General features: G+C 47.7%; 3 protein-coding genes and 1 long non-coding RNA gene across 11 annotated transcripts in view; all 4 read right to left on the reverse strand.

Annotated features, from left to right (window-relative positions):
• Window positions 1-11,946: 11,946 nt before the first annotated feature.
• On the reverse strand, window positions 11,947-138,078 carry LOC142295509 (phospholipid scramblase 1-like). Its single transcript, XM_075338606.1, has 8 exons — window positions 137,958-138,078; window positions 118,106-118,138; window positions 114,722-114,870; window positions 100,632-100,674; window positions 60,416-60,636; window positions 54,227-54,388; window positions 14,254-14,415; window positions 11,947-12,340 (listed from the first exon to the last, which is right to left on the reverse strand). The coding sequence occupies exons 2-8, from the start codon at window positions 118,116-118,118 to the stop codon at window positions 12,296-12,298; spliced, it is 795 nt and encodes a 264-aa protein (XP_075194721.1). The 5' UTR covers window positions 118,119-118,138; window positions 137,958-138,078; the 3' UTR covers window positions 11,947-12,295.
• An 841-nt stretch (window positions 138,079-138,919) lies between these two features.
• Window positions 138,920-139,772, reverse strand: LOC142295510 (uncharacterized). The gene is made up of 3 exons (XR_012751481.1): window positions 139,589-139,772; window positions 139,200-139,302; window positions 138,920-139,042 (listed from the first exon to the last, which is right to left on the reverse strand). It is a non-coding gene; the product is annotated as an uncharacterized LOC142295510 (long non-coding RNA).
• Window positions 139,773-155,864: 16,092 nt separating this feature from the next.
• Window positions 155,865-169,261, reverse strand: LOC142295511 (uncharacterized). 5 transcript variants are annotated; one of them, XM_075338611.1, is made up of 7 exons: window positions 169,188-169,261; window positions 166,734-167,006; window positions 165,900-165,974; window positions 165,692-165,815; window positions 157,660-157,742; window positions 156,860-157,261; window positions 155,865-156,549 (listed from the first exon to the last, which is right to left on the reverse strand). In XM_075338611.1, the coding sequence occupies exons 2-6, from the start codon at window positions 166,750-166,752 to the stop codon at window positions 157,248-157,250; spliced, it is 315 nt and encodes a 104-aa protein (XP_075194726.1). In that variant the 5' UTR covers window positions 166,753-167,006; window positions 169,188-169,261; the 3' UTR covers window positions 155,865-156,549; window positions 156,860-157,247. The 5 variants fall into 5 exon arrangements, with proteins under 5 accessions (XP_075194726.1, XP_075194724.1, XP_075194725.1 ...); XM_075338609.1 differs by having other exon boundaries at window positions 155,865-156,552; XM_075338610.1 differs by lacking the exons at window positions 165,692-165,815; window positions 165,900-165,974; window positions 166,734-167,006; window positions 169,188-169,261 and having other exon boundaries at window positions 155,865-156,552; window positions 157,660-159,582.
• A 9,972-nt stretch (window positions 169,262-179,233) lies between these two features.
• Window positions 179,234-288,358, reverse strand: part of LOC142295513 (phospholipid scramblase 2-like) — a 113,416-nt gene continuing 4,291 nt past the window's right edge. For 2 of the 4 annotated variants that reach the window (XM_075338612.1, XM_075338616.1), the window contains exons 2-9: window positions 255,145-255,191; window positions 243,007-243,180; window positions 220,874-220,998; window positions 217,734-217,776; window positions 205,909-206,129; window positions 201,585-201,746; window positions 193,282-193,443; window positions 179,234-179,793 (exon numbers count right to left, since the gene is read on the reverse strand). In XM_075338612.1, coding sequence (XP_075194727.1) covers window positions 179,755-179,793; window positions 193,282-193,443; window positions 201,585-201,746; window positions 205,909-206,129; window positions 217,734-217,776; window positions 220,874-220,998; window positions 243,007-243,180; window positions 255,145-255,157 — 939 coding nt within the window. In that variant the 5' untranslated portion in view covers window positions 255,158-255,191 and the 3' untranslated portion in view covers window positions 179,234-179,754. Of the gene's footprint in view, window positions 179,794-193,281; window positions 193,444-201,584; window positions 201,747-205,908; window positions 206,130-217,733; window positions 217,777-220,873; window positions 220,999-243,006; window positions 243,181-255,144; window positions 255,368-281,026; window positions 281,113-288,358 lie in introns of those variants that run through there. The other 2 variants (XM_075338614.1, XM_075338613.1) reach the window with 2 other exon arrangements.

Below are 288,358 nucleotides of genomic sequence, written 5' to 3' on the forward strand. Positions count from 1 at the left end.
CATTATCTGCTTTCTGTGTGTAGGTGACAGTCACCACTCACACAGCTCCTGTCGCCACTCCGGCTGTGTACGCTATACACACAGCGCTCTACAGATTAGGGACAGAAGTTTATTTCAGCCCTTTTCAGGGCTGATTTCCTTGGGCTCAGAGCCATAGGTGACAGGCAGGTCCGTGGAAACGCTGTATACAGCTTCAGATAACAGCGTCTGTGTACCTAAACTCAGGGAAATCCTTGCTGCATTTCACCATTAGGAGGGATAGAAAGTGTGGCTTCCTTTCCTGTCCACTGACCTAGAGAACCCGGCCACTGTACTCACCTGCCCACTTTTGCCACGCTATTTTTATAGCAAACAGTGCTGAAAATTAGTGGCATCCACAAAGTGTCTGCTATACTAATTTTGTTTCCCACTTGTGCCAAGCAAGTCCCATCACCTCTGCATTCTACACTCATGCACATTTTGCTACGCTATTTTTATAGCCAACAGTGGTGAAAATTAGTGGCATCCACAAAGTGTCTGCTCTACTAATTTTGTGTCCTACTGGTGCCAAGCAAGTCCCACCACCTCTGCATTCAACCCTCATGCACATTTTGCAACGCTATTCTTATAGCAAACAGTGCTGAAAATTAGTGGCATCCACAAAGTGTCTGCTATACTAATTTTGTGTCCCACTGGTGCCAAGCAAGTCCCAGCACCTCTGCATTCAATCCTCATGCACATTTTGCTATGCTATTCTTATAGCAAACAATGCTGAACATAAGTGGCATCCAAAAAGTGTCTACTATACTAATTTTGTGTCCCACTTGTTCCAAGCAAGTCCCATCACCTCTGCATTCTACACTCATGCACATTTTGCTACGCTATTTTTATAGCAAACAGTGCTGAAAATAAGTGGCATCCACAAAGTGTCTGCTATACTAATTTTGTTTCCCACTGGTGCCAAGCAAGTCCCAGCACCTCTACATTCAACCCTCATGCACATTTTGCTACGCTATTTTTATAGCACACAGTGCTGCCAGTTTTAGGGCCATAGTGCATTGTCAGGGATAGTCAGTGTTGGTTCTTCAGCTGTCAATAAAGCTAGACCACCTCTGCAATCTACACCACCTCTCAATTTTTGCTACCACATTTTAAGTGGCTAATCTTGTTGCTAACAAAATTATGATAATGCCATTATCAGCATGACAATTCCAGTCATTTACATGCTGGAGCACACGCTAAACACTATTCGGAGTCAGGGGGCGGTTCAACAGGAAGGGGAGGAAGTACATGAGGATTCATATGCGCAAGGAATAACAACATCACCAAGGTCCAGACGTTCATCATCACCAAGGCGGCAGGCATGGGACGATGGGGGAGAGGGGTTAACAAGGGCGCATGGTAGCAGGCAAAATGTTGAGGAAGGTGCAGGAGTACATGAAGAAATGGAGGACGAACTGTCCATGGACATGGAAGACTCAGCAGATGAGGGAGACCTTGGTCACATTTCAGTTGAAAGAGGTTGGGGGGAGATGTAAGAGGAAGAAAGAACGGTTAGCACCTCTATGCCACAAACACAACAAGGACTTGGTCCGCATGGATGCGCAAGACACATGAGTGCCTTCTTGCTGCACTACCTACAACATGACCCTCGTATTGTCAAAATTAGAAGTGATGATGACTACTGGGTTGCCACACTATTAGATCCCCGGTACAAGTCCAAATTTTGTGACATAATTCCAGCCATAGAAAGGGACGCACGTATGCAGGAGTATCAGCAGAAGCTGTTACTCAATCTTAGCTCGGCTTTTCCACCAAACACCAGTGGTGCACGGAGTGAATCTCCCAGCTGTAACTTGACAAACATGGGACGGTCTCGTCATCAACAGTCTAACCGTACCAGCAGCACCGTATCTGTTGCTGGTAGCAGCAATTTTATTGAATCATTTCATAATTTTTTTAGACCATCCTTTGCAAGGTCAACAAAGACAAGAAGTCTGACACATAGTCAACGGCTGGAGAGGATGATACAGGAGTATCTCCAAATGAACATCGATGCCATGACTTTGCAACTGGAGCCTTGCTCATTTTGGGCTTCAAATCTTGAAAAATGGCCTGAGCTCGCCACTTACGCCTTGGAGATATTGTCCAGCTGCCAGCGTTGTCTCAGAAACTGTCTTCAGTGCTGCTGGGTGTGTGCTGACAGATAAGCGCACGCATCTGTCCAGTGACAATGTGGACAGACTAACGTTCATCAAGATGAACAAGTCATGGATCCGCAAGGACTTTACTACCCCTGTGTCATCCTGGGGAGAGTAAAGGCTTGTGGATTTGGAATGTGCTTGATGCAAATGTACCTGTCAAGTTTGCAACTGGGGCACAAGTGCTGCCACTGAAGGGGTGTCTGTGTGGCCCAATTTTTGGAAAAAAGGGAGACTCTGCTTGGAGTAACCCTTGCTGTGTTTTTAAAAATGATCCAAGATGAACAGATCTGGGATCAGCAAAGACTTTGCTAACTACCCCAGTGTCATCCGGGCGACAGTTAAGGCTGGCGTATTTTGGAATGTGCTTGATGCAAATCTACTTGTGAAGTGTACAACTGGGGCACAAGTGATGCCACTGAAGGGATGTTTGTGTGGCCCAATTTTTGGAAAAAAGAGAGACTCTACTTGGAGTCCCCCTGCTGTGTTTTTAAAAACGAGCCAAGATGAACAAGTCATGGTTCAGCAAGGACTTTGCTACCTACCCCGGTGTCATCCTGGGGACAGTTAAGGCTGGCGTATTTTTGAATGTGCTTGATGCAAATCAACACATTCAGTTTGCAACTGGGGCACAAGTGATGCCACTGAAGTGGTTTGTGTGGCCCAATTTTTGGAAAACAGGGAGACTCTGCTTTGAGTCCACTTGCTTTATTTCTAAAAATTAACCAAGATGACCAAGTCTTGGTTTAGCAAGGACTTTGCTACCTACCCCGGTGTCATCCTGAGGACAGTTAAGGCTGGCGTATTTTTGAATGTGCTTGATGCAAATCAACACATCCAGTTTGCAACTGGGCACAAGTGATGCCACAGAAGTGGTGTGTGTGGCCCAATTTTTGGAAAAAATGGAGTCTCCTTGCTGTGTTTTACATGACTTTAGAAGGGCATGCCATGCCTATATCTGTGTCTTCTCCTCTTTTTCCTCGTCCAGTTGTTTAGTTTTCGCATGGGTATTTGTCCTTGTCACTTTCCCATGTGTTTGTGTTGTCTTGGGAGTTGTTTGTCACCTTTTGGACACCTTTGAGGGTGTTTTCCAGGTGTTTTTCCGGTGTTTGTGATTGCCTCCCATTGTTTTCAATGGGGTTTGAGAGGTTCGTCGAACGGCTCGTCGAACGGGGCACTGTTCCACGAACCGAACCGAACTTGAACTCTAAGGGGGTGGCTCATCTCTAGTCCTGTGAGCATTTAACAAAATAATTAAGGGGAATATCATGTATTTCATTGTATTCATTAGATTAGCACTCCAACAAATGTTTTATTCCTTAAACCTTTCTAAATGTATATATAATGTAGCTAAAGCATGGTAATATACTTTCCAATTGCAGTCTTCCCTGGTTTCCAGTGCCGCCTGGTCCTCTCTTTACTCCGAAGACTGGAATTATGATCCGACTTCCGACTATGTAAAGAGCGCCAACATGCAGGGAGGGGGAGCCGAGCATCTCGCCGGAACTCCACGTTCACCGAGTATCTCGAGTACTGAGCAAGCTCGCCCATCCCTGCTAATCATCCAACAAATTTGGAGGTCTCCCTTTCTCCCACTCCTAAAAGATTATGTCCAGAGACATAAGGATTGGGAGGGACCTGATCCTTTAGTTTCAATAGGAATATAAACCACTGCCATATGCATCTGGCAATCTAACAGCAATTTTCTCATTGATAAGACTATACATTTGCCCTATATGCTTTAGGCTCTCACTTCACCTATCAAACCCTTTATACGTCCACCACTCCAGAGCCATAAAGCGATCACATTCTTTTATTGAAGTCATAGGACTATTCGATTCTTCTTTGCTCTTCTGCTCATGTTATGGAATTTCTTGAGATGTGGCATTTTGGCATTTTAGTTGTACAACTGGAACTGCAGATGGCCTAAGTCTTATATTATATTGCCCTTGGATTGATGGATGTTTAATATGATACAGTGTGTGTATATATATATATATATATATATATATATATATATATATACATATACACACTGTGCACATGTCAATTGTTTTGCCATTTGGGTTTTGCACTGCAAAGCTGAGTTTTTGACCAAAGTTCTGCCACAAAAAGTCTGCAGTTTGAACAGCATAGTGCGGTTTAGAAAACCAAATTCCCATAGACTTTGCTTGAAAAGCAGAACACATCCATTTTGGCATTAAACTCTGCAGTTAAAAAGCAGGTAAAAAGCAGGTAAAAAGCAAAGTGCGTTCTTACCCTAGGACCGCATTAGGAAATTCTCCAAGAATAGAAAAAAAATCCTCCAAATTCACCCAAAACAAGAATTGTTTCCTGAAGTAGTTTTCACTTCAAAACCTCTTAGTTTTTGACCACATAAAAAAACTCCAGTAGAACATAGCCTTAGGCTGCAGTCACATGGGTGTATGAAAAAAACGGTCCCATTCTCATCCAGGAGAGTAGGATGATTTTTTTCCTCACTTGTCATCTGTGTGCTGTCAGTTTGCTGTCAGCGTGCAATCCGTTTTTTCTCAGCAACCATTATTCATTTACAGTGATTTTCAGGACCATTTACACTGTTCTGTGCTACATGATAGTAATGTATTCATAAAAACAGACACCAATAGGATGGTCTGTGTGGCGTCCGTTTTTTTTCTCACAACCATTGACCTGTATTTGCGAGTCTCATGTGATTCCGGCATCCACTCACAGCATGCTGCAACTTTTTTCTAATCCAGAATCTGGATGAGAAAAAAACTGTCCAACTGCTCTGCCTCATTGACTAAAGCCTGCTTTACACGTTGCAATTTCGCATACGATATCGTATGTGATTTGCAACGCCCCCATCGTATGTGAGGCACGTTCAATTTGTTGAACGTGCCGCACATACGAGTAACCCCCCGTCACACGTACTTACCTTCCATATGACCTCAATGTGGGTGGCGAATGTCCACTTCCTGGAGTGGGAGGGACGTTTGGCGTCACATCGACGTCACGCGGCAGCCCGCCAATAGATGCGGAGGGGCGGAGCTGAGCGGGACGTAAACATCCCGCCCACCTCCTTCCTTCTGCATAGCTGGCCGGGAGCCGCAGGATGTAGGTAAGATCTGTTCATCGTTCCCGGGGTGTCACACGCTGCAATGTGTGCTACCCCGGGTACGAGGAACAATCTGACGTGCAATTCTAGAGACAGGTACGTTGTGTATGCGATGAACGTTTTACCGTTCAATCGCAATCGCACGTACCTGTCACACACTGCAATGTAACTTACGATGCCGGATGTGCGTCACTTACGACGTGACCCCGCCGACACATCGTAAGATATATTGCAGCGTGTAAAGCGGGCTTAACATTAGTCCAAGTGCATTGTGAGATCTTCTCACAGTGCACTCATGCGAGTCATACGCTCGTGTGAGCATACTCTTACAATGATGGTAGCGAGGCTGACCATTGAAAGATCACTGATAGCAAGGTTGCTAAAAAAATGATCCCAAGTAAATGCCAGGACAAGGTAAATCTGAAATTTAACCTTTATTAAAATTGGGAGATCAATGTGATACATAGAAATTGCTAATCATGGTGTTTTGAGATGGTGGACACAGCTCAGTCACACAGTCCTAGTTGGAGACGACTGTCTGACAAGTGATAAATATATAGAGGTTGGGCTACCACTTTCACATTGTACTCAATTTCATAATTTATCTCACCTCCCACTCCATTTAGTTTTTTTGTAGCATCTACAGACTTTTATTGAAGAACCCTTTTCCGTCTAAGGACAGTAAAGAACGTCCTTGGCAGGGATCTGGAATTGTGTAGTAGACTATAATCTGAGATGACTCAACAAGTGGTAGAGGCATAACTGGCATCTGCATTTAACAGCCACGGCTGAAGCTGAAATCCGGCTATGGATGTTAACTACAGTAGTGTGAAATGTGACAAATGTGCCAACCCTGAGCATAACGGGATGCTCGGATCCAGGGGTGTTCGTGGCTCGAGGGATCCGGACCCGGGCTCGGCTGACACTACTCTCTTTAAAGGGATTATTTACAGGGGACAAGTTTGTGATGCCACATGCGGTAATGGGAGTACTGCTGCTGCCAGAGGGAGTGCCGGGGTAGATGATGTGGGGGCAGCAAGGTGTCAGTCCCTCCGCAGGTAGGGAAGGCCCCGGACTCTTGGGAATTGGTGCTTTTGTGGCAGGTTTGGGAGGACAGGAAGCAGGGAGCAGGGTACTCACTGTTGGTTGTCATGGTTCAGGATATTTATAAAGTGAACACACACACGCTGTAGGTAAACCAAAGTCTCTGTGTACCGCTGCCACTCTGGGGAGCCCGTCCAAGTATCCGCTCCAATGGTGCTACTTGGTAATCCGGAGCCTGCCTCCATGCACAATTTGGTAGTCTGTGTGTGGCCCTTTGGCTTGAAGCTGTTAGGGACCCGCTCACTATTTCTAGTGTAACTGTGCTCTTGATGGTTGACAAGCGGGACTTTAGTGGGCTGCTTGTCGCTGGGAAACCTTTTCCCCCGTGTAGTTTTGTTGCCTTCAATCTCTGAGCTCTTAGGGAAGTTCATAAAGAGACTCTCCCTCCCAGGTTAATTATCAGGACGATGAACTAACTCCTGATCTAGAATGCTGCACCCCGCCATGCTTGGTTCCGGTCGGGTTATTGGGCCTTCTGGTGCCGACAGTCTGGAAGGACTATATCTGTCACACTCTTCCCAAGTCGCTATGACCGGTCCCCAACTCCTCCGGTCCCTGTTTCCTGTCTGCGACCCAATCTAGTCCAGCTCCCCTGGAGCTAACACACGAGCTCCTCACTCACTGCTCTGCTGTCACTGTGGGGCCCCGAGGCTCGGTGTCGGTGCAGCGGCGCATTACCTTCAGGGACTCCACGCGGCTGGATCTTGTCACAGGTAGGAAATCCTCTATTTTGATTGTCGTGACGCCACTCTCAGAATTGCGGTCAGTGGAGACCGCCACTGCAGGTTAGGGGTGCCTGGGGCTGATAGTAGGTGCAGCCAGTTGTAATAGCCTCCTGAGAGTGAGGCATGCCCCAGGGTCCCGTGTAGGTGTGTGGAACTACAAGTCGCAGAATGACTCACACGCACAAGCAGGATGTCTTTCAGGGGTTTTTACTCACTGATGGTGGCAGGGTGAGTAACCCGGGCGTAGCTGGGATGAACCAGGCTGGAACCAGGTGTCCTTCAGGCTGACTGGTGAGGGTGGCTACCAACTCGCCTTCCTTAGCCCGTTGTGTTTTGGGGTAACCCCTGCTTGAAGCCCTGCTGGGGTCGCCCAGGGAAGTTGCTGGTGCCTCTCTCCCCTTCTTTTTGGCCCGTTTGCTTGTAGCCTGGACCAGGTCACTCCGGCTGCTTGCCTCCTGTGAGCTATGGGCCCTCACTGTGGCTACGTGGCTGCGGACTCTGTGGTGTTGTCTTGGGGGTGTAAAGTGCCCCCTCATGCAGGTTTGGCAAAGGACAAGTGGATCTATCCCTGCACTGGGACCTGTTACCCGTTTGGGCCTGGTATCTCCCTGACAGTCTCCTTACTTTCCACTCCGTTGCTCTCTCTTTAGCCGTGTGTGGATTTCGGGCAGCACTACCAGGTGACCGTTCTCCCCCGTCAATAGTCACTGCGCGTACGTTGTCAGAATTGTGTAGAGCTACAGGGTCTGCTTCTGCCCTCCCTGAACTTCACCACTCAACTGTCTTCGGCTCACTCTTCCCTCCTCTCCTGTTCTTGCCTACGTCACCTAGCAACCAGGCTCTCTACCACACCCCTCGAGTGGAGATGGAGGCTTCGCCCCCTCCTGGGATCCCCAGGGGTCCTCTCAAAGGTAAATGCGTGAGACCTGATCACTATGCGCCTGTGTAGTCACACCTCGGTCAGCCTTCTGGATCACCTGTTTTGTACTGTCCCCAGCATGGGTGCAGTACTCCGTGGTGCCTGACCAGGTCAGGGGCGCCACATCACCCCTCCCACCAGTCTGCCTGACCCTTAGGTGGGCGGCAGTTTCCCTGCTAGACCAACCCACTGGTGTGGGTGTTGATTGGGATTTGTGGTGCGGGTGGTAGTAACACCATTGGTTGGGAACCTGGAACCATGGAGGGTAGGCCCTGCATCCCTTGGATGGGATGCAGTTCGCTGTAGCACCCTGATACTGTCAGGGGCACTACACAAACATGCAAAAGAATAAGAAATCAGGAAGGGGCAAACAATTTTTGTAATAAGATGCCTCTGTCAATGTTTGATAACAGCATTTAAATGAAGCTTGTCATATCCCATACTCAAAGCCTGACTACCGGGAGAAAATTAATTTTATTCTTCCCAGCAGCCTCTGGCTTTCAGTCATAGAGGTGAGGCTTCACTGCTTAGCACACAGTGAGCAGCTGTTTTAACCATATTCCTGCACTAACGTCAGCTCGCTCAGGAGTGCTTCATTGTAGACTGCTAATTTTACTGTATACTTAAATATGCTGGTTTTGCATTATATGGTACAAGCAATTAAACAATTGCAGGTTCAAGTCCTTTAAAAGAACTAAAAAAAAATCATGTAAAAAAATAAAAAAAGTTTTCAAAAATATAAAAAAAAATAAAGAAATCTAATTACCCAGTTTTGCCAATTAAATCTAAAAAGAAAAATATATATATTTTTGGTATTGTGGCAACCATGCATTTTTCTTTATCAAATATAAAATTAATTAACTCTAAAGGCCCAGTCACACACAACGACTTACCAGCGATCCCGAAAACAATGTGACCTGATAGGGATTGCAGGTAAGTTGCTGGGAGGTCGCAGGTGAGATGTCACACAGTCAGATCTTACCAGCGATGCAGGAACAATACAGGTCGCAGTAGAGACCTGTATAACGATCTCAGCAGTCACTGTGACCCTGTCACAAAGTGTCAGACACAGCGATGTGTCCTGCCCAGCAGGACATCGCCTTTGAAGAAAATGACCTGGACCATTCAGCAACGACTAGAGATCTCACAGCAGGGGCCTGATCGCTGGTAAGTGTCACACATAACGAGATCGCTAACGGGATCGCTACTGCGTCACCAAACCGGTGACAAAGCTGCAATCTCGCTAGCGATCTCGTTATATGTGACAGTACCTTAATAGTAGGCACAGTGAAAAGAAAAAAAACATAAAATGCCAAATTTGAATTATCTTCCTAAAAAAATGCAATAAAAAGATTAAAATGTCAGATGTACCCCAAATTGGTATCAATAAGTAAACTGGATCATTACACAAAAACATGTCAGCTCTATAAACTAAAAAAAAAAAAAAAAATAGTACGGGTCTTACAAAATTGCAAAAGAAAGCAAAATACTTTCAGGGCAAATTTCAGAATTTGTTTCACCAATTAACCGGTTTAAGACCTCTGACTGTAAATGTACATTGGCGCTTGCTGGTCTTTGTGCAGATCCAATGTATAATTACTGTTGGTGGCCAGGAGGAGATCGTGACCCCCTACGCACTGCAATCAAAGGGGGTTTTGGTGCAGAATGGTAGTTCTGCCCGGAGACATCATCAGGACCTGATTGGATCAGGTCTTGAGGATGTTAATCCTTTGCGATATTCTATGTGCCGCGATCTCTTCGTTAGAAAGAAGCAGTGAGATCCTTCTCATACCTCTCCGGCTCCTCTGTGACATAATCATGGGGGAGCCGAGGGTTGTCATGGCAGCATGAAGTCACACAATGACCCCCAGGTCTGCATTGTACGGGGGTGTGTCAGATCCAGCCTGCAGCAGGGTCTGATAGGCGATCTGCAGCCTGACACTAACAGTATAATGCATTGCTGTGCTACCACATGGCAATGCTTATACCGGGGATCAGAATAACTAAAGTGATAGTGGGACTAGGTAAAAAAGTTAATAAAAAAAAGACAAACCCTTGCAAAATGTAAAAAAAAAAAAAAAAATCACAAAAAAATACAAAAAAAGTACACGTATTTGGTATTGCCATGTCCATACTGACCTGATCTATAAAACTGTCACAGTATTTAACCCCTTCAGTGAACAGTTTAAAAAATTCTTCAAAAAATGCCTCTTCATCATACTGCAGAAAAATAGTAGGGTAAAACACAATCAAAAAGTTGAACATAAACAAAAATGGTATTACTGAAAACTACATCTTTCCAACAAAAAACAAGCTGCCACACAGCTCTATCAGCGGAAAAATAAAAAAGTTATAGCTCTAAGAATACAGCAATGCAAAAAAAAAATATTTTTTCTAACAAATTGTTTTTATTGTGTAAAAGTGGCAAAACATAACAAATTATATAAATGTGGTATCGTAGTAACCATACTGACCCAAAGAATAAACCTGTGTTACTTTTACCAAACAGTGAACAGCTTGGAAAAAAAAATATCACAAAAAACAATTCCTGAATTGCTGTTTCATGTTAATTCTACCTACCAAAAATGAGAATAAAAAGTGATCCAAAAACCTTATGTGCCTAAAAAACCAATAGAAATGTCAACTCGTCCTGCAAAAAACAAGATCTCACATGGCTCTCGAAACATGACATGGTGTCTGATATCTATTCCAGACAGTTGTGTTCTCTAAAACTCAAATGGTGCCCCTTCCCTTCCAAGCCCTGACATGCGCCCAAACAGTAGAATTTCACGACATATGAGATATTGACCTACTCAGGAGAAGTTGCACAATACATTTTATAGTGCATTTTTTCATCATACCCTTGTGAAAAAATAGCTATCTGGTTGAAGTAAGAATTTTGTAGTAAAAATGCATTTTTTTTATTTTCATGGGTTAACATTATAAACTTCTGTGAAGCCCCCGGGAGTTCAAGGTTCTCACCAAACATCTAAATATATTCCTTAAGGAGTCTGTTTTCCAAAATGGGGTTACTTGTTGAGGATTTCCACTATTTAGGCACATCAGGCGATCTCCAAACACGACATGGCATCCGGTAAGAATTCCATCTAATATTGCTTTCAAAAATTCAAATGGCGCTCCTTCGCTTCTGAGTCCTGCCATGAGCCAAACACTCCATATGAGGTATCGGTGTAATCAGAAGAAATTGCACAGCAAATTATACTATGTATTTTTTCCTGTTACCGTTGTGAAAATACAAAATTTCAGGCTAAAGCAACATTTTTGTGGGAAAAAGTAAAATTTTCATACTTTCCTTCCTCATTGCTTTAGTTCCTGTGAAGTCCCTGAAGGGTTAATACATTTCTTGGATGTTGTTTTGACTACTATGAGGGGTGCAGTTTTTACTATGATGAGTTTTACTTCAAATGTGATCTGGTCCCTAAAAAAATGGCTTTGTAAATTTTATCGGAAAAATGAGAAATTGCTGACGAACGTTGGACCCTTCTAACTTCCTAACAAAAAAAAATTCAGTTTCAAAATATATGTTGATATAAAGTAGACATGTGGGAAATGTTATTTATTAACTATTTGTGTGACATAACTCTCTGGTTTAAAAGTATAAAAATTAAAAGTTTGAAAATTGGGAAATTTTCAAAATTTTTGCCAAATTTCTGATATTTTCACAAATAAAAGCAAAAGGTATTGTCCTAATTTTACCCCTCTCCTGAAGTACAATATGTCAAGAAAAAACAGTTTCAGAATCACCGGGATCCGTTGAAGTGTTCCAGAGTTATAACCTGTCAAAGTGACACTGGTCATTAATCAAAAACAGGTTCAGGCACGAAAGGGCTAAATAGAAAAAAATGTGATGCGAACTTGTAATTGCTGGAATTGCACTGATCTAGAATGTAATGCTTTCCTGTCATCTTTTTACTCCACAATGTACGCAATAAAGACAAAGCCCAAAAAAATAATGGAATTGCATTTTTTCTATGGAAAGGTAAAAAAGTTATGACTCTTGGAAAACAGGAGAGAAAAAACAATAGCACAAAAAGGAGAAATTTATGGTTCATTAAAGGGTTAATGATAGTTGCTTTTCATTACAAAAACAGTATTATTAATGTCCAATTAATTACTATACAAACATTAAACGGAATTACCCACAAAATAACAATAGCTGGGAGGTGGAATGAATATTTATGGGTATTATTTTCTTTTTATAAAAAAGCACTTTACATGCAAACACCATAAATGCATCTCTTCTTTATTCTTAAAAACTTGAGTAGTCTTTAGAATATTCGAAGAACATGAAATCCTGTAAAAAAAAAAAAAAAAAAAAAAAAAGTCATGTTATTGAGTCAATATTCTAGATATGTAAAAAACCTTCAATGGGTTGCCATGTCCCTATGTCCATATATATATATATATATATATATATATATATATATATATATATATATATATATATATTTACTCCTCAACATTGAAGTTACCACACAGGGAAAAGTTGTGGAATTATTTATATCATAGGATCAATAGGCATGTTAATGATATGCAAATTATCAAAAAAATCAACACTAAAATTTCTAAATATGTTGATGTATTCAGTATCAAGTATCAGCCTTGGCATACTATGAATGAGGTTATTAAAGGTCGTCTGAGAAATGTCCTACCACTTTGAATTCACTTTGGCACTAAAACTACCCCTTTGCATTACTGACCAATGAAATCTCAGATGTGCTAGATGGGACACAGGGGACACTGAACATTCCGGAGACCCTGCAGACCATGGTAGAATGTTTAGGCCATGTAAGCGGCTCACAGTAGCACAAGCAATATGTGGCCTTGAGTTGTTGTGTTGCTTATAGTCGACTGCAACACTTTAAAGAAATGGTTGTACCACTTGGATCCATGACCAAATCAATATAATGTTGAGCTGATAGTGTACCTGGGACGAAGACTAGAAGGGTCTGGCTGCTGTACAATCTGACACCACACATTGAAATTTCAGGTGTAGGACTGGTGTGATGTTTCCTGGTGGAGACCTCTTTATGGCGTTGCTTATGTGATCTTGTTAAATTAAAAAAAGGCATGTAGCGATCCATTCTGTTCTGTAAGTGAAATCAGATGTCACATACCAAACCTTTGGAGTCAGTGTCTACAGAAACCATCAGAAGGGGACTGCATTTGATTGGGCTACAAGCCAAACATCAAACTACAGGTGATTCATTGACCACACACCACTGCTCTAAAAATCTATCATGGTGCAGCAGAGGATGGCAATGAAGGCTGGAATGGAAATCTATCTTCCTCAGCGATGAATCTGACTTTTGCCTTGGTTGCAATGATAGTCAGAAGCCCACAAGAGCAATGCCAAGAAGAGACCTTCATGAGAGAACGTGAAAGTGTCCCAGGAGCTGTTTTTCAACACCATGTACTGAATAAATGATAGAGATGAATTGAAACTGTTATTTCCATTTTTACATCAGTTTATAACATTCATTTATTTACAAATCCTTTGATTTTCAGAATTCCATGACCTTTACTTAGTGTGATTGTTTTTAATATTAAGATGGCTACATATAAAATATATACTGTATGTCCTCTAATAGCAACAGTGACTCCTGCTCTGAAGAGTTAGCCTATTTACGTATTATATGGATATTCATTAATTTGCTCAATTGGCAACCAGTACTATGGCCAGATGTTACTGCTGATAACTAAAAAAAATTGTTTAAAAGAACTGAAGTCCTCAGTGGTTGATACCTTTTAATGGCTAACTGAAAAGATGGTAATAATTGCAAGCTTTCAAGACTACTCAGGTCTCTTCATCAGGCATGGTGTTACACAAAATCTGAAGAGTCACATATTTATAAATAAATTTATAAATTTATAAATAAAAGTGATTAATAAATATGTGACTCTTCAGATTTTGTGTTATACCATGCCTGATGAAGAGACCTGAGTAGTCTCGAATGCTTGCAATTATTACCATCTTTTCAGTTAGCCATTAAAAGGTATCAACCACTGAGGACTCTCAGTTCTTAGGCGGTACAAAGATATATTTTACTTGGTGATAACTAGGAGTTTATCTGGACAGACCCACAGCAATCAGTTAATTTTTGGGTCAAAGCCTATGTGAAAAAGTAGCATTTTTCTTAGTTTTTATTTTAAAAGTATCTCATAAATTAACTCTTAATCAATGTTGTTTGATATTAATAAACTTACAATAAGAAAGCATGCACCAAGCATCACTGCTTTGATTTTTACATCAAGATTCATTGGAAACTGGACACCAAAGATGTCAGCATCTGTACACATCTCATTCACCAGGCCAGACCACTGTTTGGAAATTCTGCCAACTTCAAACATCTCATCGACTGACTTTACCTACAGAATAAAGAAAACTTAGCCAGGAATTTCATTACAGATATTAAATAACAGCAGCAAATTAGACTAACAATCATTATTCTGTTTTTGCATAACCAATGGAGTGACAAAAGTGCCATGGGGTTGGTGTTTCAAAATTATTGCAAAATCCATTGAATCAGATGACTTGGAATATAACGGAAATACTAGTAAAGCGGTTTTTTTGCAGTGACAAAATTATTGGTGTGAACATGTGAACAGTCTTTACCTTTTCTTGAAATTGGTTAATGACTTCACATTCTCCTAAAAGCAAATTCAATACACGCTATATATATATATATATATATATATATATATATATATATATATATATATATATATATATATATATATATATATATTTATATATATTAGCATAACATACTGGCAAAACCCTTAACATGCTTTAATCATAATCTCTGGGTGACTATATATATATATATATAGAGAGAGAGAGACAAATACAGCGAACTAAAGAATTAAATAAGTATTGAGCACAATGACCACAACCCATCCAAGCCACGCAGGCAGAGAAGTCAGACCATACATGCGCATAAATTTAGTGATGTGTAATAATGAGAAATGATAAAGGGAAAAAGTATTAAACACACTTACTGAGCTTTATTTAATACTTTATACAAAAGCCTTTGTTGGTGATGACAGCTTCAAGATTCTTCCTGTATGGAGAAACTAGTTGCATGTAGGTGTTGCTCAGGTGTGATTTTGGTCCATTCTTTCACACAAACACTCTTCAAATCTTGAAGGTCCCGTGGGCTCCTTCTATGAACTCTGAGCTTCAGTTCATTCCATAAATGTTCTATTGAGTTCAGGTCAGGTGAATTATTTTCTTTCTCTGAAACCAATTAAGAGTTTCCTTGACTACATGTTTGGGATCATTGTCTTGCTAAAATGTCCACCCTTTTTTCATCCTTATCATCTTGGTAGATGGCAGCAGATTTGTATCAAGACTGTCTCTATACATTTGTCTATTTATCCTTCTTTCAATTAAATTAAGTTTTCTAGTTCTGTATGCTAAAAATCAGCCCTATACCATGATGTTGCCACCTCCAAACTTTCCTGTTGGTATGGTGTTTTGGAGTGATATGCAGTGCTTTTTAGCCTCCAAACATGGTGTGTATTATGGCATCCAAAGAGTAAAAATTTGGTTTCTTCTGACCAAACTATACTTTCAAAGTATTTCACAGGATTGTCTAAATGTTGTTGAGTAAAATTTAAACACTCTTGAACATGCTTTTTAGTAGAGAATGGAGTCTTGCGTGGTGAGGGTACATACAGACTATGGAGATAGAGTGCATGACTTCTTTCTTTCAAAACAATGGTTCCTGCTGATTCCAGGTCTTTTGGTAGCTCTCCACAGGTGTTTTGGTTGGCTCTTGGATAACTCCTCTGATAATTAATTTCTCTCCTCTGTCTGAAATCTTGAAGTGAGCACCTGGTAGTGTCCGATTTGTGATGAAATGATGTTCTTTCCACTGGATTATGACCCCAGTACTGGAAGTTTCAGTAGTTTAGAAATAATTCTGTAACCAATACCATCAGTATGTTTTGCAATACGTTTGTAAACTCTTAAGACAGGTCATTGGTTCAGGAGATGTTAATTGTGTAATTGGTAATGAGAGACCATTTTAGAGGCCATCCGTAGAACCAACTTATATTATTTTTCAATAAATGGCAAAATTACTTTCTAATTACTGATAGATTTTAGCTGTTGTCATGACTTTACATGGCTTTTTGCTCCTCTCTTTTTTCATCTGTTCAATACTTTTTCCCTGCCTCATTTCTGATTAATACACATAACAAATTTTATAGAAATCTATGTTTTGATTTCTATGCCCGTGTAAATAGGATGGGTTGTTACCGGCATCTGGTGAGAAATTCATGTCAATAGCAGCTTTAGAAATATATTTGCTTAGAAAATTAGTGACATGTTTAATACAGTGGTACCTCGGTTTTCGTTGACATCGGTTATCATTGGTTTCGGTTATCGTTGATTTTTTTGCTCTAAAAATTTGTTTCGGTTTCCATTGGGTGCCTCAGTTTTCGTTTGTTTTGTCAGCATGCCCACATGACTAAGCTGCTTATTTTGCGACAACAAAGGGTGAACCATGCATTCTCCAGCTCTGTGTGGCATTATGTGAGTATCACCCCACTTGTCAGTTTCAAAATGTATGTAACAAATGTAAGAAAAAATGTATTTATTCTTTATATTAGTATTTTATATTAATTTAATATTAATTTCTTATTGTTTTTAGCATTACACACTATCTTTATTCTCTATAAAATGTGTTTTTTTGTATGTATTTTAGAGTTTCTAAAACAAATTGGATTTACATTGATTCCTAGTAAAATAATTGTTTTGGTTTTCATTGGTTTCGGTTTTCATTGATTGTATTCAGATGGATTATCAATGAAAACCGAGGTATCACTTTACTTATTTCAGCTGCTGTATAGTATAGTAGTACAATTAGTACTACAGTGGAACCTTGGATAACGAACATAATTAGTTCCGGGAGTGTGCTCTTAAACCAAGTTACTCTTATATCAAAGTGAATTTTCCCATAGGAAATAACTGAAATGCAGACAATTCGTTCCACAACCCAAAAATATTTACTGTAGTTATACAAACTTATTACAGTAATACAATATAATGTAGTTTATTCATATACAATTATTACAGTACCCTAATACAAAATACTGTACAGTAAAAACAAACAAATTAAACTGCATGTTAGCTTACAATAGAATTGTTGGTGTGTGGGAGGTACAGTATAAGCAATGTGCTGGACTGGTTAGCCGTAAGAGAGTACAATACTGTATCTACAAATGCAGATTGATAGATATGCTATATAGTATATACTGTACAATGGTATATTGTATACTGTATACAGTACATTTGCACAGAAAGTTACGTCCAGAGCGGGTCAGAGCACAGTGAAAGGACAGAACCAGAAGTGTGCACGGTGAGTATTTGCTCTTATTGCAAATCATTGCTCTTAAACCAAGTTACAAATTTTTAAAAAGCTTTGCTTGTCTTGCAAAACACTCTCAAACTAAGTTACTCTTAATCCAAGGTTCCACTGTACTATGCTACTGTATATACAGTACATACTAGAGAAGAATGGATTTGCCTGCAGAGGATCAAAGTTGAGTCGAATTTCCTGAAATTCTCATTTTGATGCGAATTTGAACATTTTGAGACTTAATTTGCGGTCCCCAAATAAAAACTTGACGCCACCTTCACATTCACATTTCCTTCATTACTCTGGCATTGCTATGACATATTATGGATTATCTTACCTTGCATAGTGGTCATCAGTATCTGGGCCATTACAAATCAGTGGTTCCCAATGGAGTACAGATTGTATGATAGTGTTGATTCCATCTCCAGAGTCATTTGCTAAGTTTCTCTTCTGTAGAATTATTAGTAGCTATGTTTTTTTCCAAGCATTTGAAAGCCTACATCAGCATCTTTATCAGGAAGGGCTTATCCTGATGAAGAAGCGGCCAGCATAGGCTTTGAAACGCGTTGAAATAATTCACAGCTGCTTATAACACTCTTGATCGTGGACTCATCTTCGTCCACCTTACATCAGAAGGGCAGCGTAAAATAGATTGATTTATTTATTCAGTATTCTCATCTCCCTTGCTCTTGGATCTGTAGCAGCCCTATATTATATGCACTTTTTTACTTCTACCAGGAGAGCATACCCTAATATCTCTTTTTCCCATTCACCACTGGATAAGTCCCTATGTGCTCTGTTTCCTTTTTCCAGCATATTCCATTGATTCTCCTGTAGAATGAAGCTCTCCTGGAGTCCTCTCTCTCCTATAAAGTGTAAGCTCTTATAGTCAGCTGAATTTTCTCTCCGCTTTTCCCCACATGTATTTTCAGAGCAATTTCAAGCTTTCCTGTATTGAGATTTCAAATTTTCGAGGAATTTGAATTTCAAAATATCTTCTGTACACATACATATGTATGTAGTACCGTACACATAAAGTACAATTGCTATTGCATGCTATTGTAAGTGTTCTGCTATATTTTACTCAAAACAGATTCTTAACAAAATAAATCCAAACCAAATTAATTTTTTGTGCGTTGTAAAGGATAAAAATGTGAAACTCCATACCTTTATCATATTTATTTAATAATAAAAGGCTACTTACTAGAGTTGAGCACGGTTCGTGGTTCGTGGTTGTCCAGTTCGCGGTTTGAGTGATTTTGGGGGCTGTTCTAGATCGAACTAGAACTCGAGCTTTTTGCTAAAAGCTCGATAGTTCTAGTTACGTTCGAGAACGGTTCTAGCAGCAAAAAGTCAAGCTAATTACTAGCTGGCTTTCCGCTGTAATAGCGTAAGTCACTCTGTGACTCACACTATTATGAAATTTCAGCGTATAGTGTGCGGGAACAGCGCGTTCAGATTACTGCTGCTGGGATAATGGCGATTGCCATTTTTTTTTTCTGTTCTTCCTTCCCTCCCTAAGCGCGCGTGTAGTGGGGCGGGCCAGCATGTCAGCCAATCCCAGACACACACACAGCTAAGTGGACTTTTAGCCAGAGAAGCAACGGCATGTGTGATAGGATGTCCATGTCACATGTCCCTGCATTATAAAAATGGACATTTTGTTCCAGCACGGCATTATGTGCCTTCTGCATCTGGGTGTCAGTCACCTCTCACGCAGCTCCTGTCGCCGATACTGCTGTGTACGCTCTACACACAGCGCTATACAGAATAGGGATAGAAGTTTCTTTCAGCCCTTGTAAGGGCTAATTACAGCAGGCTCAGAGCCATAGGTGACAGTCAGGTCCGTGGAAAGAGATTTTAACAGCTACAGATAAGAGCGTCTGTGTAGCTAAGGTCAGGGAGTTCCTTGCTGAATTTTACCATTAGGAGGGATAGAAAGTGAGGCTTCCTTTCCTCTACACTGACCCACAACCCAGCCACTGTACCCTCCTGCCCTTTGCACACTCAAGCTCATTGTTACTAAGCCATTATACTAGCAAACACTGAGGAAACATAGTGGCATCCTAAAAGTGGCTGTTGGACGTCATTAGTGTTCCACTAGTGCAAATCTATTTGCAGCACCTCTGCATTGCACACTCAAGCTCGTTGTTAGAAAGCCATTATAATACCAAACACTGAGGAAACTTAGTGGCATCCTAAAAGTGGCTGTTGGACTTCATTAGTGTCCCACTGGTGCAAATAGATTTGCAGCACCTCTGCATTGCACACTCAAACTCATTTTTACTAAGCTATTATACTAGCAAACTGTGCTGCCATTTTAAGGGCCATAGTTTCATTGTCCGGGATAGTTATTGTTGTTTATTCTGCTGTCAATAAAAGTAGACCACCGCTGCAATCTACACCACCTCTCAATTTTTACTACCACATTTTAAGTGGACATTCTTCTCGCTAGCAAAATGAGTGGCAAAATTACAGATGCTGGTGGAAAGGGGAACAGGCGTGTTGGAAAAGGAAAAAAGTTTGTGTCAGTGGGGAAGGTGGCAAAGCTCCATTAACATCTGCTGAAGATAGGCCATCTTCCAGCAATAGTAAGATGTCTACTACTTTCCGTGGATAATCAGATGTGCTCCCTTTTTTACGAACACGAACAACTGGAACAAAGGTTTTTTAGGTTGCCTAAAAAAAGAAAATGCTTGAATGGATCTCAAGTGGTCCAACAAGTGCCCTCTCCTCCACCTCAACTACCGCATCCAAAAAACACCAGTCATCGGAATTGTCATCCCAATCACTCACTATAGCTGGAGTGGATCCTTCATATAAAGGCATGAAAATAAATTTCTAAAATATAACTTTTAATGGTGATTATTAAAATGATCTATGATCAATAAAAACGTGAATATAAAATGTGATCCCCGATTATAGGTCACCAAGATCAAACGGACCGACCAATCAGGTACGACGCACATAACACTTCCTCACTTTTGGTCATCCCAATCACACTTGCTTTCTCCCAGCTCTCAAGTCTCCATCCGGCCTGCACAGTATGGTGGAACTGAGATGGGTGAGTCTGCAGAGCTGTTCAGTCACACTATAGCCTGGGAATCAGAGGTCTGCTCCCAAGCTACAGTGAGTACAGACCATGAAATGGTCTGCAGTGATGCCCAGAACCTTTGTGACTCAGATTCAGGCCGTGATGACCAAGTTTCTGAGCATAATGTTGACCCTTATTCACAAACTAAAACACCTGTTGTAATAGACAATGAGGAACATACTGATGACGATTAGACGCAGATACCAGTTTGGGATGACAACTTAAATATTCGTTCAGGGCAGGAAGAGGCTCGGTCTGAGGGGGAGGGGAGTGCAAACACAACGCTTGATGAGGAACTTCTAGATCCCACCTACTGTCAACCCACAGTCAGGCACTCAAGGAGGTCAACAGAGGCGGTGGAGGAGGATGCTACTGACGACGAAGTTATCTTGCGCCTTCCTGGACAGAGGAGGAGTACTGATAGCATGTCTACAACTGCATCCTCAGCCACCACTCTGCCTCTGAGCACTAGTCGGGGTGGCTCAGCAGGTCGCATGCCCTCTAAGCCTTGCCTAGCCTGGTCCTTTTTTGACATAGCAAAAGATCGCCCAAATCATGTGATATGTAAAATTTGTCGTGATTCTGTTAGTAGAGGGCAAAACCTCAGCAGTTTGACAACTTCTTCCATGAATCGTTACATGAATAAATATCATATGTCCCAGTGGGAAGCTCACCGTGCTGCAATGCGGCCTAGCGGAGTGGACCATCCACCGCCTGCCCCTTCCAGTGCATCCGCGCGCTCTTCATCTTCTAGGACTGTGGGGACAGCTGTCACACCTGGTTTTCCACGCACAACTTCCACCCCTGTAACCGCAACAGGCAGTTTGCTTGGTAGGTCGTCAGTTGGTTTAGAAGGGGAAACAAGTGTGTGTGTACAGCTCTCTCAGACATCGATAGTACCAACGTTGGATGAAGGCAACATCATGTCTACGCCTGCACTTTCCTCACAAACCTGCATTTTTCCAGGGATACCCTACTCACCACCGTCTCCACACAGCAGCCAGATCTCTGTCCCTCAGATGTGGACAAATAAAAGGCCAATTTCTGCGACCCATGACAAAGCTAAGAGGTTGACTTTATCCCTCTGTAAGCTCTTGGCTACCGAAATGCTGCCTTTCCGCCTGGTGGACACACAGGATTTTAGAGACCTTATGTCTGTCGCTGTGCCCCAGTACCAGATGCCCAGTCGCCACTACTTCTCTAAGAAAGGTGTGCCTGTGCTACACCAGCATATTGCACACAACATCACTGCTTCCTTGAGAAACTCTGTGTGTGAACGGGTGCATTTCACCACAGATACTTGGACCAGTAAGCATGGACAGGGACGTTACATGTCGCTGACTGGGCACTGGGTACCTATGGTGATAGATGGTGAAGGGTCTGCTGCAAAAAAGTCTTGCCGTCCCCACGACTTGTGTGTCAATCCTCTGTCTGTCCAAGTTCCTCCACTGCTTCTGCCTCCTTAACCTCGTCTGGGTCCTCCACCTCCGCCCCAAGCCTGCCTGGTCAGGCCACCAGCGTTGTAACTGCGCAGAAGGAATCACGCACCCCTCATTACTATGCTGGCAGCAGAGCGCAACGACATCAGGCGGTCTTTGTCTTGAAATGTCTTGGAAGTAAGATTCACCCAGCGGCTGAGTTGTGGGCAGCTCTGGAGACTGAGTTTGGTAAATGGTTGTCTCCACTCAACCTGCAGCCTGGTAAGGCCATGTGCGACAATGCTGCAAACCTGGGTGCGGCCCTTCGCCTGGGCAAGGTGACACACGTTCCTTGTATGGCTCACGTGTTGAACCTTGTTGTCCAGCAATTTTTAACACACTATCCTGGCCTAGATGGCCTTCTGAACAAGGCACGAAAACTGTCTGCTCACTTCTGCCGTTCAACCGCCGCAGCTGAGCGACTTGCATCGCTCCAGAAGTCTTTCGGCCTGCCGGTTCATCGCCTGAAATGCGATGTGCCGACACGCTGGAATTCGACTCTCCACATGTTACAGCAACTGTGGCAGCACCACCGAGCCCTTGTGCAATACGTCATGACGTATAGCCTGGGCCAATGAGATGCAGAGGTGGGGCAGATCACCCTGATGGAGTGGTCTCAGATCAAGGACCTATGCACCCTTCTGCACAGTTTCAACATGGCGACGAATATGTTTAGCGCTGACAATGCCATTATCAGCATGACAATTCCAGTCATTTATGCGCATGAGACAACAACATCACCAAGGTCCAGACGTTCATCATCACCAAGGCGGCAGGCATGGGACCATGGGGGACAGGGATCAACAAGGGCGCATGGTAGCAGGCGAAATGTTGAGGAAGGTGCAGGAGAACATGAAGAAATGGAAGACGAACTGTCCATGGACATGGAAGACTCAGCGGATGAGGGAGACCTTGGTCAAATTTCAGTTGAAAGAGGTTGGGGGGAATTATCAGAGGAAGAAAGAACGGTTAGCACCTCTATCTCACAAACAGAGCATGGACTTGGTCCGCATGGCTGCGCCAGACACATGAGCACCTTCTTGCTGCACTACCTCCAACATGACCCTCGTGTTGTCAAAATTAGAAGTGATGATGAGTACTGGCTTGCCACACTATTAGATCCCCGGTACAAGTCCAAATTTTGTGACATAATTCCAGCCATAGAAAGGGACGCACGTATGCAGGAGTATCAGCAAAAGCTGTTACTCGATCTTAGCTCGGCTTTTCCACAAACACCCGTGGTGCACGGAGTGAATCTCCCAGTTGTAACTCGACAAACATGGGACGGTCTCGTCATTTTCAACAGTCTAACCGTACCAGCAGCACCGTATCTGGTGCTGGTAACAGCAATTTTATTAAATCTTTTCATAATTTTTTTTAGGCCATCCTTTGCAAGGCCACCAGAGACAACAAGTCTGACACATAGTCAACGGCTGGAGAGGATGATACCGGAGTATCTCCAAATGAACATCGATGCCATGACTTTGCAACTGGAGCCTTGCTCACTTTGGGCTTCAAATCTTGAAAAATGGCCAGAGCTCTCCACTTATGCCTTGGAGATCTTGTCATGTCCAGCTGCCAGCGTTGTCTCTTAACGTGTCTTCAGTGCTGCTGGGTGTGTGCTGACAGATAACCACACGCGTCTGTCCAGTGAAAATGTGGACAGACTAACGTTCATCAAAATGAACAAGTCATGGATCGACAAGGAATTTACTACCCCTGTGTCATCCTGGGGAGAGTAAATACTTGTGTATTTTGAATGTGCTTGATACAAATCTACCTGTGAAGTGTACAACTGGGGCACAAGTGCTGCCACTGAAGGGGTGGGTGTCTGTGTGGCCCAATTTTTGGAAAAAAGGGAGACTCCGCTTGGAGTAACCCTTGCTTGCTGTGCTTTTAAAAAGGAGCCAAGATGAACAAGTCATGGTTCAGCAAAAACTTTGCTACCTACCCCGGTGTCATCCTGGGGACAGTTAAGGATGGCGTATTTTTGAATGTGCTTGATGCAAATCTACCTGTGAAGTGTACAACTGGGGCACAAGTGCTGCCACTGAAGGGGTGGGTGTCTGTGGCCCAATTTTTGGAAAAAAAGGGAGACTTCGCTTGGAGTCACCTTGCGGTGTTTTAGATGATTTTAGAAGGGCCATGCCTATATCTGTGTCTCGTCCTCTTTTTCCTCGTAACGCTGTTTTGTTTTCGCATGAAAATTTGTTCTTGTCACTTTCCCATGTGTTTGTGTTGTGTTGTGAGTTGTTTGTCACCTTTTGAACACCTTTGAGGGTGTTTTCTAGGTGTTTTTATGTGTTTGTGATTGCCTCCCATTGTTTCCTATGGGGTTCGAGTGGTTCGCCGAACCGGTTTGCCGAACCGTACTCGAACGAGACCTCCGTTCGGCGAACCGAACTCGAGCCGAACCACGACCGGTTTGCTCATCTCTACTACTTACGTACCAGAAATTAAAACATTGATTGTATACATTTTACTTTTACTTTCCAGCTATACACTTTCAAGAAACATCTGGAAGTGGATTTTTGCAGAAAAAAATGTTAAAATGTTAATTACTATTTGTGATTCTTGCATAAATTAATGAGATTATGAATCAATGGATCATAACTAGTGATGGGTGAGCGTGCTCGTCACTACTCAATACTCGATCGGGCTTGGGTGCTCGGGCACGCTTGTTACTTGATCGAGTATTGCAAGTGATCGAGCTCCAGGCTCGAGTTCCTGCCCCACATGATTTGCGGCTTTTTTTCAGCCACTAAACAAGCAGGGTTTGCCTGCCAATACATGTAATGCTGTAGTCATGTTGGCTACTAACATTACTGTGATTGACAGGCAGCCACACATTATCGGGTCTATATAAACCCAGTGATGCAACGCTCAGCACACTCTTCCCCAGAAAATGTGTAGGGATATCTGCAGAAGGAGGGATAGGTAAGGATTATAGGCATAATGGCAGAATTTATAGCCAGTCTTTGCGGCTGCACCCCAAAACGAAAAATACTTTTCAAGGATACATCTATTCTATTCTCTAGTAATACCACTGTTAGCTGGATTCACTGTACGGATAGCTGCTGGAGGAGGGATGTTTGAGTTAGAGGCATATAGTCATTGATTAAAGCCTTACAGTTAGAGATAAGCAAACCCGAGGTTTTGTATTCGATGTTCGTACCAAACATAGAACTTAAAAAACAAAACAAAACAGAGTTCGGATTTGGAGTTCGGGTGCTTTTCATATGAACATCCCTCACATGAGCATCGCTGTGCTCGGGTACACTCGGTGCTCAGCCCAGTGCAAGCTGCTTGCAGTGTTTGAACAGCGTGTTGGATATAGTGTGTGCTAGAAAAGAAAATTGGAAAAAACCCACCCTCTACCAGTAAGTGTTCTTTGTGGCTTTATGTGGCCAGAGACCCTAACTGCCCAAATAGTGACAATTGAGGTTCAGCTCAAGTCCGGGTCTCAAAATGAACTTTATCTAAAGCCCTGATGAACACTCTTAACCAAACTTCAACGGGTTTGCTTATCTCTACTTAAAGTCTTGCTGCTGTTCCCTAAAACCAAAACCATATCTGGGCTTCATTTATTGTATTCTCTATTAATAACATTGTTGTCAGCATTCAGTTTAGTGATAGGTGCAAGTAGGGATAGGTTTCGATTGGAGTCATATAGGCAAGGATTATAGCCTTACAGTCCTTGCTACTGCATCCTAAAACCAAAAGTTCTTTATCAGGGCTACGTCTATTCAGTTTCCTGTTAAGACTGCTGTTTGCTGCATTCAGTATAGGGATAGCTGGTGGAGAAAGAAAGGGTTTGGATTAGAGGCATATATTCAGGGATAATAGCATTACAGTCCTTTCTGTTGCACACTAAAAACAAAAGTCCCATTTCAGGGCTATATCCTGTCACGTAAATGACAGGAAAAAGGAGGTGAGGGGTGACTAGAAGAGAGACCCTATGCTTGCCATCAGACTAAGCGTAACCTAGGCTTTCCCTCAACCCAGAAGTACGTGTAAAGGTAGTGAGGTCTGGGTCCCCAATGTCTCCGTTTCTTCTGTCCTTATCCCTAATGGAAAGACCCCCCCCCCCCCCTCCACAACCCACCACCTGGGGAGAAGAGCGAGAACAGAAGTCAACAAACCCACCAATAAATAAAGACTGACAGGGGGTAACAACAAAAACTTACACACACCTAAGCCCAAAACCAGGGAACTATAAAAGGTGTAAAGGGAGAGGTAACATCTATTCTATTCACTATTAATATCTCTGTTAGCTGCATTCACTGTAGCTGCTGGAAATGGTCTGTATTAGGGGCATATAGTCAAGGATTAAAGCTTTACAGTCCTTGCTGCTGCATCCTAAAACCAAAAGTTCCTTGTCAGGGTTACATCTATACTGTTCACTATTAATACCAATATTATCTACATTCAGTGTAGGGTTAGCTGCTGGAGGAGGGATAGGTTTGGATTAAAGGCATATAGGCAGGAATTATAGCCTTAAGCCTGCTTTACATGCTGCAATTTCTCATGCGATCGCATTTGCGATCACACTCGTCCCCATCGTTTGTGCGGCACAGGCAATTTCTTGCCCGTGTCGCACAAGGCCGTAACCCCCCGTCACACGTACTTGCCTTCCAAACGACCTCTCTGTGGGCGGCGAACATCCACTTCTTGAAGGGGGAGGGACGTTCGGCGTCACAGCGACGTCACACAGCGGCCGGACAATAGAAGCGGAGGGGCGGAGATGAGTGGGACATAAACATCCCACCCACCTCCTTCCTTTCACATTGGCAGCGGGACGAAGGTAAGCTGCAGTTCATCATTCCCGGGGTGTCACACGCAGCGATGTGTGCTGCCTCGGGAACAATGAACAGCCAGACTTTTTTTTGAAAATGAGCGACATGTCAACGAACAACGATAAGGTGAGTGTTTTTGCTCGTTCACACTCACTCGCTGCTGTCACACACTACGATATTTCAAACGAGGCCGGATGTGCGTCACTTACGACGTGACCCCAACGACATATCGTTTAATATATCGTAGCGTGTAAAGCCCGCTTTACAGTCTTTGCTGCTGCACTTTAAAACCAAAAGTGCCTTCTCAGGGCCACATCTATTCTTTTCCCAATTAATACCGCTGTTGACACATGGAGTTTTCCACAAACTTCACCAACTGTCATGACGTCATTGGGCACTACTTTTGACACACTGCCCAATGGTTTCTCTGTTGTCTGGGATTAACAATGGCATATTCGGAGTCCACCTGCTGTATGCTGGGTCATTGGTGAGATTATGGTCCTCAGGAGAGACCTTGGGAACCAGTTTCAGATATCCATGCGAGCACCTGGTTAGGACATTCTATCGTCTCTATCCTGAGAGACTGGGCACTGAGGGTCCAGAGAACCCTCTAAGAGGGACAGGTACTGTCACACAGAGTTTTGTACAAACTTTTTTTAACTGTTATTGCGGTGTTGGGCGCTATTCAGATTGCAGATTCTGATACTCCGCCTGATGGTTTCTCTGGTGTCTGGGTTTAACAGAGGCAGACTCGGTCATCGAGCTGCTGTGTGCTGATTCATAGGCAGGCTAGAGTAAATCCCTGCTGGCCTGCTTGATCCTTTGGTCACATGTTGTGTTGAGGCTATCACATCTGTCCCCCTCCTGTTTCTGCTAGTTGAAACATTCCACCCTTGACAGCTATAGTTTTTTCTATGTTTGTCTGTGAGGTGTGGTGTCCCAGACTTACTGGTAAAAGTTGTGCTCATTGCGTGGTGCAGTTGTGGAGTTTACCCTTGTTATTTTGTAGCTTCCATCCTGTTACGAATCGGTGCCACCATAGCCGCAAGCAGCCTGCTGCGGTTCCAGTTGCACCCAGGCGCCGGCTGCCATTTTTGTCCGTGCCTCGGGTCATCCAACTGGCTGCTTCCTCCTCCACGTCTAAGTGTGGAGAGGTGGCTAGTGCGAATGCGTGTGCCGATTTACCCCAGCCAGAGCCTAAGTCCAGTGTTTCGCCTAGTGCGCATGCTCAGCCTGATAGTGCCATTTCTGAGGCTAAGTCCTCGGTTCAGTCTATTGAGCATGCTCCTACACTTAGTGCGAAAAGCCTCTTTGCACAGGTACTTGGACTTCATGCCGTGTCTAAGTCCTGTGTTGTGTCTACTGAGCATGCTAAGGCAGATAGTCTGATTTCTGAGACTGTTGTTCGGGCTACTGAGCATGCTCAGTCACTTAATACATCAGAGGCTAGGTCCGGTAAGGATCTCACTGGGCATGTCCGTGAGGTGGCAGGCCCTGATAGGGCAGAGAGCATCAGGTGTCCTGATGACGTGGCCACTCTGGACTGGCTCGTAGAGACCCGCCCCTATGACCTGGCACCTCACCAATGGTCGTCAGACGATGACTGGTGAGGTGTTTGGGGCGTCGCTGCCATGAGGTCATCAGTGACGTAGCATTACCTAATTGGCCGCGGGTGATGTCACCGATAGAGTTGAGCGCGGTTCGAGGTTCTCCAGTTCGCGGTTCGAGTGATTTTGGGGGCTGTTCTAGATCGAACTAGAACTCAAGCTTTTTGCTAAAGCTCGATAGTTCTAGATACGTTCGAGAACGGTTCTAGCAGCAAAAAGCAGGGATTTTTACAGCTACGGTGCGCAGGAGTCATCGCTGGCAGCCTGCCAGAAGCTGGTAACCAAGATAAACATCGGGTATCCAAGCAAAGCGCTTTGGTTAGTAACCCGATATTTATCCTAGTTACGTGCTGGAAGCCCACACTTTCCTGCTCAGCTCACTCCGCCCCCTCCTGCACGCGGCATGTACACACACACACACACACACACACACTCACACTCACCTGTCCCCAGCCAAGCAGTCCATGACACTGATGACCACAGCGACACATGACCCCACTAGGCTCCACCCACATCACACTCCGCCGCCAGCACACATGGCTCCACCCACCTGGCACTTTGCACACATCGTCCCGCTAGGCTCCACCCACCTGGCACTGCACACATTACCCCGCTAGGCTCCGCCCACCTGTCACTCTGCACACATCGTCCCGCTAGGCTCCACCCACCTGGCACTCTGCACACATCGTCCCGCTAGGCTCCGCCCACCTGGCACCCTGCACACATCGTCCCGCTAGGCTCCACCCACCTGGCACTCTGCACACATTACCCCGCTAGGCTCCGCCCACCTGGCACTCTGCACACATCGTCCCGCTAGGCTCCGCCCACCTGGCACTCTGCACACATTACCCCGCTAGGCTCTGCCCACCTGGCACTCTGCACACATTACCCCGCTAGGCTCCGCCCACCTGGCACTCTGCACACATCGTCCCGCTAGGCTCCGCCCACCTGGCACTCTGCACACATTACCCCGCTAGGGTCCGCCCACCTGTCACTCTGCACACATCGTCCCGCTCGGCTTACCTGCGGTGATGAAGTCCCGACCTCAGCGCTGTCACTGTCCTCCATGGCCGCCGCTTGTCACATCACCTTCTCTCGCTTCCAACCCGAGACTGACAAGCGGTGACGTCATGGGCCTCTCGCGATACTTGGCTGTGAAGGCGCCGGTCATTGAACTCAGTGACAGGTGCTGTCAGCAGTGCAGGAGATCAGCGCAGGTAATGTACCTCGCTGACAGCAGCACTTGTCATCCCCTGCAGTGACCTGGGCTGACCCATTGATGTTAGCTCAGGTCACTGCACTGCTCTCCCAGACAATGGGGGGGAACATCCTGCTCTTCATTGACTGGGACAGTGTGGATCTTCATGGCAACCCCTTGGATTACACCAGACCTGGATTTGTTTTTCTTTCTAATAAATTGGTTGAAGAGGGAATGTATTGGGGAGTGTTTTTTCAAATAAAAATGTGTTTGTCGTCTATTTTTTTTTATAACTGACTGGGTTGGTGATGTCGGGTATCTGATAGACGCCTGACCTCACCAACCCCAGGGCTTGATGCCACGTGACATTACACATCTGGTATTAACCCCATGTATTACCCCGTTTGCCACCGCACCAGGGCGCGGGATGAGCTAGGGCGAAGCACCAGGATTGGCACATCTAATGGATGTGCCACTTCTGGGGCGGCTGTGGCCTGCTATTTTTAGGCTGGGAAGAGTCCAATAACCAGGGACCTCCCTAGTCTGAGAATATCAGACCCCAGCTGTCTGCTTTACCTTGGCTGGTGATCCAATTTTGGGGGGACACCTACGTGTTTTTTTCTTTAATTATTTATTTAATTTAAAATAACAGCGTGGGGTGCCCTCAGTTTTGGATTACCAGCCAAGGTGAGGCTGCCAGCTGTGGTCTGCAGGCTGCAGCCGTCTGCTTTACCCTAGCTGGCTACAAAAAAAGGGGGAACCCTACGTCATTTTTTTTTCATTCTTTTGGCTAAATACAAAGCTAAGCACCCCTTAGTGCCACATGAAAGGCACCAAAGGGTGCAAAATTACAAAATGCAGGTGAGTGGGACATTATGTGTCTTTCTGCCATTATAATGACAGAAAAGACTGATATGAAGTGTACAAGCACAAGAAAATCACCAGAGCGCTCTACGCTGTGAAAAGCAGTAGAAAATGGCACTGGAGTGAACATGTGACCGCCTCATGTAGGATGAAGCTATGGATCCTGGGTAAATTTATGTATTTACCCTCCTTCAGTTTTTTTGCAGTACACAAAAAAAACGGAAGGCACACGGATGACAAACAGATGACATACGGACCGTCTACGAAACTGAAATGGATGTCACACGGATGCACCCGTGAAAAAAAACGGACTGTTTTTTGCAGACCGCAAAAATGGATCGGTCGTGTTAATGTAGCCTTATTCTGATCTGCCGTTTATAAACAGCAGGCAGAAATAAGTGAATAACGCCCCCCAGCGTCAGAAAATCTCCGGGGTTTCAGGGCTAGCTGAGACCCTGGAGATCATGATTCAGGACGATTTTTCCGGTCCCCGCTCACGTGATCACAGGTATACACCGTACACCGATGATCACGTTACAGTAAATGACAGCGCCGGTAAAAATTTATTTATCTCCCATCTGGCATGAACAAACATGATAAATCTCCTCCCCGGTCCCCTCCGGTCCCCCGGTGTCACCAAAGTGCCCCCCCTGATGCCCTCCCAGAAATCCAAGATGGCCGCGCGCACAGCAGCGCGCCGGCCGCATTCACCCTACTCCTCTGATTTCTGTCGCATGTGCCATGACACATGCGACAGAAAACTCCTCCCCAGGCCCTGCCAGGTCACCCCCTATAACCCCACCGGTGTTCCCCGGTGTCCCACGGTGCCTGTGCAGCGTTGATTCCCCAACGGCCCTCTCCTTCACAATAGACGCTGCCGCATGCACAGAGCGGCTGTCAGCTCAGCTTCCTGTGTTCAGACACAGTGAGTGGTGGTTATGCATCTGTAAGCTAAATGGGCGGCATGGTGGATCAGTGGTTAGCACTGCAGTTTTGCAGCGCTGAGTTCCTGGGTTCAATTCTCACCAAGGACACCATCTGCAAGGAGTTTGTATGTTCTCCCCGTGTTTGCGTGGGTTTCCTCTGGTACTCCGGTTTCCCCCCACACTCCAAAGACATACAGCGCTATGGAATTAATAACGCTATATAAATGAATAAATTATTATTATTACTGCAATGCCCTGCTCATGAGGTAAGGAACATAATTGATCAGGAGAGCTACATACTACATTTCCAAATGGAGGGATTTGCTTTTCTAGTGTCCCTACTGAACGACTACCAAACATGAGAGTCCGTTATACGCCACAAGAAAACACATCTAAATAGCGAGCTCTGTTGTTAAGTATTCATTCAGCTGGATAACTGGACTTAAAGGGGTATTCCATCTACAAGATCCTATCCCCAATATATAGTAGGTGGAATAGCAATAATATCAGCAAATACCAATATTTGGAAATGTAGTGTCAGACTTCCGGGATTTCCAGTTCTCTTTTGAAAGAGCTTGCCCTCGGTTAACATGGAGTTTGCTGTTCTGTTGCCCTACTTCCTGTCCATCTGTTTAAAAGGCCGCCCCTAAGCTTAGTCCAGTGCCTGAGTATACTGCTTGCTGTGTACTCCTGCTTTGCTGCTCTTGGTTTCTGATTGACATTTTGGATCCTCCTGAAAAACAACCGACACCGACTCTGGACTTCACCCGGTCTCATCAAGCTGTGCCCGGACTCCGTCTGCCGTCTTTGGTCAGCACTTCTGCCCGGTTCCTTTCGGTTTGTAACCACTCTGGACTCTCATCTCGTGCGGACAGTTTTGGACTATACCTATTGCCCTTTGTGTCCCGGCTGCTGCGCATTTAGGCCTTCTGGGGTGATTGCCAGACAGTCCCTGTATAGGGGTTCGCTCTTGGTGGTCTCCCTGGGGGAGTCCGGTGCGTGGCCCCGGGAATTCCCTTCGCTCCGATCCTGGAAGGTATTTCCTGTGTTTATTGTTCTACTGTGTTTTGTTCCGTTTATGTACATATCGTTGGTTACATATTATAAACATCTCTGCACCAAGAACTCGTCTCTGGTTGTCATTGCCCTAACGCAATCGAAATCCTCAGTACATACAATAGTATTACATGTAGAATAGTTCTCCTGATTAGGCATACCCTTACCTCATGAGCAGGGCATTGCAGCTTTGGTAGCAACCATTACGACATGGACTCTGCTGCTGTGGACCCGGGGAGAGTGAGTGCAGATTCATTGCACCCACACTCCTCACATGAAGGGTCTGCACTCCTAGAAAATGGGGGGATACGTTCCCTGAGTGTCTCCCCCCCCCATATTCTAGACGGTCCAGAGTCGTCGTGGGACCCCTTTATTTTTTTTTCTTACAATAAATTGGTGAAAGAGGAAATGTTTTGGGGACTGTTTTTTCAAATTTCTTTTTTGTTTTTTTTTTTTTTGTTAGTACTGACAGTTTACGATGTTGGGTATCTAATAGATGCCATGACATCACAAACTGCTGGGCTTGATGGCAGGTGACCTTACAGCTAGTATCAACCCGATTTATTACCCCGTTTGCCACTGCACAAGGGCACGGGATGAGCTGGGGTGAAGCGCCAGGATTGGCGCATCTAGTGGATGCGCCACGTGTGGGGTGCCTGCAGCCTGCTATTTTTAGGCTGTGAAGGCCCAATAACTATGGACCTTCCCACCCTGAGAATACCAGACCACAGCTGTCCGCTATACCTTGGCTGGTGATCCAATTTGGGGGGGGACCCTACTTTTTTTGTGTAATTATTAATATTTATAAAATAATTATAAAAAAAGAGCCTGGGGGGACCTCCACATTGGATCCCCAACCACGGTAAAGCTGCCAGCTGTGGTTTTCAGGCTACAGCCGTCTGCTTTACCCTAGCTGGCTATCACAAATGGGGGGGACCCAACGTCATTTTTTTTTTTAACTATTTTTTAAATAGAAAAAATTAATGGGCTTCCCTGTATTTTGATTGCCAACCAAGGTAACGGCAGGCAGATGGGGGTGGCAACCCATAGCTGTCTGCTTTATCTGCACTGAGAATCAAAAATACCGCGGAGCGCTACGTCATTTTTTTTAAAGATTTATTTTTACAGCACTGTGATGTCCAGCAATCAAAATACAGGGAAGCCCATTTTGTTTTTAGTTATTTAAATAAATAATTAAAAAAAATATATATGGGCTCCCGCTGCATTTTTGTATTGCTAGCTAAGGGTAATCAAAGCAGCTACTGGCTGCTAACCCCCACTGCTTGGTGTTACCTTCACTGGCAATGGAAAATCCAGGGAAGCATTTTTTATTTTTTTTGCCAAAAAACTACAAAAAAAGGACGTGAGCTTCGCCATATTTTTGTATGCTAGCCAGGTATAGCAGGCAGGTGCTGGAAGAGTTGGATACAGCGCCAGAAGATGGCGCTTCTATGAAAATGCCATTTTCTGAGGCGGCTGCAGACTGCAATTCGCAGCAGTGGGGCCCAGAAAGCTCAGGCCAACCTGTGCTGCGGATTCCAATCCCCAGCTGCCTAGTTGTACCTGGCTGGACAAAAAAATGGGGCGAAGCCTACGTCATTTGTTTTCTAATTAATTTATGAAATTCATGAAATAATAAAAAAAAGGGCTTCCCTTTATTTTTGGTTCCCAGACGGGTACAAATAGGCAGCTGGGGGTTGGGGGCAGCCGTACCTACCTGCTGTACCTGGATAGCATACAAAAATATGGCGAAGCCCACAATTTTTTCAGGGGGCAAAAAACTTCTGCATACAGTCCTGGATGGAGTATGCTGAGCCTTGTAGTTCTGCAGCTGCTGTCTGTCTGTATGGAGAAGAGCAGACAGCAGCTGCAGAACTACAAGGCTCAGCATACTCCATCCAGGACTGAATTTTAATTGAGATTTTTGAAAATAAAAATCCCCAATAAACCAGCGCTGATAAGAGGTTTTTCAGGATTGTAGTGAGGATGAGGTAAACTCCTATTGGAACACTTGATGAGCTGGGGCACCTCATCCTCACTACAATCCTGAAGTGCAGTTTCTTCAAATTCATTTAAAGGCACTTGGAACGCTGAAATTGCTGCTTATAATTTAAGCCTCTATTAAAAACCTTTTTGCTTATGGATTGAAATAAACTCTCCAGGTATCTGAAAAATCATATTGCAGTGATAGTTTCAATTGGCATTAAATATCATATGCCTTGAAACATCACTTAATATACTATACTAAATTTAATAATTGCTCTACTACCGGCCGGGTTACTGCAACCAGACACCTGGTATCTGTTTGCTGCACTATCAATTACTTATTCTTTATTTTTACTTTTATTTTTATTTCTACCATATGTGGTTTATTCTTCTTTTTCCTTGTTCTATTGTGTGAATTGTTTTGAATAAATTTGTGTCTAAAACAAGGATGGCAATAAAAAGTGTAAAATATTAATAAAAAAACCTTATCAGCGCTGGTTTATTGGGGATTTTTTATTTTAAAAAAATCTCAATTAAAATTAATTTCTGATTCCAGGCAAATTAAAGGGGATTTTTTGCCTACAAACCTAGCTACAGATTTAATGGTTATTGGGGTCAAGTGCTAACAATTGTCTGTAGACTACTTGGTATATCCATCCAGGACTGTATGCCGAAGTTTTTTGCCCACCAAAAAAATGACGTGGGCTTCGCCATATTTTTGTATGCTAGCCAGGTACAGCAGATAGCCACGGGCTGCCTCCAACCCCCAGTTGCCTATTTGTACCCGGCTGGGAACCAAAAATATAGGGAAGCCCGTTTTTTTAATTATTTCACTTATTTCATGAAATAATTAAACAAATGATGTGGGCTTCGCCCCATTTTTATGTCCAGCCTGGTACAACTAGGCAGCTGGGGATTGGAATCCGCAGCACAGGTTAGCCCGAGGTTTCTGGGCGCCTCTGCATGCGAATTGCAGTCCGCAGCTGCCCCAGAAAATGGCGCTCTCATAGAAGCGCCATCATCTGGCGCTGTATCCAACTCTTCCAACAGCCCTGGAGCCGGGTGGCTTGTTGGGTAATCATGAGTTAATACTGGCTTTGTTTTACTAGCCAGTATTAAGCCAGAGATTCTTAATGTCTGGCATGTTTGACCCGGCCATTAAGAATCTCCAATAAAGGGTTAAAAAACAGACACCACACAGAGAAAAAATACTTTAATAGAAATAAATACATTTTGCCATTTGGCTTGAATATTTTTAAAGGTATTTTGGCTGATTAGTTCCTTTCCTTCTTACAACCTTCATGCGATTTAAATTAAACTTTTTGGTCATTATTGTGCTTATATTTAAAGATCTTTACTGAATTAGGCTTTAGTCTTACATTTTCATGTGACTTTTATTATAAATTAGCACTTTGCACATTGCATCTTGTTTTTTACTTTTATTTTTGATTTTTTTCAGTGATTGTTTCACCCCTATTTTCACAATTTTTTGAGTAATATAGCCTTATGCACATTGTGTGTTCTTAATTTTTACATGATTCACACACTATTTTACCTTGAATATTATTGTTATTAATTTTTATAAAGTCACACGTAGATGTTTCTTATCCATCGGCCTATAAAAAGTTTTTTAAAAAAAAGTATTAATTTTTCATAAGCGCATGAAGGTTTTAATAAGGATATTTAACCTGTATATATATAAAAATTTGGAATACATTGTTTTATGTTATTTAATCTAAATTTGATAAACAGTTCGGCTTTGTATATACTTTGGTGCACGTCTTATAGTTATTTTTATATTTTTGCTTATATATCGTCCCTCATGTTGAAGCATCATTATTATTATTATTATTATTATTATTGATTTTAACATTGATATGCATATTTTTATGAATTATTCAGAAATAAAACTTATTGAAATCACTGTTTTTTTTTGTGGACAATCCTTGCTCCTCAAATGTTTTGAATTTTATTAGCAGTGAATATTAATTTCAGACCTTTGTTGTAAATTAGCCAGTATTAAGCCAGAGATTCTTAATGTGAGGCACGTTTGACCCGGCCATTAAGAATCTCCAATAAAGGGTTAAAAAAAAAACACCACACAGAGAAAAAATACTTTAATAGAAATAAATACACAGACACATTAGAGACTCCATCTTTATTACCCCCTGTCAGCCCTCCACGATCCATGGTCTTCTGTCTTTCTCGTTCAACAAATGCAGCTCTGCTCCATCACTGCTGCATGGGGGAAGACGCTGCTGCTCCCCGTGCAGCCTTCACTCCGTGAAGGCTGCACGGGAAGCAGCGTGCAGCCTTCACTCCGTGAGTGATCAGTGCTGCTGGCTGTCAGCGGTAACGCTGACAGACGCGTTACCATAGCAACGGTGCTCCCGGAGCCGCGGTTAGCGGTGACGTCACCGCTAACTGCGTTGCTATGGCAACGGTGATCTGTTAATGACCGGCTGTGTCAGCCGGTCCCTAACGGAACGGGGAGTCGACCGTGTGCTAGAGCATGTCGCCTGTACATGGCGATACACAAATGTGCACCGTGTACCGGAGAGATGCACTCGCAGGTCCTACATGACGCGTCATAGTCATAATAATAACGAATAACGTTTGGAACACCATTCTAAGTCTGAACTGGGTGCAAAAAACCTAAAAAAACATCACTATGGGGAAATAAGGTATGCACACCAGTGACTATTGTGAGACTGTGACCGGGGTTATCTATGACGGCCGGTATGTCTCGCCCCGGTTGTGCTCACTCCATGATAGGAAGTAAATCCACTACAGGGTTAATGCTGTTTCCCTACAGGCTTAAGGAAGGGTTAAATGGAAACAGGAACGAGGGCAGGTGTGCCGGGTGTGAGGGAGTGATCACATCTCCCTGAGTTCTCTGCTGGAAAGGCACATATGTACTATTGTGGACTTTGTCTTTGGGATAATAAACCGTGTGCTGTGAACCTTGGTGCCTGGATCCCGTGTCTTCTGCAGCGCAGCCGACGACGCTACCTCACATATGGTGGAGAATCGGCGGGCATGACAGCCGGTGAGGTGTAGCATCCATCCCTGGTGACCCAGCTGCGCATGTCCTGGATTCGAGCGGCTTTACTACAGCCCAAACCCGGCGACGCCATGGAGGACATACTAAAGCATTTGGCTCAGGCTAATGCACAGCAGCAACAGGCTAATGCACAGCAGCAACAGGCTAATGCACAGCAGCAACAGACCAATGCACACCTGCTCCAATCCTTGCAAGTGCAGGAAAAAAAATTCCAAGAACAGATGGATCAGGCCAATGCACGTCAGCAGCAAGCCTTGCAATTGCAGGAAAAAAGGCACCAAGAACAGATGGTTCTCCTGGCCAAGTCGATCCGTGCCGGACCGGCAGCAACAACCCCGGGACCGGGTGACGACGGCAGCGTCCGGAAAGCGGTGAGACAAGCGTTGCAAGAGATGACCCCGGGTGATGATGTGGAAGCGTTCCTGGTGGTGTTTGAGCGGGTGGCCGAGCGGGAAAAGCTGCCGACCCCGCAGTGGGCTGAGGTATTGTCGCCCTATCTGACGGGGGAACCCCAAAAAGCGTACCTGGACCTCTGTACCGAGGACGCCATTGACTGTGACCCTGAAAGCCGAAATACTGGCTCGGTTGGGGGTGAATACCTATGTACGGGCTCAGCGGGTAAATCAGTGGTTCTATGAGGAAGCCAAACCCGTACGCTCCCAGGCCTATGACTTGTTGCATCTTGTAAAAAAGTGGTTTCAGCCTGACACTCTGAGCCCGGCGCAAATGGTGGAAAGGGTAGTAGTGGATCGTTTTGTGCGCACTTTACCCGTCACCGTTCAATGGTGGGTCGGACAGGGTGACCCGAGTACCCTGGACCAATTAGTGTCCCTGGTAGAGCGGCATGTGGCTACGCAGGACTTGATACGGGACACTGAGACTTTGCGTACCGCCCGTCGGTCCGGCCCCTCCAAGCCTAGGGCCAAGGACCCACCGCTTACACCGGTGCGGGAGTCCGCTACCGTCCCGTCTGAGGCCGCACCCCCCGTCCCTGAGGTCCGGAAAACTATGTACCCTAAACGACAACTCGTCAAGGGGGTGTCCTTCCCTATTAGATGTTGGCGGTGCCAGCGGGTGGGACATATGGAAGCCCAGTGTCCACTCACCACGGAGCCCATGGATTGTGGGGTTACCCGGTGGGGTTCAATGTATGCTCAGGTGGTGTGTACCGCTGACTTGGTCTACCCAGAGACTGAGCCCCACTTGTGCCAAATACAGGTGAATGGATGTCCGGTTACAGGCTTGTTGGATTCCGGAAGCTTAGTGACCCTTGTGCGATCAACCTTGAGGGCTAAAGTAAAGGCCACAGGACGTACCGTGGGGGTGGTTTGCATACATGGGGACCGCCGAGACTATCCCACGGGGATGGTCACCATCACAGCACCTTGCGGTCAGGTGCAACATGAGGTGGGACTTATTAATACTCTTCCCTATGATGTGATCCTAGGAAGGGATCTGCCCTATTTTTGGACTTTATGGAAGGGACCTCCTAAGTCCCCTCAGATATTGGTCAGTCCGGGACCTGAGCCCTACAATCCTGAATCCGGGACGCCTGCCGTAGGGGTCCCCATGATAGGGACAGGATGTGAACCCGATAGGTCGCCCCTAGAGGTATTGGCAGGAGAGGCTGAGACGGTCGAGCCCATCCCGGAGTTGGAGGCGTCCCCGGATACGTTTGGGACAGCCCAACTCCAGGACCCTACATTAATACATGCCCGGAGTCGGGTGACAGTAGTTGACGGGGTGGCACAGCTGCCTGGTGCCCAGGTAAGATACCCCCATTTCGCTCTTAAGCAGGATTTACTCTACCGGGTAGATGAAATACGGGGCGTAGGGGTAGAGCAGTTGGTGGTGCCCCAGCCGTATCGCCGGCGGGTCCTCGACTTTGCTCATAAACACCTGATGAGTGGTCACCTAGGGGTCAAGAAAACGCAGGAGCGAATATTGCAAAGGTTCTATTGGCCCAGGGTCTTTGGGGAGGTAAAACGGTTCTGCGAAACCTGCCCGGAGTGTCAGCTTACCGCACCCCTGACCCACTTTCGCAGTCCGCTGGTACCGTTACCCATTATAGAAGTCCCTTTTGAACGAATAGGGATGGATCTGGTGGGGCCCCTCGTAAAGTCTGCTCGAGGGCACCAGCATATCCTAGTGATCGTTGACTATGCCACCCGGTATCCAGAGGCGATACCCCTCAGACATACTGCAGCAAAGCTTATAGCTCGGGAGTTGTTTGCTGTGTTCTGCCGGGTGGGGTTGCCCAAGGAGATCCTTACGGATCAGGGGACCCCATTCATGTCTAAAGTGACCAAAGAGCTATGCCGGCTACTCCAGATCAAGCAGTTGCGTACGTCTGTGTATCATCCTCAGACGGATGGTTTAGTGGAACGATTCAATAAAACCCTGAAAACCATGCTCAAAAGGGTGATTTCCAAAGACGGGAAAGACTGGGATATGATGCTTCCCTATTTGATGTTTGCCATACGAGAGGTGCCACAGGCATCCACGGGGTTTTCGCCTTTTGAATTGTTATACGGGCGACATCCCCGGGGATTGTTGGACCTGGCAAAAGAAACCTGGGAGCAGGAGCCCACCCCCCATAAAAGTGTGATTGAACACATTTTAGGAATGCAGAACCGCATAAGCGCGGTCATGCCAATTGTGAAGGAGCATTTACAGGAGGCTCAGGCCGCGCAAAGCGGCCGCTACAATAGACAAGCCACCGTGCGGACCTTTAAACCCGGGGATCGGGTGTTGGTATTGATCCCCACGGCGGAGAGTAAATTCCTGGCTCAGTGGCAAGGCCCCTACGAGATAAAGGAAAGAGTCGGGGTGGTCAACTATAAGGTATTGCAGCCCGGTAGGCGGAAACCTGAGCAAATATACCATGTTAACCTATTAAAACCTTGGCAGGAACGGGAAAGCCTGATGGTTGATTTTTCCCCCATCTCCCTCCTCTTCGGGTCGTTCAAACCCGGCTCCAGCAACCTCCGGAGAGGACGAACCGGAAGTAAGGATTGGAGAAGCCCTCACCAAGCAACAGAGGCGAGAGGCCAGACGGCTGGTTCAGCAGAACCCCGATGTCTTCTCCGAGTTGCCGGGTAGGACCAGTCTGATACGACATGACATTGTCACCGAGCCTCACCTGAAGGTACGCCTGAAGTCATACCGGGTGCCGGAGGCTCGAAGACAAGCCATATCAGAGGAAGTGAAGACAATGCTACGCCTGGGGGACATCGAAAAATCCCGGAGTGAATGGGCTAGTCCTATTGTCCTAATACCAAAACCCGATGGCTCCTTAAGGTTCTGCAATGACTTTAGGAGATTGAACGAAATATCCAAGTTCGATCTATACCCCATGCCCCGGGTGGATGAGCTGATTGATAGGCTGGGACAGGCGCGATATTTTACCACGCTCGACCTGACCAAGGGGTACTGGCAGGTGCCACTGACGGAGTCCGCCAAGGAGAAAACCGCTTTTGTTACGCCGGAGGGTCTCTTCCACTATGTTGTCTTGCCTTTTGGGTTACATGGCGCTCCGGCCACGTTCCAGAGGTTGATGGACTTAGTGCTGGAACCCCACCAGGCGTATGCATCAGCGTACCTTGATGACATCATTATTTACAGCTCCGATTGGCAGACCCACTTGGAACAGGTACAAGCGGTGGTGGACGCGCTTCGAACAGCCGGATTGACAGCCAATCCCAAGAAATGTGCGTTGGGACTCACGGAAGCCCGCTACTTGGGCTACGTAATAGGCCAAGGAGTGATTAAGCCCCAAGTTAACAAGGTTGAGGCGATCCAGAAGTGGCCTAGACCCCTGACCACGAAGCAGGTTAGGGTCTTCCTGGGTATCGTGGGGTACTACAGGAGGTTTGTAAAAGATTTTGCGGGACTATCAGCCCCCTTGACGGACCTTCTCAAAGGCAAGAAGTCCGTCATGGTGCGCTGGACTCCGCAGGCCGAGGACTCCTTCCGGGCCCTGAAGGGGGTCCTGTGCGGACAGCCCGTTCTTGTAAACCCTGATTTCCGGAAGGAGTTCATAGTACAGACTGACGCCTCGGAGGTCGGCCTGGGGGCAGTGCTGTCTCAGGTGGTTCAGGGGGAGGAACACCCCGTCACCTTCTTAAGTAGGAAGCTCACCCCTCCCGAGCGGAATTATAGCGTAGTGGAGAAGGAGTGCCTGGCGATTAAGTGGGCCTTGGAGTCCCTACGCTATTACCTGCTGGGACGGCAGTTTCGCTTGGTGACGGATCACTCTCCACTGGTCTGGATGAGGTCCGCCAAGGAACGGAATGCCCGGGTTACCCGGTGGTTCCTTTCTCTGCAGAACTTCCGGTTTACGGTTGAACACCGGGCCGGTAGGTTGCAGGGCAACGCCGATGCCTTGTCCCGCGGCCCGTGTTTGATGGCAGGAGTTCAACCCCGCACGCTTGAACTGAGGGGGGGTGTATGTGAGACTGTGACCGGGGTTATCTATGACGGTCGGTATGTCTCGCCCCGGTTGTGCTCACTCCATGATAGGAAGTAAATCCACTACAGGGTTAATGCTGTTTCCCTACAGGCTTAAGGAAGGGTTAAATGGAAACAGGAACGAGGGCAGGTGTGCCGGGTGTGAGGGAGTGATCACATCTCCCTGAGTTCTCTGCTGGAAAGGCACATATGTACTATTGTGGACTTTGTCTTTGGGATAATAAACCGTGTGCTGTGAACCTTGGTGCCTGGATCCCGTGTCTTCTGCAGCGCAGCCGACGACGCTACCTCACAGTATGTAAGGGGAATACATGGAATAGCAGAAACTGCTGTGTGAATACTGACTTGAAAAATCCAATAGCTATGTGTAAAAGTGAAAATGTGAAAAATGGAATCTGCATTACTGCCATGAACATATGAATCAAGAGAAATTTAGCTACTGAATTGATCAATGCAATAGAGCCCCAACACTACGCCAAAGTATTTCTCTACGTTGGGGTCCCTAGCTTGTGTGTGTCCTCTCATGCAGTTAAAAAACTTACCGTGTATGGGAAGCTGAGACCCAGGCTATTTATGCGTATTGTATGGATTGGCAATAGGTGTGGTGGGGAGGGTTCACAAACGAAAAACTACTAACAATAACGAATAACGTTTGGAACACCATTCTAAGTCTGAACTGGGTGCAAAAAACCTAAAAAAACATCACTATGGGGAAATAACTGCTAACTGCGTTGCTATGGCAACGGTGATCTGTTAATGACCGGCTGTGTCAGCCGGTCCCTAACGGAACGGGGAGTCGACCGTGTGCTAGAGCATGTCGCCGGTACATGGCGATACACAAATGTGCACCGTGTACCGGAGAGATGCACTCGCAGGTCCTACATGACGCGTCATAGTCATGTGACCAGTCTGTAGCCAATGAGATAATAGCCACGTGACTGGTCACATGGCTATTGTGACGTCACGATAGGTCCTGCATCACTGCTGGCAGTGCTGGTCACCGGGAGGATTCAGCGATGATCGGATGGAATAGCGGCAGGAGACAGTGCAGAAGGGATCGCGGGGACCGGTAAGTGTTATGGCAATGTTTATTAACTGTCTGTGTACATTTATCGTGCATTTTTATGTGTTTGTGATTGCCTCCCATTATATCCTATAGGTTCGAGTTTGGTTCGACGAACCGAACTTGAACGGGACCTCCGTTCGACGAACCAAACTCGAGCCGAACCACGGCTGGTTCGCTCATCTCTAGTCACCGATGACGCGCCGGCGTCTGATTGGTTGTGGTGACGTCAGTGATGACACTCTCTCATCCTATTGGTCCAGGTTTGGTCTTGCCTTGGACATCACCAACTTGTTGGTGGTTCTTAGTTAATAAAAGACCCTGGAGCATGCTGCACGGCGCTCAGTCGTTCTTGTGCATGCATGAGGTAGCCACCCATGTATGTGCTCTCCTGCTATACTACCACAGTGAATCGCTACCTATATACTAGCTATTCTATACTTGCCCCTTCAGCAGCTATCATTCCCTCTGCTCTGCATTAGCCATTTAGGCACATTCCTCTGAGACTGGGGTCTGGTTAGGGGTTACACACAAGCTATCAGGCAGGTGCAGGTAGTCAGCATACCACCATACGGTGCGGTTAGCACCTGGTACTTGCAGGTCAGTGTGGTTAACACTGAGCCAGGGTAACAGCTGGTATGGTTAGTGCTGCTGGTATTTATCTTTGTACTGTGTGTGCCTTTACAACACACAATACATTATACTTACACTGTTTACCTCTTTGAGGCAACAGAGGCAGTGTTAGGACTTCCGTGAGTGCTAACTGAGTCAGTCTCCTATTTTACATAGGTGACCTCTGTGACATAAGAGGTTCACTTCCTTTTATACCCACTTGTATGGTAGTCGCTATAAGTTTAATAGCGAACTACCTTAATTAAGATATATTCTAATTTACGTATCTCTGTGAACTTACGGAGACTACTTTAATTCTGTTTATTGCTGGCAGCGGTCGAATATCAGCACACGGTGGATCCTGGCTGTCTGAATATTTACCATCTATATTATATCACACAGCACCCCCGTAACCCATCCTTCTCTTGTTTTTCCTCCTGAACCTCTTGTCTTTTCCTTTGTGTGTCCGTACAGTGTGACAGAGTTTTGCTTTTTCCTTGTCTGTCTTTATCTGTGGGTTTCATCACACTTCTGTTGCATTCCTGTCTAGGAGAAGGGGGAATCAGATCAGGACATGTCAGGAGCAGGGCCAGGAAGGAAACTTAACACTCTCAACCATAATGAGTATCCCTGAGCTTTGGGATAGCATAGGGCCCACTTTCTTAAGGGACAACCTAGGAGCTCCAGTTTCCTGCTATCCCATAATCATTGTGACAGTTGTTTGCAAGATAGATTAAGTGTAGGGATAGCTGCTGGAAGAGAGGTAGGTTTGGAGAATACGGATAAAAAAATATTCATATCAAATGGCAACATGCTCAAGAAAACATGAAATAGTGATCATCGGAGATGTCAAATACCTGGATATTTATTGGGAAACTCACAGGTAAGGGTAAAAGCTCTATTGAATATTTAGCCTCCTTTGCAGACAGCTTCATCAGTTGGTGGGAGAAAATATGAGGGGAACAGCCATGGTAAACCTAGTCCTAACCAACTTAGAGGATATGGTTAAGGGACTAAAGGTACTGGGACTCAGAGATCATGCTATCCATGAATTTGGGGTTGCAAGAGGAGGAAGAGCTGAAAAGATACAGACTTCAAGGCTTGAATTCAAGGCTTTGAGCTGTCATTAACCCCTTCTATTATCCCAATTGCCACCACACCAGGGCAATTGGGATGAGCCGGGTAAAATGTCATAATTTTAACATCTCAAGGATGCGACAATTCTGGGTGGCTGCTGGCTACTATTTTTAGGCTGGGGGAGCCCAATTAGCCTTGGGCCTCCCCAGCCTGAGAATACCAACTTCCAGCTGTCAGCTTTATCTTGGCTGGGTATCAAAATTGGCAGGGCCCGCTCACAGTTTTTTTAAAATTATTTATTTAAATCATTTTTTAAAAAGCCTCATAGGATCCCTCTTATTTTGACACACAGCCAAGAAAAGCACATCGTTGGGGGCTGCAGCCTTTTGCCATCTGCTTTACCTATGCTGAGTACCAAAATATGGGGGGAACCTACTCCAATTGTTTAATTTGTTTTATTTTGACACCACTATAGGGACACAGACAGCAAGTGTGAGTCCAACCAATCAGAGGCTGTCACACAGGGTGCGGGTGCAGTCTGACTGTAACCAATCACAGACCCTGGGACTGACAGTGGGCAGGGGAAGCTGTGAATATGTATGAGAGTTAACTATCAGAACCGAAAGAAGTGTGACAGCCACACAGGTCACAGCCACACACTTGCTAACTATAACTTTCCTGCTTCGCAGCCCCTCTTGCCCTTTCTACCATCATTTTACAACCAATGTTCTGGTCCCCATAGACTCATACATGGGCGTACCCAGGATCAAAACTAGGGGGGGGCAAGCCATGGTCGGTCAAGTACACATTACTTGAGGACACTGAGGGAGGCCGTACACATTACTGGAGGACACTGAGGGAGGCCATATACATTATTGGGAGACGCTGGGGGCCTGTGGGATATAAACATTGCTGAGGGACAATGGGGGGCATACACATTACTGGGAAATGTTGGGAGGCATGCACATTACTGGGGGCTGGGGGGCATACACATTACTGAGGAATGCTGGAAGGCATGCACATTATCTACTGTACCCTCACCCATCCCCCTCACTCCACTATACCAGTGCACGATCAGCTCTGCCCTCATCTACTGTACCCTGCCTCACCCATCCCCCTCATCCCACTATACTGCTGCACAGCCCATCAGCCTCACTTCACTATGCATATAGAATTATATACAGACATTTTCAAGGAAAAAAAGAGGGGCAGGAGGCCCACAGCAGAGGGGCAGGAGGCACACAGCAGAGGGGAAGGAGGCCCACAGGAGAGAGGCAGGAGGCCCACAGAAGAGGGGCAGGAGGACCACAGCAGGGAGGCATGAGACCATGGGTTGAAGGTTTCCCACCCCTGATCTAGCTGAAGCAAGGCAGGGGTCAGCAGTAGAGTTGAGCACGGTTCGCGGTTTGAGGTTCTCCAGTTCGCGGCTCGAGTGATTTTGGGGGCTGTTCTAGATCAAACTAGAACTCGAGCTTTTTGCTAAAGCTCGATAGTTCTAAATACGTTCGAGAACGGTTCTAGGAGCAAAAAGACCAGCTAATTACTAGCTGGCTTTCCGCTGTAATAGTGTAAGTCACTCTGTGACTCACACTATTATGAAATTTCAGTGTATAGTGTGCGGGAACAGCGCATTCAGATCACTGCTGTATGGATAATGGCGATCGCCAATTTTTTTTTTTTTCCTTGTCTTCCTTCCCTAAGCGCGCGCATGTAGTGGGGCGGGCCAGCATGTCAGCCAATCCCAGACACACACACAGGTAAGTGGACTTTTAGCCAGAGAAGCAACGGCATGTGTGATAGGATGTCCATGTCACATGTCCCTGCATTATAAAAACGAGTATCTGCCCGTCCGGACGCCATTATCTCTTCTGCATCTGGGTGTCAATCACCGCCGGCGTAGCTCCTGTCTCCGATACTGCTGTGTACGCTCTATACATAGCACTATACAGAATAGGGATAGAAGTTTCTTTCAGCCCTTCTAAGGGCTAATACCGGCAGGGTCAGAGCCATAGGTGATAGGGCAGTGAAAACAGATTTTAACAGCTACACAAGATGACAGCATCTGTGTAGCTAAGGTCAAGGATTTCCTCGCTGCATTTCCCCATTAGGAGGGATAGAAAGGGAGGCTTCCATTCCTCTGCCCAGACCCACAACCCTGCCACTGTACCCTCCTGCCCTTTGCACACTCAAACTCATTGTTACTAAGCCATTATACTAGCAAATACTGAGTGAACTTAGTGGCATCCTAAACGTGGCTGTTGGACTTCTGTATTGTCCCACTAGTGCAAAGATATTTGCAGCACGTCTGCCTGCATTGCACACTCAAACTCATTCTTACTAAGCCATTATACTAGCAATTTATGCTGCCAGTTTAAGGGCCGTAGTTGCATTGTCAGGGATAATTATTGTTGTTTATTCTGCTGTTAATAAAGCTAGACCACTGCTAAAATCTACACCACCTCTCAATTTTTACTACCACATTTTAAGTGCACAATCTTGTCGCAATCAAAATGAGTGGCAAAATGACAGATGCTGGTGGAAAGGGGAAGAGGCGTGTTGGAAAAGGAAAAAAAGGGTTTGTCCGTGGGGAAGGTGGCAAAGCTCCGCTAACATCTGCTGAAGATAGACCATCTTCCAGCAAAAGTAAGATGTCTACTACTTACCGTGGACAATCCGATGTGCTCCCTTTTTTACGGACACGAACAACTGGAACAAAGGTAGATGTTGGCCAAAAAAGGAAAATGCTTGAATGGATCTCAAGTGGTCCAACAAGTGCCCTCTCCGCCACCTCAACTACCGCATCCAAAAAACACCAGTCCTCTGAGTGGTCAGCTCAATCACACTTGCTTTCTCCCAGCTCTGAAGTCTCCATCCGCCCTGCACAGTATGATGGAACTGAGATGGGTGAGTCTGCAGAGCTGTTCAGTCACACTATAGCCTGGGAATCAGAGGTCTGCTCCCAAGCTACAGTGAGTACAGACCAGGAAATGGTCTGCAGTGATGCCCAGAACCTTTGTGACTCTGATTCAGGCCGTGGGGACCAAGTTTCTGAGCATAATGTTGACCCTTTTTCACAAACTGTAACACCTGTTGTTATAGACAATGAGGAACATACTGATGACGATGAGACGCAGATACCAGATTGGGATGACAACTTAAATATTCGGTCAGGGCAAGAAGAGGCTCGGTCTAAGGGTGAGGGGAGTGCAAACACAACAATTGATGAGGAAGTTCTAGATCCCACCTACTGTCAACCCACAGTCAGGCCCTAGAGGAGGTCAACAGAGGCGGTGGAGGAGGATGCAACCGACGAAGTTACCTTGCGCTTTCCTGGACAGAGTCGGAGCACTGGTAGCACGTCTACAACTGCATCCTCAGCCACCACTCTGCCTCTGAGCACTAGTCGAGGTGGATCAGCAGGTCGCATGCCCTCTAAGCCTTGCCTAGCCTGGTCCTTTTTTGACATAGCAAAAGATCGCCCAAATTATGTGATCTGTAAAATTTGTCGTGATTCTGTTAGTAGAGGGCAAAACCTCAGCAGTTTGACAACTTCTTCCATAAATCGTCACATGAATAAATATCATATGTCCCAGTAGGAAGCTCACCGTGCTGCAATGCGGCCTAGCGGAGCGAACCATCCACCGCCTGCCCCTTCCAGTGCATCCGCACGCTCTTCATCTTCTAGGACTGTGGGGACAGCTGTCACACCTGGTTTTCCACCCACAACTTCCACCACTGTAACCGCAACAGGCAGTTTGCTTGGTAGGTCGTCAGTTGGTTTGGAAGGGGAAACAAGTGCGTGTGTACAGCTCTCTCAGACATCGATAGCACCAACGTTGGATGAAGGCGACATCATGTCTCCGCCTGCACTTTCCTCACAAACCTGCATTTTTCCAGGGACACCCTACTCAACACCGTCTCCACACAGCAGCCAGATCTCTGTCCCTCAGATGTGGACAAATAAAAGGCCATTTCCTGCGACCCATGACAAAGCTAAGAGGTTGACTTTATCCCTCTGTAAGCTCTTGGCTACCGAAATGCTGCCTTTCCGCTTGGTGGACACACAGGATTTTAGAGACCTTATGTCTGTCGCTGTGCCCCAGTACCAGATGTTCAGTCGCCACTACTTCTCTAAGAAAGGTGTGCCCGCGCTACACCAGCATGTCGCACACAACATCATCGCTTCCTTGAGAAACTCTGTGTGTGAACGGGTGCATTTCACCACCGATACTTGGACCAGTAAGCATGGACAGGGACGTTACAGGTCGCTGACTGGGCACTGGGTACCTATGGTGATAGATGGTGAAGGGTCTGCTGCACAAGTCTTGCCGTCGCCACGACTTGTGTGTCAATCCTCTGTCTGTCCAAGTTCCTCCACAGCTTCTGCCTCCTCCACCTCATCTGGGTCCTCCACCTCCGCCCCAAGCCTGCCTGGTCAGGCCACCAGCATTCTCACTGCACAGAAGGAATCACGCACCCCTCATTACTATGCTGGCAGCAGAGCGCAACGGCATCAGGCGGTCTTTAGCTTGACATGTCTTGGGAATAGGAGTCACACAGCTGAGGAGTTGTGGTCAGCTCTGCGGTCCGAGTTTAATAAATGGTTGTCTCCACTCAACCTGCAGCCTGGTAAGGCCGTGTGCGACAATGCTGTAAACCTGGGTGCGGCCCTTCGCCTGGGCAAGGTGACACACGTGCCTTGTATGGCTCATGTGTTGAACCTTGTTGTCCAGCAATTCTTAACACACTATCCCGGCCTAGATGGCCTTCTGACCAGGGCACGAAAACTGTCTGCTCACTTCCGCCGTTCAACCGCCGCAGATGAGCGACTTGCATCGCTCCAGAAGTCTTTCGGCCTGCCGGTTCATCGCCTGAAATGCGATGTGGCGACACGCTGGAATTCGACTCTCCACATGTTACAGCGACTGTGGCAGCACCGCCGAGCCCTGGTGCAATACGTCATGACGTATAGCCTGGGCCAACGAGATGCAGAGGTGGGGCAGATCATTCTGATGGAGTGGTCTCAGATCAAGGACCTATGCACCCTTCTGCACAGTTTCGACATGGCAACGAATATGTTTAGCGCTGACAATGCCATTATCAGCATGACAATTCCAGTCATTTACATGCTGGAGCACACGCTAAACACTATTCGGAGTCAGGGGGTGGGACAACAGGAAGGGGAGGAACTACAGGAGGATTCATATGCGCAAGACACAACAACATCACCAAGGTCCAGACGTTCATCATCACCAATGCGGCAGGCATGGGACCATGGAGGACAGGGATCAACAAGGGCGCATGGTTGCAGGTGAGATGTTGAGGAAGGTGCAGGAGAACATGAAGAAATGGAGGACGAACTGTCCATGGACATGGAAGACTCAGCGGATGAGGGAGACCTTGGTCAAATTTCAGTTGAAAGAGGTTGGGGGGAGATGTCAGAGGAAGAAAGAACGGTTAGCACCTCTATGCCACAAACACAGCGTGGACTTGGTCCGCATGGCCGCGCAAGACACATGAGCGCCTTCTTGCTGCACTACCTCCAACATGACCCTCGTATTGTCAAAATTAGAAGTGTTGATGACTACTGGCTTGCCACACTATTAGATCCCCGGTACAAGTCCAAATTTTGTGACATAATTCCAGCCATAGAAAGGGATGCACGTATGCAGGAGTATCAGCAGAAGCTGTTACTCGATCTTAGCTCGGCTTTTCCACCAAACAACCATGCAGGTGCAGGGAGTGAATCTCCCAGTTGTAACTTGACAAACATGGGACGGTCTCGTCATCTTCAACAGTCTACCCGTACCAGTAGCACCGTATCTGGTGCTGGTAACAGCAATTTTATGGAATCTTTTCATAATTTTTTTAGACCGTCCTTTGCAAGGCCACCAGAGACAACAAGTCTGACACATAGTCAACGGCTGGAGAGGATGATACAGGAGTATCTCCAAATGAACATCGATGCCATGACTTTGCAAATGGAGCCTTGCTCATTTTGGGCTTCAAATCTTGAAAAATGGCCAGAGCTCTCCAGTTACGCCTTGGAGATTTTGTCGTGTCCAGCTGCCAGCGTTTTCTCTGAGCGTGTCTTCAGTGCTGCTGGGTGTGTGCTGTCAGATAAGCGCACGCGTCTGTCCAGTGACAATGTGGACAGACTAACGTTCATCAAAATGAACAAGTCATGGATCCACAAGGAATTTACTACCCCTGTGTCATCCTGGGGAGAGTAAATGCTTGTGGATTTGGAATGTGCTTGATGCAAATCAAAACATCCTGTTTGCAACTAGGGCACAAGTGCTGTCACTGATGGGGTGTCTGTGTGGCCCAATGTTTGGAAAAAAGGGAGACTCCGCTTGGAATAACCCTTGCTTACATTGTTTAAAATGATCCAAGATGAACAGAGCTGGGATCAGGAAAGACTTAGCTACCTACCCCGGTGTCATGCTGGGGATGGTTAATTATGGCGTATTTTTGAATGTGCTTGATGCAAATCTAGCTGTGAAATGTACAACTGGGGCACAAGTGCTGCCACTGAATGAGTGGGTGTGTGTGGGGCCCAATTTTTGGAAAAAAAGGAGACTCCGCTTGGAGTAACCCTTGCTTGCTGTGTTTTTTAAAAGGAGCCAAGATGAACAAGTCATGGTTCAGCAAAGACTTTATCTACCTACCCCGGTGTCATCCTGGGGGCAGTTAATTATGGCATATTTTTGAATGTGCTTGATGCAAATCTAGCTGTGAAGTGTACAACTGGGGCACAAGTGCTGCCACTGATGGGGTGTCTGTGTGGCCCAATTTTTAGAAAAAAGGGAGACTCCGCTTGGAGTAACCCTTGCTTACATTGTTTTAAAAATGATCCAAGATGCACAGAGCTGGGATCAGGAAAGACTTTGCTACCTACCCCGGTGTCATGCTGGGGACGGTTAATTATGGCGTATTTTTGAATGTGCTTGATGCAAATCTAGCTGTGAAGTGTACAACTGGGGCACAACTGCTGCCACTGAAGGGGTGGGTGTGTGTGTGTGTGGCCCAATTTTTGGAAAAAAGGGAGAACTCCGCTTGGAGTCACCTTGTGGTGTTTTACATGATTTTAGAAGGGCGTGCCATGCCTATATCTGTGTCTCCTCCTCTTTTTCCTTGTCCAGCTCTTTTGTTTTTGCATGAGTATATGTCCTTGTCACTTTCCCATGTGTTTGTGTTGTGTTGTGAGTTGTTTGTCACCTTTTGGACACCTTTGAGGGTGTTTTCTATGTGTTTTTATGTGTTTGTGATTGCCTGCCATTGTTTCCTATGTGGTTCGAGTTCGGTTCGTCGAACGTTCGATGAACCGAATTCGAACGAGACCTCCGTCGGCGAACCGAACTCGAGCCGAACCGGGACCGGTTCGCTCATCTCTAGTCAGCAGGCCTGCAGTCGGGGGGCCTGTGGTCGGTGGGCTTGCGGCCAGCGGGTCTGTGGTCAGCGGGCTTGTGGTCGGCGAGGCCTGTGGTTGGTGGGTCTGCGGGCTTGCGGCCGGTGGGTCTGTGGTCGGTGGGCTTGCGGTCGGCGGGGTTTTGCGGTCGGCGGGTCTGCGGGGCCTGTGGTCGGCGGGTCTGCGATCCGGCAGTCGGCAGGTCTGTGGGTGGCCCCAGGCAGAGCTTAGCGGGCCCCCCTCGGGCTGGGATCAGCACCTCACCACCCCGACGATCGTCTTCAGCTTACAGTGCTTACTTGTCCCCGCTGGATGCCAGGTCCTCGCCACCTCCGCGTTGTACGCACGCAGCACTGTGATGAGGCGCAGAGTAATGACCTCATCACAGTGCTGTGTGATGACGCGCCGCCTTTCTGCGCTACTCGCTTCCGGCCACATGGCTAATTTGCATGTGATGTCCTAGAAGGGCTTCGCCTGCAATTTAGCCATGTGTGCAGTGGCAGAAACAACACGGCCGGGCCCCTCTGCTGCGCCTGTGACTGGGGCCCGGTGAAGAGAAGGGGCCCATTCTGCCTGGGGCTTAACAAACCCAAGTAATTACCCCGGGCCTGACTGGGCCCCCCTGTCTTCACCGGGCCCGGTACACTAGGCCCGGTACACCAGGCACAGTAGTAATGCCCTGATGGCGGCCCTGCCCTGCTTCTAGGTACTCCCATGGACTCATATGGGGTTCAGCATCTGAGCAGATGTTCAGGTTCAAGGTTTTTTTTAAGTTTGCCCGGAACCACCAAACCCGAAAATCTGCGGGTTCACTCATCTCTATTTAAGAGCTTAAGAGTCCCACTAACTAACAATTTTAAGAGAATGTGTATGAGGCACTCCCTTATATCTAATACAGGTGTATTGGACTCCTTCTTCCTTCTCATTTTTGGTAGTTCTTAACATTTTATGGTGATTACCTGGGAGTGTAGGTTTACGGTTATGTGCACCCGCGGCATCTTTTTTGTCAGTGCATCTTGAGTGCATCTAAAATGCACCTAAAATGCACCATGGTGGCAAAAACGCATAAAAAAACGCAATGTTTTTACCGCGTTCTGACGCTTTTTTACCACGTTTTGCCCAATGCGTTTTTTTAAGTCAAATCTTATTGACTGGAGGGCTTAAAATTGTGGTAAAAACTAAAAAAGAATTGACATGCTGTATCTTGAAAAATGCAGCCAAAAAGGTGCAAAACCTCCATGTGCACTAGAGTCTGGCACATGGAAGCACAGGAGGATCCTCCTGTGATTCCATGTTCCAGGCTCTAGTGCTTTTGATACCCAGTACATTTAGCTTGTACCCCTAGTTCCTTAAAGCACACTGCAGGGCTCTTTCCAGGTAATTGGTTTCCATATAAGCTTTTGCTTTTTCCTTTGACCCCCTTGGGATTTTTGAGGATCCATTCCCTCTCTTCTAGTCTGTTTTGCACCTTTTTGCCCAGGAGTACAGTCTGCATCCGACACAACTTTAACTACTTACTTGCCTGTTCAGCAGTCTTCAGGCCCATATTCCTGACTCTGGTCAACTATAAATGTAAGAATTGGTTACCCCTGTGGTGATTATACAGTGCGAGGTCCCTTTACAGGATTAATGAGGTTGCTGTGTAAAACCATAAGGATTCTACTTGCCTGACTCTTTCATACTGGCAGACTTGCTCCCCACCACTGTGGTTTACAGCTAACTTTCCATCGTATAAGCACTGTGCAGTCTCTCATACATATGATCGATTTACAGTCAAGATCTATCATTTACAAGGTTTCATTTCAATAAGCCCCCTGCTGACAGTATGTTTGACAAAGGCTACCATAGCCGAAGCGTCACCATCTGACTGTCCATTTCCTTGCATCAATTTTTCTCAATAAAATTATTCTGTTAAGCAAATTTGCATTCTGCACTTTTCCCATTGTTTTCTTATTGAGTGCCGGAGTTGAACAAATCTGTTATGTCCATCATAGCTATAAGAGAGCAGTGGTAGATACCAGTGCTCCTCAACACATGGATTTCATAAAACCATTTATTATTTTGTCCTTTGATATGCATATGAATTTAATTCTAAAAGGGCTACTTTTACCATAAAATTGATGTCTGAGCAGCAACTGCAGGTAAGACAGGGTCCAACAATCCTTAAAACATTTTCATGTCTCTCATTTTGTATTGAGAACTTTTGTAGAAATGGATGCCAATTCTGGATGACGTAACCAATTATAATTCCTGGGGGAGACTGAACCTCCAGCTATGAGAGAAGACATAAAGAATACTGGTAGAGTATATAGCAATGTAATACATTAGATACATTAGTTCTATTCCTAGCAGGGGTAAGACTCTTTAGTCCAAGATCCACCTCTCTTATTTAGGAGGCCACCATTGGATGAAAACCCTTGACCAGCTTTTCAGTTCTAATAGCTCGAAACCAAAACAAACTTTCTTCTTTCCATGACTATGAAAATCATGGCAAACCTTCTATAGCTCTTCAACTTATTTCTCCACATTGAAAAGTGCACCTTCTCGGAGAACTTTATCCTAATTGCATCACTCCAAAACTCTAGTTTCAGTTTATTATTATATATCTTCCCCTAAGTCTTTCAGTTTCTTGCCTATCCTCTCATTTTTGCTTGTCCTCACCTACGTTGTTCCAACCACAATTGTTCTTAGTTACAGTTTGCCTTTTTGCTCATAACATTTCAAAAATATTTTCTGTATATGACCATTGAGTAGAATCTGGTTTATTACTGAATTCTTTTATTGTATACAATTTTTGATTGAACGGTAGACTTGCACAGTAATTATTGTCCTCCATGAGAAATCTCTTGCCTTACTTATGCCACAACATATTGATAATGTTTTTAGTCAGTCAATACTTTATGTATTATTATAATCCAATGCACTTTGATGCAAAATATTTTCTATGTCGAGGGCCACATTGTCAGTAGTTTAATTTCCATGGAACGGGTTTAGTCTGAGTCTCTTTATGGCTTTTCAAATACTTATACCAATAATGGCTAATAGATGCCATTCCACGTTTTGGACTGTTAATACAATCTAAAATAGCCGCAGAATGTGACTACACTTCTCCTCTATTCTCACTCCAGAAAGGTGTGACTATACATGTATGCAACTCTCATCACTATATTTAAAGACACATATGTCACTCTGAGTCCCATGATTTTGGCACACGTGTGTTCTGCATGTGCTATCCGTAATAGCACACGGAGATGAGGCACTTATACTCACCTGTCCACACTCATGCTGTCCGTGGTGCTGCTGTCTCTGGCTTTCCTGTCCGTGGCCGCTGCTGTCTCACTGTGGTTGTTACTTCCGGGTTGCGGTGTAGTGAATATTCATGAGCATAATTAGCCGGCGTGGAAACAGGAGACCACAGCAGCCAGAGACAGCATCGCTGGAGACAGGTAAGTATAAAAATTATTTTATTTCAAAGATACATGTTTTTTGTGGTATGTGTTACACGGATCACACCAATGTGTGGTCCATGTGACATAAGTGATGCCGGAGAAAAACAGACTTGCCTCCGTGCCGAGTACAGGGACACCTGGGTGCACCGTACGGAAACATGGTCAGTGAGAAATCACTGATGTGTGTGCAGACCCATTGATTTTAATTGGTATGCATATATCTGTGATTCTGGTATGTATAAAAACTGCATCATACGTACCAGAATCACTGATGTGTGAAGGAGGACTAAGGGCGGCTTTGTACGTTGCAACATCGCACGTGCGATGTCGGTGGGGTCAAATTGAAAGTGACGCACATCCGGCGTCACTTTCGACATCGTTGTGTGCAAATTCTAGATGATACGATTAACGAGCGCAAAAGCGTCGTTATCGTATCATCGTTGCAGGTTCCGACTTTTCCATAATTATGCTGCCGCGACAGGTACGATGCTGTTCCTCGTTCCTGCGGCAGCACACATCGCTGTGTGTTACGCCGCAGGAGCGAGGAACTTCACCTTACCTGCCGCCGGCGGGTCTACGGAAGGAAGGAGGTGGGCGGGATGTTTACATCCTGCTCATCTCCGCCCCTCCGCTTCTATTGGCCGCCTGCCATGTGACGTCGCTCTGACGCCGCACAACCCGCCCCCTTAGGACGCCGGCCAGAGCGACAGTCGCAGGGCAGGTGAGTGCATGTGAAGCTGGCGTAGCGATAATTTTTGCTACGCCAGCTATCACAAGATATCGTACCAGCGACGGGGGCAGGGACTATCGCGTGCGACATCGCAGCATCGGCTTGCGATGTCGCAACATGCAAAGCCCGCCTAAGAGTGATACCTTTATTGTCTAACTCAAAAACATATATTTGCATGCTTTCAGAGCACTGAGGCTACTTCAACAGGGAAGTTTACAAATGAATGACTGAGACAAGAGAACAACATTTATGAGATGTAACAACAGGACGCTTGCTAACATACCCTTTACTTAAAAAGACTCTGTCAGTAGAGAATGACTGTTCAAGCCAGGTACAAGTGCCCGGTGCATCATGGCGAAGCCAATCATAAAATGCACCTTCCCATGCCTTTGTCTTTCATTTATCTCCGCCCTTCTCTGGCTCTAACAATCCACTACAGCTTCGAACATGAGACTGCCTTCATCTTTTAGACAATCATCTTGGCTATCTCATACATAAATTTGACTTGCAACTATTTAGCATATGATTAATTATGCAGATTGTTGTCATGTTACTGCATTGTTATTGTTTAGCTTCTGGTGTTGAAAAAAATCATTTTCTTCCAGTACTACAAACTACATCCAGTTCTCACATTATCTAATAGCACAGTGTGTTATTAGGTTGATTCCCCAGTCAAATGTCACTGGTTTGAATTGAGGAGCAGCCATGAAGAAGATTTCCCAAGAAAAAGAGAAATAGCATGATCCAGCTCATCAGTGGTCTGTGAGTACCATGACAGTTAGAAGAATAGGAAATGAAGTCTGTCCATTCAACAAGACAGATCATCACATGGTCTATCAGTTCTGGTGTGACAAGCACAGCAGTTGAGGTGCCTCATATACTTTGAAGTAGTGAGATCACAGATGTCCATGCAAGCACCATGTGATGTACATTGCACAAGTCTGGAATGGTGGCTAGAAAAAAGGTGAAGAAGCCTCAACTTCAAAATCGTCATAAGAGTCGTCAGCTCAAATTTACAAAAAAGTACAAAAAGTGGACAGTAGAGATTGGAAATGGGTGATTTGAAGCGTTGAGACAAAAGTCAATAGACTGGGCTCTGATGTGTGTAAATGGGTCTGGAATAGAGATGAGTGAACGCATGGAAGATCTGTTTGGCAGATGCAGCCGGACTTTTGATAAAGTTTGGTTTGGGACCCAGACTTAACCTGAACCCCAATGGAAGTGACTAATTAGGTAGTTCGGATCGCCGCCCATATGTAGCTAGCCATAAACAGATCACTTCCGTTGACAGGTGAGCAGGGGCTTTTCTTTTTTTTTATTTTAAGATTGCACACTACATCTGATCAGGCTATTGTTACCACCAGTGCGAGCCATTCAAACACTGCAAGCAGTTTGCACTGGGCTGAGCACTAAGTGTACCCAAGCACAGCAATGCTTGCATCAGTTGTTTGCATATATAAAGCAATTAAACTCTGAACCGAAACTATGTTTTTTGGGAAAAATCTGTGTTAGATACGAAAACTGAAGCATGGGAAGAAACATGGAAATAAGGGGCTAGCGGATCGAGAAAACTGAAGGAACAGTCAAGTGATGGAGGAAGCCTGATGATAGGGTATTGTTTCACAGCCAAAAGCATTGGATACTTGACCAGGATTGATGGTGGTCTCAATGCTGAGATATATGTGAGTACGTGAGACCAAACTTTCAGCGTTTCCCAGTCTCACACCACTTCCTCATCTCGCCGCCTGTCTGTCGGGGTCCCCCAAGGTTCAGTTCTTGGACCCCTGCTGTTCTCCATCTACACCTTTGGCCTGGGGCAGCTCATAGAGTCCCACGACTTTCAGTATCATCTCTACACTGATGATATGCAGATCTACCTCTCTGGACCTGACATCACCTCCATACTAACCAGAATCCCACAATGTCTGTCTGCTATTTAATACTTTTTCTCTGCTCGATTCTTAAAATTGAATATGGACAAAACAGAATTCATTGTCATTCCCCCCCATCACTCAACTCCCCCACCTGACATATCCATCAATGTCAATGGCTGCCCACTCTCCCCGGTCCCACGTGCTCGCTGCCTTGGGGTATTCCTAGACTCTGATCTCTCTTTCAAGCCACACATCCAAGCTTTCTTCACCTCCTGCCGCCTCCAACTCAAAAATATTTCCCGGATCCGAATATTCCTTTCCCAAGAAGCTGCAAAAACCCTAGTACATGCCCTTATTATCTCCCGCCTGGATTATTGCAACCTCTTGCTCTGTGGCCTCCCTTCTAACAGTCTCGCACTCCTACAATCTATTCTAAACTATGCTGCCCGGCTAATCCACCTGTCCCCCCGCTACTCCCCGACCTCTCCTCTCTGCCAATCCCTTCACTAGCTTCCCATTACCCAACGACTCCAGTTCAAAACCCTAACCATGACCTACAAAGCCATCCACAACCTGTCTTCTCCCTACATCTCTGACCAAGTCTCCCGGTACTTACCTGCACGTAACCTTCGATCCTCACAAGTTCTCCTTCTCTGCTCCCCACTCATCTCCTCTTCCCACCATCGTATCCAAGATTTCTTCCGTGCCTCCCCCATACTCTGGAATGCTCTGCCACAACACATCAGACTCTCGCCTACCTTGACAAGCTTCAAAAGGAACCTGAAGACCCACCTCTTCCAACAAGCCTACAACCTGCCGTAACCCTCAGTCTGATGCAGCGCCGCACAAACAGCTCTACCCTCACCTACTGTATCCTCACCTATCCCTTGTAGACTGTGAGCCCTCACGGGCAGGGACCTCTATCCTCCTGTACCAGTCTGTGCCTTGTATTGTTTATGATTATTGTACTTGTCCCTATTATGTACACCCCTTTCACATGTAAAGCACCATGGAATTGATTGCACTATAATAATAAATAATAATAATAATATTCTACAAGACAAGTTACTTTGTACACTCAAGTACTATGGCTATAAAAAGGACAACATAGTGTTCCAGTGGGGCAATGACAGGAATCATACGTGGACATTGGCAAATAAATTGTTCAATGACAATGATGTAAAGGGGCTGGATTTGCTCCAACTTTCCACAGACCTCAACCCAATTGAACACTTGTGAAAAAAGCTGTATAAATGTGAATGAACTAGTATGCACCAACATTGGGTACATGTAGAAGAGCCATGGGATCAAATTTCGGTTCAGACATGCTTAAATATGATTGAGAGCATGGTGAGAAGGATTCAGGCAGTGTTGAAAGCCAAAAGGTGGATTTACAAAATAACAAAATAATTAAAATTAAAATTTTGATTTTTAGGAGCAAAACAGTAACAATGCAGTGATATGACAAGATTCTTCATAATTACTCATATGATATGGTATTTGCAAGCTAAACGTGTTACCAAGATGATTGTCTATAAAATGAAGGTAGTCTCACATTCGAAGTTTTAGTGAATGTTGAGATATGGAGCCTTAAAGTAAAAATTTAAAAAAACTGTTACCCTTTTGCTCATCAGTGTAAATGTTTGTCCACGCCATGATGCATCAAGAGCCTGTACTTGGTTTGAACAGTGATTCTTTGCAAAAGAGTCCTGTTAAGAAATCTCGTCAGAAATGTCCTCTCATCGCGATTAAAGATAGGTACATTCCCATGTAACAGCAAAAAATGCAAGACTTGTATCTGTCACGATTTTAGTACTTTTGGCGTCTTATGGATGATGTGAGTGACAGCTCAATGATCCTATAGGATCAAGGTCGTGCGGTCTAGAGATGAGCGGACCTCAACTTTAAAGTTCGGTGTTTGTACCAAACACAGATTTTGCAAAAAAATCAGTGTTCAAGTTCAGATGCTTTACGTATGCAAACCACTCGAGCGAGCATTGGTGTGATTTGGTATGCTCTGTGCTCAGCTCAGTGCGAGCCACATGCAGTATAGTTCTGACAGTCAGAGCCAACGGGGAACAACAGAAGTCACTCAAGGAGAGAACTAACTCATTTACAATTTAATATATGTATTTTAATGTAAGAGATAATGTCGGAAATTAAATGACTATATAAAACTAAATTCATATAAAAGATATTAAAATGAATAAGGACAACAGCTCTACCTTTGTATCTTGTATACTTACTTTTTGCAGGCAGCAAGGAGTGAGACAGCAGGTACATCTAAGGGGTCTTAACAATCGGATAATTTCTTGGCCCCTGTTATCAGTAATCACTATGGCAAAGGAGCGGGCACTTCCACAAAAATATCGATTGCAACAACTGTTTTCTTCAGCTGCAAAGTATACACGCTGACCCATGCTGTTTTTTATTTCATATTTATTGTTTGTTTCATACCCTGTGATGACTAAAACAAAATAATTGAATAATGATAACAGTGCAAATGTATAATAATAAAAACATATTTAAAAGGTGTTTCAAATAATATCTTACTACCGTAGTATTAGGTGTAACATAGAAACTGTTAGGCTTGTGACATGCAGTTGAAAACCTAAAAGGGTTGTAGTATGTTATATTTGATGGTACATCGTTATGATAAGTAATCAACATCAGATTAGTGGCGGTACGACACCCGGCACTGAATAAGGTTGTATGTGTAGTAGTGGCCACGACCACAAATCATACAACAGAACTGTGTATTTCCACTCTGAAACTGATCTTTCCAACTGCCGCTAGCACCAAGAATAGTTATTCGGCTGGGGTGCCTGGTTTTGCGCACTCACTGTCACAATACTGTTTGCACTCTGCTGTCGCATAGTTGTATCGGTCACCTGATTCCGTGGTCGGCGTTTCCTGGTGGAAGGAGCCTATCCTTCTAAGCCTCATTCCCGAGAGCAAACCTTGTTGTCAGGAAGTTCCCTCCATCATCATGGCGCCAGTAATTGTTCTGCTCTATAGCGTGCTCTCCTGGTCCCTGTAAGTGCTCTAGATTTTGTCCGCTACCTCCCCTGACATTTCCTGACCTCCCTGATGTCTGTTCTGCCTGGCTTCTCTTACTTCTGTGCTGCCCGACCACCCTGTCTTCCATCCCCTCCATCTTGTCTTACCTTTCGTTCTTCCCTCCTGCTCCCTGTTTGTTTTTCCATCTCTGCTCCCCCTCCTTCGGCTTGCTCTCCCAGTTACCAACTTCTGGCTTCTTCCTGACCCTGACTCCGCCTCTTCCTTTGTACTGCGTTCCTTCTCGGCTCTGACCCGGCTAGCACGACTCCTCTTAGCCATCACTTACTGTGTTTTTCCAAAAATAAGACATTTTTGGAGGATGTCTTATTCTTGGAGAAACATGGTTGGGGGAGGTAAGTTTACCCCCCAAAAATGCAGACCCCCCACTTCCCAGGAGACTCATACTTACCAGACCTGGAAATCTGCGTGCCTCCCAGGTCCTCCTGTGATCTCCATTGGGTGCTGCACACCATCCTCCCCTGCTTTTGGCTGACACACTCACACACAGCAGATCGCAGATCGCACACACACCACATAGCACATCACATCACATCCAGCGCTTCCAGATGCAGGGAATGATGGGAGGAAGGCACATGTGTCTGCAGATCCTGTTGCAGCAGGTCCTTGCGCTCTACCGCACAGCCTCTCAGGATTCTGCCGGCGAGAAGAAATCGGTGTCGCTGGATGTGGTGAGTATGTTTGCGATCCGATGTGTGTGTGATCCGATATTTGTGTGTGTGATTTGATGTTTGTGTGTGATCCGATGTTTGTGTGTGCGATCTGATTGTGTGTGCGATCTGATTGTGTGTGCTCCATTGCTTGTGTGTGAGATCTGATTGTGTGTGTGTGTGTGTGTGTGTGTGTGAGATCTGATGTGTGTGGGTGTGCCTTCACTGCAGGGCCTCCTGCTCAGCATCTGGGGAGTATGATTGCCGGGTGTCCCGCTATCTATAATGAAGTGTCCTGCAGTATCTGTAACTTTTTTAGCTGCATGGACACTTCATTATTGATCCGCGACTAGGGCTTATTTTCGGGGGAGGGATTATATTTAACCCTTACTCCGAAAATGCTGAAAATCCCTGCCAGGGCTTACTTTTAGGGGAGGTCTTATTTTTGGAAAAGCACGGTAGTTACCTGGGACGCCTTGTGCTCTGACTCTCTCTAGTGGTTGTTCTAATTACATACACTGTGCACTGATGCCTCCTAGTGGTGACATTACACCCACCAATCTGTTATTGTTGACTTATCCTAATAATAGGCTAACATACATGGAAAACCGCCTGTTAACAACAATTGTATTGGTCCCTATTTATAAAGACAAAACAAGAAACAACAACACAAAAACACACCTACAACTAACCAGTATGGTTAACTGGTACTGCTGATCTGATATTATTTTAGATGAGAGGATAATATTCTGACCCTGAATTAGTACTGCCTATCTGCGGAGGTTGACTCCTTAAAAGTTGCAAAAATGATGCCACCATTTTTCAATTCCTATCCCTTTCTATCCCAAATGTTCCTGAACTGCCCAGTTATAAATCAGAGAGATGTACTAGGTATAGGTATGTTCGTTAAAACCACCAAAAAAATGGGGAAAAAAAAATCAAAAAAAATGTTGTATTGGGACACTTATACAATATAATATTAGGCATCACACACTGTCTAACCATTATAAGGTAATAAATAAGGATGGGTGTGCATGCTCTCCGGTACTTGGTGTTCGCCCGAGCATCTCAGTACTCGAGATACTCGGCGAGTGCTGAGTACTGGCGAACTGGCGAGATGCTCGTGCACATGTTGGCACTCTTTAAAGAGTCAGCCCACATGCAGAGATTGGCTGCCATACACTGTAATGCCACAGCCATGTTGGTTGTGGCATTACAGTGATTGGCTAGCCGCACAGCATCGTCAGGTCTATATAAGATCTGACGGTGCTGTGCTTGTCACTCTGATCCACAGTCAGCTTGTGTAAGGGAGGTGCTGCTCAGCTAGGGACAGATTAAGTGTGTCAGAATGCACGGGGGGAGGAAGACCGCTTCTTCTACCGGCCGGCTTTTATGAAGGACTGATCCCCGTGCTGTCTAATCACTCAATGAGTGAGCAGAGATTGCGGGTTGGTAAGCAGTGACGTCACTGCTGCCACCATTGCCATAGTAACCTAACGAGCAGGTTACTATAGAGACGGTGATCTCCGATCACCTGATTACCGGCACCGCTATTCACTGGCTCATGCAGGAACCAGTGAATACCGGCATCGGGAATCAGGTGATCGGAAATCACCATTGCTATAGTAACCCGCTCGTTAGGTTACGGTGGCAGCGGTGACGTCACTGCTTACCATCCCACAGTCTCTGCTCACTCATTGAGTGATTAGACAGCACGGGGACCAGTCATTCATAAAAGCCAGCCGGCTTTTTACTGCCCGGCTTTTAAACAATCAGATGATGAATCAGCTGACCATTCCTAAAAGTCGGCTGGCTTTTTACTGACTGGCTTTTAAAGAATCAGCTGATGTGTCATCTGATTCAGGTCCTTGAACCTGACACATCATCTGATCGGTTTGCCTTCCTTCCGGCAAACTGATCAGATGATATTGGATCTGGATTGGACATTGTGAGATCCTCAACCCAGGACTACGGTGGAAAGGGGGAGGTTCTTTAGTTCAATAAAGATGGAGTCACTAATTGTGTTGTGTTTTATTTCTAATAAAAATATTTTTCTCTGTGTTGTGTTTTTTTTATCTTTACTAGAAATTCATGGTGGATATGTCTAATATTGACGTGACACTATGAACTTCGGGCTTAGGGCCAGCTGATAATACACAGCTAACCCTAACCCCATTATTACCCAGTGAGCCCACCCAGCACCAGGGCCGCTGGAAGAGTTGGATACAGTGCCAGAAGATGGTGCTGCTATGAATGCGCCATTTTATGGGGTGGCTGCTAACTGCAATTTGCAGCTTCTCTATATTTTGGGTTCCCAGCTGGGTACAAATAGGCAGCTGGGGGTTGGGGGCAGCCCGTACCTGCCTGCTGTACTTGGCTGGTGTAGCGCCCCTGAAGCCATCAGGAGCTACACGGTACTGCATCCTGTCAAAGATGCAGGGCCTACCGCCAGGTACTCGGAAGACCAGTGCCACTAACAGCAAAACATTAAATTTAATCCCTGTTTTCCCCATTCCCACTGACTGGGACAGACATGGGTTGGACCCAATGGATGGCCACCTAGGGATGGAGCCGACAATGACAGGAAACTGTAACGGTGACCTGAGGACCCAGGCGTGTGGTTGCCGGTGGAGTATGGTGAAGTACTCCCGGAACCATAGCACCAACAGGGTACAGAATTCTAGGTCATGCAAACGCTCCAGGCAGACCTGATAAAATCTGCACAGTGAGGGGACCATCCAGGACCTCACTGACCGTAAAGTTTGGGACACACTATCAACGGGAGAACCGGGGAACAGTACCAGAGAAGCCATCCCCATAGGGTTCAAGCTACCTGTTATACGGACAAAGACTGAACGAGAACCAGGAGGGGACCACCAGACGCTCCAAGCCATGGGGACCCACCAATCAGAGACAGGTGCAGGGGAAAGAAGCCACCAGGTTACCACTGGGACTAAGGGGATCAGTGGTGAGGACCAGCACTCCTCAGGTTACCAGCACAACAACTGAGTAAAAGAAACCAGTTACACTGCAATCTCTTTCCTGGTCTACCTTCTTTCCATGCCCGACAACATCATCTATCCCCTGGGGCCTGGCCCTACTTGTGGAGGGCCCAACATCCAGGCTGCCACCAACACCAGCCCAACGACAAAAACTTTTATTTCATCTCCCCTGTAAATATTCCCCCTTTAAAAAGCGACCCCCAGGGTCATGGAACCAGGTAACGGCCACCCAGTGACATCTCCCCGGCAATACATCGGCCGGGACCGAGTTCCCAATAGCCCTGGGGCGGCACACTGGCATACAAAAATATGGCGAAGCCCATGTCAATTTTTTTAAAAAAAATCATTAAAAAAAAACCAAACCCAAGCACATAACCCTAACCCTAGTGTTAGGGGTAAAAAAGGAATGTGTGGGGACCCGCTGCATTATGTATTGCTAGCTAAGGGTAACCCAAGCAGCTATTGGATGCTAACCCCCACTGCTTGGTGTTACCTTCACTGGCAAATCCAGGAAAGCCCTTTTATTTTTAATTTTTTTTGCCAAAAACAAAACAAAAGTGACATGGGTTCGCCATATTTTTGTATGCTAGCCAGGTACAGCACGCAGGTACGGACTGCCCCCAACCCCCAGCTGCCTATTTGTACCCGATGGGAACCAAAAATATAGGAAAGCCCTTTTTTTAAATTATTTCATGAATTTCATGAAATAATTTAAAAAAAAACCCGATGTGTGCTTCATCTCTACTAGCAATCACCATGTTTGACGCTGGGGATGGTGTATTCAGGGTTATGTGCAATGTTACTTTATCACCACACATAGCATTTTGCATGTACTCTAAAAGTTATACTTTTGTATCATTTGACCAGAACACCTTCTTCCACATGCTAGCTTTGTCCCCTTAATGGCTGTTTGCAAGCTGTATCTTTTTGGCTTGCTTTCAAAAGAAGGCTTTTTTTATGTCACTCTACCATAAAGGCCAGATTTGTGGTATATACAACTAATAGTGATCCTGTGTCCAGATCCTTCCTCTTGAGCTGTTGATCTCTGCAGCATCTCCCTTCTTAGATGCTTCTCTAATTAGTGCTCAACATGCTTGGTATGTTACTTTAAGTGGATGGCCATGTCTTGGTAGATTTACAGATGTGCCATGCTCCTTCCATTTTTGGATGATAGATTGAATAGTCGTCTGTGAGATGTTAAGAGCTTGGGCTATTTTTTTTAGACCTAACCCTGTTTTACTATTCTCAACAGCTTTATCCCTGACCTGTCTGTTGTGTTCATTGGTTTTCATATATTGCTAATATTCTCAAACAAACCTTTGAAGTGTCCCAATTCCATCACTCACTGTGTCCAGGACACAGTGAATAACAGCTTAGATTCAGGGGCATGCTGAGCTTTCAGTATTGTAACAATTTGGTTGGCATATCTCTGGATGAGGAGTGCTGACTATTGCCAGACTTAGGGGTACTTCTCACATAGCAAGATTGCTAGCAAGATCGCTGCTGAGTCACAGGTTTTGTGACGTACCAGTGACCTCATCAGCAATCTCGCGGTGTGTGACACTACGCAGCGACCTGGCCCCTGCTGTGAAATCACTGACCGTTACACAGTGTTCTGGTTCATTTTGTGCTCGTTGGTCTCCCGCTGTGGAGCACACCTCGGCGTGTTTGACGGCGGGAGACCAACGAGCACCGACTCTCTGTAAGCAGCGTACGCTGGTAACCAGGGTAAATATCGGGTAACTAAGCAAAGTGCTTTGCTTGGTTACCCGATATTTACCCTGGTTACCAGCATACACGCTTACAAGCTGCCAGCGCTGGCACCCTGCACACGTAGCCAGGGTACACATCGGGTTACTAAGCAAAGCGATTTGCTTAGTTACCCGATATTTACCCTGGTTACCAGCGTACACCGCTAAGCGCTGGCTCCCTGCATACATAACCAGGGTAAATATCGGGTAGCTAAGCAAAGCGCTTTGCTTAGTAACCCAATGTGTACCTTGGTTACCAAGCGCAGAGTCGCTGGTGGCTGGTCGCTGGTGAGATCTGCCTGATTGACAGCTCACCAGCGACCATGTAGCGACGCACCAGCGATCCTGATCAGGTCAAATCGTGGTTGGAATCGCTGGTACGTCGTTTAGTGAGACGGTACCCTAAGCCTTAGCTCATTGGTGTGTGTGCCTTGTTCAGTGGGGTAATTTTCTGATATTTTGCTGACCAATTTTGAACCTTGCCTTTGATTATCTGTTTTGCGTGGCACCGTTGTCTTGATTTGCTCCCTTCCTGGATTTCTTTGACCTGATTTCTCCTTCATCTTATCTATCTGTTTTTGAGGAGCTCCCTTGGCATCTCACCCCAGACTTCTTCTCCCCCCTGTCATTGTTTGTCCATGTGTAGTTACTCAGCATCACATGAGGCCTTTACGGAACAGCTGTAATTATATGGATAATAAATTACACACAGGTGGACTCAATTGATTAGGTGTCTTCTGGAGGCAATGTATGATTTCCTTTACACAGCACAAATACTTCCTACTTATTTTTGGACTCTCACATAAAATCCCTAAAAAATACATTATTACATACAATGTTACATACAAGTTTGTGGGTGTAACATAAAAAAATTTGGAAACGTTCACGGGATATGAATACATTTTTAAGGCACTGAAGAACCTTTGGGAGACAACGATGATTTAGTAGAGAAGCTAGTTCTCACGAGAACACTATATGTAAGGTATGCTGTCAAACTTAATGTTTGGGGAAAAAAATTATTGATCGGATACTGTATGAAGGAAATGTGACATTTACTGACAAGTTGACCTTTACCTGACTCTTATTAGTCATAAAACTGGCATACTCTTAGGCAACAATTATTCTACTAGTAGACAAACATTGTAGAATTGTAGATTTCGATATCCTCACTTGTGTAGACCTGTAAAACCACAAAGTCAGAATTTACAATGAACGCTTATCTATTTACTTATAATGAGAGCTGACTCCATGGTATTAATGAAAATGTTATAAGACTAGACAAACCTAGAAGACCATAGCAACATCAATAAAAGCAGCACAGCAGATTGTGACTCATATATTTATTTTATATGTACGTGATTTAACAGTCATGTTTACCAGATGCAATGACAAAAGTCCTTACAAGTACAGTAGCAAAATACAGTATGTGCTGTTTAACACTTAGGTATTGTGTGTTTAATAGTAACAGGTTGTATGAGTGGTAGGTCACGTCTGTGGACTGACGCTCAGTTACGATGCATTCTATTCTAGTAAGGGCCAGAATTCACATATGCCAGGCTAGGCACCATTGGACAGTTTTTGCAAAAGTCCACGGCTGCCAGTGAAGAGGATGCCATTAGTATTGTCGCGGGCGGGGAGGACGCCGCCGCAATGCTCGCTAATGCTTGGGTCCGGCACTGCTGCGGCTGCTGTTGCTCGGTGGCTCGAGCAGTGGGCCGGATCCGGGGACTCGAGCGGTGCCCCTCGCCCGTGAGTGAAAGGGGTGGTTGGTTTGGGAGGTTTAGTCCGTGACGCCACCCACGGGTTGTGGTGAGGATAGGCACCACTGCTGCTTGTGACGGGGATCCCGGGAGTGATGGTAGGGAGCAGATGGGATGTTGTTTTCCCCCTCCATGGGTAGGGGTCGGTGGTCCCGGGGTCCGGTGGTGTGACGGGGAGGCAGGGTTGCAGGGACAGCGCGGCGCGGTGACGGATGGCACGGGTGTACTCACTCAGTAAGAGATGCACAAAGTCCTCGGTAAACCAAACGGCTGGATGGACGGGTCCTGCAGCTGGCTGCAGTGTCTCTCCCCGGACAGGTGATGGCGGCTGTCTTTCCCTGCACCTTTATGTACTTGTTTGACTACGGTGGATCCCCAACGGTAGTCTGCTCCCCGGTGTATGGATGCCGGAGGAGCCCGTTTGCCCGCAGGCGCTGGCCCTTGGGTCTCTAGCCTTAGGTGGTAGCTGTATACCCTCACGGTGTGGGCGGTTGCCTTCTGACGAGTCTTTGGCTGTTAGGAAACCCCTGGGGTTCCTGTCACACTCGGATTTGACTGTTGACGGTGACTCCAAGCCTAGTCGGGGTCCGATGGCCCTGCCTGTGTGTGCTGGCTTCACTTCGCTCCCCGGTCGGTACCGGCGGGCCAACGCCCGACCCCGGTCCTACGGTTCCACATCGATTCACCACTCCTGCAGACGGCCACCACCGTCTGCCAACCTTGTTGTCAGTGCCTGGGCCACAAACCCAGACACTCTCCACTTTACTCCTCTCACTTCCTGGACTAAACTCCCAACTCTAACTAACTGCTTTTCCCGCCTCCAGGCCTGTGAACTCCCCGGTGGGTGGGGCCAACTGCTTGGCTCCGCCCCACCTGGTGTGGACATCAGACCCTGGAGGGAGGCAACAAGGATTTTATGTTTGGCTAATGTTACTGTCTAGTGGAGGTGTGGGTGTATGTATGTTACCTGTGACGACCTGGCTAGTCCAGGGCGCCACAGTATACTGATTACTAATGATAACCCAATTAAGTATCTGCTGATTGGAGCCAGTTGAATGGTAACAAAACATGTCAGGATTAAAACCAGAGAAAACAAGGCAAAGACAGGATCAGAATCAAAGTGCTAAGTCAGTATAGGAAGGATCAAAAGATCCAAAGACCAATCAGAGTTGTCATCCTGGGATAAATTCAAATAAAGTCTGAAAATACTGGGTGAGAACTAGCATTAAGCTCAGGCGACACAGGGATTTGTGCGAGTCCTCGCATGACACTCAGCTCACTCTCGCAGCACAGCGGGAGCCGAGTGTCATGCGAGGGTCATGAAACTGTGGTCATGCGATCAGACCACAGCTGCGGAGGGAAAGCCAGTGCTGCGGAGGGGAGGGGGGACGCTGTGGAGGAGTGGGAGGGATTTATCTATTCCTCCGTTGCAGGCTGTTGCGATTCTCACACTGCACTCGCATTACACCGGTGTACTGCGAGTGTAGTGCGATTTTTCTCTCACCCCATAGACTTGAATGGGTGCGAGTGAAACAGGATCACACAGGATCACAGCATGCTGCGACTGTTTTCTTGGTCCAATTAGGGCTGAGAAAAAAAAATCGCTCATGGGAGCTGCCCCATAGAGTAATATTGGTCCGAGTGGAATGTAATTTTTTATCGCATTCCACTTAAACCATTTTTCTCGCCGTGTGTCCTAGGCCTTATAGACAGGTAAACAGGCGAGAGTCAGCCGCTGCAGACCGACTTACACCAACTTACACAGTTAACCCCTTCACGACCAACGACGGATATATCCGTCATGGATCGTGTAAGGTTAATCCCCGCCCCCTGCCGTGGGCAGATCGCGGCGATCCGCGCACATATCAGCTGTTTTAAACAGCTGACATGTGTGCCTGCATGTTACGAGTGGAATCACATTCCACCCGCAACATTTAAACCCTTACATCTCGCTGCCAAAGTCTGGCAGCGAGATGTATATGCGCGCGGCCATTATTTTCACTTACCGCAGCCCCACCGGAAGTCACGTGCGTGATTTACGTGACTTTCGGTGGTTGCCATGGTAGCACAGGGTCATGTGATGACGCCTTTAACTATCATGAGTCACTTTCGGTTTCACTCGGCCCAGAGTCAAGTGAATCAGAAAGTGATTATATCTGCTGTTTACAGCTGAGTAGCTGTGATCAGCAAATAGGGCAGAGCGATCGCATTGTTGATCCATATAGCCCCCTAGGGGGACTAGTAAAATAAAATAAAAAAAAAAAGTAAAAAAAAAGTTTTAATAAATAAAGAAAAACAAAAAAACCTAAAAGTTCAAATCACTCCATTGAAAATTAAAGAGTTAAAAAAAGAAAAAATATACACATTTGGTATCGCCGTGTTCAGAAATGCCCGATCTATCAAAATATGAAATCAATTAACCTGATTGGTAAATGGCGTAGCGTCAAAAAATCCAAATGCCAAAATTACATTTTTTGGTCGCCGCAAGTTTTACGCAAAATGCAATAGCAGGCGCTCAAAACGTAGCATCTGCGCAAAAATGGTACCATTAAAAATGTCAGTTTGAGGCGCACAAAATAATCCGTCACAGAGCCATAGATTCCAAAAAATGAGAACGTTACGGTTTTCGGAAAATGGCGCAAAACGTACGCCACTTTTATTAGACAAGCTTGTGAATTTTTTTTAACCCCTTACACAAAAGTAAACCTATACATGTTTGGTGTCTACAAACTCGCACCGACCTCAGGCATCACAATGACACATCAGTTTTCCCATATAGTGAACACAGGGAGTAAAACATCCCAAAAACTATTGTGCAATCAGCAATCACACTTTTTTTGCAGTTTTTCCAATCTTGGAATTTTTTTGCTGTTTTCCAGTACATTATATGGTAAAACTTATGGTTTCATTTAAAAGTACAACTCGTCCAGCAAAAAACAAGCCCTTATATATATGGCAAGATTGACAGAAAAATAAAAAAGTTATGGCTCTCGGAAGAAGGGGAGCAAAAAACAAAAGCGCAAAAACGGAAATCGCTCTGGGGCTGAAGGGGTTAAACGTATGGCAGTGCAGGAAGCCACGAGTTCACAGCTCCACCATTTTCTATCCAATATTCTGCAGGTCACTTTTGGCTTGTGACCGCCAAAACAATATATAAGCATACTCAGGACATCAATGTCTTCGCACACGTAGCCCCATGATGTCACCACATCACTCAACACGCTCTTACATGCATGCCTAGTGAATTTGCTTTGATCCAGAGTGTTAGATCAAAGTAAAAAAAATTTTATAGCGACATTTTAGGGCATTATATTTTTTTAGGAGCACTGGAGACAATGCTACTATTTGTAAACAATTCAGTGGTCAATTTTACTATTTGTGAGACAGATTTAAGGGACAGTTGGAACATTATTGCTATGCTTGCACCTCAGGGGCATAATTAGTTTTAACCCCTTCACGACCCATGACGGATATATCCGTCATCGATCGTGTGAGGTTAATCCCCGCCCCTCCGTGGGCAGGTCGCGGCGATCTGCGCACATATCAGCTGTTTTTAACAGCTGACATGTGCGCCTGCAAGTTACAAGTGGAATTGCTTCCACCTGCAAAATTTAACCCCTTACATCTCGCTGCCAAAGTCTGGCAGCGAGATGTATATGCTTGCGGCTATTACTTTTACTTACCGCCGACCCACCGGAAGTCACGTGCGTGATCACGTGACTTTCGGTGGTTGCCATGGTAGCACAGGGTCATGTGATGACTCCTGTAACTAACTAAAGTATAGCTCTGACACACTTATGGAATGAAAACAAGGAGAAAAATCATTCTGCTGCTCAAGTGTATATATTTTATTTGTGCATAAATTATATAGATTAAATCTCATTCCCAACATTTTGACCTTGTATTTTGTGGTCTTTCTCAAGAGTAGGTGTCGCGGGCGGAGGAGGGAACGCCGCGCTCTCCCACTGCTCGGGTCCGCCTGCTGCTGCTGCTCGGTGGTGGCTCAAGCGGTGTGCCGGATCCTGGGGACTCGAGCGGCGCTCCTTGCCCGTGAGTGAAAGGGGGGGTTGATTGATGGTGGGGATTTGGTTATTGTCCGTGACGCCACCCACGGTTGTGGTGATAGGGTTGACACCACCGCTGCTCTGTATGCGGATCCGGGGAGCGGTGACAGGGAGCAGCTGAGTTGTTAGTTCTCCCCTCCGTGGGTAGGGGTTGGTTGTCCCGGGGCCCAGTGATGGGGTAAGGATGGATGGTGGCAGGCGGGTTGCGGGGGCCTGGCGAGGTGCAGGGTCGCGGGGGCAGCGCTGTGCCTCAAGGCACGGTAGTACTCACTCAGCCTGAGGCGATGACACAGTTTACGGTAAAACACACGGCTGGAAAGACGGTTCCCATGGACGGCTGCTGTTGCTTTTCCCCGGTAGTTAACGGTGACTGTCTCTTCCCTGCACCTAGTACTGCTGTTGGTTCCAATGGGTTCCCACTGGTAACCCGCTCCCCGGCTTGGATAGGGGCCGGAGGAGCCCCTCTTTGCCCGCAGGCGCTGGCCCTGAGGAACTGATGCCTTGGCGGTGGCGGTGTCCCTCTCACTTGGTTGGACTGTTGCCTTCAATCGGGACTTAGTTGTTTGGAAACCCAGGAGGTCCCCTTCACTGACGGATTTGGCAAATTCACGGCGACTCCAAGCCTCGCCGGGGTCCGAAAGGCCCCTGCCAATGGTGCTGGCTTCTCCTTGTGTACCGGTCCAGTACCGCCGGGCCACCGCCCGTCCACGGTCCTTACGGCAACTCCGATAGGCCACTCCTGCAGACGGTCACCGCCGTCTCCTAACCTTGCTGTCTCTGTCCGGGCCACACACCCGGACGCTGTTAGTTAGTCACTCCACTACCACTTTGCTCCTCACACTTCCCTGTCCAAAACTAATCTGTTTACTTTTCCCGCCTTCAGGACTGTGAACTCCTCGGTGGGCGGGACTAACCGCCTGGCCCACTCCCTGGTGTGAACATCAGCCCCTGGAGGAAGGCAACAAGGGTTTTTAGGTCTAGCTTTGATGTGCCTTACCGGGGTGTAGGGTGTGGGGGTGTAATTACCTGTGACCCCTGGCTTGTCCAGGGCGTCACATTCCCCCTTAGCAAAATGCAGACCGTCCGCGGGCTGCCCGTCCAACACCGGTTTTATTTTTATTTTTTATTTTTAACTGTAAAAATATAAAAACAACGGTAACAGACAATACATTCATAATAACTTTTTCCCACATCGGGAGGTACTCTTACTTAAACGGTTTCAACGGTTTCAAAACGGTTACGGCTTCCGCTCTCTCCCACCCAAGCAACCTGGCCCTGATGCTGCCCCTAAGCAAATTATTATTATTATTATTATTATTATTATTGTTTATTTATAGAGCACCATTGATTCCATGGTGCTGTACATGAGGGGGTTACATACAGAATACATATACAAGTTACAATAGACAGACTGGTACAGAGGGAAGAGGGCCCTGCCCTTGCGGGCTTACATCCTAAAGGATTTTGGGGAGGAGACAGTAGGTGGGGTGTAGGTGGGGCGGCAGCTCCGCACGGTGGTGGGGCGGCAGCTCCGCACGGTGGTGGGGCGGCAGCTCCGCACGGTGGTGGGGCGGCAGCTCCGCACGATGGTGGGGCGGCAGCTCCGCACGATGGTGGGGCGGCAGCTCCGCACGGTGGTGGGGCGGCAGCTCCGCACGGTGGTGGGGCGGCAGCTCCGCACGGTGGTGGGGCGGCAGCTCCGCACGGTGGTGGGGCAGTGGCGTCATTGTAGATTATAGGCATTTCTGAACAGATGAGTTTTCAGAGTCCGTTTGAAGTTTGCAAGTGTAGTAGATAGTCTGATGTGTTGAGGCAGTGAGTTCCAGGAGACTGGGGATGCTCGGGAGAAGTCTTGGAGTCGGTTGCATGAGGAGCGAATGAGAGAGGAGGAGAGAAGGAGATCTTGGGAGGACCGGAGGTTACGTTTTGGAGTGTAGCGAGAGATTAGTTCAGAGATATATGGAGGAGACAGATTATGGATAGCTTTGTAGGTCAGGGTTAGTAGTTTGAATTGGATACGATAGACGATTGGGAGCCAGTGGAGGGTCTTGCAGAGAGGAGAAGCGGGGTGGTATTGAGGAGAGAGGTGGATCATTCGGGCAGCAGAGTTAAGGATGGACTGGAGAGGGGCGAGTGTGTTAGCAGGGAGACCACAGAGGAGGATGTTGCAGTAGTCGATGCGGGAGATTATGAGGGCATGCACTAGCATTTTTGTAGATTGGGGATTGAGGAAAGGGCGGATTCTGGAGATATTTTTGAGTTGAAAACGGCAGGAGGTGGTGAGGGATTGGATGTGCGGTATCAAGGACAGGGCAGAGTCAAAGGTCACTCCGAGGCACCGAACTTTGGGTGCTGGGGAGAGCGTGATGTTATTAATTGTAATGGATAGGTCAGGTGGAGAGTGTAGGGGAGATGGAGGAAAGATGATCAGTTCAGTTTTGGCCACGTTAAGCTTTAGAAAGCGAGAGGAAAAGAAGGAAGATATAGCAGATAGGCACTCTGGGATTCTGGACAGCAGAGATGTGACATCTGGACCAGAGAGGTAGATCTGAGTGTCATCGGCATATAGGTGGTACTGAAAGCCATGGGACTTTATGAGTTGTCCCAGGCCAAATGTATAGATAGAAAAAAGTAAGGGTCCCAGGACAGAGCCTTGAGGGACACCAACAGAGAGAGAACGGGATGAAGAGGTTGTGTGGGAATGGGAGACACTAAAAGTGCGGTTGGAGAGGTATGAAGAGATCCAAGAGAGGGCGAGATCTCTGACACCAAGGGAAGAGAGGATCTGTAGTAGCAGGGAGTGGTCAACAGTGTCAAAGGCTGAGGATAGGTCTAGAAGTAGGAGTACAGAGAAGTGGTTGTTAGCTTTGACGGTAAGTAAGTCATTTGTGATTTTAGTCAGGGCAGTTTCACCCCTTGACCCCACTCCTGCACAAATTGCCCGAGCGGGTTCTGTCCTGTTCAGGGGACCCACGTCCATGGGGAACCCCTGAAACCCCCAGAGGATTGCCACCGGTTCCAGTGGTGGCTGGGCCCCAGCCTGCTCCACTGCGGGCCCTTCCTCCAATCTGCCTCTCCGGAGACGGCAACGGTGGAAGCTGCAACAACAACAATTATTTACAATCCACTAATGTTTGTGGTTGCCCTGCAAGTTCTCAGGCTTGTCCATAGTAGTTCGTATGCAAAACTTTTTAGAACGGTCCCCACGGGGACAACGGTGCTAGCAACGACCGGTTTCAATCAGCAGTAAATCAGGTGACTTTTCACGGTTTCATTTCACTTATCATTTTGGTAAAACTTTCAAAACTTTCAAACTTTACAACACAGTGCTGGTCCCAACGGGGACGGTGACAACGGCATTCCGCTGCCCTTACTCCGATTCTCCTAAAGCGGTGGCCCCCTCCTCCGCCACCAGCACATCAAACATGCAATGACATGCTGGCTGTGACAGGAGTGCCCGATATCCGTTCCCACCGTTTTGCGCAGCGTAGTATACCACCGGTTCTGCCACATAGCGGAGACGCTCACTTGCCACCTTACTTCCAGGGGTAGGCTCATCATCGGAGCTAGAGTCACTTTCACTTGTCTCTGCGTCAGGTGGGTTGCCGCCAGCTGCCGCAGCCTCCTGTCCTCCAGCATCCAGCACATCCGATCCTTCTGCGGCAGTGTGGGGTAGTAGGTCAGCTTGGTTAACGCTGAGGCGCTCCAAGAATGATGGTAGGGATGATACGAGGGCTGAGACAGGGCCGGGCCTCCCAGCCACAGTGACCGGTCCTGGTAGGACATGGGGACGTGGGCTACCCATTGGCTCCATCGCATCTACTCTCTTCCCATACATTGGGGCGGTTGCAACCAGCGCTTCTACTTCGTTAGTCCACTGCTCCATCATAAGGAGTATCTGACTTTGCTGGCTTCGGTGGAACTCTACCACTCGGGCCTTCATCCATGCCACGGTCCCGGGCTCGGGATCCGGCGCAATCACTGCTGGGGCTTCTGGCATACCTTCATCAAGGGGCCATGGTCCCAGTGGCTCCCACGGGAGCGATTTAGGGGACTCCTGAGCGTCTGCAGCCGGCTGATCCGCCGGGGCGGGTTGGCAGAGTATCGCTACCAGTTGCGGGGGTAGCGGGCCTAGTGGCGGGGCGGCAGCAGCTATCGCGGGTAGCGGGGAGGAAGGCAGGGTGATCGGGTGCAGGCCGGGCTCCTCAGCCGCAGTGACCGATCCCTCGGGAATACAGGGGCGTGGGTCCCTTACCCGCTCCTCCGAATCCTCCTCCATCTCGCGCCTCCGCATAGCAGCCACCACGTCCGCCATGTCGGTCTCCCACTCCTCCAAGAGGAGCTGCATGTGGGTCTGCAGACGGTTACTCAGCGGAACGGTCCTGTCCCTCAGCCACGTTGCCGTGCCGGGCGCGGGGGTTTCTTCATGAGAAGTCGGGCTATGCACCTCGATAATGAAGCCTTCCAGGGACCCAATATTACTGCAGGGTCCTGGCATCTCTTTTCGTGTAGCCGCGAGCTACATGCGGCCAGCCGCCATTTCGTCCCCCTTAGCCTCTTTCCGGCTCCTCCTCTATCGGGGCGGGGTTTTGGCCTTCGTTCCTCCACTACTCGAGGAGACGCTCGAGCGGTAACTTTCCGTGCCAAAGATGGCAGCTTCTGAAATTTTTCGGCCGGACACCTCCGGTGGTAACAAGGCGCACCTCTACCCAACGGCAGAGCGGTAGGATCCTGTTCGTGACGCAAAGTTGTCGCGGGCGGAGGAGGGGACACTGCGCTCTCCCACTGCTCGGGTCCGGCCGCTGCTGCTGCTCGGTGGTGGCTCGAGCGGTGTGCCGGATCCCGGGGACTCGAGCGGCGCTCTTCGCCCGTGAGTGAAAGGGGGGGTTGATTGATGGTGGGGATTTGGTTATTGTCCGTGACGCCACCCATGGTTGTGGTGATAGGGTTGACACCACCGCTGCTCTGTATGGGGATCCCGGGAGCGGTGACAGGGAGCAGCTGAGTTGTTAGTTCTCCCCTCCGTGGGTAGGGGTTGGTTGTCCCGGGGCCCAGTGATGGGGTAAGGATGGATGGTGGCAGGCGGGTTGCGGGGGCCTGGCGAGGTGCAGGGTCACGGGGCAGAGCTGTGCCTCACGGCACGGTGGTACTCACTCAGCCTGAGGCGATGACACAGTTTACGGTAAAACACACGGCTGGAAAGGCGGTTCCCACGGATGGCTGCTGTTGCTTTTCCCCGGTAGTTAACGGTGACTGTCTCTTCCCTGCACCTAGTACTGCTGTTGGTTCCATTGGGTTCCCACCGGTAACCCGCTCCCCGGCTTGGATATGGGCCGGAGGAGCCCCTCTTTGCCCGCAGGCGCTGGCCCTGAGAAACTGGTGCCTTGGCGGTGGCGGTGTCTCTCTCATACGGTTGGACTGTTGCCTTCAATTGGGACTTAGTTGTTTGGAAACCCAGGAGGTCCCCTTCACTGACGGATTTGGCAAATTCACGGCGACTCCAAGCCTTGCCGGGGTCCGAAAGGCCCCTGCCAATGGTGCTGGCTTCTGCTTGTGTACCGGTCCGGTACCGCCGGGCCACCGCCCGTCCACGGTCCTTACGGCAACTCAGATAGGCAACTCCTGCAGACGGTCACCGCCATCTGCTAACCTTGCTGTCTCTGTCCGGGCCACACACCCGGACTCTGTCAGTTAGTCGCTCCACTACCACTTTGCTCCTCACATTTTCCTGTCCAAAACTAATCTGTTCACTTTTCCAGCCTCCAGGACTGTGAACTCCTCGGTGGGCGGGACTAACCGCCTGGCCCACCCCCTGGTGTGAACATCAGCCCCTGGAGGAAGGCAACAAGGGTTTTTAGGTCTAGCTTTGATGTGCCTTACCGGGGTGTAGGGTGTGGTGGTGTAATTACCTGTGACCCCTGGCTTGTCCAGGGCGTCACATAGGATTTATCTGAGATAATCATAAAAAATAAAAATACATGATCAATATACAATTTATCTATGTACAATTACGTATTCTCTACTCCTTGTACAGGATTTCAAGCTTATCTAACACAGTATCCTATTGTGACGATCATCTGTCATAGCTTACCAATTAGCCCGATTTTTTCCTATAGGTGGGTGTATGTTTGCATTTTGTACTCTTTATATGACTTGATAGTCCATAAATCTCTTGTTTGTAGGCTAATACTGTTCCCTACTCTAACGGATTTCATTTTTATATCATACAAGCACATATCACTTGTAATTTTGTGCTAAAATTATGTTAAATGGTTAAACGCATCAGACCAATCAGTGTGAATCTCTTTTGTAAAAATCTTTATTGTACATAGATGAATTGTATATTGATCTTGTACGGTATTTTTATTTTTATGATTATCTCAGATAAATCCTACCCTTGAGAAAGACCACAAAATACAAGGTCGAAACGTTGGGAATGAGATTTAATCTATATAATTTATACACAAATAAAATATATATAGACTTGAGCAGCAAAACGATTTTTCTCCTTGTTTTCATTCCATAAGTGTGCCAGAGATATACTTTAGTTGTCTGGACTTATTTTCTCTGAGCACCTATAACTCACACAAAGAGCCAGGTTTCACTAACCTTCTTGACTCCTGTAGCTGACATGAATTGCTTTCGGTTTCATTCGACCCGGAGCCGAGTGAAGCAGAAAGTGAGCATATCTGCTGTTTACAGCTGTATAGCTGTGATCAGCAGATAGGGCAGATGGTTGATCCATATAGCCCCCTAGGTGGACTAGTAAAATAAAAAAAAGTAAAAAAAAGTTTTAAAAAATAAAAAAACCTAAAAGTTTAAATCACCCCCCTTTCACCCCATTGAAAATTAAAGGGTTAAAAAATTAAAAAAAATATACACATATATGGTATCGCCGCGTTCAGAATTTCCCAATCTATCAAAATGTAAAATGAATTAATCTGATTGGTAAATGGCGTAGCGGCAAAAAAGTTCCAACCGACAAAATTACATTTATTGGTTGACGCAAGTTTTGCGCAAAATGCAATAATAGGCGATCAAAACGTAGCATCTGCGCAAAAATTGTACCATTAGAAATGTCAGCTCAAGACACAAAAAATAAGCCATCATTGAGCCATAGATCCCAAAAAATGAGAAAACTACGGGTTTCGGAAAATGGCGCCACTTTTATTGGACAAGCTTGTGAATTTTTTTAACCCCTTAGATACAAGTAAACCTATACATGTTTGGTGTCTACAAACTCGCACTGACCTGAGGCATCACAACAACACATCAGTTTTACCATATAGTGAACATGGTGAATAAAATATCCCAAAAACTATTGTGCGATCACACTTTTTTTGCAGTTTTTCCACACTTGGAAATTGTTTGCTGTTTTCCAGTACACTATATGGTAAAACTTATGGTTTCATTTAAAAGAACAACTTGTCCTGCAAAAAACAAGCCCTCACATGGCAAGATTGACGGAAGAATTAAAAAGTCACGGCTCTTGGAGAAGGGAAGCAAAAAAAAGAAACGGAAAAACTGAAAGCGCCCGGGGATGGAGAGGTTAAGGGGGTTTAAAAAGGTGCATTATTATTTTGTAGGGAGCACTCTAGGAGAATTCAAAGCCAATAATTACTGTGTAGGGAGTACTCAGGGCATTAGGGGAATTCTGACATTCAAAAGGGCACACAAGCTCCTATCTTACTTTCTATTACCTTCTACCCTCTGAAGCATAGTATAGGGCAGTGATGGCGAACCTATGGCACGCGTGCCACCAGGGGCACGCAGAGCCCATTCTGCTGGCATGCGTGCTATCGCCTGATCCTGGCGCTTTGATCTGCTGGTGCAGTCGCGCCGGCAGATCAAAGTTGTGTTGGAGCGGAGGAGACATTTCTCCTCGCACTGACACTCCTCCTCCCCCAGGCCGCAGGTCTGTTGCCTAGGAGACGGAGGAGCGTCAGTGAGCAGCGCCGGCGTAATGAGGTCTTCTGGCCGCGTGGGAACTGAGGACCCAGCGGCTTCCAGCAGGGGAGCGTGTGCAGGAAGGTAAGTTGTGTTTTGTTTTGTTTTTTTATAACTCGTGTGCGGCTGTGCCAAGGTGGGGATGGAGGGGCCAGTGCCAGCGCCAGCATGGGGTGGGGGAGAACGCACATGCCAGCATGGGGTAGGGGAGAACGCACATGCCAGCATGGGGTGGGGGAGAACGCACATGCCAGCATGGGGTGGGGGAGAACGCACATGCCTGCATGGGGTGGGGGAGAACGCACATGCCAGCATGGGGTGGGGGAGAATGCACATGCCAGCATGGGGTGGGGGAGAATGCACATGCCAGCATGGGGTGGGGGAGAACGCACATGCCAGCATGGGGTGGGGGAGAACGCACATCCCAGCATGGGGTGGGGCAGAAACACACATGCCAGCATGGGGTGGGGGAGAACGAACATGCCAGCATGGGGTGGGGGAGAACACACATGCCAGCATGGTGGGGGAGAACACACATGCCAGCATGGTGGGGGGAGAAACACACATGCCAGCATGGTGTGGGGGAGAAACACACATGCCAGCATGGGGTGGGGGAGAAACACACATGCCAGCATGGGGGGGGAAACACACATGCCAGCATGGGGGGGGACATACATGCGAGCATGGGGGGGAAACAAGTGTGACGCCCTGGACAAGCCAGGGGTCACAGGTAATTACACCACCACACCCTACACCCCGGTAAGGCACATCAAAGCTAGACCTAAAAACCCTTGTTGCCTTCCTCCAGGGGCTGATGTTCACACCAGGGGGTGGGTCAGGCGGTTAGTCCTGCCCACCGAGGAGTTCACAGTCCTGGAGGCGGGAAAAGTAAACAGATTAGTTTTGGACAGGAAAGTGTGAGGAGCAAAGTGGTAGTGGAGTGACTAACTAACAGCGTCCGGGTGTGTGCCCCAGAGAGAGACAGCAAGGTTAGCAGATGGCGGTGACCGTCTGCAGGAGTTGCCTATCGGAGTTGCCGCAAGGACCGTGGACGGGCGGTGGCCCGGCGGTACCGGACCGGTACACAAGGAGAAGCCAGCACCATTGGCAGGGGCCTTTGGGACCCCAGCAAGGCTTGGAGTCGCCATGAATTTGCCAAATCCGTCAGTGAAGGGGACCTCCTGGGTTTCCAAACAACTAAGTCCCGATTGAAGGCAACAGTCCAACCGTATGAGAGAGACACCGCCACCGCCAAGGCACCAGTTTCTCAGGGCCAGCGCCTGCGGGCAAAGAGGGGCTCCTCCGGCCCACATCCAAGCCGGGGAGCGGGTTACCGGTGGGAACCCATTGGAACCAACAGCAGTATTAGGTGCAGGGAAAGAGACAGTGGGTGAGCGCAGCGTGGCCATCCTCCTCCCCACCCGCGACAACTTGGCGTCACGAACAGGATCTTACCGCTCTTCCGTTGGGTAGAGGTGCGCCTTGTTACCGCCGGAGGTGTCCGGCCGAAAAATTTCAGAAGCCGCCATCTTTGGCGCGGAAAGTTCCCGCTCGAGCGTCTCTTCGAGTAGTGGAGGCGCGAAGGCCAAAACTCCGCCCCGATAGAAGAGGAGCCGGAAAGAGGCTAACGAAATGGCGGCTGGCCGCATGTAGCTCGCGGCTCTACAAGTAAGGACGCTGGGACCCCACAATCCGCTGATCCCCGCAAAGAATGTCCGCTCCACCTAGCTATGCGGAAGCTACCGAGCCGGTGCCCGGGACAGCGGCATGGCTAAGGGCCCGAATGGCAGGGATCTGCCGACACTGCCAGAGCCAGATCTGTAGGCTGATGGAGCAGTGGACCGCGGAGGTGGAGGAGGTAGCTGCAGTTGCACGGGTGTATGGAATGGAGGCCATGATGGAGGAGCTGGAGAGTGACCCACGCCCCTGTGTCCCCGAGGGACCGGCCGTTGCGGCTGAGGGACCCGGTCTGCCCCTGGCCCCCATGCCGTCTCCGTCCTCCTTGCCCGTGCACCGCACTACGTCTGGCCCGTCGGGTGTACACCCCTTCGTAACGGTGGCTGAAATAGTGGCGAGCCTGGAAGCTGCGGCAGCTGGCGGAAACCCGCCTGGCGCAGGGGTGGACGATAGCGATTCCGGGCCTGACACCGAGCCTGTTTCAGAAGAGGATGAAGGAGTCGTCGCTCTACATGACATGGAGGCCACTTACATTCCCCGGAGTGGAAATAACGGGTATTGGGCAGCCCTTCCTCGCCGCGCCTGCTATGCGCTGGAGGGGCTGGTGCCCGTGTTCTTCCACCCAGAGCCGGGTGGGGAGGACGAAAGTGCACCCTAAGGGCAGCGGAGCACCTTTGTCATCGTCCCCGTTGGGACCACCTGTGTGTGTTTCAAAGTTTAAAAGTTTTACCAGAATGATAAGTGAATGAAACCGTGAAAGATCACCTGATTTACTGTGATTTGAAACCGGTCGTTGCCGGCACCGTTGTCCCCGTGGGGACAGTTCTAAAAAGTTTTGCATAGGAACTACTATGGACAAGCCTGAGAACTTGCAGGGCAACCACAAACATTAGTGGATTGTAAATAATTGTTGTTGTTGCAGCTTCCACCGTTGCCGCCTCCGGAGAGGCAGATTGGAGGAAGGGCCCGCAGTGGAGCAGGCTGGGGCCCAGCCACCATCGGAACCGGTGGCAATCCTCTGGGGGTTTCAGGGGCTCCCCATGGACGTGGGTCCCCTGAAAAGGACAGAACCCGCTCGGGCAGCTTGTGCAGGACTGGGGTCAAGGGGTGCTGCCTGTTTGCTAGGGGCAGCATCAGGGCCAGGTTGCTTGGGTGGGAGAGAGCGGAAGCCGTAACCGTTTTGAAACCGTTGAAACCGTTTAAGTAAGAGTACCTCCCGATGTGGGAAGAAGTTATTATAAATGTAATGTGTGTTACCGTTGTTTTTATATTTTTACAGTTAAAAGAAAAATAAAACCGGTGTTGGACGGGCAGCCCGCGGACGGTCTGCATTTTGCTAAGGGGGAATGTGACGCCCTGGACAAGCCAGGGGTCACAGCTAATTACACCACCACACCCTACACCCCGGTAAGGCACATCAAAGCTAGACCTAAAAACCCTTGTTGCCTTCCTCCAGGGGCTGATGTTCACACCAGGGGGTGGGCCAGGCGGTTGGTCCCACCCACCGAGGAGTTCACAGTCCTGGAGGCGGGAAAAGTAAACAGATTAGTTTTGGACAGGGAAGTGTGAAGAGCAAAGTGGTAGTAGAGCAACTATCTGATTGCGTCCGGGTGTGTGCCCCGGACAGAGACAGCAAGGTTAGCAGACGGCGGTGACCGTCTGCAGGAGTGGCCTATCGGAGTTGCCGCAAGGACCGTGGACGGGCGGTGGCCCGGCGGTACCGGACCGGTACACAAGGAGAAGCCAGCACCTTTGGCAGGGGCCTTTCGGACCCCGGCAAGGCTTGGAGTCACCGTGAATTTGCCAAATCTGTCAGTGAAGGGGACCTCCTGGGTTTCCAAACAACTAAGTCCCGATTGAAGGCAACAGTCCAACCGTATGAGAGAGACACCGCCACCGCCAAGGCACCAGTTTCTCAGGGCCAGCGCCTGCGGGCAAAGAGGGGCTCCTCCGGCCCATATCCAAGCCGGGGAGCGGGTTACCGGTGGGAACGCATTGGAACCAACAGCAGTACTAGGTGCAGGGAAAGAGACAGTCACCGTTAACTACCGGGGAAAAGCAACAGCAGCCGTCCATGGGAACCGTCTTTCCAGCAGTGTGTTTTACCGTGAACTGTGTCATTGCCTCAGGCTGAGTGAGTACCACCGTGCCGTGAGGCACAGCGCTGCCCCCGCGACCCTGCACCTCGCCAGGCCCCCGCAACCCGCCTGCCACCATCCATCCTTACCCCATCACTGGGCCCAGGGACAACCAACCCCTACCCACGGAGGGGAGAACTAACAACTCAGCTGCTCCCTGTCACCGCTCCCGGGATCCCCATACAGAGCAGCGGTGGTGTCACCAAAATCACCACAACCGTGGGTGGCGTCACGGACAATAACCAAATCCCCACCACCACTCAACCCCTTTCACTCACGGGCGAGGAGTGCCGCTCGAGACCCCGGGATCCGGCCCACCGCTCGAGCCACCACCGAGCAGCAGCCGCCTCAGCAGCGGCCGGACCCGAGCAGTGGGTGAGCGCAGCGTGGCCATCCTCCTCCCCGCCCGCGACACATGCATGCCTGGATTGGGAAACATGCATGGCAGGATGGGGAAACATGCAGCGGGGGAGCGTGTGCAGGAAGGTAAGTTGTGTTTTGTTTTTTATAACTCGTGTGCGGCTGTGCCAAGGTGGGAATGGGGGGGCCAGTGCCAGCGCCAGCATGGGGTGGGGGAGAACACACATGCCAGCATGGGGTGGGAGAGAACGCACATGCCAGCATGGGGTGGGGGAGGTAGAACACATGCCAGCATGGGGTAGGGGAGGTAGAACACATGCCAGCATGGGGTGGGGGAGAAACGCACATGCCAGCATGGGGTGGGGGAGAACGCACATGCCAGCATGGGGTGGGGCAGAAACACACATGCCAGCATGGGGGGGAAAACACACATGCCAGCATGGGGGGGGACACATACATGCGAGCATGGGGGGGAAACATGCATGCCAAGATGGTGGAAACATGCATGCCAGGATGGAAAAACATGCATGCCAAGATGGGAAAACATGCATGCCAAGATGGAGGAAAACATGCAAGGCAGGATGGGGAAACATGCATGCCAGGTTGGAGTAAAACATGCATGCCAAGATGGAGGAAACATGCATGCCAGGAGGGAGAAACATGCATGCCAAGATGGAGGAAAACATGCATGCCAGGATGGGGAAAACATGCATGCCAGGATGGAGGAAACATGCCACGATAGGGTACATTTACCAGGAAGGGGAACATGCCAGGAAGGTGGACATTTACCAGGATGGGGGTACATGCTAGGAAGGGGGACATTTACCTGGATGGGGGTAAATTAACCAGGATTGGGAACATTTACCAGGCTGGAGGACATTTACCAGGAATGGGGTACATGCCGGGATGGGGGAACATTTACAAGGATGGGCAATATCTCAGGATGCAAAAAACAGAGGATTTTCAGCTCACCCCTCTTCACTTCTGATCTCACCCCTGACACACGGAAACACCCTGACCCGGGTGTGTAATCACAGAAGCAAATAGAAAAATTTCCAGCGTCTCCAGAAGATAAAATAACAATTTCTTTATTGATGTAAAATCTTCTTACCATCCAATAAAATGACATATGAGGACATATGGACATGTGGATAGAGGAGCTCTTTCCTACGCGTTTCACCCTGTGAAGGGCTTAATCATGGAATGCGTACAAAAGGTCTCAGAGCAAGTATTTAAATGCAATGCGCGTCAAGAAACAGATGGTTCAATTACATGGAACACACCCTTTACATTCAGTATAAACAGCATTGAATTTGAAACAATGTGAAAAAACAAAAAGGAAGAAAAAAATTAGAAAATGCAGAGACCAAGACACAAAAAGGGAAAGAAAAATTAACTGATCACTCCCCTTGTGTGTGAATACAGACAGATCAAAAACGAAAGTATGAATGTAACAGTTAAAAACAAACTTTTGATGCTAGAGAAAGCCATGATATATTTATATTGAGTACAAAAAGGTATTTTTTTTATAATATAGTTGTATGCAGACAGAAAAAGACGCATCTGCGATATAATCTTAGCGTAGAGAGGAAAAGACAAAAGAATAGAAAGAATAGGTAGATGTTTTTGTATTATTCTTACAATGTCTCCTATCGGAGAGCTGATCAGACTGAAACGTAACTGCTCCAGATCTGATCTGCTCCCACATGAAACCAACAGAGCCCTAGCCAAATTAAAAGACAGAGGTTACTCCAATTGGAGTTTAAATAGAGCTCATAAAATAGTGAATCAAATTGATTGATCTGATCTTTTCAAAAATCACCATAAAAATAAATATAAAACCAATTATCAGGTGACTTTCACTACTAATTTTTCCCCACAATTTCGGGACATTGTAAGAATAATACAAAAACATCTACCTATTCTTTCACAGGATGATTTATTGAATCACATCTTTGAAAAATATAAGATCAATTTTGTGGCCAAGAGAGCACCCAGTTTAGCTAACATGCTGTCACCCAGTCTTGTAATTAGTAATAATGGTTCAAGCAATACAAAAAACTGGCTATCTTGTATTGGGTTTTATGGATGTGGACACAATTTTTGCATTTCCTGCAAACATGTCAGGAAGTGCAAATCATTCATTTCCACACACACTGGTTTGTCTTACAACATTAGGGACTTTATAAATTGTAATACCCCTAATGTTGTGTATTTAATCGAGTGTACTTTGTGTTCAATTCAGTATGTGGGTTGCACAAGTTGTCCTTTGAAACAACGGATACGCAGACACATGTCTGACACACTAAATCCTTCTGCTGTGAATGTTTCAGCAGTCTCCAGGCACTTCATTACGGGCCCATAATAGGTGCCTGGATTCTCTCACATTCACTGGCATTGAAAGGGTTTACAAACCTGCCAGGGGAGGGGACCATCGCAGAAAGATTCTCAACAGAGAGTCTTTCTGGATATACAAATTAGGCACTAGAATACCGCATGGTATGAACAAGAGGAGAGATTTGATCATGCAGTATTCATAGCGATCTTTTCCCCCACTACCCTGCTAATGTGAGTTTCTTCTGACTCCAGCTCTCTGAATTTTTTCTTTTTTTTCATTTGAGTTTTTAATTTCTATTGTAATTAGTGATGAGCGAGTATGCTTGTTACTACTCGGTACTCGCACGAGTATCACTGTACTCGGGCTACTCGGCGGGGACCGAGTAATCTCGCGATACTTGTGCTGTACTCGTGGTCTTCATCCCTGCATGTTGGCGCTCTTTTGAGAGCCAGCCCTCATGCAGGGATTGGCTGGCAGACCACTGCAATGCCACAGCCCTGTTAGTTGTGGAATTGCAGTGATTGGCCGGCCCGCACAGCGTGACCGAGCCTTTATACCGGCGGGCGCGCTGTGCTCTGCTCACAGCCATCCAGACAGTCAGTGCAGGGAGAGGGTTGCTGCTTCAGGGAAAGGTTTGCGGCCTTTATAGTTAGTTCCGGAGCAGGGCTGCAAACAGTGTGACCAGAAGTCCTTCTCAGGACATACAATAAGTTGTATACAGGCAGGCAGGGAATAGCCAGGTCGGAGTACAGTAGCAGAGTCCTTCTCAGGACTATTGTTGCTATATACAGGCAGGGTATAGCCAGGTCGGAATACAGGCTAGTGACCAGAAGAGTCCTTGTCAGGACTATTGTAGCAGTATACAGGCAGGCAGGCAGGCAGGCAGGGTATATAGCCATTCCTAGTGGTGACCGTATACCAGCCTTCATCATATCTGGGGCTGGTGAACACAGTCTAAAACAGTCCAGATAGTGTCAGACTTCTCAGTAATTGTCGCTCCTAAAAACCTGTTAGGTTCTTATTGCGTCCGTGCTTGCATTTAAAAACCGCACGTGTGTGCCTGTCGGTGGCAGCGTACAGGTGCACTTGTGTGCGTTTTTCACAAACTATTATATAACGCACAAGTCTAGTGAATAATACACGTCAGTCAGCAGTGTCTGATAGTGTCAGACTTCTCAGTAATTGTCGCTCCTAAAAACCTGTTAGGTTCTTATTGCGTCCGTGCTTGCATTTAAAAACCGCACGTGTGTGCCTGTCGGTGGCAGCGTCAGGCTCCATATTGTCCCTGGATAGAGATGTGCAATGTGCATGAGGGCCTCAAAACATTGTTCCCATTGCAAAGGAGCGGGTCTCCTGTCGTTGTAATGCCCATTCTGAAAGAATGGGCTGAAAAATTTACCACTGGGGGTATACCTGAAACAACGTCCTAACTATTGTAACAGTCATCATGATGGCGCATGAGGAGAAGGAGGAGCAGTCCAGCGATTAGCCAAAGTCCAGAAGTGTGTTACCATGGGTGAGTGGAGGTACATGGCAAATTCCCGTTACAAACTTTAAATTCCGCTGTCATTTGCTGGTGGTGTGGTGAAGTCTGGCCTAATCCAACCCTTGTTCATCTTGATCAGAGTCAGCCTGTCAGCATTTACAGTTGACAGGCGGGTGCGTTTATCTGTAATGATTCCACCTGCGGCACTAAAAACACGCTCTGACAAAACGCTAGCGGCAGGGCAGGCCAGGACTTCCAAGGCGTAGAGAGCCAATTCATGCCACGTGTCCAGCTTGGATACCCATTAATTGTAAGGCACAGAGGAATGTCGGAGTACAGTTGTTCGATCTGCAAGGTACTCCTTGAGCATCTGGGCAAACTTAGGATTTCTTGTGGCACTACCCCGCACCTCAGGGGCTGTGGTATGTGAGGGGCTGAGAAAACTGTCCCACATCTCAAAGACTGTTCCCCTACCTCTGGCGGATTGGACTTGTGCCCCTCTCGGCTGTACGCCTTGGTTGTCCACTGATTCCTGACCTATGCCGCTAGCGTTTTGTGAGGGGAATGCTTTGCCTACTTCCGTGACTATGGCCTTCTGGAACTGCTGCATTTTGCCTGACCTCTCCGCCTCGGGAATAAGAGACATAAAGTTCTCCTTTTAGCGTGGGTCTAACAGTGTTACCAACCAGTAATGATTGTCGGCTAAGATGTTCTTAACGCGAGGGTCACGAGACAGGCAGCTTACCATAAAGTCAGCCATGTGTGCCAGACTCTTAACAGCCATCACTTCAGTATCCTGACCAACACGATGACTGAACATGCTGTCCTCCTCATCCTCCTCCTCCTCATCATCATCTACCCTGTCCTCTGAACCGAGGATATGACTGCATGTCATATCCTCAATTTGGCCAGAGAGTTGCTCCATGTCTTCATCCTCCTCCTCGTCATAGTCCTCCACTGCACGTTGTGATGAGACGAGGCTGGGCTGTGTGTTATCACCCACACCCACTACTGTTTCTTGCTCAAACTCATCGCGCTCCGCCTGCAATGCATCATGGTTGTTTTTTGAGCAGAGACCATTTTAGAAGGCAGAGAAGCGCTATGGTGACGCTAATAATGTCGTCATCGCCGCTCACCATCTTGGTGGAGTCCTCAAAGTTTTGGCGGATGGTACATAGGTCGGACATCCATCTCCACTCCTCAGGTGTTATGTGTGGAGTTTGACCCATTTCCCGACGGCTTAGGTGATGCAGGTACTCAACAACTGCCCTCTTCTGCTCACATATCCTGACCAACATGTGCAGAGTTGAATACCAACGCGTGGGGACATCACACACCAGTCTGTGAGCCGGAAGATGCAAATGGCGCTGAAAGCCGGCAAGGCCGGCTGAAGCAGTAGGTGACTTTCGAAAATGTGCAGACAGGCGGCGAACGTTTACCAGCAGATCAGACAGCTCTGGGTATGACTTTAGAAACTGCTGAACCACGAGGTTGAGCACATGGGCCACGCATGGAACATGTGTCAGCTGGCCTCGCCTCAAAGCCGCCACCAGGTTCCGGCCATTGTCACACACAACCTTTCATGGCTTTAGGTTCAGAGGTGTGAGCCAGTGATCTGCCTGCTGTTTCAGAGCTGTCCACACCTCTTCTGCATTGTGGGGTTTGTCACCTATGCAGATTAGCTTCAGCACAGCCTGTTGCCGCTTTGCCGAGGCAGTGCTGCAGTGCTTCTGTGTCGCCCTGGACAAGCCAGGGGCCACAGAGCACAACACTTACACACCCCACACTCCCTGCAGGCATATCATAGTCAAAACACAAAATCCTTGTTGCCTTCCCCAGGGGCTGTTGTCCACACCAGGGGGTGGAGCCAGGCGCTTGGTCTCCACCCACCAAGGAGGAGGGAAAACACAGGCAGTGAGAGTTAAGCTAAGGAAGTGGAAGGAGGAAAGTAGTAGAGAGGAGAAAAGTGACAGCAAAGAGCCTGAAGTTGGTCCGGGTGTGTGGCCCGGACAGGACAGCAAGGTTGGCAGGATGTGGTGACCGTCTGCAGTGGAGGCCGATTGGAGTCTGCCGTAAGGACCGTGGACAGGTGGTGACCCGGCCGTACCGGACCGGTATACAAAGAGAAGCCAGCACCATTGGCAGGGGCCTTTCGGATCCCGGCAAGGCTTGGTGTCGCCGTGAATTTGCCAAATCCGTTAGTGAAGGGGACCTCAGGGTTTCCAAACAGCCAAGTCCCGATAGAAGGCAAGCGTCCAACCGTGAAGGGGAGACACCGCCACCGCCAAGGGCAACCGTCTCCCAGGGCCAGCGCCTGTGGGTAAAAGGGGCTCCTCCGGCCCATATCCAGGTCAGGGAGTGGGTTACCGGTGGGAAACCATCACTACCAACACTGAACTTAGGTGCAGGGAGAGACAGTCATCACTAACCTGCAGGGAGGAACAACCGCAGCCGTCCGAGGGACCCGTCCATCCAGCCACTTGTTTTACCGTGAACTGTGGCATCATCATTGGGATGAGTGATTACCTCCGTGCCGTGCGGCACAGCGCTGCCCCTGCGACCCTGCACCTCATCAGGCCCCGCAACCCGCCTGTCATCCATCTCTACCCCATCACCGGGCCCCGGGACAACCAACCCCCCTACCCACGGAGGGGAGAAATAACAACAAAGCTGCTCCCTGTCATAGGCTCCCGGGATCCCCGTCCAGAGCAGCGGTGGTGTCCACACAATCACCACAACCGTGGGTGGCGTCACGGACAATATCCCCAAAACCCAAACGACCCCTTTTCACTCACGGGCGATGAGCGCCGCTCGAGTCCCTGGGATCCGGCCATCGCTCGAGCCACTGAGCAGCAGCAGCCGTAGAGCAGCGGTAGCCGGACCCGAGCAGTGGGAGAGCGCAGCGTCCCCTCTTCCGCCCGCGACACTTCCAGCTTGGGACTGGTGTGGAGGGTAAAGTGGATGAGGATGCGCAGGAGGAGGAGGAGACTGAGGAGCATGACATTCCGGAGCTGTAGAGTGTGGGTGAAACCCTGACTGAGGTAGGGCCTGCAAAACTTGGTGTGTGAAGGACGTGTTCCGTCCCTCGCTCAGACTGGGTCCCAGCTTCCACAATATTAACCCAGTGTGACGTCAACGAGATGTAGCGGCCTTGCCCACATGCACTTGTCCACGTGTCTGTGGTTAGGTGGACTTTGGCTGAAACAGCGTTGTTCAGGGCACGTGTGATGTTTTGTGACACGTGGTTATGCAATGCGGGGACGGCACATCGGGAGAAATAGTGGCGGCTGGGGACCGAGTAACGTGGGAAAGCTGCCACCATCAGGTCGCGGAATGCTTCTGTCTCAACCAGCCTAAAAGGCAACATTTCCAGCGCAAGCAGTCGCGAAATGTTAGCATTTAGAAGTGTGGCATGTGGGGCGTTGGCAGTGTATTTGCGCCTGCGTTCAAAGGTTTGCTGAATGGATAACTGAACGCTGCGCTGGGACAAGGACGTGCTTGATGATGGTGTTATTTCTGCGTGGGCAACTGCAGGTGCAGGGCCGGAGGAGGCTTGTTCGCGGGCAGCATGGACAGGGGATTGGCTTGCATGCACAACAAGCGAAGACGTAGCAGTGACATCAGCAAGCACTGCTCCTCGACTCTGTTGTACATCCCACAAAGTCGGGTGCTTGGCTGACATGTGCCTGATCATGCTGGTGGTGGTCAGGCTGCTAGTTTTGGTACCCCTGCTGATGCTGGCATGGCAGGTGTTGCAAATGGCCTTTTTAGAATCATCTGGAGCCAACTTAAAAAACTGCCATACTCGGGAATACCTAACATTTGTACAGGCACCTTGTGTCGTGTTGTTCCGGGGAACAGTTGCCTGACGTCTGCCTGGGGCCACCACCCTGCTTCTTACTGCCTGTTGGGATGCTACGCCTCCCTCCCCCTGTGCACTGCTGTCCTCGCTCTGCATATCCTGCTGCCAGGTTGGGTCAGTTACTGGATCATCCACCACGTCGTCTTCCTCTTCCGCACCCTGCTCCTCCTGACTTCCTGACAATTGTGTCTCATCATCGTCCACCCCTTGTTGAGACACGTTGCCAACTTCGTGAGAACGTGGCTGCTCAAATATTTGGGCATCTGTACATACAATCTCGTCATGGCCCACTTCAACAGGAGCTGGCGAGAGGCCAGAATGTGTGAATGGAAACGTGAACGAACAGCTCTTCCGAGTGTCCAAGTGTGGGATCAGTAATGTCCGTGGACGTGTACTCGGCCTGGTGGTAGGAAGGAGGATCAGGTTCTGAAATGTGCGGTGCAGTATCACGGCTACTGACACTTGACCGTGTGGAAGACAGAGTGTTTGTGGTGGTGCCAATCTGACTGGAAGCATTATCCGCTATCCAACTAACAACCTGTTGACACTGGTCTTGGTTCAAGAGCGGTGTACTGCTGCGGTCCCCAAGAATTTGGGACAGGACGTGCGAGCGAGTAGATGTGGCCCTTTGTTGTGGCGAAATTAGAGCTTGCACACGACCTCGGTCTCTGCCTGCACCACCATCACGTCCACTTCCTTGTTCGTTGACAACGCCCTTGCGCATTTTGCAATGCTGTGCTGATGTGTATTCACTAGACTTGTGCGTTATATCCAAGTTTTTGCAAAACGCACACAAGTGCAGCGGAAAGCTGCCACCAACCGGCACACACGTGCGGTTTTTAAATGCAAGCATGGAGGCACTAAGAACCTAACAGGTCTCTATCCAGGGACAACGTGGAGCCTCCCAATTTTTGGCTGCCCTGCCAAAGGGCTATACTACAATAGACCCACTTCCTTACAATGGGCACTTCAGGTTTACAGGCCCTCATGCACGTCTCTATCCAGGGACAACGTGGAGCCTCCCAATTTTTGGCTGCCCTGCCAAAGGGCTATACTACAATAGACCCACTTCCTTACAATGGGCACTTCAGGTTTACAGGCCCTCATGCACGTCTCTATCCAGGGACAACGTGGAGCCTCCCAATTTTTGGCTGCCCTGCCAAAGGGCTATACTACAATAGACCCACTTCCTTACAATAGGCACTTCAGATTTACAGGCCCTCATGCACGTCTGTATGCAGGGGCATTGGTGAACCTCACAATTTTGGACTGCCCTGGCAAAGGAAAATACTACAAAGACTCACTTCCTCAAAATGGGCACATTAGACTCAGAGGCCTTTATGTACGTCTCTTCTCAGGGACATCGGAGTGCCACACAATGTTTTACGTAAAATCTTTCATGTATTAATCTCAAAAAGTAACATACATTAGCTCTATCTCACTATTGGGTATGTGCCCTTAACATTTCCGCCATGAAAATTCATTTTGGTGTCATTTTTGAAGGTTTTCTGGTGAGTCCGTAATAATGGCGTAAAACGCGGACAAAATTGTTCACAGCTGTGACTTTTGAGTGATAAATGCTTCAAGGGGTCTTCCCCATGCTGTTGCCATGTCATTTGAGCACTCTTCTGAGACTTTTGTGCCATTTTTAGGGTTTCTACATGCTGCCGGGGGTCATTTCACAAAAATACTCGGGTCTCCCATAGGATAACATTGGGCTCGGTGCTCGGGCCGAGTACACGAGTATCTTGGGATGCTCGGCCCGAGCCTCGAGCACCCGAGCTTTTTAGTACTCGCTCATCACTAATTGTAATCTATAGCCTTTCATGTCTCCCACTAATAGAGGGCTCTGGGGGTCTTCAATTTTTTAGTGGTATTTTTTGATATGTGCAGAGTAATACTGCATAATTATTTTTTTTTTTTTACTTTTCCTCTCTACGCTAAGATTATATCACAGATGCGTCTTTTTCTGTCTGCATACAACTATATTATAAAAAAATACCTTTTTGTACTCAATATAAATATATCATGGCTTTCTCTAGCATCATAAGTTTGTTTTTAACTGTTACATTCATACTTTCGTTTTTGTTTTTGATCTGTCTGTATTCACACACAAGGGGAGTGATCAGTTAATTTTCTTTCCCTTTTTGTGTCTTGGTCTCTGCAATTTTTAATTTTTTTCTTCCTTTTTGTTTTTTCACATTGTTTCAAATTCAATGCTGTTTATACTGAATGTAAAGGGTGTGTTCCATGTAATTGAACCATCTGTTTCTTGACGTGCATTGCATTTAAATACTTGCTCTGAGACCTTTTGTACGCATTCAATGATTAAGCCCTTCACAGGGTGAAACGCGTAGGAAAGAGCTCCTCTATCCACATGTCCATATGTCCTCATATGTCATTTTATTGGATGGTAAGAAGATTTTACATCAATAAAGAAATTGTTATTTTGTCTTCTGGAGACGCTGGAAATTTTTCTATTTGCTAATATGTCAGGATGGGGTACATTTACCAGCATGGGGGAACATGCCAGAATGGGGTACATTTACCAGGATGGAGGACATTTACCAGGATGAGGTATATTTACCAGGATGGGGCCATGATGGGGACAAATATACCAGAATGTAGGAAATATATACCAGGAAGGGGGACATAACTACACAATGAAAGGGGAGGGGAGCAACTAGTATGTCTTTATGGGATTTTAAGAAGTTCAGACTTTGAAATGTAGATGTGGATTACAGGGTGACCTCTGATTGCATTCTATGCTAAAATCTCTGTCTAATAGGCTGCAATTTTTTCCAGAAAGATCAATCCAACTGCTGTGTCTGGAAAGGGCAGGGGCTCAGCTTCAATGTGTGGTAAGCATGCATGAGCGTGATGTGTGACGCCCTGGGCAAGCCAGGGGTCACAGGTCACTACACCACACGCACCCCACATTCCCTGCAGGCACACCGAAGTCAAACTAAAATCCTTGTTGCCTTCCTCCAGGGGCTGGTGTCCACATCAGGGGGTGGGCCAGGTGGTTGGCTCCACCCACTGAGGAGTTCACAGCTCTGGAGGCGGGAAAACCAGGCAGGCCAGCTAGGGCAGTGAGAGTGAAAGGAAGTGAAGTGAAGTGGTAAAAGAGCAACAGAGAAAGTGACAGAAAGAAGCCTGAAGTTAGTCCGGGTGTGTGCCCCGGACTGAGACAGCAAGGTTGGCAGACGGCGGTGACCGTCTGCAGGCGAGACTGATTGGAGGTTTCCGAAAGGACCGTGGACGGGTGGTGACCCGGCGGTACCGGAGCGGTATACGAAGATTAGTCAGCACCAGGGCAGGGGCCTTTCGGATCCCGGCAAGGCTAGGAGTCGCCATAATTTGCCAAATCCGTCAGTGAAGGGGACGACTGTCTCTCAACAACTAAGTCCCGATTGAAGGCAACAGTCCAACCGTGAAAGGGAGACACCGCCACCGCCAAGGCACCAGTTTCCCAGGGCCAGCGCCTGCGGGCAAGAGTGGAACTCCTCCGGTTCATATCCAGGCCGGGGAGCGGGTTACTGGTGGGAACCCATCGCAACCAAACAACAACACATAGGTGCAGGAGAAAGACCGTCACCGTCACCTGCAGGTGATATCAACAGTGCAACCGTCTGAGGGACCCGTCCAACCAGCCGTTTGTTTACCGAGAACTGTGTCGTGTTTACTGGCTGAGTGAGCACCTCCGTGCCGTGCGGCACAGCGCTGCCCCTGCGCCCCTGCACCTCCACAGGCCCCTAGCCCGCCTGTCCACCATTCCAACTCCATCACTGGGTCCCGGGATCACCAACCCCTACCCACGGAGGGGCAAAACAACAACTGGCTGCTCCACACCATCACTCCCGGGATCCCCAGCCAGAGCAGCCGTTTTTAGCAGCCCTAAAATTAGGGGGGACCGCACGCCGTTTTTTTTAAATTATTTAATTATTTTTTTCACTACACAGTATAGACACGCCCACCGGCTGCTGTGATTGGGTGCAGTGTGACACCTGTCACTCAGCGTGGGGGCGTGTCTCACTGTAACCAATCATAGGCGCCGGTGGGCGGGGTAAGCAGGGAATACGAGATTGTTTAATGAGCGGCCGGCTTTTTCAAAACAGTAAAAGCCGCCAGAGCAGTGTGAATGCCGTGCAGCGCCGGGGATCGGGGATCGGTGAGTATATGAGAGAGGGTTGCTCAATTCACTTACTCAGGAGATTAGCGGTCACCGGTGAGTCCTTCACAGGTGACCGCTAATCAGGACGCGACACAGACAGAGCCGCAGCATGACAATGAAGTCGGGTGAGGTTCACCCGAGTTCATTCTGACAGTGCGGCTCTGTCTGTGTCTGCTGTCATCTGCCATTCAGCTCTGCTACATGGCTGTCTGTGTCTGCTGTTAGCGGCCATGTAGCAGAGCTGAATGGCAGATGACATAGTAAAAACGCATCCCTACACATTACACACGCTTGGCAAGTCAATAAATAAAAAAAAAAAAGGTGCCCAATGCATACGTCACGGAACACATGATCTAAAGGATCGCACACAAAATTGATCAATTTAACATAGACTACTAACGCACGTGTGACAGCAAATGAACGACCTACGTGCAATCTCATTAGATCCCGTATGCAACCTGGGCGTGTCACATCGCATACGAGATCGCATACCTAATTGTAAGGTGTAAAGCTGGCTTTAGACATTGGGATCTTTCCACTGCAATTGGTGACCACCTGTTGTGAAATAAATTTAGAGACTGTTTTCCTTATATATTGCTGCCAACTTCACAATATAGCCGCCAAGTCTTGAATCACCATTAGCTGTATAACCCACTATGTCACTACTTTGTGTATAAACATTAAGTTTGCACCTTTACTGAGATATTGTGGCCTTTATGGTGAGTTCAAAATAGACAAAAAGGAAAATTAAGGGAAGAGTTTAATCGTGTAGATTTGGACAATATCCTGGTAACTGGGGATACCGAACATAAATGGTGTAAGTTTAAGGATATACTACTAGAGTCCTGTAAAAAATGTATACCCTCTGGTAATAAAATGTCTAGGAATAAAAAGAAACCACTATGGATAAATAAGACAGTACAAAGTATAATAAAACTAAAACAAAGGGCGTTTAAAATCTTTAAGGCTGAGAATACAGAAATAGCATTTCAGGAGTGTAAAATTCTCATTAGGAAATATATTAATGCCAAAAGAAAAAAAAAGGATGGTATCAGACCCATAAAAGAAGAAGAGGAAAAAGAAAAGGATGAGATATTAAACAGGCACTTCTCATCGATGTTTACTAAGGAACTATCTCTTCTCGAGATCATTCAACAAAACAAAAATCAAAGTCCCCCCTGATATAACTACGGAAATTTAACACAAGAAGAAGTTAATTAAACTTCTTATTGTGCTGAATAAATTAAACATTGAGAAATCCCCCGGTCCAGATGGCATTCATCCATGGATATTGAGGGAATTGAGGTCAGTAATTGGCCGACCACTGTATCTTATCTTCTTCAACTCTCTTGTAACAGGGTTGGTACCTCAGGATTGGAGAATGGCTGATGTGGTAATGATATTTAAGAACAGTAAGAGGGTAGATCCAGGCAACTACCATCCGGTAAGTCTGACATCAGTGATGTGCAAGGTTTGTGAGGACATTTTAAGAGATGACATGCAATGATATATTTAGAGAGAATGATATAATAACTGATAACCAGCATGATTCTTGAAAGATAAGTCGTGTCAAAAAACATGTTGGGGTTCAATGAGGAGGTAAGTGCAAATCTGGATATTGGTAATGTAGCTGATGCAATTTATGTCAACTTTACAAAGGCATTTGATACTGTGTGACATAGCATTCTTGTAATGAAGCTCCAGAAGCAGGGTCTAGGGGAAACTATAAGCAGAAGTGTAAGGAATTGGCTAAAAGATAGGAAACAAAGAGTGGTAGATTCTCTAGTTGGGCTATAGTCAGCATTGGGGTACCGCAGGGATCTGTGCTAGGACCAATTCTTTTTAATCTTTTAATTAATGACCTTGTGGATGGGATAGAAAGTAAAGTGTCAGTCTTTCCTGACGACACCAAACTATTTAGGATATTAAAAACTGAACTTGATAGTACAATATTATAAAACAATCTGGATAAGATGTCAGAATGGGCAGACACTTGATAAATGAGATTTAATGTTAATAAATGTAAAGTAATGCAGCTAGGATGGAGTAATCCCATAGCAGCATATACAGTAAATGGAAGTAAACTCGGGACTACAGAACAGAAGAAGGACTTGGGTATTCTCATTACAAATAAGCTGAGCAGCAGCACTCAATGTCAAGCAGCAGCTGCTAAAGCAAACAAGATTTTAAGGTGTGTAAAAAGAGAGATTATATCCCATGATATCCCTCTATAAATCAGTTGTAAGGCCACATATGGAATATGGGATCCAGTTTTGGGTTTCAAATTTTAAAAAGAATATTGAGAAGTTTGAGTCAGTTCAAAGGCGAGTAACTAGACTACTAAAAGGAATGGAAGGCCTCCCATATGATGAGAGGTTGAAAAAGTTAGATTTGTTTAACTTAGAAAAAAAAATCTCAGAGGAGATCTCATTTATATGTATAAATGCATATGTGGGCAATACAAAGGACTGGCACATTACTTATCCCTTCCAAAGACAGTACTAAGGACCAGGGGGCACTCACTGCGAGTGGAAGAAAAGCGATTCCAGCAGCTAAATAGGAAAGGGTTCTTTACAATTAGAGCAGTCAGACTGTGGAATGCCCTACCACAAGAGGTAGTAATGGCAGATACTATAACAGCTTTTAAAAAAGGGCTGGATGATTTCCTCAGTACACACAACATTGGCGGTTATAAATGATTTAGTGATAAAATATATAATTGCTGGAGGAAGGTTGAACTAGATGGACCTAGGTCTTTTTCCAAACTATGTAACTATGTAAATATGAAAAAGTCCAGCTCACATTCAAACCAGCACTCCGGAGCAAAAGAATACAGCGTCACAGTGTGTGGATAAAACAGAAATTTATTGAATGTCCATGCAAAGGTAAAATACAGTCATCAATGTCAATAAAAAAAAAATTAAAACAGAACTACGCGTTTCGAATGATCAACATTCGTAATCATGATCTTGATTTCTATTCTATCCATACACCGTTAAGCTGGATTTTTGTCCTTTTATGCCGAGTTGCCTAAGTAACTGTGTCCGTAGCTGTGCCATCCTCAAACAGGACACCATGTTTAGGGTCAAATGTTATGCAGAAAATATTGACTGACTTACAAGCTTGCACAAAAATTGGTATATTTATTTTCATGTACGCTAGTAATGGTGCAATTTTAGTTACATATATAGGAGCTTATAGACACAAGGTATGCTCCTGAAATGCCATATCTCTATTTTTAGAACCTCCATCATGCCCTCCACAGGTGGCGATACATAAGTAATAGTAAGCAGGAAGATGTCATTAAAATAAATGGGGCACGGAGACCTCACTGATGGTTTGACTTGTAATAGCGTCAAGTGGCAACATGAAATGGACCTTATTTTTGTCTTCACTACTGGGACCTGGGACCCCATCTTCTTTGCCACTATTATTTGAAGACTGTACAATAAACAGACTTTATCCCCCTCTGTTTGCTTAGCAGAATCTTAAGGCCCCTTTACACACTGAGACTTTCTAGCGATCCCACCAGCGATCTCGACCTGGCCGGGATCGCTGGAAAGTCTCTAACAGTCGCTGGTGAGCTGTCAAACAGGCAGACCTGGCCAACGATGCAGCAGCGATATGGACCTGCAGAACAACCTCGCTGGAAAGGGAACGCTAGCACGCCTATGGGCTGGGTTGCTAACGATGTCTTAACTGTTTCAAACATACCGATACATGCTGCGCAGTGGGAAACAAAGGACCAAAGAATGGTCCTGAATGACTTGTAGCAATCAGCGACCTCACAGTGGGGGCCAGGTCGCTGATGCGTGTCACACACTGCAATGTCGCTGGGGAGGTCGCTATTACGTCACAAAACCAGTGACGTTACAGTGATATCGCTAGCGATGTTGCAGTGTATAAAGGGGCTTTTACTTTTGACTGGAGATTTCTTAGCAAAAGATCCCTAAATTGTGCTACTGCCAAATGCAGTAATGAATTCCGCAATGTTTCCCACCTTACTGATAAAATACAGATGCTTCCTTGTACATCGAACAAGCACTAAACCACAGCTGCCAAGAAAGATGCCACCAGCCCAAGGTGATTCAGTGTGAATAGGTGGATCTTTAGCTTAATGTAGTGGAGCAGTACAAAGTAATGACAGAAGTAACATTTAATGTCTTTTTGCTTACCTTCCAGTAGTTCTGTTTGTTGGTGAATGATAAGTTGATCTATCTGTGGAAATAAATACATGAAAATAACATAAAAATAATTATATCACCGATAATATTAAAGCACAAAAATATGCAAATGACAAAACCCTGTTCATTAACTTTACAAAGATATTTAATGGAATTTTGACTGCATTACTGCCATATACGAGTACAGTTGTGCTCAAAAGTTTACATACCCTGGTAGATTTTTTTGCTTTCTTAGCTTTTTTCAGAGAATATGAATGATAACACAAAATGTTTTTTTTCCACTCATGGTTAGTGGTTGGGTGAAGACATTTATTGCCAAACTACTGTGTTTTCTCCTTTTAAATCATAATGACAACCAAAAACATCCAAATTACTCTGATCAAAAGTTCCCATACCCAGGTAATTTGGCCTGATAACAGGCGCAGAAGTTGACACAAATGGGTTTGAATAACTAATAAAGGTAACATCCTCACTTGTGACCTGTTTGCTTGTAATCAGTTTGAGTGCATAAAAGCTGAGTGATTTTCTGGGATCCAGACAGACTCTTACATCTTTTATCCAGCCACTGACGTTTCCGGATTGTGAGTCATGGAGAAAGCAAAAGAATTGTCAACGGATCTACGGGACAAGATAGTTGAACTCTATAAAACAGGAAAGGGATACAAAAAGATATCCAAAGAATTGATAATGCCCGTCAGCAGTGTTCAAACTGTGCTTAACAAATGAAAAAGAAGGGGCTCTGTAAAAACCAAATCAGGTAGACCAACAAAAATTTCGGCCACAACTCCCAGGAAAATTGTTTGGGATGCATAGAAAAACCCACAAATTACATCAGCTGAAATACAGGACTCATAGTAGTTTCAAAACAAATGTCTTCACCCAACCACTAACCATGAGTGGAAAAAAAAGATTTTGTGTTATCATTCATATTCTCTGAAAAAGGCCAATAAAGCAAAACATTGTCCATGGTATATAAATTTTTGAGCACAACTGTAGCATATACTTAGACAATGAAGGTAATTAGCACATAAATTGGCCAATACATGAGAACCCACCAGCCGTGACAAGTCGTACCTTTTTTTGATTGGATCCTAATCTAATCCTTATCAAACATACCCTTCACAGGCTAAAAGCTAGCAAATTTAAAGGGCAGGTAGGATTCACCACTAATTAAAAACAGCTGTAAGATTATGGGAGAAGCGCTCAGCCAAATTTGAATGCAGTCACCACCTCAAATAGTATACTACAAAAACTGAACAGCACCTCCAAACAAAAAAGGGACGCCTTGTCGCGACTGGTAGACTTACATGAATTGGCCAATTTATGCTTTTAAGTTCCTTCATTTTATAAATATATTTAGTGCTTGTATACATCTTAGTGTTTTCTTTTGCTTATATGTTATGCAGTCACAACTTACTTTATTCTGTTCAGACGTGCTGGTCATTTTTTTACTTTTGTAAAATATTTACTTTTAGTAAAGATGAAGCTTTGAATATCAATAAATTTCAATTCACATTGAAAAATTCTGTAAAATATTAGACCATGTCTTAGCAAGCATTAGTGCTTTAAAATCAATATCTGTTATGGAAATTTGAGTAAAAAAAAGGGAAGTTACAGTCATATAGCTGCTATAAGTCTCTCAGTCTCAGTGGGGTCAGTGTCTCACAGCACCTGTTATCCAAGCTCATGAGTGGAGCGTAATATGCAGCAGTCATCCCTGCTCCTCTTATATCACTAATGTTTAGTAAGATAAGGAATTATAATTGTAAAGTTAACGGATCCCTCTTTCTCCACTGCAAGTTCCAAACTTCTAACATGTTCCATATCATCCCACTCATAACAACATGAAGCAAAGAGCCACTGCCTCTGCTCTCAGAGCCCCCATTACCTCCCTGCCCAAAACACACCAAAGGAGGGAAGAGTACCAGTGATGCTATTATACTTGCGAGGCCCCTGGCAACTCGAATCAGCAACCCGCACTGCCTTGCCACAGCCCAATCACCTACACATCGACTCTGTGGACAACACGTAGCTTCAATGTAATGGTTGGGCACAGGGGCTGGGATCAAATAACATAATGGTTTAGGATGTCATATTGCTGAGGACAGGTGTCATAAGGCTGGAATGGGTTGATATCAGATAGACACCTATGGGCTGGGGCTGCCCAGCACTGTTCTTAAGTCATAATAATCAGAAGGCAGGAGTCTTCAGGGACTTGCTCCATGGTGTTGCAATTCTCTGTGGGTATTAGCATTGTGACTGTGTCGTCATCAGCAGCAGAACCATAGCAGCTAATGTGACGCCCTGAACTAGTCAGGTCGTCCCAGGTAGACCCCCCCCTGATTGGGTGACAGCAGCCAACCTAGAATCCCTTGTCACCACCCTCCAGGTTTGATGTACACACCAGTGGGGTGGGGCCAGGCAGTTGGCCCCGCCCACCGAGGAGTTCACAGGCCTGGAGGCGGGAAAACAGTCAGACAAGTGGTAGTATTGAGTAGAGAGAAGTCAAGTTCAAGGGCAAACCTGTGTCCAGGCCTGCCAACAGACTACCCCGGTGGCTGGGTCGGAGCCCAGTCACCTTTGGCAAGGAGGCAGATGGTGGTGACCGCCTGCAGGAGCTGGGATTACAGCTGGTGGAACCGTAGGGACCGAGGTTGGGTGGTGGCCCGCCGGTACGGAACCGGGGAACCGATTGGAAACTGGAGCACCAGGAGGGGAACTTAGACCCAGTACAAAGCCCTGAACTGACAGGGCCGAGTCAAATCAACTGATTGCGGACTGGACTTTAGGACCTATCCCACACAAAACCCGTTAGAAGACAACAGCCCAACCATACAGGGTAAAGCCACCGCCAAGGCATAGAGGCCCAAAGGGCCAGCGTCTGCGGGCAAACGGGCTCCTACGGCATATACAAGTCGGGGAGCGGACTACCGTTGCTTAGGCATAGGAGTCAAAACATCCATACAAAGAGGTGCAGGAGAAAGGCGGAAACCACCAACCTATTCAGGGAGAAGCTCCAGCCAGCTGCGGGCCCCGTTCATCACCCCGTTTGGTTTACCAGAGACTACAGTGCATTGTGTCATAGTGAGTACAACAGTGCCTTCGGACCGCGCTGCACCGCACCAGCATACGCCCGCAACCGCTCCCATGCTTCAGCACCTCCCTCGGGCCCCCGGGACCATCGCCCCTCTACCCACGGAGGGGTCAACACCAAGCTGCGCAACACCGTCCCCAGGAGGCCTAGTTAACGGCAGCGGTGGTGTCCATCTATTCACCACAACCCGAGGGTGGCGTCACGAACTTACATCCCAAACCAAACCACCGCGGCCCCGGCCGTGGAACCACCCCGTCAAGTCCCTGCGTGTAGCGCCAACTCCCTTGCAGAGCAACGTGACCCCCGGGTGTTGTGAATGTTAGTTATGTTTTGGCTGCTGGGAGGCTCCCTCTGGTGGCCAGGAATGGTTTGGACTTGGACCAGGTGTTTTGTGCAGTGGGTGTTTCCTTTGCTAACTCTCTGCTTATTTAAATCCTGGTCTGATTGCAGGCTGTTGCCGGATGTCAGTTGTTCTTTGTATCTCCAGCCTGCTTAATCTTGCTCTACACCACATCTTCCCCAGATAAGTGCTTGCTCTTTATTATTGTCTGGTTCTTTTGTTTATCTGGGTTTGTCATTTGCTGTGGTTGGTTTCAGTTTATTTGCTAGCAGGGATTTTCCCCCTTAGTGGATTGTTGAGGAACTCCCTGCAGTTCTGTGTGGAGTATAGCTCCTTTGGGTCCATGTGTTTGTGGCTTGTTGAATTTGTTATGATTCTTGTTTTCTGTTCATTGGTATGACAAGGGCACCTGGTATAAGACGGAGTTCAGATCGTGCGATCTGAGGGCCTTTTTGTACTATCAGGAAGTTGGTATTTTGCAGGGTTTTTCTCTGGCCACCATCAGTCCCTTTCCTGTCCTTTCCTATTTTAGTCAGTGGGGGCCTCACCTTTTGCTAATCCTGTCATCTACCTGTGTATTGTGTTTATCCTATATCACCGCAGTCTTTGAATGTGGGGGGCTAGCTATTCTTGTCTATTTTCTGAGGCAGAGAGTTATTCATCTTTCCTACCTTTAGGATAGTTAGTTCTCCGGCTGGGTTCGCGGTGCACAGGATGTTAGTTCACCCCTTGGCTACTTCTAGTTGTGATGGTTAGTAAGGGGATGGCGGCCAGATTAGTTGCCAATGCTCTTGTCACCTTCTGCCAATGATTTGTGGTGGTCTTCCATGGTTCCGGATCATAACACCCGGGTCCGTGAGAGGCTCGAGCCACCACCCACCGTACAAGCACGGATCCGAGTGGCTCGGCGGTCGCAGCCGAGCCCGCGGGGCGGTACACATCGATTCTTCTGGCGCTACGAACAGGATAGAACCATCCACTTACCTGTGGAAGTGTGCCTGGAAATTGTTGTTAGCGGCGTCCCGCTGAAAAATTGCAGAATCCGCCATCTTTGGCGTGAAAAGTTCCCGCCCGAGCCGTCTTCCCTGAACAGAAAGGGCGCGAAAAGCGAAACCCCACCCCCCGAGAGCAGAGCAGTGCAAAAGGCAAGGAGAGTGCCCGAAAAAGACCAAGGGGGGACGGAAAGAAGATGTTCGTACCTACCGGAGACGGCGAAGGAGCGTCAGCCGCAGGAGTGGCGGCGCCCAAAGACGGAAATGCGATAGCCCCCGCTCCGGTCGCACAAGCGGAGGAGGCCACGGGTCCGGCGGTCGTCCAGGTAATGCTGATCTCTTTGCCCTACGTGCCCGGCGCTGCCTGGTTACCCCAGTACGGTGGGAAGCCTGATACGTTACAGGCATTCCGGAAAAAGATATGCTCGGTTCTCGATCTGTATGCCATGACCGGCAGACAGCGTGCGGTGGTAGTGCTGGGGCAGCTGACCGGCGTGGCCGAGCAGGAGACGGAGACCTGAGCCGACGCGGACCGGGCCTCAGTGACCACCATCTTTCAAAAGCTCCAGACCGCCTTTGAGACCCGCACCAAAGCCGAGCTACGGATGCAGTTCTACCACTGTCAGCAGCGACCCGCAGACAGTATCAGAGACTATGCCCTGCGCCTGCAGACAGCCCTCCGAACCCTGAAGTGGGTGGATACCATCAACGAGGCCGACAGCAATAAGATGTTAGTGGAACAGTTTCTGCGGGGACTGGGGTCCGCCGAAGATCGCAAGCAGCTGCGGTTGTGGGCCCTGGAGCACCCTGAGCTGGACTTTACGGTACTGAAAGAATGGGCCATAAAGGCCCTGCAACCCATTGACGTTAGTGCCCCTGACGCGGCCCCTTGGCCGGCCGAATCTGCTCCCGTGTCGGTGGCGCCCCCGCTCCTGGCCCTGCCAGCCCCTGCTATGCCCGCCGGGGCGAGAGACGAGTTGGCCAAAAAGGTACAGCACATGAGTGAGGACCTCGTCCGGGTGATCGCCACACTCAAGCTCCCGCCAGGAGTCAAGCCTCCGGAAATGATCCAGCTCGCTGACAGCCCAGAGGACGTCCCTTGGATGCAGCGAAGGAAGAACACCAATTTGCGGTACGGGCCACCTGTGTGCTACAGGTGCAGCAAGCCTAGACATTACTCTATGCGATGCCCGTTAAACGAGCAACCCCTGAGGCCAAGGACCAATCCTCAGGAGTAGACCCTCGTGGCCCGGCTGATTGGCGAGACCGGTTTGTTGCAGGCTGCCCCATCATCTCCCTGGCAGTGGATAGAGTCCCGACCATTGCCCTGTTGGACACCGGATCGCAGGTAACCACTATGCCTTATTCCTTGTACCAGCGATATTAGGCCGATAATGAACTCGCCCCCCCGATGATAACATGACCGTTATTGCGGCCAATGGCCTCCCTATGACCCAAGTGGGACTCAGGGAGGTGACCCTGACCGTGGGACAGACCCAGCTGAAACACCAAGGGATGATTGTGGTGCTGAATGAGTCCAGTGACCGTAACCCGAAAGTGGTCCTGGGAACCAATGTGATTGAGCACTGTATGGGAGAGGTGTTGAGCTTGTTGCAGCAACTATCTGTCACTGCAGGAGGAGGTCGGCAGAGGGCCCTACAGCGTGAAATCCGGGCCCTCCTGCACCAGCAACAAGTGAATCTGACGGGTGGAGAGATTGGTGGAGTGCGGGTGATGGATGCAGCCCCTTTGGTGGTCCCGCCAAGGAGCAAAATGATGATTTGGTGTAGGGCAGCAGTAGGCCCCCAGGGACGGGATTACCCGGCGTTGGTGGAACCCTCGCCTTCGGAGCACTGGCCCACGGTGATGGTAGCCAGAGGGGTGATTGACGGGAGAGCGCCTGTGAGAGTGCTGAACTGCGGGGAGGAAGAGGTTAGGCTCCCCCGCTACACCACCATAGCTAAGCTGTTTACCATAGACCCCCACGCCATCCATGAGACCACCCCCACTACCCCTACACACAACCTGAGCAGTGACACCCCTTCTACGCCTCTAGAGGAGTGGTGTCGGGAGTTACATGTCGGTACTGAGTCTACCCCGGTACACCACAAAGACGGGGTATACAGGGTAGTACAGGAGTATGAGCAGGTTTTCAGCAAGCACCCGCTAGACTTCGGGAGGATTAAGGGGGTTTAACATCATATCCCCACAGGCACACATCCACCCATTAAAGAAAGGTATAGGCCGATACCACCAGCACATTATCAATGTGCCAAAGACATGTTGAGGAACATGAAGGAGGCAGGGGTCATCCGGGATAGTTGTAGTCCCTGGGCAGCTCCATTGGTGCTTGTAAAGAAGAAAGATGGTACCATGAGAATGTGTGTGGATTACCGGAAGATCAATCAGATAACGCATAAAGATGCCTACCCTCTCCCCCGTATTGAAGAGTCGCTGGCTGCACTAAAAACTGCTAATTATTTCTCTACCCTTGACCTTACCAGTGGATACGTGCAGGTGGTGGTTGCACCAGAAGACCGCGAGAAGACCGCATTTGCTACCCCCATGGGACTCTGCGAGTTCAACAGTATGCCGTTCAGGCTGTGCAATGCCCCGGGGACCTTCCAACGGCTCATGGAGTGCTGCTTGGGGCATCTCAACTTTGAGACTGTGCTATTGTATCTGGATGATGTGATCATGTATTCCAAGACATATGAGGCCCACCTGGAGCACCTGGCAGAAGTGTTCGCAGCCCTCTCCAAGTACGGGATGAAACTGAAGCCCTCTAAGTGCCATCTGCTGAAACCCAAGGTGCAATACCTCAAACATGTGGTGAGCGCAGAAGTTGTGGCCCCGGATCCGGAGAAGATTACTGCCATCAAGAGCTGGCCACGACCGGCCACAGTGAGGGAGGTGAGGCAGTTCCTTGGCCTGGTGGGCTACTACCGCCGTTTCATCAAGGGGTACACGAAGATGGCCGAGCCCATGCAAGATCTCCTCGTGGAACAGACAAGAATGGGATGGCCCCTGGTCCCCTGTTTGTTTGGGGCGAGAAACACGAGGAGTCTTTCCATCAGTTGAAGTCAGCCCTGATGGGAGAAGAAATCCTGGCCTACCCGGACTACGGCCTCCCGTTCGTCCTCTACACTGACGCCAGCAATGTGGGCCTGGGTGCGGTCCTGTCCCAGGTACAGGATGGGAAGGAAAAGGTGATCGCCTACGCTAGCAGAAAACTCCGGCTGATGGAAAGGAACCCCGAAAATTACAGCTCCTTCAAACTTGAGTTCTTAGCCCTCATGTGGGCAATAACTGAAAGGTTCAAGCATTACCTCGCGGCGGCAAAGTTTACTGCCTACACGGACAACAATCCGTTGACACACCTATATACGGCCAAGCTAGGCGCCCTGGAACAGTGGTGGATGGCTCGACTGTCCAATTACGATTTCACTATCAAGTACAGGGACGGCCGCAAGAACACTAATGCGGATGCCGCACCTACCCGATGAAGGGGTGGAGGACGACGACCTTGAAGAAATTGAGCTACCCGCATTCCATCAACCACGAGATGAGAAACCCTGCGTTAACCATCAGCAGGTGGACCTTGACCCGCTGCCCGGCCAGGGATGGCAGGAAGCTCAGGATCAGGAACCTGCGGTCCAGCTGGTCAAAGCCATGATCGCGCAGGGCTCCTCCAGGATGGATCCCGAAGCCCCCTCAGAAGCTCAACGGCCGTGGAAGGAGAGAAACCGGATGTACTTACATCAGGGGAAGCTGTATAGAGAGATGATCAATCCAAAGACCCACGAGAAGGTCCACCAGGTGGTGGTTCCCCAAGCCAGGGTCCTGCAGGCCTACCATGATGGCGCAGGGCACTTCGGTTGGAAAATGCTGGAGATGTTGCTGAGAGAGCGGTTTTACTGGAGTGGGATGCAGGAGTCTGTGGAGGCCTGGTGTCGAGAATGTGGCCCCTGCACACTGAGAAGGCAGGATGAAGCCAGCCAAAAGGCTCCCCTGCAGCTGATCGTCACCCACCAGCCATTGGAGTTGGTTGCCCTGGACCACGTCAAGCTCACGCCCAGCCGAAGCGGGTATACCTATGCTTTGACCATTGTTGACCACTACTCCAGGTTCATGGTGGTTGTCCCTGTTAAATATTTGACGGGCCCTACTGCAGTTAGAGCCTTCCAGGCCTACTTCTGCCGACTGCACGGCTACCCGGAGAGGGTGCTCACAGACCAGGGCTCGGCCTTTGAAGCGGAGGTGTTCCAAGAGTTCTGTCACTTGTACAGGTTTAAGAAGATCCGGACTATGCCATACTATGCCCAGACTAACAAGATGTGTGAGAAAATTAATCACCTAGTCCTGAACCTCCTCAAGCCACTACCGTTTGAGGAAAGGAACTTGTGGCCGAAGAAGTTGCCTGACCTGGTAGACATGTACAATAACATCCCCTGCAGTTCCACCAAGTGCACGCCCGCATATCTGATGAAAGCCTGACCATGATGGCACAGGGTACTTCGGTTGGAAAAAGCTGGAGATGTTGCTGAGAGAGCGGTTTTACTGGAGTGGGATGCAGGAGTCTGTGGAGGCCTGGTGTCGAGAATGTGGTCCCTGCACACTGAGAAGGCAGGATGAAGCCAGCCAGAAGGCTCCCCTGCAGCCGATCGTCACCCACCAGCCATTGGAGTTGGTTGCCCTGGACCACGTCAAGCTCACGCCCAGCCGAAGCGGGTATACCTATGCCTTGACCATTATAGACCACTACTCCAGGTTCATGGTGGTTGTCCCTGTTAAAGATTTGACGGGCCCTACTGCAGTTAGAGCCTTCCAGGCCTACTTCTGCCGACCGCACGGCTACCCGTAGAGGGTGCTCACAGACCAAGGATCGGCCTTTGAAGCGGAGGTGTTCCAAGAGTTCTGTCACTTGTACAGGTTTAAGAAGATCCGGACTATGCCATACCATGCCCAGACTAACAAGATGTATGAGAAAATGAATCACCTAGTCCTGAACCTCCTCAAGACACTACCGTTTGAGGAAAGGAACTTGTGGCCGGAGAAGTTGCCTGACCTGGTGGACATGTACAATAACATCCCCTGCAGTTCCACCAAGTGCACGCCCACATATCTGATGAAAGCCTGACCGGGATGGCTGCCCATGGACCTAGAAATGGACATAGAGGCACCCGAAGCCCTTCCCTCCACTAACAACTGGGAAACCAAGCGGCAGATGCAGTACCGACAGATCCAGGAGTATGTGGAAAGGAATCTGCGCCAGAGCCGAGAAAAGCAAGAGCAGCGCTTCAACAAGCGGGCTCCGGCTGCCCCCTTTGAACGCGGGGATGTGGTACTGAAGCGCAAGAGGAGGATGCATAAGCTCGACGATCAATGGGAAAGGACCCCGAATGTCATACAGCCCACTGGATGGGAGAACGAGAAGACCTACATGATCAGTCGTGACCGGGGGGAGACCACGGCTACCGTTTCCAGGGACCACCTGAAGAGATGCTCAGATTCCTTGAGGCTGGTGGATGAGGCTCCGGTCCCCGTGCCGAGCGGGGAAAAGAAGAAAGAGGTGATTCATACTGTAATGGGCGACTTCCCATTGGACTGGCCTATGCAGAATGGCGCGGTGATTGTTCCTGGGATAATGTTCCCACAACCCGTGGAAGAGAGAGAGACAGAAACGCCCGCCAGCGAGCCCAGGGATGCACCTTTACTGCGCCCCCGTAGGTCTCTACCTGCCATACCTGACACACGGGAAGAGGGACCAGTTGTCCCCTCTGTCCCACTGCCCCCCACTGACAACACTGGGCCCAGAAGGTCCACACACGCTAACCTAGGTAGGCCCCCGCTTAGGTACAGGGAGACTGCCATTTAGGTGTGCAATATGTTGATTGTGTAAATAGCTGAATGAATGAGCACTAATCACCCGAGGCTTTCACCTGATTTACCAAAAAGTTAAAGGCAGCGGAACCCGGCTGCCAAAGTGACACAGTCCCCGTTGGGACCCTACTGCCCGTCCCCGTTGGGACTTTGTTTTGAACCGTTTTACCTAAAGAAAAGGCTGAGAACTTGCAGGCCACCCAAAAACTACTGGGTTTGTAAATAATACCTTCCCTTTTAACCGGCCTTCCGGTTTCACAGCCTCCGGAGAGGCAGACTGGAGGATGGGCCTGCGGGAAATAGATGGCCGAGGCCCGCAACCACTACAACCGGTGGCCATCCTCCGAGTCGGTGGTCTCCTGGACGTTGGGCCCCTGAAAGAAACAGGCAATTGTGAAACCTGCACCCGTCCCGTTGGAAAACACATGGGCCCGTTCCTGGACTGGGGAAAAGGGGTGCTGCCCACTTCTTAGGGGCAGCATCAAGGTACAGGTTGTTTAGGAGGGTGAGTGAAGGACGCGGACCCGTTTCCCGTAATAATAAAAATGTTTTACGTTCGTAAAGTTCAAGTATGTGCCTCCCGTAAGGGAAGATGTAAAAAGCTAAAAATTTGAATGTTTGTACAACTGTTAGTATACTTGTACTACCCTGGTGGCTGGGTCGGAGCCCAGTCCCCTTTCGAAAGGAGGCAGACGGTGGTGGCCGCCTGCAGGAGCTGGGATTACAGCCAGTGGAACCGTAGGGAGCGGGGTCGGGCGGTGGCCCGCCGGTACCGAACCGGGGAACCGATTGGAAACCGGAGCACCAGGAGGGGTACTCAGACCCAGTACAAAGCCCTGAACTGACAGGGCCGAGTCAAATCAACTGATTGCGGACTGGACTTTAGGACCTATCCCACACAAGACCCGTTAGAAGACAACAGCCTAACCATACAAGGTAAAGCCACCGCCAAGGCATAGAGACCCAAAGGGCCAGCGTCTGTGGGCAAATGGGCTCCTACGGCATATACAAGTCGGGGAGCGGACTACCGTTGCTTAGGCATAGGAGTCAAAACATCCATACAAAGAGGTGCAGCAGAAAGGCAGAAACCACCAACCTATTCCGGGAGAAGCTGCAGCCAGCTGCGGGCCCCATTCATCACCCTGTTTGGTTTACCAGAGACTGCAGTGTATTGTGTCATAGTGAGTACACCAGTGCCTTCAGACCGCGCTGCACCGCACCAACATATGCCCGCAACCGCTCCCACGCTTCAGCACCTCCCTCGGGCCCCCGGGACCATCGCTCCCCTACCCACGGAAGGGTCAACACCAAGCTGCGCAACACCGTCCCCGGGATGCCTAGTTAACGGCAGCGGTGGTGTCCATCTATTCACCACAACCCGTGGGTGGCGTCACAAACTTACATCCCAAACCAAACCACCACAGCCCCGGCCGTGGAACCACCCCGTCAAGTCCCTGCGTGTAGCGCCAACTCCCTTGCAGAGTGACGTGACCCCCAGGTCCGTGAGAGGCTCGAGCCACCACCCACCGTACGAGCACGGATCCGAGCGGCAGTCGAGCCCGCGGGGCGGTACACTTGTCTACTCTCCACGCTACATTAGTATAGACTGCTGTAAATCCTCTATTCGCCATGAGCAGGGACGTCGTCAGCACCCGGCAAACCCGGTCAAATGCCGGACCCCTGGGCTGCCGGGGGGCCCACTTACAGTGGCAGGAGTGGTGTACCGTTACTTAGGGGGGAGGTGTCAGCGCTGTCACCAGTCTCCCCCTGCCGAGAATCGTGCTTTCAATTGTATCGGCATAGCAGTTGCTGATACAATTGAAAGCAATGATGAGAGAGGGAGCAGCGCGCTACGGAGCGCGGTGACGTCAACACTGTGCGCCTACATTGAGGTCAGAGCGAGAGATAGCAGTGGATGTGCTGAGGAGACCGGAGCAGCGGGGGAATGAGGAAAAGTGACTATGCATTCAATCACTGTGGCCAGACGACCATGGGGGCTGTATACTACATGAAGGTGCCTAATACTATCTGGGTCTGTACTATGCTATATAGGGCTGCATACTAGATGAAGGTGCCTAATGCTATCTGGGTCTGCACTGTGCTATTTAGGGGCTGTGTACTACATGAGGGTGCCTAATGCTATATGGGTCTGCATAATGCCATATGGGAGCTGCATAATGCCATATGGGGGCTGCATAATGCCATATGTGAGCTGCATAGTGCAATATGGGGGTTGCATAATGCTACATAGGGACTACATAATACTATATTGAGGACTATGGGGGATTGATAACATGATGGAAGAATATGGGGCTGCATACTACTATACCCCCAGAGTTGTATGTTCCCTCCATCCCCGTGCTGTATACCCCCTCAGAGCTGTATGTCCCCCCCCCACCCTTGAGCTATATACCCCCAGAGCTGCATGTAACCCCCCCACCTCAGAGCTGTTTTCCCCCCACCCTAGAGCCACTGCCCCCCTCTAGAGCTGCATGCTCACCATTGCTGTATACCCCTTTCCTCAGTAATATGTATGCCCCCCAGTAATGTGTATGTCCACAGCCTCTCTTGTGATGTATATACAGCAGTGTTAGTGTTCTCTATGTGCGGCTATGTCTGTTAGTGACTGCCACCAATCAGCGTAGCACAGACACATGCCCAGGAGGAGCTGGATGGAGACAAGCAGGGAGGTGAATGAGGCTGTTGCAGGCTTCCCAATATTAGAAATATCTCTAATGTGTCTGTGTGTGCATGTATAATGTGTATCTATGTATGTCAGAGTATATGACTGTGTCTAGATTTATGTCTGTTTATATGTGTTTTTGTCTCTTTAAATATACTGTATATGTAAATATATGTATATGTATGCCTGTATGTGTATGTATCTGTGCATGTCTATGTGTGGATGGGGCCCACTGAGACTCTTTCGCCAAGGGCCCACAAAAACCTGGAGCCGGCCCTGGCCATGGGTAAAATAGTGTAGCTGCACATACTTTTGCTCATTCAGAACTCATAAGTTCTCCTCCGAGGAGCTTATAAGCACCATGAGTAGGATACACCTCTTCAGTTGGGGATGGAGACCCTCAGATATGTTTCTACTCCCCTGAGCTGATGTCCTCGCTTCACCTCCAAATAAAGTTGGGTCGAAACATGCTTCAGGGTCTGAGATGGAAGTTGATGCAGTGATCCATATCCATCATGAGTTTTTCAGTATTGCATTTTCTTTGCATATATATTAATTTAGGTAATTCTGCCTGACTGTATATTACATGACATTAATATTAGGCTTTCCTTGCAATCTAAAGTATGCAGTTAATATACTGTACAACTACATTATGTTTACTATGCCATCTAGTGACCAATTCTAGAAATACACTACATCTATTTGGATGACCTTTTCCACGTTAATCTCCTTCCTCCTCTGTATATGTATGTATGTATGAGTATGTAGATATATATAGACAGATGCAGTGTAGAGTAGGACCCAGCAATTGAGGTTGCCATGACGTTGGCTGTGGGGCAGATATTACAATAGCCATTCTAATATGCCAAATACCTCATTTGTTTGCAATCATTTCTATACAGGATTTCTGATCTGGTATATATGCTTTTACTCTCTTTCTTTCTTAGATTTTTTTCATTCACTGAGTCTTTGATGTTTTATTCTGCAGTGCACAACACTTTTTTCTCTGGAAAGATGTTCCACAGTGGAACATACAGTATCTTAACATCTTAGAGGAAGCTGCAATCAGAAGAATCATTGTTTTCTGACCTGACTTAGATATTCTACTCCTGGAGGGCAGTTGGGAAGTTCCGGAGGTGCCGGCATCCATGTACTTCTGAAATCACCTGAATGTGGTGGTTGGTTCTCAAAAGTGGGATCTTCACCATAAAAACAATAGTTCGTTTGCCCAGGTATACCTGGTAAATATATAACATAATTGCAAAGTAAATGTTGAACATCATACTGCATTACATTTGGAATTATACAAAGCTTTTAGAACATATCTGCAATTTTTGGATATCACATTTACATTAAAAAACAGGTTTACCCAGTCACATTTAGCAGGTGAGAACTTTAAACACTTTAAGTGTGAAGAATGATTAATAGTCCTCTATATTGTTACTGAATAAGAGGAGGACAATAAAGAATAGAAAGTAGAAACCTACTAAAACAAGCCTAACCTGAAAGATGACTCCATACTGATCTAGTGACATGTTGTATGTATTTCCCTAATCTTACGCCCCGTCATACATGAGATTGCTAACGTTTCTGTGACGCAGCAGCGATCTCGTTATGTGTGACACCTACCAGCGATCAGGCCACTGCTGTGAGATCGCTAGTCATTGCTGAATGGTTGGGACCATTTTCTTCAAAGGTGATGTTCAGCTGGGCAGGACGCATCGCTGTGTTTGACGCCTACCAACAATCTCCTAACACAGTCCCAACGCCCGCCGAGATCGTTATAAAGGTCGCTGATTGTTACTGCATCGTTGGTAAGGTCTGACTATGTAACATCTCACTAGTGACCTCCCAGCGACTTATCAGCGATCCTTATCAGGTCATATCGTTTTCAGGATCGCTTGTAAGTCGTTAAATGTGACGGGGGCATTACACTTATTGCTGTCTTTAATCCAATATACAATATATTTATAGGCTTAATACAGAGGGGTAGGCTTAGGTACTATCATTTGGTGTGTTTTTGAAGCTACATATTTTCACAGCGCAAAAAATGAAGTGTACTGCAGTTCTAGCAAAATGAATGTGATTTATAAATTCCTTTTATTTGTACATTTTCTCCATAGACTTGAATGAGAGGAGGAAAATTCCCATGTAAAATACACATATAAACTGCATATGACTTTATTATTACCATACAATTTTATCAAAGCTAAGTAACAAAGCAGCTTAAGGTAAAACATTTTCAAAAGAGACAATAATTATGCGTGTAAAAAAAGCACTCAAAAAACGCAATGTATACAGGAAATTAACCTGATTTAGCAAAATGGTGCAGAAATCAAAACTCACCAAATATTCCTTGTGGTAACTTCATATATTTAGGCTAAGAACAATTAGGAGTATTTGGGAAGTGCTGATTTCTGCACCAATTTGCTAAATTAGTTTTTTATGTTTTTGAGAAGTAATAAATATATGGTCAATTCACATTAGCATGGTTTGTTTGGCTCTTTTTTTTGTAGTTGAGGGATTGATCTCAGAAGGATGCAAACTTTTATTTTTTCCTTCTTTTGGCATGTGTTTTCCCTTGTCTAGTAAATTAAATGGTAAAAAATGGTTCCTGGTAGACACTCACAGGACTGAAAAAGATAATCATGAGATAATCTTGCCCCTCTGTAACTGCACATTATGAAGCAGGGGACTGTACTCATGGATTATATTGGGCCATTCAGTTTACTTTTGTGGAGGGGAGACGGGCAATATAGTTAGTGTAGATGCATTTCTTATATTCAAAGAAAAGAATTATGTGGGGTTTATAGTATTCAAATCTGCCACCCCCGTTTCAACAGCCGGGCTGCTCGGATCCGGATCCGTGGTGGCTCGAGGGGCGTCAGAACCCGGGGGTCGTGATGCCACTCAAATGAATATTTACAGGGGATTGTAGTTAGAGTTCGTGACGCCACCTGTGGTGTGAGGTAATGTGGAGTACCACCACTGCAATTGGGAGTACCCGAGGCAATGGAGTGGGGCAGTCGGATGTTAGGACCCTCCATGGGTAGGGGGGATGCCCCGGGACTCGGTGATGGTGTTCGGGGAGTGCCGTGGGGAATGAAGGGAGTCACTTGCGCACTTACTCAGTCCAAAAAGCTGACACCGACAACTGGATAAACCAAATTTCTGGCCACCGCTGCCACTGAAAGGAGCTAGTTTGGGTCCCATCCCCGATGGTGCTGTCTGGTGATCTGGGACCTTCCTCCTGGCACTGAGTTCACTTCTTTGTTGGTTCCTGTAGTATAGAATTAGTCAGGCCCCGCTCCCCAGTGTGGCTAACTGTGGGAGCTTGCTCTCAGGGTTCACGCTTCGGATTTTCTGGACCGTTTTGGTGGAAAGTCCTATCCCCCTCGTTGCGCTAGTACTCCAATTTTGGAGCAGGTGGAGAGCGGATCTTGAAGGCTCCGTTCTCGTCAGGTAAATTGTCAGGTTGCCTGAATCTACTCCTAGACCTAGGGTCCACGTACCCCGTCGGACCCTGGTCTGAGCCCAGTGATGGTACAAGGCTGCCGGCTGTCCTCCTTGACAGTTCCGAGCGCCCTTGTCACGATCCCCTGCAACCGGGGGTCCAGCTCCCACTAGGCCCAGACCAACGTCTGCTACCTAGTTGCTTCTAAGGAGCCCGGCTCCTGACCTCCTCTCTCCTTCACTTCCTATACTTCACTGACTTACTCCTGACACTCCTGACCTCCCCTTAACCAACCACCCCCAGTGGGCGACACTATTCCACTCAGGCCGTCCACTGGTGTGTCTGGTGGGTGTGGCGCAGAGTGTACCTAGGAATTTAACTAGCTGATGTAGACAACACCATGTAGTTGTGGACCCATAACCAAGGAGGAGGTGGATATTGCACGGGAGGGAAGATTGTACAATACCCTGTGAAGACCTGATAGTCCAGGGGCGTCACACAAACACTATTCAGCTATTCATCTCATACGAAACTGACCCTACACTAACAACGCAAATAAACCATTTACATATTTTCCTTATTTCTATTATCTTTTCTAACAAAAATCACATGAAAATCTAATGAAAATCACATTTTTTGCTCCAGTATACTGTACAATTTTTTAGAATTTATTGTTAAGAGTGGTTTGTAGCAGTGATAATGAGGGGCAGGATGGCTAATATTTAGAGTGGGCATTGTGGCAATTTTGCTTGTGTCGCAAAGGGCCTATCTTTGATAAAAGGAGGTCTGTACATGAATGTAACATATGTGCCAGGAGCTTTACCGTCACATACATGAAACAAGGTGTGAAATAAGCCTGAGGCTGACTATGGCGGCCCTCTTAAATGGAAGGGTCTTGTGATGTTTTCAGCTGGAACAAGAAGCGCTTGTCCCACCAATGAATAATTCAAATTAATGGCTCTTATTGTCCTTCATATCAGCATAAATGTAACATTATATGAGAAACGTCACATACTCACCATTTGGTTCCATTTCCACAATAATAAATGTCCCTAGAACCAAAAAAATAAAAAAATACTATAATAATTTTCATCACTTGTGTTTAACATGTAGATTTATATTGTAACATTGTGTATGTTGCTTAATAATATGAGTGACTCTTACATCTGACTCGGTTTCATTAAATATTTTAACACAATGCAAGAACTAACATAAATGTAGATGACATTACTCAGATAAATTATTTATTACAAAACCCATTAATTATGAAGCATCAGTGTGATGGTAACAGATATACTCATACTGTAGTCTGGAATGACAGATGGAGCAATTCTGCACGGTATAGAATATATTTTTCCAATGAAACATTGATTTTCTATATAAATGTCATATAGTTGTGAAATGATATAATAATAATAATAATAATAATAAGGCTTGTCCCAGGTGATGGTCTGGTTCACTGGTTCATAGTAACACATAATAGCACACACTTTGTATACTTTTTTTCAATACCATGGTTAATTTCTATTACTATTCCTTTAGTCTTAACTCTATGTGAATGGCTACATTATTTATAGCAAATATTGTATTAATCTGTCTCTCTTGTACTAAAGCCACATAAAAGGGATATCCCCATTTATTGAATATGCACAGTATAGGTTATAATTGCATGGTAGTGTTGGGTCCTGTGAGGAGCTGGCTGCGGACTGAAGACTATTGGACCAATGGACGTAGAGCGGAGTCCATGTTTCTAAGAGATTCAGACTATTTCCAGCGTGGTCAGCTAGTTATGTCGATCTCATTGTTGTTCTCATTGTTGTGTTTTATTAGAAATTTCCTTGCTTGTCAGTTTAAAGGCCACTTCACACATAACGAGATCGTAAACGAGATCGTTACTACGTCACAGTTTCTGTGACGCAAGAACGACTTCAATTGCGATCTCGTCACGTTTGACACGTACCAACGATTCACCCCCTGCTGTGAAATCGCTGATCGATGCCGAACAGCTTGGGCCATTTTTGGCTCGTTGGAGTCCTGCTGGGCTGCATGAATCTGTATGTTTGACACCCTATTAACGATTTAGTTGACGACCTAGATGAGATGCACGAAGGCGTGTTGTTGCATCCCCGTTTCCACGCCCCTTCTGCACCCATTGGTTGGCGCTGAGAACAATAGTGTGTAGTTACGTCACCATTTCCGCGCCCCTCTCTGCACCGATTGGTTAGCAATGAGAACACTATTGCGTTCTGATTGGGTATCGCTTCATGCTTTGTTCCCTTTGTGACCTTTTCAAAGAAGTGTATATCAATGTAGAATCCAAGCGGAATCGCAAATACGATCTCACCGACACTCGAGAGCACTGCAGTGATACTCCAGGTGCAGCTGCGGCTTCGATCCGAAAAACACACCAACAAAGCGACCGGGTACAATGGACGAAGGAATCAGGGTGGAGACGCAGGTTCTATCTCAAAGCAAAGCGCAAAAGAAGTGACAAAGGGTGACGCGATCCAAAATTTAACCGCTAGATACGCCCCCTGCATGCCCAATCAGAACGCAGTATTGGACACCAATCAGAGCGGAGGGTGTGGAAAAGGCGACGCCCACCCGGCCGCTCAATCAGAACGCAGTATTGGCCGCCAATGAAAGCGGAGGGGGGTATGGAAAAGGCGACGCAAATGCACGCCTACGTGACTCACTGCATTTTACTACGCCCCTAATGGGATTGGAATCGTTAACATAGTTGCTGTGTGACAGGGTCCCAGCGATTTGAAAGATCGTTGTACGGGACGCATGCTCGTTCATAAACTCGTTATGTGTGACACCCAACATGCGATTTCAACAACGACTCATAAACGATCCAGAAAGTGTGACGTAGTTGCGATCTCGTTCACGATCTCGTTATGTGTGACTGGACCTTAAGGTACACAGAAGAGGCCAAGCACGAGATTAGTAATTAAAGTAATGAAATTATTCCACCACTCTCGTTAGTGTCTCAGGAGTCTTAATTAAGCCATTGTTCTGCAAGCCACTAGTCTCATTATGTGGATGGTGAAAGTAGACCCAGTGGAGCCATCACCATAGGGGGTCTCACATGCAGGTGAGGGGCTCGGCCTCACCAAAATACCTCCACCAATGCACAGTTAGCTTGGAGGGGGGTGTTTCCCGGGGTCCAATCTCGATCCTGGGGGGTGGCTTGGGGTACTTAGGATACTGACCAGGGGATGAAGGTTGTTGCTAACTGGAGCTGAATACACGTGCTAAGTCATAGTATGCATTGTTTGGAGGAGCATAGGCTGTGACTGCACACCATACTGGTGGGAGATACAAAAGCTGTGGGTCAACCAAAAGTTAGGAGGCAGTGGGTATCACCTGGTACAGGGGCAGTAGAACTACCTGTCCCAGTTTGGAATCTCATGGACTGATGACATATTATTTTGACCATCTACCCAGAATTGCTCTAAGACCATGGATGGAAGAAATAAAAATAATTGCATTGTTAACCGGCCTAGGTGCTCACAGGTGCTCAGATCCTCACAGATCCCCTCAATTGAACCTGTATTTGTCTTGAGAACAGAACAGTAGGGCACATTCAGATATCAGATTTTTTTAACATACAATAAAAATTAGCATTTTCATAGTAGTGTCAGAGTTTCTTCAGAGTTTTGTTTGAGTTTCATCAGTTTTTTCTCTGATGAGAAAAAGTTTTTTCACTATCTGCTATCAGTCCATGAAAAACGGACAGCACTCGTATGACATCCACAGACTTTCATTTATGGGTTTGATCCAACACTGGGATCAATATTGGACATGGCACTGTGATTTTGCTCAGTCCGCAAAAAATCATGGACATGTGAACACAGCCCCACAGACTATGATAGACACGCGTGATATCCATCAAAAACACAGGGAGCACTTGTACGAAAATAACTGATGTCTAAATGAGCTCTTATTGTGCCCTGATATTCCTGGAGAGTTGATTGGAGTTTCTATACAAACGAAAGGAAGAGAGATGAGCATATCTATGGAAACTCCGACTACTTATGCGAGTAAGAGCCATGTTCTCAAAATAGATGCAGGACTCACCTTCCATACATTTATGGTATATCCTGTTAATAAGCCACATTTATTCAAGATGTGAATACCCCTTTAATAAAACAAAGTGGCAATAAATGTGATTTTAAAATCCTTACCATCGCTGAAACATTAGTTGAAAATTTGATTGATCTTCTTAATGTTGATTTCACACACAGATTAAAATAAAACACATGCCACTGCAGTTTCTGATGCAGGTGCTTCAGCCAAAGTAAGAAGAATACCTAGAACAAAGGAGAGTGTACATCTTATGTGGCGCCCCTGAGGGTCCAGTTGCCACAGAGTACTGCACTTTATTTAAGGTGTGATATTCGCCTCAGGTAAGGAGGGGGTTAATCACTGGTGTTCCACATTCACACCTTAAATAAAGCTTAGGAGCCTTCCCACAGGGGGATTGCTCAGGGTAGGCAGAGGGGTGGCCATCATGATGCATGGGACTTCCCCGGTCATTGAAGCCAGCCAGCTGGGGGGCGGGTTCCACTTTGAGTAGAAGTAGGAGCACACTTACACGATCTTCAGTCAGTCTACCCGGGACACCAGTTCTGGGACATGACACCATTACCTCTTTCTTCTCTTCTCTTCACGGTGACTGGGGCTTGGAGTGGAGCCCTTGGCCCAAGTTCCTCGCGGCTGGAAGGGCAACTCTGAAAAGGACTTTCTTCTTTCAAACACCGGCAGCTGCTTCTAACTTATCCGAGGTCGACAGGGCACATCACAACGAGTGACCAGTACTATCCGGGCGAGCGACACAAAGAGTGAGTAAAAGACACCTGGAACCGCAGCATTTGACTCGGACTCTCATTACCGCCGCCGCCGCCCCGTGCCTCGTCGCCAAATGCCACCGCCATCACTGCTCCCCTCATCATCCTTCCCGGGACCTGCTCTGCTTGTGGGAAGCGACACCATCTCTGCTGTTATTACCATCCACCCAGGAGGACAGCGACAGCAGCGGCGGCTAATCTCTGGCTGTGTACCACAGGTGGCATCACAACAATCTTCCTACTACAATCTCCATCATCCTTCTTCCTTATTGGTGTACACCTCGGGGCACGAAACTGGGCAGGCCACCGCAACATCCCAGACCACCACACCAGCCCGGTGACGAGTAATTCAGGTGCGAGACCCTGCATGCTTGATTCCTCCTGCCCCCCTGGGTGCTACACCTACATTAAAGCACCACTCCAGAGATTTTTTCATTTCAGTGCTGCAGTGATGCTTTAAATCTAAAGGGTGCTTTACACAGTGCGACATCGCTAGCGATCTCGTTAGCGATGTAACACGCCAGATTGCACATACAATTTTGCCGACATCGCACATGTGACCAGCGCTTAAAAAATGACCTATGTGCGATCTCGGCAAATCTTATCTGCGATCTGGCATGTCACATCGCTAATGAGATCTCTAGTGATGTCGCAGTGTGTAAAGCACCCTTTAGCACTTTAAGTCCCAGAGAGGGGTCATTTAAAATTTCTACCTTTTGGAACCCAGAGACGGGTCGAATGACCTGAAGGATTTTAGCTAACATCCAATAATCACCGTCTTTTGTTCTGTAATTAAGGCCATTACTGTCGCACCACAGAAGGTTGTTGTTTTCCATTGAGTTTAGCCATTTAGTTTCTAGTTAGTTCTATTCAGTTTATTGTATTTGTCATTTGACCCTCTTTTGGGACTTCAGGGGGGAGCTCGAAATTTCTGAGACTTCTAGTGTTAGTCTTCAACCCCCTGATTTATACTCATCTAGTGCTGTCTTCATCTGTTATCCGCGTAGCTCTTGTCAGTCTCCGGCGATTTGTAACCTGCCAGAAGCTTCAGTGTTTCATGGGGGGTGCCAGAGGTTACAAATCAATACAAGCCTCTTTCTAGCCTCGTTCTGGCTTTCATAGAGTTATATTGAGAGCTTGTGATGTAATTTCTGACTTCCGGCCAGTCAGAAGTTACAGGCACAAGATGGCACCGCCAGACTGAAGTGGCACAATAAAATCAATGAAGCTACCAAAGGGTAAGTAAAATACAGGGGGCAGGAGGCTTATATCTAAAGTGCTACTTCAGTGCTGAAAAAAAACAATACACTGGAGTGGTGCTTTGAAAGCATTTTCTACCATCTAAAAACAATGTCCCAAACTTTTGTACACACATAATATTATACTCCCCTACTCAAGGTTCAGCACCAGTGCAGATACTCTCCTACTCTAGGTCCAGTGCAGATGCAGATATTCTCCTGCTCTACACTGTGTGCAGAATTATTAGGCAAATGAGTATTTTGATCACATGATACTTTATATACATGTTGTTCTACACCAAGCTGTATAGGCCTAAGAGCCAAGTACCAATTAAGTAAATCAGGTGATGTGCATCTCTGTAATGAGGAGGGGTGTGGTGTAATGACATCAACATCCTATATAAAGTGTGCTTAATTATTAGGCAACTTCCTTTCCTTTGGAAAAATGGGTCAGAAGAGAGATTTGACGGGCTCTGAAAAGTCCAAAATTGTGAGATGTCTTGCAGAGGGTTGCAGCAGTCTTGAAATTGCCAACCTTTGAAGTGTGATCACTGAACAATCAAGCGTTTCATAGCAAATAGCCAACAGGGTCGCAAGAAGCGTGTTGGACAAAAAAGGCGTAAAATAGCTGCCCATGAATTGAGGAAAATCAAGCGTGAAGCTGTCAAGATGCCATTTTCCACCAGTTTGGTAATATTTCAGAGCTGCAACGTAACTGGAGTGTCAAAAAGCACAACGTGTGCCATACTTAGGGACATGGCCAAGGTAAGGAAGGCTGAAAAACTACCATTTTTGAACAAGAAACATAAGATAAAACGTCAAGACTGGGCCAAGAAATATCTTAAGACTGATTTTTTAAAGGTTTTATGGACTGATGAAATGAGAGTGTCTCTTGATGGGTCAGATGGATGGGCCAGAGGCTGAATCAGTAAAGGGCAGAGAGCTCCACTCCAATTCAGACACTAGCAAGGTGGAGGTGTGGTACTGGTATGGGCTGATATCAGCAAAGATGAACTTGTGGGAACTTTTCGGTTTCAGGATGGAGTGAAGCTCAACTCCCAGACCTACTGCCAGTTTCTGGAAGACAACTTCTTCAAGCAGTGGTTCAGGAAGAAGTCGGTATTCAAGAAAAACATGATTTTCATGCAGAATAATGCTCCATCACATGCATCCAACTACTCCACAGCGTGGCTGGCCAGTAAAGGTCTAAAAGATGAAAAAAAATGACATAGTACCCTTGTTCACCTGATCTGAACCCCATAGAGAACCTGTGGTCCCTCATAAAATGTGAGATCTACAGGGAGGGAAAACAGTACAGCTCTCGGAACAGTGTCTGGGAGGCTGTGGTGGCTGCTGCACACAATTTTGATTGTTAATAGATCAAGCAACTGACAGAATCTATGGATGATAGGCTGTTTAGTGTCATCATAAAGAAAGGTGGCTATATTGGTCACTAATTTTTTGGTGGTTTTGTTTCTGTATGTCAGAAATGTTTATTTCTAAATTTCGTGCAGTTATATTGGTTTACCTGGTGAAAATAAACAAGTGAGATGGGAATATATTTGGTTTTTATTAAGTTGCCTAACAATTCTGCACAGTAATAGTTACCTGCACAAACAGATATCCTCCTAAGATAGCCAAATCTAAAAAAAACCACTCCAACTTCCAAAAATATTAAGCTTTGATGTTTGAGTCTTTTGGGTTGATTGAGAACATAGTTATTGATCAATAATAAAAAAATCCTCTAAAGTACAACTTGCCTAATAAATAATTCTGCACATGGTATAGGTCCAGCACCAGTGCAGATACTTTCCTACTCAAAGTCCAGAAATGGTTCTCCACTGTTGCACTGGTCTCTTTACTTAGTACATCACCGCTGAAGCCAATGACTGAGCTCTGTGGCTCTGTCAATGTAAACTTCCATTGGCATTTGTAAAATTTATAAACTAAATTGACAAAAAAAGTAGCAAAGTTAAATTAATCTACATGCACAGGGGGCTGTGACAGCATTGCTACAGCACACAACAAATGAAAGTTTACATTGAGTGCACAACGTATAGGAGAACATTGAATTACTGAATTGCATTATCTCTATATACACTATACTTATGAACTTGAGGTTATTGAGAGACATATTTAGTTGCTTCACCAACAGACATACCTTGCCTGGACCAAGAATCAACCCCCAATCAATGGCCATTGTACATGTGTAGCAGCGATGCCCTATGAGGAGTGGGGTTAGGTGTTACATAGCCAGAACCAGCAACTGATGCCATCAAAGTTATCACTGATCGCTTCAGTTTAACCTCTTAAGAGCAATTGTCAAGTGTCATGAGTGCTTTTTCGCCATTTTGGGGGGGGGTTTCAATAATTTTTATGATGTGTTTTTTACTTAGATTTTTCGTTATTTTTTTTTTTTACTCCACTTAACAATGAAGAAACTGCTTGTGGTTATTCAAGCAGAAACAAAGTAAAAGCACCCAAAAAGATGTCGAGGTGTCTTTCAATCCTTTCCTTTCAATCCTTTCCGTTGACATCTATTATAATTTTTAGAGTGTCTTTGGAGTGGAAAATGCGAAGAATAGTCAGGTCACTTCTTTTAACCACCTGGCGTCTTTGAAAACTTTAACCCCTTCAGCCCCAGGGCACTTTCCGTTTTTGCGTTTTTGTTTTTGTCTCCCCTTCTTCCGAAAGCCGTAACTTTTTTATTTTCCCGTCAATCTTGCCATATGAGGGCTTGTTTTTTGCGGGACAAGTTGTACTTTTAAATCAAACCATAAGTTTTACCATATGGTGTACTGGAAAACATCAAGAAAATTCCGAAAGGGGAAAAATTGCAAAAAAAGTGTGATGGCACAATAGTTTTTGGGATATTTTATTCACGGTGTTCACTATATGGTAAAACTGATGTATGGGTATGATGCCTGAGGTCGGTGCAAGTTTGTCGACACCAAACATGTATAGGTTTACTTGTATCTAAGGGGTTAAAAAAAATTCACAAGCTTGTCCAATAAAAGTGGCGCACGTTTTGCGCCATTTTCCGAAATACGTAGCGTTCTTATTTTTTGGGATCTATGGCTCAGTGATGGCTTATTTTTTGTGTCTTGAGCTGACGTTTCTAATGGTACCATTATGCTACGTTTTGATCGCCTGTTATTGCATTTTGCGTAAAACTTGCGACAACCAAAAAACGTAATTTTGGCGTTTGGAATTTTTTTGCCACTATGCCGTTTACCAAGATTAATTGATTTTATATTTTGATAGATCGGGCATTTCTGAACGCGGCGATACCAAATATGTGTATATTTATTTATTTTTTTAACCCTTTAATTTTCAATGGGGGGAAAGGGGGGTGATTTGAACCACTGGGCTGTGAGCAAAGTTTCACCGTTTGTCACAGCCCAGCGTCACTCCTGCTTGCAGTGCTCTGCAGTGAGGGAGGAGGGAGCAGGGAGATGCTGGGCTGTGACGCAGGGCTGTGATGAGCGGTGAAACTCCGCCCACAGCCCAGTGAATCACGGAGACTGGGGCCGGCCACGGTGATGTCAGGTCAACAGGAAGTTGACGTAACATCACCGGATCCCCAAGGTCACGGAGCCCCAGGGGTCACGCGATGGAGAAGAACGGTACGCAATAGCGCCGCTCACAGGCACTATTGCAAATGCAAGGTATTTGAGAGAAACATTGTTTCTCAACATAATATCGATCTAGCAAATCATGAAAAGGCTTGAACCACCCCTTTAAGGCTTCAGTGACATGGCCATTTTTTTGTTCATATGCTATGCATATTCTTTTTAAAAGAGAACACACTATACTATACAGCTTTTCATACCATGATGATCTGCAGAAATAAATAGTGACAGATCTGTGTTTGTTCTGATAATATTTAAAAAACACATATGGACCATCAGAATGTCAATACAAAACAACTAAGCATAATGCAAGACTGGGTAATCAGAAAATCCAATGGAAAAAATAGTATATAGAACACAATAATATGATCAACTGAGCAAGTTATATCTATTGGGCTTGGATCACCAGGAACACTAAGTATGGACGTGGATTTTCTTTATTAGGCATCTTATCCCTGGGCACTTAACCACATTGGGGAGGTGTTTTGCCGTGCTCCTCTGGACTCCTAGACAGTTTTCCTCTATGCGTTTGTAAGATCCTGCTTTATTCATTTACTTTGACTTACTGTCATGAATTTACTCATGGGGAGAGAGGACTCAGTTGATTCACTTTGGCTAACCTTTGACCATTTATCCAAACCCTAATTTTATGTGTGGGCTTATTTCCATCTCTGCCAACAGATATAACCTGCCCAGTTGATCATATTTTTGTGTTCTACATAATGTCTGTTCCATTGGATTTTCTGATTACCCAGTCCTGTATTATGCTTAGTTGTTTTGTATTGACATTCTGATGGTCCATATGTGTTTTTAAATGTTTTTAATTGTATATGTTCATTGTGTGGGTTTCCTTGACACTTAAGGTGGCTTTACACGCGACGATATTGCTAGCAATTTCTAGCGATATCAAGCGTGTAAGTACCCGCCCCCGTCGTGCAAGCGAAATCGTGTGATCGCTGCCGCAGCGAACATTATCGCTACGGCAGCGTCACATGCACTTACCCGGTCGTCGTCGCTGTGACTGCCGAACAATCTCTCCCTCAAGGGGGAGGGACGTTCGGCATCACAGCGACGTCACTAAGCGGCCGGCCAATCAAAGCGGAGGGGCGGAGCTGAGCGTGATGTAAACATCCCGCCCACCTCTTCCTTCCGCATTGGGGCCGGCGTCAGGTGAGGAGACGTTCCTCGCTCCTGCGGTGTCACACATAGCGATGTGTGCTGCCGCAGGAGCGACGAACCACATCGAAAAACAACCCTTACTGATTTTTGAGTTTGGGACGACCTCTCCATGGTGAACGATTTTCACCATTTTTGAGGTCGCTTAAGGTCGCAGGTACGTGTCACACGCTGCGATATCGTTAATGACGCCGGATGTGCGTCACTAACACCGTGACCCCGACGATACAACATTAATGATATCGTAGCGTGTAAAGCCCCCTTTAGTGTCTAGTGTGTTTTTGGGGGTTTTTTTTGCAAGCATCAATAAAAACTACTTTTATACATTTCTATATATTGTGTCTGGTTGATCCCTCGTTCTATGGCCCTCTTTCTCTTGTTTTTCACTTGCCATGCTTTTGTGCCAGGGGAGATCCCAGAGATAGTTGTGCCCTCCGTATACTTCTGTTGTTCTGATAATATTATAACACAACATCTATTACGGCCTGGAGGTATAATACATGTTATATGGATAGGAGGAGCACATCATAAAGAATAATCAAACTTCATTTTTTTATTGTATAATGTTAAAATTTTGAAATTTTAACTATTTACGGAGTTTTCACTATTGAGCCTGACATTCTCAAAACATCTGTTCTATGACTAAAAACTTATTTTTCAATTTTTCTTTTTTGAAATTCAACCTCTGTAGATAAATATGAGTGTAACAATTATCAGACCATAGCACGTGATAATAAAACAAGGAAAGCGCACATCCCCAGATACACACTGCTACTCACCAGGCTCCTGGTCTACAACTGTCTCATAGGTAAAGTGCTTTTGCTAATGACGGTAATGTCGTTAGTATCTGTTTTCAAGACTTGTGACGGCCATGATGCATGGTAACACTAGAATAAGCAGTGACAGAAGGAGGATTTCATCAAGTTTCATAAATGAGTCACAAACTTAAAGAACAATGAGGGTAAACTTACAGTCAATGATTTTAAAGGGGTGGTTAACAATTAAATATTAAATTTCTCATTTGAATTAGGCAAAATATAAACTTTATTGATAGCAATAAAAATATTTCTTATGTTTATAAACCGTGTGCAGAATTATTAGGCAGGTTGTATTTTAGAAGATTTTTTTTATTGATCAACAACTATGTTCTCAATCAACCCAAAAGATTCATAAATATCAAAGCTTAATATTTGTGGAAGTTGTAATGTTTTTTTTTTAGATTTGGCTATCTTAGGAGGATATCTGTTTGTGCAGGTAACTATTACTGTGCAGAATTATTAGGCAAATTAATAAAAACCAAATATATTCTCATCTCACTTGTTTATTTTCACCAGGTAAACCAATATAACTGCACAAAATTTAGAAATAAACATTTCTGACATACAGAAACAAAACCACCAAAAAATTAGTGACCAATATAGCCACCTTTCTTTATGATGACACTCAACGGCATACCATCCATAGATTCTGTTAGTTGCTTGATCTGTTTACGATCAACATTCCATGCAGCAGCCACCACAGCCTCCCAGACACTGTTCTGAAAGGTGTACTGTTTTCCCTCCCTGTAGATCTCACATTTTATGAGAGACTACAGTTTCTCTATGGGGTTCATATCAAGTGAACAAGGGGGCCATGTTATTATTTTTTCATCTTTTAGACCTTTACTGGCCAGCCATGCTGTGGAGTAGTTGAATGCATGTGATGGAGCATAGTCCTGCATGAAAATCATGTTTTTCTTGAACGATACTGACTTTTTTCTGTACCACTGCTTGAAGAAGTTGTCTTCCAGAAACTGGCAGTAGGTTTGGGAGTTGAGCTTCACTCCATCCTCAACCCGAAAAGGTCCCACAAGTTCATCTTGATGATACCAGCCCATACCAGTACCCCACCTCCACCTTGCTGGCGTCTGAGTCGGAGTGGAGCTCTCTGCCCTTTACTGATCAGCCTCTGGCCCATCTATCTGGCCCATCAAGGGTCACTCTCATTTCATCAGTCCATATAACCTTTGAAAAATCAGTCTTAAGATATTTCTTGGCCCAGTCTTGATGTTTTATCTTGTGTTTCTTGTTCAAAGGTGGTCGTTTTTCAGCCTTTCTTACCTTGGCCATGTCCCTGAGTATGGCACACCTTGTGCTTTTTGATACTCAAGTAACGTTGCAGCTCTGAAATATGGCCAAACTGGTGGCTAATGGCATCTTGGCAGCTTCACGCTTGATTTTCCTCAATTAATGGGCAGTTATTTTGTGCCTTTTTTTCCCAACACGCTTCTTGCGACCCTGTTGGCTATTTGCCATGAAACGCTGGATTGTTCGGTGATCAAGCTTCAAAAGTTTGGCAATTTCAAGACTGCTGCATCCCTCTGCAACACATCTTACAATTTTGGACTTTTCAGAGCCCGTCAAATCTCTCTTCTAACCCATTTTGCCAAAGGAAAGGAAGTTGCCTAATAATTAAGCACACCTTATATAGAGTGTTAATGTCATTACACCACATCGCTCCTTATTACAGAGATGCACATCACCTGATTTACTTAATTGGTAGTTGGCTCTCAAGCCTATACATCTTGGAGTAGGACAACATGTATAAAAAGTATCATGCGATCAAAATACTAATTTGCCTAATAATTCTGCACACAGTGTATATTGCTGTTGCTTTGGGGCCCCATACTTCTCCTAACTTTCTGCTAGTGCTGTCTAGTGCTAGCGAGAAGCAGCCACTGCCAGTGCTCCAATTCTTAAAAAAGGTCTGTGGCGCCCTGGACAAACCAGGACGTCACAGGTACTGCAACAACACACCCCACACCCCGGCTAGGCACATCAAAGTCAAACACAAATCCTTGTTGCCTCCCTCCAGGGGCTGATGTCCACACCAGGGGGTGGAACCAGGCAGTTGGCCCCACCCACCGAGGAGTTCACAGTCCTGGAGGCGGGAAAAAGGAAGGAGAGGAAAGAGATCAGTTTTGAGTTTGAGGAGTGGAGAAGTGAAGTGGCAGTGGAGCAGACTGACCGTGTCCGGGTGCGTGGCCCGGGCACATACAGCAAGGTTGGCAGACGGTGGTGACCGTCTGCAGGAGAGGCTGATTGACGTGAACCGTAAGGACCGTGGACGGGCGGTGGCCTGCCGGTACCGGATCGGGGAGCGAAGAGAAGCCAGCACCATTCGGCAGGGCTTACGGACCCCGACCAGGCTAGAAGTCGCCGTAAAACCGGTCAAATCCGTTAGCGAAGGGAACCTCCGGGGTTTCCCAGCAGTCAAGACCCGATTGAAGGCAACCGCTCAAACCGTAAAGGGAAATACAGTCACCGCCAAGGCTACAGTTCCCAGGGCCAGAGCCTGCGGGAAAAAGGGGCTCCCTCAGCCTCCATCCAAGCTAGGGAGCGGGTTACCGGTGGGAAGCCACCAGAACCGAGAACATAACACAGGTGAAGGGAAAGGCAGTCACCGCCAACCTACCGGGAGTAGAACCACCGCAGCCGTCTGTGGGACCCGTCCATCCAGCCGTTTGTTTTACCGGAGACTTTGCATTCATCATTGGCTGAGTGAGTACCACTGTGCCGTGCCACCACGCCGGACCCTGACAGCAGGAAATGTCAGATGGGCAGTAGCAGTGAAGAACACTGATGCAGAATCTCGGCAGATGCCCGAGCCTGCAGGACGTAGACCTAAATTAGGGATGTTCCGCTGTATCCAGGACAGTTGCGAGTATAGATAAGAGGATCAATTCCCAGGACTCGGGTCCAGCATCCAAGCCATGTCAATTGTTTTTGCCATTTGGGTTTTGCACTGCAAAGCTGAGTTTTTGACCAAAGTTCTGCAACAAAAAGGCTGCAGTTTGAACTGCATAGTGCGGACAAGAAACCCAAATTCCCATAGACTTTGCTTGAAAAGCAGAACACAACCATTTTGGCATTAAATGCTGCAGTTGAAAAAGCAGCAAAAAAGCAGGTAAAAAGCAACGTGCGGACATAGCCTTACCGTCTGTCTTCCAGATTCTGAACATTGTTTTCCAGGGCTGGTACCAGATCATTTTATTGTAAGGTGTTATTAGTTGCTATTACACATCTGCCTGGTGAACAACTACCAACAAGTTTCTTTAAGCTCTCATTCACATGACAGTATTTAAACACGTATGTGAAAAATGGTACCAGTGTCATCAGTGTTTTGGATCGGCGTGTCCTTAGTGTATGGTCCGTGTGTCTATTTTTACCATCAATGTTTCTCACTGATGGATAAATAAATAAATTCCAAAGCTTCTCCTATACTTTGCAATGTTAAATACAGCCAGCACATAGACACCATCCGTGAACTTTATGTATTTTTCATGGACCCATAAACTTGTATTGGCTTGTTTCGTCCATGCTGCCAGAAAATAATGGACATGTCTTTGTGTGTTTTGCATGTGTCGCGGGCGGAGGAGGGGACGCTGTGCTCACCCACTGCTCGGGTCCGGCTGCTGCTGCTGCTGCTCGCTCGGTCGGTGGCTCGAGCGGTGGGCAGGATCCCGGGGACTCGAGCGGCGCTCCTCGCCCGTGAGTGAAAGGGGGGGGGTTTGGTTTAGGGATATTGTCCGTGACGCCACCCACGGTTGTGGTGAGGTTGTGACACCACCGCTGCTCTGGACGGGGATCCCGGGAGCGATGACAGGGAGCAGCTTGGATGTTGTTTCTCCCCTCCGTGGGTAGGGGGGTTGGTTGTCCCGGGGCCCGGTGAGGGTTAGGGATGGCAGGCGGGTTACGGGGCCTGGTGAGGTGCAGGGTCGCGGGGGCAGCGCTGTGCCGCACGGCACGGTGGTACTCACTCAGCCAATAACGAATGCAAAGTCTCCGGTAAAACAAACGGCTGGATGGACGGGTCCCACAGACGTCTGCGGTAGCTCTCCCGGTAGGTTGATGGTGACTGCCTTTCCCTGCACCTGTGTTGTTTTCACGGTTCCAATGGCTTCCCACCGGAAACCTGCTCCCCAGCTTGGATGGATGCTGAGGGAGCCCCTTTTGCCCGCAGGCTCTGGCCCTGGGAACTGTAGCCTTGGCAGTGACTGTTTCCCTGTACGGTTTGGGCTGTTGCCTTCAATCGGGTCTTGACTGCTGGGAAACCCCGGAGGTTCCCTTCGCTAACGGATTTGACCAGTTTTACGGTGACTACTAGCCTGGTCGGGGTCCGTAAGCCCTGCCGAATGATGCTGGCTTCTCTTTGCTCCCCGATCCGGTACCGTCGGGCCACCGCCCGTCCCTGATCCTTACGGTTCACGTCAATCAGCCTCTCCTGCAGACAGTCACCACCGTTTGCCAACCTTGCTGTATGTGCCCGGGCCACGCACCCGGACACGGTCAGTCTCCTCTACTACCACTTCACTTCACTCTCAAAACTCTATCTGATCTGACTCCTTTTCCCGCCTCCAGGACTGTGAACTCCTCGGTGGGCGGGGCCAACCGCCTGGCCCACCCCCTGGTGTGGACATCAGCCCCTGGAGGGAGGCAACAAGGATTTGTGTTTGATTTCGGTGTGCCTAGCCGGGGTGTGGGGTGTGTTGTTGTAGTACCTGTGACATCCTGGCTTGTCCAGGGCGCCACATTCCCCCTTAGTAAAATGCAGACCATCCGCGGGCTGCCTGTCCATCACCGGTTTTATTTTTGTTAACTGTAGAAAAGGGGTAAAACACATACAAACATTAAAACATTAAAACATAAGCATTTGCATCAATCTTCCCATAGCGGGAGGTACGGTACTTAAACGCTGCAAACGGTAACGGCTTCCGCTCTTCTCCCACCCAAACAACCTGGCCCTGATGCTGCCCCTAAGAAGTGGGCAGCACCCTTGCCCCAGTCCATCACCAGGCTGCCCGAGTGGGTTCTGTCTCTTTCAGGGGACCCACGTCCATGGGGAGCCCCTGAACCCCCGGAGGATCGCCACCGGTTTCGGTAGTGGCTGGCCTGGGCCATCCCTTTCCTCCAGGCCATCATCCCAAATCTGCCTCTCCGGAGGCGGTAACGGAATTAAGCCAATAGCATTTTTATTTACATTCCACTAAGTTTGTGGTTGCCCTGCAAGTTCTTGGGCTTGTCCGTAAGCAGTTCCTTACGCAAGGATTGCAGACAGTCCCTACGGTGACAATAGTTGCCGGCAATGGCCGGTTTAATCAAAGTGCCAATCTGGTTACTTCTTCAGGTGATTCCTCTTATTATTCACAACTTTTAAACTGGTGGTCCCAACGGGGACAACTGCTGACAACGGTGGACCGCTGACTTACTCCAAATCCACGGTGTCGGCCAGGGGAGGGGGCTGGGCAGATACTCGGGCCTCTTGACTGCCCCTCAGCTTCGCATCCAGCGCAAACCAACCCCTCTCCCCGCAGTGCCTGGTGTATTGGACCAAGTCTCCCGGCATCAGGTTGCGGCCTGGATGGTCCTCGAGTAGGTGGGCATTGACATCCCGACGGGCCACGAAGATTTCGGTCTCCAGGCCCGGCTTGTATATGAACCCGTACCCCCCGACGGACGTCAAACCTCCTCATTTGTCCTTCATAGAGGGGGCCCCGTACCCGGAAGGTGGCCTGGTGGAGGCTTTCTTTTTCCTTTATCGTATGGGCTACCAGCTCCGCCTTCCTTCGCTCCCTCTCCGCAATCTCCTGGCCCAGCGGGGTCTGTCCTCTGTCCCAGTAAGGGGCTACTGCGGGCCCCAGCGCATGGGTCGGGCCCCACGAGACCTCCTTCACGCTGCCCAGGACTGGCATTCTGGGGGAAGGTCCCGCGGTATCATGGCCTGGGGTGCTGCCCTGCAGCGGCAACCTGGCGTGGCCTCAGCGTGGGGGATGGGCACAGGGGTCGTCTCCCACTGGACCTCCTGCATGGAGCGGTCTGTCGGCACCGGTTCGGGGGAAGTCTCCACAGGTGCCTCCGGTGTCTCTCTTTCAACGGCCTCGGACTTCGGCACCTTCCACGGGAGCGGCTCCGGGCGGTCACGGACCCCGGCTGCAGGTCGGTCCGCCTGGGCATATTGGCGGGGTACCGCTACCGGTGGTGGTGGTAGCGGGCCTAGTGATGGGGCAGCAGCAGCCAACATGGGTAGCGGGGGAGGTAGCAGGGCGAGCGGGTGTAGACCGGGCCCCTCGGCCGCGATGACCGACCCACTAAGGGTACAGGGGCGTGGGTCACTTACCCTCTCTTCCAAGACTCCATCCACCTCGCGTCTCCATATGGCCGCCACCACCTCCGCTATGTCGGCCTCCCACTCCTCCAAGAGGAGTTGCATCCTGATCTGCAGCCGCTGTTGGAGCTGGGCGGTCCGGATCTCCACCCACGCCGCGGTTCCAGGCGCGGGGGCTACGGTGCTGCGGGACGGTCAGTACATCGCTGCGGCGGCCTCTTCCAGGAACCACAAGATGGCCGCAGAGTCCTGGCGTCCCTGCTTTTATAGCCGCGGGCTACATGCGGCCAGACGCCATCCGTCCCCCTTAGTCTTTTTCCGGCTCCTCCTCCACAGGGGCGGGGTTTCGGTTTTCACGCCTCCACTACTCAGGAAGACGCTCGAGCGGGGATTTTTCACGCCCCAAAATGGCGGCTTCTCAATTTTTTCGGCCGGACACCTCCGGCGGTCACAAGGCGCACCTCTACCAGACGGCAGAGTGGTAAGATCCTGTTCGTGACGCCAAGTTGTCGCGGGCGGAGGAGGGGACGCTGCGCTCACCCACTGCTCGGGTCCGGCTGCTGCTGCTGCTCGCTCGGTCGGTCGAGCGGTGGGCCGGATCCCGGGGACTCGAGCGGCGCTCCTCGCCCGTGAGTGAAAGGGGGGGGGGGTTTGGTTGACATCCTGGCTTGTCCAGGGCACCACACATGGACACGCAGTCTGTGTGAAAAAAACACGGACATTTGAATAGCACCATAGATTATAATGAGAATGTGTATAGCTTGCAACTTTCTAACATAGATATTAATCTTTAATTACTCACCATTAGCAATATGTCAGACATTAAAGAGTGTTAGGTATCACTTTTCTGAATGAAAATGGAATTGTCCCCATTGACTTACAGCAAGCAGAGGTCTTGAAAATCAGAACAGCTGTGATGACCTGGACTATTCAGGTCGTCATAGGGTTCTGCACTCTCTTTTTTTTAGTGCAGGATTCAACCCCCCATGGTTCTGGGTCTCCATCTTGCAGTATTGCCTCCATCAGCATTCACAAATTCTAGATACATCTTGCACCCCACCTGTCAGGCACACCAGTGGGCTGCTTAAACAGGAATAGGGCCGCCCACCTAGGGGTCACACAAGGAGGTGGGAGGTGTCAAGTCAGTCGAGTGGTAGCCCTCGAGCTGTGAGGAGCTCTGAGGAAGCTGGGAGTTGTAGCTCCCAGGGGAGAAGCAGACTAGGTTGCAGACGGTGATCTGGACCTAGAGGAGTCGGACCCCCGGTCGCAGGGGATTGAGTCTAGGTGCCTGGGACCTGTCTTGGAGGACGGTCAGCAGCCTGGTCCTATCACCGGTCTGGGACCAAAGGCACATTGGGGTACACGGACTCTAGATCATGGAGAAGCTTCAGGCGACCCGGCAATTAACCTGCGGAGGACAGGGCCTATATGGACTGTTCCCACCAAGCTCAGAAATCGGGGGCACTAGCGCAACGAGGGGGACAGGGCTTTCCAAACAAGCGGCCCACTGAAATCCCAAACGTGAGCCCCTGAGAGCAGGCTCCCTCACTTAGCCATAGTGGGAGCGGAGCCCGGAAAGCTCCAAGCTGACGGGCCAAAAAGGACACTCTAAATTTGTGCCAGGAGTCAGGTCACGGACAACCAGGCAGTGCTGCAGGGGATGGGAACCGGATGAGTTCCCCTCAAGAGCAACGGCAATCAGAGACTTGGTTTACCCTGTTGTCAGCATCTGCTTTATTGCTGAGTGAGAACCCGACTGACCCCTGTAACCAGCGAGCCAGTGCTCCCCCTGCATCCCATAGCACCATCCAGAGTCCTGGGGCCTTCCCCTACCCGTGGAGAGTAACGTCATCTTGCTGTCCCACTCCATCACCACGGGTACTCCCAGCGGCAGTGGCGGTACTCCCAATTACCGTAAATTGCAGGTGGCATCACAAACTATATCTCTCCCCTGTAAATATCCCCTTTTCCATTTGAGCGTGGTCCCTAGCCCCCAGGTCAGGAGACCCTTGAGCCACAAGTAATCGTCACCCCCAGATCCGAGCAGTTTGATCCGCTGCAGGGGCGGCACACAGCCATATGGTCACTATAACAAGTACTACTGTGGTTTTCCGAAAATAAGCCCTCCCCCAAAAAATAAGCCCTATCGGGAATTTTCTGACTTTTTGGGGTAAGGTTTAAATATAAGCCCTACCCCGAAAACAAAAGCCCCAGTCGTGGTTCAATAATGAAGTGTTCAAGCAGCTAAAAAAGTTAAAGAATACTACAGGACACTTCATTATAGAAAGCAGGCACCCCAAAAAGGAAGAAGAAAAAAGACCCTGCAATGATACTCAACACACACGTTTAATCTACAGTGGAACGTACACCCACACACATCAGATTACGCACACAATCAGATCACACAACCACACACATCAGATAGCACATACACATCAGATCGCACACACAAACAGATAGCACACAAACACCAAATTGCACACACAAATATCGGATCACACACTCAATCACACATCAGATCGCACATACACACTCACCATGTTGGGCGATACCGATTGCTTCTGGCCGACAGAGAATCCTGGGATGCAGTGTGGTTGAACACATACAGGACCTGCAGTGGAACGCATCAATGCCTCCCTTCAATGAGTCCTCCATGCACTCCAATGTACTGCTTCCCATCTTTCCCTGCTGGTCGGTAGGAATCCATATCGCCGGAAGTATTGAGTGTGTGCAATCTGATGTGTGTGTGTGTGTGTGTGCGTGTGTGCGTGTTATCTGATGTATGTGAGTGTGTCAGCCAGAAGTAGGGGAGAACCATGTGGAGCTTACCTGCTGGGAGCGTCCACTGAAGATCATAGGAGGACCTGGGAGCCCCGCAGATGTCCGGGGTCTGGTAAGGATGATTCTCTTCAGAACGAGTGTCTGCTTTTTTGAGGGATTCACCTACCCCCAACCGTCTTTCTCCAAGAATAAGACCTACCCAAAAATATGCCCTAGTTGACCCATGGTACGGTTTTAATATTAGAGAGTGTAGGTACTGTCCCAACTGGGTACAACTTGTCACGGTGGGATGGCTTTATGCTTTTTTTTTTTAATCAAAAAGTGTTTATTAAGTACCCTAATTTTATTTATATGCAGTATGCTTTTATTTAGTTACAGCAGGGTATACGTCCATATTATTTTTGCCTTTGGTTTTTCTATGTCAGGTGAAGGTAATATTGTTGGTTCCAGCCTTGTTACAGGGCCGGTCCCATGCATCCATGTTGCAGCATTTGACTATTCTGTGCCAATTGTTGCAAGTTTTTCTGACCTTATTTTTTGGAAATGTGCAGACTCCAAGTAGGGTCTTAAAAGAGTGTCTTGTCTGTGCTGGCGCACACCAGACGCACGATACTGTTGAGGGGGAACAAGTCTATTCCCAGGAGCTCGATGCTTTGATGCTCATCGGTGTGTACTTCTCTTTGCAGGGCAGAGGGGAACTATTTTTCTTCTTCATGGACTTCGGTTCTCGTGGGTCCTCCGGATCATGACTCGTCCTATTCGGAATCACCGACCTCAGGAGCTTCTCTGTCCAGTACTCGTTTGGTGGCTACCAGGGCTCTCTTACAGTTTAGTTTGCAGTCTCTCTTACAGCCGGCACTGTGCCTCTTCCCAAACTGTCGTTCCCACAGACTTCTCAGGCAGTGTCTCCTCTCTTTCACTTTCCTAGACGACCTGACTTTTCCTGTTCCTGCCCTAAGCTATTTTCCCGCTTTTTCTCTGCTTCCCATACTTTTTGTGTAATGGACACTGCACTCTCTTGTTGATAAAATGAAGACAAAAAGTTTTTTTCTTTGCAAAAAAGTGATTATTTATTTGATGGCGACAAAAGATGGTGGACGTTTCGGCCCAACGGCCTTTATCATGTATAGTCGCTGTGAAGTGAGAAATAAAGAAATCAATATTTATATATATTACATAATATACAACTATATACAATAGATACCATGTCTGAGCGTATTATAAAGTATGACTAGCTCACAGTATATCACGGTTACAGTCAGAATATAGGGGTAATACATTCTCTCATACCTCCACAAGAGGGCTGTTTCAGAAGAGAAGAAGATAATGGAGCAGGATGGAAGGAGTACCACCAAGAATAGTTTATGATACAAGATTTTCCAGAGGATGAAGTCTGCAGAGGAAGGATATGTGTTAATTGATTATAAATGACAAGTTTATTGTGTATACAGATAAGGAACCTTTATCATTGATTTTAGGAATAATATTTCAATCAGTGTTATATGGGATTGTTGGAGCACCGGCGATTTCAAGGGGTGAATATCGCAAACAATAGGGAGCAGTGATTAAATAGATCTTCTTTACATTCACCTTGAATGGGTTTTTTTAAAAATATATATATATATAAAAAAACAAAAGAGACATCAATGTTTACTATATTCCAGCCTCTATGCACATACCTAGAAGCAGGTTAGATTTCCTTTGGCTGGAAGGAATTTGTGTACATGTATTCCAATGGAAGAGATTTCCAGCTAAAATGAGAATAGATCATGCATTTTTTAGTACTATTAATTCATAGGCTTATATAGTGCTGGGCAGTTATAGAGTAATATTTGGCAGGTTTATATAGTGTTGAAAGAGACTTTTACAAGTACCTTTTATCTTTATATATTCATGTGAATCACAGACGTTTGGGTGGTTGTAAGGGGTGCTTCACACATAGCGAGATCACTAGCGAGATCGCTGCTGAGTCACGGTTTTGGTGACGCAACAGTGACCTCATTAGCGATCTCGCTGTGTGTGACAATGAGCAGCGATCTGGCCCCTGCTGTGAGATCGCTGCTCGTTACACACAGAGCTGGTTCGTTTTCTTCAAAGGCGATGTCCTGCTGTGCAAGGACGCATTCTGTGTTTGACTCCTAGACAGCGACCTTGTTCACGACTCACGTAGGCGTGCATCTTCGTTGGTTTCCACGCCCTCTCTGTTCTGATTGGTGATCGCTACTGCGTTCTCATTGGACGTCTCATTGGGCGTCTTCCATTCTTTGTTCTATTGTGTAGGGCTAGTTTTCACTTGTCCTTGACCGCGTGTAGCAAGCAGATCGCAATACAGTCCATTCTGCATCGCTTCATCCGTTCATCAGATATTCTGGGCGTTGTACTCTGCAAGGTAGGCATTTTTTTGAGGTCGCAAATGCATTTCCATAATATTATTACATTTATGTAACACTAAACAAGTATCTATCATTGTCTTATTGAACATTGTGTGTTTATGCTTCTACACTTGCAAGCAAATGGTGAGAGGGCTTGGCTTCTATCTGTATACATGCTTTTCTATGGGCAGACATTTTAACCCCTTCATGACTGACCTTTTTTTTACTTTCCGTTTTTATTTCGCCATTCTTTTTCTGAGAAACGTAACTTTTTTTTTTCAGTCAATATGGTCATGTGAGGGCTCATTTTTTGCGGAAATAACTGTACTTTTAAATGAAACCATAAGTTTTAACATATAGTGTACTGGAAAATGGCAAAAAATTTCCAAATGATGAAAAATTGTAAAATAAGTGCGATAGCGTCTCTATCACAAGTTTTTACCGCTAACCATTTTTGCGCAGATGATACCTTTTGCTCGCCTAAAATATTTCATTTTGCACAATGCCTTGCACAATTTTGCTCGTGCCTGGCAGGCACACATCTCAGCTGTGAAAATCAGCTGAGATGTGCGCTCATCGCGGCATGCTGCCGCCGGCGGACCGCAGGCAGTAACATTATGACATTTAGGACGTAATATTACTGCCTGCCTGCGGTCGTTAAGGGGTTAAGGGGGTCTCATGTGTATACAACCGTATACAGTACGTTTTGTGGCACACTTATAAATGTAATTAAACGTTTTTTTGCTTAAATTTTACTATGTATAGTAATAATAGCGATATTTTTTTGCTACTATTCTCATGTTTTGCATTTCATTGTCATTTCCTAGATTACACAACATGAACGATGAGGAGTGTAATCTTGTGGTGGCTGCTTTGCTGCTTGAGGCAGCTCAGCTAGAAAATAAGGCACAGAGGAGGCGTTCCAAACAAAAACGGCGCATGTGGACAAGAGAGTGGCTGCTGAAGAGGTCTGAATTCACGCACATGCAACTGGTTAGAGAGCTTCAGGAGAAGAATCCTCACGATTTCAGCAACTATCTACGGATGTCGGAGGAATCCTTCAAACTATTGCTGGAAACAATAACGCCAGTCATTCAACGGAAGGATACAGCAATGCGTGCTGCTGTCCCGGTAGATGAAAGACTGGCCGTCACGCTCAGTTTCCTCGCCACCGGTCGCTCGCTGCAGGATTTACACTTTTCTTCAGCCATTTCACGGCCCCTGCTTAGCGTATTAATTCCTGAGACTTGTAATGCAATTTACAACTGTCTGCGCAGCTACATTCAATTTCCCAACACGGAGGAGGAATGGATAAAGATTGCCTCTGATTTTGATCGCCTCTGGCAGTTTCCTAATTGTGGAGGGGCGTTGGACGGGAAACATGTCCGTATCACTCAACCACCTAACAGCGGATCATACTTTTTTAACTATAAGGGCTATTTCAGTGTCATCCTGATGGCTTTGGTGAACGCCAATTACGAGTTTATATTTGTAGATGTAGGCATGAACGGCCGAGTTTCCGATGGGGGTGTTTTCGAGCAAACACGTTTTGGCGATCGTTTGAACAACTCTGACCTGCACTTGCCTCACAACTCACAGACTACTGGCGAATTTAATTTTGTTTTTGTTGGGGATGAAGCCTTCCCGCTTCATTCAAATCTTCTAAAACCGTATCCTCAAAAAAATCTTACAGAGCAAAGGCGCATTTTTAACTACCGATTGTCACGGGCACGGCGGGTAGTGGAAAAGAAGGATTTTTGTGTACTCACCGTAAAATCTCTTTCTCTGAGTCTTCATTGGGGGACACAGGACCATGGGTTATGCTGCTGTCACTAGGAGGCTGACACTAAGTAAACAGAAAAAGTTAGCTCCTCCCCAGCAGTATAACCCCTGAGCCGGAGGCGGGCTCAATCAGTTTAGTGCACAAGCAGTAGGAGGAGAACCAAACAATCCTGGATAAGAAGGGAATTTTGTTACTTACCGTAAATTCCTTTTCTTCTAGCTCTTATTGGGAGACCCAGACGATTGGGTGTATAGCACTGCCTCCGGAGGCCACACAAAGCAATTACACTAAAAAGTGTAAGGCCCCTCCCCTTCTGGCTATACACCCCAGTGGGATCACTGGCTCACCAGTTTTAGTGCAAAAGCAAGAAGGAGGAAAGCCAATAACTGGTTTAAACAAATTCTCTCCGAGTAACATCGGAGAACTGAAAACCGTTCAACATGAACAACATGTGTACCCGCAAACAAACCAAAAAATCCCGAAGGACAACAGGGCGGGTGCTGGGTCTCCCAATAAGAGCTAGAAGAAAAGGAATTTACGGTAAGTAACAAAATTCCCTTCTTCAGCGCTCTATTGGGAGACCCAGACGATTGGGACGTCCAAAAGCTGTCCCTGGGTGGGTAAAGAAATACCTCATGTTAGAGCTGCAAGACAGCCCTCCCCTACGGGGAGGCAACTGCCGCCTGCAGGACTCTTCTACCTAGGCTGGCGTCCGCCGAAGCATAGGTATGCACCTGATAATGTTTGGTGAAAGTGTGCAGACTCGACCAGGTAGCTGCCTGGCACACCTGTTGAGCCGTAGCCTGGTGTCGTAATGCCCAGGATGCACCCACGGCTCTGGTAGAATGGGCCTTCAGCCCTGATGGAACCGGAAGCCCAGCAGAACGGTAGGCTTCAAGAATTGGTTCTTTGATCCATCGAGCCAGGGTGGCCTTAGAAGCCTGCGACCCTTTGCGCTGACCAGCGACAAGGACAAAGAGTGCATCCAAACGGCGCAAGGGCGCCGTGCGGGAAATGTAGATTCTGAGTGCTCTCACCAGATCTAACAAATGTAAATCTTTCTCATACCGATGAACTGCATGAGGACAAAACGAAGGCAAAGAGATATCCTGATTAAGATGAAAAGAGGATACCACCTTCGGGAGAAACTCCTGAATGGGGCGCAGCACAACCTTGTCCTGGTGGAAGACCAGGAAAGGAGCCTTGGATGATAGTGCTGCCAGCTCAGACACTCTCCGAAGAGATGTGATCGCTACCAGAAAAGCCACTTTCTGCGATAGTCTAGAAAGTGAAACCTCCCTCAGAGGCTCGAAGGGCGGCTTCTGGAGGGCAACTAGTACCCTGTTCAGATCCCATGGATCTAACGGCCGCTTGTACGGGGGTACGATATGGCAAACCCCCTGTAGGAACGTGCGCACCTTAGGAAGGCGTGCCAAACGCCTCTGAAAAAAGACGGATAGCGCCGAGACCTGACCTTTAAGGGAGCCGAGCGACAAACCTTTTTCTAACCCAGATTGCAGGAAAGAAAGAAAGGTAGGCAATGCAAATGGCCAGGGAGACACTCCCTGAGCAGAGCACCAGGATAAGAATATCCTCCACGTTCTGTGGTAGATCTTAGCGGACGTGGGCTTCCTAGCCTGTCTCATGGTGGCAACGACCCCTTGGGACAATCCTGAAGACGCTAGGATCCAGGACTCAATGGCCACACAGTCAGGTTCAGGGCCGCAGAATTCCGATGGAAAAACGGCCCTTGGGACAGTAAGTCTGGTCGGTCTGGGAGTGCCCACGGTTGGCCGACCTTGAGCTGCCACAGATCCGGATACCACGCCCTCCTCGGCCAGTCTGGGGCGACAAGTATGACGCGGCTGCAATCGGATCTGATCTTGCGTAGCACTCTGGGCAAGAGTGCCAGAGGTGGAAACACATAAGGGAGCCGGAACTGCGACCAATCTTGCACTAGGGCGTCTGCCGCCAGCGCTCTTTGATCGCGAGACCGTGCCATGAAGGTTGGGACCTTGTTGTTGTGCCGTGACGCCATTAGGTCGACGTCCGGCACCCCCCAGCGGCGACAGATTTCCTGAAACACGTCTGGGTGAAGGGACCATTCCCCTGCGTCCATGCCCTGGCGACTGAGGAAGTCTGCTTCCCAGTTTTCTACGCCGGGGATGTGAACTGCGGATATGGTGGAGGCTGTGGCTTCCACCCACATCAGAATCCGCCGGACTTCCTGGAAGGCTTGCCGACTGCGTGTCCCCCCTTGGTGGTTGATGTATGCCACCGCTGTGGAGTTGTCCGACTGAATTCGGATCTGCCTTCCTTCCAGCCACTGCTGGAAGGCTAGTAGGGCAAGATACACTGCTCTGATTTCCAGAACATTGATCTGAAGGGTGGACTCCTGCCGAGTCCACGTACCCTGAGCCCTGTGGTGGAGAAAGACTGCTCCCCACCCTGACAGACTCGCGTCTGTCGTGACCACCGCCCAAGACGGTGGTAGGAAGGATCTTCCCTGTGATAATGAGGTGGGAAGAAGCCACCACTGCAGAGAGTCTTTGGCCGTCTGGGAAAGGGAGACTTTCCTGTCCAGGGATGTTGACTTCCCGTCCCATTGGCGGAGAATGTCCCATTGAAGTGGACGCAGATGAAACTGCGCAAACGGAACCGCCTCTATTGCCGCCACCATCTTCCCGAGGAAGTGCATGAGGCGTCTTAAGGAGTGCGACTGACTTTGAAGGAGAGCCTGCACCCCAGTCTGTAGAGACCGCTGCTTGTCCAGCGGAAGCTTCACTATCGCTGAGAGAGTATGAAACTCCATGCCCAGATACGTTAGTGATTGGGTCGGTGACAGATTTGACTTTGGGAAGTTGATGATCCACCCGAACGCCTGGAGAGTCTCCAGTGCAACATTCAGGCTGAGTTGGCATGCCTCTTGAGAGGGTGCCTTGACCAGTAGATCGTCCAAGTAAGGGATCACAGAGTGTCCGTGAGAGTGCAAGACTGCTACCACTGCCGCCATGATCTTGGTGAACACCCGAGGGGCTGTCGCCAGACCAAATGGCAGAGCTACGAACTGAAGATGGTCGTCTCCTATCACGAAGCGTAGAAAGCGTTGGTGCTCTGTAGCAATCGGCACGTGGAGATAAGCATCTTTGATGTCTATTGATGCTATGAAATCTCCTTGAGACATCGAGGCAATGACTGAGCGGAGGGATTCCATCCGGAACCGCCTGGCGTTCACATGCTTGTTGAGCAGTTTTAGGTCCAGAACAGGACGGAAGGAGCCGTCCTTTTTTGGAACCACAAAGAGATTGGAGTAAAATCCTCGCCCCCGTTCCTGAGGGGGGACAGGGATCACGACTCCTTCTGCTCTTAGAGAGTCCACCGCCTGCAGCAGGGCATCTGCTCGGTTGGGGTGTGGGGAGGTTCTGAAGAACCGAAGTGGAGGTCGAGAACTGAACTCGATTCTGTACCCGCGAGACAAAATGTCTGTTACCCACCGGTCTTTGACCTGTGACAGCCAAATGTCGCAAAAGCGGGAGAGCCTGCCACCGACCGAGGATGCGGAGGGAGGAGGCCGAAAGTCATGAGGTAGCCGCTTTGGAAGCGGTTCCTCCATTTGCTTTCCTGGGGCGTGAGTGAGCCCGCCAGGAATCTGAGCTCCCTTGTTCTTTCTGAGTCCTTTTGGACGAGGAGAATTGGGCCTTGCCCGAGCCTCGAAAGGACCGAAACCTCGACTGCCACTTTTTCTGTTGAGGTTTACTTGCTCTGGGCTGTGGTAAGGAAGAGTCCTTACCCTTGGACTGTTTTATGATTTCAGCCAATGGCTCACCAAACAGTCTGTCTCTAGATAATGGCAAGCTGGTTAAGCATTTTTTGGAACCAGCATCTGCTTTCCAGTCCTTTAACCACAAGGCTCTGCGCAAAACCACAGAATTGGCGGACGCCATAGCGGTATGGCTCGTAGATTCTAGGACAGCATTGATAGCATAGGTCGCAAACGCAGACATTTGCGAAGTTAGGGACGCCACCTGCGGCACTGCTGGATGTATGAAAGCATCCACCTGTGCTAAACCAGCTGAAATAGCTTGGAGTGCCCACACGGCCGCGAATGCTGGAGCAAACGACGCGCCGATAGCTTCATAGACAGATTTCAACCAAAGGTCCATCTGTCTGTCGTTGGCATCTTTAAGTGAAGCGCCATCCTCTACTGCGACTATGGATCTAGCCGCAAGCTTGGAAATTGGGGGATCCACCTTTGGACACTGGGTCCAGCGTTTGGCCACCTCAGAGGGAAAAGGATAACGGGTATCCTTAGAACGTTTAGAGAAACGCTTGTCTGGATGAGCGTCGTGTTTCTGGATCGATTCTCTGAAGTCAGAGTGGTCCGAAAAAGCACTTAATTTACGCTTGGGATACAGGAAATGGAACTTCTCCTGCTGTGCAGCTGCCTCCTCTGCAGAAGGGGCTGGGGGAGAAATCTCCAACAGTCTATTAATTGCCGATATAAGGTCATTAACCATGGCGTCACCATCAGGGGCATCCAGATTGAAAGGAGCCTCAGGATTAGAATCCTGATCACCGTCCTCAGTCTCATCACCGAGAGACTCTTCTCGCTGAGACCCTGAGCAGTGTGATGACGTGGAGGGTCTTTCCCAGCGAGCTCGCTTAGGCTGCCTGGGACTGTCATCTGAGTCAGAGACTTCAGCCTGTGATGCTTGAGACCCCCTTGAAGTACGGATTAGTTCCAACTGAGGGGGACCGGAGAGCATAGACACAGCAGTGTCCATGGTCTGAGTAACTGGCCTGGACTGCAAGGTCTCCAGGATTTTTGACATAGTCACAGACATTTTATCAGCAAAAACTGCAAAGTCTGTCCCCGTCACCGGGGCAGGGTTCACAGGCGTCTCTGCCTGGGCTACCACCACATTAGGCTCTGGCTGACGAAGTGCCACTGGGACTGAACATTGCACACAATGTGAGTCTTTGGAGCCTGCCGGTAGATCAGCCCCACATGCAGCACAAACAGTGTACACAGCCTGTGCCTTGGCACCCTTGCGTTTTGCGGATGACATGTTGCTGCCTCCTCAGAGCAGTACAGGGTGTCCAGCCAAGAAGCGACCTTACAGTGCAACTATATATATATATGGTACTAAGAAAAAAGTACACTAATATAACACTGAGGCACTAGTGGGGCCAGCACTAAAGTGCAGCTTACCGCCCGCTTAGGAGCGGGTGTGTGGTCGCCGAAATCCCTTTAGTCTGGGTCTCCCAGAGCCTGCTGCCTTTCCCCAGCCAGACCGCATGTGTAATGGCTGCCGGCGTCCTTGTGGAGAGGGGGGGCGGGCCCTGGGCGTATACAGACGAAGAGCGGGAAGCCTGCTTCCCACTGTGCCTAGTGAGAGGGCTGGAGCATGTAAATAAAGCTCCAGCCCTCAGCGCTGCCAATTGAGCAGCGTCTCTCCCCTACCCTGATTGACAGGGTGGGGGCGGGAACGAAGCGGCGCTAGGCCGCAGAAGCCGGGGGCTAAAGTTAGAAGCGCCGCCGCCGTAAAAGCGCGGTCGGCGCAAAGTCCCCGGCGCACCACAAGTCGCAGCTGCGCCGCCGCTCCAGTAGCGGTCGGCGCAGTAGTTCCCAACATGTAACGTCACTCAGCAAAGCTGCAGTGACCTAACCCCAGCGCACAGCGCTACTGTCCCCGGCGCACTATAACGCTCAGCAAGCCTTGAGAGTGTCCGTGCCTGCCGGGGACACAGAGTACCTGAAAGTTGCAGGGCCATGTCCCTGAACGGCACTCCCGCTCCAAATCCAGCAGGTTCTCTGGGTCTGTGGATGGAGCCCGGCCTCAGGGCTTGGAGGCCGGTAGGATCCCACTTCCACAGAGCCCTCCAGGGGATGTGGAAGGAAAACAGCATGTGGGCTCCAGCCTCTGTACCAGCAATAGGTACCTCAACCTTACAAGCACCACCGCGGGTGAGAAGGGAGCATGCTGGGGGCCCCATATGGGCCCTCTTTTCTTCCATCCGATATAGTCAGCAGCTACTGCTGACTACAAACAGTGGAGCTATGCGTGGATGTCTGACCTCCTTCGCACAAAGCAGAAAACTGGTGAGCCAGTGATCCTACTGGGGGTGTATAGCCAGAAGGGGAGGGGCCTTACACTTTTTAGTGTAATTGCTTTGTGTGGCCTCCGGAGGCAGTGCTATACACCCAATCGTCTGGGTCTCCCAATAGAGCGCTGAAGAAAACAAGGTAAAAACTACGATCATTAGTCGTGTGACCAGTGGCATGGGAATATGGCCACTGGGGTAACCGGCAGGTAATATATAACAAGAAACACAAGCAGGGTGGGTGCTGTGTCACCCAATGAAGACTCAGAGAAAGAGATTTTACGGTGAGTACACAAAAATCCTTCTTTCTCTAGCGTTTCATTGGGGGACACAGGACCATGGGACGTCCAAAAGCAGTCCCTGGGTGGGAAGAGAACCATCACCAGAGATAGGAAGGAGCCGCTTCCCCCTGTCGGGCTTGACCCAGACCTACAAGCACCTACCTTGATACAGGTGTGCGACTGCCGCCCGCAAACCTTACGCCAAGACTGGGCTCTACCAAAGCTTGGGTGTGACCCTGGTCAAAACTAGTAAAGGTATGCCGACTAGATCAGGTGGCGACCCAGGGGACCTGGCCAGTCGACGTCTGAAGTCCATCCGTCCAAGGGGTATCCCTTGCTCGGTAGACCGCGGCGGAAGTCCGTCCTTCGTGCGATAGCCTAACCATATGGAGGAATGGATCAATGTGAAATTCTGGCCCTTGGCGCCGGCATGCGCCTCTTGGGAACAGGTGGAAGGATGGACTGACTGTCGGTGTAACCGAAAAGTGGTGTCCTGCAGACCTAAAGACTGAGGGCTCATACCAGCCCTGGAACGAACTAGGCCCTCATTTTGGCTGAGAGAGGAGACTAGAACCGAACACCGAAACCTAAACTCCTCTTCTGGAAGAAACAGCAAGCTGCCTTGGACAGAACGAAGGGTTCTGCCGGAGCACCCCCTTGTCCTGCTAGAGGAGCCGGAAAAGGGGGAAAAACGACAAGAGGGCTGTCCGCCCTGATGCCGTCCGTAACCAAAAGACGGCCACGAGGAGCCCACCTATCAAAACAGGTGGGAGCAGGGAAAAAAAGAGTACCCTGAAGCGAAACCATCACTGGATTAAGGTCCCACGTTTCTAGTGACCGAAGATACCGCCGAGCCAGATGGACGCTTCCCTGAGTGGAGGCCGTGATCGAAGAACGGAAAGTGAGAGGACTCCGAAAACCCGAACAATCGAGCAGCCACCTGGTCGATACAGGGAAACGCGAGAGTGCCGCATCCAGAACTGACTGGAAGAAGGCCAGCAAGAAGGAGGGGAGGGAGAGAGAGGAGAAGGGAAGATGTGCTCCTCATACCACCGGGGGAGCTCTGTACGAGTGGAATTAAATCCTCGAGGAAACTGGACTCCCCAGCCCTCACCATTTGTCTGCAATCTTCTTGACAACAGACCTGACCGAGCCAGAACCCGGGATCCACTGGTGAGCCCGTTGGACTTGGGACTTCTGAGTCCTGGTAGAAGAGAGGGGCCCCGACACGGATGAACTGGGCGGTCTGGAAGGAGTCACGGGGCATCTGCGAGGAGTTGAGCAAGATATGTGAACTATGCTCACCTGGGCTACTCCAGAGCCTTCCTCTGCCCTGGTCCATCTTGAGAACCCTCAAGATCATGGGAAACCGCGGGAAGACGCACAAGAGCCTGAATAGGCTTCACGACCGGTCGAGGGCATCGTCACCTAGTCCAGAGCAGGTGGCACCCACGATGCCCCATTGACCTGAAAGTTGGATCGCAAGACCAATAGGACCACGACTGGAGATCTTCCTTCGCCGGGGAACTGGCTGGTGACTTCCCTGTTGAAGAGCCATTTGCCTAAGCGAGGTCCTTCTTGCCGAGAGAATCGGCCGTCCAAACGTCCACGCTAGGTATGTGGAGCCGAGATTAGCGAGTGAAGAGACCTGTCCCAGAGGAAGATCTTCTAGGCTTCTTCCCTTGCCATGACACTCCCTGCATCACCCTGGAGGATGATGCACGTCACCGCTGTGGCATGGTCCGAGTGGAACCTGAATGGGCCACCCCTACCAAGAGAATAATTGTAAACCGGGCTAACCGGAGGGGAGAAGGATACCCTAGCACGGGGGACTGGTGACGGTTGATAACACGCTCCCGAGGAAGAAAGGGGAGCTTCAAGGGACGGTTGTGAAAACTGGTCCGCAAGGAGGGGATTGACGAGTCCCCCACGAAGACGGAACCTTCCTGACTCCGTTCTTCAGAGTGGTCCGCTGGGGAGTCAAGGATGAATCTGGTAAGTGCACCGCCGCTATTCCCGCCACAGACTGCCGAGGGCTCGCATAGCAAAACTGATGGAAAAAAACGGGCGCGGGTGGCAAAGGGTACGCAGGACTCTGCGCCCGGTAGAAAACTACTCCTGCGTGAGGAGTAGCTACCCGTGGACGGGCTCGTTACCGTGCCTAAGAGATGATCTACCGGGTAGGGATCTGAGAGGACTCCCTCCGGAAGCTCAGCTACCCTAGTAGCGAAAAGTGATGATGACGGTCTAAACCTCAAGCGCGGGCCCTTGAAGGGAGAACTCTGGTCCTCTAGGTCGTTTCTGGGCGGAGTGAACCTAGCAGCCCTGTAGCGTAGTATGCGCAGGGACAGTGATCCCTGCAAGCGCTCTCAAAAAAACTGGAACGGCCCACTGTCCCGCGAGGCGGAGGGACTGTTGGAGGGATAGAGGCGCCCTGACGGGTGCGGCGTGAACGGACTGGGACCTAGCTGTAGGGGGACGATCCTGATGCGTCTGGCCAATGCCGGGAAGAGATGTACTCTTCCCTTACGTAGCCTAGGGGAGAGAAGTACTCTACCCTGACGTAGCCTAGGGGAGCAACTGGCCCCGCCCATCTCTGAAGGGCGTTCACGTACAGTCGGAAGGGAAGTCAGCGACTCCTTAGACGTCGATTCCAGTTCCTAATCCTGAGTCAGAGGTCTCGACGGGTGTACACACTGATGCTAGAGGCTCAGGCCGAGCCGCAGTCAGACACCAGGTCTGTGAAGAGAGGGTACTCACGGAAGATGATAACCAGTCCAGGGTCGGCATAGGTGGAACGTGGTCCGCCGCGTAGGGTGTCCGCGGAGACCCTGCGGAGCGTCACGTTAGGGACGAGAAGCCAGAAGGAACCCAGGCGGGTCGATTACAGGGTAGCGCGCCTCTTCCTTTCGGAGCCCCCCTTCGAGAAGGGGTAATGACAAGTAAAGGGACTTACCACTGGTAAACATCGTGCCCGGGACATAACCATGCTCACGCAGTCAGCACGGCGAACTCTGGATGTCCCCTGTAAGCCGCAGGGGCCCGCCACATTCGTCTCTTCAAGATGACATGCCCCCTCTCTCCGGAGCCCTTTGGGGGAATGATAATGGCAATAACACGACTTACCGCTGGAAACGCAGTGTCTAGTTGCTGTTCGTGATCAAACAGCGACTCCAGTGTAGCATGCCCATTTTGTCCGAAAACCCTCTTGGAGAAAGGCATAATGATACTGACAAGACTTACCGCTGGTAAACTTCGTGTCCGGTTGTTGTCAGTGATCACGCGGTAACTCGGCGAACTCTGGATGTCCACTGATTACATCAAGGGTCCGCTCCAAATGTCTTAAAGGAGACCTGCGTGCACAGAGAGAAGAGGGCTGTCCGTAGCCTTACGGCTTGACTCACCATTCCTAGCAGGCTACTTGTCATGCGGCAAAAACATCCAGGTCCTGCTCGGAGTTCACCAGAGGTGAAACGCCTGGGCCATCACCCGAGAGGTCGAAAGGCTACCGAAGGACAGGCAGTCTGGACCTGGGGATTAAGGTGAAACCTGGGGGGCCGCAGAAGATGATACCTGGCGGGTCCGCTTCCGGCAGAGGAACCGGCCCCTGGTATGGGACTCACCTCCCCGAGGGGATTGCGCCAGTCCTGTGGATGATCTGAGAGAGCGTCGGCCAGGGACGCAGCGCATGCGCACCAACCCGAGGAACGCCAGCGAGGGGATTTAGCCAGAGCCAGGCGCCAACTATTCGGCAGGGGCGGGGAGCAGGGGCGTGCAGTGCCAGTGGCTGCGGTGGATGTAAAAAACAATTGAGGGAAGCGTAGACCTGAGCTTACCGGTCCAAAAAAACAAATATCTCAAGCTGAGACCTGTAAGAGTTAATAAACTCAATCTACATATATAGTAATAACTCAACCCATGAACATAAAAAACCTACTATCGTTAAAAATTGTGGCTATTCTTGGGCCCATTTTTCCCTGATAAGGGATGCTGCAGCCTCAGCAATCCGCAGATCAGGAGTCTGCCCTGATCCTCTTTTTTTTTTTTTTTTTTTATTTAAAATGGACGCTGAGGGGGCTGGGGGTGGACCCAAGAGAGCGGGAAAAACTATCCACCACCCCCCTAGTGATGCCTGGAGCCGAGCGGAGGGCGGAGGCAGAGAGGCCGGCGGCCAATAGCGCTGCGCGGGAGGCGGGCCTGGGACGCCGAAGACAGGGCCGAAGCCGGGGACTAAATTTTGAAGCTGCGGCGGCGGCGCAGTAGCGATGCGGCGGCGGCGGAGTAGCGATGCGGATCCCCCCGACCTCGGATGTCGGCAGGGAGCTCCGCGGACGTGGCCGGGGTGCCAGGCGGCTAGGCCCAGACCGGGGACTAAATTTGGAAGCTGGCGCCGCGGGCAGAGGCAGCGCCGGCGGACCCACTCACGAAGCGGCGGCGGCGCAGCGGCGATGCGGACCCTCCCGACCTCGGATGTCGGCAGGGAGCTCCGCGGACGTGGCCGGGGTGCCAGGCGACTAGGCCCAGACCGGGGCCTAAATTTTAGCAGCCGCCCGATGACCGGATGGGGACGTGGGGGCGCCCGGTGAGTAGGCCCGGACCGGGGCCTAAAGATTGTATCCGCCCGGGAGAAGGTAGGAGAGGGTGTCCTACCTGAAGGGCGGCGTCGTATCTGCCAGTGTGCAGGCGTGGAGCTCTGCACCCGTGCCCCTGTGCTCCGCACACCGGATGACTGGCTGCGGCAGCAGGAGAAGAATGAGGCAGGCAGGCAGGCAGGCAGGGAGGTGGACGCCGGTGGGGGGAGGAAGCCCCTCTGAAGTGTAGCAGCGCTGCGGGCCCCATCACACAATCCAGACGCGCTGCGAGGTCCAGTCCCTGCTGTATGCCCCTTGCACCCTTTGGGGTGATACCGCAGGGTGAATAGGGGGTGCTCAGTAAAGTTCAGCCCCGCGTGCCAACCCGGGAGTGGTACCGTGGAATTGGACGGGGGAGAGGGCCCGACGACTCAAGCCTCTGCGACCCAGGGGAGTGGTACCCACACGGGCTGCGAGAGCTGAGGTAGAGAAACGATACCTGTAGAAAAAGAGAATTACCACAGATGAGAGCGACGAGCGTCGTCGAGAGAAAAAATGAAAAAATAACGCAAAAAATCAAGTGGCTGAAGGGGGCCCAGTCGGCCCACATCAGCCTCCTACGACACTAAGCAAAAAACTGATTGAGCCCGCCTCCGGCTCAGGGGTTATACTGCTGGGGAGGAGCTAACTTTTTCTGTTTACTTAGTGTCAGCCTCCTAGTGACAGCAGCATAACCCATGGTCCTGTGTCCCCCAATGAAACGCTAGAGAAATGCTTTCGGGATAATGGCCAATCGATTCAGAATTTTTCACACACCCATTAACATGAAACTAGACTCAATAGACTATTATTTTGGCATGTTGCGTGCTGCATAATTTCCTTCGCCGTCGAGATACTGATAGCTACTGTCCGTCTGGCTTCGCGGACACTGTGGACCTAACCAGTGGGGAAGTGCTGCTCGGGAATTGGCGCACAGACGGTCCTGCGATTGCAGGACTTGAGCCTTGTGCACACGGCAGAAACCCCGATGATGCTAAGACTTGCCGAGAGAAGTACTGTGACTATTTTAACGGCCCTGGTGCTGTTAGTTGGCAGCATCAGATCATATAGTGGCCTTCTGATGTAATTTATATTGTGTGTGTATGTTATTAATGTTTCTGAAATAAAGTATACTACCGAAGAGATTTACAAATTTTTGTTTATTCTTTGACTAGTACGACTATGCACACCGCATTCACTCCTGCACAGGCGCTTAATAGATAGACACGTTTACACATACATATTGATATACATTACTAGTTACCGGCCCCTTGTCAGCAGCCTCGGGCAGTTCCATTCGTTTCCCCCTCCAGGGCTGGTGGTCTCTTTCCTTTTCCTCTGCACTGCCGTTTATAAACAGCATGCAGAAATAAGTGAATAGTGCCCCCCAGCATCTGAAAATCTCGGTGGTATAAGGGGGTAGCTGAGATAATGGATATCATGATTCAGGCCGTTTATTCCTGTCCGCGCTCACATGATCACCGGTATGCACCATAGCACGATGATCACGTTACAGTAATTGACAGCGCTGTTAAAAAAATATTTATCTCCCATCTGGCATGAACGTGTCAGATGGGAGATAAATGTCCTCCACTGGTCCACTATGGTCCCTCTGATTTCTGTTGCATGTGCCATGACACATTCGACCGAAAACTAATCCCCAGCCCATGCGCTTGAGGTAAAAAGGTACATAGTTTATCAGGAGAGCTATACTACTTTTCCAAATGGAGGGATTTGAATTTCGAGTTGCCCTGTTGAACAACTTTCTAACATGAGAGTCCGTAAAATGGCTTATTTAACGATCGCTTGCGGGAACTCTGCTGAGTCACGGTTTTGGTGATGCAGCAGTGACCTCATTAGCCATCTCGCTGTGTATGACACTGAGCAGCGATCTGGCCCCTGTTGTGAGATCACTGCTCGTTGCACACACTGCTGGTTCATTTTTTAATCTTTGCACTCCCGCTATGTGTGGCAGCGAGAGCGCAAAGATCTGAATGTGCAGGATGCACGGAGCCGGCGTCTGAAAGCCTGCTGTAACCAATGTAAATATCTGGTAACCAGGGAATCCCCTTCCTTGGTTACCTAATATTTACTTTAATTACCACCATCCGCCGCTCTCACTGCCAGCGCCTGATCCCTGCACGCAGCCAGACTACACATCGGGTAAAATTATAACCCGATGTGTACTCAGGCAACGAGTGCAAGGGAGCCGGCGCTAAGCGTTGTGTGCTGGTAACCAACGCAAATATCGTGTAACAAGAGCTTGGTTACCCGATGTTTACGTTGGTTACCATTGTCCGCAGCTTCCAGACGACGGCTCCGTGCAAGCGCAGCATTGCTTCCACATCGCTGCTAGCTGGTGGGCTGGTCACTGGGTCGCTGGTGAGATCTGCTTGATTGACAGCTCACCAGCGACCATGCAGCGACGCAGCAGCGATCCTGATCGGGTCAGATCGCTGGTAGGATCGCTGCTGCGTCGCTATGTGAAGGTACCCTTGTGCTTTGTAGCACTCATGCAGTGTGTCCCCCCCCCAGCAGTATTTATATGTACCACAGTTATGCATGTGGCTACAGTGTGTGGAAAACTGAAAGGTGGACCCCTAGAGTCAATTACCATGGTGGGCTCCAGACTCCCCAGACCGACCCTGCTGACACCCATTATATCTATGCATGTGTATAGATGGACACAGCCCAATCCAAAACCAAGTAGGCCTGCTTATAACTATCTCAAGAATTAAGCAAAACGTGCGTCAAGTGATAAACAAAACACATTTTATTACAAACCAAAACAAACATAAAACACTCTCTCTCTATATATATATTTATATACAAGTCTAAGAAATTAAATAATTAACAAAACAAAACTAAAATTAACTTTTTCATAAAAATTATGGAAAATGAATAGTAAACCGACAAGAAGCATCATGTTTCATAGTGGTTATTTGATGTGGAATAACCTTGCCTTGGCGGTGAATTTAGATGGGCTAGAAATGACTGGGGCATAAAAGAGCACTCTGGAGTGGGGTGCACAAGCATGTTTCGTGGAGGCCCCTTCCTCCGCACAGGTGTGCTGTGCAATGTATCTTGCATTTGTGGCCATAAGGGTTGTGGACCTGGTCCACGGTCTAGCCTGGTTGTTGCGGTCAGCGTTGTTGTCTCTTCCAGGTTACCGGCTGCGGCTCGACTTAGCGTTTCCAGTATAAGTCTTTCCGCATGACTTCTTTGATTGGCGTCCAACTTTTGCAGTCGATCTGCTGTCATCTTTGCAAAGAAGTCCATACCGGTATTGGACTGTTTTTCTAAAATTTGGGTTGCCAAAGAAATTAATTGTTCTGAGGATGATGGTGTGGCAGCCTTTCTTCGGATATTTCGCTGCCGCTGTGGTTGTGGTTCAGTGGAGGGCGAATTTTCTTCTACATTGGCCTCCCCACTAGTTTCCGCCCTAACCGGGATGTCGTCACTAGATAGTGTCGCAACTTGGGAACAGTCCTGCTGGACAACAAAACAGAAAATTTTAGTTTCAGATAAACCCATCAATTTTCACAAACTAGAACTCACAACCCCATCACGAAAATGATACCCCATTAGAGATATACAGTTAGCATGCGATGGTAAAAAGGAGTGTGGTGGCACAAGTAGTACGAGATATTACATGACATTCAATAGTATGAGAACAGAGTGCGGCTAAACTTGAAAAGTGTACAAGGCTGTATATTTACAATTAATCAATACAAAATAAATCAATGACGTGCATCCAAAGCTTACATGCTTTTCATCGGGAAGAACAGAAGGTACTTACGTCTTCATCTATGGCATCTGTCAGTGCCTCTGTGTTGGTGGGCCCAAAAGAACATACAGATGCCCGTGGTAACTCCTGGTTGCGGGTAAAGTCCATTAAGTTAAAGTACCACAGGGAGGGCACATAAATGTCATCTGTACCACATCCTGACCTTTTTGACCTCTCAATCTTGTTTAGTTCCTTCTTAAATACAGTGCGGAGGCCCTGGATTGTTTTGCGCACCATCGTCTCATCCACCTTCTCAGATGGGTCATGCTGCTGAAATAGGGCAATTAATTTTGCGTACGCCTCCCTTTTCTTGTTCCGGTTGCAATAGTCCGGCGATTTAACTAGCCAAAGGCAGGGAAAGGAGCGATACAGCTCAATCAGTTCCCGTATAAATTCTTGGCTATTGTAAGACATCTGTAATTTATATAAAAAAAAAAAAAAAAACAACATGTAAATAAAAGTACACAACTAATGATGCAAGTATGTTCACAAATACAGCCCACGAGTACAGGTGATTCCACATGTATTTGAAGCAAGCCCAAAATGGAGATTTGCACACGAGAATCAAACCCCCTACCCCACCCTGTAAAATGGCTGTCCATGCAAAAAAACAATGTACACTGCTTCAAAGTGTAATGAAATCCTGGCCACAATGTTACATATAAAGAATGGACACAAAATAGAATTGAGCTATGATTACAAGTAAATGATAGCTACAAATATATCAAATCTAATCTTATAAAAATGAAATACATATTCTAATTAATAAAGGAAAGCTACAATGATAATTAGAGAACTCAATAAATACCTACCTTTCAAAAATGATGGTGTGTAGAGCCACAAATTACGGGACACAATAGCGACTTGAAAGAGAACGCTGCTGAACCAAAGGCACCTAGAACACAGAATGGAAGCCCTACTGCGTTGCCTTTATTTATTGACATGCTATAGCCCAATCACAGAAAGACTTGTTGAGCAGTGGCTATCCAATCAGAGAAGGACAACGCACTAGTGGCCAACAATTAAATCACCTAAATAAACAAACAAACCCCTTCGTCGTCACACAACAACAGTTTGGAGACTGCTATATTTATAAATGTAAATATATTGATCGCTACAGTTATGAGACGCTGTATTTATTGCGGAAGCAAATCATTTAGAGAACGCAGCAGCGTCTCCTGCGGGCGCCAGTATTTAACATTGTGGGGGTTTTGAGGAGAGACAGAGAGGGGTTTCAGCGACGCAGTATCGTCGCCAACGCGATCGCAAGTCCATTATAGCGACGTTAAAATTCAATTTGCTGAAAGTTTTCTGGCGGGCGGGTTCAATATTTTTACTGTGGCCTAGGCAAAAAATATGTTGTCCAAAGTGCTGTTGAGGTGCGGTTTCTTATTGCCCAAGTTGACCACAGCTTTGCAATTGTTTGCTTGCAAAGAAGGCAACAAGGTCGCACTTCCGTCCTTTGTTCATGAGCACATACTGCTTTTTGGATCGTACTAGAAACCTCCAGGCTTGTGTGCTGATTTTCGGATCTTATTAACGCTGTCTTCAATCCTGATCTGTGGTCACGACTGCGGCTTTGCTTTTCGGATCTTACTACAGATCTCCATGCTTTCATCTTCCATCTGTATACATGAACCCACCCATCTCCGTGCTCGTACGTACTGGAGAGTGTGTTGTTGGTGAGGCCACTCGTGGGTTGCAGTGACTGATGGTGAGACGGTTAGGGAGGTGTAGTTCCTGTTGTATGGCATAAATTGCAGTGGAGGGTGATGTGCAGAGTTGGACCGGCGGTAAATGGTGTACTCACAGTTCTCAATAATTACACACACAGTCCCGTGTAGCAAACAGGGGTCCCTTCCTCTTGCACTCAGTGTTTGTGTCTTCAGTGGGACAAATACGCTTGGAACATGCAAGTCCACTCCCATTACGTATGTTGTGAGCTGCGGCATGCGAAATCTGAGCCTCTGGATCTCTGTGGGTTTTGACGGCTAACACTTTAAGGTGTACCGCAACCCAATCACCGTCGCCTATGAGCCTGCTTGCCAGAGCCTACCATATCTTATTTGCAAAAAACACCAGAAAATATTCTACTTTTGTGTTGTTTTTTGCTGTGTTTGTACTGCTGTAGTTTTGCACGCGCACACACAAACATACTTTAACCGGTACATACATACATACACACAACCACATACATCCATACTCTACATCCACCAATGCTGCCGATTCATGTCCGACTCATGGTGGGAATCTTGTCTTCTTCCAGTAGAATCGTCCTGTGTGCAGAAGCGCAGGTGAAGTAGCGTAGTACAGTTACCTGAAAGACCTTCGTGACGTCACCACACAAAGTGATCGCACGTGCGTCACTGGTCCTTCAACTCCCTGTACCTATCCGGCGATAATGCCCACTGGATGATTGCATGGTAATCGTAGGCTTCCCCAGGACATGGACATGGATTGGCAGCATCAGTGTTTCGCTCATGGTGAGTATGGATCTACATGCAAAACTTCAAACAGATCAATTCCTCTAAGCAAAAAGCAGTGCGCTGCAACTCTTCATGGAGAACGCATAAATGAGGCATGAATAAACTTTTATTGTCACTGTTTTCGTGGCTACGGCCAAAAACACAGACAATCACACATTTTACAAAAAAAAAACCAAAACATTATTTTAAACAAAGGAAAGAAGGGAATTTTGTTTACTTACCGTAAATTCCTTTTCTTCTAGCTCCTATTGGGAGACCCAGACAATTAGGGTGTATAGCTACTGCCTCTGGAGGCCACACAAAGTATTACACTTTAAAAAGTGTAACCCCTCCCCTCTGCCTATACACCCTCCCGTGCATCACGGGCCCATCAGTTTTGGTGCCAAAGCAGGAAGGAGGAAACTTATAAATTGGTCTAAGGTAAATTCAATCCGAAGGATGTTCGGAGAACTGAACCATGAACCAAAAGAACAATTCAACATGAACAACATGTGTACACAAAAGAACAAACAGCCCGAAGGGAACAGGGGCGGGTGCTGGGTCTCCCAATAGGAGCTAGAAGAAAAGGAATTTACGGTAAGTAAACAAAATTCCCTTCTTCTTTGTCGCTCCATTGGGAGACCCAGACAATTGGGACGTCCAAAAGCAGTCCCTGGGTGGGTAAAAGAATACCTCGATAAAAAGAGCCGAAACAACGGCCCCCTCCTACAGGTGGGCAACCGCCGCCTGAAGGACTCGCCAACCTAGGCTGGCATCTGCCGAAGCATAGGCATGCACCTGATAGTGTTTCGTGAAAGTGTGCAGACTCGACCAGGTAGCCGCCTGACACACCTGCTGAGCCGTAGCCTGGTGCCGCAATGCCCAGGATGCACCCACGGCTCTGGTAGAATGGGCTTTCAGCCCTGAAGGAATCGGAAGCCCAGAAGAACGGCAGGCTTCAAAAATCGGTTCCTTGATCCACCGAGCCAAGGTTGACTTGGAAGCCTGCGACCCCTTACGCTGGCCAGCGACAAGGACAAAGAGCGCATCAGAGCGGCGCATTGGCGCCGTGCGAGACACGTAGATCCGGAGTGCTCTCACTAGATCTAACAAATGCAAATCCTTTTCATATTGGTGAATTGGATGAGAGCAAAATGAAGGTAAGGAGATATCCTGATTGAGATGAAAAGTGGACACCACCTTAGGGATAAAGTCCGGGACCGGACGCAGAACCACCTTATCCTGGTGAAATACCAGGAAAAGGCCTGTACATGACAGCGCTGCAAGCTCTGACACTCTATGGAGTGATGTAACTGCCACTAGAAATGCCACCTTCTGCGAAAGACGTGATAGAGACATCCCGCAGCGGCTCAAAAGGTGGTTTTTGAAGAGCTCGTAGAACCATGTTGAGATCCCAGGGTTCCAGCGGACGCTTGTAAGGTGGGACTATGTGGCAAACTCCCTGCAGGAACGTGCGGACCTGCGGAAGCCTGGCTAGACGCTTTTGAAAAAACACAGAAGCGCCGAGACTTGACCTTAGAGAGAGCCGAGAGACAACCCTTGTCCAATCCCGATTGAAGGAAGGAAGGAAACCTGGGTAAGGCAAACAGCCAGGGGGTAAACCCCCTCTCAGAGCACCAGGCTAAGAAGATCCTCCAAGTTCTGTGATAGATCTTGGCTGACGTTGGTTTCCTGGCCTGTCTCATAGTGGCCACACAGTCAGGTTGAGGGCCGCAGAATTCAGATGGAAAAACGGCCCTTGAGATAGCAAGTCTGGTCGGTCTGGGAGCGCCCACGGTTGCCCCACCGTGAGATGCCACAGATCCGGGTACCACGACCGCCTCGGCCAATCTGGAGCGACGAGAATGGCGCGGCGGCAGTCGGACCTGATCTTGCGCAACACTCTGGGCAGCATTGCCAGAGGAGGGAATACATAAGGCAGTTGAAACTGCGACCAATCCTGAACTAAGGCGTCCGCCGCCAGAGCTCTGTGGTCCTGAGACCGTGCCATGAATGCCGGGACCTTGTTGTTGTGCCGAGACGCCATGAGATCGACGTCCGGCGTTCCCCAGCGGCAACAGATCTCTTGAAACACGTCCGGGTGGAGAGACCATTCCCCCGCGTCCATGCCCTGGCGACTGAGGAAGTCTGCTTCCCAGTTTTCTACGCCCGGAATGTGAACCGCGGAGATGGTGGAGGCTGTGGCCTCCGCCCACAGCAGAATCCGCCGGACTTCTTGGAAGGCTTGACGACTGCGAGTGCCGCCCTGGTGGTTGATGTACGCAACCGCCGTGGCGTTGTCCGACTGTATGCGGATCTGCCTGCCCTCGAGCCACCGATGGAACGCCTTGAGGGCTAGATACACTGCCCTTATCTCCAGAACATAGATCTGAAGGGAGGACTCTGTCGGAGTCCAGGTTCCCTGAGCCCTGTGGTGGAGAAAAACCGCTCCCCATCCTGGCAGGCTCGCGTCCGTCGTGACCACAGCCCAGGATGGGGGCAGAAAGGATTTTCCTTTTGACAGAGAAGTGGGGAGAAGCCACCACTGAAGTGAGGTCTTGGCTTCCAGAGACAGAGAGACGTTCCTGTCTAAGGACATCGGCCTCTTGTCCCATTTGCGGAGAATGTCCCATTGGAGAGGACGCAGATGAAATTGCGCAAATGGAACTGCCTCCATTGCTGCCACCAGCTTCCTCAGGAAGTGCATGAGGCGCCTCAAGGGGTGCGACTGGGCCCGAAGAAGGGATTGCACCCCTGTCTGCAGCGACCGCTGTTTGTCCAGCGGTAGCTTGACCATCGCTGAGAGAGTATGAAACTCCATCCCGAGGTACGTCAGTGACTGGGTCGGAGACAATTTTGACCTTGGAAAATTGATGATCCACCCGAACCTCTGGAGAGTCTCCAGAGCAACGGTCAGACTGTGTTAACAAGCCACCCGTGAGGGTGCCTTGACTAGGAGATCGTCTGGGTAAGGGATCACCGAGTGGCCCTGAGAGTGTAGGATCGCTACGACGGATGCCATGACCTTGGTGAAGACCCTTGGGTCTGTCGCCAGGCCGAAAGGCAGTGCCACAAACTGAAGGTGTTCGTCCCCGATGGCGAAACGCAGGAAGCGTTGATGCTCTTGAGCGATCTGCCATGGAGATAGGCATCTTTGATGTCGATTGATGCTAGGAAGTCTCCTTGGGACATCGAAGCGATGACAGATTGGAGGGATTCCATGCGAAACCGCCTGGTTGTCACATGTTTGTTGAGCAATTTGAGGTCCAAAACGGGACGGAATGAGCCGTCCTTTTTCGGCACCACGAACAGATTGGAGTACAAACCGCGACCGCGTTCCTGAAGGGGAACGGGGATCACCACTCCTTCTGTTTTCAGAGTGTCCACCGCCTGAAAAGCGCAACGGTCCGCTCGGGGGGCGGAGATGTTCTGAAAAAAACGAGTCGGAGGACGAGAGCTGAACTCTATCCTGAAACCGTGAGACAGAATGTCTCTCACCCATCGGTCTTGGACATGTGGCCACCAAGCGTCGCAAAAGCGGGAGAGCCTGCCACCGACCGAGGATGCGGTTTGGGGCGGCCGAAAGTCATGAGGAGGCCGCCTTGGAGACGGTGCCTCCGGTGGTCTTTGGAGGATGTGACTTAGACCGCCATGGAGAAGAGTTCCTCTGGCTCTTCTGTGGCCTGTTGGACGAGGAGGGCTGGGACGCTTGAGAAGCCAAGGACACAACCTGCGGGGCAGAGGTACGTGCGACCGCATTAATCTCAGCCAGAGAAGCTGAGATAGCTTGGAGAGCCCTCACGGCTGCGAAGGCCGGAGCAAAAGACGCGCCTATGGCTTCATAGATGGATTTCATCATAAGCTTTATTTGCCTGTCAGTGGCATCCATGAGAGATGAACCATCTGCCACTAATACTACGGATCTAGCCGCCAGTCTGGAGACTGGAGGATCCACCTTGTGACACTGAGCCCAACCCTTAACTACGTCAGGGGGGAAAAGGGTAACGTGTGTCATTAAGGCGCTTAGTAAAGCGCTTGTCCGGAAAGTTCTGTGCTTCTGGACAGCCTCTCTGAAGTTAGAGTTATTGAAAAAACGCACTCAGTGTACATTTGGGAAACCTAAACTGGTGTTTCTCCCGCTGTGAAGCCGACTCCTCCATAGGAGAAGATGGGGAAGAGAGGTCTAGCACCTGGTTGATGGACGCTATAAGGTCATTTACTATGGCGTCCCCTTCAGGTGTATCCAGATTGAGCGCAACATTAGGTTCAGAGCCCTGAGCTGCGACCTCCGCTTCATCCTTAACTACGTCAGTGAAGTCGTGGAAGGTTCCCAGCGAGCCCGGTTAGCCTGTCTGAGGCCGCGGTCCGCGTCGGAGTTCTCACCGTGGGATCTGGGTGTTACCCCAGGAGCCCCTTGTTGTACCGACCCAGGGGGGCCTGGGAGCGATGAACTCACAGCACCCTGGCCCTGTGTTACCGGTCTGGACTGCAAAGCTTCCAGTATCTTAGCAGCCCCTCTGTTCATAGACTGGGCCATGGAATGTGAAAGCGACTCAGAGAGTTGCTCAGTCAAACGTGCAAACTCTGTCCCTGCCATCTGTGCAGTGGAAACCGGTGGTACCACCTGAGCCAAGGGTCCCACCAGTGCCGGAGGCTCCGGCTGAGTGAGTGCCCCAGGGGCCAAGCATTTGCAATGATAGGTGGAACCTGCCGGCAATATAGCCGCACAAGAGGTACAGGTTGCAAAGAAAGCCTGTGCCTTGGCACCCTTACTGTTTGCGGACGACCTGCTGTTTTCACCTCTTAGTAATCAGCGAGGGTATATAGCCAAAAGCAAATAGTGCTGCCGAATAGTGAAATCATATACTAATATATATATATATATATATATATATATATATATATATATATATATATATATATATATATATATATATATATATATATATATATATATATATATATATATATATATATATATATATATATATATATATATACACTTCGGCACCCAAGGGGGGCCAGCACCCGATTGGGAAACTGGTGCCCCACAGTGCACAGTGAGGGGGGAGGAGGATACCAAGTATGCTCCAGCCCTCACTGCCGACGTCCCGTCGGCCGTCCCGTCGTTACCCCTGACTGGCAGGCCCGGGAACGGGAGTATATGGTACTAGGCCGCAAGAGCCGGGGACTAAAGTTAAAAACGCGGCCGGCAAACAGGCGCGGTCGGCGCGGTAGTCCCGGTCTCACAAACCACACAGCAACCGCTGCGGCGTTTGCAACCCAGGTGCTGTATGCAGCATCCCCCAAAGGGGATAGAGTACCTTATGGATGCAGGGCTCTGTCCCTGATGATGTCCTGTCTCCTGTCCGTCAGAATCCCCCAGGGGCTGCGGATGGAGCCCGGTCCCAGTGCAAGGTTAGGAACCCCCTCTCCCAGAGCTGCAGAGCACATTCTGAGATCTCCACCGGCAGAATCATACTGAGACCCATATAACAATGGCTGCCGGCGTTCCGAGGGGAGGAGGGAGCCGAGGGCGGAACCACAAAAGTGCGGGAATCTGCGCCCCATAGTGAACAGTGAGGGGGGAGGAGGACAGCGAAGTGTGCTCCAGCCCTCACCGTCGGCGTCATACCGACCGTCCCGCCCTTCCCCCTGACTGGCAGGCCCAGGGGCGGGAGATTAATACACTAGGCCGCAAAAGCCGGGGACTAAAGTAAAAACCGTGGCCGGCAAACAGGCACGGTCGGCGCGGTAGTCCCGGTCAAAAAAACCACACCGCAGTCGCTGCAGCGTCTGAGGCCAAGGTGCTTCATGCACCGTCCCAAAGGGGACACAGAGTACCTGTAGTTGCAGGGCCATGTCCCTGACGATACTCAGTCTCCTGTCCGGCAGATTCCCCCAGGGGCTGCGGAGGGAGCACGGTCCCAGTGGCTGGATGACCGGTTAGGATCCCACTTCACCCAGAGCCCCTAAGGGATGGGGAAGGAAAACGGCATGTGGCTCCAGCCTGTGTACCCGCAATGGGTACCTCAACCTTAACAGCACCGCCGACTCAGTGGGGTGAGAAGGGAGCATGCCAGGGGCCCTGTTAGGGGCCCTCTTTTCTTCCATCCGATATAATCAGCAGCTGCTGCTGACTAAAATGTGGAGCATTGTGTGAATGTCAGCCTCCTTCAACACAAAGCATAAAAACTGATGGGCCTGTGATGCACGGGAGGGTGTATAGGCAGAGGGGAGGGGTTACACTTTTTAAAGTGTAATACTTTGTGTGGCCTCCGGAGGCAGTAGCTATACACCCTAATTGTCTGGGTCTCCCAATGGAGCGACAAAGAAAAATGTTTAACGGCTGCTGCCCTGTTGTTGGGACGCCACATACTTGGCGATCAGCACTCCGTGCTGCTTCACCGCTGTGGCCAGTGTGCGCTGTGCCGCTGCCAGTGTGCGCTTTGTTGCCAGAATCCTCCTGTGAGAGGCCTGAAGGTCTTGTAATGTTGGTATTTCTATGGAGGGAATGGTACCACTTAAAAAGGCTAATTATATGCAGACATATAAATTAGAGGTACATGTTTGTTGTTAAAACTTACGGTTCGGGTGTTCCTCCTCGTCCGGTAAGGATGGGCTGAGGTTCCACCCGAAACCTCTGGCATCAGCATCAATGTCTAGAGAGAGACAAAACACTTCATAGTACATGATAGGTGGAGAGGCTGCTTTATACATGGAGGCCTGAAGAGGCTGCTTTATACATGTAGGACTGGAGAGGCTGGCTGCAATATTATACATGGAGGACTATGGAGGTGTATTCTAATATATGATTGGTTATGTGGGACCCTTTATACTATATGGAAGGCTATGTGGGGGCCATTATTGTATTTTGAGAACTAAATACAAGGGGGTACAAAGATACAACCAGGGGATGGGAATGTTTTGTGCAGAGGGAAAAGGTTCGTTCTCTCAGCACCCAGCTTTCCCATGCTCTGCTGTACATCTTCTCTCAGCACTCAGCTTCCCCATGTTCTGCTATACATCTTCTCTCAGCACCCAGCTTTCCCATGCTCTGCAATACATCTTCTCTCAGCACTCAGCTTTCCCATGCTCTGCAATACATCTTCTCTCAGCACCCAGCTTTCCCATGCTCTGCAATACATCTTCTCTCAGCACTCAGCTTCCCCATGCTCTGCTATACATCTTCTCTCAGCACCCAGCTTTCCCATGCTCTGATATGGGAAAGCTGTGTGCTGATGGAAAGATGTATAGCAGAGCATGGGGAAGCAGTGTGCTAAGGACAAGATGGATATCTGAACATAGGAAAGTTGGTTGCTGATAGAGGGATTTCAGTTCATGGGAAATCTGGGTGCTGTGGGTAAGATAGCTCTATCCTGTCAAAGTTATATGCCCCTAGTTTTATCTTCAAAAATTACCAGGCAAGCCTGCTCCCATGACATTGAGTGAGGAGGGAGAGACAGCAGGTGGCTCCTGCTGGTGCTCCGCCTCTGGTGGTGGCTCCAGCTGTGGCTCCGGGTCTGGTGGTGGCTCCAGCTGTGGCTCCGGGTCTGGTGGTGGCTCCAGCTGTGGCTCCGGGTCTGGTGGTGGCTCCAGCTGTGGCTCCGGGTCTGGTGGAGGCTCCAGCTGTGGCTCCACGTCTGGAGGTGGGTCCTGCTGGTCTGTAGGTGGGTCCTGCTGGGGCTGCGGGTCTGGAAAAAAGCATACCTTATAATATTTTCACGTGGGGGTAACTCACAAGAAGTACTCTTGTGGTACTACTCATGTGCTGTGTCTCATGTGGGCGGAATTACTCATGTGGTACTACTCATGTAAAAGAGCCGCCATATACTGTGCAAACCAATGTTAACACTAGTGCTGAGCGGACTGTAAACGTCTGAATCCGCAAGTTTTTTGCGCTATCCCTGGGGCCGGACCCTATTGACTTATATGGGCAACAGATTCCGGAGCGGATCGGACTCTTTTAGTAAATCTGTCAGTGATATCCCCAGGGCCGGACCCCATTGACTTATGGGCACCGGATTCCAGTGCGGATTTGACTCTTTTTTTTTTTTTTTTAAATCGGTCAGTGATTCGCCGACACCGGATTATTGGCTGTTCGATCAACTTTAGTTAACACCACTCACCAGGTTGGGGCTGGCTCTGAGAACGGATGCTGGCAATGCGGTTTCTTGACCTGTACCGCAGATCTGCCAGCTTCTTCCTTATTTGCGTCGTTGAACGCTGCACCCCAAATTTTCTAAAAAGGCCCCGACTAATCCTGCTCAGCACTGCCTTCTTGTGGAGGACAGGATGGTCATGGTGTCCAGCACAGTGATAATCTCTCCTGTCCATGGTTGTAATGAGATAAGTCACTTCTGCCTCTCCCCATGCTGAAGATCGGCTTCTGGACGCCATATTTTTGCAGGTCACACCAACAACACTAGACCCAAACAACAACACTGGGAAAACCCGCCCCAAATCAGCGTCGTCCAATAGAATTATAACGTCGACGCAAGGGACTTGCGTGACGCAGCTGCGTTCTCTACGGGTTACCTGAAAATCAGTGACTCTGGGCAGTTGAATATTAAGTCACCGCCCAGTCACAACGCACCTACAACCACCAATAGGAGTGGAGGGGGCGCGGAAACGGTGCACGCCTATGTTACAAATCAAGATTAGAATCGTGCTATGTGACATGGTCCCTGCGACCGCTGAGATCGCTGTGAAGGTCGCCGTATACTTCCTGCGTCGCTGTTGAGATCTGCTTGTTTGACAGCTCAACAGCGACCATGTAGCGATGGAGCAGCGATCCTGACCGGGTCAGATCGCTGGTGGGATCGCTGCTGCGTCGCTATGTGTGAAGGTACCCTAAGAGAACATGTAGATAAACACCATCTGTAATTAGATTGCATATAGTGATAAAGGGGTTAAATGCAGAGACATGTTACAGGCATCTACTCGATTAGCTGCAGGCTTAGGGTCATATACCTGATAAAGGCTCCTGCAGACTTCTCTCATGTGGAGGAGGAGGTTTTAGACATTGGTGGGGTGGATATTTTCCTTCTGTAGGTAGAACGTTACATAAGCAATAAAGGACTTTGGTATTTAGTGGAGGAGGGGTGAGTTCAGCAGCGCTGGTGTAGCTGTGTCTTAAGCTGGTGTCACACACAGCGACAACGACGTCGCTGCTACGTCACCATTTTCTGTGACGTTGCAGTGACGTCCCGTCGCTGTCGCTGTGTGTGACATCCAGCAACGACCTGGCCCCTGCTGTGAGGTCGCCGGTCGTTGCTGAATGTCCAGCTTCATTTTTTGGTCGTCACTCTCCCGCTGTGACACACACATCGCTGTGTGTGACAGCGAGAGAGCGACGAAATGAAGCGATCAGGAGCCGGCACTGGCAGCTGCGGTAAGCTGTAACCAGCGTAAACATCGGGTAACCAAGGGAAGACCTTTCCCTGGTTACCCGATGTTTACGCTGGTTACCAGCCTCCGCTCTCGCTGCCAGCGCCGGCTCCTGCACTGTGACATGTGGCTGCAGTACGCATCGGGTAATTAACCCGATGTATACTGTAGCAAGGAGAGCAAGGAGCCAGCGCTAAGCAGTGCGCGCGGCTCCCTGCTCTCTGCACTGTGACATGTAGCTGCAGCACACATCGGGTTAATTAACCCAATGTGTACTGTAGGAGAGCAAGGAGCCAGCGCTAAGCGCGGCTCCCTGCTCTCTGCACATGTAGCACAGCAACGTTATGATCGCTGCGTCTGCTGTGTTTGACAGCTAAGCAGCGATCATAACAGCGACTTACAAGGTCGCTGTTACGTCACAGAAAATGGTGACGTAACAGCGACGTCGTTGTCGCTGTCGTTTAGTGTGAACCCAGCTTTATTACCTGCACGTCACCTTCCCAGGATATGGCCGACGCCGTCAGTAGCACTATTCAGTGCTGGGATGGCTTTTAACACGTAAAGCAGGAAGTGGCCACAGACTAAACGCACGTGCAGTGGAGACAGCTGTAATCCACTGAGTATGAGGTACATTACCGTAATCATTGAAAGTGATGGGTATTGCAATGTGTTATATAGGAAAATGCTGCTGTTTGGCAGAATAGCTAGAGGAAAGGAGAAAAGAGTCTCAAAAGGTCCATTATATGTATTAGGGATATATGAAAAAAGAGGTATAGATTACATAGAGCATAATTTATAAGGCATATAGGCACACATTATATATACATATATATGATAAATTCCTGAGTCCCACGTTGGAGGAGGATTTTTTTAGTCTGAAATGGAATGTGTTAAGGATAGACATATAAATTGTACATTGCTCTAAGTAAGGGTCCCGTACTACCAAAGTTTACCATACAAGATGGATAATCATAGGAACAAAAGGATGTCATAGTATACAGAGTAGTTAAAACATTGGTATGGGATATAGTTACCTGGGATATAGTTACAGATAAGTAATTGAGGAAAAAGGGAGAGAACAAAAGGGGGGGGGAGGAATGGTTTGGGGGGTGTTCAAGGGACGGAGGGTATACGTTACCATATATGCAAGGGTGGAGGAAAGGAGAAGGAGAGGTGAAGTTCATCAAGGCTTCTGGAAAGGATAGAATAAGAAAGTTAAAATATGATCATCATATTACAATAACCAATCTATTTCTCGATTTAACCCTTGTTGATGATGTACACAACAAAGTTGCTTTGACAGGTGAAGTAGTCTCGTATCGGAAATGACTTGCCAGATCTAGGATGTGAAAAGTGGTCACCCTTGATCACATTAGAGCAAGCAGGGCAGTTCAGGCAAGGAAAAGTCCTTTCTTTATTTCTCACTTCACAGCGACTAGACATGATAAAGGCCGTTGGGCCGAAACGTCCACCACCTTTTGTCGCCATCAAATAAATCACTTTTTTGCAAAGAAAAAAACTTTTTGTCTTCATTTTATCAACAAGAGAGTGCAGTGTCTATTATATAATACGTTCTGGGACTATTGACCCCACACTAGCACCTCTAATGAAACCACACTCTAGCTGAGTGCACACCAATACCCTATAACTCCCATACTTTTTGGACAGGGTTAGTCCAACTGGACAGTTCAGAGGGGAGCTCCAATTCTACTGACTAGTTCATAAAACACAGCACGCAGAATTGCCCTTTAATTTATGCTATACCAACGTATAATTGCAATTGAACCAACAGCATCTAATGCTTCTGCAACACAAAATATTCCATACACCATAAATAGATTGTGTCCATCATTACACAGCCACTGTCTTTTAGCTACAGAGAATGACCAATAGAGGTTGTGGCACATGCTGTGTTATGGGTGCAACAACAGACACCATTTACACAGTTTCAATTAAAATACTAACATTTATTTGAATATTATATGATATACTTTATACAAAGTGTAACGCACTTATTTTATACTTCTACACAGATTATAGAGATAAAATGCTTCAATATATTGTAAAATTATTTGTACTTGGTGAATAAAAAGATGGACATACATATTCTTTAGGCACTTCACATTCCACAGGATAAAAATACTGAAGGAAATGTACTTCAAGGGTATAATTATTCTACAAAGTAAGCACATGTCCACATAGGGCAGCTACCCCTGAAAAGAAGCATGCCTGTTGTTGCAAAATCAGTGGGCTACTTTTTAAAAAGACAATCGTTGAAGTAATATGCAAATTAGTTGTTTAGTGCACCATAGGCGGTCCACAGTCTGGCAGCCTAACTTTTCTGTTGTTCATTGATTGATAGCGCTGCCATCACTCAGGCTAGAAATCAAGATCCAAGTGGCCAGATTGACTGAGGAGTGGTGCCGTGAACCAGCCATGGAGCACTTTGCACTTAACTTGCATATTACTTAATCAATTATTTTCTTGAATAGTAACTCATGGAGTTTGGAACTACAGATATGCTTCTTCTCAAGCAATTATGTGCTTAATTCATAATGTAATTTTGGCTTTACAGACTCTCTCTAAAGGGAATCTGTCACCAGGTTAGCAGTTTTCCGTATACACTGTACATAGGCAGAGAGCTGCCAATCAGTGGTGTGGGCGGAGTTATACAGAGATAATCAGTCAGTGGTAAATTCAATTTCAGCAAACTGACAAGCAGCCCAGTAAGTGACACATCACTGGAATCGTGATCTCTGCCCTTACAATATGCTGCTCACTTATTGGGTTGAAAAAACCTGGTGACCGATATCCTTTAAGTGATTGAAAAAGTACAGCAAACAGAAAAGGCTTTTGAATCAGTAAAGAATTGACAAAGCTAAATTTGTCATTAACTGGTTTCTGTTTAGCGCCATAACATCATCTCACTGGTTTAAAATAAACCTAAGGCGCTTTACCAGATAAGTTATGAGAAATAACAGAAATACATTGATCTGCCAAAGGAGTTATGCCACTGTCAAACTCTAGGCAGATGTGTAATTGTTCTTAGCCAATGTAATTAAATGGTTTAATAAGGGTTTTGTAAAATTAGAGAGTGAGCAGATATCGCTACTAGAGTTGGTGTGAATCGATTCGCACTTCCGATTACATCAGCCATGACAGTGTTCTGTGACCGTTATACGAGAGCGAGAGTACCACCTCTTACCTAATAACATCAGTGGAGCTTCTAGCCTAGCGTGACGTCACATGTGCATCATATAATGACATTGTGCCATTTATTTGTTAGTAGTTTTTCGTTTGTGAACCCTCCCCAACCACACCTATTGCCAATCCACATCATACGCATAAATAGCCTGGGTCTCAGCTTCCCATACACGGTAAGTTTTTTAACTGCATGAGAGGACACACACAAGCTAGGGACCCCAACGTAGAGAAATACTTTGGCGTAGTGTTGGGGCTCTATTGCATTGATCAATTCAGTAGCTAAATTTCTCTTTATTCATATATTCATGGCAGTAATGCAGATTCCATTTTTCACATTTTCACTCTTCATATAGCTATTGGATTTTTCAAGTCAGTATTCACACAGCAGTTTCTGCTATTACATGTATTCCCCTTACATTGTCACTGGTGTGCATACCTTATCTCCCCATAGTGATGTTTTTTTAGGTTTTTGCACCCAGTTTAGACTTAGAATGGTGTTCCAAACGTTATTCCTTATTTACAAACCAGTACTTGGACAATGGAATGAGACATGTGAATGTAGCGCCCCTGAAGCCATCAGGGAGCTACAAGGTACTGCATCCCTCACCAGGATGCAGAGCCTACCCCATAGGGAACCAGAAGACCAGTGCCGGTAACATCAAACACTCCAGAAAATCCCTGTTTTTCCCTAATATTCCCCCATAGAATGGTACCAGTTTAGGGTTGGACCAATAAATGGCCGCCTAGAGGTGGAGCCAGTCCAGTCCACTACTTGACCAGGAGGGAAGAGTAGAGGGAGGAGTAGATGGTGGACAGTCAGACAGTGGACAGTCAGGAAGACTGTAGTCAGTCTAGCAGTGACAGTGAACATGAGCAGATGCACTGACAGGAGTGACCTACACACCAATGGGGTACAGGACCCTAGGTCAGGCAGAAGCTCCAGGCAGGCCTGATAACACCTGCACAGTGAGGGGACCATCAATTCTCCATACTCAGAAGCTGAATGACGTTTGATTGGCTTTGTACTAAGTGGCAGTCTGGGTTTCATACAGTGTTTCCTAAGACTGTGCCTTGGTTGAATCATCTAATCTTATCAGATATTGTACCATGCATTGCTACTCTAATTTTACAACAATCACTACTTGACTATGAATATAATACAAACAATAGATTGAAGAAAAATGGAATAACAGTATCTTTATATAACATATTACATCTGCACGACACGTGAATGCATTTAATGGTTAAAAATTATTTACAAAAAAACAATATTAAAATGAAATAAATGCTCACCATTTTACTGTATGTCCAGGAGTGTAATGACAATTATTCATTAACATAGTGATGCTGTTGTAGGTGACAGCTGCACGAAGGCGTTTTGTCACTCAATGCATTACACATATAAAGTGATGTATACAATACAAGAAAACGTCTTTTAAAAATTCAATTAAGTGACTTTTTCAAAAGATTATGATTTATAATCAAATGCTTAAATGGAACCGGTCATGTGGAAAAATGCTATTAATCTGCATATATGGGGTTATTCTGCAGGCTAATAGCATTTTGGACCTGCCCCCGCCTGCACATTAAATCCCGCTGCTGGGTGGAAATAAACTGTAATCCTCCCGGTAGCGTTCAGGTTTCAGTCATGGGGGCGGTGCCAATTGAGTCACCACTCTGCGTATGGACATCGGCAGCAGTAACCGCCCCTCGCACTGGCTGACAGCCGGTTCAGCATTAGAGGAGGCTATCAGTCAGTGCGAGGGGCGCAGTTACAGCTGTTGCTCGCCATACACAGAGCGGTAACTAAACCCAAGACGGTGCCGCCTCCATGACTGAAACGGAACACTGCTGGGAGGATTAAACTTAAATTCCTCCCAGCAGTATGGTTTTATGTGCAGGCATCGGGCAGGTTCAGAATGCTATTAACCTGCAGTTTAACCCCATATCTGCTGGGTAACAGAACTTTTCCAGTGACAGGTTCCCTTCAAAACAATTCCACCATTCTAAAAAAAGGTAGCTGATCCCTGAATAAGAATAGAAGATTAGCCTTCTAATAGCAAGAACACAATTAACAATATTCCAGAAAATGTTTTTGGAAAGGCCATATGCTCCACACAGACGAGCTTACTTTGGTATACATTTCATAGGAAAGTTTGACTTACAAAAATAAAAAAAACAATTAAAAATCATTAAAACACTATTATAAAGTTTTACAGGCATATTACATTTAAGTTAAATTTGTTTGCACATAAAAAGGTTTCTTCTCATGTTCTTTCTTCAAGAGCGCACAGTTCCTCAGCCTCCCAGAGTCATGACCACCAAGGACGATGTGACCCAGAACACTGATAGTTCAGGCCAATCACATGGTTGCTCTAGTGGCCCAAACTGTGCACGCTCATCTCCGCCCCTCCGCTTCTATTGGCCAGCCGCTTAGTAACGTTGCGGTGACGCCGAACGCACCTCCACCTTGAGGGAGGGATTGTTCGGCAGTCACAGCGACGTCACAGAGCAGGTATGTGCGTGTGATGCTGCAGTAGCGATAATGTTCGCTACAGCAGCGATCACCACATATCGGCCATACGACGGGGGCGGGTGCTATCGCGCTAGACATCGCTAGCAATTGCTAGCGATGTCGCAGCGTGCAAAGCGGCCCATAGACTGCAAGGGAGGCCGGTAACCTAGGGAATGAGCAGTAAACTAAAGAAGTCAAGAATCCCCTGAGAACTGAGAGGATTTTTAATGAGAAGTAAATTGCATAGCTGGTTGTTTTTATAAGCACTTTGCTATTTTACCTATTTATGATTTTAAGAAAATCTTTAACATGGAGAAACAGTAAATTATGAATTAAAGTTATGAATCTTGATACTGAATACAATGCCATTACACTGCCTAAATTAGTACTGACTTGGGGCATAGGGTAGGTTGGTAATAATGTGTATGTGGATGCTATGGTGTAGCAAGTACAAATGGTCAGGATTCATTAGGCTGGACACAAAGTAGGGGGTTGCAAACCATATGTGGCTCTGAAGGTCCTAATGGGAGACCAGTGGTATAGACGATGGAGAATATGTGTGACGAGTATCAGGAAACCGGGGCTCCTTAGTTGATCCTCAGACTAGGGAGCCCAGGGCTATCCCTAGTCTCAGAGATACCCCTAATGGGGGGAATGTCTGAGCCTCCTTCCTGGCCCTGCTCTTGCCCAGTGTGACGCCCTAGACCTCAGGGGTCACAGGTCACAACACTCACCACATACACCCCCACACTAGAAAGGTACCATCAGTCAACCACAAAGACCTGATTGCCTTTCTCAGGGTTAGACAGGCACACCAGGTGGGCGGAGTCAGGCGGAAAGACACGACCCCCCCCCCCCCCCCGAGGAGTCTGCTGGCCTGAGGGAGGAAACAGAGACAGTCGAGTTCAGACAGTGAGTCACTGCAGACAGAAGGTTCAAACAGTCAAGCAGGCAGATGGCAGTGGTCGCCTGCAGGAGACCGGGAATACGACCAGCGGAACCATAAGGGACTGGGACAGGGTAGTGGCCCGCCGGAACCAAAGCGGGGATCTAACTGGATACCGGATCACCAGGCAGGGTACTCAGACCCCGACTAGGCTATATGCCACCACCATAGGCAGATTAACTGATTGCGGTCTGGACCTCAGGGGTCCATTCCCACCAATGTCCCGATTAAGGCAACAGACCAACCCGTCCGGATAGTAGCCACCACCAGAGGCCAGAGATCCAAGGGCCGGCGTCTGCGGGCAACAGGGGCTCCTACGACACATTCACGCCGGGGAGCGGACAACCAGTGCCCAGGCACAGTGGTCACACTACAAACACAGGTGCAGGAGAAAGGCGGACATTGCCAACCTGACTAGGAAGCTGCAGTTGGCTGCGGGCCCCGTTCATTCCTCCGTTTGGTTTACCAGTGACTCTATGTGGTTTAATTGTGAGTACAACAGTGCCATCAGGCACCGCACCACGCTGCACCGCAACACTGCGCCCTGCACCCCTCCCCACAGCCCGACCGGGCCGCGGGACCAACATCCCCTACCCACGGAGGAGTCAACACCTAGTTGCGCCACTACATCTCTCCCGGGAGTCTCCGTACCTTTACCGCAGCGGTGGTGTCCACCATCACCACAACCCGTGGGTGGCGTCACAAACAATCATCCCAAAACCAAATACCCGCATCCCCCGTGTGTAACGCCAACCCCCTTGCAGAGTGACGTGACCATCGGCCACCACCCGTAGAAGGCGAGCACGGATCCGAGCGGCTCGGCGGCCGCAGCCGAGGCCGCGGAGCGGTACACCCAGCCTGATCTTATACCACCTCCACCTCCCCCAGGGGGGGCCAAGACAGGAGTATGATTTAACCCACAGAAATAGTCAAACAGAGAAAACCAAAACTGTGTTACACAGCATGGACACACAAACATATAAGAGATTAGGTAGAAAACAAGAGCAGGGTGAAAACGACAAGACGACGGGTAACTCCAAAACATCAAACATAAAGCAACTCTTTCTCTAAAAAATCTGGGACATCACAGCAGAAACTACAGTCGGCATGGGTGGAGGGTCTCCTTTAACCTGAGTATGTGAGGAGCAGATGTGATAGGCTTCCTTACAACATGTGATCCCAGAAGCTTAATAAGCAAGCTAGCAGATGCTTACTCTTGTTATCCCGTCTATGACTGAGCACACTGCTGTTCAATACACAAATCTGCCTGTGTAGATCAGAAACACCAAGGAAACCATAGGGCAGAGTGTCAGAATCTGCAATTTGAACAGCGTTTTGTGTAAAACTCCATGTTTCATTGTCACAGCATTGGTTAATTACCAGGTGAGTAATCTTTAAAACAGGTTTTCCTCACAAATATGAGAGCTAGCACAAAGAATGAGGGCGGATATTTGTTAAAACAGGGCATTTTTGAGGCATCAATTGGTATTCAGTATCAAGACTTAAGTGTGCTTTACACGCTGCGACATCGCTTCTGATGTATTGTCGGGGTCATGTCGTTAGTGACGCACATCCGGCGCCGGTAGCGACATCGCAGCGTGCGACACCAAGGAGCAACGATTGCAAAATCATTCAAAACCGGTGATCGTTGACACGTCTCTCCTTTCCTTAATATCTCTGCTGCCACAGGTACGATGTTGTTCGTCGTTCCTACGGCATCACACATCGCTACATGTGACACCGCAGGAACGAGGAACATCTCCTTACCTGCGTCCACCGGCAATGAGGGAGGAAGGAAGGAGGTGGGCAGGATGTTACGTCCCGCTCATCTCCGCCCCTCCGCTTCTATTGGCCGGCTGCTTAGTGACGCCGCAGTGACGTCACTATGACGCCGAACGCACCTCCCCCTTGAGGGAGGGATTGTTTGGCGGTCACAGCGATGTCGCTGACAAGGTATGTTCGTGTCACGCTGCCGCAGCAAGCACCAAATGCTGCACGAACGACGGGGGCGGGTGCTATCGCACTCGACATCGCTAGCAATCGCTAGCGATGTCGCAGCGTGTAAAGCACCCTTTACTCCAAAAAGATAAAAAAAAACTCAAATACTATACTAAATTGTGATTGTTTGAGCCCTGACTTTTCTCCTGTGCACATGTGAGTATTTAGTGAGTTTTATACTTCAGTTTTTTGTAGCCAAAACGAGAAGTGGGTAAGAAATGCAGACGTGGTGCTTGTGTGTCTATTATATTTTTCCTCCTGGTTTTTGCCTTACAAATACTGGAGAAAAAAGCTCATCATAGGACATTTAGTATAATTTCATAGAAAAAACTCACCAAAAATAAAGCCAAACCATAAACTGGTCAGATAGTTGCAAAAGCACATGCAAGATGCATACGGTCCCCCCATGATAAAGGTTAAAAGATCACAGGTGCAGAATGCCTTGCATGCCTTGCATGTGCTTTTCCAACTATCTGACCAGTTTATGGTTTGGCTTTATTTTTGGTGAGTTTTTTCTATGAAATTATACTAAATGTCCTATGATGAGCTTTTTTGATGTGGTTAGGAACTCGTAAGCGTGGGGACCCTTGACGTTTGGGTTACGAGCTTATATATTATGGCCAAAATATGACCAATACCTCACTTTTATTATCAATTTTATCATTTATTATCGCACAGTTTTGCAGGATGCAGCCGGTCTTCTGGGATGTCTGTCCACTGTGCCAGTGCACCTAGGTGCTGGGCAGCCCGCCTGATCTAATAGAAGGGCGTGATCAATAGGCTTTGCCTGGACACTGTGCATTGCACGAGTCTGTGTGACTGACGCCCTATATTGGATCTTTGTGTGCAATTATTTTGCCAGCAACCTCCCCCTCCTGTGGTAATAGGCTGGGGGTGGTTGTTTTAAAGGCATTCTGCACCTGTGATCTTACAAATACTGGAGGTAAAAAAAACTCACCAAATACTCAACGTGTGCACGTGGCCTAATGAATGTATACTTGTGTCTGACCGTGAACATACTACTTAAACATTGGCACAAATCTAATGTACAGTGCACAGTTTTTATACATTACATTGATATTTTTGGCACAGGGATGTCAAGAAATTAAAAAAACTATGTTTTATTTAATGCCCAGATCTTAAACATTACATTAATTATACATTTGTTTATGAGAGGTAGACTTTTCACTTAAAGGCAAAGGTCTTAATAAAAAAAAGAGATAATTGAAATGACAAATATTAAATTGCATAAGTGTCAAATTTTATAATAAAACAAGCAAGGTTTTGTACATTTCACACATTATATACAGTATAAGAATCATTAGCATTAAACCACTGGATTCATCAAGAAGTTTTTTGCAAGAATTATGATAAAACACCTTCTAATGTTCAACTCGGGGTTGTAACTTTTGGCATTTTTACACCCGGTTAGTGGGGGAGCTGGTGCGGGAAGAGGCATGATGCCCATTCATCATTATTTGCCCTTCGAAGTATGCGCTTCTTGATGAATTTGGCGCAGCTTAGGGTATGTGCGCACGTTGCTTTTTACCTTCTTTTTCTTCTGCGCTGTTTAATGCCAAAATGGATGTGTTCTTCTATTCAAGCAAAGTCTATGGGAATTTGGGTTTCTTGTTCACACTATGTTGTTCAAAATGCTGCCTTTTTGAGGCAGAACTTTGGTCAAAAACTCAGCTTTTCAAAGAAGCAACATGTCAATTGTTTTTGCCATTTGGGTTTTGCACTGCAAAGCTGAGTTTTTGACCAAAGTTCTGCCACAAAAAGGCAGCATTTTGAACAACATAGTGTGAACAAGAAACCCAAATTCCCATAGACTTTGCTTGAATAGAAGAACACATCCATTTTGGCATTAAACAGCGCAGAAGAAAAAGCAGCAAAAAAGCAGGTAAAAAGCAACGTGCGCACATACCCTAACTCCAGCGCACCTTTCACGGCAGTCTTGATAGATTAAGGCCAAAGTGTCGTCAGCAGAGAGCAATCCAGAAGCACAATGGAAATGAACATTACAGGAAATTTAAATGTGCCCCATATGTTACAGAAATGTGTTATTTGGCTCAATATGGTTTAGTAAAATCATTCTAACATCACAATGGCTCCAGCGACATTGACAGCACCAGAAAAACCCATGCACAGCTATGATATTCTGCCCCCATTTTTTTTTACTGGTAGATGAAAGCTAAAAAGGTCAAAACACACAGGCTACTATGAATCCAACACCTGAGTGTGACTTAAAAATATACAAAAAACAAAACTATAACATTTCAATAGCATATTTAAAAATTTGAGAAAAATAAAATATACATAAAAAAATAAAACAGAGCAACTTCTTCTAAAGGGATTTTTTCTGTTGTATCCAATCCATCTTCACATTTTAATTGTTTTTTCCAGACTTTTCAAAAAACATGAAATCCTGTAGAAAACAAAGAAAAGTTAGTGTCATCTAGTGATCAGGGAAATTAACTGTTACGCTACGTTCCAATGATGAGTTTTTGACGCTGTGTAGTTTTGCTGCATCAATGCAGTGTCTTATAGTTGCAGCAGAGTGGATGAGATGTATAGAAATCTCCTGCCCACTGTGCCTTTTTTTTTTTTTTACAGTCAATTTCTCTTGCGGCTATACTGAGTGTTCTGTGCAGATTTTCTTTATAGAGAAAACGAGCAATCTTTGGATTAATAGTGCAGTGTTAGGCTGCTTTCACACTACGTTTTTTTAATATGCGTCATGAACGTTTTTTTGCTGTAAAAGTGGATCCTGTTTTTACAAAGAAAAATGCATGCAAACACATGTGTTATTTTGCAGGATCCTGCCACTAGAAGTTTATGGCCGGGCATTGAAGTCATGTGATCGGGAGTGAGGGGAACTGAACGTGATAGACTGGGAGCCGGCATCTGACAGCTGCAGACGCTGGTAACCAAGGTAAACATCGGGTAACTAAGCGAAGTACTTTGCTTGGATACCCGATATTTACCTTGGTTATGAGCGTCCGTAGCTGCTAGGAGCCGGGCTGCCTGCTCCCTGCACACGTAACCAAGGTAAACATCAGGTAACTAAGCGAAGCGCTTTGCTTGGTTACCCGATATTTACCTTGGTTACGAGCGTCCGCCGCTCTCAGGCGGGGGAGAGAGAGAGGAGGAGAGAGGGAGGGGATAATGAATGGGTCTGCTCACACGTCAGTGATGTTTCACTGACCATGTCTCCGTGCAGCGTTCACGCGTGTCCGTGATTGCCGCACGGAGACATGTCCATTTTTTTCTGGCATCACTGATGTCCCACGGACCACGCAGTGGTGTGGTCCGTGAAACACGTGCCAGAAAAAAATCGTGCTTTTAAAATAAAAAACTCACCCGGATTCAGCGGCGCGCTCTGCAGCCCGTTCTGCTTGCTGCTTCTGAGCCGGCTCATTACTGTCGCGCATATTCATGATGCACAACACAGCCGACCCGGAAGCAGCTGCTGCGGGGGTCAGCGCCGGCCGGATGCTGCACCGTAGGAGCGATCAGCACCATGGAGAGCGGGAGCAGGCACAGGTGAGTTGATTTCTAAGTGCAATCACGGGCCACGGAGAACGGAGCCCGGATTGCACTTAGACAACCCACGTGTGCCGTAATTCACGGCACACGGAGGGACATGTGCGTGTTTTACACGCCAGTGAAAAACGTCAGTGTTTTTCACTGACGTGTGAAACGGGCCTAACGCACGCAAACGCATGTGAACGCATGTTGACGTGAGTCCATTGCAAATGCATTGAAATGAAAACGCATTTGCACTGGATCCGTTTTTGCGTTAAAAAAACGTTCATGATGCATGTTTAAAAAATGTGTGAAAGCAGGCTAAATGCACTGTAGGCCCCCTTCACAGGTCCGTACATTAAACACACGTGTGACGGTCCGTGGTGCAGGTCCATATGGCTGTCCGTGTGTCCTTATTTGTGTTCTCAGTGTGCTATCCGTGTGACATCTGGATAGCCCACAGACAGCATGAACTTCTATACTGACCTGTCTCTGCTGTCATAATTACTTCCGTGTCCACAGTCAGTGCAGTGAATATTCACGAGGCATAATGAGCAGGACACAAATGCAACGGCAGCGCCAGAAACAGCAGCAGCAAAGACAGCATAGCCAGAGACAGCAGAGCCAGAGACAGGTAAGTATAAAAATCAATTTACGGTAATTTTAGTGAATGAGTGTCCTCAGGTACATGTCACATCAATGTGCGGTGCATGTGACATCCATGCTGCCGGCCAAAAATGTACAGGTCGCAGAGTGGAGCACATGAACACACGGGTCAAAACACAGACATGTCAGCAAACTCATTGATTTTAATGGGTCTACATGTCTCTGGGTCTCCGGTATGTGTGGAAATGCACCCCACATGTACCAGAAACACGGACAATTAAACGTCAGTGACAACTGTCATCTCCTATCTCAGTAATGGGAAAATCTTCACTGATTTTACCTCAGAACTGAGAATTTTTTTGATAATGACTGATCAATTCTGACAGAAGAAAAGCAGATTTGTCTGATAAGATATATTACAAAGTTGCTTATTTTCATGTATACTATAGATTTATGAAATAAAAATTAAACAATAGTTACACTTTAAACCCTAGTAATATGTCATCACTTTATCCTGATAGAGGCTGGGCTTACACTGCCCAATTGCCAGAATGAAAAAACTACTGATCAGCTACATGTTTGGGGATCAGTAGATTTTTAATAGACTAAAGCCCGCTTTATACGCTACTACATCGCTAAAGCGATCTCGTTGGGGTCACGGAATTTGTGACGCACATCCGGCCGTGTTAGCGATGTCGTTGTGTGTGACACCTATGAGCGATTTTGAATCGTCGCAAAAACGTTCAAAATCGCTCATCAGTGACATCACCCCCCTTCCCAATTATCGTTGCTGCTGCTTGGACGATGTAGTTCGTCGTTCCTGAGGCAGCACACGTCGCTACGTGTGACACCGCTGAAACGAGGAACCTCACCTTACCTGCGGCCGCTGGCAATGCAGAAGGAAGGAGCAGCGTGTAAAGCGGCCTTAGGCTATGTGCCCACGCTGCGGATTTACCGCGGATTTTCCGAAAATCTGCAGCAGCGGCACTTCCAAGCCATTTCAATGGCATTTTGGAAATGCTGTGTCCATGCTGCGGATTTTTCCGCGGCGCATTTGCCGCGGATTTTGATCCGGAAAAATCTGCAGCATGTCAATTATTGTTGCGGATTTTGGTGCGGATTTTGGGTATAGAATGGGGAAAAAAAAAAATCCGCATCAAAATCCGCGACAAATTCGCGGTAAATCCGCGGCAAAAATAAGGTGCGGATTTACCGCGAAAGTCGCGAATTTTCATGCAGAAAAATCCGCAGGTACATTCTACCGTGGACACATAGCCTTAAGGTGCATTCACACTGCACAATTAATCCCAAGATTGCTCGTTTCTTGATAATCGGGCAATGTGAACAGGCTGCCAATCTCAAAATTATCACTTGGCTTGCTTAAAGGGAAATCTGTCACCAGGTTTATGCTACCACATCTGAAAGTAGCATAATGTAGGGGCAGTGACACTTACTGAGCTGTTTGCTGTTATCTTGATAAAATCAATGTTTTCTCTGCTGCAGGTCTAGCAGTTATACAGAGCTCATGACTATGCTGGAATACCTGGCAACAGGATAAGTAGTCCTCTAATGATAATCTGCTGCTGATTAAACAGTGATTTTATCAAAACTACACCAAGCAGCCAAGTAGGTGACCCATTGCTGGAATCAGGGTATCTGTCTCTATACTATGCTCCTCTCAGATTAGGTGGCAAAAGCCTGGTGACAGATTCCGTTTAAAAGATTATCGATCTCACCAGCACATCACTGTGTGTAAACAGGACCTGTGCTGGTGACAACAATGTCAGTCTCACAGAATGTGCTTCTACAGATTGCTCTGTTAACATATTTAACGCGGTTTGCATCTCTAAACAGACTATTAAACAACTGCCAATTGGCAAACAAATACCAGACCAGCGGTTATTTAACACCGCTGCTCTGGAATTTTAAATCTGGCCTCACACAGTTTAAATGGTATAATCAGATTGACTTTGGGGTCTGGGACAGTAAATATAACAAAATGCCCGAATTTATTTTATTAAAATAACTTTATTATTTATTCACTAAAAGAACACATACAAACGCAGTACAAAGGAGCATCAATAAAGGCATCAAGTTACCCACTTTACATAGGTATTACAATGTTTATATCAGTTGATGAGCTTGACCCCTGGAAAATGTCCTTATCGGGTGTTAGGCTTACTTCAAAAACTTATCAGGAGTGTTTAGGGTAAAGGTCACTTTACACTCTGCGATATCGGTACCGATCTCGCTAGCGTGGGTAACCGCCCCCATCAGTTGTGCGACATGGGCAAATCGCTGCCCGTGGCGCACAACATCGCCCAGACCCGTCACACTACTTACCTGCCCTGCAACGTCGCTGTGACCGGCGAAACGCCACAGTTGCGTCACTGAACCGCCGCCCAATAGAAGCGGAGGGGCGGAGATGAGCGGGACGAACATCCCGCCCACCTTCCTTCCGCATTGCGGGCGGGAGGCAGGTAAAGAGAGGTTCCTTGTTTCTGTGGTGTCACACGTACCGATGTGTGCTGCCGCAGGAACGAGGAACAACTTCGTTACTGCTGCAGCAACGATATTAGAGAATGGACCCCCATGTCACCGATGAGCGATTTTGCACGTTTTTGCAACGATGCAAAATCGCTCATAGGTGTCACATGCAACGGCATCACTACAGCGGCCGGATGTGCGTCACAAATTCCGTGACCCCAACTAGATCGCTTGAGCGATGTAGCAATGTGTAAAGCGGCCTTAAGTGGAATTTGGTTACTTGACTAATGTATTAATGCTTCTTTGTTTACCCACTATGATGGCCTTGGTGGCTCTTTGTCCTGATGGGGATTTTCATAGGATTACTTTATTTATATATGATTAGGACAGGAATTAAATAATCTACGTGTTATCATGTTGGCCACACTTCCTATGGTGGGGGAGGAAAATTTGGATAATTTATCCCCTGTTTATCTATTTGTAAGTATTTACCTTTACTACTGCAGGGATGTTTGGCCACTGCAAAGGTAGTCCAGGTTGAATATAGATTTTTCTTGTAAAGGGATCTTTGTGTATTTGCCAATGGAACACACAATTTGAGATGTTGTGTCTCTATTCTTATAAATCCCAATGAAGTATGGGAATTTGGCACACTCATGAATATCTGTATTAGGCTATGTCCGCACGTTGCGTCGGTGTACCTGCAGTTTATTCTGCACGTTTTCCTTCCCTTGGTTTTTGACCAAATGGCTTTTGACCATTTTTTAGCGCTAAAAACGCATGCGTTTTTACCGCGTTTTTAGTGCGTTTTTAGCGCTTTTTACCTGCGTTTTCACCTGCGTTTCTGCAGATGCGTTTTTGAGATCAAGACACTGAGAAATAAAGTTGAATTAGTCAAAAAGAATAAAAAAAGAGAAAAAAAGTATAAAATTAACTTAATAAAATTATATGGTAAATTATCAATTTTAATGTAATAATAGTGGTTATGCACATTTTAACAGAAAAATAGCTAAAATTTATTATTTTTTTACATTTAAATTTTCGGTTATTGTGTGTGTGTAAAGGAACATTAGAATCCATTACTTTTTGGCCAGAAAAGCATGCGTTTTTGGAGCCAAAAACGCAGTTGAAAAGCAGGTAAAAAGCATGTAAAACGCAGGAATTGTGCTTTTGGTTGCGTTTTGCCATTTCTCATTGACTCCAATGTTAAGGAAACGCTGCAGAAATGGCAAAAACAACTGACATGCTGCTTCTTTTTCAGCATGGTTTTTGACCACAAATATGCAAATTAAACGCTGCAGAAAAAAAAGCAAAGTGCAGACAGGATTTCTGCTTTTCCCATAGACTTTGCTGGAAAACAAAAACGCATGCCTTTTTGCCCAAAAACGCTGCTGCCAAAAACGCTGCAGAAACGCGGTAAAAAACGCAACGTGTGAACATAGCCTTAAAGTCCTCCTGAACCCCTTGATTAATTAACCAGGGGGGGAAACGCATCGAGGTGAAGGATTGATTGGATTTTTGATTATTGCGGGCCAGGCATGCTGCATGTGTCGAAAAGAAATAAAGGGAAATAATGGATATCTGGAACTAACAAACCATCTAATCCTACCAATCCCCTGAAGAAATTCCTGGAACTTATTCAAATTCAGAGTGGATATGTGAGATATTCAGGATATGTTCATCAAGAGCTTGAATTTTACTAACATGGACTAACATTTGTTCCGGACTAATAATAACTACAGCTTGGTTGGCTTTAATTAACTTAGACCAACGGGTGTAATTATTGCATCTGCACCTGTTGGAATACTTGTTAATGTCTACATAACAAAAGTGCTGGTCTTCTGGTTTTTGGATATTCACTGGTACCCACTAGGGATGTAATGATTATTTGATATTTTAAGTGTGGATACCGGTGAATGTCCATTTGATTTGAGGAGGAGTAGCCTTTGTGGGAATATTTTATCTGTGGGGGATCTGAGGTATCATTTACTCTGATCAATGGTGGAAGCCAATTAAGGGACTTTTTGTTCAATCTGTTGGTGTGTTTGAATATATGATGCTACAATTACAGTCTTGATATGATCCATCTTACTAAATATAACTAATTCTGTCTTTTACTCCCTTTCTCCTTACATTCATCCACCTTTGGTCTTATTGCATGATTTCACGCGACCAGTGCAGTGTATGTTATATCTTCCTTTGGAGTGGGGATCTGATGGGAAGAGTTTTATGAGGTTTTTGGCCTTCCATCAACTGATATAAAAATTGAAATACCTATGTAAAGTGGGTAACTTGATGCCTTTATTGATGCTCCTTTGTACTGCGTTTGTGGGTGTTCTTTTAGTGAATAAATAATAAAGTTATTTTAATAAATTAAATTGGGGTATTTTGTTATAGTTACTGACCTTACACAGGCAGACTGCATTTAATATGTGTACAGAAATATCAGGAATAGATTGATCTGTGCACAGAGCGACATTGTTTTTGTCAGCACATGTCCTTTGTATTCTTGGGAATGCTCGTACAGCACTGCAGTCAGGTCACTATTTCATTTACCACCATTTACATCCTGAATCAATGACGTTTCGTATTGTGGTCTAATGATTTCACCCCTACTGTGACTACAGCTTGTCTGATGATTCACCGAACACCAGATACTGTGTCCACTGAAGCATGTTCCACAGATATCGGCCCTCCTAGGGGCTCCTGTCCACGTTCTCTGTAGTTTTCAAGTTGTCAGAGTCAGAAGACACAATAAGAAACACGGCATTGATAAATGTGGCAGATGTGACTGTCTCTGATGTGGTGCCAGTGTTCTGTGTGGCCTACTGCCATGGAGATCAGCGGACACGGAAGAGATAAATACCGAACAGCTGGGGTAACACAATATAATAGTGGCTGCAGAATGGAGTAACACATTTTTGTTTTATTTTGTACTAGCTGTAGTACCCGGGCATTGCCCGGGATAGTAACTGTCTCTCTCCCAGTCTCGGTCTGTGTGTCTCTCTGTCTGTCTCTTTCCTTGTCTGTATGTGTCTATGGCTCTGTCTGACTATTTCTATCGGTCTGTATTTGTATCAGTCTATCGGTCTCCATCTCTATGTCTGTCTCTATGTCTGTCTCTATGTCTGTCTCTATGTCTGTCTCTTTGCCCGGGCTGTCTCTTTGCCCGGGCTGTCTCTTTGCCCGGGCTGTCTCTTTGCCCGGGCTGTCTCTTTGCCCGGGCTGTCTCTTTGCCCGGGCTGTCTCTTTGCCCGGGCTGTCTCTTTGCCCGGGCTGTCTCTGTCTGTGTCTCTGTCTGTCTTTTTCTGTCTCTCTATCCATCTCTCCACCGACATCATATAGCCTCACGCATAACTTCAACTAACAGTAGATTTTGTTCCCATAGCAACCACTGACAGTTGCTATTAATAACCTATAGCTCCCACCTGCATTCAGTTTAATGGCGGCAGGATTTTAGAAACTAAAAGGTACTGTCACACATAACGGGATCGCTAGCGAGATCGCAGCTGAGTCACCGTTTGGTGACGCAGTAGCGATCCCGTTAGCGATCTCGTTATGTGTGACACCTACCAGCGATCAGGCCCCTGCTGTGAGATTGCTAGTCGTTGCAGAATGGTCCAGGCCATTTTCTCCAAAGGCGATGTCCTGCTGGGCAGGACACATCGCTGTGTTTGACACTGTGTGACAGGGTCACAGTGACTGCTGAGATCGTTATACAGGTCGCTACTGCGACCTGTATTGTTCCTGCATCGCTGGTAAGATCTGACTGTGTGACATCTCACCTGCGACCTCCCAGCGACTTACCAGCGATCCCTATCAGGTCGCATCGTTTTCGGGATCGCTGGTAAGTCGTGTGTGACTGGGCCTTAACTGTAAAGCACGGGGTTACATTTTTTTTGTCAAAACATAGTCTACGACGCTCCCTGGGTCACATGAGGCGTCTGTGCAAAATTTCGTGATTGTAAATGTGACGGTGCGGATTCCTTTAGCGGACATACACACATACACACACATACATACACTCAGCTCTATATATTAGATTTGTCTCTCTGTTGTGGATCAAATATCAAAGTATTTGGCACCTAATAAGTTAACTCTTGTTACTCCTAGTGGGAGATATCAGATAGAAACTCACAAAGGAGATGAAGTACTGGCCCCCAGGGACCATATCCACTTAGACAAAACTAAAGTGAACTCATTAGGTGCCAATGCTTAGCTAATATCGCTGCAATGAGAGACGGGATTAAAAACAAACAAAACCATTTTATACTGGTCTGCAGCCAGTATTACTTCAAGTGTCCAGTTCAACACGTAAAATCTGGTGAAAGGTCTTCTCTATGTGTTACATGGCGAGGTGCAGATATTCAGTGAGATATGAAGTGAAAGGAGGTGCTAAGAACTAGACAACCACTGGGTGGCAATGTACAATCACTGAGCAGTGGACTGTGGATGGAGCTTCACTATGGAGAATTACACACTAGCAGGCCGACTAAATGAAAGGGTTATTTTCATTGTCTTGGAAGGTGATTGTCAGATACGGCTTGTTTACTTTTTGCCCTATTGCTTTTAAAATTTTCAGCCGTTCTTTAGAAATTAAAGGGAGTGTCCACTACTTGGACAACCTCTTCACAATATGAGTGTTTGTCCTGTTGTACTCCAGTCCAGTGCTGGCACCATTCTGTTCTCCCGGGGCACAAGGTAATTTGTTACATCCCATGAGCTCTGCACCCAATCAGCGCCAACTTCACTCTTCCCGCCTTCAGCTTCAGATAAAATCAAACACCAAGATGAAGTGAGCTGCGGCTGCTCTCTCACCTCCTATTGAGGTTTGATTACGTCCAAAAGGTGCGAAGAGTGAAACCAGCGTTAACTGGGCGCGGGGCTCGTGTGATGCATCTGTGACGCCCTGGACTAGCCAGGTAGTCACAGGTAGACCCCCGCACTACACCTAGTCACCTCCCTCAAAGTTTGATGAGCACACCAGGGGGGCGGAGCCAGGCGGTGGGGCACGCCCAGCAAGGAGTCCAGAGGGCCTGAGACAGGAAACAGGCAGATCGTTTTGAGGAGTGAAGAGGAGTGAAGGAGTCTGATAGGTGCCGGGGTTGGAGCCCGGGCACCGTTGGCTAGGAGGCATACGGTGGTCTTAGCCTGCAGGAGCCGGGAAGATGGCTCGGTGGAACCGTGGTGGACCGGGACAGGGTAGTGGCCCGCCGGTACCGACCCGGGGAACCGACTCTGAAACCGGAGCACACAGGGGGGGTACTCAGACCCTGAAACGAGGTCCAGAATCCACTGGACAGAGTTAATTAACTAATTGCGGTCTGGACTATAGGTCCTTTCTCACCCAAGTCCCGACTGAAGACAACAGCCCACCGAGGGGGATAGAAAGCCACCACACAGGCAGAGAGATCCCACGGGCCAGCGTCTGCGGGCAAACTGGCTCTCCTGACATACACACAGCCGGGGAGCGGACTCCCGTCGCTGAAGTGCAGGCAGTCTACACATACACTACACGGTGCAGGAGAAAGGCAAAGACCACCAAACCGGGTGGGGGAAAAGACACAGCCGGCTGCGGGCACCGATCACCATCAACTTTGTTTACCAGAGACTTGTGTGTGTCAATAACAGTGAGTACAAGAGTGCCACCCGGCCGCGCACCGCCCAGCTACCCCCCCAACGGGTTATGGGGGCCATCATCCCTGCCCACGGAGGGGTTAACATCTTGCTGCACTACCATCTCCCCCGGGTGCCCCGTAACTGCAGCGGTGGTGTCTACACCTTCACCACATCCCGTGGTTGGCGTCACAAACTCAAGCGCGGCTCCAGCCGTGCACCTACCTAACCCCCACCAAAAGCGCCAGCATGCCCTTTCAGAGCGAAGCCCGGAACAGAGTGGCTTGGCTGCAGCCGAGTGCGGGGCGGTACACATCATCATCATATTAGCCCCAGAAAAGTGAATGCTAGAAACAGTGGATCGGAATTGGAGAGGAGTATGTGTTTTCATTTTAAAAGGGGCAAACACTCAAAATGTGAAAGGGTTGTCCGAGCAGTGACATCACTTCCAGGGGCTGTGCTGGTCTCTGAATGCCGCTGGGTACTGTGATACTGCACACTAAGGTGGGCTTTGCACATTGCGACATTGCAAGCCGATGCTGCGATGTCGCACGTGATAGTCCCCGCCCCTGTCGCAGCAGCGATATCTTGTGATTCCTGGCGTAGCGAACATTATTGCTACGCCAGCTTCACATGCACTCACCTGTCCTGCGACGTCGCTCTGGCCGGCGTCCCACCTCCTTCCTAAGGGGGCGGGTCGTACAACGTCAGAGCGACATCACACGGCAGGCGGCCAAATCAAAGCGGAGGGGCGAAGATGAGCAGGATGTAAACATCCCGCCCACCTTCTTCCTTCCGTATAGCCACTGACGGCAGGTAAGGTGATGTTCCTCGCTCCTGCGGCTTCATACACAGCGATGTGTGCTGCCGCAGGAACGAGGAACTACATCGTACCTGTCGCGGCAGCGTAATTTTGAAAAAGTCGGAGCCTACACCAATGATATGATAACGACGCTTTTGCGCTCGTTAATCATATCATCTAGGATTTACACACTACGATGTCGAAAGTGACGGCGGATGTGCGTCACTTTCGATTTGACCCCACCGAAATCGCACGTGTGATGTTGCAACGTGCAAAGCTGCCCTAAGGCTATGTGCGCACGATGCGTTTTTGCGTGTTTTATGGGTGCGTTTTTGGTCTAAAAACTGCATGACTTTACTTCCCCCGCAAAGTCTCTGAGTTTTCATTTTTGCTGTCCGCACAGTGCAGTTTTGTTTTAGGTGCATTTTTGTGGTGACCAAAAAGATGTAACATGTCAATTATTTCTGCATTTTGGCCAGCGTTTTTCACCCAAGCAATGCATTGGAAAAAACACAGCAACAAAAGCGCATGTTTTTTATGCGTTTTTACAGCGGGTGCGTTTGTGCGTTTTTTTGCGGCCAAAAATGCACAAAACGCTGCATTTTGTGGTCACAAAAAAACGCAGCGTGCGCACATAAGCCTAACAGTGCATGCTGCTCCGTGTTGCCAGTTTTACTGATATAAGCCAGCAACACAGAACGCGCTGTCACTGTGCAGATCACACAATTACAGCGTGCAAGAACCAGCCCAGCCCAGTGTGTAATGATAACAAGCCTATATAATTAAAAAAATTGAAAATTAGCTCCCAAAAACAATAGAAGATATGACATCGTTCAAGAATTTCAGTTACAGATTTTTTTTCACTATCAGCTGAACTATAACCAAATGGAAACCTGAGAGATCCATTGTAATGTAAAGAGAACCTATGGATGTGCTACAAGAGACACTCATTTAGATTCATTATTGTGTATGAACAGAGCCTATTTCGAAGGACATAACCCCCAACCACAGATGAAGCTCTGCCTTACTACAGGATGTCACATTTTTATCCACCTTGCCAAGTTACAGCTGTGGTTTCCTGTTACATCACCATAACTGTGATCACTTGTCTCGCTGTACAATCAAGCATATTAGCAGAAGCGGCAAAACTGAAGAGTCCAGAGATTTACAGCGTAACCGTCGTTTTAATTTTATTTGATAAATCAATAGTACATAGGAAAATAAGCAACTTTGTAATATACCTGATCAGGGAAATCTGCTTCTTTCTCTGCCAGAATTGATCAGTCATTATCAAAATCTGTATTTAATGAAGACTTTCTCATTACTGAGATAGGAGATGAGAGCTGTACTGATGAAATTCCATGTAGATAGGAGAATGGGGCGGAGCTCTGCCTCTAGCTCCTCCCTCTGCCTCTAGCTCCTGCCTCTGCCTCTAGCTCCTCCCTCTGCCTCTAGCTCCTCCCTCTGCCTCTAGCTCCTCCCTCCATCATTGAATCTCATTAGTAGCAGCTCTCATCTCCTATCTCAGTAATGGGAAAGTCTTCACTGAACACAGATTTCCCATCAGAATTTAGAACTTTGATAATATCAGATCCATTCTGACAGAGAAAGACGCAGATTTGTCTGATAAGATAGATTACAGAGCTGCTTATTTTCAAGTCACTATCTCCTTTTCCCCCCATTTCCATCCTGAAGCAATGAGGTTTCGTATTGTGGTCTCATGATTTTCACCCCTTTGTCTTTCCCCTGTGACTGCTGCTTGTGTGATGATTCACCAAACATCAGATTTGTCCATGAAGCATGTTCCACACATATCGGTCCACCTAGGGGCTTCTGTCCATGGTCTGAGTACTTTTCAGGTTGTTGGAGGCAAAAGACACAGTGGGAAACATTGCGGGCAGGGACATTGTTGATATATGTGGTGGATGTGACAGTGGTGCCAGTTTTATGTGTGGCATCCTGTTATGGGGGGCAGTGGACATGGAAAATATAAATATCCATCAGCTGGGGTAGTGTCACTTTGTGTCCTGGTCTAAAGGGGGCTTTACACGCAGCGACATGCTAGCGATGTCGCTGGTGAAAGCACCCGCCCTCGTCGGTTGTGCGACATGTGCAAATTGCTGCCCGTGGCGTACAACATCGTTAGGAGCCGTCACACGTACTTACCTGCCTACCGACGTCGCTGTGGCCGGAAAACCGCCTTCTTTCTAAAGGGGCGGTTCGTGCGGCATCACAGCTGCGTCACTAAGCAGCCGCCCAATAGAAGCGGAGGGGCGGAGATGAGCGGCCGTAACATCCTGCCCACCTCCTTCCTTCCTCAATGCCAGCGGCTGCAGGTAAGCTGTAGTTCGTAGTTCCCGAGGTGTCACACATAGCGATGTGTGCTGCCTCGGGAACGACGAAGAACCTGTGTCCTCAACAATCAACGATTTTTTGAAAATGAACGACGTGTCAACGTTGGACGATTTGGTGAGTATTTTTCATCATTAACGTCCGCTCGTTGGTGTCACACGCAACGACGTCACTAACTATGCCGGATGTGCGTCACAGAATCCGTGACCCCGGCGATATATCGTTATATATACGTCGCTGCGTGTACCGGGGCCTTTAGCCCTTATTTTCTTGTTGATTCCCCTCTTTTCTCTCTTATAGACTACTGTACTATGTTCATCTAACCACTTTAATCATTTACCTACATCCAGCATCAATGAGTTTGTATTTCAGAGGGCAGTTTAGGTAGATTTACAGTCTTTAATAAAACAAAGTCTATTCCAGTTCTTTCCATTGGACACAAGTTGCGGATTGCTAAAAAATACCACTGATCACAACTCACCCCCCCCCCAGGAAAAATAAATAACACAATATAATAATACTCACAATAAGGAAGAGGGCACCAAGAACAACGGCTTTGATTTTCACATCGAGGTCCATTGGGAACAGAACGCCAAAGTTGTCAGCGTCTGTGAAATACTCCTTCACCATTCCAGACCATTGTTTAGAAATCCTCCCAACTACAGATTGCTCATCCAGGGCCTTCAGCTAAAGACAGACAATAAGAAAGAAAGTTATGGGAAATCGGCATGGAACTGTTTATTGTGTCAGGATTTATGTGTAGATACCCTGGATGCCTTCTTGGGGAGGGGTTACACTGGATGCTTTCTGGGGGAGGGGGGTTACACTGGATACTTTCTTGGGGGGGTTACACTGGATGCCTTCTTCGGGGGGTTACACTGGATGCTTTCTTCGGGGGGTTACACTGGATGCTTTCTTGAGGGGGGGGGGTGTTACACTGGATGCCTTCTTGGGGTTCGGTTACACTGGATGCCTTCTTGGGGGGATTACATTGGATGCCTTCTTGGGGGGGGGGTTTACACTGGATACCTTCTTGGGGGGGGTACACTGGATGCCTTCTTGGGGGAGTTACACTGGATGCTTTCTTGGGGGGGGGGGGGGGGAGTTACACTGGATGCTTTCTTGGGAGGGGTTACACTGGATGCCTTCTTGGGAGGGGTTACACTGGATGCTTTCTTCGGGTGGGTTACACTGGATGCCTTCTTGGGGGGGTTACACTGGATGCCTTCTTGGGGGGGTTACACTGGATGCCTTCTTGGGGGGTTACACTGGATACCTTCTTGGGGGGGGTTACACTGGCTGCCTTCTTGGGGGGGTTACACTGAATTATTTCTTGGGGGGGGATTACATTGGATGCCTTCTTGGGGGAGTTACACTGGATGCTTTCTTAGGGGAGGTCACACTGGGTGCTTTCTTGGGGGAGGTTACACTGGATGCCTTCTTGGGGGGTTACACTGGATGCCTTCTTGGGGGGTTACACTGGATGCCTTCTTGGGGGGGTTACACTGAATTATTTGTTGGGGGGATTACATTGGATGCCTTCTTGGGGGGGGGGGGGGGAGTTACACTGGATGCTTTCTTAGGGGAGGTCACACTGGGTGCTTTCTTGGGGGAGGTTACACTGGATGCCTTCTTGGGGGGGGTTACACTGGATGCCTTCTTGGGGGGGTTACACTGGATACCTTCTTGGGGGAGTTACACTGGATGCCTTCTTGAAGGAGGTCACACTGGGTGCTTTCTTGGGGGGGGTTACACTGGATGCTTTCTTGGGGGTTACACTGCATGCCTTCTTGGGGGGTTACAATGGATACCTTCTTGGGGGGTTACACTGGATGCTTTCTTGGGGGTTACACTGGATGCCTTTTTAGGGGGGGGTTACACTGGATGCCTTCTTGGGGGTTTACAATGGATGCTTTCTTGGGGTGGGGTTACACTGGATGCTTTCTTGGGGGGGTCTACACTGGATACCTTCTTGGGGGGTTACACTGGATGCCTTTTTAGGGGGGTTACACTGGATGCCTTCTTGGGGGGTTACACTGGATGCCTTTTTAGGGGGGGGTTACACTGGATGCCTTCTTGGGGGGTTACACTGGATGCCTTCTTGGGGGGGTTACACTGGATGCCTTCTTGGGGGGGTTACACTGGCTGCCTTCTTGGGGGGATTACATTGGATGCCTTCTTGGGAGAGTTACACTGGATGCTTTCTTGAGGGGGTTACACTGGATGCTTTCTTGGGGGTTACACTGGATGCCTTCTTGGGGGGTTACACTGCATGCCTTCTTGGGGGTTTACACTGGATGCTTTCTTGGGGGCTACACTGGATGCCTTTTTAGGGGGGGTTACACTGGATGCCTTCTTGGGGGGGTTACACTGGATGCCTTCTTCAGGGGGTTACACTGGATGCCTTTTTAGGGGGGTTACACTGGATGCCTTCTTGGGGGGATTACATTGGATGCATTCTTGGGGGGTTACATTGGATGCTTTCTTGGGGGGTTACACTGGATGCCTTCTTGGGGGGAGTTACACTGGATGCCTTCTTGGGGGGTTACACTGGATGCCTTCTTGGGGGGGTTACACTGGATGCCTTCTTGGGGGGGGTCCATTGGATGCCTTCTTGGGGGGGTACATTGGATGCATTCTTGGGGGGGGGTTACACTGGATGTCTAATTGGGGGCCTTACACTGGATGTCTACTTGGGGTCCTTACACTGGATTCCTTCTTGGAGTGTAACATTTTGTATATGATGTTATAAACTATTCTTCAATCTTATTACATGATACTACGCTGTATTAAAAAAAAAGGAGTAACAGCGGAGGAAAGGTAAATCCAAGAGCTGAGCCAACAGCACTATGGGCTATTATAGATTAACCATTAGAGTCAAATATATACCAGAAGGTTCACCTTTGCTCAGTGCAATATCTGGCTCTGCAGGAAATTATCATGCCAGGCATTGCATTATTGGGAGGTACCATTCAGAGACATACAGGACCCATCAGCCTCGTGTGGTCAAGCTTAATGGTGACCTGTCATAAGGATACGCTTGCAATTTTGGAGACGAGTGAAAGACTTAGCACTACTTAAATTGCAAAGGAGCTGCTGTTAAAAAACAACCTTAATTTAGGATAAGGTGGTGGTCAGCGTAACAAAGCCCTAAATAGGGCAGTGTAAATAGATCATGGGAAAAAAAGAAAAAAGAAAAAGCGCCACTCCCTATAAAAATGAAAATCTTTATTACGTTCCATAAAACACGCGATAGAGGAAGCACCTGCTTTTCCTCTCGCTGATATATTTTTTAACCCCTTCACGACCATGGACGGATCTTTCCGTCATGGATGGTGTCCCGGTAAGCCCCGCCCCCTGCCGCGGGCAGGCGGCGTGGATGGGCACACATATCAGCTTTTTTCAACAGCTGACATGTGTGCCTACATGTTCCGAGTGGAATCGCATTCCACCCGGAACATTAACCCCTTAGATCTCGCTGCCAAAGTCTGGCAGCGAGATCTTTGCGCGCGGCCATGTTTTTTACTTACCGCCGCCCCCTCCGGACGTCACGTGAGTGATCACGTGACGTTCGGTGGTTGCCATCGTAGCACAGGGTCATGTGATGACGCCTGATGCTATGAGGTTTCACTTTCATTCTTCCTCGGCACGGAGCAGAGGAAAAAAGAAAGTGACTATTTCTGCTGTTTACAGCGGTATAGCTGTGATCAGCAGATAGCGATCAGCAATCGGATTGCTGATCGCTATAGCCCCCTAGGGGGACTAGTAAAATAAAATAAAAAAAGTAAAAAAAAAGTTTTAAAAAATTTAAAAAAAAACAAAAAACCTAAAAGTTCAAATCATCCCCCTTTCCCCCTACTGAAAATTAAAGGGTTAAAAAATAAATAAATATACACATATTTGGTATCGCCGCGTTCAGAAATGCCCGATCTATCAAAATATAAAATCAATTAATCTGATTGGTAAACGGCGTAGTGGCAAAAAAATTCCAAACGCCAAAATTACGTTTTTTTGGTCGCCGCAAGTTTTACGCAAAATGCAATAACAGGCGATCAAAACGTAGCATCTGCGCAAAAATGCTACCATTAGAAACATCAGCTCGAGACGCAAAAAATAAGCCGTCACTGAGCCATAGATCCCAAAAAATAAGAACGCTACGTGTTTCGGAAAATGGCGCAAAACGTGCGCCATTTTTATTGGACAAACTTGTGAATTTTTTTTAACCCCTTAGATACAAGTAAATCTATACATGTTTGGTGTCTACAAACTCGCACCGACCTCAGGCATCATACCCACACATCAGTTTTACCATATAGTGAACACCGTGAATAAAACATCCCAAAAACTATTGTGCCATCACACTTTTTTTGCAATTTTTCCACACTTGGAATTTTTTTGCTGCTTTCCAGTACACCATATGGTAAAACTTATGATTTCATTTAAAAGTACAACTTGTTCCGCAAAAAAACAAGCCCTCATATGGCAATATTGACGGAAAAATAAAAAAAGTTACGGCTCTCGGAAGAAGGGGAGCAAAAAACAAAAGCGCAAAAACGGAAAGTGCCCCGGGGCTGTCTCGCTGACATATTTTTTAATAAAAGACTTTTTTTTTTATGGGGAGTGGCGCTTTTTCTTTTTATTCCCTATCATAATGATATTATGTCACAATCTTTTGACATGTAAGTAAAGGCGGCTAATGAAATCCGTATTTTGATTGTAGAAATCCACTTTACACGGACACACGGTCTCTGTAAAAACACGGACATGTAAGCAGCCATGTAGGTCATAATGAGTACGTTTTGCATCCGTGAAAAAAATGCATGCCACATGTACCAGAAACACATATTTGTGAAGGAGGCCTAACATGGCGTTCTCAGATTGGATCGCAGTTTTATGGTGACAGGTTCCCTTTAATAATGAGAACGATCTGTAAGGGATCAGTCAGTGCACAGAGGATTTTCGCTGTTCTCGGCAGCATAAATCTGGTTAAACAGGGCGATGATCCGCCGAGAACGATAATCAACAATCACTTTACCGGATAAATGAGCGATTTCCTTGTTCAGTGGGTTATCGGCAACCTGGTTAGACTGCAATTGTATTATTACACGAGTGTTACTATTATTGCAATGATATTCTAGTGTAAATGGACCTATAGGGTATATTTAGGAATGTTCCCAGAATGGGGGGCAGCTGCTTTGCTTCAGGCAGGACCTATTGCCTTTGTTAGGTTACTTTCACACATCCGGTTTTTGCTGAGCGGTACAATATGGCGCTTTGCAGAAAAAAACGCAACCGTTTTTTTTTTTTTGCCCCCCGGTTGCATTTTTTTCTGCGTAGACTTGCATTAGCGCCGTATTGTGCCGCATGGCCTTGCGTTGCGTCCGGTTTTTGCTGGATGCGGCATATTTAGCCCATGCGGCGGCCGGATTGAATGTTGACTGGCACGTTTTTTTGTGCAGCAAAAAAAAACGCATCACGCCGGATCGGCACGATTTACAATGCAAGCCGCACCTGAAAGCCGGGTGCGGTTTTTTGCACTGCGCATGCTCAGTATCAAGCCGCATCCTTCAAAAAAACGGGCCGCATGGAAAAATTTATGCAATGGATCCGGTTTTTTTTCGCCACATCCGTTGCATAGGTTTTTGAGCCGGATTGAGCCACACTGCAAAAACCGGATGTGTGAAAGCAGCCTTAGGCTATGTGCGCACTAGAAAAGTGATTTTTCTCAAGAAAATTTCTTGAGCAACTTCTGGGAGTTGAAAATTACCGCACCTGCGGTAAAAAACCGCACCAATATCGCGGAAAAAACGCATACGGTTTTACCGTGGTTTTTCCGCAGGTTGGTCCCTGCGTTTTTTTATGCTGTAACTGCAAGAAATAATTTAGATAATAAGATAATTGATAGACAGACAGATAATGGATAGAGGGAAAGATGGATAGATGAATAGATAGATAAATAGATAGATGAGAAAGACATATCTAATGTACCACTACCCTGCATTTTCTAAGCTGGCACCCTTTAGTGACTTTCATGTGGCACTAAAGGGTGCCTAGCCTTGTACTTAGCCATAAAATAAATTAAAAAAAAAAAACAAAAAACGACGTGAGGTCCCCCCATCTTTTGTAGCCAGCTAGGGTAAAGCAGACGGCTGCAGCCTGCAAACCACAGCTGGCAGCTTTACCTTGGCTGGTAATCCAAAACAGAGGGCACCCCACGCTGTTATTTTACATTAAATATATAATTTAAAACAAAACGTGGGGTCCCCCACAAATTGGCTCACCGGACAAGGTAAACCGGACAGCTGTCGTCTGGTATTCTCAGACTAGGGAGGTCCACTGTTATTGGACACTTCCCAGCCTAAAAATAGCAGGCCGCAGCCGCCCCAGAAGTGGCGCATCCATTAGACGTGCCAATCCTGGCTACTCGCCCCAACTCATCCCGTTGCCCTGGTGCGGTGGCAAACGAGGTAATATATGGGGTTGATGCCAGATGTGTAATGTCACCTGGCATCAAGCCCTGGGGTTCGTGATGTCACGCGTCTATCAGATACCCGACATCACCAACCCAGTCAGTAAGAAATAAAAAATAGACAACAAAAAAAGTTTTATTTGAAAAAACACTCCCCAAAACATTCCCTCTTTCACCAATTTATTGAAAAGAACAATCAATTCCATGTCCGGCGTAATCCAATAAAGGGGGGGGTCCCACGGCGATCCATACCATAGTCACTGTCCCAGTCAATGAAGAACAGAATGTTCCCCATTGGCTGGGAGAGCAATGCAGTGACCTGAGCTAACATCAATAGCCCAGGTCACTGCAGGGGATGCCGAGCGCTGCTGTCAGGAGGATAGATGAGATCATTACCTGCTGTGACGATCTCCTGCACTGCTGACGTCAGCGCTGTCACTGACTTCTATGCCCGCCGCGTTCTCAGTAGTATCGCGAGAGCCCGTGACGTCACCGCTAGTGACAGTCTCGGGCCGCTCGCGAGACGGGCATAGACAGCAGTGACCGCGGTGACGTCAGGAGGCAGGAGATCGTCACAGCAGGTAATGATCTCATCTCACCTCCTGACAGCAGCGCTCGGCATCCCCGCAGCTGCACGCAGTGCTGTGTGTCAGTGTCTGCCTGCGCTGCAGCGTGAGAAGCTGCTGATACTGCGGGCAGACACTGACACACTGCAGGGCAGGCAGCCGCGGGGCTGGAGCGGGACACAGACTAAAAGGGCACCTGGAAGTCACATGGAAGTGCTTCTGTGCGGCGTCCAGGGAGTGTGACGTCTGTGTTTACTCTGCTCCGCTTCCTCTTCTGTCATAATGACATCACTCCCTGCAAAACCGCAGGCAGCGATGAGCATTACCGCAGGTAAATCGCAGCTATACCGGGGGTATACCGCACATCATTTGCTAACTGCGGAATACCCCTGGAATTTCGCGATTACATTACAGTGAATGGAGTGAAATACCCGGGGTATACCGCAGGTACCTGCGGAAAAGAAGTGACATGCACATTTTCTCAAGACATTTTCTCAAGAAAATCTTCACAAAGAATTTTCTTGAGAAAAAAAACGTAATGTGCGCACAGCTAATTTTTTTCCCATAGGTTTTGCTGGGAAATGTCTGCAGGAAGATTACAAACATTTCTCAAGAAATTTCCGCAGCAAAACCGCGGGTAAAAACGCCTAGTGCGCACAGGGCCTTAGGGAGGAATTCACCCCTTCCCCAATCCTTTTCTTAGTACTGAGGTATTATTAGTCTTGAAAAGTGTAATTCAGGTATTATATGCTAATCCGTGAAATAGGACTGCTAGGACCTCATCAGTCCCTAGAACAAAGCTTTAAAATAGAGTACTATTCTTTGTCTATGGGACAGCGAGAGATAGCAGAGTACAGTCCCTGCTCCATTGTAACTGGGATAGGAGAGTAGAATCAGTAATAACTGGAAATAACTAGTGGTCTGACCCCTGGTACCCCACCGATCAGTAAGTTATCTGTGATGCAAATCACTAGGTGGCGCTAGATACTACTAGTTTGTAGTGAACAGAGAGGTAGTCAGAAACCCGGGATCAAAAACCAGGAGGACACGACGGAACACAGGGAGCAGGCAGAGACGAGATCAAGATACAGGCCCAGGGTCAGGATTCCAGGAGAGAACGTATTGGATATATGTAGCAGGAGGACACATGGTCACGAGAAGGTCTGAGGTCAGAAGGCAAAAGGTAACGACCAAGTCAGGGGGCAGGCAGAGCAGAGTCAACAACCGTTCAGGGTCGAAAACCCAAGATCAGATAACTGTACACAATGGGCGCCAAGAGCACTTACTGCGAAACCAGGAAATACGACTGGCAACATTCCGGGTGAGCATGCTCCCTAATGAAGCAGAGCAATCATCCAGAACGAGGAGCATCTGTGTCAGCCCCTCCCAGCACCAGCGTAGGACCCAGTGCAGAGAAACAACCCATCCATAGGAGCTAAAGACAAACAGCAGAGCATCTCAACCTGCTAAATGCTCTGCGTGACGAACAGGCAAGTACCGGCTCTGCAGGAGAGCATGGTAGAACATCACAGAGCACAAGATACTCTGCACATCAGAACCGTGACATTATCATTGCCTCTGTGGATACTGTATATCAGTGGTGATAAATGACCCAGTTGGGACAGCATCTTTACATTTTTACACCGACAGGCATCACAATGCGTCAGAAGACATTGCTTGTGCCTCCCAAAAAAAGTAGAGCAAAGACTGAATTTATACAAAGTCTCGACAGTTATATAACAACATCCGATACGATCAATGAAGAAACAATATCTCGATAGGACATTAAATACCTCAAAGTTCACATCTGAACAGCAACTACAGGGGACGCAGGGTCCATGAAGTTTAAGAATATCCTCTTCTCTGTCATTCTGTATGGTAAACTTGGGTAGACATGGGTGCCAGTTCTGCTTCACATAGCCGACCGTGTTTCCAGGAGGCGCCTGCACTTCAAGCTGTCAGGAGGAAAGTGAAATGTCATAGTCACATTGTAAATTACAGACATCTAAAAGTCACAACACACGGCATCATCCTAGATAACAAAGGAGACATAGAAAAAGTGGAAATGCTAACACGTCAGTAAGGAGGGGCGTCTGGAAAAGTTCTAAAAAAACTGTTTTGTGTAAACCTGGTGGAGAAGCAGGAGTCACCTCTTACTATCCTGCATATACTGTATGGGAAAGAGGAGGAATGGTGCTACCTGGATCTGACACAGGAAGGTCTTAGAGGGGTTGTGCAAGATTAGCTAAATATGGCTGTTTTCTTCCTAAAACAGCACCCACCTCGCCTGGCTAGACGTTTCCCCGCACTGCCATGACAATGCCATGATCTCTTGTGAGCGCTGCAGCCAGTCAGTGGCTGCTAATTGGCTGCAGTTCTTACACTTCCCTCCAAAAGAACCTGAATGTGCGAGGAAAGCTGCAGCAATCTGCGGACCCGTTTGTTATTAAATGTGAACACTGCAGCTAATGTCACAGAGCTTTGAGAGACCCGGGGCCGACAACATCGCTGGAATGGAATCAATTTGTCATGTAATAATGTTTTTCAAATATGATATGGTCTGTAAAAAAAAGTTTTGTTTTTTTAAAATATTGTTGGAAAAAAATGAGAAATTGCTGATGAACTTTGAACCCTTATAACTAGCGTCGGACTGGCGGAGGAATCTCCAGTAATGCCAGGCCTGGATTCAGGTACCTGCATTGCACTCCAGAGCTCTCACCTGAGCTCCGGAGTGCAGCCGAGACTGTACCGGGAGCGCCGAGTGATTGATTCCCCGGCGATTGTGGTTCAGTTCATGTCAGCTGCAGACAGGCCGGGGTGATCTCTGGTGCTCTCACCTGAACTCTGGAGATCAGCCCGGCCTGTCTGCAGCTGTCATTAACTAAACCACAGTCGCTGGGGAATCAATCACTCGGCGGAGTGCAATGCAGGTACCTGAATCCAGGCCTGGCATTACTGGAGATTCCTCCGGTAGCCAGTCCGACGCTGCTTATACTGTAACTTCCGAACAAAAAAAAAAATTATGTATCCCAAATTGCGCTGATATAAAGTAGACATATGGGAAATGTAATTTAGTAACTATTTTGTGTGGCACAACTCTTGGATTTATGGTTGTAGTTTGCAAACTGCTAAATTTTCTGATATTTTCACAAATAAAAGCAAAAAATATCGTCCTAAATTTACCACTATCATGAAGTACAACATGTCACGAAAAAAAAATCTCAGAATTACCAGAATCCGTTGAAGCGTTCCAGAGGTATAACCTGTCAAAGTGATTTTTTATTTTACACGGGGAACTACATCATTTAAAGGAAATCTGTCAGCAGGTTTTTGCTACCTCATCTTAGAGCAGCATGATATAGGCAAAGAGAACCTGAATCCAACGGTGTATCATTTAGATTACTGGCTGCAGTCGTTCTCACACAATCTGAATTTTTACATTAAAGAGTGCTTTACACGCTGCGACATCGCTAGCGATGTCGCTAGCGATCGCACCCACCCCCGTCGTTTGTGCGTCACGGGCAAATTGCTGCCCGTGGCGAACAATATCGCTAGGACGCGTTACACATACTTACCTACCTAGCGACGTCGCTGTGGGCGGCGACCAACCCAAAGGGGGAGGTTAGGGGGAGGTTCGTGCGCCGTCACAGCGACGTCACACAGCAGCCTGCCAATAGAAGTGGAGGGGCGGAGACTAGCCGCATTAACGACATGCCCACCTCGTTGCCGGAGGACACAGAAACGTTGTTGTTCATCGTTCCCGGGGTGTGACACGTAGCGATGTGTGCTGCCTCAGGAACGACGAACAACCTGCGTCCAGCAACGATATTTTGAAAATGAACGACGTGTCAACGATCAACGATTTGGTGAGTATTTTGCATCGTTAGCGGTCGCTCGTAGGTGTCACACGCAACGACGTCGCTAACGAGCCCGGATGTGCGTCACGAATTCCGTGACCCCAGCGATATCTAGATAGCGATGTCGTTGCGTGTAAAGCGGCCTTTAGTCATGCAGCAGAGCTCAGAGAGCTGTCCCTGCTCACACCAGGCTCTCTGTAGGGATTGTACATTGACAGTGAGGTGTCAGTCACAGCAGGGGGCGTGTCAAACTGTCCTGCCTGTGACTTTGTAATCCAACCAATGATAATTTCTTGCTGGTTATACAAACATAGAAAATAAAAACAACAAATCCAACCTTGACAAGACAGGCATCCCTGAATTCTCTGTGTCAACCCTTGCAGCATGCTGTCTTTAGCTTACATACCGTGTTTTTCCAAAAATAAGACACTGTCTTATATTTTTTTTGCCCCCCAAAAAAGCACTAGGGCTTATTTTGAGAGGAGGTCTTATTCTTGGAGAAACACGATTGGGGGTAAGTTTACCCCCCAAAAAAGCAGACCCCCCCCCCCCACTTCCCAGGAGACTCATACTCACCAGACCAGGACGTCTGCGTGGTTCCCAGGTCCTCCTGTGATCTCCGGTCAGTGCTGCACGCCATCCTACCCTGTTGCTAGCTGACACGCTAACACACACAGCAGATCACAGGCACACAGCAGATCACACACACAGCAGATCGCAGATATACACAGCAGATCACACACAGCAGATCGCAGGCACACACAGCCGATCACAGATACACACAGCCGATCATAGATACACACAGCCGATCGCAGGCACACACACACAGCAGATCACACACACACAGCAGATCGCAGATATACACAGCAGATCACACACATCCGATCGCAGGCACACAAAAGCCGATCACAGATACACACATCCGATCGCAGGCATACACAGTCGATCACAGACACACACAGCCGATCACAGATACACACATTCGATCGCAGGCACACACAGCCGATCACAGATACACACATCCGATCACAGACACACACAGCCGATCGCAGAAAAACACAGCCATTCGCAGACACACACACACACAGCCGATTGCAGACACACACAGCAGATCACACACACACATCACATCCAATCCAGCACTTACGGCCGCAGGGAATGAGAGCAAGTCACGTGTCCGGCCGCAGGTCCTGTTCCTTGCGCTCCACTGCACTGCCTCTCAGGAGAAGAGATCGGTGTCGCTGGGTGAGGTGAGTGTGTATGCGATCTGATGTGTGTGCGATCCGATGTTTGTGTGTGTGATTTGATGTTTGCGTGTGATCCGATGTTTGTGTGTGCGATCTGATTATGTGTGCGATCTGACTGTGTGTGCGATCCGATGTTTGTGTGTGAGATCTGGTGTGTGTGTGAGAGCTGATCTGTGTGGGTGCGCGATCACTGCAGGTCCTGCCGCTCAGTGTCGGGTGAGTGTAATTGCCGGGTGCCGCTGTCTATAATGAAGTGTCCTGCAGTATCTGTAACTTTTTTAGCTGCACAGACACTACATTATTGAACCCCGACTAGGGCTTATTTTCGGGGGAGGGCTTATATTTAAGCCTTTCTCCGAAAATGCTGAAAATCCCTGCTAGGGCTTATTTTTGGGGGAGGTCTTATTTTTGGAAAAACAGGGTAGCAAAAACCTGCTGACAGATTCCTTTTAAGTAGTGATTGTCTACAAGAATCTTATTTAAAACCCAGAGACACGACTCATCTTGAAAGAGGTATTCCAGTAAATTGAGAAAATATTTTCTATTATTCTACTTCTGATAAACCATAAGACATGACAATCATTTTCTGCACATGACAGCAATACAACACTACGGCCCTGTGCGCACACTGCAGTTTTCACGGCAGAAAAGGTGCCGTTTTTGTTCCTAACCTTCCTGCAGTCCTTCCCCAGCAAAACCGATGGGAAAAAAAATGCTGTGCGCACACTGCGTTTTATTTTACATCTAGGTTTTGCTGCAGAATTTCTGCAGCAAAAAGAATGAGCATGTCACTTAATTTCCGCAGGTACCTGTGGTTTTTGCCATAGAAATAGTAAAAACCGCAGATATCAACCCGTGGAAAAACCGCAGCAATACCTCGGGTGCGTTATTCTGCCAGAGGGTGCGGATTTTTCTTAAGAAAAAGTTATTTCCCAGTGCGCACAGGGCCCAAGACCTCCGCCACTTGGGGATTAATGGTTACAACAATCACGGAAATGATCTTTAGTACTTACTTTCTGCAGACAGCAGGGAAAACAGCATGAAGAGCACTTGAAAGGTCTGATGAGCCGAATAACTTCACGACCACTGTTATCAACGATGTTCATAGTAAATGGGCGAGCAGCTCCGCAGAAGTTCCTAGTGCAGCAGTCATTATCCTCGGCAGCAAAGTACACTCTCTGACCCATGCTATTCTTTATCTCATATTTGTTATTGGATTCGTAGCCAATCAAAGCTTAATATGGAAGATAAAAGAAACAAACACATGAAGAGTTATCAAACAGAACCGATCCCTCGACAAACAGAACTACTAGGATTGTTATTTAAAATGTTCTAGGAGAACACAGTAGCACATGTAGTGACACATGAACCCACAAATAAGTAAGGAGAAGATACAGTAGCACATGTAGTGCACATGAAGCCACAAAGGAGTAAGGAGAAGATACAGTAGCACATGTAGTGACACATGAACCCACAAATAAGTAAGGAGAAGATACAGTAGCTCATGTAGGGACACATGAACCCACAAAGGAGTAAGGAGAAGATACAGTAGCACATGTAGTGCACATGAAGCCACAAAGGAGTAAGGAGAAGATACAGTAGCTCATGTAGTGCACATGAACCCACAAAGGCGTAAGGAGAAGATACAGTAGCTCATGTAGTGCACATGAAGCCACAAAGGCGTAAGGAGAAGATACAGTAGCTCATGCTTGGCTTGTGTCTTGATGGGTAAGCAGCTATAATAATTTTTCCATTTCTGCCACTTTTAGGCTGCTTTCACACATCCGGTTTGAGCAGTGCGGCTCAATCCGGCTGTGAAACCTATGCAACGGATGCGGCGAAAACACCGCATCCTTTGCATAAGTTTTTACATGCGGCCTGTCCGTTTTTTTCCGGTTGTGGCACGCTACTGAGCATGCGCAGTGGAAGAAACTGCATGCGGCAGCCGGATGCGTTTTTTGCCGCATCGCACTTCATCCGGCGTCCATAGGCATGCATTGAAAAATGCGCCGCAGCGGCCGGATGCGGCGCGATGCGTTTTTTTGCCGGAGCAAAAAACGTGCCAGGGAACGTTCCATCCGGCCACCGCATCGGCTGAATCTGCCGCATGTGGCAAAAAACGGACGGAACGCAAGCCCATTCGGCACAATGCGGCGCCAATGCAAGTCAATGCTGGAAAAAAACGAAACCGGCGGCAAAACAAACGGTTTAGTTTTTTCAGCAGAGCGCCGGATTGTGCTGCACTGCTACAGCCGGATGTGTGAAAGTAGCCTTAGTATAGGCAATACTGCTCATCCCCCTACAGATGTGAGTGGATTTAATGATGGATTGTAATTCTGGCCGTTGCAGTAATTTAATATAGATCTGAGATACATGAACACTAATATTCAGCCCTTGCAATCACCTCCTCACTAGTTGTGGGAATTTTTATGCCCCCCCCCCCCTTGCTTTACATACCTATGAGTAAGCACACTTTTTGCACTGAGTTTTTATTTGTGTGTAATTTGTATGTTTTTCATCAATGTTTTCAAACTTTGGTATAAGAAAAGTCAATATAATTTGTAGCCATTAAAGCTCTGTTTTGTTCCTTTGAGTATGGAGTGGCTTTCCTTGAAGGTATTTTTATATACTAAAGCGGGCTTTACACGCTGCGATCTCGTTAGCGAGATCGCAAGTGATCGTACCCGCTCCCGTCGGTAGAGCGACATGGGCATATCGTTGTCAGTGTCGCACAACCTCGCTTACCCCCGTCACACGGACTTACCTGCCCTGCGACATCGCTCTGGCTGGCGACCCGCCTCCTTCCTAAGGGGGCGGATCGTGCGGCGTCACACGGCAGGTGGCCAATAGAAGCGGAGGGGTGGAGATGAGCGGGTCGTAAACATCCCACCCACCTCCTTCCTTACGCATTGCCGATGGAGGCAGGTAATGAGATGTTCGTCGCTCCTGCGGTGTCATACATAGCGATGTGTGCTGCCGCAGGAACGAGGAACAACATCGCTAATGAGAGGAAAGAAGGGAATTTTGTTTACTTACCGTAAATTCCTTTTCTTCTAGCTCCAATTGGGAGACCCAGACAATTGGGTGTATAGCTCATGCCTCCGGAGGCCACACAAAGTATTACACTAAAAGTGTAAAGCCCCTCCCCTTCTGCCTATACACCCCCCGTGCATCACGGGCTCCTCAGTTTTGGTGCAAAAGCAAGAAGGAGGAAAAAATTATAAATTGGTTTAAAGTAAATTCAATCCGAAGGAATATCGGAGAACTGAAACCATTCAACATGAACAACATGTGTACACAAAGAACAACAGCCCGAAGGGCACAGGGGCGGGTGCTGGGTCTCCCAATTGGAGCTAGAAGAAAAGGAATTTACGGTAAGTAAACAAAATTCCCTTCTTCTTTGTCGCTCCATTGGGAGACCGAGACAATTGGGACGTCCAAAAGCAGTCCCTGGGTGGGTAAAATAATACCTCGTAATAGAGCCGTAAACGGCTCCGTCCTACAGGTGGGCAACCGCCGCCTGAAGGACTCGCCTACCTAGGCTGGCATCTGCCGAGGCATAGGTATGCACCTGATAGTGTTTCGTGAAAGTGTGCAGGCTCGACCAGGTAGCTGCCTGACACACCTGCTGAGCCGTAGCCTGGTGCCGCAAGGCCCAGGACGCTCCCACGGCCCTGGTAGAATGGGCCTTCAGCCCTGAGGGAACCGGAAGCCCCGAGGAATGATAAGCTTCGAGAATTGGTTCCTTGATCCACCGAGCCAGGGTTGATTTGGAAGCTTGTGACCCTTTACGCTGGCCAGCGACAAGGACAAAGAGTGCATCCGAGCGGCGCAGGGGCGCCATACGAGAAATGTAGAATCTGAGTGCTCTCACCAGATCTAACAAGTGCAAATCCTTTTCACATTGGTGAACTGGATGAGGACAAAAAAAGGGTAAGGAGATATCCTGATTGAGATGAAAGGGGGATACCACCTTAGGGAGAAATTCCGGAACCGGACGCAGAACCACCTTGTCCTGGTGAAACACCAGGAAAGGGGCTTTGCACGACAATGCTGCTAGCTCAGACACTCTCCGAAGTGAAGTGACTGCTACTAGGAAGACCACCTTCTGCGAAAGGCGTGAGAGAGAAATATCCCTCATTGGCTCGAACGGTGGTTTCTGAAGAGCCATCAGCACCCTGTTCAGATCCCAGGGTTCTAACGGACGCTTGTAAGGAGGGACGATGTGACAAACCCCCTGCAGGAACGTGCGTACCTGTGGAAGTCTGGCTAGGCGCTTCTGAAAAAACACAGAGAGCGCAGAGACTTGTCCCTTAAGGGAGCCGAGCGACAAACCCTTTTCCAATCCGGATTGAAGGAAGGACAGAAAAGTGGGCAAGGTAAATGGCCAGGGAGAAAAACCCTGAGCAGAGCACCACGACAGGAATATCTTCCACGTCCTATGGTAGATCTTGGCGGACGTTGGTTTCCTAGCCTGTCTCATAGTGGCAATGACCTCTTGAGATAACCCTGAAGACGCTAGGATCCAGGACTCAATGGCCACACAGTCAGGTTGAGGGCCGCAGAATTCAGATGGAAAAACGGCCCTTGAGACAGCAAGTCTGGTCGGTCTGGTAGTGCCCACGGTTGGCCGACCGTGAGATGCCACAGATCTGGGTACCACGACCTCCTCGGCCAGTCTGGAGCGACGAGGATGGCGCGGCGGCAGTCGGCCCTGATCTTGCGTAACACTCTGGGCAACAGTACCAGAGGAGGAAACACATAAGGGAGTTGAAACTGCGACCAATCCTGAACTAAGGCGTCTGCCGCCAGAGCTCTGTGATCTTGAGACCGTGCCATGAATGTCGGGACTTTGTTGTTGTGCCGGGACGCCATTAGCTCGACGTCCGGCATGCCCCAGCGGCAACAGATCTCCTGAAACACGTCCGGGTGAAGGGACCATTCCCCTGCGTCCATGCCCTGGCGACTGAGAAAGTCTGCTTCCCAGTTTTCTACGCCCGGGATGTGAACTGCGGATATGGTGGAGGCTGTGGCTTCCACCCACAGCAGAATCTGCCGGACTTCCTGGAAGGCTTGCCGACTGCGTGTCCTGCCTTGGTGGTTGATGTATGCCACCGCTGTGGAGTTGTCCGACTGAATTCGGATCTGTTTGCCTTCCAGCCACGGCTGGAACGCCTTTAGGGCAAGATACACTGCCCTTATCTCCAGAACATTGATCTGAAGGGAGGACTCTGTCTGAGTCCAAGTACCCTGAGCCCTGTGGTGGAGAAAAACCGCTCCCCACCCTGACAGGCTCGCGTCCGTCGTGACCACCGCCCAGGATGGGGGCAGGAAGGATTTCCCCTTCGACAGAGAAGTGGGGAGAAGCCACCACTGAAGGGAAGCCTTGGCTGCCCGAGAAAGGGAGACGTTCCTGTCGAGGGACGTCGACTTCCTGTCCCATTTGCGGAGAATGTCCCATTGAAGTGGGCGCAGGTGAAACTGCGCAAAAGGAACTGCCTCCATTGCTGCTACCATCTTCCCTAGGAAGTGCATGAGGCGCCTCAGGGGGTGTGACTGGCCTTGAAGGAGAGATTGCACCCCTGTCTGTAGTGAACGCTGTTTGTTCAGCGGAAGCTTCACTATCGCTGAGAGAGTATGAAACTCCATGCCAAGATATGTCAGTGATTGGGCCGGTGTCAGATTTGACTTTGGAAAGTTGATGATCCACCCGAAACTCTGGAGAGTCTCCAGAGCAATGTTCAGGCTGTGTTGGCATGCCCCTTGAGAGGGTGCCTTGACAAGTAGATCGTCTAAGTAAGGGATCACCGAGTGTCCCTGAGAGTGTAGGATTGCCACCACTGTTGCCATAACCTTGGTGAAGACCCGTGGGGCTGTCGCCAGGCCAAAAGGCAGTGCCACGAACTGAAGGTGTTCGTCCCCAATGGCGAAACGCAGAAAGCGCTGATGCTCTGGTGCAATCGGTACGTGGAGATAAGCATCTTTGATGTCGATTGATGCTAGGAAATCTCCTTGGGACATTGAGGCGATGACGGAGCGGAGTGATTCCATCCGGAACCGCCTGGTTTTCACATGCTTGTTGAGCAGTTTTAGGTCCAGAACAGGACGGAAGGATCCGTCCTTTTTTGGCACCATGAACAGGTTGGAGTAAAAACCGTGACCCCGTTGCTGAAGAGGAACAGGGATCACCACTTCCTCCGCCTTCAGAGTGCCCACCGCCTGCAGAAGAGCATCGGCTCTTTCGGGGGGCGGAGATGTTCTGAAGAAACGAGTCGGAGGACGAGAGCTGAACTCTATCCTGTAACCGTGAGATAGAATGTCTCTCACCCATCGGTCTTTTACCTGTGGCAGCCAGGCGTCGCAAAGCGGGAGAGCCTGCCACCGACCGAGGATGCGGTTTGAGGAGGCCGACAGTCATGAGGAGGCCGCTTTGGGAGCGGTTCCTCCGGCGGTCTTTTTAGGACGTGACTTAGACCGCCATGAATCGGAGTTCCTCTGATCTTTCTGAGGCCTTTTGGACGAGGAGAATTGAGACCTGCCCGCGGTCCGAAAGGACCGAAACCTCGATTGTACCTTCCGTGGTTGAGGTCTGTTTGGTCTGGACTGGGGTAAGGATGAGTCCTTTCCCTTGGATTGTTTAATGATTTCATCCAATCGCTCACCAAACAAGCGGTCGCCAGACAATGGCAAACCGGTTAAGAACTTTTTGGAAGCAGAATCTGCCTTCCATTCACGTAGCCACATGGCCCTGCGGACTACCACCGAATTGGCGGATGCTACCGCCGTACGGCTCGCAGAGTCCAGGATAGCATTAATGGCGTAGGACGCAAACGCCGACGCCTGAGTGGTTAAGGACACCACTTGCGGGGCAGATGTACGTGTTACTGCATTAATGTGCGCCTGACAAGCTGAGATAGCTTGGAGTGCCCATACGGCTGCGAATGCTGGAGCAAACGACGCGCCGATAGCTTCATAGATGGATTTCAACCATAGTTCCATCTGTCTGTCAGTGGCATCTTTGAGTGAAGCCCCATCTTCCACTGCAACTATGGATCTAGCCGCCAGTCTGGAGATTGGAGGATCCACCTTAGGACACGGAGTCCAGCCCTTGACAACATCAGGGGGGAAGGGATAACGTGTATCCTTAAGGCGCTTGGAAAAACGCTTGTCTGGACAGTCTCGGTTTTTCTGGACTGCCTCCCTGAAGTCAGAGTGATCCAGAAACGTATTCAATGTACGCTTGGGAAACCTGAAACGGAATTTCTCCTGAGAAGCTGACTCCTCAATTGTAGGAGCTGGGGGAGAAATATCCAACACCTGATTAATGGTTGCTATAAGGTCATTCACTACGGCGTCACCTTCAGGTGTATCTAGGTTGAGAGCGGCTTCAGGATCAGAATCCTGATCTGTTACCTCCGCTTCATCCTCCAGAGAGTCCTGCTGAGACCCTGAACAGTGTGATGAGGTGGAGGGAATTTCCCAGCGAGCCCGCTTAGGCGGTCTGGGACTGCGGTCCGTGTCAGAGACCTCACCCTGGGACCTATGGGTCATCCCAGGGGCACTTTGCTGTTCCAATTGAGGGGGACCAGGGGTCAAAGATTGAACAGTGCCCGGGGCCTGAGTCACCGGTCTGGACTGTAGGGCTTCTAGTATTTTAGCAGACCATTTATCCATACTCTCAGACAGTTTGTCAGCAAAAGCTGCAAACTCCATCCCTGTCACCTGGACAGTGGTAGCAGGTGGTTCCACCTGGGCCACCTGTAGCAGAGGCTTCGGCTGAGCAAGTGCCACAGGGGCCGAGCATTGCACACAATGAGGGTCAGTGGAACTTGCCGGCAGTACAGCCGTACATGATGTACAGGTTGCAAAGTACGCCTGTGCTTTGGCACCCTTGCTTTTTGCGGACGACATGCTGTTGTCTCCTCTGAGAACAATCCAGGAGGGTATATAGCCAAAAAACAACAGAGCGAACGTACAGTGCAAATGTATAGCCTATAAGCCTATATATATATATATATATATACACTTCGGCACTCAGTGGGGCCAGCACCACAGGTGCGGTTGTGTGATCACCAGATTCCCTGCCTGGGTCTCCCTGTGTTGTCTCTCCTCTCCAGCGTCTGAATCGCTGACAGGAATGGCTGCCGGCGTTCTGTGGGGAGGAGGGGACCGTGGGCGTGCCCAAGAAAAGTGCGGGAATCTAGTGCCCCAGTGTACTGAGTGAGGAGGGAGGAGGATACTAATGTATGCTCCAGCCCTCAGCGCTGACGATCTGTGCAGCGTCCCGCCCTTCCCCTGACTGGCAGGCCTGTGGGCGGGAATATACGACACTAGGCCGCAGAAGCCGGGGACTAAAGTTATAAGCGCGGCCGGCAATAAGCGCGGCCGCGCGGTAGTCCCCAGTGCACTAACACACCCAGCAGTGCTGCAATGTGTATGGCACAAGCGCTCCATGCGCGGTAGTCCCCGGCGCACTAACACACCCAGCAGTGCTGTAATGTGTATGGCACAAGCGCTCCATGCGCGGTCCCCACGAGGACACAGAGTACCTCACAGTAGCAGGGCCTTGTCCCTGACGATACCCGGCTCCTATCCAGCAGATTCCCAGGGGCTGCGGAGGGAGCACGGTCCCTGTGCCTGGAGACCGATTAGGATCCCACTTCACCCAGAGCCCCGTAAGGGATGGGGAAGGAAAACAGCATGTGGCTCCTGCCTGTGTACCCGCAATGGGTACCTCAACCTTAACAGCACCGCCGACACAGTGGGGTGAGAAGGGAGCATGCTGGGGGCCCTGTTATGGGCCCTCTTTTCTTCCATCCGACCTAGTCAGCAGCTGCTGCTGACCAAGCTGTGGAGCTATGCGTGGATGTCAGCCTCCTTCGCACAAAGCATAAAAACTGAGGAGCCCGTGATGCACGGGGGGTGTATAGGCAGAAGGGGAGGGGCTTTACACTTTTAGTGTAATACTTTGTGTGGCCTCCGGAGGCATGAGCTATACACCCAATTGTCTGGGTCTCCCAATGGAGCGACAAAGAAACGATTTTTTGTTTTAGGACGACCTCTCCGCGGCAAACGATATTGGCCGCTTTTGCGATTGTTTAAGGTCGCGCATAACTGTAACACGCTGCAATATCTATATATATAATTGCCTTATTCTGTCTGTCTGTCTGTCATGCTCCAAAATTGTGTCCTTACGGTGACACAAAGCTGATTGGCCGCTGGGGTTGCCATGGCCCCGCCCCCCCACACGGATTGGCCTCTCGCCCCGGCTCTCTGCAGGCCCCGCCCCCCTCACGCAATGCACGCTCGCTCTTGCCCAACTGACACGTAGCTCCGACTCCCAGGTGAGTACACACACACACATATCAGATCACACTCACTCTCACACACACCTCACACATCACATCCACACACTCACAACATCCTGGGATATCGCTTGCTTCTACACCGGCTCCGTCACGATCCCAGCAGCGCCAGACATAACCTTGCGATGCTGGGATCTTCACGGAGCCCGTGAACGCTGTTAACCATTATACACATCGGATAACTAAGGTCCCTTGGTTACCCGATGTGTATCATAGTTAACAGTGTACACCGGCTCACACTCACTCTCACACACACCTCACACATACATCACATCGCATCCACACACTCACAGCATCCGGCGATATCGCTTGCTTCTCGGCCTCGATACTGTGCTGTTGTGACCTTCCAGGACCTGTCGGAGGATCACATGGCCAGAAGCATGTGGTATCTCCGGATGTTGTGAGTATGAGCGCGTATGTGCAATATCGTCAATGTGTGTGTGCGTGAGTGTATGCGATCGGGTGTGTGAGTGTCGGCAGAGGAGCATGACGTGCTGGAGGAGGCTGGGAGGAGAGAGGCTGATCCTGGGGAAGGCTGGGATGGAGAGGCTGATGCTGGGGACAGAGAGGCTGATGCTGGGGACAGAGAGGCTGATGCTGGGGACAGAGAGGCTGATGCTGGGGACAGAGAGGCTGATGCTGGGGACAGAGAGGCTGATGCTGGGGACAGAGAGGCTGATGCTGGGGACAGAGAGGCTGATGCTGGGGACAGAGAGGCTGATGCTGGGATGAGAGAGGCTGATGCTGGGATGAGAGAGGCTGATGCTGGGGACAGAGAGGCTGATGCTTGGGACAGAGAGGCTGATGCTTGGGACAGAGAGGCTGATGCTGGGGACAGAGAGGCTGATGCTGGGATGAGAGAGGCTGATGCTGGGGACAGAGAGGCTGATGCTGGGGACAGAGAGGCTGATGCTGGGGACAGAAAGGCTGATGCTGGGGACAGAGAGGCTGATGCTGCGGGGAGAGAGGCTGATGCTGGGAGGAGAGAGGCTGATGCTGCGGGCAGAGAGGCTGATGCTGCGGGTAGAGAGGCTGATGCTGGCACAGCATGGCGGTTGGAGCACGTTTGGGAGTGCGCAGCATGGCGGATGGAGCACGTTTGGGAGTGCGCAGCATGGCGGATGGAGCACGTTTGGGAGTGCGCAGCATGGCGGATGGAGCACGTTTGGGAGTGCGCAGCATGGCGGATGGAGCGCGTTTGGGAGTGCGCAGCATGGGGGATGCAGCACGATGGGGAGTGCGGAGTATGGCGGATGGAGCACGTTTGGGAGTGCGCAGCATGGGGGATGGAGCACGATGGGGAGTGCGCAGCACGGCGGATGGAGCACGTTTGGGAGTGCGCAGCATGGCGGATGGAGCACGTTTGGGAGTGCGCAGCATGGCGGATGGAGCACGTTTGGGAGTGCGCAGGATGGGAGATGTAGCACGATGGGGGGTGCGCAGCATAGGGGATGGAGCACGATGGGGAGTGCACACCTCCCCCCAACATACACACACGCGCGCGCGCACTGCACAACACACCACACACACACACACACACACACACTGGGAACCACAAACAACTGCCCTACACAGACACCCACACACAGACAACGCTGCACACACAAATATACGCACATACCACACAACACACACATTGCACAAAACATACCTCCCCCCAAAACACACCACACACACACAAACCGCGCAACACACACACACAACGCTACAGACACACAGCGCTCCACAAACAACGCAACACACAAACAACACCGCTCTCGCCCCCCGCCACACCCAGACAACACCCAGAACATGTACAGCGCCCTACACAAACACTTGGTAACTACACACAACAACATCTATATCTATATCTATATCTATATCTATATCTATATCTATATCTATATCTATATCTATATCTATATATATATATATATATATATATATATATATATATAACAAAAATCATACATGAACTACACAATACGTAAATTCTAGAATACCCGATGCGTAGAATCGGGCCACCTTCTAGTCGTTAATAATGCCGGATGTGCGTCGCTAACGATAATTCATTAACGATATCGTAGCGTGTAAAGCCCGCTTAAGTCATTAGGGGACAATGTGCAATATGAAAATTTTGATATATCTAATAGCCAATACAGGATACCAGGAGTAGCACCGGACACTCAGCTCTGTCCCAGGAGCACAGTTTTTTGGGTTTTTTTATAACAAATTGCGCACAAAGAGCAAGATTTTCTCAAAGTGGACAAAGCCTTTAAGTATATTGCTAACATATTGTTAAGAGGCACAGACAAACATTTTAGGTTTTTTTTTTAAAGGAAGGCGAACATCAGAACATGACTAAATCAGCTTTTGTGGGTTGTTTTTTTGTTTTTGTTTACCACATCAGAAGCTGTGCTAAAGATAAAAAATAGAAATCTTGCAACTTTCACACTGGCCACTCTTGACTTTTTTTAAACTCCAACTTCTTGTTGTTTCAGGAAACAACACATGCACGAGTACATTATCCGCAATGAATATACTGTGACATTATTGTCATGAGTATGTCACGGCCTGATGATGTGATATCGGAGGAATCTGGGATCAGAAGGTCACAGCGTATTGTTGATGGCAGATCCACTTTAGTGCCCACTCGTCGTTTACCCTGAGTTAGAATGCTTCTAATTCCTTCAGGTACTTAAGGGGTTAAAGTTAATTTCTATCTCGCAGTGATCTAACAGGTAGTTGTAACCTCAGTTGCAGCAACTCCCTTCTGCTATAAACATTCGCACTGCACTCCTCCCTACACTGGCTATAGCTCATACCTATGCTGTCCACTTTGAAGTAGCCAGTCTCTGAAGAAGCTGAGGTTACGCTTCTGTTGCAGCTGGGAAGTTCCGTTTCTGGCGAAGCTGTGGAATGTTATTTGTTGTATCTTTCCTCACCAGTTTGTCTTTCCTTCTTCTTGTTGTCTTATTGCAATGGCGAGACTTGTGCCTCACTGGTATTCATTTATCAGGGTGAGTTCAGGACCTGCGAGGGCCTAAGCATGAGACGGCGCACAGGGGGCAGGACCCATCTAGGGATGTGAGGGAGTGCAGGCATCAGCCTGAGGTGAGTGTTAGGAGGTGACCCCGCTCCCCTCTCCCTACCACAAGGGCCTTTTATTGTATTGCTACCTCGGTGTTCCCTGTGCGTTGCTCTCGTACTTGGTGTGACTTCTCCTGTCGCATCGTGACGGCTATCTTTTGTAAGCCTACCTCTGATTTAAACCAGATTTAAAACAAAACGGCCAGTCTGTTTTTAATTCCAAATATCCAGTGCACATGCCTTACTGTAATGTTCCCAATTATTGCAACACTAAAGACAGGAGCCTTAGAGAGACTTTGCCCACATTTCTGTAGCTTACACAAATGCAGACAGTAATAATTTATCGTGTACAAATCCCAAATGATGATTTATAGTAATATGTTCATTATTAAAACATAACCTACCTTCCAGTAGCTCTACTTGTTGATGGACAAGAAGTTGGTCTATCTGCAGAATCCAAAGCATAAGGTTATTAAATACGACAGTGATTCACGAGAGTAGGTTGGAGATCAGGCCACACAATTTACGCTCTTTAATGTTAGAACAGTCCTCAGACAAATAAAAAATGCATCTGGGATCGATTAGGAAGATGATAAGTAAATCATCCTTGGGAGCTTTTGAATTCACCACTTCATAAAGTGTACCAAAAACAAAACTGCACATAAAATATGCCTGTAATGCTGCTGCAAATGAATAGAAAAGCGGCTCATCACCCCCAATATTGACTCCATACCAAAGAAGAGAGAAGCAAAATGTGTGAGACAAGCTATATGCATGCACTGATTGATAAACACTGTTACTGCCATCTAATATGTCATCCAATAGTGGGGGGCTTGACATCCAATAGTTTATTCTGTAGAGGACACTGGCGCCCACACATCAGCTGGACGAGGTGGGGTTAAGGGAGAACAATGGTTCACCACCCACTCAACAGTGTAGCGGATATAGATTGCAGTCATTGTCGTGGGACAAGAACTCTTCCCTTAAGATGGTGCACGGTCTATTACAGTCTCTGTTCTTGGATGGGCTATCAACTAGTATAGAACATGATAATAAAATGAAGACACTTAGCATATTAATTGGCACATTTGAGTGTTCCGTTAGCCAAGGCAAGGCGTATGCTTCTTTAATGGGACACAGTAGCGTAGCTCCCGAGGGGGCAGTTGGTGCGGTCGCCTTGGGTCCTGCACTCAAAGGGGTCCACTCGGAGCTACGCTACTGTTAACTAGAAGCAGTTAATTAATCTGTGCGGCAGTGCAGGGAGATACAAATCTCCCAGCACTGCCACTCTCCTTTCTATGGACCACAGGACTCTTAATCCTGTGATCTAGGAACAGGAAGGGGACCAGGATGGGGACATATATATCAGAATGAGAGACAGATATACCTGGATGGTGGACATATACCAGGTATGGCGGATATATATTCCAGATTGTGAAAAATATATATAAGGAGACAGGATTGGAGACCTATATAACAAATGGAAGACAGATACACCAGGATGCGGACAAGATGTACCATGGGGGACATACATACCAATATACCAGGATAGAGAGAAAAATATCAGGAAGGGGCCCAAGATAAGGGACATTACTCCATAATGAAGAGGGAAGCCGGTCAACTCATTTTTTTAGAATTTAGAAAGCTACAATGGTCCATATATTTAATCAACATGCAGGGGGAGTTGGGGACAGATTCATATCTATCGGACTCTAGTTATATCCTATGGGTGTGAGGGCTAATGTGGGGGACATTACACAGTGTGGGAACTCATGTGGGGGTCATTATATAGCATGGAGGCTATTTTAGGGGATCTCATACAGTGTTGGGGGGGGCTTACTATGGAGGCCATAATACAATGAGGTGGCTGCTGTGGGGACCCCTAAACAGTGGGTCGGCTACTGTGGTGGCTATTATACAATGTGTGGACCATTGTTTTAGGGGAGCTGTGGGTCCATCATACTATGTATAGGGGAGGTGTAGGGGTATAATACAGTGCACAGTATAGAGGAGCTATACATGGGGGACTTGGGACATTATTTAATGTTAAGTGGCACTTAAGAACCATTATTGTTATAGGGGCCCTCAGGGTATTGTGATCATCACAGGCACACTGGGGGCATTATTACTTTCTAGAAGCAAAATGTGGACACTTTTCTTGGGCACTTACAAAGGGCAATAATATTTTCTAGGGGTCAATTTTACCACCAGAGCACAAAGAAGGCATTTTACCATGTAATGAGAACAGCGGTGGGCATTGCCATGTGTTGCAGTGTGAAGATAAGAGGAGCAGTAATACGGCAACAGCAGCTTAGTATTGGGGTATCAGTAGGATGAGGAGTTTGTGCATGTTAGGGATAGATGGGGAAATGTTGTTATCACTGTAGATCAGGTGGGGCTGGCAGAAATGTCATGTCGGTCTGGTCCAGATGGAAAAGACTTGAAAAGTGAAGGACTCCATGAGAAAGAACGTCAGCCGTGAGTCACCATCTATAACTGTACTATAGTCTCTTGTATCTTCTGCAGGACTGATATCTACCACTATATGATCACAATATAGAGGTAATATCGCTGTTGGCCTTTGTATAGAGATTGATTTCCAATAACAGCGAAGTCATCTGTTGAGGTTGCCCTGTACCTACGATTAGGGTGCGCCACCGTAGTGGTTACAACAGTCACCTGCTTAGGGGCCCACTCAGATGTTTTGCCCCCACCTGAGCTGAACCCGTAGCTATGCCTCTGATAGGACACTAACTTTTTCTATCGGACATATCTCTCCAGGGCCAAAAGCCTACAAATTTAATGGGCAAGTAGAATCCAATACTAATTATTAACAGCTTTTGACTAAAGGGAGGAGTGCTCAGCCTATTATGCTATAAAGAAACATTGGGAGGGGGTGACTGCCTCCATAATAGGCTGAGCACTCCTCTAATCAGTCTAGGGTCTCTGCAGACATTATGGTTTTGTTGCAGTTTTTCTGCGCAGATTGGTCACAAAACCTGAAGCATGTTCTAGTCCCAGCAAAGTGAATGAAATTCCTGAAATCTCATTCACACGGTGCTTATTTTTTTATCCGCAGCAAATACTGAACATGTGCACATACCCAAGCCTAGTTTAATCAGTGCTGGATCCTACCTGCCATTTATGTGTAGGCCTGGTAGAGGTATGACTGCTAAAAAGGTTCGGATTCTTTTAAAAAAAAAAGAAAAAAGACACCTTGTCGTGGTAGGTGGGCACACATCAATATTCCAATTTATGCATAAAGTAATACAATTTTATAAGTATATTTTAAGGACAACATCTGCAAGGAGTTTATATGTTCTCCCCGTGTTTTTGTGGGTTCTCTGGTTTCCTCCTATGCTCCATAGACATACTAATGGGGAACTCAGATTATGAGCCCCAATGGGGACAGTGTTGATGTCTGTAAAGCGCTGTGGAATATGTTGGCACTATATAAGCAATTCATAATAAAGAAAGAATGCAGCAGACCCCCACCCTTTATTGGGGTATATTCACTAATCAGAAACTAGGCTTTACGATTTACCTGTGTCATATATTCTAAACCTGGTGGGCAGTTGGGATCTGCTGGAGGCGCTGGCATCCATGCACCTTGGGGGCCACCTGGACCCATTGGCTGGTTTTGAACAGGAGGTCCTCCACCGTATGGGCCTGAGATTGATAAGCAAAACCACAAGTTAAACAAGTGACAGGTTCCACGTACATTAAACACTAATATATAGTTCCCTTGGTTCAATCACTAATGCTGAGCCTGGAATACTTCTGTCATCCTTTGGTCAATCAAACAAATGGTTCATTTTCAGTTTTTCAAACTTGACCATAGAAAAGTAGAGACTCCAGATTTGTTCTAAAATATGCCCCACTGTTTCCATAAATACTGAATATGTACAAGCCCGGAGTTGTAGAGCTCACACCATGATCCTTAATCTATGAGAGCGTTAATACAGCAAGTTATGCCAGAAACAGAGATATAACAGTGCCAGGAAAAGGATAAATCGGGCTGTTTGATTATTCTTCTGTTTATTTCCATAAGAGTTTAGTACTGAAGAGTTTCCAAGTATGATCAAAGTTCATGAGACAAAAGACATGTTCACAATAAGGCCTACCATTTCAGTCTGAGCTGGAGACTTTAAAATAAAAAAAGCCAATGAAAAATTTGCAATTACTGTATATTCAGGGCAATCTTTTATGCATTTCTTTTCGTCACTGTAGCTTCATGCAAAACAGATTTAAAGAGTTATTCGCATCTCCAAGATTATATTTTCAATATGTAGTGTGTAATAATAATAATAATAATAATAATAATAATAGCAAATACTTCCAATTAGAAATAATATCGTTCTCCTGATTCACTATGTCGCAAACCTCATGTGCAGGGCATTGCATGACCATAGGCATCCATGGTTGCGACCACTAGTAACTAAAGGAGGCTACTCTCGCTCGTGAAAGCACCCGCCCTCGTCGTTTGTGCGTCACGGGCAAATTGCTGCCCGTGGCGCACAATATCGCTAGTACCCGTCACACTATACTTACCTTCCTAGCGACGTCGCTGTGGGCGGTGATCAGCCTCCTTTCTTAGGGGGCGGTTCGTGCGGCGTCACAGCGACGTCAAACGGCAGGCGTCCAATAGAAGCGGAGGGGCGGAGAGCAGCCGAAGGAAAGTCACACCCACCTCGTTGCTGGAGGACGCAGGTACGCTGTTGTTCCTCGTTCCTGGGGTGTGTGCTGTCTCAGGAACGACGAACAACCTGCGTCCTGCAACAGCAATGATATTTGGGATTGGAACGACGTGTCAACGATCAACGATTAGGTATTTGTGATCATTAGCGGTCGTTCATACGTGTCACACGCAACGACGTCGCTAACGAGGCCGCTTGTGCGTCACGAATTCCGTGACCCCAACGACATCTCGGTAGCGATGTCGTTGCGTGTTACGGGGCCTTAACTAACCGTCACTATATCTGTTGTCATAATCATGAGTGCTTAACCCCTTCACGACCATGGATGGAAAGATCCGTCCTTGTGCCCTGGGCCTTAACGACCAAGGACGGATCTTTCTGTCATGGCGGAATCGAGGCACCGGAGCCTCCTGTGACTGCAATATGTTAACATAAACCGCAGATTCGGGGAGGAGGGGACCTGTTCCTGACCTTAGGAGGGGTGGTGCCTCCTCCCCGGACCTACGGAGGCTGTGATTGGCTGACGAACGCCGCTCAACCAATCACAGCCACTGTAATGTTCCAGCCATTTAAAATGACTGAAACATTGAAATCCAGCCCTGGCCAGTGCAGCTGTAGCACTGGCCATTGGCTGGAGCTGGGTGACCTCACTGGATCACCCTCCCCCAGCTCCAGTAGCTCTGATTGGAGAGATCGGCCTTGTGACCGATTTCTCCAATCACAGTGGACCTGTTGCCGGTGACCGCCCACATCAGCTTCACTCGTCGTCCCTGCAGCACGCCAGCACACTGAGCACAGTGAGTGTACACAGTGCAATGGCAGGGCGACAAGCTCCGGTCCCATGCTGTTATGAGACCGGAGCATGGGACCCGGAAGTTGCCGCGCTGCCATTGCACTGTATGAAACCGGCGAAAAGCGTCCCGATCCGCCGCCGCCGCCCTACGCGATCTGCCACCTGTCTCCCCGATCTCCTGCCCGCACTCTCCCCCCCACACCTCCCGATCCGCTGCCGCCGCCGCCCTCCATCTGCCACAGTGCCACCGCTCCCCCCAATCTGCTGCCCGGCCCCTCACCCCTCGTGATCGTTGCCCGGCCCCTCACCTCCGTGATGTGCTGCACGATCCCTGTCCTCCTCCATCTGTCATAGTGCCACCGCTCCCTCCGATCTGCTGCCCGCCCCCTCCCCTCCGTGATGTGCTGCTCGCCCCCTCCCCTCCGTGATGTGCTGCTCGCCCCCTCCCCTACGTAATGTGCTGCACGCTCCCCCCACCTCTCACCCCCGTGGTCAGCTACCCGCCCCCTCTCCTGTCACCGCCGTGATGTATGCCCCCACACCTGTCACCGCCATGATGTGTCCTCCCTCCCCTGTCACCCCCGTGATCTGTGCTCCCTCCCCTGTCACCCCCGTGATCTGTGCTCCCTCCCCTGTCACCCCCGTGATGTGTGCTCCCTCCCCTGTCACCGCCGTGATGTGTCCCTCACCTTGTCACCCCCGTGATCTGTGCTCCCTCACCTGTCACCCCCGTGATCTGTGCTCCCTCACCTGTCTCCTCCGTGATCTGTGCTCTGCTCACCTGTCTCCTCCGTGATCTGCACTGCGCTCCCTCCCCCACCTCTCACCCTCCCCGATCTGTTGCCTCCTTCATCTCCTGTGATCCAGCTGCCTAGATCCATCCTGTAGGGTAACTATCCCCAATCTCACCTCCCATCCCCCCCACCCCTCCCTCCACCCATCCTCTGCCGCTCCTGCATCCACTGCGCCCTCTCCCATCCGCCCCCACCCTATCCCAGCCGCCGTCTCACAATCACAGATGCTCCCTTTATATGCCGCTGCCCCCCCATCTGCTGCCGCCCCATCTGCCGCTGTTTTTTTTTTCTATGCCATGGGGGTCTAGTTTCCAAAATGGGGTCACATGTGGGGGAGCTCCATTGTTTCGGCACCTCAGGGGGTCTCCAAACGCAACATGGAATACGCTAATTATCCCAGACAATTTTGCGTTTGAAACGTCAAATGACGCTCCTTGCCTTCCGAGCCCTGCTGTGCGCCCAAACATTTTATTTCCACCACATATGAGGTGTGTGTGTACTCAGGAGAAATTGCACAATACATTTTATGGTGCAATTTTTCCTGATACCCTTGTGAAAAAAAAGCTACCTGGTTGAAGTAACAATTTTGTGGTAACAAATTTTTTTTTATTTTCACAGCTCAACTCTATTAACTTTTGTGAAGCCCCCAGAGGCTCAAAGTGCTCAATAAACATCTAGATAAATTCCATGAGGGGTCTAGTTTCCAAAATGGGGTCACATGTGGGGGAGCTCCACTGTTTCGGCACCTCAGGGGCTCTCCAAACGCAACATGGTGCGGCTAACGATTCCAGCTAATTTTCTGTTCAAAAAAGTCAAATGGCGCTCCTTCCCTTCCGAGTCCTGCCGTGCGCCCAAACAGTGGTTTTTCGACACATATGAGGTATCTGCGTGTTCAGTAGAAATTGCCCAACAAATTTTGGGGGTTCATTTAATCCTGCTACCCTTGTGAATATGCAATATTTGAGGCTAAATTAACATTTTTGTTGCAAAAAGTAAAATGTTCATTTTTTCCTTCCACATTGCTTTAGTTACTGTGAAGCACCTGAAGGGTTAATAACCTTCTTGAATGTGGTTTTGAGTAGCCTGAGGGGTGCCGTTTTTGGAATGGTGTCACTTTTGGGTGTTCTGTGTCATGTAGACCTTTCAAAATCGCTTCAAATGTGATGTGGTCCCTAAAAAAAGTGGCTTTGTAAATTTTGTTGTAAAAATGAGAAATTGCTCATAAACTTTGAACCCCTATAACTTCCTTAAATTTTTTTTTTTTTCCCAAAATTGTTCTGATGTAAAGTAGACATGTGGGAAATGTTATTTATTAATTATTTTGTGTCATATGTCTCGTTGGTTTTAGAGCATAAAAATTCAAAGTTTGAAAATTACAAAATTTTCGCGAAATTTCCGTTTTTTTCACAAAGAAATGCAAAAAATATCGGCCTAAATTTACCACTAACACGAAGCCCAATATGTCACGAAAAAGCAATCTCAGAATCACCGGGATCCGCTGAAGCGTTCCAGAGTTATAACCTCATAAAGTGACACTGGTCAGAATTGCAAAAAATGGCCTGGTCTTTAGGGTCAAAATAGGCTTGGGGCTGAAGGGGTTAAAAAAGGTTATTCCCATCTCAAAGATCCCATCCTATTATTTAATAGGTATAATAATATTAATATTAGTTAATATCTTCAATAAGAAATATAGTACATTTCTCCCCATAAGCCAAGTCATTTACCTCACGCACAGTATGGGTATCCAGAGTTAAGGCCACTACGGTGACCCTGGTTGTCCTTGCGCAGTTAGTATGGAGAATTCATTAATACTGGCCGGGTTCACGGGGGTGCACATATTTTGAGCCCGCGCAGTAGCTCCCTGCCCGGCCATCTCACACTTCCAACAGAGCTGTCCCATATGGGAGCTGAGAAGATTAGCACTGCACCGCAGTTGACGTCTCTTTTTCCCGTGCGGTCTTCTCTTCCTGTGCGCTCTTCCTGTGCGCTGTCCCTCTCTTCCCTGTGCGCTCTTCTCTTCCTGTGCGCTGTCCCTCTCTAGCCTGTGTGCTCTTCTCTTCCTGTGCGCTGTCCCTCTCTTCCCTGTGCGCTCTTCTCTTCCTGTGCGCTGTCCCTCTCTAGCCTGTGTGCTCTTCTCTTCCTGTGCGCTGTCCCTCTCTTCCCTGTGCGCTCTTCACTTACTATGCGCTCTTCTCTTCCTGTGTGCTCTTCTCTTCATGTGCGCTGTCCCTCTCTCCCCTGTGCGCTCTTCACTTCCTGTGCGCTGTATCTCTCTCCCCTGTGCGCTCTTCTCTTCCTATGCGCTCTTCTCTTCCTGTGTGCTCTTCTCTTCCTGTGCGCTGTCCCTCTCTCCCCTGTGCGCTCTTCTCTTCCTGTGCGCTGTTCCTTTCTCCCCTGTGCGCCCTTCTCTTCCTATGCGCCCTTCTCTTCCTGTGCGCTCTTCTCTTCATGTGCGCTGTCCCTCTCTCCCCTGTGCGCTCTTCACTTCCTGTGCGCTGTATCTCTCTCCCCTGTGCGCTCTTCTCTTCCTGTGCGCTGTTCTTCTCTACCCTGTGCGCTGTATCTCTCTCCCCTGTGCGCTCTTCTCTTCCTGTGCGCTGTTCTTCTCTTCCTGTGCGCTGTCCCTCTCTCCCCTGTGTGCTTTTCTCTTCCTGTGCGCTGTTCCATGTGTGATCTCTCCCCGCCAGTACTCTCTCTTTGCGCTGTCTTCTCCCCCTGTGCTGTGGGACAAAAGCAGCGTCTGGATTGTTGGCAGCTTATGAATAGTAATAAGCCGGCAGTAGAGACGAGTGACATCTCCTGCGGGGCTGCGTCGATCTCCTGCATCGACATATAGCGACACTGCTGCCAGCTTATTATTGTTCATATGCCACCCCACTGCAGCCCTTGCATGAGTGTAAAATTTGGAGAATTGCCGGCATATAAATAGTAAAATAAGCCGCCAGCGGTGTCACCATCCTCTTCATGGGACCAGTGATGTCACCTGCGTGGCAGCACTGATCTCCTCAGCTCCCAGTAAGCACAGTGCGGCTATCAAAGTGGGATGGCTGGGCACGGACCTACTGCACAGGCTCTAGTTATACACGCTCACGAGAATCCGGCCAGTAATAATGAAAACTCCATACTAACTGCGCAAGCGCGGCCAGGAGCACCATAGTTTTCATAATCCTTCATACCCAAACTGCAATGCCCTGCACATGAGATAAATGACTTGGCTTATGATGAGAACTGTACTAGATTTCTAACTGAAGGTATAAGCTAATATCATTATTACTATTACTTCACATTGGAATCTTATCTTTGAGGTGGGAATACCCATGGAAGCATAATAAATTATTACTACTCTGCATTGTTTTAGATATGAGCCACTGACCCAATAGAAGGTTAAAAACATTAACCCCATATGTAAATTAAGTTAGGGGCATAATGAAATGATATGGATATCTTTGGGGGATTTATTTTTGTTTTAACTTTAGTTCAGTTTCATTAAAAATGTTGAACAGTTTAGCTTTTACAAGGAACCTGACAGCTGGATAAACATCTAAAAACTAATATAATATACACCGTATGCAGAATTATTAGGCAACTTAATAAAAAACAAAAATATTCCCATCTCACTTGTTTATTTTCACCAGGTAAACCAATATAACTGCACAAAATTTAGAAATAAACATTTCTGACATACAGAAACAAAACCCCCAAAAAAATTAGTGACCAATATAGCCACCTTTCTTTCTGATGACACTCAACAGCCTACCATCCATAGATTCTGTCAGTTGCTTGATCTGTTTACGATCAACATTGCGTGCAGCAGCCACCACAGCCTCCCAGACACTGTTCCGAGAGGTGTACAGTTTTCCCTCCCTGTAGATCTCACATTTTATGAGGGACCAAAGGTTCTCTATGGGGTTCAGATCAGGTGAACAGGGGTCCATGTCGTCATTATTTTTTCATCTTTTAGACCTCTACTAGCCAGCCACGCTGTGGAGTAGTTGGATGCATGTGATGGAGCATTGTCCTGCATGAAAATCATGTTTTTCTTGAATGATACAGACTTCTTCCTGTACCACTGCTTGAAGAAGTTGTCTTCCAGAAACTGGCAGTAGGTCTGGGAGTTGAGCTTCACTCCTTCCTCAACCCGAAAAGGTCCCACAAGTTCATCTTTGATGATACCAGCCCATTCCAGTACCCACCTCCACCTTGCTGGCGTCTGAGTCGGAGTGGAGCTCTCTGCCCTTTACTGATCCAGCCTCTGGCCCATCCATCTGACCCATCAAGAGTCACTCTCATTTCATCAGTCCATAAAACATTTGAGAAATCAGTCTTAAGATATTTCTTGGCCCAGTCTTGATGTTTTATCTTATGTTTCTTGTTCAAAGGTGGTCGTTTTTCAGCCTTCCTTACCTTGGCCATGTCCCTGAGTATGGCACACCTTGTGCTTTTTGATACTCCAGTAACATTACAGCTCTGAAATATGGCCAAACTGGTGGCAAATGGCATCTTGGCAGCTTCATGTTTATTTTTCCTTTCATGAGCAGTTATTTTTTGCCCAACACGCTTCTTGCGACCCTGTTGGTTATTTGCCATGAAATGCTTGATTGTTTGGTGATCACGCTTCAAAAGTTTGGCAATTTCAAGACTGCTGCATCCCTCTGCAAGACATCTCACAATTTTGGACTTTTCAGTGCCCGGCAAATCTCTCTTCTGACCCATTTTGACAAAGGAAAGGAAGTTCCCTAATAATTAAGCACACCTTATATAGGGTGTTGATGTCATTACACCTCACCCCTCCTCATTACAGAGATGAACATCACCTGATTTACTTAAAGAAGTTGTCCAGTTACCAAAACTGATTTTTTTTTTCTGATAAATCTTGCTAATATGTGCCCCTCAACACATCTATTATGTTTTTTCAGCAAAATTAGCTTTTATTGTGCACCAGCAGCACATGCTCATTGCTGGCTCCAGCTCTGATGGGGTTAATCTCTCCTCTGACTTCCTGTGTTCAGTTCCTACAAGTCCCAGAATTCTTTGTGGCTCTAGGGAGGTGCCTGGCTTATCTAACACACCCATTGTGTCTAATACACCCACTCTGCTCCCACCCAAACCCTCCTCCCTGCCTCTTCCCAGTGGATGTGCACTAAGAGAAATCACAGAGACAGCAGCAGCTCTACACAGCCAGGGGAAGAAAGTGTGTGTGCGAGTATATACAGTGTATGTGTATGTGTGCACGTATATACAGTGTGTGTGCGTATATACAGTGTGTGTGTGTATGTGTGCGCGTATATACAGTGTGTGTGTGTATATACAGTGTGTGTGAGTGTGTATGTGTGTGTGTATGTCATACTCACCTGTCTGCAGGGTCCGGGTGCCATGCCTGCTTCCAGCCCCTGTCTCGGTACCGCCGCTCTGGCTGTGTGCAGTCTCCCCGGGGCACGCACGAAGCTTGCAGGACCTGGCCGTGGATCACCTGATGCAGTCACCTGACGCATCAGCTGATCGATTCTCGTGGTGTCGCCGGCTTTTTCGCGCCCGGCCGGCTATCAGCTGATCCTGCCGTCAGGGGACTTCATCAGCTGATTACCGGCAGCTGCTGCAGCGATGGGACAGGATCAGACTCCGCTGCAGGAGCTGCCGGTAATCAGCACAGACGTGAGTATTTTATTTATTTTTTTTTTTTCTACTGATGCATCAGCTGATTGTATAATCGGCTTTTATACAATCAGCTGATGTATGATGTGATTCACGTAGTTTAACCTGACACATCATCTGATCGCTTTGCCTTCCAGCAAAACCGATCAGATGATATTGGATCCTGATTGGACGGCGCGGGACCCTAACCCAGGATTACTGCGGAGGGGGGGTTCTTTATTTCAATAAAGATGGAGTCACTAATTGTGTTGTGTTTTATTTCTAATAAAAATATTTTTCTGTGTGTTTTTTTTTTTTTATCATTACTAGAAATTCATGGTGGCCATGTCTAATATTGGCGTGACACCATGAATTTCGGGCTTAGGGCTAGCTGATAATATACAGCTAGCCCTAACTCCATTATTACCTAGCTAGCCACCCGGCATCAGGGCAGCTGGAAGAGTTGGATACAGCTCTGTAAAAATATATATTTTATTTTATTCAAATTTATGGTAGAAAATATAAGACACCAAATGTCTGACATAAACACAAAAACACAGTGCTCATCAAGGCCTAGTGGAGAGCAGAGGGAGCGTGCAGAGAAAGATAGCTGATAGTTAAATAGCTCTCAGTGAACTAGGAGGGACTGCAATACTCCTCAACTCCTCCTGCCTACTTGCGGAGAGTGTTATAAGGTTTTGAACACTCCCCGCTCCGGGTGGCTGTCCCTATATATCCCTGTAGTCCACTGACCTATATCACCACCACCAGGTGCATTGTGAAAAGACCAAGACAACATATAATGTATTAAAATCTGTTGGTTCCTGACTAGGACTGGAGACTATGCTACAGTCCAGGTACTGTAAACAGCAGTTTAGGACAGAGCTAATGGGCCCAACGAGATCGGTACCCACAGCTCCTCCCGACGCGTTTCCCTCCCTCCTAAATAAATGTTCGGGGGTTCATCAGGGGTGATTAGCCAACAACACCTGTGAATAGACAAAAACAGACAGTTGGTGTCTTCCAATATAAAATCCAACCAGTCTCCAAGAAATCCCCTACACATACAAGACTTACTTGGAACGGCATCCAAGTGTGGTGTAATAGCAGCAGCAGGGTGTGCTTGTACAATATAGCTTGACACCATCAACACAAAGGACTATAGATGTCCTCCTGGAATTAAATATAGTTACACACCACGTAAGTCATTGTGTCTCCAAAATACCTATGCACCATGCAATAATCACACCTATCAGTGTATATTGTGCCACTACCTTCTAAGGTCCACTTTTCTTCTCATCCAACATGTAGTATTAATGTTGTTCAGTATCTAACACCGCCATATCTACATATACATGGATAATACAAAAACATGAATATGTAAGTCTATGCTTTGAGATAACATCTCTCCACAATATACCATGAAGATGGTGTCTTATGGTATCTAGTACTAGAACAGAGCATACCCATTGTAGGTAAATGATGCATAATGTTCTCCAGGAACAGTCAACCCTTTGGCGCCACTTCTAGGCCTTTGCTATAAGAGAAAAGAAAACCATCTCAAAAGGCCAAGGGGGTTTACATACTCAAAGCTCACATAACCATACACAGGCATCAATGTCAACAATACCTATAAGTCTGAATGAAGGTTTTAGATGATAGATGATGCACAGTTTGGCACTTGAAATGAGGTGCAGCGTGCACTCTCAAGCAGGAAAAATCTGTCTGCCCTCTCTTAGGTTGTGGATCCTGCTCTCCTGGTTAGCTCCCTGTAGAGAAAACATATTGTATAGCTCACATGCAGGGCGGAAGCATGTTGGCTTATATTGCCCTCCCGCTTGCCATTACCTGGGCACTGGTATTTCCTTAATGGAAGCCCTAGGTGTTTCCTTAGTGGAAATCCTAGGTCACTGCTTCAGATCCCACTAGTGAATGAACACGTCCTAGGAAGACATAATATACAAATAGCGCTAGTGCCAGGTTTTTTTCATCAATCATATCCAGATACTGGATATCATATACAATCCTGATTAAATAAGGAGAGTCACCTACCAGCAGGGAGCTCGGTCTTCAATGACCAAGGTACCAGGCGCTCAGACGTATAAAGTTCCTCAGGGCGCAACGATGTGGCCTCCCGGGCTGAAGATCTGATGGTCCGTAATGTCCCTGCTACCTGCCTGCCTCACCAATGCCATCTGTTCTTTTAAAACGCCCGCACCCCGATATGGGGGTGGGACATCCTGTTCTCCGAAATGGACGTGTTGATGGACCAATCGGAGACGGATCCTGTGTGGCCGGAAGTGACGCGTCAGGGACGGATTGACAGAACCCACATCCAATCCTCGTGACTAGCACTGCAGGGAATGACCTATCACTCAGTTGTGACCGCCCTCAGTGGTAGTGACATCAGGCGTCCCAGCAACCGCATCGGCCTGGATAGAGACAGATCCTGCCCGACCGGATGTGATGTAACTTGATCAGATTGACAGCACAATAGCCCTATCCTGGTTGCTAGCACTAAGGGGAGTGAATCACTGAATCGCATCTGCCCTCAGCGATACTGCATTGCTATACCTAATCGTCTCAGTAACCACTACAGCCAGGATAAACCCACCTAAGACCAAGTGTCCGCACATGCCTATACACATTGTCCACCGATATTGTCCTGAGAGACCACCTACACATATTTTAATTAGTCAGCTAGCACATGCTGCCTGTGTTAGTTCGTTATGAATTATTGCTTAAACTTGAGATACAATGATTGCCTAGTGTCAACAGTCTGCCTGCATCTGTGGGAATGTCATTGTATGTCTCTAAGGGTTCTTGGAGTTGTTTTATAATGAAAATAGGTAAAAATGACCCAGAAATTGGCAAGAAGATGCCTTTTCTATCCTACATTGAAAGCCAGAAGGGCTTAGATAAAGCTGACAAAGCTCAAATTCTCATTAATTCCAACCGGGGAAACAGAATCTAACAGAAATATCCACCTGGCTTCGCGTTGGAGGATCTTATTATTCCAGTCACCCCCCCGAATTGGTTTCTTGACCACCTCGATCACTTGAAATGATATCGTGCCAGCGTCTCCATTATGGCATGTATTGACATGTCGGGCTAAAGCCGTGTCTCTCTTATGGCCAATATCCCCCAGGTGCTCCCCAATTCTGACACGTAGTTCCCTCTTGGTTTTACCCACGTATCCCATGGGGCAGCTGCACGTACAGAGATACACCACTCCTTGGGTCCTGCAATTTGCAAATTCTTTAATCCTAAAGACTCTACCTGTCTTGTTGTTATGGAATTCTTTGTTTTGGTTGATTCGTGGGCAGTAGCTGCATCTACCACACCTAAATGTCCCTTGGGGCTTCCGACCCAGCCAGGTCCCTTGTCCCTCTGGGGCCAAGAAATGGCTATGTGTTAACTTGTCCCTGATTGATCTCCCTCTTCTAAATGGAACACTGGCATGCGATGAAATGCATTTCCCTATATCTGGATCAGATTTAAGGATGGGCCAATAACGCCTAAGCACCTCCATTATCCTAGGATTTTGATCATCATACGTTCCTATTAGCCGGGTAATCTGCTCATCCTTTTGTCTTTTTTGTGACCTTACAAGTTCATCTTTGCCCCCCATATACAATTCTGGGGGCGCTATATAGAGGACATCCTTGTTCTCTGGACGGGGGAGCAAGCCCTTTTTACTCAATTCATTGAGAGACTTAACAGCAACGATCTTGGGCTAAAATTCACCTTTGAAGTTAGTGCAGAGAGTCTAGCCTTTTTGGATCTGAAAATATCGAAGGACTTAGGAGGGGGATTAGTCACAAGCATCTATAGAAAACCCACGGCGACAAACAGCTTATTGAGGTGGGAGAGCCATCATCCAGCACCCCTGAAGAGGGGGATCCCTAAGGGACAATTCCTCAGGCTTAGACGGAACTGCTCGTCCCTGTCAGATTTCGAATCCCAGGCCTTAGACATGGGAGGTCGGTTTCGACAGAGGGGGTATCCCCTGCACGTACTCGAACCAGCATATAAATGTGCTAGATCAACCCCAAGGAAAGAACTTGTAAGGTCACAAAAAAGACAAAAGGATGAGCAGATTACCCGGCTAATAGGAACGTATGATGATCAAAATCCTAGGATAATGGAGGTGCTTAGGCGTTATTGGCCCATCCTTAAATCTGATCCAGATATAGGGAAATGCATTTCATCGCATGCCAGTGTTCCATTTAGAAGAGGGAGATCAATCAGGGACAAGTTAACACATAGCCATTTCTTGGCCCCAGAGGGACAAGGGACCTGGCTGGGTCGGAAGCCCCAAGGGACATTTAGGTGTGGTAGATGCAGCTACTGCCCACGAATCAACCAAAACAAAAAATTCCATAACAACAAGACAGGTAGAGTCTTTAGGATTAAAGAATTTGCAAATTGCAGGACCCAAGGAGTGGTGTATCTCTGTACGTGCAGCTGCCCCATGGGATACGTGGGTAAAACCAAGAGGGAACTACGTGTCAGAATTGGGGAGCACCTGGGGGATATTGGCCATAAGAGAGACACGGCTTTAGCCCGACATGTCAATACATGCCATAATGGAGACGCTGGCACGATATCATTTCAAGTGATCGAGGTGGTCAAGAAACCAATTCGGGGGGGTGACTGGAATAATAAGATCCTCCAACGCGAAGCCAGGTGGATATTTCTGTTAGATTCTGTTTCCCCGGTTGGAATTAATGAGATTTTGAGCTTTGTCAGCTTTATCTAAGCCCTTCTGGCTTTCAATGTAGGATAGAAAAGGCATCTTCTTGCCAATTTCTGGGTCATTTTTACCTATTTTCATTATAAAACAACTCCAAGAACCCTTAGAGACATACAATGACATTCCCACAGATGCAGGCAGACTGTTGACACTAGGCAATCATTGTATCTCAAGTTTAAGCAATAATTCATAACGAACTAACACAGGCAGCATGTGCTAGCTGACTAATTAAAATATGTGTAGGTGGTCTCTCAGGACAATATCGGTGGACAATGTGTATAGGCATGTGCGGACACTTGGTCTTAGGTGGGTTTATCCTGGCTGTAGTGGTTACTGAGATGATTAGGTATAGCAATGCAGTATCGCTGAGGGCAGATGCGATTCAGTGATTCACTCCCCTTAGTGCTAGCAACCAGGATAGGGCTATTGTGCTGTCAATCTGATCGAGTTACATCACATCCGGTCGGGCAGGATCTGTCTCTATCCAGGCCGATGCGGTTGCTGGGACGCCTGATGTCACTACCACTGAGGGCGGTCACAACTGAGTGATAGGTCATTCCCTGCAGTGCTAGTCACGAGGATTGGATGTGGGTTCTGTCAATCCGTCCCTGACGCGTCACTTCCGGCCACACAGGATCCGTCTCCGATTGGTCCATCAACACGTCCATTTCGGAGAACAGGATGTCCCACCCCCATATCGGGGTGCGGGCGTTTTAAAAGAACAGATGGCATTGGTGAGGCAGGCAGGTAGCAGGGACATTACGGACCATCAGATCTTCAGCCCGGGAGGCCACATCGTTGCGCCCTGAGGAACTTTATACGTCTGAGCGCCTGGTACCTTGGTCATTGAAGACCGAGCTCCCTGCTGGTAGGTGACTCTCCTTATTTAATCAGGATTGTATATGATATCCAGTATCTGGATATGATTGATGAAAAAAACCTGGCACTAGCGCTATTTGTATATTATGTCTTCCTAGGACGTGTTCATTCACTAGTGGGATCTGAAGCAGTGACCTAGGATTTCCACTAAGGAAACACCTAGGGCTTCCATTAAGGAAATACCAGTGCCCAGGTAATGGCAAGCGGGAGGGCAATATAAGCCAACATGCTTCCGCCCTGCATGTGAGCTATACAATATGTTTTCTCTACAGGGAGCTAACCAGGAGAGCAGGATCCACAACCTAAGAGAGGGCAGACAGATTTTTCCTGCTTGAGAGTGCACGCTGCACCTCATTTCAAGTGCCAAACTGTGCATCATCTATCATCTAAAACCTTCATTCAGACTTATAGGTATTGTTGACATTGATGCCTGTGTATGGTTATGTGAGCTTTGAGTATGTAAACCCCCTTGGCCTTTTGAGATGGTTTTCTTTTCTCTTATAGCAAAGGCCTAGAAGTGGCGCCAAAGGGTTGACTGTTCCTGGAGAACATTATGCATCATTTACCTACAATGGGTATGCTCTGTTCTAGTACTAGATACCATAAGACACCATCTTCATGGTATATTGTGGAGAGATGTTATCTCAAAGCATAGACTTACATATTCATGTTTTTGTATTATCCATGTATATGTAGATATGGCGGTGTTAGATACTGAACAACATTAATACTACATGTTGGATGAGAAGAAAAGTGGACCTTAGAAGGTAGTGGCACAATATACACTGATAGGTGTGATTATTGCATGGTGCATAGGTATTTTGGAGACACAATGACTTACGTGGTGTGTAACTATATTTTAATTCCAGGAGGACATCTATAGTCCTTTGTGTTGATGGTGTCAAGCTATATTGTACAAGCACACCCTGCTGCTGCTATTACACCACACTTGGATGCCGTTCCAAGTAAGTCTTGTATGTGTAGGGGATTTCTTGGAGACTGGTTGGATTTTATATTGGAAGACACCAACTGTCTGTTTTTTGTCTATTCACAGGTAGTTGTTGTGGCTAATCACCCCTGATGAACCCCCGAACATTTATTTAGGAGGGGGGGAAACGCGTCGGGAGGAGCTGTGGGTACCGATCTCGTTGGGCCCATTAGCTCTGTCCTAAACTGCTGTTTACAGTACCTGACTGTAGCATAGTCTCCCAGTCCTAGTCAGGAACCAACAGATTTTAATACATTATATGTTGTCTTGGTCTTTTCACAATGCACCTGGTGGTGGTGATATAGGTCAGTGGACTACAGGGATATATAGGGACAGCCACCCGGTAGCGGGGAGTGTTCAAAACCTTATAACACTCTCCGCAAGTAGGCAGGAGGAGTTGAGGAGTATTGCAGTCCCTCCTAGTTCACTGAGAGCTATTTAACTATCAGCTATCTTTCTCTGCACGCTCCCTCTGCTCTCCACTAGGCCTTGATGAGCACTGTGTTTTGTGTGTTTATGTCAGACATTTGGTGTCTTATATTTTCTACCATAAATTTGAATAAAATAAAATATATATTTTTACAGAGGTGTGTTTAAGTGGTTTTCGTGTAATTCCACCTGGGTTGTTATCTTAATAGTGGTTTATGAGAGTTGGATACAGCGCCAGAAGATGGCGCTTCTATGAAAGCGCCATTTTCCGGGGTGGCTGCGGACTGCAATTCGCAGTGGGGGTGCCCAGAAAGCTTGGGCACCCTTCACTGTGGATTCCAATCCCCAGCTGCCTAGTTGTACCCGGCTGGACACTAAAATTAGGCGAAGCTTACGTCATTTTTTTTTTTTAAATTATTTCATGAAATTCATGAAATAATTAAAAAAAAGCGGCTTCTCTTTATTTTTGGTTCCCAGCTGGGTACAAATAGGCAGCTGGGGGTTGGGGGCAGCCCGTACCTGCCTGCTGTACCCGGCTAGCATACAAAAATATGGCGAAGCCCATGTCATTTTTTTTTTTCTTTTTGGGTAAAAAAAACTGCATACAGTCCTGGATGGAGGATGCTGAGCCTTGTAGTTCTGCAGCTGCTGTCTGCTCTCCTGCATACAATGAACATTTTGAATAAGGAAATGACATCAGACCTTTTTTATTTTTTTCATCAACAATCTTTAATGGCATTGTGCACTGATTAAAAACGCAGTGAGCAAAAACGCAGCAAAAAAGGCACCAAATCGCAGCAAAAACGTGACATGCAGCACCGCAGGTGACAGAGCAGAGCAAGTTGGTGACATGCTCTGCTCTGACACATAGTGTGCTGCATGTCACTGTATCCACTCTGGGACTTGTTGTGCAGGTGACCCGGATGATACATGTCACTAACTTGCTCCACTCTGTGACTTCTGCTGCATTGTTCCAACTGTATACACTCTCACCTGAACAAGTCTCAGAGTGGGGCAGTTAGTGACATGTATCATCCGGTCACCTGCACAACAAGTCCCAGAGTGGTGAAAGATAGTGACATGCAGCACACTACGTGTCAGAGCAGAGCATGTCACTGTCTCCACTCCGCTGACCTCACAGCCCGTACACACTGCGATGGATGCAGGGGGACACAGAACAAGTAATCGGCCGACACTGGAGTCATCTGATTACTTGGGATGAATTGAGCAGTAAAATGCCCCTGGTGCTCGATGGGCGAAGCCCATGCCGATTTTTTTTAAAAAAAAATTCCTTAAAAATAAAAAAACAAAAAAAAAATCACATTGTTTGTGGGCTCCCGCTGCATTTTCTATTGCTAAGGGTAACCAAAGCAGCTACTGGCTGCTAGCCCCCGCTGCTTGGTGTTACTTTCACTGGCAATAGAAATGCAGGGAAGCATTTTTTTTTTTTTATAAAGGTTTTTCCCTGAAAACGTTTTTAAGAAAATGACGTGGGCTTCGCCATATTTTTTGTATGCTAGCCAGGTACAGCAGGCAGCTACGGGCCTGCCCCCAAACCCCCAGCTGCCTAGTTGTACCCGGCTGGGAACCAAAAAATATAGAGAAGCCCTTTTTTTATCATGAATTTCATGAAATAATTAAAAAAAAAAAAAATGATGTGGCTTCGCCAAATTTTTTAGTCCAGCCAGGTACAACTAGGCAGCTGGGGATTGGAATCCACAGTGCAGGGTGCCCAAACTTTCTGGGCCCCCCACTGCGAATTGCAGTCCACAGCTGCCCCAGAAATGGCGCTTTCATAGAAGCGCCATCTTCAGGCGCTGTATCCAACTCTTCTAGTGGCCCTGGTGGCAGGTGGCACGCTGGGTAATAAGGGGTTAATACCAGCTATGTTTTACCAGCTGGTATAAAGCCCGAGATTCTTAATGTCAGGCCAAGTTTAACCTGGCCATTAAGAATCTCCAACAAAGGGTTTAAAAAAAAAAAAAAAAAAAAGACATCACACAGAGAAAAATACTTTATTAGAAATAAATACACAGACACAGTAGGGACTCCATGTTTATTACTCCCTCTCACCCCTCCCACGATGGAGAGATTTCTGTACTGACCATGCCAGGAGAGAGCGAGGAAAAGAGAGCGAGCGGGGGGGGAGAAGAGAGCGAGGGGGGGGAGAAGAGAGAGAGGGGGGAGACGAGAGAGAGGGGGGAGACGAGAGAGAGGGGGGAGACGAGAGAGAGGGGGGGAGACGAGAGAGAGGGGGGGGAGACGAGAGAGAGAGGGGGAGAAGAGAGAAGAGGAGGGGGAGAAGAGAGAGAGAGGGGGAGAGAAGAGAGCGAGCGGAGGGGGGGGGGGGGAAGAGCGAGCGAGGGGGAAAGAGAGCGAGCGGGGGGGAAAGAGAGCGAGCAGGGGGGGGAAAGAGATGCGAGCGGGGGGGAAAGAGAGCGAGGGGGGGAGAAGAGAGCGAGGGGGGGGGGAGAAGAGAGCGAGGGGGGGAGAAGAGAGCGAGGGGGGGGAGAAGAGAGCGAGGGGGAGAAGAAGAGCGAGGGGGGGGAGAAAGAGCGAGGAGGGGGAGAAGAGAGCGAGGGGGGGGGAGAAGAGAGCGAGGGGGGGGAGAAGAGAGCGAGGGGGGGAGGAAGAGAGCGAGGGGGGGAGAAGAGAGCGAGGGGGGGAGAAAGGAGAGCGAGGGGGGTGAGAAGAGAGGAGAGGGGGGGGAGAAGAGAGAGAGGGGGGGAGAAGAGAGAGAGGGGGGGAGAAGAGAGAGAGGGGGGGGAGAAGAGAGAGAGGGGGGGAGAAGAGAGAGAGGGGGGGGAGAGAAGAGAGAGAGGGGGGGAGAAGAGGACGCGAGCGGGGACGAGAGGGAGAGAGAGGAGAGAAGAGAGAGGAGAGGGCGAGACGAGAGGGGGCCAGAGAGAGGAGGGGGAGGAGAGAGAGGGAGGGGGGGAGAGATGAGAAGCCGTGAGAGGGGGGGGAGAAGAGAGTGGGAAAAAGATGAGGGGGGGGAGGCAGAAAAAGAAGAGGGGGGGGGCAGAGGTGCTCTGTCACCAACTGTCTCCACTCTGTGACTTGTGGTGCAGGTGACAGAGTGCAGACAGTTGGTCCCATGCAGCAGGACAGATGGCAGAGCACAGCGGTGACATGCCTGTCAGTGTCTTGCTGCTGGGAGGAGCACACGATCACACTGCCCGACACCGGCCGCTCTCCTGACATCGCAGCAGAGCGGGCGGGTGGACAGTGTGATCACATACTTACATGCAGGGGGGATTCAGCTGAAGACCCCCCCCCCCCCTGCACTGCACACTGGCGCCCCGAGCCTCAGCCTCACCATCTGCAGGACGCCGGCTCCACACTGACGTCCTCCGGATCCTCTCCTCGATGCTGAGCTGTGACGTGCGGTAGTCACCGCCCACAGCCCTGTCACTCAATCTGAGTGGCGCCGGCATCCTGTGACGTACCCGTCTTGTTTGAGAGCCCGGAAATGCCGGGACGTCAGAGGATGCCACAGCTCCAGGGGGTCATGTGACAGGCACTGAGCGTGCAGGATAGCGCCGCTCAGTGCCAGAAATGGAAACGGAAGCCAATGCAGAAGATGCAGACAATGGTAAGTGAGAATCATTGGGGAAAAAAAAAAAATGGGTGAACCACCCCTTTAATTGGTAGTTGGCTCTAAAGCTTATACAGCGTGGAGTAGGACAACATGTATAAAAAGTATCATGGGATCAAAATACTCATTTGCCTAATGATTCTGGACACAGTGTATGGTGATAGTCACATTTTCAAACTTCGTTTTACGCATATTCAAATGACTGACTAGTCAAAAAGGTGCACTAGTCCTGCCTCATATGCTGACAGCATGCCCACTGAGATGTTACTGACATACCTAATCCGTCCTTATTCTTTTCTCCCATGACTGCTTCTGAACACCGTGACTTCAGGCATACGCAGAAGAACTCCCATCACATACCAGAGGCTGAGGTGACACTGCGAATGCCTAAATTTGCAGCGTTCACAAGCATAAAAGAATGAAAATGACTGTTAGTTACTGGATTCTGCAACCAGTAACAGACAGAGGAATACAGCGGCCCTAGAAGAAGGTTCAATGTAAACCTTGAAAGGAATTTGAAAAGAAAATTTGTAAACAAAAACAAATGCCTTTAGGGGTTTCCATATCTGTCATGGAGATCAATCAAAAGTAAGGGCCTGGAAAAGAATTAATTTGTTTTTTTTTCATACGGGGTACAATATACAGTGCAATGAAGACTTAAGGGCCACTTACATGCTGCGACATCGCTAACGATATATCGTCGGGGTCACGGTGTTTGTGACGCACATCCGGCGTCATTAGCAACATCGCAGCGTGTGACACCTATGTGCGACCTTAAAGAGACAAAAATTGTTGGTCTGTGATGCGTCGTTCACTTACCAAAAATTGTTGTCTGGTCAGTTGTGATGTTGTTTGTCGTAACTACGGCCGCCCGCAATGAGGAAGGAAGGAGGTGGGTGGCATGTTACGTCCCGCTCATCTCCGCCCCTCCGCTTCTATTGGCCGGCCGCTACGGCAGCGAGCACCAAATGTCGCACGAACGACGGGGGCGGGGACTATCGTTAGCGATGTCGCAGTGTGTAAAGCACCCTTTAGCCTTTGTGTATATAATAAGGGCACATCAATGGGACACATATTAGCTATAATAAACCAGGATCACCAGAATGCAGTTGGACTTTAAAAAAAAAAAAAAAATTGACAATGTTTTTCTTTGTTCGTAGCACAATTTTTTATTAAAAAACAACATTGGTAATCTTGCAATTTTTACACTGGTCACTGGCGCTACTTTAGATTCATACTTCTTATTCTTTCAGAAAGAATTTTCAGCAGGCTCATTATAATCAGAGACAGGATTACACTGACCGGTATACCCTGTGTATATAGCCAATAGCACATGATCCACAATTAACCGTATTCATATGATGGCTGACCCTGCTCTCTCCCTTCACAATGACCTTTACACAAGCTCATTAGAAGCTTCAATAAAAAAAAAATAAGGTTCATTGCTGCTAATGTACATGTGAATTTCTTGAAATTACAGGAATTAAAGTCTAAAAATAAACCCAATGGCCAGTGGAAAGATTGAAAGAGTTCTGATTTTTATATTCAATAAAAATTGTGATACAGGAAAAAAAATACTGGCAAAATGTTTAAAAAAAATACATTCAACACAAAAATCTGATTTAAAGAATAGGTCATTTTCTGATGACACACTCCCTTTAAATTAGAAAACAATGGTCTAGATTTGACAGGTTACATGCAGCCGTTTTATACTCATTTACATTGAATTATTCTCGGTTTCCTGTGGAACTGGGCTTTATAAAAAGTGACGGAACTAACAAGCGAACAATCACAGGAAATGCAAGAAGATGCACTTACTGATATTGAACACATAACCTAATTTCATTTGATCACTGGTGCTTATAAGTGCATCCTATTAGTTCTAAAAAATAAAAACCCAAATAATAGCAAATGGGGTCTAGGCCATTAGTAATTAGCTGCATGATGTAAAGCAGAGGCATCAGCAGTAATAGAGAGTGCTGCCATTTCACAGCATTAGGGCAGGTCTCAGAATGTGCACTGCAATTAAATTACATATAAACTAATCAAATACTAACAAGATGAAAGAATGGGCGAGTGTCAGGAAAATACAACTACAATGTTTAAAGGGAACCTGTCACCAGTTTTATGGCCTATAAGCTGCGGCCACCACCAGTGGGCTCTTATATACAGCATTCTAACATGCTGTATATAAGAGCCCAGGCCGGGGTATAACATAAAAAACACTTTAGAATACTCACCTAAACCAGTTGCTGCGGTGCTGCTTGGGCTGGTGGGCGGCGCTGTTCTCCGGCACTGCCGCCTCCTCTCTCGGCCATCTTGCTCCTCTGTCTTCTGAAGCCTGTGTGCATGACGCGTCCACCTCATACACACTCTCCGGCACTGAGGTCCTGCACAGGCGCAGTACAATACTTTACTCTGAGCAGGGCAGATCAAAGTGTGCCTGCGCAGGACATCAATGCCGGAGAGTGTGTATGACGTGGACACGTCATGCACACAGGCTTCAGAAGACGGAGGAGCAAGATGGCCGAGAAAGGAGGCGGCGATCCCGGAGAACAGCGCTGGCCACCGGGCCAAGCAGCACCGCAGCAACCGGTTTGGGTGAGTATTATAAAGTGTTTTTTATGTTCTCACAGCGGCCTGAGCTCTTATATACAGCATGTTAGAATGTTGAGAGCCCATAAGAGCTCACTGGTGGTGGCCGCAGCTTATAAGCCATAAAACTGGTGGCAGGTTCCCTTTAATACAGTACAAGAGCATGGACCATAGAAACCTATAGGTCAAAATAGATGGCATAATGAAAATATAGGTACCATCATGTGACTTAGATGAAAATTCACCCACCAACTATTTTTCAAATGAAATGTAAAAATGTCTAACTTTCACCTTGTGATCTGTGTTCTATGATCTAGTGTGAACAAAATCTGGTTACAAAAGATTTCCAAATCATTTTATACTTGTTTGCTTTACATTTACACCGAGTCCCTACTTTTTGGAGAATTGGGGTTGTATGTCACATTTATGTAAATGCAATGTTTATGGGAAAAAAGCTGGATACAGTGTAAGTCTAATCCAACTTAAATGCATTTCAAATCATATTTTTTTGTGTTACCTTGGAATCCTCCTGGTTGGGGTTGTCCATATCCATAAGGACCTGGCATAGCTGGAGCTGGATATCCAGGACCAGGGTAATTCATTGGTGGATATCCTTGAGCAGGGTGACCTGGACCCGGGTTCATTGCAGGAGTGTAACCTCCAGAATTTGGGTCTGGTCCGTACTTTCCATCTGTAATGTAGGTAAAGTCATTAAAAGCAATGTAAGGTATATATTTCAAAACATTATTAATCACCCTTTAATCTTCCATTTGTTAACATATAAGTGCTTGTCGTGAACATCTACTCTAGTTGTCCACTACTAGGACAACCCCTTCTGATTCCGCATGTTTCGCTTAAGTAAATAAAAAAAGCCTATAATCACCTCTATGGCCGGCGCGTTTCCAGCGGTGTCAGGGGTCGTGGTGCTGCGGCTCATGTTGTGGGGAGTGACACCATCTCGGCTGCCATAACACCTGCCCCGGTGAGGAATTCTGCAGTGGCGGCTACTCCCTGGCCGCATACCACAAGTGACGTCACGACAAACTTTCCCAATCACCCTGTTTTCCCTTCATTTACTGTACTCCTCGGGGCAACGGAATCAGGCAAGGCCACCCATGACATCGCCTGACCCGACCCGCAACGGCCCGGCAAGAGTAAGTTTAACCACCTGCTCCATGGAGCACTGCAGATGCAGGACGTCACACCATTACATGAGCCTCAGCACCTGCTGCCCGAAGTGCGTTCTTAGAAGTGACATGTCATTTCTTTCGTGCGCTTTGCCGGCAGCCCCTGCTCTGTCTATGGCAGGAGCTGCATGCAGAGCGCACGTTCTCTGCCGGCACCATGAGCTTCAGAACGGAGCTTTTCAGCTGCGCTCTGAAGCGCACCTTTTAGGTGCGGTGCAGAGCGCACACGTGCGCACATAGCCTCAGTCCCCAACCCCAAGACTTTTCGTCTGCACCAATACAAGTATGCACCATATAAGTATGATGCATTGAATTAGGCCAGAGATGATATTATGATGCACTTGGTCATCTATCATCTATCATCTGCCATCATCTAATCACCATGTCTATCTTCCCACAGGTATGTCAATTCATGCACTCTACTTTCCCATGAACTGATTTCCACTCCACTTTGCTCTGCTGTGTTCTAATACCTGGTATGTCAATTCATGCACTCTACTTTTGCACTATATCTGACCTGTTCTTTCTTTGCTTCAATATCTTCCTGACATCCTCCAGCATCTCACCCCTCTGTTTTGCACCCTCCTTTTATGACCTTTGTTTATTTTGCCTATGTTAAGCTGCATCTTCTTTTTTTTTTTTTTTTTTGATTGAGTGATCAAGGGGTTAGTCTTGCAACCCACCCCTTCACAGCTGAGTGCACTTGTATGTGTATATAGTGGGGCAACTAAAAGTCTGCACAAGACTTTTCGTCTGCACCAATACAAGTCTGCACCATATAAGTATGATGCATTGAATTAGGCCAGAATTGGGCCGGAAGTGACCGGAAGGTAACAGCATACATAGTCACTGTAAACAATGTTTGTGTTTCTATTCACCTTCACCCCTATAATACTTCACTTTTCACTGCCCCCTCTGATCCCTCAAGCCAGTAATGAACTATTCATCTCTCCCTCCATCCTCCCCACCCCTCTCACCTTCCCCTCAGATATTTTCTTCCACATTTCACCCAGTGTCTCCAGACACACACGGCCTCTCCTGCTCCCATCTAGTAACACTCTCATTGCTTCTCCTCACTGCTGGGGATATTGCTTCAAATCCTGGTCCTCCTCACCACATCCCTATTGTCACTTCAAACCCTCTTCAACAACCTAACACAAATTTCCGCAACCTCGCAAACCTCACACCCATTCACCCAGCCCCCGCTCCCCCAGTCCCACTAACAGGAGCTCTATGGAACGCTCGCTCTGTCTGCAACAAACTATCCTACATTCATGATCTGTTCATCACTAATAAACTCTCCTTCCTCGCCATCACAGAAACCTGGCTCACCCCCTCTGACACTGCCTCTCCTGCTGCACTTTCTTATGGCGGTCTCCAACTCTCTCACACTCCCCGCCCCACTAACAAGCATGGTGGAGGAGTTGGTTTGCTCCTGTCCGACCAATGCTCCTTTACACCAATTCCACTACCACCCTCTGTCACGCTCCCATCTTTTGAGGTGCACGCCGTACGCATCTACGCCCCCTCCAACCTTCAGCTGGCTGTCATATACCGCCCTCCAGGGCCAGCCACTGCCTTTTTTGATCATTTCACCACCTGGCTACTACACTTCCTTACCACCGACATCCCCACCATCATCATGGGTGATTTCAATATCCCCATTGACACTTCCCACTCATCTGTTTCCAAACTTCTAACACTCGCTTCCTCCTTCGGCCTCACCCAATGGTCTTCTGCAGCTACTCACAAAGATGGCCACACGCTGGACCTCATCTTCACTCGCCTCTGTTCCCTATCTAACCTCTCTAACTTGCCTCTCCCCCTGTCTGACCACAACCTACTCACATTCTCTTCCCTCTCTTCTCCAAGTATGCAACCCCCCCTCCACAAATTTTCACACCCTCGCAGAAATATCAAACACATTGATTTACACGCCCTTTCTCTGTCCCTTCTCCCCCTCACAGACATTGCATTTCTACATGATGCAGATGCCGCTGCAACTTTATACAACACTACAATCTCTGCAGCTCTTGAATCAGCTGCCCCCCTCACACACACCAAAACCCGCACAATCAACAGGCAACCCTGGCACACAAGGCAGACTAAAGAACTAAGACGGGCTTCCAGAATTGCTGAGCGCAGATGGAAGAGGTCTCATTCCACTGAGCACTTCATTGCATTTAAAGACTCCCTCACCACTTTCAAGTCCACACTCACTGCTGCAAAACAAACCTACTTCTCATCCCTCATATCTTCTTTCTCTCACAACCCTAAACAGCTATTCAACACTTTCAATTCTCTCCTCCGGCCTCCGGCACCACCTCCCTCTCCTCTCCTCTCAGCTGAAGACTTTGCCTCTTTCTTCAAGCGGAAGATTGACAACATCAGAGCAAGCTTTGGCCCACAATCCCCACAGCCCCTCATCATAGCTACTCATCCCTCTTCCTCCAAATCCAGCTTCTCCACCATGACAGAAAACAATCTCTCCACTCTACTCTCAAGATCACATCTAACCACCTGTGCACTGGACCCGCTCCTATCGCACCTCATCCCCAACATCACCGCAGTCCTCATCCCAGCCCTAACCCATCTCTTCAACCTATCACTAGCAAGTGGTGTATTCCCTTCATGCTTTAAACATGCCTCTATTACACCCATCCTCAAAAAGCCCTCCCTTGACCCATCCTCTGTGTCAAACTATCGCCCCATATCCCTTCTCCCCTACGCCTCAAAACTACTGGAACAGCATGTCCATCTTGAATTGTCCTCATACCTCTCCTCCTGCTCCCTCTTTGACCGGCTTCAATCTGGCTTCCGACCACATCATTCTACCGAAACTGCCCTAACCAAAGTCACCAATGATCTACTAACCGCCAAAGCCAAGCGACACTACTCTAGCCTCCTCCTCCTGGACCTGTCCTCTGCCTTCGACACAGTAGACCATTCCCTCCTACTATAGATTCTCTCATCTCCGGGCATCACAGACTTGGCCCTATCTTGGATCTCCTCATACCTAACCGACCGAACTTTCAGCGTCTCCCATTCTCACACCACTTCCTCATCTCGCCCCCTATCTGTCGGTGTCCCTCAAGGCTCAGTTCTTGGACCCCTGCTGTTCTCCATCTACACCTTCGGCCTGGGACAGCTCATAGAGTCCCACGGCTTCCAGTATCATCTCTATGCCGATGACACACAGATCTACCTCTCTGGACCTGACATTACCTCTCTACTAACCAAAATACCACAATGTCTCTCTGCTATTTCATCCTTCTTCTCTGCACGATTCCTAAAACTTAACATGGACAAAACAGAGTTTATTGTCTTTCCTCCTCCTCACTCATCTCCTCCAACAAGCCTTTCCATCAAACTTGATGGTTGCTCACTCACCCCAGTCTCACAAGCTCGTTGCCTTGGAGTGACCCTCGACTCTGCTCTATCCTTCAAGCCACACATCCAAGCCCTCTTCAACTCATGCCGATTACAACTCAAAAATATCTCCCGGATCCGTGCTTTCCTTAACCAAGAATCTGCAAAAACATTAGTGCATGCCCTCATCATCTCCCGCCTCGACTACTGCAACCTCCTGCTCTCTGGCCTACCTTCCAACACTCTTGCACCCCTCCAATCTATCCTAAACTCTGCGGCCCGCTTAATCCACCTCTCCCCTCGCTACTCCCCAGCCTTGCCACTCTGCCAATCCCTTCACTGGCTTCCCATCGCCCAACGACTCCAGTTCAAAACATTAACCATGACATACAAAGCCATGCACAACCTGTCTCCTCCCTACATCTATGACCTAGTCTCCCGATACCTACCTGCACGCAACCTTAGATCCTCACAAGATCTCCTTCTCTGCTCCTCTCTTATCTCCTCCTCCCACAATCGTGTACAAGATTTCTCCCGTGCATCCCCCATACTCTGGAACGCTCTACCTCAGCACATCAGACTCTCACCTACCGTGGAAAGCTTCAAGAGGAACCTCAAGACCCACCTCTTCCAACAAGCCTACAATCTACAATAGCCCTCAGTCCAGTAGACCACTGCACAACCAGCTCTGTCCTCACCTATTGTACCATCGCCCATTCCCTGTAGACTGTGAGCCCTCGCGGGCAGGGTCCTCTCTCCTCCTATACCAGTCTGTCTTGTACTGTTAATGATTGTTGTACGTATACCCTCTTTCACTTGTAAAGCGCCATGGAATAAATGGCGCTATAATAATAAATAATAATAATAAAATAATAATAATAACTCCTATTGCATGTTACAATGTTACAAAAGAAGGGAATTTTGTTTACTTACCGTAAATTCCTTTTCTTCTAGCTCCTATTGGGAGACCCAGACAATTGGGTGTATAGCTTCTGCCTCCGGAGGCCACACAAAGTATTACACTTTAAAAAGTGTAACCCCTCCCCTCTGCTATACACCCTCCCGTGCATCACGGGCTCATCAGTTTTGGTGCCAAAGCAGGAAGGAGGAAACTTATAAATTGGTCTAAGGTAAATTCAATCCGAAGGATGTTCGGAGAACTGAAACCATGAACCAAAAGAACAATTCAACATGAACAACATGTGTACACAAAGAACAACAGCCCGAAGGGAACAGGGGCGGGTGCTGGGTCTCCCAATAGGAGCTAGAAGAAAAGGAATTTACGGTAAGTAAACAAAATTCCCTTCTTCTTTGTCGCTCCATTGGGAGACCCAGACAATTGGGATGTCCAAAAGCAATCCCTGGGTGGGTAAAAGAATACCTCGATAAAAAGAGCCGAAAACGGCCCCCTCTTATAGGTGGGCAACTGCCGCCTGAAGGAGTCGCCTACCTAGGCTGGCATCTGCCGAAGCAGAGGCATGCACCTGATAGTTTTTCGTGAAAGTGTGCAGACTCGACCAGGTAGCCGCCTGACACACCTGCTGAGCCGTAGCCTGGTGTCGCAATGCCCAGGAAGCATCTATGGCTCTGGTAGAATGGGCTTACAGCCCTGCAGGAATTGGAAGCCCCCAAGAACGGTAGGCTTCAAGAATCGGTTCCTTGATCCACCGAGCCAAGGTTGACTTGAAAACCTGAAATCCCTTACTCTGGCCCGCGACAAGGACAAAGAGCGCATCAGACCGGCGCCGGGGCGCCGTGCGAGAAATGTAGAGCCGGAGTGCTCTCACCAGATCTAATAAATGCAAATCCTTTTCACATTGGTGAACTGGATGAGGGCCCAAAGAGGGTAAGAAGATATCCTGCTTGAGATGAAACGGGGATACCTTAGGGAGAAAGTCCGGGACCGGACGCAGAACCCCTTATCCTGGTGAAACACCAGGAAGGAGGCTCTGCATGATAGCGCTGCTAGCTCAGACACTCTCCTGAGTGATGTGACTGCCACTAGGAAGGCCACCTTCTGCGAAGGGCGAGATAGAGAGACCTCCCGCATCGGCTCGAAAGATGGCTTCTGAAGAGTCGTCAGCACCCTGTTAAGATCCCAGGGTGCGAACGGACGCTCGTAATATGGGACTATGTGGTCAACCCCCCTGCAGGAACGTGCGGACCTGCGGAAGTCTGGCTAGACGCTTTTGAAAAAACACGGAAAGCGCCGATACTTGTCCCTTGAGATAACCCTGATGACGCTAGGGGCCAGGGCTCAATGGCCACACCATCAGGATGAGGGCCGCAGAATTCAGATGGAAAAAAAAAAAAGGCCCTTGAGACAGCAAGTCTGGTCGGTCTGGGAGTGCCCACGGTTGACCCACCGTGAGGTGCCACAGATCCGGGTACCACGATCTCCTCGGCTAGTCTGGAGCGACGAGGATGGTGCAGCGGCAGTCTGACCTGATCTTGCGTAACCCTCTGGGCAGTAGCGCCAGAGGAGGAAATACATGAGTCGAAACTGCGACCAGTCCTGAACTAACGTGTCTGCCGCCAGAGCTCTGTGATCCTTGGACCGAGCCATGAATGCCGGGACTTTGTTGTTGTGCCGAGACGCCATGAGATCGACGTCCGGTGTTCCCCAGCGGCAACAGATCTCTAGAAACACGTCCGGGTGAAGAGACCATTCCCCTGCTTCCATGCCCTGGCGACTGAGAAAATCTGCTTCTCAGTTTTCTACGCCCGGGATGTGAACTGCGGAGATGGTGGAGGCTGTGGCTTCCGCCCACAGCAGAGTCCGCCCCCTGGTGGTTGATGTATGCAACCGCCGTGGCGTTGTCCGACTGAATTCGGATCTGCCTGCCTTCCAGCCACCGCTGGAACGCCTTTAGGGCTAGATACACTGCCCTTATCTCCAGAACATTGATCTGAAGGGAGGACTCTGTCGGAGTCCAGGTTCCCTGAGTCCTGTGGCGGAGGAAGACCGCTCCCCACCCTGACAGACTCGCGTCCGTCGTGACCACAGCCCCGGCTGGGGCCGGAAAGATTTGCAAGGGAAATAGAGGCGTTCTTGTTTAGGGACGTCGACCTCCTGTCCCATTTGCGGTGTCCGATAGAAGCGGACGCAGACGAATCTGCGCAAGGGAACTGCCTCCATTGCTGCCACCATCTTCCTTAGGAAGTGTATGAGGCGCCTTAAGGGGTGTGACTGGGTCCAAAGGAGAGAGTGCACCCCTGTCTGTAGTGAGCGCTGTTTATGCAGCGGAAGCTTCACCATCGCTGAGAGAGTATGAAACTCCATCCCGAGGCAAGTCAGTGACTGGGTCGGTGTCAATCTTGACCTTGGAAAATTGATGATCCACCCAAACCTCTGGAGAGTCTCCAGAGCAATGTTCAGGTTGAGTTGACATGCCCCCCAGGAGGGTGTCTTGACTAGAAGATCGTCTAGGTAAATGATCACCGAGTGGCTCTGAGAGTGTAGGACCGGCACCACTGTTGCCATGACTTTGGTGAAGACTCGACCTGATGGCGAAACGTAGGAAGCGTTGATGCTCTGGTGCAATCGGCACATGGAGATAAGCATCCCTGATGTCGATTGATGCTAGGAAGTCTCCTTGGGCCATCGAGGCGATGACAAAGCGGAGAGATTTCATCCGGAACCGTCAGGTTCTCTGTCTGTTGAGCAGTGTGAAGTCCAGAACGGGGCGGAGTGATCCGTCCTATCTTGGTACCACAAACAAGCTGGAGTAAAAACCGCGACTACGTTCTTGAAGGGGAACGGGGATCGCAACTCCTCCTGCCGTCAGAGTGTTCACCGCCTGAAAACGTGCATCGGCTCGCTCGGGGGGCGGAGATGCTCTGAAGAAATGAGTCGGAGGACGAGAACTGAGCTCTATCCTGTAACCGTAAGACAGAATGTCTCATCCATCGGTCTTGGACATGTGGGGACCGCTCCCCTGACCTGGACCGCCATACAGAAGAGGTTCTCTGGCTCTTCTGTGGCCCGTTGGACGATGAGGATTGGGACCTAGCTGAGGGTGCTGAGGTGTCTTTGGTTTGGGCTGGGTAAGCACGAGTCCTTTCCCTTGGACTGCTCAATCGTTTCATCCAATTGTTCGCCAAACAATCGGTCGCCAGAAAAAAGGCAAACCGGACAAGAGCTTCTTGGAAGCAGAATCTGCCTTCCATTCGCGTAGCCACATGGCCCTGCGGACCGCCACCGGAGTGGCGGATGCTACCGCTGTACGGCTAGCCAAGTCCAGGACAGCATGCACGGCGGAGGATGAAAATACCGACGCCTGAGACGTCAAAGACGCTAATTGCGGAGCAGAGTATGACCGCATTAATCTCAGACAGAGCAGCTGAGATAGCCTGGAGTGCCCACACTGCTGCAAAAGCTGGGGCAACGGACGCGCCTATGGTGCCTGTCCGTGGCATTCTTGAGCGTTGAACCGTCAGCCCCTGCTACTACTGATCTAGCCGCCAGTCAAGAGACTGGAGGGGCACCTTGGGACACTGAGCCCAACCCTTAACAACGTCAGAGGGGAAGGGACAACGTGTGTTATAAGGTGTTTAGTAAAAACGCTTGTCCGGGAAAGCCCTGTGCTTCTGGACAGCATCTCTGAAGCCTTGAGAGCCACGTCCGGACAGAGTCCTGGGTTGCGACCTCCGCCTCATCCTCTAGAGAGTCCTCAAGCTGAGACCCTTGATGAAGTCGGGGAAGATTCTAAGCAAGGCCGCTTAGCCGGTCTGGGACTGCGGTTCGTGCCGGAGTCCACCACGTAATAACTAGAGGCCACCCCAGGAGCACGCTTCGTCGCAGACCGAGATAGGCCTGGGGGCGATCCCGCAGTGCCCGGGGCCTGTGTAAGGGGCCGGTCTGGACTGCAAGCTCCTAGTATCTTAGCAGACCATTTGTCCATAGCCTGAGCCATGGATAGTGAAAATGACTCAGAGAGTTTCTCAGCAAAAGCTGCAACTCTGTCCCTGCCGCCTGGACAGGGGACGCCGGCGGAGCTCAACCAGTGCCCCCGGCTCCGGCTGAGCGAGTGCCACATGGCCCGAGCAATGCTCACAGTGATCACTGAGGGATACATATGTACAGCCGAACTGTGAAAATGCATACAAACATTATATATCTATATATACAGTTCAGCACTCTAGGGGGCCCAGCACCGAGAAGAAGCCCCCTGGCGTACCGACCGCTCAAGCAGTGTGTGCTGCTTAAAAACATGGCTGTCGGCGTTTACAGTGGAGGGGGGAGCCGTGGGCGTAACCCCAAAAGTGCGGGAATCTGGTGCCCCGAGTGAAACGTGAGGGGGGCGGAGGACAGCCGAGTGTGCTCCAGCCCTCACTGTCGGCCTCAGACTGACCGTCCCGCCCTTCCCCCTGACTGGCAGGGCCGGGGGCGGGAGTTTAAGGCGCTAGGCCGCAAAAGCCGGGTGCTAAAGTTAAAAACCGCGGCCGGCAAGCAGGCGCGGTCGGCGCGGTAGTCTGTACTAACCCCGCAGGCGCTGCCAAGTCTGAGGCCAAGGTGCTCCATGCACCGTCCCCAAGGGGACACTGAGTACCTTGCGGGGATCAGTGTCGTAGAGTGATTAGTGAGGGGGGCGGAGGACAGCCAAGTGTGCTCCGGCCCTCACTGTCGGCGTCAGCCCGACCATCCCGCCCTTCCCCCTGACTGGCAGGTCCGGGGGCGGGAGTTTAAGGCACTAGGCCGTAAAAGCCGGGGGCTGAAGTTAAACACCGCGGCCGGCAGGCAGGCGCGGTCGGCACGGTAGTCCCGTACCAACCCCGCAGTCGCTGCCAAATCTGAGGCCAAGGTGCTCCATGCACCGTCCCCAAGGGGACACCGAGTACCTGTGCGGGGATCTGTGCCGTAGAGTGCTTAGTGAGGGGGGCGGAGGACAGCCAAGTGTGCTCCAGCTCTCACTGTCGGCGTTAGACCGACCGTCCCGCCCTTCCCCCTGACTGGCAGGGCCGGGGGCGGGAGTGTATGGCACTAGGCCGCAAAAGCCGGGGACTAAAGTTAAAACCGCGGCCGGCAAGCAGGCGCGGTCGGCGCGGTAGTCCCGGCGTCATACCAATCACCGCAGTCGCTGCAGCGTCTGAGGTCAAGGTGCTCTATGCACCGTCCCCAAGGGGACACAGAGTACCTGTAGATGCAGGGCCCTGTCCCTGATGATACTCCGTCTCCTGTCCGGCAGAATCCCACAGGGGCTGCGGAGGGAGGCCGGTCCCAGTGTCTGGATGACCGGATAGGATCACACTTCCCCAGAGCCCCTAAGGGATGGGGAAGGAAAACGGCATGTGGCTCCGGCCTGTGTACCCGCAATGGGTACCTCAACCTTAACAACACCGCCGACTTAGTGGGGTGAGAAGGGAGCATGCCGGGGGCCCTGTTAGGGCCCTCTTTTCTTCCATCCGATATAATCAGCAGCTGCTGCTGACTAAAATGTGGAGCATTGTGTGAGTGTCAGCCTCCTTCAACACAAAGCATAAAAACTGATGAGCCCGTGATGCACGGGAGAGTGTATAGCAGAGGGGAGGGGTTACACTTTTTAAAGTGTAATACTTTGTGTGGCCTCCGGAGGCAGAAGCTATACACCCAATTGTCTGGGTCTCCCAATGGAGCGACAAAGAAAATACCTTTTTAATCCCCCCAGACAGTCTAATGAGTGTCGCTGGTCTTGCTGTAATGTGCCAGCTTTACTTTCAGGTCATCGGTGCTCTTTTGCACCTACTGGCGGATGCCCATACATTCAGACTGGACCATGCCAGATAGGGATATTTTAAAATGTATTTTTTTGGATATGCATAGGAGATATATACAGGTTAGGGTACTTTCACACTTGCGTTCAGCGGAGTGCGTCACTATGGAGAATAGCGCAGTCCGTTAACGCACTGCGCTATTCTCCATAGACTTGTATGGACGACGCACTGTAACGCAAGTGTCAGCGTTGCATCCGCTGGACGACGCAGCGTCGTTATTTTGATGCTGCGCCGGACGGGAGGAACGCAGCATGTAACGTTTTTTTGAGCAGCACAATCCGTAGGATTTCACTGCGCATGCTCTCTCTGGCTCCCTGCACCCATAATCAAGATAAATATCGGGTAACCAAGCAAAGTGCTTGGCCGATATTTACCCTCGCTACGTGTGCAGGGAGCCCGACACTTCCCCGCTTGGCTCCGCCCCCTCCCGCACTCCACTCCGCATGTATGTACACACACACACACAGACACACACACACACACACGCACGCACGCACGCACGCACACATACATACATATACATACACACACACACACACACACACACACTCACCTGTCCTCAGCGCCATGGCCCGCTCGGCTCCACCCACTCCTCACTCCGCCCCCCGCACACATTCTCTGCGGCCAAACGATCAGCTGAGCGCCCGGCTGCCGGCATATGAGAGCGCTCAGCTGAGTGCACGGCCGCCGGCATGTGAGAGCGATCAGCTGAGTGCCCGGCCGCCGGCATGTGTGAGTGCTCAGCTGAGCGCCCGGCAGCCGGCTATTGAGAGCGATCAGCTGATCGTTCACAATAGTCTGCTGCCGGTAAAACGGTAAAGTAGAGAAAAAAAAAAATAAAAAAAAAAAACAAAAACCTTTCCGTTTTGTACGATCCCTAGCATCCGTTGTGCCACTATATGCAACGCATCCGTTGCATCCGTCACACAACGCAATTCTACGGAAGCCGTCCAACGCACGTGTGAAAGTAGCCTTACTAAACTGTTGTAAAAGAGGTGTTAAAGAAGGTGGCTTTAGTTTATATCTGGAAAATCTTGCAACAGGATTCCTTTAAAGGGGAAGCCATTGTGAAAAAATTATATATTGTTTTGTATAAATATACTAAAAACAAAAAAAAAAAAAAAACAAAAAAAAAAAAAAAAAAACAGAGGACTGTTAGATCCTTTGAAGATGTAGTAAAAAAATATATATATGTCGATATAATATTAAACCAAATAATAATAAAACAATAATAATGCTACCATACAGCAGAATGCATATTAAATAAATACAATTACAGCACATTCACATAATTAAGGGTTAATATAATCCAGCTCAGTTTACAATTAAATTACCATCCACATTACCTTTCATTTCCATGGTTGCAGCAAACAGCTAGAGACGTCCGAGGTTCCTAAAATGAATGAATGCAAACACATGAGAATCGAACGTGACGGCGCCTAATATTACATTACATGTAAAGAAATGAAAAGCAAAGTAACGTTAATGTCTCCATAAAAAACAACAGCACAATGGCGTCCCCAGTCCTCCTGACTGCCAGCGGATCGTGGATATACAGGGGAAAGGTGAATAAACAGGGAGTGGCAGATCTCGTGGGTTCACCCACAAGGGATAGGCACTGTTACATAGCAGGCATAGAAAGACAAATGACAGGACAGTTGTCACTAGCCATCGGTTACTAGCTGCTAATCTAAAATTAGTCATAAACACCTACGCTTTAATGAACTGGCTACTTACTGCAGATATTACAGTCAGCTATAGCTATATTATATATACATATTTATTACACACACACACACACACACACACACATACATACATACATACATACAACTGTGATGCGGGCGTCACACGAGACGAGCTATCGTGCGATGCATCGTCGGGGTCACGGTTTTCGTGATGCACATCCGGCATCGTTCACGACGTCGTCTCATGTAACACCTCCGAGCGACGCAGAATGGCTCACAAATCGTGAGTCGTGTACTCGTCGCTGAGTTTTAAAAAATCGTTTATTTAACATGGCACCGGTTGTTCATCGCACCCGGGGCAGCACACATTGCTCCGTGTGACACCCCGGGGACGATGAACACAGCTTACCTGCGTCCCGCAGCACTCGCCGGCTATGCGTAAGGAAGGGGGTGGGCGGGATGTTTACGTCCCGCTCATCTCCGCCCCTCCGCTTATATTCGCCGGCCGCTGTGTGACGTTGCTGTGACGCCGAACGTCCCTCCCCTTCAGGAAGAGGATGTTCGCCGCCCACAGCGAGGTCGCTCAGCAGGTAAGTATGTGTGACGGGGGTTTCACGACTTTGTGCGACACGGACAGCGATTTGCCCGTGACGCACAAACGATGGGGGCGGATACGATCGCACGATAGATCGTACTGTGTAAAGCCCGTTTAAATTGGTGGTGGAAAGCTGACACAGTGAAAGCACCACTCCAGCGTTGTTGATTTTTAAATGTAAGCCCCCCGCCCCATGTGTTATGCTCACCTTCCGGCGTTGTCATACTTTACCAACGCAGCTCCGGTACTGCAGCACCATCTTGTGCCCATAGCTTCGGACTGGCCAGAAGTCAGAAATTATGTCACAGGCACTCAATGCATCTCTAGGAAAGCCAGGACAAGGCCAGAACAAGGCTCTCATAGAGATGCATGGAAGAGTGACCTCCGGCGCACTTCATGAAACACTGGAACTGCCAGCTAGTCGCTTTTCAGCCCAGACTGACCGGAGCGCCACTGGAAAAGGATGCAGGTGAGTATAAGACAAGGCTCAGGGGACTTAGAATTAAAACATCACTCCAGGGGTGCAATAAAAAAACTCATTGTAGTGATGCTTTAACTTGTGACCTATGGCGCACTCCATGAAACACTTGAGCTGCCGAAGTCTCTTTTAGACCAGCGCAATTGTCCACCATCTTAATGCCTATGCCTGGTGTCATCTTTGACCAAAGAATGGTCGCAATTTTCACTGTGGATTGAGCCTTCTCCACTTAATGCTGGATTCCCTGAATCAAGGCCCGATTTTGCTGACTACGCCAAGTGTAACGGGGTGCGGGGCGGTAGTCATGGGCGAGGTAATCATCTGCTGAACCCCTGAACGCTACATGAAAATAGAGGTCCTGGCTGGTGTGTGGTGTTGCAGGCCGCATGTTGCCGATGGTTTTGGCCGGCCACGACCAGATGGCACACAGTTCATTGAAGGAGACCACAAGTTCATAATAACGTAGTTTTACTGAACATAAGCTTTGCTCCCTCTCTTTATGACACCCTTATCATGCGGCTCTGCTGCTCCTCAGACCTAAGGTCAGTTCCTGTCACAGGCTGGGCCCGAAATGATGTTCCCACAGAAACCATTTCTCCCCCACAGCAGTAGCTCCTCCCCTATAGCCTAATCCCACTGTCAGCTGTCTGTTGCCGGGCAGATTTCTCCTTTCACCTGCATACCTATAACACTTATATACCTTACTAAGCATCCTACATTATATACTACGCAACATTACACCTTATACCAATACACAGACATTACATTATCAACACTACTACACCTCTACATAGTAACATTCTCAACTCTGCTACATCTTGTACATAATACCTCACACTATACATTCCTACATAACATTAGCTCTTGTTTGTGGCTGTGTGCGTGCCCTGGCCTGCTGACAGCTGATCGTCGGGGAGAATCGGCGCTTTGGCCGTGTGCATATGTACGGGAGCCATGGTGACGCGTCATGGCTCCTGCGCATGGGCCACATACAGTGGCGCTGTGTCTCCTTTTGCTGCTCGGCCTCGGCGACCGGAGCATGCGCTGTTGTGACCACAATCAATAGCAATCAAGCACATTTGTACCTGCACTATAAGAATTGTCTATAGACACATACTCACATCATCACCCCTGGGAAAAAGCTGATTAGCGAAACGATCGTTGGGGCTCCCCCCTGCTCCTCATTCAAACTCATTTTACTACAGAGGTAATGTCAGCTAGCACTATGCACTTTATTGGATGTATCCTTTATGGATCTCCATATTAATAAGATCTATCTCTTTACAACTGCTGTGACCTTCCCTTCTTACCATTAGTTCCCCACTTTATTTCAATTATTCTAATATGTGTGACAACATATATCTTTTGTAGGTGTTTTTCACATGTCCAAAATTTAATAATAGTCGGGAAATATGATACACATTCAGGTCTTTTTTTACATCTGCGTTGCGGGGGGGTGCTCAGTTGCAAGGGGTGCACACAATTTTGTGCTTTTTGTCTACTATTTTTCCTGTACTTCCATATAAAATATTGATGCCCTACTTCTCTGTACCCATCCATAAATCATTTCTATCTTTTAACTCTTTCATTTATCATGTATTGTAATTATTAATAAAAGATAAATACTGTATTTTTTTACATTTATGAATTTTTATCCTAGTATTTTTTGGTACTTATTCTTCTCGTTCTCCTGTGTTTTCAATATGTTTTTTGAAGTTTGCACTCGTCTGGGGAACATTATTTGGTGTATCCCCAGCTCAGAGTAAATTATTATGGCCATATTTATGTTGTGGTTAATAACATTACTTTATATTTTATCGTATATACAAGGTGGCCATAAAATAACCTAAAATGTTTGGAGCAGTGTCCAGACTAACCCAGTGGACAGAATTGGCTCAAAATTGGTATGTAAATATGACGCCCCTGGGTGTCACAGGGAACTGCACCACTCTCTATCCTTGGTGCAGGGCCCACCCTCCTTGGTTCCGCGGTCCGCAACAGTGATTCTGTACCAACAGCACAAATCCTAGTCACCCAAACACTAACTTGTCGGGCACACCGGGGGCGTGGCTTCACGCAACCCGGGAATTGGCCTGCAGCGGGTAGTAGCTTCACATGCTATCTGCAACGGCTCAGAGATTAGCGGCGTCAGCCCAACGGAGGGATAGGACTTCCCACACAGAGCAGTCCACAGAAATCCCACGTGCCAGCTGCTAAGAGCAGGACCCCAGTAAAAAGAGGGACGGGACCCGGCGGTTTCAAGCCAACGGGGCCAGGGACACACAGAGTACACAGTGTATGGAGGAAGGCTCCAGTCCACCTCAGAATCACTGAAAGGACCGCTGGACGTGCTGTCATCGAGGGCAGCGATAACCAGAGACTTGGTTTACCCCAGCATCTGTGTCTCCTGAATGTGTCATCACACCTGAGTGAATACCCTGGCTCCCCAGCACCCTGCCAGCCCAATATCAATATAGACTTCCTTTGCACCTTTCCCCCCATCCAACACCAAGAGGGCCCATAGACTGTTCCTCCATTTTCTCTACCCTGAGTTCCGAGGCCTCCCGACCTGCGGAGGGAACCTCCATCACGGCTGCCCCACACCATCTGCCCCGTCACTCCCATACGGCAGCGGCGGTACTCCTCATTACCGCACACCGCAGGTGGCGTCACGAACATTCTTCCCTGTAAATAACCCCCCTTTTCATCGAAGTGTCTGCCGAGCCCTGGACCCAGGCCACTCGAGCCACTGACATCTCCCGGTTCCGAGCAGTCCGACTACTGCTAGGGCGGCACATATGCTATTCAAGGCATGGGGAAATGGAAGGCATCTTTAAAAAAAAAAAAAAAAAAAAAAGTCCTTTCAGAGAACTTTCCACACTGTGCTGTATGGGAGCCCCAATTGCCTGGAAACACTGCGTGCACTGCTGTTCCTGGCCGGGTTGTTCATGCCCTGTTCCACGACGGCAGTGGCAATGTCCTCCACAACCTCTCTGCTTACCGGTCGTCACTCGCGCCCTGGCTGAACACTCAGTAACCCTGTTGCCTCAAAACGTGTCATTATCTGTCTCAGCAAATTGACAACCATTGGACCACTACGTGTGTGAAGGTCTTTCAAACGTCAAAAGGCTTTTAGTGCAGCTGTAGCATTCCTGGCATTCTCATAAAATAATCGCACTAAGGCCCGTTTCACACATCCGGCATTTCGCCGGATGCCGGATCCGGCACGCATGCAGTACAGTACATTCATTTACAGTGGAAGCGCGACACCATGCGATTGTGTGCTTCATGCACAACCGCACTTGTTCCATGGTGTCGCGCTTCCACTGTACATGAATGTACTGTACTGCAAGCGTGCCGGATCCGGCAAAATGTCGGATGTGTGAAACCGGCTTAACAGCGCACGATCCGGCAAATAGACAGGGATCTTGCAGATTGGGTTGAAAGGCGCACTCACTGTACAGCGCCACTTTTGCACTTGGTGGGGAGTTTTGGTATAAAAAATATTTTAAGATGCAGTTTCCCCATGTCTTGAATAGCCTGCATACCAGTTTTCAGCCAATTCTGTCCACTTGGTCAGTCTGCACACAGCACCAAATATCTTAAGTTATTTTATAGCCACCTTTTACATACAGCACTGGCAAAAATTAAGAGACCACTTCCAAATTTTCAGTTTTTCTGATTTATTTCTTTATAGGTTTATTTTTTAGTAAAATGTAAAGTGTTCTTTTATTCTATAAAACTACTGACAACATGTCTCAAAATTTCCAAGCAAAACATATCACAGATAAAGCGTACAGCTACAGGCGGCAACTGATAGCTGTGAGCTTATCTTGGCTGTATATCAAAATAGGAGGAACCACATGTGCCTTTTTTTTTGTTTCCTTAAACTTAAAAAAAAACACAAATGGCGTGCGGTCCCCCCCAATTTTGATACCCAGACATGATAAAGCAGACAGCTGTGAGCTTGTATTCTCAGGCTTGGGAGGCCCATGGTTATTGGGGCCCCCCAGCCTAAAAATAACAGCCCACAGCCACCAAGGATTGTCACATCCATTAGATGTGACAATCCTGGAACTTTACCTCGCTCAAATCGATTGCCCTGGTGCAATGGCAATCAGGGTAATAAGGGGTTAATGAAAGCTCACAGTTGCTTCTAAGCCCTAGATTAGTAATGGGAGGCGTTTCTGAGACTCTCCATTACTAATCTGTAAGTGAAAAGAAAAAACACAAACACCGAAAAAAATCCTTTTTTTAAATGAAATACAAAAAAATCCAATGTAGATATGCAAACAGCATCTGTAATTGGTTGTAGTCAGACATGCTGTCACACAGGGTAGGGGCGCTGTCTGACTTCAAGCAATCACCGATGCTCGGGTAAAGTGCTGGTATTGACAATCCTGGACAGCTGCAGGCTTCTATTTTGAGGATGGGGAGGCCCATGGTTATTGAGAATACCAGCCCCAAGCTGTTGGCTTTATCATAGCTGGGTATCAAAATTGGGGGGGGAATCGCGTGCTGTTTTATTTTAAGAATTTATTTAAATATTTTAAATAAAAAAAAAAGCCACATTCCTCTTATTTTGATAAGCACAAGGCTGGGGGCTGCAGCCTGTAGCCATATGCTTTATCTGTGTTGATTATTTATTTATTTAATTTATAGACACATACAGCGTCTATGATTGGTTGCAGTCATACAAGCTGTCACACAGGCTGGGGGCGTCGTCTGTCTCCAACCAATCAAAGATGCCAGGACTGCCAGAGGGCGGGAGAAGCACTGCATATGCATGAGGGTAATGAGCGGCCCTGGAAATAGCGTTACATTGGCAAGTATAATGTGCTTGCTCCATTCCCCCCATCCCTTCTACCACCATTTTATAGCACCAGATTCGGCCTCCATAGACTTATATGGGGACTGTCATCCGGGACAGATATTAGGGATCAATATTATATATATATATATATATATATATATATATATATATATATATATATATATATATATATATATATATATATATATATATATATATAATTGCTGTACAGAAATATAAACACAACCCTTTTGTTATACTCTCATTTTTCATGAGCTGAACTCTAACATCTAAAACTTTTTCTGTGTACAAAGGGTCTTTTTCTCTCAAATATTGTTCACAAATTTGTCTAAATCTATGTAAGTGAGCACTTCTCTGTCGAGATTATCCATTTATCTCACAGGTATGGCATATCAAGATGCTGATTAGACTGCATGATTATTGCACAGGTATGCCTAAAGCTGGGTTCACACATAGCGACAACGACGTCGCTGTTACGTCACCATTTTCTGTGACGCAACAGCGACCTAGTAAGTCGCTGTTATGATCGCTGCTTAGCTGTCAAACACAGCAGACGCAGCAGCGATGATAACGACAATTAATTAATTAACCCGATGTGTACCCTGGCTAGGAGTGCAGGGAGCAGGGAGCCGGCACTGGCAGCGTGAGAGCGGCGATGCTAGTAACTAATGTAAATATCGGGTAACCCAGGAAAGGGCTTCTTGGTTACCCGATGTTTACCTTGGTTACAGCTTACCGCAGGCTGCTAGACGCCGGCTCCTGCTCCCTGCTCGCTTCAGTTCGTCGCTCTCTCGCTGTCACACACAGCGATGTGTGCTTCACAGCGGGAGAGCGATGAGCAAAAAATGAAGCAGGACATTCAGCAACGACCGGCGACCTCACAGCAGGGGCCAGCTCGTTGCTGGATGTCACACACAGCGACGGGATGTCGCTGCCACGTCACAGAAAATGGTGACGTATCAGCAACGTCGTTGTCGCCGTTGCTGTGTGTGACACCACCTTTAGGATGGCCACAATAAAGGTTACTCTAAAATATGCAGTTTTATCACACAACACAATGCCACAGATGTCGCAAGCTTTGAAGGACCGTGCAATTGGCATTCTGACATAAAAAAGCTAGATTGCAGTTTGCCAAAAAGTTTGTGAGTAAGCCAAAATAATTCTGGCAACGTGTCTTGTGGACAGATGAGACGAAGATAGAGCTCTTTGGTAAAGCACATCATTCTACTGTTTACCAAAAAGAGAACGAGACCTACAAAGAAAAGAACACAGTACCTACAGTCAAATATGGTGGAAGTTCTTTACCGCCCCAGCAGCGACCGAACCGCTCGGATCTGGACGTCACTGCTCGTGGCTCGAGGGGCTCCGGACCCGGGGGCTAAAGGGTCACCCCCAAATAAAGAAGGGGGTATTTACAGGGGAGATATATATAGTTTGTGACGCCACCCGTGGTGTGTGGTAATAGGGAGTACCGCCGCTGCCATTGGGAGTATCCGGGGTGATGGAGTGGGGCAGCTAGATGACGTTACCCTCCACGGGTAGGGAAAGGCCCCGGAACCCCGAATGGTGGGATGGATTGCAGGGGGAGCGCAGGCTTGCTGGTTGCAGGGGTTAATCAGGTGCTCACTCAGCAATAAAGCAAACGCTGACAACAGGGTAAACCAAGTCTTGGGGTGCCGCTGCCCTCTTGGGGCAGCTAGTCCGGGTCCCGTCACCTGCAGCACTGCCTTGTGGTCCGTGACCTGCCTTCTGGCACAGTATTTTAGAGTGTCCTTTGTGGCCCGTCAGCTTGGAGCTTTCGGGGCCCTGCCCGCCACTGTGGCTAAGTAGAAGAGCCTGCTCTCAGGAGTTCACGCTTGGGATTTTAGTGGGCCGCTTGCTTGGAAAGCCCTATCCCCCTCGTTGCACTAGTGCCCCCGATCTCTGAGCTTCATGGAAACAGCCAATAGAGGACCTGTCATCCGCAGGTTAATTGCCAGGTTGCTTGAAGCTTCTCCCCGACCTAGGGTCCGTGTACCCTGTCGTGCCTTTGGTTCCGGACCGGTGATTAGGCTCAGGCTGCTGATCGTCTTCCAAGACATGTCCCAGGCACCTAGCCTTAATCCCCTGCGACCAGGGGTCCGACTCCTCTAGGTCCAGACTACTGTCTGCGACCTAATCTCCTTTCCCCTGGGAGCTACAACTCCCAGCTTCCTCTGAGCTCCTCTCAGCTCGAGGGCTACAACTAAACTTCTTCTCACTTTGCTCCTCTGGAGCCGACTGACTTGTCACCTCCCACCTCCCTGCCTGACCCCTAGGTGGGCGGCCCTATTCCACCTTAAGCAGCCCACTGGTGTGCCTGACAGGGTGTGGTGAAAGGTGTATCTAGGATTTGTGAATGCTGATGGACGCAATACTGCAGGTTGGGTTCCCAGAACCATGGGGGGTTGAGCTCTGCACGGGGAGAGAAAGATTGTGCAAAACCCTGTGACGACCTGACTAGTCCAGGGCGTCACAGTTCCAAGATGGTTTGGCGTAGTTTTCCTGCCTCTGGCACTGGGTGACTTGACGGTGTGAAAGGCATCATGAAATCTGAAGATTACCAAAGGATTTTGGGTTGCAATGTAGTGCTCTGTGTCAGAAATCTGGGTTCGCGTCCTAGGTTTCAACAGAATAATAACCTCAAACATACTTCATGAAACACCAAGAAATGGATGTAAACAAAGCACTGGAGAGTTCGGAAGTGGAAGCAATGAGTCCAGATGTAAATCCCATTGAACATCTGTAGAGAGAGCCTAAAATTGCTTGTTGATGTTTATAGGAAGTGATTGATTGCTGTTGTGTGCAACCAAATATTAAGTTGAGGGTGCCAACAATTTTGCCCAGCCCATTTTTGGGGTTTTGTGTGAAATTATGTCAGATTTGACTTTTTTTCTCATTTTTTTGTGTTGTTCCAATACACACAAAGGAAATAAACATATGTATGACAAAATACTGTAATAATTTTCTGGGAAAAATTATTCACTTTCTGGAACAGTTTCAAGGGTGCCAATACTTTCATCTACGACTGTATAATAAAGGCCAGAAATAGGGTTGTCCTGGACCTACATATTGCTGCACCTATCCTTAGGATATGTCATCAAAATTAGATTTGTGGTGAGTCGGCACCCTACACTCTTACCGATCTGATCGCCCAGCTCATATCTGCTCCGGCAGTAGCTGAATGTATACAATGAATGGATATAACACAGCAGCTTCGCATCGAGTACTGCAATCTACCTCACATTTACGTGAATGTGATACAGAAGACGCATGGATAGGTCATCAATATCTACTGCAATGTGTGGGTGGACAAGCCCTTCAACTCAATGTGAAAATTCATGCAGCTACTGCTGGTGGATTTACCTCCCTCAGCGAAGAGCAGGATCCAATGCAGCAAAGTTTTGATTTTACTATGTATGCCGGACCACAGAATACATTCAGTAGTGTCCAGCTCAGGTATAAGGCTATGTGCCCACGCTGCGGAAAATGCGCGGAATTTGCCGCGGATTTTTTCGCGGAAATTCCGCAGATTTTTCAAAAGTCTGCAGCACAGCTACTCCCCAGCCATTTCTATGGCATTTGGGAACTGCTGTGCCCACGCTGCGTTTTTTTCCGCGGAAATAATGCGGATTTCCCTGCGGAAAAATCAGCAGCATGTCAATTATTCCTGCGGATTTCTCCGCAGGGTCCCATATACCTACCTGCCTTGATAGAAGACAACGATGTCACTTTCCCTCGGTGCACAGGAGCGCGGTCGATCCAGGTACAGGAAGAAAGAGGTGGGCGGGGCCTGCACGAGCTCCAGTCATGTGACAGCCGGAGCTAGTGCAGGCCCGCCCACCTTCTCCAGCACAGTGCACCAGACGCTGACAGAGTGACCCGGCCGCTGGAAAGTGAGGTGCTGCATTATGGAGGTAAATAATATGAATGCCCCGATCACTCAGCACTTGTTCTGCATTGAGGATGCAGTGCCGAAGCCATGGTACTGTATCCTCAATGCAGAATGCCCGCACCATATCCGCAGGACATTCCGCAATACATCTGCTGCATGGAAACAGACAGAAGTTGTGCTGTGGATTTCTGGGAGCACCTGCACAATGTCCTGTGGATATAACCGCAGGACACTGTCCCCGTGGGCACATAGCCTAAAACAACTTGCCGGATACATCTGATAACTGAGAATTCAGCCTTGTAGAACTTCCGACTTATACAATAATTAAAGAGAGACTCCTGTTACTCCCCTGCTAGATCAGTGATGGATGACCACTGCGCCCTCACTCATCGCCAGAGCCGGTATCCCCTGTGAGTGGTAGGATCAAAAGACAACGCATGGAATATCAGGTAATTTGGTATGATGAACAGAAGTGGAGTTGACTATACAGGTAGCATTGACTTGTAGGAATCAGCTTTGGCAGCTGTAATCTTATGGCTATAGTTAGCTCTCAGGCACACGGTGCCATCCCCACTGGCACAACATCAGTTTTTTTTCTGTAGCTGAATGTAAGGGTTCAGTGGTATATAATATCACATTGTACAGCAGGATATATGCAATATATTCTCTGCATGATGCCTCTTAACAATGTGAAGAAGCCTCTAACTTATAAAAGGAGCGGCAGCAATCTTCAAAAATAACATCTAGTGGAGTATTTGTTACAGGCCCCATAAAGTTTTTTCCGGTATGACTAAAGAAAGAAATGACTAATTGTCATGATTCTGCTCAGCGGTGCTCTGCTCTCCTGCAGAGCCTATGCTGGGCCTCATTTTTTCCCAGTTCCCGGTCGTGTCCTGTGTGGTGTGGGAGGGGTCTGCTCTTTGGAGCCTCATTCCGGGTGATTGCTCCGCTTTATCAGGGAGCTGTTTCACCCGGAACACCGCCAGTGATAGTTCCTGTTTTGCAGTGCATGTCTCTGGTTCCCGAAAGTGTCTGACCTGATCTTGTCCCACTACCTTATTCTGTGATTCTCCTCCTGTCTCCTTACCTACTGACTTGATTCCCTCACTCCCTGACCTTGGCTCGTCCCGACTCCAGGACTGCTTGCTTCCTTGTACTTATGTGACCTCTGGTTACCAATCCTGGCTCGTCCCCTGAATCCGGCTCTGCGTGCTCCCTTATACTTATGGGACCTCTCTGTTTACCGATCCTGGCTCGTCCCCTGAATCCGGCTCTGCGCGCTCCCTTATACTTATGTGACCTCTCTGTTTACCGATCCTGGCTCGCCCCCTGAATCCGGCTCTGTTCACTCCTTTTATCATTTACACTATCTCCTGGCTTTTGACCCCTGGCTTGTTTGACTGCCCCTCATTAGGTGTGTCTAACAACACCTAGTGTACAAACCAGGAAGATCCACTCCACTAGTGTGCATGGCAACACCTAGTGGTTTGGTGTATTATTTCACCTATGTTCCCGTCATCACACTAATCTTCTACTCTTTCAATGTGAAACATATAGCACACGGACAGTACACGGATGGTGCATTATGTATTTACACTGGCCTATAGCCTTGTATTGACCCTAGTTATCCATACTGCAGAAAAAAACAAATGTGTACTTGTACATATTGTTCACACGGACACACGTTCCATGTGGAAACACGTACGTGAAGATCACCATAGGTTATAATACACATGTGTGGTGTCCATGAAAAAAACGTGTACCAGAAACATGGACATGTGAAGTGGCCTAACTTAGCAAATGAACAAATAGTGGAATGTAATAACACTGGTATTAATCAAAATCAGGTTGACTCTTAGAACCTAACAATATATACAAAAATCTGGAGCTAGTCACACCCCGAAGTCGAGGCAGGGACAAACACATGTACGCATTCAAACTTCTGTGGTGCTGCAGGTAATAATTGGCCCTGTATCACAGTAAATTGTTAAGAAACAATATGATAGAAATGACAATATCGTGCCCCCTAAGGAGCACAAACTGGAGAACATGTGTTTCAATAACCTAAAATGCCTGTAAGGTGAGACACAGATTGTACATAGTGCCAGATTAAAAAAAAAAATAATATAAACCAATTGGAATTAAGGGTATCGTATTTTTAATAATGTTTTTAAAGATGTTTTTAACAAGGAAGTGTAAAAACAATGTAATTAGCAGTGTGTTGCCTACATAGATTGAAACGTATAGGAAGTCCTTAAGGGAACCGATCAGGTGCAATATGCACTTATGATCACGAGCAGTTCTGGGTGCATATTGCTGATCCCTGCCTAACTGTCCCTGTATACACTAGCATAGATAAAGAGATCTTTAGAAAAGGTATTTCTAAAGATCTTTTATCGTATGCCAATGAGTGCCGCAACTAGTCCCCTGGGTGCTAGTTTCCTTGGCTGGTCAGCTCTATCAGCATGTTAGTACACCCCTTTGGGCGTGCTAACATTCTAATGAATGTGCAGCGTCAGAAGATGATCTCACTCACCTCTCCGCTGACAGCGTGGGCACCGGGCCCCCCTGATTAGCGGAACGCCACTCCTGCCACCGAGAGTGCCCCCCCCCCCCCCGGCAGCCCAGGGCCCCGGCATTTGATCGGGTTTGCCGGGTGCTGACGCCGGCCCTGCACCCAGAACTGCTCGTGATTCTAGGTGCATATTGGACCTGACAGGTTCCCTTTAAAGCTATGACTAGCAGTGACCTGCACTACCAGGTTGAAGGAGTTAAATTTTGCACAGCTGGGGAGAATAGAAAGTGATTCAGAGGCTCCACTACAGGAGCACAAAGTATTTGATGCTTAACCCACGACTGTCTGGAGAGAAGTCTGGAATAGGGCATCTGGGGCAGATCAGGGATCTTGCATCTGATCTGATCTGCTGGGGGGGAGGGGGCGCCGCAAGAAAGAAGGACGCTCCGGCCGGCAGCGTTGCCACAAACAAGCGCGCGTGATTCCAGGTAACCTCGGCATGTGACGAGGAAGAAGGATTATCCTTTCACAACGCATAGGAAGTTTGAGTCTGTCAGGCGACCGTAGCATCTTCATGTCGTCACACACAGAGGTTACCTGGAATCACCTAAACTTGTTTGAGGCAACGCTGCTGGCCGGAGCGTCCTCATTGTCTGTAGCACGCCCCGATCAGATCAGACGCAGGATCCCTGATCTGCCCCTGATCCCCTATTCTGGACTTCTCTCCAGACAACCGGGGGTTAAGCATCAAAGACTTTGCATGGGCACTGGAGCCTCTGAAACACCTTCTATTCTCCTCAGCTGTGCAAAATTTAACTCATTCAACCTGGTAGTGCAGGTCACTGCACCTCATAGCTTAAGGCTGGAATCACACTTGTGCGTGTAAAATCGGTCCGAGTCTCATGCTAGAAAGTACAGTGGTGTTCATAAGTCCTGCATAGGCATAGGATAAATTGATTTTTCAAGTTTTAAACGTTTTCTGTCGAATATCTTCAATGCTAATATGACATATTATATATGGTTTTGTTCAGAAAACAATTTTGCATTCTCTCCCTGTAATATTTTTAGCTTTTGAAGCAGTTTTGTCTGAAATTATTGCAACAATATGGGAATTGAAAGCACAACTAAATATTGTACAGCTTCAGATGCAAAATTAGCCAATCACAGATGAGGTTCTTGTGACCAATCATAACCTGGATATGGCAGCCAATCACATTCCATTACATTGCATCACATCTGCTGCTTAGTTTGTTTGTTTTATCTGTAGGTCTATCTAGTGAATCATACTGTAGAGCTTTATGATGGGAGCCTTCAGATTTTTGTCAGCGGAGGATCGTGTGCGAGTTGTGGTGCTACATGAAGAGGGTTATACTGGCCCCCAGATCGCAAGGAAGGTCGGCTGTAATCAGAGGACAGTTGTAAGAATTTTGCAGAAACATAAGAAGCTTGGAATTACCCAGGACAGGCCCAGATCTGGTCGGCCCAGAAAGTCAACTAAGGCCAAGTTCACACTTCCGTTGTTTTGCATCAGTCACATGCGTTGCTTGACGCATGTGACTGATGCGTTGTACAACGGATAACAACGGTGACAAAGAAAAGAATTTCTTTGTCGGACTCCGTTGTGTGCGGGAAGCGGAGTTCGGGGGCGGAGTTCGGGGGGCGGAGCTGACGACGTCAGTGCCGCGGTCTGCATGGCTGGGGACAGGTGAGTGAGTGTGTGTATGTGTGTGTGTCTACATGCGTGTGTACATGCGGAGTGCGGGAGGGGGCGGAGCGCGAGGGGGCAGAGCCGAGCGGGGCCGTGGAGCTGAGGAAGTCAGTGCCGCGGGGACTGCAGGGCTGGGGACAAGTGAGTGTGTGTGAGTGTGTGTACACATGCGGAGTGCGGGAGGGGGCGGAGCCGAGTGGTGAAGTGTCGGCCTCCTTGCACACTGTATCCAGGGTAAATATCGGGTAGCTAAAAGCAAAGCACTTTTTGCTTGGTTACCCGATATTTATCTTGGATACCAGCTTAGCGCGGGCTCCCTGCACCCGTAACCACTGTAAATATCGGGTAACTAACCAAAGAGCATTGCTTGGTTACCCGATGTTTATCCTGGTTACGGGGGCGGGGAGCCAGAGAGCGCATGCACAGCGAAATCCTACGAATCGCGCTGCTCAAAAAACGTTACAGGCTGCGTTGCTCTTGCCCGGCGGTCAGTTAAACGACTGACCGCGACGCAGCGGATGCAACGCAGCATCATCAGTCACAATCCATCACTAATAGAAGCCTATGGGGAAAAACAGGATTCCTGCGAAATATTTTGCAGGATACCGTAATTCCTCAAGGCTACGGATTGTGACTGATGCAAAACAACGGAAGTGTGAACTTAGCCTAAAAGGGAGGAAAGAGTACGGAGAAGAACATCCCTTGCCAATGGAAAGCTCACCTCTCCTCAGCTTCTGCGATAATGGCAAGAAAAGTGCAATATTGAGGTAGCAACATCAACTGTTAGGAAGAGATGTTTGGAAGCAGGATTGAGAGGGTGCAAGGCCCGAAAGAAGCCATTGATGACAGCCATACAAAGACAAAGGCGAAAACTGTGGGCATTGAAATATTCAAAATGGAGGAAGGAGGAGTAGGAAAAAGTGCTCTTTAGTGATGGAAGCACTTTTTGCATTTTAGGAAATGATGGCAAGTCTTATGTGAGAAGGTTTCCACATGAAGAGTACAAGCCAGAGTGTTTGAGCTTCTCTGTGAAGCATCCGATGAAAGTAATGGTCTGGGGCTGTATGGCAGCCAATGGTGTTGTAAGGCTTCATATTGTGGAGGGTATGGTTAATGCAAAAAATACATAGACATCCTTAATAAGAAAATGCTGACTTCTGCTCAACACCTGTTTTCAGGGGATTATATCTTCCAGGATGATAATGCTCCTTGTCACAGAGCTAAGACAGTAACGGAATGGAAACAAAAGAACAAGGTGGCTACTATTGACTGGCCAGCCCAGTCCCCAGACCTCAATCCAATGGAAAATTTGTGGCACAAGGTATCAATAGAGATATCTAAAAAACAGCCAAGGACCAAGAGAGAGTTGATTGAGGCTCCGATACAGGCCTGGAACCACATCATCACTCGTGACCATCTGCAGAAGCTTGTGCACTCAATGCCACAGAGATGCAAGTTGGTAATCAAGAGCAAAGGCTGCCAATAAAGTATTAGACGCTAAAGATGCACTCACAAGGCCCGAATCAGGACCTGAATTATATAAAAAATAATAAATCTTAAAAAGTAAAGTCTGTGTGAACTTGCATTGGAAGGTAATGAACTTAGAAACCTGTTCACCATTCTACACACTGTACTGGTGTAGGTATGGTTATGCTGTAAAAAAAAAATATCAAAAATGCACATAACATAACAATTTATACACTTGGGACATTCAAAAATGAGTATGGCATACAATGAGGGATTACAAAAACATATATGTTCCACCAGTTTCACTGTAGAGATGCAGAAGTATGAAATATATAGTTTTCTTTATGCCTATGCAGGATTTATGAACACCACTGTAGCATGAGCTCTGTTCACGTCATAATCAGTGTGCAATGCAACTGCACTGCGATTCTGTGATTTTTCAATTGATTGTAGTCCGTGTGTAATCCGTGTGTGATGCGTATGTGATCCGTTTTTATTCTCAGCAGCTATGTCATCTGCCATTAAGCTCTGCTACATGGCCGCTGACAGCAGATACAGAGAGAGACGCACGTTCAGAATGAAGTCGGATGAACTTCACCCAACTTCATTGTCATCCCGCGACTCTGTCTGTGTGTCATGGCCTGATTTTCGGTCACCGGTGACCGGTGAAGGTCTCACCGGTGACCGCAAATCCCCTGAGTGACTTAACTGATCTGCGCTATGAGCGGTGCCGTCACTGAGGTTACCCGCGGCCACAGCAGAAGTCCTCCAGCTGAGAACTGTGGCCGCCGGTAACCTCAGTGACGTCATCGCTGATAGCGCAACTCACTTCAGTTGCTGCGGGGAGCTCACAGAGAGCGGTCGTGGTCTGTGGCCGCTCTCTGTCAGCTTCCGATGTAGCAGAGCTGAAAGTGTTGTGGGACCTCTGTGGATTACGAAAGACCTGGAGGGATATTTGGGGACTTTAATAAAATGGTGAAAGAGGTTGTTGTTTTTTGTCATTTATTACAAATAAAGGATTTTTTGGATGTGTGTGTTTATTTTCTTTAACCAACAGGTTAATCATGGAAGTTATCTTGGGGAGACCTCTGCCGTGATTAACTTAGGACTTAGTGGCAGCTATGGGCTGCTGCCATTAACTCCTTATTACCTAGATTGCCACCACACCAGGGCAAATCGGGATGTGCTGGGTACAGTCCCAGGACTGGCGCATCTAATGGATACGACAATTCCGGGCGGCTGCTGGCTGATATTGTTAGGGTGGTTGGCTCCCCATAACGTGGGTCTCCCCATCCTGACAATACTAGCCTTCAGCCTTCAGCTGTGTGGCTTTACCCTGGCTGGTATGAAAATTGGGGGGGACCGCATGTCGTTTTTTTTTTAATTATTTATTATTTTACTTCATGATATAGACCCGCCCACTGGCAGCTGTGATTGGTTGCAGTGAGACAGCTGTCACTCATCGTGGGGGCGTGTCTGACTGCAACCAATCATAGGCGCCAGAGGGCGGGGAAAGCAGGGAATACGAGATTGAATAATGAGCGGCCGGCTTTTTCAAAAAAGGAGAAGCCGCCAAAGTGTGAACGCCGTGCAGTGCCGCGCCGGTGATCATGGATCGGTGAGTATCAGAGAGGGGGGGGGAGGGAGAGACCGACATGGACAGAGACAGAGAGAGAGACCGACCGACAGAGAGAGAATAGAGACCGAGAGGGAGAGACCGACTGACAGAGATAGAGATTTACCGACATTGTCAGACCTCACTCATTTGCAGTGTTTTCTGAAACATGCGATAAATGTATTTAGAAAAACGGATGTCACTAGGATGGTGTGTGTGCCGTCCGTGTGACATCCGTTTATTTACCCGCTCCCATAGACTTGCATTGCAGAGACTTGCGCGAGAAACTCAACAAAATGCAGCAAAAAAAAAAAAAAAAATAGCAGATGGGAGCTGCCTCATTGATTAACATGGGTCCGAGTGCAATGCGAGAATTTCTCGCATTGCACTCGTGCGAGTTAATCGAAAGTGTGAAGTCGGCTTTAGGCTGGAATATATATATTTATATATTTTTTTTAATCTGGCACTTTGTACAATCTGGGATTTTAGGTTATCGACACACGTTCTCCAGTTCATGTGTTCCTTAGGGGGTGCGGTATTGTCATTTCTATATCATATTGATTCTTAGAACCTTTCTACTGAGATCCAAATGCTGAAGATGTGAGACATTGTTCTTCTGCTCTGAGGGAGATTTCCTAAAAGCATTGTTCACTGAATTCTTGATAACTAGACTGACATAACACAATGCATTCCAGTGACGTTACACAAGCTATTTTAAGCAAAACTATGTGCAGACATGTTAATTCTGAGCCCCAAACCCTATAACTATTAATTTTCTTCCATTACGCCACTCCCAAAAATTCTCATTTTAGACAAGAACAGGATATACCTCAATTTGAACATGTGAACCCTGCAACAAGTCACTGACCGCAGTGGTGACCAACAAGTGATACAATTAGGCAGTCACCCATCCAATGTTGCTGGAAGAGGGGGCTCGGAGACTAGTGGGTGAACTAGAGGAGCCGTTGGGAGCAACACGTTGGGAGTGAAAGGGAATGTTTAACTTTATACTTAACACAATTTAAAAAAAAAAAAGGCTGGATAACACCGCTCTCAGACTGCGTTTCTATCCCAATTCAGTGTTCCCGTCTTGGCTTCTGTCCAAACCCCCCTCCCACCCAAAACTGGTTTTGTACATATGCCCCGACAGTACCACTGACTATACTGATGCAGACTGAGTCACTGTATGCTGCCGTGCGCCATTTTCGGGGGTATATGGTTACTGAAGGCGGACACAAAGACACAGTCCACTACATCTGGGTGTCCGCTTTCAGTAGGCATGTATCCCCAAAAATGGTACATGACAGAGCATACAGTAACTCAGTCTGCACTATTATAGTCAGTAGCCCAGTCGGCGCATACATCCGAAACCCATTTTGTTGGGGTTCGGACAAAAGCCCCAACAAGACCACTGAACTGGGAGAGGAACATAGTGTGAAATATCAAAGTGTGCTGTAACAAATCATATTCTTTTGATGCGATTGCTTCTTCATTATCTAACACCTTTTATAAATAAATGGAATGCAGGCATGGAGGAATGCTAGCGTGCAGAGATGTGCGATCACAGGTGTGCGGGCACTGCAGGCACTGCTATTTCTGATCATGGAAGCTGTTATTTCTGCTATGCTATAATTTCCAAGGTGGATGGTAAATATTCACTGAGCTAAGGCCACATTCAGATGTCAGTTTTTTCGTATGAATTCTATTTAAAGATAACATTAGTATTGTACCACAAAATCATCTGACAGATTCCCTTTAAGGAAATTCATGTGCATTATCAGCAATAACCTGACTCAGACACTATTTTTTCTTTTGAAGCATCTATTGATCCTTTGCAAAGATCATAGTGAAGGATGGTGTCAGCTGTGACCTCTCCTATTGTGATTGATCCAGCCTTATCAGCTGTGTACAAAGGTGCTACCTGTCATTTTATTCCTGAGTGATGGTAATACGGCTGCTGAAAAGTCCAGTGTAAAAAACAAAACAGGAAGTATGAATCTAAAAAAGCCCCAGTGGCCAAGAGCAAAATGTATTTTTTGTTAATAAAGATCATATATATATATATATATATATATATATATATATATATATACACATACATACATACATATACATATATATATATATATATATATATATATATATATATATATATATATATATATATATATATATATATATATATATATATATATATATGTACACGCATACACTGTATATATACTGTATATATATACTGTATATATATAAGATCAGGTGCAAGAAAAAAAAAAAAAGATTTAACACAAAGGTCTGATTGAAACAATAGTTTGTTTTCTAATGATACTCTCAAGATTAAACCATTTTATATGTGTAGACAAGCTGCGTGTAACAGGCACCAATGATATAGGAAGCTGACTGGTGCTTGTTAAGTACTATACTCTTAACCAGCAGTGATCAGAGAGACATTTTTATGGACTTTTTGTCACTTACGATCTGTTCGGGCCAGTACCTATCAATGTCTCCACTTTTAAGAAAAGGATTGGCACAGTCTGCTATGAGATTCTTGGGAGTCAAAAATACCCAAATCTGTCATTGCTGTTATACTGCAAAGGGTGAGGATGCCAAAGTATAATTAATTTAATGTATTAAAAAACTAAAGCCGGACTTTCATGAGACCTAAAATCAACCATAACATCACTCACGCAACCAATCAGCTAATTGACTGTATTATACTCATGCACCCTTAACTTAGCTGAGCATGCATGTTTATCTTAATGGAAACAATCAATACTCAACCTGGCAACTTTAAAATATTAAACAGTAAAGAAAGGATCAGTCATATGTAAATCCATCATCCACCTGAGGTCTCTGGCCAATCCTGATGAAACCAATGGGTTTGACCGATTTCTAGTTTGGGTGTGTAGTCTCCGGTATCTAATCACTGATACTGAGCTATTCACAGGTTCCGACAAATAACACAGATTCAGTAGAAGTGAACATTCCGAGCATGAAGAAGAACCTAAAGAGTTATTCCCATCTCCAAGAACCTATCCCAATATGTAGTAGATGTAATAATAAGAATATTAGCAAATACCTCCAATTAGAAATGTAGTATAGTTCTGCTGATAGGCTGTCACCTCATGTGCAGGCATGGCAGTAGCTTAGGTATACATGGGTGCGACCACGAGCAACTAACTGTCATTATATGAGAGGACTTAACTATAGATACCTAAGCTGCAATGCCCCGCACAAAAAGTAAGAGATATGGCTCTATGAAAAGTACTACTGTATTTTTCCAAAAATAAGACACTGTTTTATACTTTTTTTTGCTCCCAAAAAAGCGCTAGGGCTTATTTTTGGAGTAGGTCTTATTCTTGGAGAAACATAATTGGGGGGTAACGTTACCCCCCTAAAAAAGCAGACCCCCTTCCCATCCCACGAGACTTACAAGGGCCTGGACGTCTGTGTGACTCTCAGGTCCTCCCCTTCAATCTTCGGCGGGTGCTCCCAGCAGGTATGCTCCATGCTGCCTCCCCTGCTTCTGGCCGGCACACACACATACGTCTTATCGCGCGCACACACACCAGATCACACACAGAACCACTGATCAGATCGCTCACACAATCATGTATCAGATCGCGCACACACACACTCACTCACCACAGGTATAGAATGCCTCTGGCCTCAGGGAAAGATGGGAAGAAGTTAATGCATCGCTGGTCCTGTAAGCATTCTATCCACAGCCATTGGTCCTTGCACTCCACCGCACTGCGTCTCAGGATTCTGCCAACCAGAAGAAATAGGTATTGCTGGATGTACTGAGTGTGTGTGCGATCTGATGTGTGTGCAATTTGATGTGTGGGTGTGAGATCTCATGTGTGCGGGTGTGAAATCTCATGTGTGCGGGTGTGCGATCTCATGTGTGCGGGTGTGCGATCTCATGTGTGCGGGTGTGCGATCTCATGTGTGCGGGTGTGCGATCTCATGTGTGCGGGTGTGCGATCTCATGTGTGCGGGTGTGCGATCTCATGTGTGCGGGTGTGCGATCTCATGTGTGCGGGTGTGCGATCTCATGTGTGCGGGTGTGCGATCTCATGTGTGCGATCTCATGTGTGCGGGTGTGCGATCTCATGTGTGCGATCTGATGTGTGCGGGTGTGCGATCTGATGTGTGCGGGTGTGCGATCTCATGTGTGCGATCTGATGTGTGCGGGTGTGCGATCTGATGTGTGCGGGTGTGCGATCTGATGTGTGCGGGTGTGCGATCTGATGTGTGCGGGTGTGCGATCTGATGTGTGCGGGTGTGCGATCTGATGTGTGCGGGTGTGCGATCTGATGTGTGCGGGTGTGCGATCTGATGTGTGCGGGTGTGCGATCTGATGTGTGCGGGTGTGCGATCTGATGTGTGCGGGTGTGCGATCTGATGTGTGCGGGTGTGCGATCTGATGTGTGCGGGTGTGAGATCTGATGTGTGCGGGTGTGAGATCTGATGTGTGCGGGTGTGAGATCTGATGTGTGCGGGTGTGAGATCTGATGTGTGCGGGTGTGAGATCTGATGTGTGCGGGTGTGAGATCTGATGTGTGCGGGTGTGAGATCTGATGTGTGCGGGTGTGAGATCTGATGTGTGCGGGTGTGAGATCTGATGTGTGCGGGTGTGAGATCTGATGTGTGCGGGTGTGAGATCTGATGTGTGCGGGTGTGAGATCTGATGTGTGCGGGTGTGAGATCTGATGTGTGCGGGTGTGAGATCTGAGGTGTGCGGGTGTGAGATCTGATGTGTGCGGGTGTGAGATCTGATGTGTGCGGGTGTGAGATCTGATGTGTGCGGGTGTGTGATCTGATGTGTGCGGGTGTGCGATCTGATGTGTGCGGGTGTGCGATCTGATGTGTGCGGGTGTGAGATCTGATGTGTGCGGGTGTGAGATCTGATGTGTGCGGGTGTGAGATCTGATGTGTGCAGGTGTAGCACCCCTGAGCCACTCAGGGCACTACAAGGTACTGCAGCCCCACAAGGATGCAGGGCCTACCCTCTGGGACCTGGAACACCAGTGCCAGTAACACATGCACACACCAAAATCTTATAGTTAAACTTTGCTCCAAAAATTCTGATAATCCCTGGTAGGGCTTATTTTTGGGGGAGGTCTTATTTTTGGAAAAACAAAGTATACTACATTTCAAATTGGAGGTTTTTGCTAATATTATTATTATTACTATTATTATTATTATTATTACACCTACTACATATTGGGATAGGATCCTGGAGATGGGAATACCTCTCTAATTTTGTTCCATGCCGGTCATTCATCATGGATCTAGTTATTCAAAAAAAAAAAAACAAGGGCAGCCACATTGTTCTAATTATCAATGTTGTGGGAAACGTTTGACTTTCCTGTATAATCTGCATTGTTCATTAGTTTGCACGTTCCTTTGACTCAACCTTCCATTTTCATACAAGTTTCCTACACGGGGCCCCTATGGTAATAAGAAACTGCTGTTCTGAGACACTGAAGTCAGGAGCCGATCCCTAAGCTACAAATGCTGTGAACCAAAAGATGTCATCAGGGGATTGGGAAATCGCGAAACTTGAAGTCTTTATATAGTTTAAGTAAGGACACATCTCTCATTATGATGCGGTATTAAAATGAATAAATAAAGGAGCACTATTTAAAGGGGCATTCCTTATTTATAGAGTGAAACCTGCCCCAATGAGACCATCACACACATTTCTGACGAGGTGCCCACAAGAGACCACTGTAGATGATGTAAACATATTCATTACATTATGAATGGTTTTCCGACTTTCTCTGCTCTGAGTTTTTTTTGTTTTGTTTTTTTTTTTACTTTTAGAAATATTGGTTCTGATTTACTAAGCCATGTGCACCATCAGTCTAAGGCGGGCTTTGCACACTACGACATCGCAGGTGCTATGTCGGTGGGGTCAAATTGAAAGTGACGCACATCCGGCATCGCATGCGACATCGCAGTGTGTAAAGCCTAGATGATATGATTAACGAGCGCAAAAGCGTCGTAATCGTATCATCGGTGCAGCGCCGGCGTAATCCATAATTACGCTGACGCGACGGTCCGATGTTGTTCCTCACTCCTGCGGCAGCACACATCGCTGTGTGTGAAGCCGCAGGAGCGAGGAACATCTCCTACCGGCGTCACCGCGGCTTCCGTAGGATATGCGGAAGGAAGGAGGTGGGCGGGATATTTACATCCCGCTCATCTCCGCCCCTCCGCTCCTATTGGCCGCCTGCCGTGTGATGTCGCAGTGACGCCGCACGACCCGCCCCCTTAATAAGGAGGCGGGTCGCCGGCCAGAGCGACGGTCGCAGGGCAGGTGAGTGCATGTGAAGCCGGCGTAGCGATAATTTTCGCTACGCCAGCTTTCACAAGATATTGTACCTGCAACGGGGGCGGGGACTATCGCGTGCGACATCGTCGGCTTGCGATGTCGCAACGTGCAAAGCCCGCCTTAGACCTCATTCACACATCAGTTTTTTTTGCGATCAGGCATAATCCGGTGTGTGCCTGACACGACGGATCCGTCACAGATTTATCGAAAAATGATGCGATGGATCCGGTAAAAAAACGGATCTGTCTCATTTTTTCGCCTCAGGGCAAAGGTTATTTGCTATGGAGAGAAAGAGAGAAAGAAAGAAAGAAAGAAAGAAAGAAAGAAAGAAAGAAAGAGAGAGAAAGAAAGAAAGAGAGAAAGAAAGAAAGAAAGAGAGAAAGAAAGAGAGATTTTTTTGTGACCAGAAGTGAATTTACCCGACTTCTGGGCATGCCCAGAAGCAAAAAATTGATCCGTCGCCTTACTTTTTCGCCGGTCCCAAAAAAGCGTTTCTTTGGACATTGCTTCCGGCGGCCGCACACAAATTTCACCGGATCCGGCGCACGCCAGATGAAATGTGAGGCCATGGGCAAGGCCTAGCTCAATGCATGAAAAAATGCAAATCCATGACAAAAAAAACACATTTTTTTACACAGCGTTTTTCTTGCCAAAAAATGCAGTTTAATGTGCAGAAAATCTGCAACGTGGTCGCATACCATTAAGACTGGCTATTCTAAGGTTTAAGCTTTAGTAAATCATCTCCACTGTGTATGTGCGTGAACTCCTATATTTACTTCAGAAAAGGCTCCCAGTGTTTGATTTAACCCTTCTGTACACCCCCACTCATCAGAAACAGGACAAACAAGTTTCCCTTCTTCCACTATCTGACCAGCATGCGTCTCCATGCAATTTGTTAAAAACAAAAAAGGGTAAGGGGTGCTTCACACACAGCGAGCTCGCTGCCGAGATCGCTGCTGAGTCACGCTTTTTGTGACGCAGCAGTGACCTCATTAGCGATCTCGCTGTGTGTGACACTGAGCAGCGATCTGGCCCCTGCTGCGAGATCGCTGCTCGTTACACACAGCCCTGGTTCGTTTTCTTCAAAGCCGCTCTCCCGCTGTGACACACAGATCGCTGTGTGTGACAGCGAGAGAGCGACAAATGAAGCGAGCAGGGAGCAGGAGCCGGCGTCTAACAGCTGAGGTAAGCTTGTAACCAAGATAAACATCGGGTAACCAAGGTGGTTACCCGATATTTACCTTAGTTACCAGCCTCCGCAGCTCTCACGCTGCCTGTGCTGCCGGCTCCGGCTCTCTGCACATGTAGCTGCTGTACACATCGGGTTAATTAACCCGATGTGTACAGCAGCTAGGAGAGCAAGGAGCCAGCGCTAAGCAGTGTGCGCGGCTCCCTGCTCTCTGCACATGTAGCTGCATTACACATCGGGTTAATTAACCCGATGTGTACAGCAGCTAGGAGAGCAAGGAGCCAGCGCTCAGTGTGCGCGGCTCCCTGCTCTCTGCACACAGTGCTGGTAACTAATGTAAACATCGGGTAACCATACCCGATGTTTACCTTAGTTACCAGTCTCCGCAGCTTCCAGTCGGCGGCTCCGTGCAAGCGCAGCGTCGCTTGCACGTCGCTGCTGGCTGGGGGCTGTTCAGTGGTCGCTGGTGAGATCTGCCTGTTTGACAGCTCACCAGCGACCATGTAGCGATGCAGCAGCGATCCTGACCAGGTCAGATCGCTGGTCGGATCGCTGCTGCATCGCTAAGTGTGAAGGTACCCTAAATATGGTAGAATACATCATGAGCCTACACAATAATCAGTGGTCCCATAGGGGGCTCTTAGCCTTGATAGGATAAAACAAAGACTTTAAAATGGCTCTCAGTCTGGGATATCTGCTTAAAGGGCTGTATACTAACAATATACAGGTCTGCCCGGACTATGGGCTGAGGTTGTTTATTAATTTCTTCCATGCTTTTAAAGGAATAGCCCAAATCTGTGCAACATTAAATGAGTTGTCCACTACTATGACAACCTCTTCTCATTCCATGTTTGCCCCTAGGTAAAATAATAAAACCTATACTCACTTCAGGTGACGTGCCTCGTGTGGCTTTGTGACATCACGTGAGCCCCGCATCCAATCAGCACTGGCTTCCTTCTCTCCACCTTTGGGCTAAAAAAAAAAACAAACAATCAACAGCAAGGGACAGCCGCCACAGCACTCACTTCCTGGTGATTAACTCATTTGGTTCAAAGGCGGGGAAACAGAAGCCGGCACTGATTGGACACTGGGCTCATGTGACGTCACAAACCTACGTGATCCCTGTGAACAGAAGGCTTTATTATTTTACCTGGGATAAACGTGGAATCAAAAGGGAATGTACAACCCCTTTAAGCAATCTCTGGCACTACCAAAGACAATAAAGTTGAGGTAGAGAAAAGGATAAGTTGCAATTTTCAGATATCCCGTTTAAGAAGGATTGTCCAGCACTTATATATTTATGACCAATCCTTAAAGTGAATATATCAGTAGGATCAACTTTTTTTAAGACATCTATTCAGGCATGTAGGTTCTAGAAAGTTGATTAAAATGATACCTTGATAGCTGTGATTCGATGTTTTATACCAGGGAAATCCATGTTTGTCCTAATATGTACCGTAAATGAGCTGTTAAGCTATATGGGCAGCATACAGATCTCCCTGAGATACTGCCTCCATAAGTTATTTTTAATAAATGGGGTAATTACCAGTGTGTGACATGTATATCAGGAGTGCAGACTGTCAGTCATTACTTGTCTCACTCTGGTAACACCACTTTTAATTTTAAATAGGCTCTAAAGGCAAAATATCAGGGAGATCTGTGTATGGCCCATAGATCTTAAAAGCGAATTTACATATTAAGATATTAAGAGTGTGGATTTCTCTAGAATAAGGGGTACATTGCACGCTGCGACATCGCTAGCCGATGCTAGCGATGCCGAGCGTGATAGTACCCACCCCCGTCGCACATGCGATATCTTGTGATAGCTGCCGTAGCGAACATTATCGCTACAACAGCTTCACACGCACTTACCTGCCCTGCGACGTCGCTCTGGCTGGCGACCCGCCTCCTTCCTAAGGGGGCGGGTCATACGGCGTCACAGCGACGTCACACGGCAGGCGGCCAATAGAAGCGGAGGGGCAGAGATGAGCGGGACATAAACATCCCGCCCACCTCCTTCCTTCCGCATTGGCGGTGGAGGCAGGTAAGGAGATGTTCCTCGCTCCTGCGGCTTCACGCACAGCGATGTGTGCTGCCGCAGGAACGAGGAACAACATCGTATCTCCTATTGGTGCGACATTATGAAAATGTCCGACGCTACACAGATCACCGATTTACGACGCTTTTGTGATCGTTTATCGGCGTATCTAGGCTTTAGACGTTGCGACGTCTTTACCGGTGCCAGATGTGCATCACTTTCAATTTGACCCCGACGATATCGCAGTAGCAATGTCGCAACGTGCAAAGTACCCCTAAGACGTTGGATGGCAGATATCAAGGTATCATTTCTTTCAACTTCCTATGACTTAAATGCCCATATACATGGCTTAAGAGTGTTTATCTACGGTAGAGGAAGACAGCTATATGAAAATAGAAAGGATTACTCAACTACGTAAACCACCACAGTACAAGAGTCACCGCTTTGGTTGTCCTAGACGATTCTGTAGCAATGACGTTATGTCCAATAACTAGTGAAGAGCGATCATGCTCAGCAATGCTCGACATGCTTGACTCCCCGCCCAGTCTCTCTCTCTGTCTCGCTATCTCTCTCGCTCTTGGCAGTCAAGCAAGTACGAGCACCCGATCAAGTACAAAGCACTCAAGCATTTTAGGCTACTTTCACACATCAGGTTTTTTCCATCAGGCACAATCTAGAAAAAAAACGGGTAAAACGGATCCGGTACCACATCCATGTTATCCCCATAGATTTGCATTGTTACCGGATTGTGCATGATGGCTTTGCGTTGCATCCGTTTTTTTCCGGATGCGGCAAAATTAATTAATGCGGCGGCCGGATGGAACGTTTCATGTAATGTTTTTTGCCCCTTAAAAAAACTGCATCGCGCCGGATCGCAATACGGCGTGTTTTACAATGGAAGCCTATGGACGCTGGATCCGGCGTAATGCGGCAAAAAACGGATGAGGCTGCCGGATCCGTGTTTGTAAACTGAGCATGCTCCAATGTTTTAAAAAAACGGATCCAGCAAAAAACGGACAAAACGGATGCAAAACGGATCCAACGGATCCTTTTTTTACGCATCCGGCATAACGGATCCGTTAAAAAACGGATCCGGTTTTTACATTTTTTGCCGGATCCGTTGGATCAGGGAAAAAAAGATTGTGCCTGAATGCAGAAAACTGATGTGTGAAAGTAGCCTTAGGCTGCTTTCACACCTCCGGTTTTTGCTATGCGGCACAATCCGGCACTTTGCAGGAAAATCGCAACCGTTTTTTTTTTGCTGCCGGTTGCGATTTTCCTGCATAGACTTTAATTAGTGCCGCATTGTGCCGCATGGCCTTGCGTTACGTCCGGTTTTTGCCGGATGCGGCAGATTTAGCCGATGCGGCGGCCGGAACGTTGCCTGGCACGTTTTTTCGTGCGGCAAAAAAAAAACCGCATCGCGCCGCATTCGGCCGATGCGGCGCATTTTTCAATGCATGCCTATGGCGGCCTATGGCGGCCGGATGCGGCAATAACCGCATCCGGCCGCCGCATGCGGTTTTTGCCACTGCGCATGCTCAGTAGCATGCCGCAAGCGCCAAAAAACGGACTGGCCGCAAAGGAAAAACTTATGCAAAGGATGCGGTGTTTTCACCGCATCCGTTGCATAGCTTGCACAGCCGGATTGAGCCGCAGAGCTCAAGCCGGATGTGTGAAAGTAGCCTAACTGCTCACTCATCACTACTAATAACACGTGACCCTCTGCAGGCAACCACAGGCCTCAAGGGTCATGCCGACATGGACAGCATGTGACTGATGGGGCCAGTAATTCTGGGGTCACGTAAATTCAAGGATAAACTATAATATTACAGGACCATAGGGGACCACCTGAGTGCAAGGTGTGAGGCTAACAGCACTTGTATTATACTTAGCAGCCAACAAGCAGGTGGGAAAACCGTGCTCGTGTTTGACAATAGTGGTACAAAGGAAATGGATGTTTTGCTTCTTTCACCTGTACAACCAATGTTGTACAAAATCTGTGGTGGAGCATATTATTCTAAATATCAGTGGTTCACAATCTGTGACTTTTCTGCTATTGCAAACCTTTGCCTCTTAGGGCTGCTTCTCACTTGCGAGTTTCTCGCAGTAGAGCAATGCGAGAAAAACTCGCATTGGAATCGGACACATGTTAGTGAATGATTCAGCTCTCATCTGCGATTTTTTTCTCAGTCCAAATCGGACCGAGAAAAAAAATCGCAGCATGCTGCTTTTTTGCGAGTTTCTACTGCGAGTTTCTCCAATGCAAGTCTATGGGAGCGTGTAAAAAATCGGATGTCACGGGACGGCACTCACACCATCCTAGTGACATCCGATTTTCTAAATACATTTCTCGCATGTTTCCTAAAACACTGGAAACGAGCGATGTCTCCCAATGTCTGTCAATCACTATTCCCTGTCAGTCGGTCTCTCCCTCTCGGTCTCTATTCTCTCTCTGTCGGTCCGTCACTATCTCTGTCCCTCTCTCACAGTCTGTCGGTCAGTTTCCACCCCTCTCTCATACTCACCGTTCCCCGATCCCCCGGTGCGGCGCTGCAAGGCATTCTCACTGCTCCGGCGGCTTTTACTGTTTTGAAAAAGCCGGCCGCCCATTAAACAATTTCGTATTCCCTGCTTTCCCCGCCCACCAGCGCCTATGATTGGTTACAGTGAGACACGCCCCCACTCTGAGTGACAGGTGTCACACTGCACCCAATCACAGCAGCCGGTGGGCGGGTCTATACTGTGCAGTGAAATAAATAAATAAATAAATAAATAATTAAAAAAAATGGCGTGCGGTCCCCCCCAATTTTAATACCAGCCAGATAAAGCCATACGGCTGAAGGCTGGTATTCTCAGGATGGGGAGCTCCACGTTATGGGGAGCCCCCCACCCTAACAATATCAGCCAACAGCCGCCCAGAATTGCCGCATACATTATATGCGACAGTTCTGGGACTGTACCCGGCTCTTCCCGATTTGCCCTGGTGCGTTGGCAAATCGGGGTAATAAGGAGTTATTGGCAGCCCATAGCTGCCAATAAGTCCTAGATTAATCATGTCAGGCGTCTATGAGACACCCTCCATGATTAATCTGTAAGTTACAGTAAATAAACACACACGCCCGAAAAAATCCTTTATTAGAAATAAAAAACACAAACACATTCCCTCATTACCAATTTATTAACCCCGACAAACCCTCCATGTCCGGCGTAATCCACGGACTCCAGCGTCGCTTCCAGCATGAAGGTGACAGGAGCTGCAGAAGACACCGCCGCTCCGGTCACCTCCAAGCAGCAACTGAGGTGAGTAGCGCGATCTGCTGAGCTGTCACTGAGGTTACCCGCTGTCACTGGATCCAGCGGTGACAGCGGGTAACCTCAGTGACACCTAGGCGCTGGTGGGCGGGGAAAGCAGGGAATACGAAATTGTTTAATGGGCGGCCGGCTTTTTCAAAACAGTAAAAGCCGCCGGAGCAGTGAGAATGCCGTGCAGCGCCGGGGATCGGGGATTGGTGAGTATATGAGAGAGGGCTGCTAACTTCAGTTACTCAGGAGATTAGCGGTCACCGGTGAGTCTTCACTGGTGACCGCTAATCAGGATGCGACACAGACAGAGCCGCAGCATGACAATGAAGTCGGGTGAAGTTCACCCGAGTTCATTCTGACAGTGCGGCTCTTTCTGTGTCTGCTGTCATCTGCCATTCAGCTCTGGTACATGGCTGTCTGTGTCTGCTGTCAGCGGCCATGTAGCAGCGCTGAATGGCAGATGACAGTAAAAAATACGCATTACACATGCATTACACACGCATTACACACGCATTACACACGCTAGTAAAATCTCAGAAATAGCATCGCACTTGCGTTGCACTCGCACCTAACGTGAACTAAAATCAGCCGAGTTTTTTTCAGCCCAGTCGGACCGATTTTACTCGCATAGATGTGTTTCCACCCTTAGGCAGCGTCTGGTTCACTGTGCTGGAGGTGGGCGGGCCTGAACTAGCTCCGGCTGTCACATGACCGGAGCTCGTGCAGGCCCCGCCCACCTCTCCCTTCCGGTACCTGGTTGGATCCACCGCGTTGCTGCCGCTGCCGCTACACCGGACGGAGAAAGTGACTCAGGTCTCTATCAAGGCAGGTAAGTATATGGGACCCTGCGGAGAAATCCGCAATAATAATTGACATGCTGCAGATTTTTCCGCACGAAAATCCGCACGATTTCCGCTGTGGAAAAATCCGCAGCGTGGGCACAGCATTTCCCAAATGCCATAGAAATGGCTGGGGAGTAGCTGTGCTGCAGATTTCTGGAAAATCCGCGGCTTTTCCGCGAGAAATCCGCGGCAAAATCCGCGCATTTTCCGCAGCGTGGGCACATAGCCTAAGGCTATGTGTCCACGGTAGAAAGTTGCTGCGGATTTTTCTGCATGAAAATCCGCGACTTTCGCGGCAAATCCGCACCTTTTCGTTGCCGCGGATTTTTTTTTTTTTTTTCCCCATTCTATACCCAAAATCTGCACCAAAATCCGCAACAATAATTGACATGCTGCAGATTTTTCCGGATCAAAATCCGCGGCAAATCCGCCGCGGAAAAATCCGCAGCATGGACACAGCATTTCCAAAATGCCATTGAAATGGCTTGGAAGTGCCGCTGCTGCAGATTTTCAGGAAATCCGTGGTAAATCTGCGATAAATCCGCGGCAAAATCCGCGAGAAATCCGCAGCGTGGGCACATAGCCTAAGGGTAATAAATCCAGTGTGTGAGAACAGATTTGTTCTTCACCTATGTAGAAAGAGGAAGCGAGGCCCTGCACACAACCCACAGCCGAAATGAGAAATGAAACTGATCTGTACTTCTATGCATGTGGTGTACTTTCCATGGCAAAGCGTGCTGCGGTTCGTCAAAGGAAAAAATAACAGAGATACCTATAAGGCTAGAATCACACAATTCTTCAGCCAAAGTCCGGAATGGAGTCGCATATCTGTTATCCACGCGTAAACAGGCAAGTGTGAATCCAGCTGCACCAGATATGGAGTCCAGAATTCCCAGGGAATGAGGTGAAGATAAGCATTATCTCACGGGTACCAATGCTTGGATGACATGTAGATTCAGAATCACTGCCCCTAAATCCCTGCCTCATATGTAAGTCACTGAATCTGGCTGCTATTAGCCGAAATACAGCCTCTCGTTTCTTCAGGGAAAATTCCGATGTAAACACAACTTCCTTCACATGAATTGGATTATTCTGATGAAAGAAATCCAGAAATTCCTGGAGAAGGGGCACATAATGGGCCTCATTTAGCAAACCAGAGCAGATGAAGATGTGACGGTGTCACCATAGTTACCAAATCCCCAGAGCATCAAACACCCAGTACCCATGCGCCATGATCGCGTAATCCCACCCGCAATAACCTGACATCACACGCCAACCCGTCAGGCTGGCATCATTAGGATATGTTCACACATGACGTTTTTGGGCAGGAAAAAAAACGCTGCATTTTACAGTATCGGCAAAGTACATGACATTTCTAAAATCTCATTCTCACACTGCTTTTTTTTCCTTGCGTTTTTTTTTCTATTTGTAACATCAATTCTTTCAGCGTTTTTTTATACATTCAAATTACAAAAAAAAACAAACACAAATAAAAATACTACATAAGCGCACATAGAAACGCATCAAAACTTGCAGCATTTTTACTGCCAGAAAACTCTGCAGCAAAAAGACTGTGTGAACATGGTCTTACCGTCGGGCCCAAAACGTATACTGCTGTGTAGAAAATGGAAGATGTTGTATCATAGGCAACACTAGAAATGATTTGACGACTGGATAATGGTATCAGCCCAGATCTCAATATATTACTCACACCAGGATGAGGGTAAGATCACAAGTCAAGTAACCCTATGTTAGAACGGATCCTGCAGAGACCTGTTGGCTGTAAAATTCTGCAAACACAACTTTTTTTGTCCATTTTGAAAAAATGGATTTTTGCAGGATCCGTTTTTTTAACATGTGAGTCTATGGAAAACGGATCCGATAACTGATTGCTATTTAGCCTTGCGTTTTTTTATTTGTAAAGGATCCATTTTTTGCATCGTGGATCAATTTCAAATGGAAGATAAATAACAATGCACTAACGGATCCGTTTTCCATAGACTCCCTTGTTACAAAAAAAAAAACAGATCCT

Source organism: Anomaloglossus baeobatrachus, chromosome 3, assembly GCF_048569485.1.
Source record: "Anomaloglossus baeobatrachus isolate aAnoBae1 chromosome 3, aAnoBae1.hap1, whole genome shotgun sequence".
NCBI classification, from domain to species: Eukaryota; Metazoa; Chordata; class Amphibia; order Anura; family Aromobatidae; genus Anomaloglossus; species Anomaloglossus baeobatrachus.

Bases quoted from the DNA above. Each gene is read 5' to 3' on its own strand.
- LOC142295509 (XM_075338606.1), bottom strand. The intron at 100,675-114,721 runs GTCAGAAAACAA...TTATTTCCACAG, and splicing joins GAGTAGAATATCTAAGTCAG to ATAGATCAACTTATCATTCA. The intron at 60,637-100,631 runs GTAAGCAAAAAG...ATTTTGTTTTAG, and splicing joins ACAAACAGAACTACTGGAAG to TCATCACAGGGTATGAAACA.
- LOC142295511 (XM_075338607.1), bottom strand. From the start codon at position 157,297: ATGTTGTTTTTTTTTTTTTTTTTATATAAATTACAGATGTCTTACAAT. The intron at 156,553-156,859 runs GTAAGTACCTTC...TTTGTTGTCCAG, and splicing joins CAGATGCCATAGATGAAGAC to CAGGACTGTTCCCAAGTTGC.